This window comes from Falco biarmicus, chromosome 3 (assembly GCF_023638135.1).
Source record: "Falco biarmicus isolate bFalBia1 chromosome 3, bFalBia1.pri, whole genome shotgun sequence".
In the NCBI taxonomy this organism is placed as follows: domain Eukaryota; kingdom Metazoa; phylum Chordata; class Aves; order Falconiformes; family Falconidae; genus Falco; species Falco biarmicus.
Genome location: NC_079290.1, coordinates 117,047,679 through 117,297,103, shown reverse-complemented (window position 1 = coordinate 117,297,103; position 249,425 = coordinate 117,047,679). Strand labels below are relative to the sequence as shown.

General features: G+C 58.5%; 7 protein-coding genes across 22 annotated transcripts; 3 read left to right on the top strand and 4 right to left on the bottom strand.

The window, feature by feature from the left end:
• Positions 1-6,841: 6,841 nt before the first annotated feature.
• Positions 6,842-12,704, bottom strand: RIMS3 (regulating synaptic membrane exocytosis 3). The gene is made up of 6 exons (XM_056332112.1): positions 11,130-12,704; positions 9,522-9,663; positions 9,280-9,392; positions 7,535-7,636; positions 7,278-7,417; positions 6,842-7,054 (listed from the first exon to the last, which is right to left on the bottom strand). Exons 1-6 carry the CDS (start codon positions 11,347-11,349, stop codon positions 6,842-6,844), a joined length of 930 nt encoding a protein of 309 aa, XP_056188087.1. The 5' UTR covers positions 11,350-12,704.
• Positions 12,705-27,482: 14,778 nt separating this feature from the next.
• On the top strand, positions 27,483-64,691 carry NFYC (nuclear transcription factor Y subunit gamma). Of its 7 annotated transcripts, none has more exons than XM_056332105.1 (11): positions 27,483-27,656; positions 44,130-44,234; positions 46,055-46,167; positions 49,928-49,999; positions 51,516-51,629; positions 54,003-54,098; positions 58,049-58,222; positions 58,541-58,699; positions 62,344-62,451; positions 63,200-63,259; positions 63,792-64,691. In XM_056332105.1, exons 3-11 carry the CDS (start codon positions 46,063-46,065, stop codon positions 63,909-63,911), a joined length of 1,008 nt encoding a protein of 335 aa, XP_056188080.1. In that variant the 5' UTR covers positions 27,483-27,656; positions 44,130-44,234; positions 46,055-46,062; the 3' UTR covers positions 63,912-64,691. The 7 variants fall into 7 exon arrangements, with proteins under 7 accessions (XP_056188080.1, XP_056188078.1, XP_056188075.1 ...); XM_056332103.1 differs by having other exon boundaries at positions 44,050-44,234; XM_056332106.1 differs by lacking the exon at positions 27,483-27,656 and adding an exon at positions 31,570-31,727.
• Positions 64,692-71,733: 7,042 nt separating this feature from the next.
• Positions 71,734-91,785, top strand: KCNQ4 (potassium voltage-gated channel subfamily Q member 4). 3 transcript variants are annotated; one of them, XM_056332097.1, is made up of 15 exons: positions 71,734-72,036; positions 81,914-82,004; positions 82,719-82,845; positions 82,955-83,130; positions 83,213-83,338; positions 83,449-83,559; positions 83,718-83,813; positions 84,068-84,156; positions 85,460-85,615; positions 86,747-86,791; positions 88,371-88,588; positions 88,712-88,814; positions 89,104-89,235; positions 89,431-89,566; positions 89,684-91,785. In XM_056332097.1, the coding sequence occupies exons 1-15, from the start codon at positions 71,822-71,824 to the stop codon at positions 89,900-89,902; spliced, it is 2,040 nt and encodes a 679-aa protein (XP_056188072.1). In that variant the 5' UTR covers positions 71,734-71,821; the 3' UTR covers positions 89,903-91,785. The 3 variants fall into 3 exon arrangements, with proteins under 3 accessions (XP_056188072.1, XP_056188071.1, XP_056188070.1); XM_056332096.1 differs by lacking the exon at positions 85,460-85,615; XM_056332095.1 differs by lacking the exon at positions 86,747-86,791.
• A 2,847-nt stretch (positions 91,786-94,632) lies between these two features.
• Positions 94,633-103,334, top strand: TINAGL1 (tubulointerstitial nephritis antigen like 1). The gene is given in 17 exon segments (XM_056332111.1): positions 94,633-94,751; positions 95,401-95,732; positions 96,529-96,592; positions 98,411-98,503; positions 98,597-98,711; positions 99,817-99,867; positions 99,869-99,941; positions 100,111-100,175; positions 100,177-100,233; positions 100,235-100,305; positions 100,517-100,700; positions 101,020-101,065; positions 101,566-101,689; positions 102,127-102,155; positions 102,158-102,171; positions 102,334-102,360; positions 102,362-103,334. Coding segments are annotated over 16 exon segments (1,428 nt in total). The 5' UTR covers positions 94,633-94,751; positions 95,401-95,431; the 3' UTR covers positions 102,476-103,334.
• A 4,937-nt stretch (positions 103,335-108,271) lies between these two features.
• Positions 108,272-111,619, bottom strand: PEF1 (penta-EF-hand domain containing 1). Its single transcript, XM_056332108.1, is given in 6 exon segments — positions 108,272-109,091; positions 109,093-109,262; positions 109,798-109,941; positions 110,475-110,630; positions 111,195-111,369; positions 111,504-111,619. Coding segments are annotated over 6 exon segments (726 nt in total). The 5' UTR covers positions 111,525-111,619; the 3' UTR covers positions 108,272-109,031.
• A 1,160-nt stretch (positions 111,620-112,779) lies between these two features.
• COL16A1 (collagen type XVI alpha 1 chain) lies at positions 112,780-135,999 on the bottom strand. The gene is made up of 71 exons (XM_056332109.1): positions 135,868-135,999; positions 134,197-134,308; positions 132,081-132,143; positions 131,818-131,935; positions 129,849-129,972; positions 129,490-129,760; positions 129,313-129,398; positions 128,876-129,007; positions 128,392-128,445; positions 127,345-127,380; positions 126,853-126,879; positions 126,611-126,673; positions 126,388-126,429; positions 126,257-126,301; positions 126,005-126,040; positions 125,795-125,857; positions 125,601-125,645; positions 125,429-125,524; positions 125,223-125,261; positions 124,920-124,964; positions 124,620-124,655; positions 124,327-124,443; positions 124,186-124,221; positions 124,044-124,079; positions 123,845-123,955; positions 123,704-123,748; positions 123,529-123,564; positions 123,381-123,434; positions 123,075-123,191; positions 122,965-123,000; positions 122,739-122,846; positions 122,506-122,628; positions 122,376-122,429; positions 122,264-122,305; positions 122,109-122,144; positions 121,825-121,878; positions 121,688-121,756; positions 121,512-121,565; positions 121,342-121,368; positions 121,199-121,264; positions 121,065-121,118; positions 120,917-120,970; positions 120,762-120,815; positions 120,620-120,664; positions 120,408-120,524; positions 119,949-119,984; positions 119,606-119,686; positions 119,389-119,433; positions 118,995-119,039; positions 117,486-117,539; positions 117,328-117,381; positions 116,901-116,954; positions 116,726-116,770; positions 116,562-116,615; positions 116,421-116,456; positions 116,075-116,137; positions 115,854-115,925; positions 115,610-115,663; positions 115,472-115,516; positions 115,173-115,217; positions 115,020-115,073; positions 114,886-114,939; positions 114,700-114,750; positions 114,446-114,535; positions 114,295-114,330; positions 114,109-114,153; positions 113,814-114,002; positions 113,661-113,727; positions 113,397-113,573; positions 113,232-113,309; positions 112,780-113,140 (listed from the first exon to the last, which is right to left on the bottom strand). The coding sequence occupies exons 2-71, from the start codon at positions 134,270-134,272 to the stop codon at positions 112,938-112,940; spliced, it is 4,869 nt and encodes a 1,622-aa protein (XP_056188084.1). The 5' UTR covers positions 134,273-134,308; positions 135,868-135,999; the 3' UTR covers positions 112,780-112,937.
• A 5,634-nt stretch (positions 136,000-141,633) lies between these two features.
• Positions 141,634-170,215, bottom strand: ADGRB2 (adhesion G protein-coupled receptor B2). 8 transcript variants are annotated; one of them, XM_056333567.1, is made up of 32 exons: positions 170,089-170,215; positions 162,041-162,845; positions 157,784-157,867; positions 156,602-156,766; positions 155,167-155,331; positions 153,898-154,062; positions 152,924-153,088; positions 152,734-152,835; positions 152,466-152,572; positions 151,890-152,084; positions 151,731-151,799; positions 151,523-151,631; positions 151,302-151,448; positions 150,379-150,454; positions 150,205-150,307; positions 149,927-149,970; positions 148,757-148,883; positions 148,098-148,201; positions 147,702-147,804; positions 147,276-147,426; positions 146,910-146,979; positions 146,724-146,790; positions 146,526-146,611; positions 145,835-145,933; positions 144,750-144,921; positions 144,581-144,676; positions 144,352-144,391; positions 143,517-144,175; positions 143,107-143,142; positions 142,685-142,789; positions 142,480-142,533; positions 141,634-142,337 (listed from the first exon to the last, which is right to left on the bottom strand). In XM_056333567.1, exons 2-32 carry the CDS (start codon positions 162,828-162,830, stop codon positions 142,125-142,127), a joined length of 4,668 nt encoding a protein of 1,555 aa, XP_056189542.1. In that variant the 5' UTR covers positions 162,831-162,845; positions 170,089-170,215; the 3' UTR covers positions 141,634-142,124. The 8 variants fall into 8 exon arrangements, 7 of the variants coding, with proteins under 7 accessions (XP_056189542.1, XP_056189536.1, XP_056189537.1 ...); XM_056333561.1 differs by having other exon boundaries at positions 141,634-142,319; positions 170,089-170,195; XM_056333562.1 differs by lacking the exon at positions 145,835-145,933 and having other exon boundaries at positions 170,089-170,195.
• Positions 170,216-249,425: the final 79,210 nt, after the last annotated feature.

Here is a 249,425-nt window from a genome sequence, read left to right as displayed (position 1 = left end):
GTATGATGCACCTCTGTCAAGATACTCGTTTCAGCCTTCTGAAGCATCTGTCTGGAGAAGGGCTATGGTTAAAAGTGGCTGGCTGAGTTGTTCTGGGTGCATCTCTCATCACCTTATACCTTTAAATATCTTGGACCCTTTTATGCTCCCTCATAATTTTTAGAGGGCTGATGCAATTTAAAAGGTATAGGCTGCGTTTAAAGATTTGTAAGGTATAGTTAAAATCCCTCGTGTGTCTTGTTTGGGAGTATAAATTCTGATATTTGGGGGTTTTTTTGATAGGACAAATGCTTCCGTTTAGGTGCTGCTGAAAAATTCATTGGTGCTTTTCTCTGTGTGCTTATGTAGGTTTAGTTTTGTTGGGTTTTTTTTCCCTTGGTGTTGTTTGTAATCAAATTCAAGGACAAACTTCAGTTAAGACTTGGAGCTGCTACTTTACTAAGTGTTGTTACTAAGATGTATATGTTTTTACGTTTGAGGCATAAACTTCTGAGATTAATGACAGATTCTCAAGTCCTGGATAATATCTTAAACAGTCCAGGTGCTTGCTCATAGCTTAATTTTGAGGTGGGGAGTACGACAACATGATGGGGAAGATTAATCAGGTTTAACTGCATGAAAAGATCAAGCCCTTTTAAAAAAAACAAGGCCACCAACTTCAAAGTGCTAACGTTCACGAGGCATCCCTGGCCAGCTGGGTACAAGGAGGGGAGCGCTGCTCCGTCCGGAGGCCCCCTGACATCAGGCATTGCTTCACGGTTCTCATCACAAGCGTTAGGACAAAGTTCTTTTTTTTTTTTTTTTTTTTTTTTTTCTTTTTTTAGCGAGCACTGGGATCTAGCAGATATATACAGGCAGCGATCCTGTTGGGGACTGGGGTCGCTGGTCCATACGTGCCCTCCAGCTGGAGGGACGCCCTTTCGACCTCCTGCGGAGGCTCCCGCTCCATCCGTGCTACAGGCAAAAGCTTTCGTGAGGGTTTAGTGCCCTTCCAAGAGCAGCAGCGCGGTCCTCAGTGAGTCCCACGTGAGATGCTCGCCGGCCCTTTGCGGGGCGAGCAGGACTGCGACCACCACCGAAGGCAAAGGGGCAGCCTTGGGAGCGCTGTTTATCTACACGTTTTGTAACAGGATGGATGAAAGGGGGGGGTACCTACTGTCCAGCCACATCATCCCTCCCTCCAGAGAAGCACCCTGGCCCCTTGCTTCCCTTGCCCTTTAGCTCAGCAATTAATAGTGCAAGTGCTAAACGAAGCAGAGGTTGGGCTGGCAGGAGCCAGCATGGGAGCAGGTGGTAAATGCACACCCCGTGTAATTGCTCTTCATCGCACAGTTAGAACAAAAAATAACCTGAATGTGAGAAGAGTGCACAAAGCTCTGGTTCTTAAAAAAAAAAAAAAAAAAAAAAAAGCGGGGTGGGGGTGGGGGGGAGTGGGGGAAGAAAGAAAGAATGAGGTATACCGATAATCGGAGCTCCAGGCACAGTGGTCACACCAGCTCTTGGGTCTCGGGGGCAGCTCTAAACCAAGCTGCTTTCTCCTGAGTTCCTGGATGCTGCTGGGCTCCGCTCTGGTGTCTGTGCCCAAGGCAGATGATGAGGGTTAAACAGTGTGGCGGTTATTCAGACAGCAAGACAAACACTTTAGGCCCTTTACTGTACATTTTTTCCAAGTCTACTTTTAAAACCTCCATCTTCCCCAAATACGGACCAGCTGGGTTAAGGTGAGCTTTATTGTCCCGGCTGCTCACTGAGTCCGTTTCGTCTAACGCACAGCACATCGCTACCCCTCCAGCTCCAGCCATGCTTATTGCAGACACTTCTTTTTCCATAGGAAGTCTTTTCGGCGGCCTTTCCACCTTCTTTTTTAGCTCATCAACATTATTCTTGCACCTCTAACAACCAGCCGAGGGTTGGGGTGGTTTCTATGCTTGTGAACATGAAGTAGAAGGAAGACTTCCAGTTGAAAGAGCTTTGCTAGAGAAACACTGGAAGGGGCTGTCATGCCTTTGGCACATCACAGGGTGCAAACCTTGTTTTTACTGCAGGTGATTTTCCAGATCTGTCTGGAGGCATGAAAGCCCAAAGGAAAGCAGAGCCATCTCTTAATAGCTTTTTTTTTTTTTCCATCTGTGATGCAAAACACGTTTAGACTTTGAATTCAGCCATCAAGAACGGTGCCTGCACACTGTTCCTTGACCTTTAAAATGCAGTTATTTTCCAAATCGGTACCCAAACACACACCTTTGAGGAGGTTTGCAGATGTGCGTTGTCCGAGCGTTTCACATCAATCTGGGAAAGTGTCTGAGTGAACTGGAAGAAAATAGAAGGTGGCGGGCTCTTTATGCCTGAAAAAACATCACTGGTACTGTTTTTCTAAATATTCTTGCATCAGTAAAGACTCTTAAACCGTACTCAACGCTGTGGAGTGTTTGCAAGCCCACTTAAACAAGCCAAGGTATTTAAAAGTGTTAAAGTGTACAAATACAGGCTTGACTTCTCAGGTCTCGTCGCTGCTAGAGCAGTCGTGTAAGACAGTGAACAGAAGCGATTCCCTGTCAGCACAGGGAATCCTGATCCGACTCCTGTAGGAATTTCTGGTCTCGTATTTGCAATAGAGCGCTACATCCGTAACTGGTGCTGGAGAAGAGGTTTGAAGAGCTGGAAAAGGTGGCCGTGGAGGGAATGTTTCCCACCAGCTCAGTTGCTCTGTGGCATTGTCCAAAGCCACTTAATAGGTTTAGTTCTCTGATTGCTGGCTAGGTAATTGGTTCTGTATCTCACCAGATTTCAGGAAAGCTATGTCTAAGCATCTTCTCCCTGTGCTTTCAACGTGCTATAACGTTGATGAAACAGGAGCTAATTTCTGATCGAGCCCAGAAGCCTGGTCCACCTTCTGGCGCCCTAGAAAATTTTCGCTCAACTTTGGCAAGCAAAGCCCATTCCAGGCTTGTAGAAAACCCAGGGATAACAGACCTGGGCCTGAAAACGTGTAGTGTTTTCCATGCTTCACTGCGTGGCTGTGACTTTTTTTTTTTTTTTTTTAACTAGCATTTAGGGGATGTTTAAGTATCATTTCAAGGCTGTTTTGGCAAAATCCATCACTCGGGTAGGGTGCCTTGATTCTGACACCAGCATCTACTGTCAGCTGTGCTACAGTAGGGTCTTCTGTGTCTCAGGTGGGTGCTGCATGCAACTTGTTCCTTACTGCTGGGAGTGCTGGGTATAAAACGGGCTGCAAAGCTGATTTGGTTTAATATTAATTATTCATTCTAGGGGAAAATATCTAGAAGGTCCAATGGGTTGAATTTCCCTTCACGATGGAAGGTGGAGGAGAGAATCTAATGCGTAATACCTAATCAGTGCAGCCACCTTTTGCAAATCATATAGTACGTTAAAAAAAATGCCCTTTGCAATAAAACATTCCCCCAGAAAAAAACCCTGGAGTCCAGAAGCTTGTGGGTTTTCTGGTGTGTCGTGTGTAGGAAGCAACTGGGTGTCTTTTATTCTTTTTGGTGGAGGGAAAACGTCTGACACGTGGTCTCGTGGATTAAGAGATGAGAAGGAGCTAACGATGCAATGTACACATGGCACGCTTCGGTCTCTTCTCCCAGTTTAGTTTTTCCACACTAGTGTAAGGTGGATCCTGCTCCAGATGCTTCCCTGGAGAATGGAGCAGCAGCTCCCCAGGGGGGACTGGAGGCGCGGTGCTGACAGTGAAGAAGTTAAGGTCTTGATGGATTTCAGTGAGGCTAGTGAGCAAGTGACACTCATTCCAAGTCGCCAGCAGGGTGGCTCCACCTTGCTGGGCTCTCAGCGAGCAGGAGGACCCGTTCCCACAAGCCCATCACATTGCCACCACCGAGAACGTGCCACGGCAAAAGAACCGGGGTACCCTTTGTTCTGATGTCAGCTACGCGGTTATCCTCCAGTGCAGCCTCCGTCTATCGGTGGTAAAAAAATAAGCCAAAATATTGGAGTTTTCCCCGTTCCCTGGAGTACCCAGCTGTGCCTTCCAGATGATAGTGTTTTCCTCTGGATTTTCCACGTGCCACCAAGGGCAGGTTGTTCAACTGGCACAGAACTAGGGAGCCTTTCGCTAGACCTCAGGCGCCTGCTGCTGTGGGTGCGCGCCTGGCTATCCCAGCGTTCCTGCTGCTCTTCATTCCTGTCTGTTCTCTCTCCAGAAAAGCTCGTGGAGAAGGGGAGCAGTAAAGCTCTGCGACTCGCTGGAGAAATTTACAGCCAGCGAGCTCCGTGCTGGAAGGGGAAGGGGGTGGGATGCTGCATCCGCACCAGCCAGCAGAAAATACCCGCAGAGCTCCCTGCTCTGCCCACACTGCTATGTCACTTCCCTGTGGACATGATTATTGTGCCCCACAGGCAGATTTTTCATTTTTCCATTGAAACAGAGTTGGTAAAGCAAAAGTAAATAATGTTAGCTTAAAGGAGCAGAAAGCTTTTCCACTTAAGATGCCTTTCCTCACGCATATTCAATAATCTGGCACGCCGGGGCAGAGAAAGTTTAGCCTCATCCAGACATCGTTGTCCTCATATAACTGCTTCGTGCTCTGGAAGGAACATCATGTTCAAACCATTGTTTATTCCCGTTCCAGTAGTCAGGGCACCGAGTTTGCTTCCTCAAACCACTTGAGACTGTTAGCGCATCCCACAGTCCTGTACGTCGCCGTTCAGCACATCCTTGGAAATCGGCACATATCGCTCACATGAGCACTTGCTGCTTTAGGAGACAAGGATTTAATCCTGTACAAGGCGGGAGTTGGGGTCCTGAAGGAGACCCCTCTCCATCCCCCCGTCAGCAGCAGCCAGCCTGCTCTCTTCTGAGAGATCTGCTGTGATTCGGATTTGGTAAAGATCCAAAGTCCACAACAGCAGCTCAAATGCCTTGACACAACATCGCCAAAATTGTGGCAACGTCGGGTGAACCTGCTGCCAAGTGGTGGAGTTTTGCTGACCCCCACCCCGGGGTTGGGTTTGGGGAGGGGACGGCTTCATCGCAACATTTTCCTTTGCAGTTGGTTTTGTTCCGTTGTGGCAACAGGTTTGAGCTGGTTCCTCCTTCCTGGCATCCCAGGAGAATCACAGGTTGGTTTTGTTGTGCTCTGTGCATTGGGAAATTCTCTGCTTTGCCAATAAATAATAGTAAAAAAAATCCCAACTGTGCTGTGGGTTGATTTCTGTTAAAGACTGAAGGTCAGAGCCATCTGGTTGGTAAAAATTCCCCATTAACCTTTTGTCCTCTTCCAGTCTCAAGACTGCTCATCTTTTGGTGTGTTGGTTTGGTTTTGGTTTTGTTTTTTTTTTTTTCCTCTCTTTTGGAAAATGATCCTTCAGGACAGTCATTTAGTTAAGTATATTTTATGAAGAAACCAGAGTTTCTAGTGGTGTCTCCCCTGAGTATTTTCAGCAAATTTCATTAGGCACCTTCAAAAAAAGCTTCCGTGATTCTCGGTTTTGCTACAAGAACTGGTCCCTCGGAGGGAACCAAAATGCTGCTTTAAAAACAAACAAACAAAACATACAAACAAAAATCCCAAAACACTCATCCTGATAATAAATTCAAAGCATCTAGTCCTTTGTTCGCAACCTCTCAGTCACCCGAATTCCAGATCAGCAGAAGATGCTTTTGAGATGTTCCCCTGTAGCGTACCAACAAGTCGAGAGTTGGAGAAAGGCGCGTCCTGCCGCGGGGTCTGGCAAACCCTCTGCTCCTACTTGAAATTCAGGTATCGAGGAGAGCATCCCAGACCCGAGGAGAGCATCCCAACCCTTGAGCTGGCCCTGGTGGGAGGAAGGGGCTGGAAGGCAGATGATCAACCAGCATCACGGTATTCCTGCTCCGTCAGGTCACCTTCTCCTGACTTGAATTTTCACGTGAGGCATCACAGAGTTTGTATTTTGGGTCTTGCTTTGGCCGTGCAAGACCACGGTCAGTGGTGAAACACGAGGATAAGACCAGCGTATGCGTGGGTGAGGTGAGTATGCCTTTTTCTGTTCTCTCTTGCTTTGGCAATGTCACTGGTCACAGGCTACATGCTACCGGAAAAAAAAAAAAAAAAAAAAAAAAAAAAAAGAGAGAAAAATGGCCACCAGAAGTGCTTGCTCAGTTCAGAAAACGAACAAATGGGAAGTGACTGGCAGATGTTTCCGGACAATCCGGAGTCTCTTCGATATTGCAGAGAGTGAGTGTGTTGTTAGCACGTGGCAAGCTACATAATAGAAGATGCTACATTCCTCGGAAAAAAAAAAATATAATAGTGCTGAGTTGGATTTTTTCTGAGGTTTGTTTTTTGTTTTTTTTTCTTTGAAAAAGCTACCGTTTCCTCAGAGGCAAGGAAATGAAATCAAAGGAAAAGAAACCTCGTCGACACACTGCTGGCAGCGGCGCTGCATGAATCGGACCGAGATGCTCTCACCGGGTGGTCAGGAGAGAAACGCGTCGCTTCGATTCCTTTCCGACGGGGTGCTGGGACGAGGTGCGGTAACAGTCTCGGGATCGGTCGGCATTCGCAGCCCTCGGTCTGCCTCATGGGGAGGGGGGTGGGTTGTGGGGTGGTGGGGTTTTTTTGCTTCTCCTTCCCCCTGCCTCAAAACACACGGCCCTCGCTCCCTCTCTGACATCCCCCTCTGCGCACCGGGATGCGTGCTTGGGGAGGAGCGTGGAGAGCAGGTTTGTTTTGGGAAGGAGATTTAAAAAAAAAATAAAAAATAAAAAAAAGGGAGGGGGTGGGGGAAAGACAGGATATTTACAGCTATCCACTAACAGTTTTGGTAGGTCAGGACGTCTCCTTTCCCCTCCCAGCCTCTCCCACTGACCCACTGCCTACGGGCAGGAGGGACTGGTGGAGCTCTCCAGGGAGGACTGGGAGAGGCGGCGCGTTAGAGGTCCGATGCTGGAGTCGGCCAGCGAGGAGGTGGGGAAGAGTTTGTACCAGCCCGTGACTGCGCTGGAGAGATCGAGCTCCTCCAGGATGATCTGGGCCATCCCCATGAAGCACTTATGGTCCATGCGCCCGTAATCTCCCCAGACAATCACCTGCAGGGCAGAGAAGGCGTTAGGGGAGCTGCCCCGCTCTCCAGGTGGGAGTTTTGGGGAAAACTCGGCGAACCCAGCGTGCCTGGCCAGAAGGACCTTGCCACCATTGGGGTAGGGAGCCTGCGGTCTGAGGGACAGCAGTGAGGATGCTGCGTCTCGGTGCCCTGTCCATGCTCCCCTAATCCCTCCCTGTCCCCAGATATTCGTGCGGGGAGTGTGTCACCTGCAGGACTTTGCCCTGGGGGCTCTCCTCAAAGAGCAGAGGCTGCTGGTACGACGGGTCGCAGGTTTTCTTCACCACCTTGGTCTTCTTCTTGGCCAGGCAGATGCCGTTTTCCAACAGGTAAACTTTCACATAGGTGGCTGCGTTGGGAAACGGGTGAGAAGCACTTGGAGCAGGCTCCTGTGACAGTCCCAGCACGGCGCCTGGCCCCATCGCTCCCCCTCCATCCCCAGCCCCCTCCCTCCCCAGCCACCTACCAGGGATGGACTTGGAGCCCATCTTTGGAATAAGTCCCCTCGCCTGGATCACCTCCACCTCCAGCTGCCCGTTCCGGTCAGCCATGCCGACATGGACATCACCTAGATGAGGGATGAGACGTGCTCAGCACCCTCCCTGACAGCCACCTCCCCCCAGGGGTGGCCGCAGCCCTGCATCCTCACCAGCTCTCCCTTTTGGTGCTGCCAAAAAGCAGGTGGGAGATGTCACCTCCAGGGCTGGCAGCCCCGGCACTCCCACGCTGCTGCCTGCTCCCCACGCTCGCCCAGCACACTGAGCATCCTGCCACCTGGTGCGTGATTTATTGGGACTTTAGAGGAAGGACAAAGCCAAGGTGATGTGGAGGCATCTGGATCTGAGCAGCGAGGAGAGAACCAGGTGAGAACCTTCCTCCTCCCTGCCAGCTCCATCCCACAGCACCCTTGCAGGAGGATTTTTTCCCTCGTGATGGGAAAAGGGGCTGGGATTAACCGGGGCTGTGCCTTGGTCAGGCGATGCCCTCAGCCGGGGGGTGACAGGCGAGACCCTGACAAGAGCAGGAGAGGCTGGGGCAGGAGGTCAGTGGCTGAGCACCCCACCAGGGCCAGCACCCACCAGCCCCATCTCCCTGGGGTGCTTCACCAGGGTCTCCCCCACTCCCTGCAGAGGGAGAAAACGTGGCGGGGCACCTCTGGAGCTTGGTGTGAAGCTGTTCTCGCACTTACGCTGTCCTGCTCCTACGTACCTATGTCCCTTGGCCGGTGGGTCCCTGTCACTTGTGGCCTTGTGGCCCCGGGGGGGGAGTGGGGGGCGGGGGGAAGGGGCCACCTGACATCCCAGCGGGGTTTAATAGAAGCGAAACAAACCTGGATGTTCTCAAAACACACTTGGCATTTCAACAGCAAACGGGGGCCAATGCTGGGGGCTGTGCAAGGAACAAGCTGATGCCATGGGGGGGGGGGATGGCAGGATCCATAGGGATTCGGCATGGCAGGACCTCGCCCCAGGGGGAGCGGGTGGTGTCCCCTCCCAGGACAGATGGGCAAACCCAGAGGGGTCCAACTGCCCCCTTTCCCCTTCCCTTCCCTCCTACCGGGAGCTTATGTGGGGCCAGTGGGTCCCTGTGCTGCAGGAACTGGGGGGCCCTGGTTCCTGTGTCCCCCCCTGGGGCAGCTCTCCCCATTGCCGGCAGCTCCGGCCCCTTAGCGGGACACCAGGCAATCACCTTGGTGTGCCCTGGGCACAGCTGCGGACACGCTGCTGCTGGCTGGAAAAAAGCATGATTTTCTAAAGGCATTTTGGATTTAAAAGGGAAAACCGGACCAAAACGCCGTTTTGTTGGGTCTCGTCTCTCAGCGGGATGCTGGGAGGAGCTGGTGCACAGCAGAGGGGCAGGAGAGGCCTCGGGAAAAGGCAGAGCTGCTGCTTCCCCCCACGGGTGTCCTGCCCCAAGCCCTGCACGGGACATTCCCTCCCATCGCGCAGGCGGCAGCGGGAGCAGCAGGGGAAGGCCAGAGCATCTGCAAACCGTGCACCGAGCCGGCACGTGCTCAGCACAAGGGACACTGGCAGGATGGAGCCTGCCGCCCGAAGCCAGTGCCCTGGGGAGGAGCACGCAGCCCCCTTCCACCCCACAGCCCCTTCCCTCTGGCTGGAGCATCCTTCCGCAGTGCCCAGCCCCACGCCAGGCACGCACAGCGCTCGCTCTGTGGGGCTGGAGATGGCACCCAGCTCCCCGGGCACTCACCCATCGGTGGGGTGGCCAGTGTCTGCCGCCCCACCAGCTGGCCTGGCCCCAGCCCGTCGAGAAAGTCGCTGAATTGGCTCTCGGCACCCAGCCGGGTCGTGGGGAAGATGAACCTGTGCCGGGGAGAACAGAGACAGCAAAGGGCTTTTATGGAGCATCGGGCTGCCGGGTCTCAAGGGAGATCCCCCGGGAGCATGCGGAAGGTGCCCAGCCCCAGCTCCCGTCCCACCACGGTGCCTTACGTGCCGTCAGAGCTGTTGCTGTTGGTGCTGCCATCGGTGGACTCCCGGCTGCCTTGCCGGGTGACCCTGGTCCTCATCTCCACCGCAATGCCGGTCTCCGTGCTCCTCCGGATGTTGCTGCGCAGCTTTTTGGGGCCCCCCTCTGGAAGACGAGACAGGGGGTGAGCCTGGGAAGCGCTCGCTGCCCCCAGACCCTCCCATGGGACAGGCACCAAACCAGACAGAAGAGCCAGGGCGCTGTGCATGGCCAGAGCCTTCCCACGTGCTGCTCCCTGCCTTCCTTCGGTACGTTATTCATCGGGCAACCTTTCCCTGGGGATGGAGCCCTGCAGGACCCTGCACGGGCACGTATCCCAGTGCCACACACACTGTGCTGGAGAGCCATGGGATGCCCGCACCCCTGCCCTGTGTCCCAGCCCCAGCCCCCTGCAGCCCTCGCTCAGCACTGATGCCATCATGCCCTTGCATGGCTGAGAGCCCCACCTGCACCTTCAGCCGTCTCCCACATGCTGAGACCTGCAAGACTCAGCTCACAAATGCTGACACCATCCCAGCCCACTGCCTGGCCCATGCTGCTGCAGAGCCACATCCCAGCCTCCAAAATCCCCAGGGCACTGTCGACACATACCAATGTTCCCACACCACAGGGGACAGGCACCCCCAGTGCCACAAGTGGGCACAGCCCCAACATGGACTGATGTCTCCCTTTCTCCACGCAGTTACACCATCCCCACCGCCACGTGTCCCAGGTGGGGGCAGATGGCAGAAGGAGGAGTGTGGCATGAGCATCCACCCCTGGCATCACCAGCAGCCCTGGCATCACTGGCAGCCCTGGCATCACCGGCAGCCCTGCTCCGGCCACGTGAGCATGTGTGTGTCAGCACCGCGCCACGGATGCTCCTGGGGAGTCAGGTTTGTCCTGCTAATTCAGGGCTGCCTCAGTGGAAGCATTCCCTCGAGCCTGGCAGCCCCCCGCCCCGGCATGGATGCTGCATTGGCAGCCAGGAGGGTCCTGATCCTGCCATCCCCAGGTGTGGTTCTGCCTGGCTCCGGCACTTTTTGCTTGGCTTTTGGGGATAATTACGCCCCTTCAGAAACACCTCAGATGCACAGGGCTGGAGGGCTCCAAATTAACTTTTCCCAAATCACAAAATGCCAACGTGAACTAGAATAAAAAAGCAATAACTAGAGAAAAAGCCTGCACTAAAATGAGCTTTTTGCTTCCCCCGCCCTTTAAAAAGCTATTTTAAGCATTTAAATATTTCCCAGAGCCAGACCGTTTGACAAGTCCTTTCTCCAAGTTCCCTCCGTGCCCGCAGCTCTGCAGCCAGGACTGGCCGTTACTTCGGGGGGAGACACACCGAGGGCAGACCCCCCAGGCAGGCAGAGCTCCAGCAATGTCCCCACCTCTGGTCTGCAAATGGTTTTGGCACCTGGAGAAGCACCAGTGTGCCGGGGTGGGGGTGGGGGGGTATTGACAATGGGCTTTTGTAGGTGTTTTCATCAGACACGGGTGGCTAGAGCATTGCTTTGGGCAGCCGGGAGCGTGCACCTCTCCTAAAAGCAAAGGGGTGAGCTGGGGGGGCTGGCAGCACCGGGGGGGCTCACCGGTCTGGTTGAGCTGCAGCGTGCTCTTGCTCCACTGGGACAATCCCACGATGGCCACCATCTTCGCACCCAGGCTGGAGCGCCTCTTCTTGCTGGCAGTGATGGTGACAGAGTCGGCGCTGCCCCGCGCACTCTTCTCGATGTTGTACATCTCACCGCTGATGCTGGAGCTACGGACGACATTCCTGGCCGCCGAGGAGCTGGCATCCCCGTTGAACATGGTCAGCCGCTCACGCGCTCGCCGGCCCCGGCTCTGCTGGGTGGGATCAGCTGCAGGGGGGAGGCAGGGGATGCGTCAAGGCCAGCCACGCTGGGCAGTGCCACTGGCCACGGCACTGCAGCCACACCCAGAGCAGCCCCACAGGGATGGACAGTCCCCCAAGGCACTTATAAACCATGAAATTCGGGCGGCACAACCCATCGGGACCATTTTTCCCCACCAGTGTGGGCAGGAGTTGGCACAGGCTGCGGTGAGAGAAGGGGTGCAGGACCCCCGTGCAGCTGAGTCATGGCGTGGGCCCTGCCAGCCCGAGCTCTGAGAGAGACCCACCGGTGGGCAGAGGGCTCTGTGTGTCCCCAACCTGCCTGGCTTGGGAGAAGGGGACCCCAAGGCTTAGGTACGGCCCCATCCACCCCTGCTGAAGGTGTCCAAAATTACAACCAGCAAAGTTCCTCCCGTGGGTCTCCTCCTCCGAGAGGCTGCAGCATCCCTACGTGCTGCTCCACGTGTGCCTCTGCTCCACCCTGAGATAGCTGACTGCCACGGGGGCCGGATCCTGCCCCGGCCCACCAAACCACACCGGGCTGCTGCTGGGGTCCACCACGAAGCCTTGGCAGCAGACGGTGCTCAGAGGGATCCTGCAGATGTGCTGAGGTTCCCGGGGTGCCGGGGTGCCAGGGACCAGGGTGCCAGGGTGCCAGGGTGCTGGGGACCGGGGTGCTTGCTGGTGGCAGAGGCTGTGATGTGGCTGCCAGACCTCCCGCACAGCACAGCGGTTGCTGCCTTCCCTTCCCCATGAATATTTAAACTCCAGCGGGATGGGAGCATCCATCTTCCAAGGAAAGGTGAATTATTAACTCCAGGCCAAGTGAAGCCACTTTATGATAATGGATGGAGGCAGCGCCTGGAAAAATATTTCTCTTTCAAGGGAGAGAGATGGCTGCAAAAGTAGAGGATAAGTTATGGCTGGGAAGAGGGGAGTGGGGCAAGGGGGGGGCTTCTGCTGCCTGTTGCCATCAGGGGAGGGAGTTTTGCAGGGACACAGTTGGCCTGGGACCCAACAGGAGCCACGGGCTTGGCTCCAGCGCTGCTGAACTGAATTGATTTATCAATTACAGAAGGGATGCAAACAGGGGCAAGTGGGTGATTAGTCATTAATATCATTAATGAGCTCCCAGAGAGCAGCAGCCGTCCCATGTTTCCCTTCTGGCTGGTGTTTTCCTCCCCTGCTCTGCCCCTGGCTCCCTCGGGCGAGCGTGTGGTGGTGACCCACTGCTTTCACCCCCACTCCTCACACCCAGCCACGCTCATCCCTGCGCAGGACCCCGGCATGGCCACGTGCATTCAGCAACATTTGGGGTGCAGCACGACCGTAGCACATGCTTCCCCTCGTGCACACACATGCACAAGGGATTTTTTCGCCTTTGCTGCTGAACAAACAGTTGCACGAAGGCCCAAGCCCCTTGGATAAAGCTGTGGGCATGGGGTGAGCACCGGCTCCAGAGCCACCCCGGCAGAGCCATGTGCCGGTGACAAATGATGCCAAATTCACAAGCTGAGACAGGCGAGAGCAGCCAGCAGCACTTGTCCTATACTGGCATCTGCTCGAGAGTGGGGTCGGTGCCGAGCTTTGGGATCCTTTGGGACCTTAGGGATGAGCATTTTCTGAACGCCACTTGCCACTCTCCAGGCACCCTCCAAGCTCCAAACCCGCTGCAGCTGCTTGCAGGGGCCAGGTTTTCTTTTAGGAAGCGCCTGCCACAAGTAATGGATCCCAACCGCCTCCCCAACCACTTCCCCAAGGCCCCCTCTGTTGCACGCCGCTCCCGTTCCCCATGCCTCAGTTTCCCCACCTGCAAACCTGACGTTAGACTGTGCCTAAACAAACACACATCCCTTTGCACGAGGGCTCAGCTGGGCACAGCACCCAGCTCGGGCCTCTCTACACAGCGTTACGGGCAAGAAAAGCTGTGCCACAGCCGAGCCCCGTTATTTGTACAGCCGGGAAAACACACCAGGCTCCTGGCTGCTGTTTTCCCCGCTCGATGCTTCAGTCACCCAGAGAGCACCCGGCTCTGGTGGAAGCAAATTAGATCAGGAGAGCACCGCGCTAATGGGATCATTTCCAATGCAACACACATAAAGATAATCCACCGCAAAAGAAGCGGAGCGCACGCTCCTCAGCCCAAAGGAAGGATTTTCTTTACCCTGCCTGTAATTTCACCCCTTATCCCTTTTCACAATCTGCTTCTGGCCTCTGTGGAGAGCGGGTGCCAAACAGGGCAATCAGGGAGGTGCCCAGCGCTCGCTGCTGAGAGCAGCTTGGCCGGAGAGCGTGCCCAAGCACCAGAGCCCACAGCTCCCACAGCCGAGGCGGCCTCAACACCACGACAGCATCCTCGGCAGGCACAGACGGCCCTGATGCTGCCTCTGCCCCCAGCTCCCGTTCCCCAGCAGTGGGTGGGGGATTCAGGGAATGGCACCAGGTTTCCCTGCACCTCCCACTCTGCATTTCATCTATTTTCTATACTGCAAAACACCTGGATTCCCAGAGCAAACAACCGCGACACTCCAGCAGCGGCTGGATCGCATGCAAGCCCCCTCCTTCCCTGCCATGGAAGCACGTCCCCGAGCCGTGGGGTGGGGGGCAGCGCCCGCAGCCCCCACCAGCGCTTACCGCTGTCACACTGCAACGACAACAACCACCGCGAGTGCCGAGAAGTTCTCCAGCAAGCCAGCCCCGTTTTGCCACCGGGCTGGGATGGCTGCGGGATGCACGGAGCCAGCGGGCACCGGCTGAGCAGCTGGGAGAGGTGTCATGGCTGTAGCATCCCCCCGGCTGCTCCGCTGCTTGGTGGACACGCAGCCAGCCCCTGATGCTGATGCACAACACGCAGACAAGCACCACCAGCAAGAAAACAGCTTCCCTGTTGCATTTCGATCTCTGCTACGGCTGCCTGGGCTGAGCCCTGCCCTCCCCGCACATGGCACCCCAAAGGAAAAGAGGAGACGGAGGTATCTTACCGTCCTGTGCAGGTGGAGGAGGACTGGGCAGCGCCCACCCCGCTCTGCCCGCCGAGAAGGCTCAGCCCCCCAGCCCCATCCCCGGCTGGAGATGGAGGGTGACGGGTCTGGTTAATCTTTAAAGGGCTCTGGAGAGTGGGGCTGTGCCGACGCTGCTTCAGCATCTCCTTCAGCATCTCCATGGTTACATCGCTGACCCAGTTCTCCTCCCAGCCCCAAGCAGGGGCAGAGCGGTCCAGCACGGTGGGATGCACCTCAGTGATGCTGGGGGCATCCCTCTGCCAGGCTTTGGGTGCCTGATGATCCTGCTGGATCCCCCCAGCCGGGTGTCACGGGTCTGCCGGGGGACGATAGATCGGGGAAAAGCGGGATGCAAGGCGGCACGGAAGGTTGGGGTTGCAGGTGACCCCAGGGAGCAGATGGGGCTCTACAGCCCCACGGCTGGTGCATCCCAGTGACCAGACAGTGCCAGGGTCTGCACGTAGCAAGGGACTGTCTGGGGCTTTGAGGGAGCGCTGGCCTCAAATATCCCACCGAAATAGAAATGAGGGGCAAAATATTGATGGAAAAAATCGGGTGCTTTGGCAAAGGCTCTGGGGAAGGAGGGAGGAGCCCAGGAGGGACCCCACACAGGTGGGGATGGGTCCCTGACACAGGTGAAAAGAGGAGGGTGGTGATAAATGAGCATGGTGGGGCTGGCTGGGATGCTGCCTTTGTGGGGAAAGAGGCAGAGGGATTTTAGGGACCATCTGCTCCCTCAAAGACCTCAGTGTGGGTATCCCTAGGGAATTTCCTAGGTTGGAAAGCCCTGGCAGTGGGGCCACAGGTCCTCTTGCTCCTGGGTGCCCCTGCAGTCCCTGGCCCCCTGCAGTGGGGTTGCTTCCAGCCTGGAGGGGAAGCACTGAAATGCTGCTGACATCTGGAGCAGGTAGGCCCTAAAATCAGCGGTTTGGGGGAAAGGAAACTTGCTAGAGCTGCCGCTATGAGGCCCTGCCAGTCCTGAGCAAGGCACAATGTTCTGGGGCAAGCCACAGCAGCACAGCTTGCAAGCACATATTCCTCCTTTTATTAGGAAATAAGGCAAGGACATATTTCCCCTAAAAGTACTTAATTCTAATTAATTGCTTCAGGTTTGATAGGCTTATATAAATTTAATTGCCCAGCAAGAGGTATAATTCAGTGCACATGAGCTGAGAACTTGCAAGTTAACTCCAGCTACTGGAGTTAAGCATCTCATGGCTCGGGCAGGGTATGGAAGTTATAGTCTGGCTGAAACTTGCTGCAGGCACAGCATTAATCCTCCTGCACAATCTCCACGGGAAACAGAAACCTTGAAATTAAAGAATGATTCCAAATGTGCTCCATTTGTAGGAAAAGTGGAGCTTAGAGAAGTTTGGATGGGGCTGAGCCAGGGCTGTGCTGAGGGATGCTGTATGAGGATGCTCCAGCTCATGCCAGCCCCTTCCCATGCACCGGGAAAAAGGCCTGGCTGCTGCACGAGTGAGGTTTAGCAAGCTTGTGCCTGGAAGGAAGAAGAGGAGGGCCATGGGGCAAATCCCATGGCATGCTCCTGCCGTGTTGTTCCAGTCCAGGTGATTCTCCAAAATGCAGGTGCCTGCATCTGGGTGGGAGCAGGAGGACAAAACACCAAAGCTGCTCACCCACCCCATCCAGCATCGGAGCTGCTCTCTGGGAGGGATGGCAGAGCAGTGCCCTGGCGTGCGGGGCTTTGCCAAGGAGACCGTGCAGCCCGGTCTGTCTGCAGAGCCAGAGGTTTTCCATCTGGATGGGAAGTGCTGGTGGTAGTTTTGTGGGTGAAGAGCTCGGTCCCCTGCCCAGATGTGGTGACAGTGGCCAGTGTTGTGGCCTCAGGACATCCCCAAGGGCTGAGTGATGGCTTCACGGAGACCAGCTCTTCCAGCAACCCAAGCAATGCATCGCAGTCTTATGGGATAAGCAGTGGGATGGTATTCCTCAAGCCTGGCAGTGGCTCAGGTCTGAACAGCACTTCTGGTGCAGGTGCTCCTCTCCCTGCTGCCGTGCTGCTCCCGTGCATGGGGACGGGCTGGGAGCACCGCTGGGATCCAGAGCAAGAGAGAACTGGAGCTGCAGCCCTGCGTGGGGTCCCCAGTGCAGCAGTGACACGGAACTGACTGTCCCATGCCGGAGCGTGTGTCTTCCTCAGTCCTGGCTCTGACCAAATGCCATTACCTCGGCCATGGAAATTTACTCGCCATCCCCTTCACAAACCATGTGTCACCTCCAGCCAGGCTGGTGCCGCAGCCCCAGCAGAAGTGGCGCTGCTGGCAGATGGGATCCATCCAGGAGCACCGGGACAGGGAACAGAGTATCTCCAAGAGGAACAGGCAGGAACACGACATCTTCCAGCACCCTCCTCGCATTCATCTTTCACTGGGTGGGGGGACGGCTGCGGGAGCTGGGGGCACCCGTGTCTGCCCCTGCCTGGTGGCCAGATCTTGGGCTAAGCCCCCTCTGAGATGCCAGGATCCCAGGGCCAGCGCCCTGACCACACCGTCCCTTTCCCCCATGTCCCTGCATGACGTCTGCTGCTCAGTTAAATCAGATCTGTGCTGAATCTTATCGTTTCCTAGGCAACATAAAAGAATCAGAGGAGCAAAAGCCACTCGGCGGGACTGCGGCTGGGGGACAGCCAGATCCTACCAAGCCCAGCCTGCTGGGTTAGCTGCCCGGCAGACGAGGGCTCGTGGCACTGCGGCAAGCACCAGGGCATCCCTGATGGTCTGGTCTCATCCTGCAGACATGCTGCCTGGACCAGGCTCCCGCAGGGCAGAGCTCAGTGCCACCGCGTTGGCTGCACCCTGGTGCTGGTTTTGGTCATGCGAGGCAGCTTGGGAGGGAGCAGGACCTCACTGGGGACATGCGTGAGCAGGCACGTGGCCGCTGCCAGCAGCCACCTTGGGTACCATGATGCTGCAGCCATGTGGCCCCCAAAACTGAGGCACTTCCATGGGGAGACAGCAGGGATGTCCGAAACCAGCCCAGGGCCTTTGGTGTCCCCAGGGATGGGTTGGGGATGGCATCGCTGGCACCCAGACCCCAAACCTTTGCCTGGTGCTTGAGCACTGAGGGTCTGCACCACCACGACAGGGCCAGGGTTGGTACCAATCTCCACCAGCATGGAAGGGCTGTGGAAAGGAGCTTTTCCTACCCAGCAGCTGCTGCCTTCCCAGCTGCACAGCTTCGAGTTCTGCAATGCAGCTCACACAGCTCGTCTGCTGTGTGTGAATCCCATCAATATTTCATGGAGCTGCTTCCTCCAGGGGAAGGACTGCTATCAGCTCTGGCTTTCTGCTGCTCCTACTAGCGCTCCTCTTCTTGCAGAGAACATCTGATTTCCTTCCACTGGCGGCCAGCACCCAACAACACCCCCTTTCCCTCCCCTTTCTGCATTAGCAAATGCTGCTTTACCTTTCAGGGACTCTGTATCCCACATGGGCCAAGAGCTCTAAAGTCCTCTTGGGTTCAAATCAAAGTACTGACCACATTCTGCCCCGTGTCACTTAAGCCTGCCCACAGCAGAGCCACACAATGATACAGCCCCATGTTGGGCTCCCCAGGACCAAGCCATCAACCCCACAGCCCCAGGATGGGTGACCAAACCCACCCTGTGGCCCCTCCAGCTCTGTGTCCAGCAGCAGGATGGTGAATGTGGCCCCCTGACAGCATCCAGCCCATGGGTCCCAGCTTGCTCCGGAGCGCAGCAGGAGCCAGGGGGTAAGCAGGCTTGTTTGCAGAAAAAGTTGCTTTTTAAATGCTAAGGCTGCACTATTATAGCAAAGCTTCTTCAGGGATCAGCAGAAAACCTGCTTGCCATGGGAAGACTTCTGTCAGCCAAAGTGATGCCAAGAGACGGCGGGAGCCTGGCACTGCCCATGGCAAACACCCATCACTCTGCCACGGTCTGTGCCTGATCTGATGTGGGAAGCCAGGGCAGCTCTCCTGGGACTGGCACCAGCACCCATGTCCCCAGCAGAGCCGGGGGACAAGCCAGTGGGGCACTGGAACAGCTGCTCCCAGCAAGGCACTGCTCACTGGAGCCCACATGCCTTGGGTGGGGAGAGGGACAACGCATGAGTGTGCCCAGAGGCCAAACGCTTTTGCATCACCCCACCACCCAACAACTAAAATAGGTGCAATTTGCTATTTGCAAGCTGAGAGACCTCCAGGTCCAAGAGCCGCTTTGTCTGCAGTAAGGACAAGGAGCCCAGGGAGGCTCTTACCATGATCCCTCCGCGGCTGAACACAGCATCCCAAGGCAGATGGGGAGCCCCTGAACCTGGCAGGCAGCGGGCACGGTGTGTCAGTGTCAGGCTGTCAGTGCTGTGCTACATCTCTTCAAAATAATTATCAAATAAGCCTGTTTCCCTGCTATTTGAGATGCTGTGACAAAACATTTTAAGTGCATCGAAATGGATGCAAGGAGATGGTGCCGTGTGGCTTGGGTTTTAATAAGCAGGAAAATTAGGTATTTTCATAACCTTAAACTGCATCTTGCGTCAATGTGATGCTTCCCGTAGGGCTGTGCGGCAGCGAGAGCAGGCATGAGCCCATGGAATGCCCAGTCCACACGGGCTGACTCAGCTGAGCTCCAGGGGCAGGAGAAGCTGCAGGAGGACAGACCTGGGGTGTGTGGGGGAAGCTGGTGGGGATTTTTCCCCAGTGCCACAATCTCATCCTTTGTCTGTATCCCACAAAGACCATTGCGACCAGTGCTGCGAGGACAGGGACGAAGCGAGAGCCCAGCAGTGCCATGCCTGCGGAGTGGAGCGCTGGGACGTGGGAGGCAGCAGGAGCGTGCCCTCGCAAAGGGATGTCAGAGGAGGTACATTGCTCTTCAGGAGAGATGTGTAAGCACAGCAAAAGGGCTGGCTTTCAAGAGGTGTTGATGTAGAAAGAAATGGGCACACGTCTAAACCGGGGCTGGAGGTGAGAAGTGTGGGAGCAGTCACTTGACTGCTGGGGGAAGCGGCCGTGCGATGCAGTCAGCCATGCCAGGGCTGGTTTGGGCAGGTGGCCCCTCGTCCCACAGCAGTGGGATGACCCCAGGCTGCTGTGCCTGGCAGCAAGGCCCGTTCCCATGCTGCTGGCCTAAGGGGATCCGCAGGCTCCTGCTCTCAGCACACTAATGAAATAAGCAGCAAAGCCCCGCGGGATGTTTCCTGTGCACCAAGTGATGCAATTCAGCCCAGAGCTAATTGTTTTGCTCAGCCTTGAAAGACCCCTCACTATGCTTCCCAGACCCCCCGGAGTGGGCACTGGCCATCGCAGAGCCCGGCACAGCCACCACCTCCTGGGGAGGGCAACTTTGCCTCCCCACGTGGGGGCCCTCGGGACCATTTTGAGGTGCAGGGTGGCCACTGCTCCTCAGCAGTTCAGTAGACGTGGTGGCTGGCCAGGGCCATGCGCATTTGGGTGCTTCTCTGCTGTGGGGAATAAGCAATGCCCACGCTGCCCTCAGGCTTCTCCCCACTCGCTGTAACCTGAGTTAAAGTAAGCAGGGAGCAGCGCAGGGGCCTTTGCCCATCCTGGGGCATTATTTCACTTTCTTACCAGTTCTTTAACAGATTTCCCTACAGAACCAGCCACAGCACCTGCCTGAAACACCACAGAGCACAGAAGGGTCTCTGGATTGAGCAGAGTCAAAGCAATGTACGAAGCGCAGGCTGGAGACGCTGGGAAGCCCGGGGAGAGGTGAGCGCCGGCGTTACGTGGGCTGCTGGGTTCAAGGATGACGCCCTGAGGCAAGCCCTCCCGAGGCAGGACCCCCGGCTTTCACCGGTCCCGACCCCCGGCTTTCACCGGTCCCTACCCCCGTTTGCCCGGCGGTGGGGACCAGCGTGCACGGGACGGGGTTGACGTCAACGGGCTTTCAGCGGGGATGATGGATGGCACGGGAAAGCACTCCCGTTCCCCAGCCGCTGGCTGGGAAACGCTGCCCATCGCCCCGAGCTGCGGAGGGCTCCGGTACACCGGCTCCGGCAGCGCCCGGCTGGGGACCCCCTGGGGACGGGGCGAGCGTGGCCGCAGCACCCACGCTTTCGGTGCAGCGACATTTTCGGGGTGTCCACGTCACGGCTTGGAGCCTGGGGTATGTTTTCAGGGTGCCAGGCACACCTCGTAGGCAGCCGTGGGGTGCGGGGGGAGCAGCAAGGCTGTCCCACCGGGGGTCGGGACCCTTCCTTCCTCCCTCTGCCCTCCCCGGGGCTACCGGAGCGCCCATCCCGCTCCTTCCCAGCACCGCATCCGCGACGGCCAACCCCCAAAATCGCTGCCCCCCCCCACCTGCCGCCGGCCGGGGGATGCTCCGAGGCAGGTGCGGCCCCGCCGCTGGCCGCGGGGACCGAGGCGGTCGCCGCCCCGGTGGCCCGGGAGCGCCCCACCCGCGCCGCCGCCGCGGGCACTCACCGCCGCTGCCGCCGCCGCCGCCGCCCGTGCCCGCTCCTCCCCTCGGCCCCGGCGGGCTGCTGGGAGCGGCGGGCGGGGGAGCCCCGGGCCCGGCCCCGACGGCCTGGGCTGCGGCGGAGAGGGGCCGGCATCCCCCCGAGGGTCCCACCGGGGCCCCCCGAGAGGTGCCGGCTGCGTCCCGCTCCTAGCGGCTGCACGCTGAGAGCGGCCAGCTGGACCCCAACAGCCACCGGCCAGAGCTTACACCCAGCAACTGGATTCTAGGGGCTGCTGGCTGCACCCGACACCAGCCAGCTGGACCCTACACGCATCAGCTGGACCACAAAAACCACCAGCTGGACCCTACACCCATCAGCTGGACCCCAAAAGCCACCAGCTGGACCCTACACCCATCAGCTGGACCCCAAAAGCCACCAGCTGGACCCTACACCCATCAACTGGACCCCAAAAGCCACCAGTTGGACCTTATAACCATCAATTGAACCCAAAGAGATTCCAGCCACGCCCTACACCCATCAACTAGACCCCAGGAGCCTCCAGCCGGACCCTACAACCATCAGCTGAACCCAAAGATATTCCAGCCGGACCCTACACCCATCAGCTGGCCCCCAAAAGCCTCCAGTTGGACCCTACACTCATCAGCGGGACCCCAAAATCCTCCAGTTGGACCCTACACCCATCAGCCGGACCCCAAAATCCTCCAGTTGGACCCTACACCCATCAGCCCGACCCCAAAATCCTCCAGTTGGACCCTACACCCATCAGCCGGACCCCAAAAGCCACCAGTTGGACCCTACACCCATCAGCCGGACCCCAAAAGCCACCAGTTGGACCCTACACCCATCAGCCGGGCCCCAAAAGCCACCAGTTGGACCCTACACCCATCAGCCGGACCCCAAAAGCCACCAGTTGGACCCTACGCCCATCAGCCGGACCCCAAAAGCCACCAGTTGGACCCTACGCCCATCAGCCGGGCCCCAAAAGCCACCAGTTGGACCCTACGCCCATCAGCCGGGCCCCAAAAGCCACCAGTTGGACCCTACGCCCATCAGCCGGGCCCCAAAATCCTCCAGTTGGACCCTACGCCCATCAGCCGGGCCCCAAAATCCTCCAGTTGGACCCTACGCCCATCAGCCGGGCCCCAAAATCCTCCAGTTGGACCCTACACCCATCAGCCGGACCCCAAAAGCCTCCACCCATCAGCCGGGCCCCAAAAGCCACCAGTTGGACCCTACACCCATCAGCCGGGCCCCAAAAGCCACCAGTTGGACCCTACGCCCATCAGCCGGGCCCCAAAAGCCACCAGTTGGACCCTACGCCCATCAGCTGGGCCCCAAAAGCCACCAGTTGGACCCTATGCCCATCAGCCGGGCCCCAAAAGCCACCAGCCGGAACCCCCACCCATCAGCCGGACCCCCGGAGCTGCCCACAGGACTGCGGGAGCCTCCAGCCAGACCTGAAGCGCTGCCAGCCGGTCCCTGCTCAGCCTGGGTGGCCGCGGTGCCTGCTCCTTCGGGAACACGTAAACCTCCCGGCTATGATCCCTTTCGGTGGCGGGTGCAAACGTGGCCCTCCCAGGGGGAACGAGGACTGAGGGGGCACTTCTTGTGCCCTGGTTCTTGCTGAAGGAGAAAGTTTGAATGGAGAGGCAGCCCTGGTTCCTGCACTGCCCTTGGACTCACCTTGGCTCCCTGAATGCAAACACTAATTTTCCTCTAAGCAGCGTCTCTTTTTACTCATGTTAAATTCCTCTAGTGCTTTCCCTGCGTTGCCTCTGCAGGCTGAGCACCGCAGCTGACATGGAGCCACGTGCCAGGAGGAAACCCTCCTTCACCGACTTTAACTCTGTCCCTCCCTAAAATAGCACTGGGCTTGGATTTCCCAGTGGGTGGGCTCCCCATCTTTGCAGTGCTGGGGGTCCCCGAGCCACTGGCAGCACCCTGGGCTGCAGGGAACCACCCAGCCCTCAGGGGTAAAGCCTCCACCAGGTTCCTCGTACTCGGGTCAGAGTCTGGGTGCAATTTGGGACCGCATCCCTGGGGTGGGCTGGTGGGTACGATGCTCAATGGGCATCCATCAGTGCAGGGAGGATGGGGAAAAATTTCCCCCTGCGGTGGGTGCTGGAGGGGAAGGGGATGCTGGGGAGAGCGGGGATGTGGCGGGTCCCGGTGTTGCTGCGGGAAAGCTGGTTAAGGAGCAGGAATAGCTGAAAGAACTAAATATGGAAACTTGGATAAAACATCGCTGAAGTAAGGAGATGGTTTCCTAACAGAATTCAAAGCATATAAACAAACTCAGGGAGGGAGAGAGGTTGTCTGGAGGGGGCCTTTATGAGTAATAGTTAGAAAAACTAGCTGAAAATATCTCGGTAGGGAAGGCTATTTCATCAAAGCAAACTTCAAGCTTTCGGGGGAAAGTGTCAGTCCTGGGAACACATTGTTTTGGGGAAAGAGATAGTGAAAACACGTGTCTCAGCAGTGAAAAGCCTCTGCTAACTTTTTTTTTCAACTGCCACATTTCAATGATAAAACATGGCATTTCATGACAATAATAAAATAATAATGACAAAGTTTTCAGTTTGATTAGTAGGAAACTTTCTGACCTGCTCCGGTTTTCTGCTTCCCTTGGCAGGTTGCTCTGGGATCCCTCGCTGACCTCCCGCTGGCAGGGACTCCATGGCTCGTTCCTGCACATTTGAGACCAGGGGTGTGTGACACTGACAGCCCCTGTGGTAAGTCCCCCGAGAAGCGCTTCCCCAGAGCGGGATGGACAAAAGCCCTGGGCTTGGTCTTGCACTGGGATCCCATCAGGGCTCTCCTATCTCTGATGTCTCTTAATTCGTTAAGGAGCTCAGCTCTCTGGTTTGCTGGCTCTTCACCACCGTCTCCTTTACATTTTGTTTTTGCACCAGTGAAAAGGGGGTGGTTTAATGCGATTACTCCGGTAAAGCCCACGTAAGAGGATTCGTGGAGCTTGACTTTATGGTACTGCAGGGGCTATTGGCAGCATGCAGCACAGGGATGAGCGTGCTGGCTCTGGGTTAAGGGAAAGCGTGGAAGAGGTTTTGCAAGCCCTGCCACTGTAGGCACCCCAAACCATGCTGTCCCTGCAGGGGTGGCCCTGGGATTTTGCAAAACCCGTGGGTGTCATGTGCTGCCGTTACCCTGCCTCTGCTGGGCAGGCATCTGCCCGTAGCATGGCTGCTGCTCGTGCTGGCAAGAGGTGGATGTAATGGGCAACAGAAAACACAAAGAAGGGGCAGAAATGCTGGGAGACTGGAGCTGCCCTGGGGCTGGGGACTAGATAGACCCAGCGTGTTTTGCAGAGGCTTCTCCAAAATAATGCTGCCCTGGGCAGGTGCTAGTCCTTGTCCAGAGAGCCAGGCTGTGGGGTCAACCCCGGGTGGGCCGAGGGGCTTGTCCCCTTGGCACCACTGGGGCCTTTGCCCATGGAGATTGATGAGCACGTTGCTGCTGGGGCTCAGGGAGGTTGTCGGTGCTGTGTCAGCTCTGCAGCTTGCTCTCTCGTTCCTGCACCATGTCCCACTTCTCGCAGAAGGAGCTACGCTGAGATGCTGTAAAATCTCCTTTCGCTGTTCTGCAAGGAGCAATCGGGTCATGTGTGCTCACCAGTATCCTGCTGGGAAAGCTAGCATGGTTGATCTGTGCTGGGCACCAGCCAGGCAAGAGGCACTAACACACCATCTGCTACTCCTTGGGATGCTGCAGGCACCGGGAAACCCACTTTCCTGCAGCGGGACCAAGCAAGCTGAACCAAATCCCAGCTCTGAGCTGGGAGCTGCATCCTCTCCCCACTGCTGGCAAGGTGAAAGCACTCACCTGGGAATGGGGTCCCCAGTTAGAGCTGGGCTGAGCATCTCGGCTCAGAGTGGCTCATCTGCAGCTCATAAGGTTTCTAGATTTCATAACCCTGGGGTTTTTTTACCCATTTCTGTCATCTCTGCACTGGGGATGGAGGGCTGGGAGAACTAGGAAGAGCATGACAGTTATTTGGGGCCAGAAAAGGTAAAAGCGCCTTGCTGTTCTGGGAGCTGAGCTTAGACCTCGAACTACTAGAGTATAAAAGTTGCTGATGACTCACAGCACTGGGGCTGACACTAGATTGTCCTTCAGGTCTTTTGGTCCCCCAAGGAATCCTTTGGCAGCACCCAAATCATCATCTCTCTCATGTCAAATTATCCTTCTGGGGTTTTCTTTCAATGCAGAAGACAATGTTTTCTACAGGGTCTTCAAAAATATGTGTACAGGCATATACTCTGAACTTAAACATACTTAAATATCATATAGATGGTCCCCAACTGGGAGATGTACCGGGTGGGATGTGGCAGTTGTGAGCTGGGTTAGGAGCTTGGTTTGTAGCCTGGCATCAGGTGTGAACAAAGATGTGGCACAACAGGGTGGCCTGCAGGATTAACGGGACCCAAAATCTGGCCCTAAACTGCCTCTTTCTTTTTTTTTTTTCCCTCAAATCTACAAGGCAGTGTGTCCATGTCCATGCATAATTTATATCCAGGTTTTTCTTTTCTATGCCTCAAAGCAACAGCTTATTTGGGATGAGTCCAGAGGACTGATGTAATGGGAGTCCCAAGGGACGGCAGGGGGCTGAGCTGAGAAGGGCCAGGCGCGTCACCTCTGCTCTAAGAAACAATCTTCCTAAGTGTCAAACAAATTCAGCCTTTCCAAAAGCTGGCCCTGGGGTGCAGGCAGTGCAGCACAGCTCCTCGGGGTCCCACTGCCGGCACAGGAGGGAATTGGCTGAGAAGGTAGCAGATGTTGGTTAAATACCAACTTGACAAACCACGAACAAATCTATGCAAGCACCAACAAAGCAAAGAGTGGAAAAGAGCTTTTTCTTTTTTTTTCCCCCCCCTCTTTCTTTCTTGTTTGTCTTGGCTTCTACGTGTTTCAGGCTGACACAGAGACCTCTGTGTTTGCAGATGGCTGCGATCCTTCTTGAGGAAGCTGAGCGGCTCCAGACAATGCATCCATTGCTGCTGACAGAGCAGGTGGGGAGGAAACGGAGCATCACGGGCGCAGCGCGACGGCACACAAAAGGATTCAGCTGGAGGAGGAGCAGAGTATTGTGCAGAAACCCCTTGAGTGGGGCCTGGTCCCTGGCAGGAAAAACAGCTGGCTGGTTTGACAGCTGTGCCTGGCAGTAAAGTCAGCAGCAGTGCCGGCTAATTGATTTATAAATGAGTCATTTTGAAGAGGGGCCATATACCATCACGTATCATCACCCTTGAACGTTACAACAAAAGGAAGCTAGCTCAGAAATTGTAAGAATTAAAAAAAACAAACCAAACCCAACCAACTGTAGCATGACTTTTATTTCTCTTGGCTGCCTTGCAAGTGTCCTGAGATCACCAAGTTGCAAGACTTTCAATAAAACTGCAGGAATTTGCTGCAAGATATCTCCCACTTCAGTGCCAACAGTCTTCAGGGCAGCCAAGCTCTGAAACCACAGTGTATGCAGAAATTTGTCCCATTTCCTACATTTGGGCAAATGTCACACAACAGAAAGAACTGATCTGAACTCGCTGTGTTTACAGGACGCAGAAGGGATTTTCTCCTCTCTTGCACAGGGTGCAGAGCCTGCACAGCAAAACGTTGTATCAGAAACTTCACCAGCAGCCATCACCAATTTTGGAAACTCCATGGAAAGGGCGAGGGGAAGTGCAGTAGCCACACAGGGCCCAACCTTCCTTTCCCTTCTCAAATCACATTTAAAGCACCTGTCAGGCAAATCCTTTTTCTAGTTGTAAACTGAATGCAAACGATTTGGGCACCAGGAAGACAATAAGGAGGCAAAGATGGGAGTCACTTTTCAGGATGCACTTTTTCATGGGAAAAATACTGGAGCAGCATGAGTCACGCCTCAGTGTAACATGTCCCTGAGCCAGAAAAGCAGTCCCTGGGAAATGAGATAGCTGGCTGAACTGCAGCACAGACTTTTGCTTGAATCAGCTCCAGCTCGGGTAGGATAGTAGCAGAAAAGTTATCCTGTGATGATAGATCAGAGGCCTGTGTGAAGAGTGTTGGACAGCTCACTGAGGTTTAATTTGGACAGCTCTCAGGGCCATGACAGGCTGTGCTGGAACCCTCCCTGGATGAGCCAACAGGCTAAAAAGAGGAGCAGCTCCTCCACCGAGGGCTGTGGGATGCAGAGCTCTGACCCGTCACCCCAGGGGTCCTGGGAGAGCCCTCGGGCTATGATCCCCGTGCTGCAGGGGGCTGTCGGGGGAGAGCCAGGGCTTCAGAGGCAATAAGCAACAGCGACGGCTTCCTTCAACACCTCAGGGGAGACCCCGGGAGCGAGGCAGCGGGCCCCCTGCCCAGGGCACTGCCCCACGCCTGCCCCCACAGGCCCCGCTGGCGCCCGGGCCCGCACAGGCCTAGGCCGGGGAAGACCTGGGCCAGCCCCTGCCGCACCCCGAGGCCTGGCGCAGCCCCGAGGCACAGGCCGGCAGCCGCGGGTCCCTCACGCCGAAGCCCAGGCCACCGCTGCGGCCTGCCCGGACCCCCCGCCCGCTGCGGCCTCACCCGCGCCGGCCGCGGCCCGCCCCGCCCCTGCCCGGCGCAGCTCTCGCGAGATCAGTCGCGGGTCATGCGCCTGCGCAGTGCGGCCGCCCGGGGAAAGGGGTGGGGCCCCGCGCCGCCGCCTCACGGAGCCACCGCCATCTTGTTTCTCGGCCGCTGGGCGCTCGCTGTGCTCCGGCCGCCCCCCTCCCCCTCCTTCCCGCCTCCCGCCAACCGGGCCGGAGGCAGCGCGGCCGCCGGGCGGAGGAGGCGGAGGTCGCGGCGCCGGCCGCCCCGGTGAGTGCGCGGGAGGGCGGCGGGGGGAGGCGGCGGCGGCGGCCCGTGAGGGGGCGCGGGGCGGGGGCGGCCTGAGGGGTTCCCCCCTTCTCCCCCGCCAACGGCCGCGCTGCGATTGGCGGAGACGCACCGCGCCCGCTCATTGGCCCATGCCGGGGGAGGCGGGCGGAAGGGGCTGCGCGCTGATTGGGTCACGAGGAGCGGACCGGGGAGAAGCCAGGAAACCGAACCGTTTCCCCCGCGCAGCCCGGGGTGGGGGAGGGGCGGGCTCGGGGCTCGGCCGCGGAGATGGGGGGACGGGGCCTGGCCGGGCCCGGCACTGCAGGAGCTGCAGGGCAGGATGCGGGGCCCTCCCGGGCAGCCAGCGGCGGGGGTGGGGGCGGGCCCGGCCTGCCGGGTCCCGGCAGGGGGTGTGCTGCGGGAGAGGTCGGTTTCACGTGCTGGTGATGCCGTTATTTTATCGGTGTCTGGGGCTTTTGCTTTGCTCCGAAAGCCTTAAGGACGCTTATCCAGAGCGTGGCCCCGACGCTGGGTGGGGAGAGCGGCGGGATGATAAGCAGTGGGTCTCTGGTAAATATCTGAGGGATTGTCTAACCTCTGCTCGAAACCCCCGGGCACAGAGCACTATGAGAATATCTGCACATAAATACGGTCTCTTTAGATGCTGCTTTTTCCTGAACTGAGAAAATGAAGGAAATGCCCCCCAGTAACCAGTAAAGCACCGTGTGTTAAAAGCAGTATGAGTATGGCATGGACAGAAGCTAATTCTTTCTGGCTGGGTTGGATTTCATTCAGGTCAGTTCATTCTCCAGCCGCATCATTAGCTGTGCGGGTGTTGGGGGCAGCAGGGCTGAGTGGTGGGCACAGGACAGGTGGGGCGGCAGGACAGCCCTTTGGTGGCAGGGCTGGCTTATGCTTCATGTTGACTGAGCCATGTCCCAGGGCTGGCTCTAGAACCTGGAGCTCTGGTAGGCTTCGGGTTGCTGACAGAAGAAGAAGTAATAATGCTCGATAGTTCTCGAACGTGACTTCATATCGCCTTTTGAGACACTTGTCTCGTTGAGTAAAGTATTCTCCACGTACTAATGAATAACTACTTGTGTGTCTCAACAGCTGTCTGAGTACAGGCAATTAAAAGGAAAGTCTTAACTGGCTTCACTTGTGATGCAGAGCAAACAGCCTGCAAGCATGTGGTTAACTCTTAGTCCTGCATTCAGAAAATAGACCTCCTGGGTCATCAAACATCGTTTGCTGCTGTTGCCCTTGGCAACATTGTGTGCCTTTTCTTAGGCTTAACCATGTCCTTATTTAATTAGGTTACGTTTTTGGACTAAGCTGCTCCTGCAGAGTCAGTGTTTGTCTTCAGTTGAGCTGTGCTCTGGTACCAGCCTACCAGTACTGTCCCTTAGGCATTGCTTGTTGTGGTGGAACCTGATGTAGTGTCACATCTGGCATCGCGTGCTCAGTCATAACCATGCTGTGTTTTGTGTCACCGTTAAAGGGGCTTGTTTGAGATGCCGGCTCACACAGGGGCCACTGTGATCACACCGAGTGGAAGATTTAGACACATTTTTGGATGAACACAGAGTTCTTGGTCAAAGCAAAAAGTGGTGCCTTGAAAGCCCTGCAGAGGACAGATAGCTGTTTGCTCTAAGTGAGGAGTGGGAATCAAATGCAATCCCGCTGGTTCTCAGGTTGCTGCGGGATGGCAGGGTAACCTTGAGCCCATCATTTATCCTGTACGGCCAACCTGTTCCCTCTCATTATTTTGTACTTTATAAAGATAACTGGTGTTTGCCAGTGTACGTTCTCATGCCATACGTGAATAATGTGCAGCAAGGCATTCTCAGAAATGCTGCAACTTGTAGAATGCAGCAACAGATGACAGTTCCTGGGTTAAGAGCATTCCTTTCTCCCTGTGTCTTCCCAGTGGCTTTGTAGTTAAGTCTTTCAAGTGGGATTTTGGCAGTTTCTCAGTGTTAGCTCAACTGCCCCGTGTGATTTCAGAGCAAGAACAGCTGCAGTGATTGAAATAAACCCTTTAGTGTAGGGCTTCCAAGAATTAATTTGTTTTTCTTCACGATCATGAAGAATTATTAAATGCTGTGAGAGCATTAGCTGTTCCTGTGGCCACGCTGGGTCCTACCTGTGTGCAGGAGAGGGGCTCTTGCTCCGTAGGGGACTGGGTCGCATCATGATGTGAGAAGGCGCATGGGAATGTGTTTGGGCAGTTGTTACTACTCGAAATACCAGCCAGGCATTCCTCTTCTCTGCAGGAAAGGCGGTGGACTGTTCTAGGTTTGTTTTGCATGCCGCCTGAAAGTACCTTGCATACCTCTAATAGTAAGCATACCGCAGCTCAGAGGCCCTTGCTTTTATCTGAGGAATGACACAGGAAGAGAACAAAGCATTGCTAAGTATTACTATTTTTTCTAAGATGTGTTTTAAGCAATTATATTTAATAAATCACCAGGAAGGTCTATTTTTAAATTAATCTCTCCTTGCTATCTGATTCAAACTAATTTAATCTGCAGGGTTAGCGAAGCGTTGGCTGTGCTTTGTAATATTTTTTCCTCTGCTGCTCTATATAATCCTGTAAGCACATTATTTTCAAGCAGTAAATTGTATCTTGGAACACGGCTTGAAATCTGTTCAGATATTGGTAACTTGCTGGAAGTGATGGGTCTGTAGAGGTTAAAATATCATCTGTGCTTCATAAACACCCCGTTCCCATCTTTCAGTCCCATCCAAGAGCTACAGAAACGTTCTTGGAGGCTCTGAGAACTGTGGTGTGGGCAGAGCGAGGCTGGTGGGATGTTGTGTGCGGGGCTGAAGCCGCAAAGGGGGAAATCTCCAGCGTATGGCCAAGAGGGGAAAGCTCTGCCAGTGCTTGCATCGCTTCCCAGAGCATCCTTCGAGGAGGATTGTCGGAGGCATTCAGCCCTAGGGAGAGGGGTCGGGCTCTGCACCAGGAGGGTGTCTTTTTGGGCAGCCACCTGCTAAACCAGGGGCTTTATCTGTCTGAAAAGCAGGCTTTGATTGATTTCCGCCCCCCCCCCCCCCCCCCCCCCCCCCCGGATTATTTTTTCAGTCTCCCATAGGCACCAGAGCATGCATGTGATCCAGGCCGCTATGTGCTGTGTATGTGTTCTCGGTGGCTCAGAGGTGGGAAGTGCCACCGGACCAGCCGTTACCCGCGGCTCCCGGTGGCTGTGAACCCTCCACCGGGAACAGGCCTGTAACAGCCCTGCCACACAGTGCCCCCAGTCCCACGGGCTGCAGCCCCTTTGGCTTTGACGTCCCGTGGCTCAGTCCCGCTGCCCGCTCGGGGACCTCCGCGCTCCGTTCTGCGGCGGGGCCCGCTTTCTCTTAGCGGGAACCTCCCGGTGGCGGCTCGGGCCTGCCCTCCGCACCGCCGCGGGGAGAACGGCCCTCGACAGGCAGCGGGGGGCCCCGGCCCGGGCCCGCAGTGGGCCACCGGTGCTGGACGTGCACCCCCCCCGCCGTGTGCCGGTGCGGCCCGGTCGCGGCTCCCTGAGCACCCGGTGCCCCGCCGGCGGCGTGTGCAGTACGGCGGGCGCTGCTTGGAGTGACAGCGGCGCGGGCCAATCGGTGGCCGCCCCACGAGCCTCCGCTTGTTTGACTTGGAGCTGCGCGGCCAATGGGAGCCGCCGGGGAGGGCCCGGCCGCCGCGCTGCGGAGGGGCCGCGGGCGGGGAGCGCGGCGGAGGCGCCGCTCTGACCCCTGCGCCGCCTCTCAAGGTAACTTTAAAGCAGGAAGTGGCCGGCGAGGTTGCGCTGCCGGCGGCAGCCAATGGAGGCGCGGGGCCGCGCCCTCCCCCGGCGGCGCGCAGCCAATAGGCGCGGGCGGGGCGGGCCGGCCGGGCGCAGCAGGGTAGGCTGAGCGGCGGCTGTTAAAGGGGCCGGCGGCCCGGTCCGGCGGGGACGCGGAGTCCCGACAGGCAGGGGTCAGCTCAAAGACAAAGGGATGGCGGGGAGGCCCGGGGGCCGCCGCATCCCCGCCGCAGCCTCCCTGTGGCTGGCGGGCAGGGCCTGTGGTGGCCGCGGCCCGGTAAGTTGCTCGCGGCGGTCGGAGCCGCGCTGACTGGGGCGGGGGACGGCCGCGGCGCGGCCCCGTGGCGGGGGAGCAGGCCCTGGCGGCGGGGGGCTGCCCGCCCGGCCTCGAGGTGACCGGCCTTGTGCGGCAGGAGGAGGGGGAGGCGGTGGGGCGGAGCGGGGGCGGTGGTTGGGGCCCGGGGCTGAGCCCCCCGGGGCAGGCGGGCATGGCTGGGGGCAGCGCGGGGCCGCGCCCTGCCCGCAGGGCCGCGCCGGGGCCGGTAACCGGCGCTGGGAGGGGGAGAAAATGGCAGCGCCTCCCCACACACACACAGCCCGCTCCCGGGGCTGCCGCCGACCCGCGGGTGGGGGGGTCTCCCCCGGCTGCCCTTGGCGGGGGCTGCCCGGCTGCTGAGAGTGAGCACCGGGCAGAACGTGGCTCTTTGAGGCGGGGGGGTAGGGGGACAGCGGCACCCCCATCACCCCCAAACCCCCAGCCCAACTCCAGCCAAGTATCAGCAGCCCTTTGTTTTCCTTTTTATTTGTGAATAAGCACTGAAGGTCATCGGAGCCCCGCAGCCCGGCGGTGACAGGCAGAGGAACGGGGTGACGGTACCGCTTAGCTTCCAAGTTTTCCAGCCTCAAGGGCTTTCGGGGCTGGCCCGGTGACACCCCGAGTCCCGGCTGGGCTTTCGGGGCTGGCCCGGTGACACCCCGAGTCCCGGCTGGGCTTCCGTACGGCTGCCACCGGCCGTGCCGTGCCGCAGGGAAAGTTGCCGGAGCTAGGCCTGCCTTCACTAGCACGAGTGACCTTGAAATACCACTGCTCCCAGTTTCCAGAATGAAGGGCAAAGTTTGTTGATGGCACTTTGGACTGCAACAAAAAAAAAAAAAAAAAAAAAAAAAAAAAAAAGAATCAAAGTAGAAAAATGAAAACTATTCCCAGTTGACATGGAGAATAGTTTGTAGATCAGAATTAAAGTTAGTTTTCGGCAAGGAGGCAAAGCACATTGCAGGCATTCCTTCTGCTCCGCTCCTATGGAGAGATGCTAAATGGTGCTGTTGGCGTCCTTGCCTTCCCGGGGATGAACTGGGTAACATAGCTCCAGTGTCCTCAGTCCTGCTTTTCCCTTTTTTTATTGTTGTTGTTTTCCCCGTTGCTAATTGACCTTCAAAGCCCTGTTTTGAAAATTAGAGGTAATTACAGTGTGCAACTTATTTTTGTAGGGATGTTAGAAAAATGGGCCCTGGCACGTGAACCTGATCTGCACGTCGGTGTCAGCTGCTAACAAAGGACCGAGTCGTGGGGTTGAACTTCAACCTGAATGGTCTTTGAATTGTTACAGCCTTTGAGTATTATTTTGGGTATTTTAATTTAAATTAAGACTGGTGAATAGCATCACCTTGTGCTAAAGCTTATAAGGCAAAGCTTATTCAACTTCCTGTGGCCCCTGGCATGGCATACTAGTTTCTGTCTGAGAAGGGGGGGGGGGCAGAATGAGAAACGTCATCGTAAGTCATCTGTTAATAATGGTGGCTGCTCCGGTACGTTAGTGGAATTGCAGTAACTTCTGTAGCAGGCTGTTGGCCAGAATCGGGAGATTTACTGTGAGCGTGAAGGTCATTGTTAGCATCTTTAAGCAAAAATGAGACTTGTTAAGATTTTTGCTTTGAAATTAGGGTATATTCAGCTGCTGTGTGCTGTTAAGGGGTGGCAGAACGCGAGGGAATCTGCAGCTACGATGAAATAAGAAATACTGCAGAAATGTTCGTTATACCCAATGTTTGTCATGTTTCATTGCTGAAGCTTGCAAGAGCTTGAAGCCGTGTAAGAATAGGTGCTGCTTGGTCTAGAAAGCAGGTCAAGAGCAGCAGGAAAAAACATAAAGATTTTGGTAGCACTGTAAAGGGTTTATTATTAGCAAATTACACCGGTTCCTGACTTTTTCTTGCAGCACTGTGAGGGAAAGGAAGGTCCTTGGATCCCATTTTACACCACTGAGAGAAGTTAGTTGTGTGTTTCCTGGGCTTTCCTGGTAGTTTTACCTGCTGGGAATGCAGGCTCAGAAGACAGGCCCATCTTTTTGTTTAAGGGACTTCATGCTTGTTTTTTGTACTAACTGAACGGGCAGCACAAGTAGCGAAGGCATGAAGAACAAGTTTTATCGTGGGAAACTGTGGTCCCTGGGTTGAACACCTTGGTGGCTGGGAGGAGGAGGAAGAGGATACATGTGCACCTGGCTGGGAGGATGGTGATGCCCGCAGGAGGTCACCTTTCGAGCCACTGTATTTGGTTGGTTGGTGTGTTGTTTTGTGTGTGCTTTTGTTGTTTTTTTTTTTTTAATCGGACTAGTAATCTTGCATTTATATAATGTAGCGTGACATCTGTATTTTAATAGTGTTGGCACATGAAGCGGTTTCTTAATTTCAGGGTTTACCAATCTGCCCATGTTGTAAGCGATTTAAATTTTTATGGTTGCTAACTTAAACTCTTTTAATTACTATCTTTTGATAAAGAAGGCAATTTACCTTCTATTTCAGAGGGTCAAAAAATATAGCAACTGTTACAAGGGGCACCAAGAGCAAGATCAAACTTCAGGATACGTGCCAAAGCTTCCCAGGAGTTACAGGAAGTTTTTTTTGGTTTGTTCTCAAAAACTGAGTATTTTCTACATGCTGCGATCTCATTGTGGGGATTTTCTTCTATTGTCTGTTTATAACTTGCTCTGCTGTTTGGTCACTGCCTGATAAATCAAAACAGGTTGCTTTCACTTGTCTTTTCTTCAGTCAATGAAAGTGACCCAGAAGGTTACAATTTGCTTGTTTATAACACAGGATCAGTTTTAAAAAATAAATTAAAGAAAAAAAAAGGCAGGTTTGATGTAGTCCATCATGTCTGCCTGTGGAGCAGTACAGGTTGGGCCTCATTCAAGTAAGATCTGCTGATCTCAGGAGGCAAAAGACTTATAGTTTTATGAAAATATTTATGAAAATAATAATACTTTCGCAAGATGACATTTCATAATTTAACTTGAGTAAGATTAGCTTAAGGGAGTGAAGAAAGTAATAGGAACATTGGTTATTACAGTAGTCCCTATAGAAAAATAACCCGAGAACCCCCTAAAAGCAGCACGTTTATTTGATTTGCCAACCCAGGATAACAAAGTTCGCAGAAGACATGCCCAGTTATAGACTGGTACGGCCTTTCACTCTGCTCTAAAACCTCACAAGTTCTTGTGAATACCTCATATTGATCACTCATGGGTTTCTAGACTGTATGTGCTGCCGCCCTGCTTTAGTTTGAATCCTTCTTTCTGCCTTCCCCTCTTCCCTCTCCAGCAGCACAGTGGTGGTCGAGGCTAAAAATGCAGCAGAAGAGCAAAGAGACACACCACACTTAAGGCTGCATTAGAATTAAAAGCATAACTTTGCCCTAAATGTGCTGCAGCATCTGTGTAGCGCAGGATCATCATATGACGGCTGTCTGCTCCAGCTGCTGCCTGGGTCCCAGTGTAACCAGGAGGTTAATAGCAAGCACCCAATTTAGCTTTTTCAGCCAGTTGGCTGTCAGAAAGATGAGAGAACGTGAGGACACTCGCAGGACTTCTATATAAAAGAAACTCTTAATTTAATGCAGAATTATTTCTAACTAATTAAAAAATATCAACTGAAATAATATTTTAAAAAATAATAATCTCCAGGCTGAATGTCTGTTTAGTCCGTACTGTGTTAACAGGCATTTTCCTCCTGCTTGTGCTCCAGAGCAGGATCTATGTACGTTGCGTGATCAGAACTGCTGCTGCCTAAAATACAAAATAAAAGAAATGGGCAAACCAACCCAAAGGCAGGTCAGACCCCTCTTGCTTTTGTGAGCTCTCGGGGGCAGCGGTCCGAGGTGGTCTCTGCGATGGGTGCCTGCGTGGTGACAGGTACCCAATAGGTACCACTGAAGCTGAAAACTATCGTTGGATCTTGAAATATTTGAAACCCTTTCTGAACCGGTGAAGCCTATCACTTGGTTAACACTGCTGATGCCAAAATAGTGCCTGTGGGCCTGAAAATATTTCTGTTGGATTTCATGTTTGAATTATTAATATACCATATGCTGTATTGTATACGTTCAGGGTGTGTGACAATCCTTTTGTTTTGTGACTACCTGATGTCACTGCAGTTGTGGCATTCCATTCCCACATGGTACAAGTCTGGGTGAGATGCCTCCTGCCTCTGAGAGCAAGGCACTGCCTTAATATTTCTCGCTAAATTTTTAAATTATTTTTTTTCCCTATAAAAGTGTAAGCACGCAACTATTCAGGACTGAGACCATGTAATTTTGTTAAGGTGAGTTTGTTTTATTGTGTTTTTTTCTTGTTATTAAGGAGTAAAACACGTGTATACCAGTACTGGGAGATAAGTTGTGAGGTGTGTAGCTTGTAATTTCTTTTACATTTATAAAGCTGCAATACCTAATACCAATTTTATGCCAAGTTGGTGGAGATTAAAGTTTATAAGGTGAAGTACGGGACATGCAGTATTGTTTTGGTATGTGCCAACTGTTTTATCGTGTGAAGTAGACTTGACGAACTTGAACATGCTTTACTTAAAAGAGCTTTTCCATTTCTGCTGGGTGTTTGATTTAGGAGCTGGAGAGGCAGCACGATTCATTTTAGACACTTGTTACTTGTCTGGGAATTTTCTTCCTCTGCTTCTTACTCTGTGTGCTTGCCAGCCAAAATGGCACTGCAAAGAGCCACTATTTCATCGTGTTTAACTGTTGAAACACCGAATATCAAACGTGACCCTTGTGCTGTTTCATTCAAAGAAGAAAGGAAAGTAAAATAACCAGTAGAAACAGAAATTCAGACCATTTTGTTTGCTTTACCTTTCAAGAAAAAAATTGGTCCTGTGCTATTTTTTGTGGTGGTCTAATATTTGCAGCCTCATTTTTGACTTGGTGCCACACTGTGGGGAGGTCACGTCTTGATTCTGTAGCATGGTTTCTGATGCTGTGCTGTGCTCCTGGTGGCTTTCTGATCCCAGCCTTTAGCTGTAGGTGTGCTCTCCAAACCCTGCCCAGAGTTAAGTCTAGACTGTGTATATCTTTAGTTTTTCTGTGCAAAAATTGATGTGGACTGCTGCTGGACCAGAGGACTTTTAGCAGTGCTGTTAGGTACTTAGTGCATTGCAAATAGAAACTCAATACTTCTGTAAAAGCAGGCATTAGGCCTGATTTTATTTTTTTTATTTTTTTTCCTCCTGAAGGAGTAAAGCCAACTGTCAATCCGCCTGCAGAAGGCTGCAGCATACCATTGTCTGCACCAGCAATTGCCTCTAACTGCTAGGTCACGCCGTCTTCTGTATTAAGATAAGAAACTCGACATGGTTTCTCTGGGTGCTTGTGTGTGTGTGTTCAGTAAAACACTGTGCTGTGCATTGTCTGTGCTGTAGGATATGCTCTTCCTTCCCCATGCAGCTGGAGCAGCGCTGGAGACACGGTTCTCGTTCCTGCTGAGCGTGTAGCACGTGTCTTCCTGCGAGGCCGTTCCCAGCTCAGCGCCCACTGAAAGGTACGGGCTTGTTTTGATGCAGCAACCTGCAGGATCAGGGCTGTAACTTCATAACAAACTCCCTATCGGGAAGGTTATCTGGCCCATTTGGCTTTGCATGAACAAAGTCGGGGTGGTTACTCTGGCCCTGCCACCTCCCCGCCAGAAAAGCCGGGATCAGCTCTGTTGCTCGCTCTCTTTTTTTTCTCTTGAGTGGGTGGTGGAGAGGCAGCTCTTTCCCCCAGCCTGCCAAAACCCAGCTGCCGACTCTCCGGGGAGGAGCAGAATTCCTGCCGTAGGTACTGGGGTGGAGAAGGGGGAGAGTAGGAGGCATGCCTGCATGTGATCCAGCCAAGCATGGATTGCAGTGCTCTCAGCAGCAGATCAGCAGTGGGAGTGGTGCAAAGCGGATTTGGCCCTCCTAGCTGCTGAAACTGAACGGCGCTGGTTTAACGAGTTGTCTGTGTTGGTGGAAGTGGTAATCCAGATCTCCCTCTCTGGCTTTGTAACTGGTTGGGGTTTAAATCAAATGCCGTGCTTCGCATGAATGAAAACAGAATAATGCATTAGAGGTATTAGGGAGCTAATGTTCAAACAGTGCTTTGAAGATAGAATAATCTACTGCTAAGTATTTGTAGAAAAAAGAGCTAGAAGGCACCTGAAGAGGTCATCTTGTTTGTTTTTTTCTGCCCTAAGGCAAGATCAACTCAATTTAAACACCGTTTCGCAGCATTCTCTTAAAAATCTTTAGCAATAAGTACTCAATAGCCCCCGTAGGTAACTTAGTGCAGCATTTAACTAGCCTATTATGTTCAATTTTAATTTTATCGAACAAGAGAAATCTGCAAGTACGCACCTTATCCAACAGCCTAGAGTGATTCTCCCATCAGCTGAAATCGACCACTTACGGTGCCAGCTATATGCTTGGAGGGTTGTGTGTGTAATACTGCGAGAGGGAACAGATAAAAATAAAACTGAGGAATTGCAAAAGTTTCTTATAATAGTGCACTGGGAGGAAGCACTGGTGTTTTGAATTATGTTGGTTTTACTGCAAGCCTCTTGAAATTGTTTTCAAAAAGCTGCAAGGTTGTGTTTTCATCAAGAGCAGAACTTCAGGCTTTCCTGAGTTTGTGATTATTGCTACCTTTAAAGGCTGCATTAGATTTTATAGCAGTTTTATAGAAATGGAAGAGAATTCCTGTATCTTTGAGATAAATAAATCTAGTGTTAAAGTCTGAGATTTCTGACTTTGGCGTATGGCTTAGCTGTAACTTTTTTCATAATTTGTGCCTGTACATAATGATAGAAGTTTTTATGTTTTAATAACAACAACATCATTACTGGTGTGATGTGCTGAAATAATTCTGCTGTGTATGTAATGCTATGGATTATATAGTGAATTACATTTTATCTTTAAAGTGTTCCTGCTTCCTTTCTATGATGATGTTGAGTATTAGGGTTTGTTCAAAGCTGATCGTGTGTCCCAAAAAACCCCGTTGTGTAAATCCCTTTAAATGTGGTGTTCCCCCGCCTCCCCCCCCAGCACTTGTTCGGGTGATGTTATATAGGCAAAGCCTTTTCTGTGCTGTCTTGTGGACATACCAAAACTGGAAATGAGTCTCAACTGGATGTGTACGTTGAAGCGACTCCTCCTTCAGAAGGCGTTTGGCATACGTAGCGATGGCAGCACATGCCAGCCCGGCTCTCTCCAAGCCCCATTCCCAGCGTGCGCATTCACTGGTTTTTCTCATGGAATCGTTCAAGGCTCATGTGTCGTAACCCCGGATCCTTGCATGCTACGGCTTGTGTCTTTCCTTTTGCTTTGGCAAGATGAGGCATAAATCTTCGTGCTTCTGTCTGTTGTAGTGCTTTGTGCCACGCTGTGGCAACATCTTTTATGTTTTTTTAGCCCTCTGTAGCGAGATTTCGGTCTCAGTTTGTTCAGCTTTTGCCACTGGTGGCAACTACCAATTCTTCATCAGGTCGGAGATGTGGGGTTTGTGTACGGTTTTGATGGGACTTTGTAACTGCGGTGCCTCGTTTCAATGGCTAGGAAACCTTCTGTAGAGGGTGATGCACTAGTTGTGTGCCCACATACCCCTGTGTTCCCAGTGGCCTTCTTCGTGTGCTCTCATTGTCAGAAGTGGGGCAAGTTCCCTCCGCCAGCCTGAAGAGCTCGTACCGCTTTCCTGATCAAAGCTAGAGCGGTGGGGAACAGGAGGTGCGGAAAACAGAGACAACACAAAGTCCGCGGCATTGGTTTGGAAGAAATAACTGTTCACAGTGCCAACACAACTGCCAGCATGACTCAAGTTTCTGAATTGCATTATTGGCTTAAAAATTTTACGTAACTGAGCGGGCAAGGCCTGAATATTAAGGTAGAAGAAGAAACCACTGATCTCAAACACGATTAAGAACTATTTTTATACCACCACTGCTGCCCCCCAAAGCAAGTAAAAGTAATTCACGGCTGTGGTTGTGGCACCTGTGTATTTCCAGCCACGTTGTGCGCTTGTGCTGCTTGGCCTCTGTCTAGTGAACATGTAGTTTGGACTGTAATGGAAATAAATTTGATCTTAATTTCATGAAAGGCGGCTTGGCTGAAATTATCTCTGTTGACTTGAGTAGATCTTGAAGCAGAGAAAATGTATGGTGAATTGAGGCATGGTATCTCTGTGGAAGCAATTTTAGACCATTAACATGACTTCTCCAACGTTTGTTTTTAAGTAAGATAGCACAGGGCATGATGTCATGCAAAACAAGTGCCGTTGATCTGCTGCACAGAGACAACCTCTCAGTGTGCCTTCAGCCGTCGTGATTGCTGCCGAGACCAACGATTGCTGTCATAGTCCACTTCAGGCTGTATATTCTGCATGTGATATTCTGATACCGCAGATTGTTCTAATTGAGGTAATGAGAGCAGCGTCTCGGAAGGGGTGCAGGTATGTGGCTTCCTCTCATACGTGGAAGACTCGTCCTTTGCTTGCCTTTAAAGAAATGCATTACTAAATTCATTTAAAAGCGTATTTATTCTTCTTGTGAAACTAGTTCTTGGTTGCTAGATTGTTCCTTCTGATTCTGGCAGGATCAGGTGTCTGGCGCTTGCTGCTACACAGAGCTCATTCTTTAGATATGCAAGTGCGGCTCTGCACATTTTACTTTTAAATCAAGGGACAGGCTCCCAAAACAGAACGCTACATTTTTGAGAATTAGTGCATCAGACTGGGAGTATCACAGATACAATGCCAGGATTAGTATTTATTCTAAATATTAGCTTTTCAGCTTTAGGGATCTATTTTTAATTCTTCAGACTTCCAGGGTTTTTGCTAAGTGCCGTGGCATTGGTTTTTATTCTTTGCTGGTAAAGATGGTGGATTTTTAAGTATTTTATTTTTTTTTTTAACGAAAAAGAGGAACTGCATTGCTTATTTTCTCCTTTTCTGTAACACTACTTCCTAATAATTAACTTGTGAGTTTTGTGGGATAGCCGATGTTGTAAAACAACAGCATCTCAAAAAGAGTTGTGCAGGGTTTTTTTGGGGGGGTGGGAGCCTTCTAAGCTGTCGGTGTGGAGGTGGTAAGTCTGTATTTGTATGGTGGTGGAATCTGTCGGGGATCTGTTTTTGCAGTGGCAGTTTTCAGAAATATTTGCGTGTTATCCTTTTTTGTAGCTATAATCTAAGGATGTTGAGGCAAAACGTTTGCCTGAGCTTCTGTCTCTCTCGTTTCTTTTTAAGCCTCCATCTTACTTTGGATTTAGCCGTCTTTTTAAGGCGCTTGGATGGAATATGACTCTTCTGCCATGTAATACAACATTGCATAAAATGGGCTCTTTCCCATAACGTAAGTCATGGGAATGTGACTGTACTATATGCAAAGAACCTGACATTTCTGATATCACCAGGGTCTGTGGTACTTGACGATGTTGCTGAGTTACTGTCTCCTCCATCGAGAGCCTCGAGGCTTTTCAGTACTTCCCTCTGGTATTCACCGTTTGCATATCCCTTCAGATATTTGGATAAATTTCATTTAGATCTGCTCTCCACCCAGCTGATTTCGTTTGGTTGACTTCTTAGTCAAGGCCAGCTTGGGAATAATTTAAAAGTAGGCACATCAGAAGCTGTGACATGAGCCTCGTCGGCCGGGGAGGTTGTCCTCCGGTTCCCAAGCTCACTTGGCAAGCGGTGCTGGCAATGCCTGGGAATGTCCCGTGGCTGTGGCTGGCAGCTGCTGCTCTGCTGGGTCTGGTGGGCTGTTCCTGGCCGTTGGTTTTGCAGCTGAAGAGCTCTTGGATACCTGCTCCAGGTGGAATTGCAAGATCAGAGATCTTAGCTTTATTTGTGATTATACTGTAGCTTGTGTTTTCAATAGCAGGTTCTTGCTCAAGCGTGCAGATCATAGGCATCCAGGGTGAGACTGCTTCCCCCTTCCCACGGCATTAAAGAAGGAGCGCAAACTAGCATTGGTTTAAAAAGAAAAAAAAAACAAAACAAAAAACAACCAACCAACCAAACCAAAAAACAAAGCAACAAAACAAACAAACAAAAAAAACCAACCGCAGACACCAGAGGTGTCTTCATGCTTGCTTTGTGCTCCTGTGAAGTGGAGCTCTTAAACGTTTGTCAGCTGCCACAGGAGTTTATAAGTTTAATGTTTGTAAAAGGTGTTCCGCTCCGGTGAGCAGAAAAGCTCTAATTGCAAAGTCTTGATGTCTAGTTCTTGAGATGTGCTTGCTAATCTGCTCTGTAATCACCTCGGGGCACTTTATGTGTAAGCCTCAGCTTTTTGGCCATCAGTTTCTTTTTCCCCTTAGTGTGGAAACAAAATCTTTGCTGTTACGGAGCATATTCCAGGCTGTGTGGACTGGTTGGCTGTCGTGAAGGTGGTGTATCCCAGTCTCCCCTGTTGCTACGCTCTTAGTTCTTGCTCTGTATGGGTTTGTTTTCTGGGGGGGGAGTGGGGGTGGTTGGTTATTTGCTTGCTTGTATCTCATTCCAGTAACGTGTCCATGTTGTCACTGTGTTTTGTGTGTGCGTGAACCTCATCGTCTAGATCCCTCCGCAAGGGCATCTCTGCACAGATGGAGTTTTAGGTTGCAGGCTCCCGGGACTCGGGCTGGTAGCTCAGCGGAGCCGAGCTCAGCGTAGCACCCCGTTTTGCTTTTCAGCCGGTGAGATGACTGCTTTCGGTTAAGTGAGCGCTGTGCGGGGCAGAAGCGTGTCAAGCTTGCAAGGTACTTGCCCAGCTTCTGCATGGAGACGCAGCACTGCTGGAGTTGGCAAGTTCTCTCTGGTTATGGTTATGCTTTGTGGCAATCAGGTGGCACGGGAGGTGGACTTGTAACTTCTATTATTCAGCAGCAAAACCGGGTCAGAGTAGCCAGTTTACTCTTAAAACCTCTGAGAGACCATACCCTGCGTTACCAGAGTGCAGGACAGGGACCTGGGGGGTCTTCAGAGCACCTCTCCCCTTCTGCACAGAGTTGTGGAGGAGGAAACCTTTAGAGGAGGAAGGATGAAGTATAATGAGGCTCTAAAATTTCCCTGCAAGCTGCATATCAAAAAAGACAAACAGGTTTAGATGCTGATACTGTGAAATTAGAGGAGCTGCCTCCCTGTTAGCTTTGGTGGGCTTATCTTCTGTTGTGTGCTTTGGATTTTTTTTTTGTTGGCACTAATCCTGTGAGGCATTCTTAAAAGAAGAGAACACAGCTTCGCCTTGGGTGAAGGAACTTACCTAATTGTGCAGGAATGGTTTCATTAGTAAAGTTGTCTGACAGAGCCAACGCTGTAGGTTTGCGTGACGGTTTCAGTTTTTCTCTTTTCCTCAGAATTCTCCCCTAATGCTCGCAAGTACCTTCGCCACCACTCATCTATCTATATTTTAATGGAAAGAAATTACTGTAGTAACGTTCTGAGCAGTTTTAACCTGCTTAGGCTTTTATTTCAGAGTTTAAAGTGATTTCATTCTGTAAGTTTTTCAGAAAATCAGCCTGTTGGTGATTCGTTTCTACTCTTACTCAATTTCCTAACAATTATCCTAAACAGTCATTTAAAGTGGCAGTTGTCCCTTGGGTTAAGCATCAGGCTGTTCGTTTTGCGTGCTGAAATCAGTCCTGTGTTTACCTTGAAGATCGGAAAATTTTTGTGTTCATCGACAGGACTTTTTAAATTATAGATTGACTGGAATAAACCATTTCTAGCTCTTCCTGAAATCTGGATGAGTACCCCAGGGGCATATATTTAATGCGAGAAATTTGCTTTTACATGCAGTAGGAGGAGGTAAAGCGGCGGTGGTGGAATTTTCTTCCTTTTTGCTCCATTAGCTTTTTTCTGTTTGTTTTTTGTGTGGGGTTTTTTTAACCTGTTGTTTCTTGGGGTTATGTAGAGCATTATATTCCATTACAGCATTTAAGTGGGTTGAATGCAAGTAATTTATGATTTTAAATAAAGCCTTGAAAAGTGTTTTGGCTTGTCTTCAAGATGAATTGCACCTCGGTTGCAGAAAAGACCCCGTCTAGTGTTAGCGTTGAAATACTGCCAGTACAGAGCAGATTTCAAGGATTAGCTTTTATTTATGTGCCTGAACTATTTTTTGTCTACATTTAACAATGCAGATCAAGGGGAGGGCGGGGGGGAGAATAAACTGCCAGTTTTAACGCTCTCATTAGAATATTTATCCCTGTGTATTTTCTTACAAGTACTTGAAATATCTCAGTTTGTAGGCAGATAGTATTATAATGCGAATAGTTGTTGAAGAGTTATCAAGTAACTTGTCAGTCACTTATTTCCATAGGTTCCTTACCTGGAGTTCTTCCTGTCTTGCTTTGAGACTGAAAATACAATCTTCTGACCTCCTCTTTCATCCCCTGTCAGAATCCCCTTCGGCTCTTCCCACGCCTCCTGTGTCCTCTTCTCAGGTTGATGAAAGAAAAATACAACTGTCACAGAGTCTGCCTTGGGAAGCGTAGGCTGCAGGAGGTAACGAACTAATTGTCTGACATTCATCTCTTTGATCTGTTAATAAGATTTTATGGATCGTCATTGCTTTGGAGTAGTAGATCTTGAAATTACCGGCAATTGCCCGCTGCCTCCCATCGGTATTTTGGTGCGTCGTACAGCGTTGCTGTGCTTCCCTTCGGCTTGAAGGGCTGAAATAAACCTTTACATGGCAGATCAAAGCAAGCGGGCATTGTGCCTGTCTGTCTTGGAGCTAAATCGATCCTTGTGTCTATTCTCTGTTACACAGCAACATACAAACATCTGTGCCTATCTTGAGATCTTTCCCTATAGAAGATGCTGCACCCTTTCTTGCTGCGCATTACGAGAGGCACAGAGACTTACTGTTTGTGCATGGTGTGTGCGTGTCATTCATGGAAACTTCAAAGATGCTCTGGGTGACCCTGTAAGCGTTTAATGTCGGTAACTTGCTGGCTTCCTCCGCTCTGCTCGCTTGAGAAGTGAGCAGTGACTCTTCCGGCATCCACCAAGATGCTTTCAGCGCACGGGAAGCACCGGTCCTGTCCTGTCAGGTTGTATCTCGGCAGGTCCTGCGTGTGCTTTTGGCCCGTCTGCCCCATCCTTCCAAGCTGTGATCCCTATTGGGAATCCTGCCAGAGCCCCACGCACTCCTGTCACACGGAGGAAGCCAGCAAGGCAGGTCTTGGTGTTCCAAAGGTTTCCCAAGTTGGGCATCTGACTTCATTTTAATATTAACTAGAGCTGTCTTAAGACTTTGTCATCAAAAAGGCACAATTTGATCTAGGAGTTCAGGGAGGGGGAAGAACTGTGTCAAGCTGGAACTTGAAATACCCCCAGACAGTGCCACGTGGGCTGGCACAGTCTCGGTCACCCAAGGATGAGGTTAATCAATGCTGCTTGTCCTGACCTCTTCACCATCTTCACTGCAGCACGGTGTGGTTATAGGGGAAAGCCTGAACCCCGTTACTGTCCCTTTGTTTTCTCTACATAAGTTCCTGGTGACGACTGGTACCTCCCATAAAGCCCTTTGCGAAGATACCAGTCTTAATGCACAGGCAACGTCGAGTGTAAATTTAATCGTAGCCAGACTTGCTTAACATCCTGCAGTTGCAGAACACTAAGTGACAACCTTGAGGCTTTTTAAAAATTGTTTCAATTAAAAGATTTGCATTGTAAATCGTACTTGGTGCTTTTGACATTCTGTATTGTACAGACTGTTAATTTCTCTTTTGATTATACCCAAGGAGAAGAGGTTTTTTTAAAAAGTGTAAAGCCACAGAACTTGACACCTTTCAAATAGGTACAGAAGCAACCGTTTTGTTACACATTTAGAAACAATATCAAGCTGAGATTGACATTCTGGTTTCAACTTGAGGCGGGTTTACTGCCACATCCCGCATTGTTGTTGGCTGTTAGAAGCAAGAAAAAAAAAAAAGATTTTAAAAGATTTTATAGTGAATGTGCACTGGAATGCAAGCTGTGACGGGGCATCAGTTATGTCTTGTAATTCCTTGTGAAAAGGCAAAGCACTAATAGGGAAATAAGGACTACTTTTGTTTTGATTTTTTTTTTATGTTCTTTTTCAATCTCTGGAAAAATAAATAAAATAAAAAAACAAAACACAACCAATTCCAGGGGGTTTGAGTCTCTCTGCACTGTTGCCGTGAGACCTGGACTGGCATATCTTATTTTGACAGTTTTCCAGAGCGATAAGCCAGGCTGGCCCCTTCCTGTGTATTCCTGGGACTTGGAGAGAATCTCCGGGAGCCTTTTGACTCCTGCCATCCCTAGTTGCTAACACGTGTTTTTGTTTCTCCCAGCTACCAGAATGTCCACGGATGGTGGCTTCGGCACAGCTAGCAACAGCGATGCCCAGCAAAGCCTCCAGTCCTTCTGGCCACGAGTCATGGAGGAGATACGCAACCTCACGGTGGTGAGTGTCCCCAGCGGTTGTGTCATTTCTGATGGTGATGTCTGGTAGCAAGATAAACCTCGGCTTGCCCATACTGCTGCTGCTTATGGGATACAGCAGAGTTGGCTGTTTACACACTGCAAGGCAGCCTTAATTGCTGAATGATAAATAAACCGTTCAGCCAGGCTTTTGACTGTTGGCTACAACTGGCAGAACTGGAGGTATAAACAGAATGCAGCTAATTAGTGTCGTGAGATGTAACAGTCATACCGCCAGCTCTTTCTGGGCTAAACGAGACAACAAAGTTGATTCAAAGGTTCTTTTAACAGGCTAAATGATGACCGTGGCTGCTTTCTAGAGAATTCCTGTGGAATTACCTGTTTGTTGGGGGGGGAAAGGGAAGTGATTGTAAAATAGTTGCAGGTACCAGTGTAGCTGCCATGTGCTGTTGTAGGTAAGAGGAGATTGAGGGATTTGAGAACATACCTCACATTATACTACAGGGGCTGGTTAACTTCTGTGCAGATTCTGTAATATAACATGTGTGACCAGCATGTGAGGGAACCCTTATCCCCACCAAAGGGCAGGCTGCATCAGCGTGCCCCGGAGATGTTACTCTTCAAAATACAACGTAGTCTTTTCACCCCTTCATAAATTCAAACACCTGGCTATTGGCAGACAGTTACAAGTTTGTGAATGAATTTTTGGGTTTAGACTTTTGTGTAGAACTATGATGCCCTCTTCCAGAACCATCTCCTCTGACAAGCCTGAAATTTTGAAAATCTCTTGAATGCCAAGTGCATCGTTATCACATGCTTTATTAATTTAAAGCCATTTGATTAAAAAAAATCCTGTATAGGCTGAGGATAAGAATTGGACTAAGTAGCTTCTATTTTTTTCCATCCCCAAAAGAGATGTGCCTGAGAACAAGGGCATATAATAAAAATGACTTTTCAAGAGAGATTGATAGATGACTGTGATACAGTGGTCCTGAAAGCATACTCCTGTGCTTTTAATGTAACTGAAAACAAAAGAACTCCAGTTGAAGACGGGCTGTTCAAAGTGAAAACCCCAATCCACTAGTCTGAAGATAAGCTTCTTTTTTCAGCCTGTGTGCAGATAGTTGATTAAAGAAACAGATGTAGAAATTTGTATGCATAACCAGAATTAATTACTTTCCTCTTTCAGCACAGTGAATTCTTGTGTTCAAGAGCTGTAGTTTGTCTTCATCTCCACATGAAAGGGGTTTATTATGCAGCTTATCAAGTATGGGCAGCTTAATTTTTAACTGTCGTATGAATCTATTTATTGCATTGCAAGCTAGTAAGTCATTGAAAATTTAACTGAGGACAGCGAAGGGGAGTTGGAAAGGAAAAGGGATAACTGCAAAACATTCCTGTGTAGTTGTCCCCTGCGTAATCAAACCCTGGAATTTATTGTGCGTCTTATTGAAAGTGCTCCCATGGATGTAAAGCTCATCTGCATGTGCATGTACGGCATAGTGGAGGTCAGGGCAGCTGTTTGGTGGAAAGCTGCTTTGGTTGTCTGCTTTTCAGGGCACTCTCTGCCTGGTTTTGTGTTTGCCATGTGCTGCTGGTCGCTAAAATTCAGGGGGCAGTGGGGGGCAACCCAAAGGAGTTGCTTTAGAAGAACAAACCAGAGCTCCCTGCTCTCTGCCTGATGTAACAGACGACTGTAGCCTAGCTTTGGAGAAATAGGAAACGGGACTAGGCTGAAACTTGCCTTTCAGCTCCACAATGAGTTAGAAGAGGCCTGTGAAAACATTGAGACCTAATTTGGAAAAAAGAAAAGATGAAGAATTGGTGTCTCAAGTTTGTTCTGCTGGGTGGTAGCCAGTAGTGGTCATGCTTCCCTTCACCGTGGTACTTGCGTATTAATTTTGATTTATGTGACGTTTGCTTGTCTGCCTTAAAGGAATAAAGAAGCTTTCATTTTTTCTAATTTCTCCCACTGTCTCTTTTCTCTAAAGATTTTAATAGCATTGTATCTATGCATGTCTACTTGCAGTTCTGCTCTTCATAGGAGTTAATGTACTTAAGACTGTTACGAGTTTCACAAATTAGAAATTTTGTCCTCATTTTTCTTTGAGGCTTGCTCAAAGCTCACGAGGCTCTTTAAAAAGCAAAGAGCTTAAAAAAAACAAAAAAAACCAAACCAAAAAACCCCAAAATTAAAAAAAATGGAAAAAAAAACCAAAAAACAACAAAAAACAGAAAAAAAGGCTGCTTAAAAATACCTTTGGAATATTTTTCCATGCCCTAGCAACCCCTTAACTTGTTTACATGGCGGCGGTTACTGGTTGAAAATGTCACCCTGAGCATATTGTGTGTTCAAGCACAGGTCCCAGCCCTGGCTGCCCTCTTCTCTCGTTGCCCAAAATCTTTCCAAAACACAGTGTTCATCAGCAGGACGCAGCAGCCCTCGGCACTCCTTGCAAGGACCCCCCACACCCCCCAAATTAGTTCTGATTTACAGCATATTACCAGGAGCACCGCATTCACATTTCTCTCCAGAATGAGGGCACAGAATGCCTTTTCAGTACATATGCCTATAAAATAATGTATATAAATAAACTTTTTATATATACATTAAATAAAATGTCCCCTGCTGGAGCGCTGGCTGGACCACGCACAACCTCTGTATTTTGCTTCAATAGAAAACAGAATTATCAGCATTTTTCCCCTCTTTTGTTTCACTAACATGTCTCGCGGTGCTTTCTTCCCTAGAGGAATGACTTTCCTTTTATTTTCTAAAACATTCTTGTGAGAAGGAAAGTTTTGGGGTGTTGTTGGTGGTTTTTTAAGTCCTTTGTGGGCAGGGCTGCTGCATTCCTGATGCAATGTTACGTAGCCTCAGCCCTTCTCCCTGTTTCAAGCAGCTCCTGGTAGCAGCACACTGGGGGTTTGGGTTTGTTTTTTTTTAATTTATTTTGTTTTATTCCTCTCTATACCTTGAGAGAAGGGAAAGCACAGTTTATAGTGAAGCTTGGCAGTTTCCCTAACCCCAGGAGCTCTCTGCAGAGGATCTCTCCAAGGGACACGTTGGTGCCTTCTAGTATGAGCAGATATTAGCTCGGTGGTGGCTTGGGTACGTGCAAACAGCTGAGCAGAGCAGGATGATTCAGTACAATGACAGCGCTCCCTCTCTGTCTCCTAAACCATCATTACACCATTTTGAGTCAGCACTTCTCTGTGCTGGAAAATAGTGAGAAATCCATAACACAGGAATGGGAGAGATTTTATATATTATTTTTTTTTAACAAGATTCTCGCAAGGTTTTTAACACCAAAATTGGTATTGGACAACAGGAAAGTACAAATAAAGCAAACAAAATTTCATCCTGTGGCCCCACATAACTCCTCTTTGCCTTCATTTTCTCTTGTATCTTTTTGTAATTCAAACGGTTTCTGGGTCCCGAGACACCTAATTGAATTAGTTGCTTCAAATATAAATAGATGCAGAAATGTATAACATTAGAAACATTCTGTTCTGCAGAATGACTTCTAGCTTTGAGGTGAAATAGTAGATACAAGTGTCTGACAGAAGATTTAAGTAGAATTATATCAGCATAAAGTATGGAAAAGCAGATGAAAGTTCTCAGGCCTGGAGAGAGGCTGCCATACCTCGAAGAAAATAAGTCATTTTTGTCAATCTAATTTTAGGCAGTTCTAGATGACACAGGCTCCTTTTAACATTTCTTATCTTACCTTTGTTTTCAGTTAAGTATCAGTAAAGAGTCTCAAATGTGAATTTCTCTGCAGAAAGACTTCAGAGTTCAAGAACTCCCTTTGGCTCGTATTAAGAAGATAATGAAACTAGATGAAGATGTGAAGGTACGCTCACGGGATTTTTTTTAAGTATTTATGATCCTTTTGGTGGGTATTGTAGCTATAATTCCTTGCAATTCATTACTACTTGTTACCATTATTTATTATTGTTTCTAAAGCATATTTTAATGGTCACCTTGAAAGCAATATTAACTGGCCTTGTATAATTAAACTGAGCTGGGAAAGCAACATCACTTGGGACCTTTGAAGACTTGTGCAGTTTTGCTTTCTCCTGGTAAATACCAGCCTACTGTATAATTCTGGGGATTTCCTGGTTTTTCCAGGTCTTAACTGTCTTTTCTCATGTTTCCTCCTGTTTCTCTCGACTTTTCCTTTCACAAAACTGTAGGGTGATACCACTTCAATGTGTGCTGCACTGTTTCAAGTTTTTTTGGAAAAAAACCCCAGTAATTTAGGTGGATAACATGGCTTTGATACCAGTATTTGAGCTAAACATGTGACTGATGATGGTAACACGTGAACTGACTAATTAAAACTTACTGACATGAAAGGAAGGAAAGGGAATCACCAGCAGGGTTTGACTCTTGTTTTTTTTAAGCTGGAAAACTGTCAAGACACTTAACTCCTAAGAGCAAAGGGAATGGTTTGCACTTTCTTCTTGTTTTTCTCAATGTGCCACCATCCTTCAGTTACGGCAACCTTTACCATTTAAATGAGATGCCGAACAAGGTGTGTGTTGCCTTCCAACACAAGGGAGCTATTCATTCAGCCTGGGGAGGGGACCAACCCAGGCTTCTGAGGTCCCAGTTCAGTGTCTGTGCCAAATTTTTGATGATGATGGGAAAGATGAGATTTTTTTTAGGGCAGGGAGGGAGGAAGTCTCTGGCCTGCCTGCAACATCATTTAGTAAGAAAGCTGTACTATTGAGTAAGCGTTACTGTTAAGCTAGCTAATAATAAAACTGCTTAATTTGAGTAAAACTTGAGTTAGATGCTTTTTAAGGAGAAAAAATTTGGTGAGGCAGAGTCTTTACTCAGACCTCCAAACCTCCTTTGTAATTTCAGTGTTCATTTCAAATTATATTGATGCTATAACTATAAAGTAAGGGCCAGGCTTTAAAATGAGCCATCAGTCTGTCCTCTTCAGTTTCCAAATGATTTATACACATGCCAAGCACTGCCAGCAGAAGCTGCTGGTTGACACCCTCTTGGTGACCGTGCCCTGATGCCATTTAGTGGCCTGCCATCGTCCAGCACGATATGAAATTGCATCTGACTAATCATGGCTTTCAAGACAAATTTTAGATGTTCAATACTCCTAATGCTGCGTTTAACGTGAGGCTGATAACTCTTTGGACCATCAGACCCATAGATACTCTGATGTGGGAATTTCCCTGCTGAAACAGTGCAAGCATTCAGCTTTGACTAACGTGATAAAGTTACTCTTGACTACCACTCTGCGGTATTAGGATACTAATGGTAAACTTTTTTAAAAAAAAAAAAAAAAAAATATGTATATATATATATATATATATATATATAAAATTTCAATGTAATTGCAGATGATTAGTGCAGAAGCTCCTGTGTTGTTCGCCAAGGCAGCTCAGATATTCATAACAGAATTGACTTTGCGAGCATGGATACACACAGAAGATAACAAGCGCAGGACTCTGCAGGTAACGGAGCTGCTCCTACCTACCCTTCAGCTGCTTCGCAAACTGTTTCCAACTCCTTGTTTCCATAATATGAGGCATGTTTTGTAGACAGTAACTTAGTACCTGTGTTTATCACTACAAACCCCTGTACAAAGCACAGCAGGCAGTGTAACTGTGCAACTGAAATGCTTTTTTGTCTTAATTTGTTTTTAAAAGAAGAACCAAACAACAACAAAGCCCAAAAAATCAAAGCTGCAGCTTTCAACTAATTGTAACCTGCTGCAACGGCTCAGGATAGCTGTAGCTGTTGGGCTTCTGGCTGATTTGTTTTTCAGTAGTAGTTCTAATGTAAGCTTGTAGATGTTAGTTTGTGTCAATTTATGTGTAGAGATGAAAACAAAAATACCCTCCTCCAGAACAGATTACTGTTTCTTCTGTTCAGGAATAGTAATTTTTTAGTGGTTCAAGAGGAAACTGTAACTCTTTAGGGTCTTTTATGGGAGGGAATAAGACAAAAGGCATTCACTTTTAGTCTTTTTATGTTGACCAGAACTACCTGAGACTATAATAACCACCAGTTCAGGCCCTCGGATCAGAGGTGAGAGATTGTGATATTTAAGACCGTGTCAGCTCTCCTGTTCTGTGGTGCAGAGATTGCTGTAGCAGCAAGGAGACATGTCTGACCTCAATCCAAAGCTGCCCTATTGAGTGGGCATCCAGCCACTCGGTCCCCACTAAATTGCACGAATGCTATTCCCTTAACCCCGGGTTCAGTGCAGTTACTGAGAGAAGGGTGTATCTGATGCACATTCAATGAACAAGATGCTTCTGCAGTACAAGTGACAGCTCAGGCACGTCCTGTTAACAGTTTTCAAGCTTGGATGGATCCGTTTATTTCAGGATCACACTTAAATCCTGGTCCTAATGTGTAAGACCTTGATGCCGCTCGGGTTTTCTTTCTGACTGCCTTGCCTTCCACCACAGCTGCCATCCTGGAACAGCTGCTCTCCGCATGGGCAGTGCAGCTGGAGAAATGCAGTCTGTGCGTAGCGAGTATTGGGGATGAAAATTTCGACTGGAGCGGTCTGACTTAGGGAAGTTTATTCCTGAGGAAATTGGATTGAACCCAATCTTCAGCATGAAGAATGAAATATGAGATACATCTGCTCAGTAAAAGTTTTCTTCCTGCTGAAGATACTTTTATAATATAGGCTGCCTGCAGAACAAAAGAAATGTCTCTCATGCTTTTTTTTGATTGTTGTTTGGCCATTAAATGCTAGGACAGCACAAGGTTTAGAAATGTCAACTAGCCTGAAATGAGAGATTTGATAGTCTTTTAAACTTTACCTACTCATTAGGCAGTGTAGGCATCTTTGTCTGAAATCTTGTTCATATATATATATATGCTTTACAAATTTATTTTCAGCTAATGAGAATGAGACATTTAATAGCTTCTTGATGAGCCCTGCTTTTTAAGATGGCTTGCAAGAATTTAAAAATGACAGAGTACTTCCCCCCCCCCCCCCCCTTTTTTTTTATTAAGAAATTCAGCTTTTTTATCTTGGGGGTTGATTCGCATCTTAAGCAAATACATTTAAGTGATGACTTATTGCTGGGTAACTGTTTGTTCAGGTCTTTAATGCTTTGACCTAATGCTATCCTTTAGATTTCTTTTTCAGGCAAGGTATAAAAGTAAAGTTACAAGCTGTAACTTACCTTGCCAGTTTTCCATTGAAGCTCGTTGGCTCTTGCACATCCTTTTTCTGATACATGTTTGGCCAGTTTGCTGAGTATATGTTTTAATCTTCATGCTTTCTTTTAACCATTTTGCCCTTCCACATGCTGAAGCTTGTTCTCTCAACACCTCTTGGGATTCCCCTGCCCTGCATAAGATCCTGTGATACATTTTTTTCTTTTTATTTTTTTTAATCCCATCCCCAACTCAATGGATTCTGCATATGTGTTGCTACTAATACATGGAGCACTCATCGTGGTCTTTCTGCCAAGTTTCTTTTCAGATATCTTTGGGATTTTTAAATTATTTTGGGATGAATTCCCCATTTTAACGTGCTAAAAGGCTTATGGCAGTTGTCGTGAGCCCTCTGTAGTGAATTTACAGCAGCGCTGTTGTGGAGAGCCTGATTAGGCCTGGTGGGTGAGTCGATGAGTGTAAAAGCCTGAGTTTGATAAGCACCTTCTTACTGCACATCTCAAAGGCCGCGCGCAGCACAGGACAGTGTTGGGACTGAAACAGAAGGGTTTGCCACCACCTGGCTTGACCGCTTGGGATCTGGAGAAGACACCCTCCCTGGACTCGATTAAAAAGCTCTAACTTCATTTATCCAGTGACAAAACAGACTTCTGAAGAATGGTTTTCTCTCTTTGTTGTTATAGAGGAATGACATTGCCATGGCAATTACAAAGTTTGATCAATTTGATTTTCTTATCGATATTGTTCCAAGAGATGAACTGAAACCTCCAAAGCGGCAGGTGAGACACAAAAATGATTGCCTTGTTGTCTGTCCTTTCCTGGGTGTGATTTCAGTCTCTTAATTAAAAGGGAGTTGATAAAGGAGTACTGAATCAGATTTAAACATGAGGTTTGTGCCTCTCTCCTTGACATATTTGTTTTCGGTAGTTTTCAGGTTCATCATTCTTAATCATTTTATGGAAATAGAGCTTGAGTGGAAGTTTACAGAAGGCTGACTTGGGGTTTTACTTAAGTGACAAAAACTACTAACTAGTTCTGATGCCAGATGTTGCCAGTGTTAAAAAAATGTGGGAGTGTGCTGAGTCCTCATCCTTTGGCTTGTAAAGGGAGAAACAGGCTTCTTCGCCTAAAGTACCACCTCCTGCATCCTTTGGGGCAGTCATTGCTACTGTAAACATCCTTGACTGGAAGCTGTAAGGTGCTAGAAGGAGCTTTCAGTCGGATGTTTACAGCAGGAGGCTGCTGCGGTCATCTGAGTGTAAGATCTCTGAAACTTAGGGGCCCTTGTGTTTTACAAAGCCCTTGTTTCCCTCCAGGTTTGAGGCGATGCTGAAAATGCAGTGAGGTGGGGTTGAAGCTCAATCTTGCCACTTCAAATGTACAAAGAAACAGCTCCTGGTAGATGTAATTCATCTCCTCCTGAAAGCTTGGTGTTCTGCTCCTGAAAGTTCACCAGTTCAGTTATTACACGTCTCTCTTCGTTACAAGTTGTCTGATTAGATGGTTGGGCTAGCATCAGTACACCTCTCCTAGGGAACGGCTCCGTCTGGACAGTGCTGCACCTTGTTCAGCAACTCCTGGAATCGCTGCCCAGCACTCAACTGGAGCAATTTCTTCTGAACAGTAAATGCAAAAATTCAAAAAAATGTTCTAATAATTCCTTCAACTGGCTTTCTGATCCTGTTGAAGGTTTGCAATGTAGTTAGCCTTTGAAAAAAACCCAAGGTTAAAATAGCTTCTCTAGCGAGTGCTACTGGAGAGGCTGGCGTGCTGTAAAACATCTTTCTGGCAAATGCTTTACTTGGAATTTTTTCTTTGATGTGTTTTTTTGTATTCCAATATAAATTCTGGATAACATGCAAAAAGATACCTGCTCTGAGTGTAGAGACCAGCGTTTCCACTGGGGACTTGGATTTTGGGAGTTGCTGGTTTACTTCTTGTCATGAAGTCCTTGTGCTACTGAAGTGATGGCCAAAGGGAGGAAACTTCACCCTTCATGATGATGTCCTGAGTTGAGTTTAACCTCATGTTCTGATTTCCAGAAGCAGCGTGACTCTGGTAAATGAGGAGAATACCTTTCTGTGCCACAATATGTGCAGGAGAGTCCATTCCGCTGCCGCAGTCAGCTGCGGTTATAATTAGTAGCATCCCAAGGCTTCATTACATGTGTGCTGGCAACTCTTGTCTTCTGTACACGTAGTGAGCGTCACACGTAGGAGCATGGCACAGCTCCTTCACCGAGTTCCCCGCATTATCCCTGCGGCAGTGCGGCAGAGGCAATTTATCCAAAGATCGTTAGTTGGGTATTAAAGAAAAAGACAAAGTCGCAGCCTGCACAGCCGCTCTCGGTGCTTTGCTTAACTGGGGGAAAGAAAACCCACGTTCAGTTTATTCAGCTGAGTAAGCTGGCTGCAGCCTGGAGTAACACAGGTTAATTCTGGCATTGCAAACTCAGTTCTTTCTCCTTTAGGTGCCTCATTCAGTTATTCTGCTCTGTAGTCCTATTTTTAGTAGTACTCCATGTTTGGGAGGGAGAACATTGCCCATATCTTTTCCTTGCCGGAGACTTTTGTTTCGCATCAGAATGTTCTGATTACAGAACATTCAAGTTCTATAATCAAACGAACACCCAAAGTGTTTTAGTAGCGTGTTAGAAGCGTATAGGTTGCCAGATTAACGTGTCGTGATGATAGATCGCGCCAGAGCTGTGTCTTTTGCATTGCACAGCATCAGCAGTGGAACCCTGTTGGGGTTTGGTTTGAAACAGGCTTTAGAGATCTGTCTCACGCTGGTACATCCGCTGCCTGTGAAAACTGCTGAATCACTAGAAATAACTTCTCAGGGCAAGAGAAGTTTAATGGAGAAAGAGCTGCGCGGTACAAATGCAGGTTAGGACTCTGCAGTGGAAAATACAACGGTGTTGAAAAGTGGCTGCCTACGGGCTGACAGCCGGCGCTTTTTGGCCTGGGTTACAATCTGTGTTTTATCTCTACCACAGAAAAGACTGTTTGACAAGTTAGCGTTCATTCTGTGGAAGAGCTGGGAACGAAACTATGACTGTTATGTTGCTCTGGTAACTAATGCCATGGCTTGAAAATAAAAGATGGCAAGTGATGTGGTATAACATCGTTCAAGCAGATTTGGATTTAAAACCATTTTTGCCTGTAGCGAATGCAACTTAACCTGGAACAGATACTTACAGAAGTACTCAGTTGCCTTAATTGTTTCAGGATTCAGCTAGGATTTGAGGCTTAGAATGCTCTAGAAATAATGTATCTGAAGATGGGGCTTTATAGCAACAGCCACAGCTCTTCTATGCATGCAGTTTTGTGGTTGACAGGAGCCATGCCCTGTTGAATATATATTTTAAATTTGTTATTAATCCTGCCCCCAAAGGATTTGATGAAGTGAGTGGGAATAATCAGTGAACTACCATATGTAGGCAGTGTTTGATTGCAGTGGTTTGCAGTACCGTGGGATAGTGCTAATGTTTGCTCTGAGAGCCAGGCTTAGAAGTTGCTTCTTGATTACAGCCAACTGTGAACAGCTTAATCTTTGGGGGGGCAATTTTCTGGTAGGCTATTGAGGAACCTCCCAATAGTAAGCCTCTTCCTTAGCTGCTGTCCATCCGAGAGACTAGCATCTAAGCGAACGGGCTCATTTACTCAAGCCTGATGCTCATCTAGACAGCATATGTTGATCTCGTTTAATGTGAATTCTTCTTTTCCTATCCAGTTGGATATACTGAAGGTAATCTGTGAGCAAGTCACATTTAATGCAGGGGAGTCAAGCAGACAGACTCATGTAAGTGAGAATCTACCATGTTGTAGCACGTGTAAACATCCTACACTCTCAGCTGTGAACTCGAGGTGGCTGGGAGAGGATTGTTTACGCCTTCTGCCATGGAGTGAACGTCTGGTGAGCTGCGTCTTCCATAAAGTGCAAGATCCAACTGCTCCTCTAGAGAACTGGGGAATTTTGATTCTTGAGCGTTAACGGCTTGCCACTTAACATAATCTCATAAAATCTACTTCTTTGCCTAAAATATCGTTAATCATAAGGGGCTTTTCTCTCCTAAAGACTTGCTTAGATAAAAGAGAACAGCAGTGTTACAGCCTGTGCTTCTGACAGTGAGCTAGAGCAGAGCCTTTTGTTTCTTCACGCTGTAGAGTTATTCCTGCTACCAGCAGAGTCAGGCTGTTAAGCCATGACACAAGATGAAATTGTTACCGTTCTGGAAAAGCTGGATTTAGAGAAATAAATAAAGGCATGACAGTATGCGTCAAATCCATGACTTTTATTCCCAGGGGTTTAACATTGGAGCTAGACTGAGATTCATTTTGGGCACCTGGGCCACGGAGAGGGTTTTGTTGACAGATGAGGCTTTGTAAGTCTTCCTGGTGCATTTGCAATTCACTCCGTGTTAAGATAACCGGTGAGGATGGAATTTACTGATGAGGAGTTGCGTAGATTTCACCTACGGGAATTTTATCCATTTGCTTCTCGTAATGCAATGGGTGACTACATTATTATACATAAGGTATTAGAAATGGTTTTGATTTCCACATAGCTGAATAAATGAGGAAACTCTTTTTGATTTATCATTTCAGGTTTACTTAGTTAATACCTCATTTGTAACAGTTTAAAGATCCTTTCCCATGGAGCATGCTTATGGGGGGGATGTTGATCTGTTCCCTCCCCGTTTACCTGTCTCTTACCTGTGCTGCAGGAGGAGGTGCGTCAGGCTGTGACCCCAGCGGAGCCCGTCCAGTATTATTTCACGCTGGCTCAGCAGCCTGCTGCAGTGCAGGTTCAGGGCCAACAGCAAGGCCAACAGACCACCACGTCTACAACTACCATCCAGCCAGGACAGATCATCATCGCCCAGCCTCAGCAAGGGCAGGTGAGGGATGAGCAGTGTTGGTTTTGCAGTTCAGTGGAGCCAGTGAAACCCTCTGCTTGCCCGTATATTGTGACATCCTGTTCTCACTGCTCAGAACAGTCTATAACAACATAGAAAAGTGTTTTCTGGTCACGACCAGGTGTTCAGATGCCTTAGTAACAAGGGTTATCTAGGTCCTGGGTTCCCTTCGTGGTGGTTTAAGCATCAGCAAGTAACAGTGGGTCTGGGAAGCAGTCTGTCTATTACAGTGTCTGTGTCTTGTGGCTGTTTCCCCTGTGTTCAGTCCTTGCTTCGTCCTTATCCCCGTTTTGATTGCAGACCACCCCTGTGACGATGCAGGTTGGAGAAGGCCAGCAGGTCCAGATAGTGCAGGCTCAGCCGCAAGGACAGACCCAGCAGGCTCAGAGTGGAACTGGGCAGACCATGCAAGTCATGCAGCAGATCATCACCAATACAGGAGAAATCCAGCAAATACCGGTAAGATTTTGCCAGTAGAAATGTGCAACAGTCTTGTGAGCAAACTCTCCACTGGTGTTCTGGCATGAGACTGTATATGTATGCTTTTTTAACTGTAAGAGGAGGTTTTGGATTGAGTGGTGTGTTTCGTGCACTTAGAGAGAAAAACTAACCAGGTGTGACACAAAGGGGGAAATAAATCTAACCCATCTAGTGCAGACTGATTGCCCACCCCCAACACTTTCCCCTGAGTGAAAGACTTAGGAAGCAATAAATAAAATATTTCCTGGATAAACCTTAGTTCTTTACTTCAGCATGGTTTCAATAAAGCATAATTAACTTCTTTTGCCTTTACTTGGTTCTGCCTCTGCAATCTGAAGTCATGACCTGGCAGTCTGAGTGGGAAAGGTGCCATCTGTGAGTTATTAATAAACTTTCATGTTATAAGAAGTATTTCTGCAAAATACTTCGAGCTGGTTGGAGGAATGGTTTTGCAGAACCAGAAAATAATCTTCTTGCTTTCACGTCAGTGTAGACCTGCTGTGGCCTTAAGAATGGGATTTTGAGTACCCAGCATCAGCAGTAACATCCTGGCACGTGTCCTAGGTAAACATGTGGGGCAAAAAAATGTCACGGTTCCCCCCCCCCCGCCCCGACTCTGTGACTTAGGATCACAACAAAGTTGGGTCTTTTGGTTCCCATCTGGAAAATTTCACACCTCTTAAAGAAAAGAAAAAGAATCTGTCTGTCCAGTTCTGTGTACTTAACCAGCAACCCAAAGGTCAGACCAAGTGACCAAGACAAGTATTTCACTTTGTCTTTGATTTCAGTTATTAAGAACTGCACCCACAGCTGTGGCAAAACTGATCTTTCACACAAGTTTCACTTTTCAAGATTTGCTAAGTTTCCCCCCTGTACCTCTGGCAAATGTTCATGCTTTGACACAGCATCTTGAGAAAGGTTTGAATTGTGGGTGCTGCCAGATTTTTCCAACTCGCTTCCAAATTCTTTTCATCTCTTAAGTCTTCAGCTGCTTCCTAACTGCTTGGCTTAAGGTGTTGGTCAGAAAGGAAGTTAATTGCTTGCCAGATATGGTGGTCTACTACAAACAAACTTTTTTCTTCTGTGCATTCTCCAGTACCTTTCTTTTACTTTTTTTTTTTTTTTTTCCTTCTGCCTTTCATTATGAAAGTCTCTGCAAGATACTTGTTCTTCAAAGCATTTTGGAAGGAGATCTCCACCTCCAGCCTCAGTGAATCCATTGCAACAGTACTGAATGTTGCAGCATCCTCCTTTGGCGCAGCAATAAAAGAACAGCTCAGACTTGTTTTCCAGTTGTCTCCAGTGAGTGCTGTAACTCCCTACAAGGAGGGGGCTTGGAGATTTGCTAGGAGAAAGAATTCTTTATCAAGTAGCTGTGAGGAGGCCATAACCTTCTGCAGAAAGCGACTGTTCTCCACGTAGGTTGATCCTGTTGCAAGTGGTCTCGTGTTCTAGGAATGTGAGACTGGAGACTTTTTAATTAGCGTCTGGTTTTGGCCAAGCATATGCTTCTACCTTCCTCTTGCCTGGGAGCATCTAAGAACAGGTAGTTGTGACTGGTCCTCAGAAACTTCTTGTGCTGCAGATGTGAGATGGAAACTGCCAAGTGCCAGAGTGACATCTTTAGCTTTTGGGAGCACTTGAGTCTCTCATAATTGTAAGACCACAAAACAGAGCAACTTAGGAGCAGTGCTTTAATGAAATACTCACAACTTGCACTTCTCTACCTAGCAGAGATACCGTTCTGACTGTAATTAAGTGGATTCTTAATCACAGCGTGCTGAAGAGTCACAGTTTGTGCTGAAGGAAGCATCTTTCCCCTTGCTCATTTTCAGCAAGCAAAGTAAAATAGAACATGGAGCTTGCTGCGAGAGCTTTTTAGTGCTGTAACCTGGAAAGCACTTTTTGGTTTCACAGAATTGCAGTCCTTTGTCGTCTTCAGTGCTGTTGTCCGTTCTGCTCTTCTTTCTGCTGTGCTTTTCTTATTTTTCACCTTGAGTTTCTTTTTTCTCTTGGTATGGTTAGTGCTGTCTTCTGGTAGTTCCTTTTCACTCTGGTATTTGTTAGGGTTCAGCGAGGAATCTTTCATAACACAAATGTGACAGTTGGAAACACTCTCACGAAACTGGTAGTGCCTCTGGCGATTGCAGGAGTGTTGAAAAAATCTTACTAATGTGCTCTGCTGGTTTTCCACGTGCTCCTGATACTGCGTGTACTTCTCTGCTGCGATTTACCATTTGCTCTAGGACCTGTGGAAAGCCGACTTACATTTTTATAAATGGAGAAAAATTGGAAGCATATACATCAATTAAATGGTAATCACTCATTTGCCCACATTAATTCCGTGTTAAATTTAATCTGTGTCTTAGCTGGACTTCATTAGGCAGGTTCTTTGGAGCTTACTCTCATTTCTGGAAGACCGCTCTTTCTAAATCGCTTTGGCCTATTCAGTTAGTAGTGTAGTTGCAATCTAAGCAGGCAGCCCCCAGCATGGAAAACGTGATCTGTCGGCAGATCTCGGTGCAGAAACAAATTCTTTATTGAAATGTTTATGCTCATGTGGAGTTTATTTGCTCTTGAAATAATATTGGAGCTTATAGACACAGCTGGTGAAGTCAGCAGCGTTTGTGTAGATGCCAAAACCATGTTCTAGGCACTTGAACCTGTGTCAGCGAGCAGTTTTTAAAGTGTTTTCTATGTCCTTCTTTCCCCTTTTGAAAAAGAGGAAAACTCAGAAACATTTTTTGTATATAATTAACCTTAAGACGGTGAATCTAAATGGTCTAAAGTTAAATAACACATAATGAAAAAATTCAGCAGTAGTATCAATCATACTGTGACCTTTTTATTGCTTCTGGGGTGTGTATTAGCAGTATTAGCTGTTTGCATCGCAGGTTACGATGGTGACGTTGTCTTCATATCCCACACCCCCAAGCATCTAACCTTGCAAGCTCAAGGCTGTACAAAATAAATTTACATTTCAATGTTATACACAGAAGTATTGACCTTTTATTTATATAAATTTATTTATTTATATAAATATAATTATATTTAATTATCGGCCTTTGCCAGGTGGGGGTTGACATATATTGGCAGAGAGTTGCACTGTAAGCCTCCAAATATATCCTTGGGTTTTGCCATCTCTGCCGGCTTTATTTATGTGAAAATTTCCCATATATTCTTTAATATTTTTTGGCACGCTCTAATGGCAGTGTCGTTACGTGTGGCTAGCTCGTAACAATTTTCTTTATGTGAAATGATAGATCAAAGTAGTAACTTGATGCTTGTAACCAAACGGAAAAATAAGCATTCTCAAAGCTCTCTGAAATTTAGCAATTAATACGCTTTAGCTACTAACTGACCACTCCCGTTCTGGAGAAAGGAGTAATGTTGTGCTTCCTCGGGGTTTTACTTCAAGAACCTACAGGAGTTCTGTGGACTTCATTCTTGCTTTGGCAGGGTCTGTGGTAGTTACTCATCTAAACTGTGAATCAACTGAAGCTTCCCGGTGTCATCTATTACTCCGGCTTCGGTTATGGAAATAAAGAAGGCAAGTTTGTGTGTTTCAGGTTACACAGTTACCTGTTTAATTTTCTTTCCCTGCCCCCTCCACTTGTCTCCAGGTTCAGTTGAATGCTGGCCAGCTGCAGTATATCCGCTTAGCCCAACCTGTGTCAGGCACCCAGGTAGTCCAGGGGCAGATCCAGACGCTTGCAACCAATGCACAGCAGGTATGCACTATAACAGCAGGGCCGACATGAACCGGTAAAGTGTTGTTCCCTAGCTCCTGAAACTGCAAATTCCAGTCGAATTTACCAACTCTTGGGCTAGGATTCCTGCATTTCTTTTCTTCCTGTTGCTTTCATCGGAATAATAAAGCAAGGAGCATAGCGGAAGCCTCCTTTACCTATACATGAAAGGTGCATGCATATATGTACGCGTGTGTGTGTGTGTCACTGTATAAAGCTCATGCTGCTTCTGAGCTGATTGCAGGTAAAACTTCGGTTCATCAACCTTCTCTTTACTTCTGCTCCTTCTGGCTGGGTGAGGGAGGAGCAGCCGTGCAACCTCTCAGGAAAGCTATTGCAGAGGTGAAACATCAAGACCAGCGTTGCTGCCAGCAGGTTGTCTCATGTTCTTGTTGAGACTGGTCGCTAAGGGATTCTTCTCTGCCTTCAGAGGATAGGAAGGCTGCTGCTTTTCTGTGATCCTGGAGGCCGCCTTCTCCTCGTGAAAAGTCAGAGAGGACAGGCTTGTGTTTGGTTTGGAACAACTGAACCCCATGTCCTTTGTTCTTGACTCACGGTTAGCACCAGCATGGCTGCGGGCTGGTGGCATAAGCCATGTCTTACCATGTGGTGGGATAATGAAGCTTGAAAGAGTCTAAAAGCTCTTGAAAGGCAGCAGCAGAATGTTGTTAGTGGGGTTCTGACCCTCTGCGAAGTGCTGGCAGTGACCATCCTTCTCTTATCCTTCTAGATAACGCAGACAGAAGTCCAGCAAGGGCAGCAGCAGTTCAGCCAGTTCACAGACGGGCAGGTAAGAGCTTGGGGTTCGGTGGTGCTGCGTCCCCTTGAAGTCAAGGACTGGAAGGACTGGCCTGAAGGCTTGCGTGTTCTGGAAAATTGGCTTCTCACAATAAAGCCCCCTCTTCTGCTAGCAAACCCGGGAGCAGAACAAGTGAATGCTGTGCCAATCTTAATTCAGGTGGATTCTTTGTGTTCTGCTGCCTTTGCTCCAAATTAGTCCAGTCCCCTGCACTCTGCACTCCCTGTTGAGGAATAAAGGTCTTAACATCTAGTTATTGATGGCTGTGTAAGTAGCCTGAGCTCCATCTGGGCATCAGAAACCCGTAACTTTGTTAGGATTTACTGCAAACGTCCAGAGGCAATTTGTGGTCTGGGTGGTTTTTTTGGCGGGGGGGTGGACACGGCAGATTTTACTCTGACCTGCGAGTTGCTGTTAATGCTGCCACTGAACTTCTGGGTTAATGCACAGCGTTGCGCTCGGAGGGAGCTGGTGCTGGCTGCGATGAGAACTGACAGTTGTTTCTTTCCCCTGTCTCTGCCAGCAACTTTATCAGATCCAGCAAGTGACCATGCCTGCAGGCCAGGACATCACCCAGCCCATGTTCATTCAGTCCACCAACCAAACCTCAGATGGCCAAGCCACACAAGTGACAGGAGACTGAACAGGGACGTTGTAGCGAGTCTTCCCTCTGCGTGGAAGCGAACACGTACCAGCTTGACGCTTGCCATACCAACCTGGTCTGATGAATACATCTGCTTCTGTGTATCTGTACTTGATATTAAGCCTATAGTAGGCTGCAATCTCTGGTGCACTATACACCTTCCTCTGGTGGGTATGAGAGAATATCCAACAGACACTGACAATAATGCAATATTTTTATTTTTATTTTTAGAAATCAAGATTTCGGTATATTCAGCTGCCTGTTCAGACCCATAAAGCTGAAAGAGAACTAATCAAAAGGAATTTGTAGCATCTCATTGAACAACGTGTAAAATATTTTTACCTAGTACAATTATTGAAGGGTGCTGCATCTGGTTTGTTGTAAGAGCTTTATTCCTGGTATTCTGTTTGTAATTTTTCCTCTGAATAGAGCTAGATTCAGTCCTCCCATCTCAGTGGTTTGTTAGGTAGGGGTGTATGGGGGGCATGTGTGTGTTAGATTTTCCTCTCCTGCCTCCTTTTTTGGTAAGCATTGGCTGTATGCAGCTTGAGGGCAGGGAGTAGGGGAGGAGTAATTAAAGTGAAAACAAAAAAAAACATTCCTTGTATCATGACTGTATTTTCTAAGGGCAAAAGATTCTTTAATTTGGCCTGGTTTATTCCAGAAACACTAATGGAAGTCTGGACAAAACCCAGCCCTGCTGTTAACTGTTGTACTAGCTTCAGGCAATGCATGTAATATAAGCTTCATAAAGTGAAATAAATTTCCTTTTTAAGATAATGTGTGTGCTTTCTTTGAGATCCAGTGCCTGGTGTCAACCTGCCAAGCAAGGAGCGTCCTGAATCCCTGGAGAATAGTACACCTGAAGTAGTGAAACTAGCGCCAGGCTGTAAGGGTGGCCTGGAGAAGGGGGTGGACAAGGATCGGGTGACACGGGTGGTTAAGATGTCCTACAGGGATTAATTCCACAGAGCACAGCCCTTCAGCGGTGGGTACCTGTACAGTGGGTACCTGCAGCTTCCACGTGATGTCCAGCTGAATCGGCCAGGAGGAGTTTGGGGCAGGTTTGAGCAAACTCCAGAGGTCAGGTTTAATGCAACACGCCGCAGGGATCCCGGCAGTGTTAAGCCCGGTTTAGGGCTTGGCTAAAAGTGGGGTGCAAGTTTGTAACAGAACCTTTGTGCATCCAACGTCGAGCCGTCTGACATAGTTGGCGTTTTGTCCAGGAGAGGCTCCGTGCCTTTGTGCAGTGCTTGGCAGAGCTGGGAGACAGCGCCGGGGCCGGGGCCAGCGCTGGCACTTGCTTTGCGCTGGCAGGAACGTGGCATTTGCCGCGGTTTTGCAACGAGGAGAGGCTTGGCCATTCCTGCACGTGGCGTGGAACCCGGTGCCCAGGTGCCGGCTGCTTCGCCCCTGGAAGTGCTTTCCCTGGCAGCATCCTGCCCGGCCATGCAGGATGCAGGCGCGAAGCTGGCCCTGGTGCGGGGAGCTGCTGCTGGGGAAGGAAAACGCTGCCTCAGCACTTGGCTGGTGCAAGCTGCTAAATGAGGGCATGGTTGTTCCAGTCAGGCAAGGGAGCTTGCTGCATTACCTGCGTCTCCTGGGCTACATAAATGTCAATTTTCTCCTTTTTTTAAAATTTTCCCCATCCTGTAGTTCCTGGGAGCCAGCAGTGTCCTGCAGCGGCACTGCAGCCCAGCACCTTCCCAAGCATCACCCCCGTGGTACCACAGCCTCGTGCGTAAGTAGCCTGGAACATCAAAACCCACCAAATCACTTTGTTAGGATTTAGCAGCACATGTCTAGCAGCCGTTTGTGGGTTGGGTTGTTTTTTGAAGGGGGGGCGGATTTTACTTGGACCTGTGAGTTGCTGGTAACGCCACCAGGAAAGTTGTGGAGTTAATGGGCGGCGTGGGGCTGGGTGGGAGCTGGGGTTGGGTGCGATGGGAACGCACGCTTGTTTCTTTCTCCCACTGCTGTCTCTGCCAGCAGCTCTACCCACCCAGCAAGCGGCCGTGCCTGCGGGCATTGCCCAGCCCTTGTGGCTGCAGCCCACCGGCCCGGGGCGGGGGTCCATGGCAGGGCTGGGGATGTGCCCTGGAGCAGCATCTCCTCCCGTGCAGGGAAAAGGTGGAAGTGGCGGAGGGGAAAAAGAACCTCGTGGCGGGGAAAAGCACCTTGCGGGGAAAAAACACTTTGCGTGGAAGGTGGGAGCGGCCACGAGAGGGCGCCCGTGGGCGGTACTGCCCGGGGAGGGCTGGGGGGGGGGGGGGATACCCCGGAGGAGCGCGGGGCCACCGAGGCTCCGACCCTCGCTGCCCCCTGCCCAAGCTGCCGTCGGTGCCAGCAGCTGGGTCCCACCCGAGCCGAGGTGCTGTGGCCGGTGCTGGTGCTTCCCACCCGCCCTCAGCAGCACGGCGGGAAGGGATGCGCTGCCTCCCCCGCAGCTCGGTGGCCGAAGCGGCGTTTTTCCTTGCGCCGAGGAGCGGAGCTGGGGAATTGGCTCGGAAGGATGGAGAGAGACGTGCCGGCTCCTGGAATCGGGAGCAGGGGTAGCAAGCCAGGCTTTTCTGAAGGAAAGCTCTTTACCCAAAGCAGTTGTGTTTGTTTGAAATAGTTTAAATTTGAATGGGAATAAATTGCTTAAAAGACAGAAAATAGGAGGAACACGTGGGATGCTGCTCCTGAAAGGAGTTTCCAGCAAAAGCCTCTGTCGAAGGGGAAGCTGGTTTCGCCACGCTCGCTGTTGTCTTGATGGTCGCCCAAAGCCTGATCTCATCCAGGAGTGTGGGAACGTAACAGACATTAATACTGAAGCTGATTGTGTTAATATTTAACTAATAATGGAGATAAGACGCTGCCTGCGGTGCCAGAGGAGCACCCTAGCTGCCGCGAACAGGAAGGCTGTTTTGAAGAGCTGAAGTTTGTTGGTCACAGGTGCGATAAACCTGGGGTGTTAATGAGAGCCAAATCCTCCGGATAAAGACACGCACCTTCATTTGATCTTCCAAGGGAGCGTGAGGACAAACCGAGCGGTGCCACATTCCCCGAGAGGCTGGGTGAGCCATGGCACCCACTGGGGGGGGGCACCGGACCCTCTGGGCAGCTCAGCGAGTGCCCCCAGGCTTTGTACGATGTACGAAGGTGATAGAGCCCATCGCACCTTTGGGGACCCGGGGGATGAGGGGTGATGGCGAAGCAGCGCTTTCCTCCCAAGGAGCGGTTGGAGATCCCGTTTCTCCTCCCGTTTGGGCGAGCGGTGGCTGCTGATGCTCAGTCACTGCGGGTTTTGCTGCTGACAGCTGCCCTTCCCGGGGGGCTGCTGCATCCAGCCCCCCTCCTGCAAGGAAAAACTGGCTGCACTGAAGGTCACGCTGCTGTCGTGGGGACCAGGAGCCCTGAGGGTCACCGGGTGTGGGAGCCACTGGGCACGTAGGGAAAGGGGCTCAGGTGAAGCAGCCTCTCCTCGCGTGGGCTCTGTGTCCGCTGCCCGCAGCCAGCCCCAGCAAACCGTGTTTCCTCAGGGAAAAGCTGCCGCCCCTGCGGGACTCTCCATCTTCACAGGGACCCCACACTGCTGGAGGGATGTGGCTGCCAACCGCCCTGAGGCTGCCGAGCCAGCGCTGGAGAGCCCAGGGGTGCAAAGCTCTCTTGAAGTCTTCGTCTGTTCTTTATTCCTCACCTTTGGAGCTGGGAAAAGGAGCCGAGTCCCTGCCCCGTCGCACTCCCTGCAACAAGCAGCGTCACGGCAGAGCGAGGTGGAAGCACTCCTGTTCCTCCCGGGGGGCTGCTCTGGGATGCGCCCCAGCTCCGAGCTCAGGCTTCGGGCAGGCCAGCGCCGACACAGCCACGCAGCAGCGCTGGGACCCGGGCAGGGGGCTTGCCCTGGCTTTGGGGCTGAACAGCCCCCCAGACCCTGGCCCGGAGGGTTCCCCATCGCAGCAGGAGGGAGGGAGCCAGCCCTCCGAAGCCAGGACGGGGTGTACCAGCCACTTGTTTGTGAGCAGCGACGCCAGATGCTAATTGCCCTGGGCCAAGGCCAACCCTCCAGCAGAAGCAGGTGCTCCGCAGCACTCTCCCGTGTGTTCCCGGCTCTCTCAGGCCCTCAGCAGCAAATGCAAGTGTTTGACCTCTGCTCCCGCAGGGAAAGAACCAGGCAGGACTTTTGCTGCTGGCCCTCACCAGCCCTTGGCCACCACAGATCGACCTCAACAGGGCTTGGGCTACCTGCTTGCCAAGCCGAGGAAATGGCTCCAGCACTTTCTGAGCTCTGACAGATGCCAGTGGTTGCAAATGCAAACGTCCAGCCTCTGCTCCTATGCAGAAGGCGCCAGGAGTTCTGCTGCTGGCCCTCACCAGCCTTTGGCAGCCACGGACCTGCTGCAACAAAGCTTGGGCTACCTGCTTTCTGAGCCAAGGAAATGGCCCCGACGCTTTCTCAACTCTAAGGTCGCCCACCGGCTGCAAATGGAAATGTCTGGCCTCTGCTCCCACACAGAAGGTGCCAAGCACGAATTATGTTGCTGGCCCTCACCACCCCTTGGCAGCCACGGACCTGCTGCAACAAAGCTTGGGCTACCTGCTTTCTGAGCCAAGGAAACTGTTCCCCGCGATGCTGCCCGCTCCCTGCTCCGCTGCCGGCGCTGCTGGCTGTCCCCAGTGCTTGCCCTGCTACTGGGGTAATGCCAGCCCTGGGTCCACTGAGGCCACCGGCCCCTAGCTTTGCCTGTCCTGGCCACCCAGGCTCCCTCGCACAGAGGGGGCTGGTTGCATCTTCCCTGACCAATGCCACCCTTAGTTCTGCCCAGGACTCCCCAGCATCCCCCCATCCAGGCAGCCAGGCTGGGATTTTGCTCCGGTCCTGGTGCCCGGGGAGGAGTGTTGGCTCCCCCCGGTCCTGCCTGCCCCTCTCCTCAGCCCCCAGCCCTGGGCTGCATACCAGGGCTGCAAAACTTACTGGAAATCCTGTAGATGCAAATCCCAGCCTCCCATCCGTGCCAGGAACTTGAGCTGCAATCCCAGGAGGGCAGCCGGCTCCAAGCACACAGGCCTCACCATCACCCAGCCTTGGAAATCCTCTTTAAAGGAATATCTTTAAAGGATAAAAAAAAATCAGGGCTGGAGGACACGAGCGGCTCTGCGGGACCCCCATGGCCAGGCAGGTGGGGGGCAAAGCCAGCAGAACCGGGCACGACTTCCCATAAACCTCCGCTGGTTCTGACGGGTGGGTCGGTACCGTGTTGATTCAGACTCCCTGGCTCCATCCCAAAACCTCCCAACTCCAGGATCGATAGAGGTTCCCAGTGTCTGGGGGGAGGGGGGCAGGTGATGGGACCTGCCCCTTCCCAACATGTGGTGACCCACAACGCCAGCTCGGTGCCAGCTCCCTGTCCCAGTTAAGCCACCCCTGGGCATTCAGCCCAGCCTGGAGCAACCAGCATCACTGGTCTGTGCCTGCAGCCTTGCAAAATCTTACATGATACCGGGGGGCTGCTGGGGGTCCAACCTGCACCAGCAAAACTGCAGGAGGCCAGAAAGTGAGAGCAACTGGGTGGGGGGTGGGGTGGGGGGGGGGGGGGAGCACACCTTCTCCCCTAATTTATTAGCAGCTCGCTGATTCCAGCAAACAATTTAGAGGAGTGACGTCTTTGTTTTAAAAAAATCAGCAGTTCTTCACTTACAAACAGCTCAGCCGATGCTTCCTTGGCAAACCCAGGACATCAGGCTGGATGTTGCCCATCCAGCTGCGAAGCAGCAGCAGGAATAAGACAACTGCCCACCTCCCCCAGCTCCTCTCCAGCCAGCGCCCACCTTGGGCAAAGTCCTTTCCAGGTCACCTTAACCCTGCCCCCTCCGCAGCTCGGAGGCTTTAATCAATCGCCAGGTGAAACCTAAACCATGCAACCGAGGGGAATACGCCGAACCAAAGGGCAGCCAGATGAAGGTCGAGGCCGCAGCGCCTCGGCTGCAGGAAGCATCTGTCGGGGGGGCGAGATGTGCGGGGGGGACCCTGTGCACAGCTGGGGCCATGCTCCAGGGGCTGCATCCCCCTGGGGAGTGCGGTCAAAGGGACCCAAAGGGGTGAGAGCTGGAGGGGAGCGTGGAGGAGACACCGCGGATTCACTGGGGAGAATTTGGTTTGGGTTTAGAGGATTTCAGCCTCCACGGACACGGCTCTCGGCCCCATCTCGCTGCCATGAGGTCTGCGTGGGGGTGGGAGGGAGAGGCATCCTCGGAGCGGGGGTTTGCAGGCTGGTTCCTGGGGTGGGTTTTACCAGCACCATTTCCCCCGTGCCCCAGTAACTACGATCGTCTATTTATTGAGTGTGTTTCCTGAGACCTACCAAATACCGCAGTGCTCACGAGGGCCCGCGCCGGTGCCAGGATCTCCAACCACCATGTTAAATAATTCACTGGCCAAAGCCTTTAACTTGCTCTCCTCTCCGTGAACACAGGCCCTGGGCACCTGTGTGGGGTGGGGGGACCCAGCTTCTGCAAAGCTGTGGAGACCACGTGGATACAGCTGGGACGGGGAACCGCTGCCCCTGGCTTGCTTGGAAAGGGGATGCCCAGCAGCGTGCCTCAGTTTCCCCATCTGTTAGTGGGAGCCCAGGGCAATAAGGTGGAAGAGCAAATGGCTGTGGGTGTTGGTTGGGAAACACTTGGAGCCTGGCTCGAAGCTGAGTCTGCAAAGGATGGATAGGTGCGGGTGGGGTGAGCTCTGGCTGCTGCAGGGACACCAGGGGGAACAGGCTCCTGGCCTGGGATGGGGAGGATGAGGATATGTCCTTCCCAAGCAACGTGAAGCCTCTCTGTAGGTATTTGGTGTTCCTCTACACCTCGGTGCCTCCAGCAGTTCCTAGACCTAGAGCAAGGGAGGGGAAGGGGGGATGCCCTGCCCTGCGGTGCTCGCTGCCAGGCAGCCTGGCAGGCTTGGTGCTGGCTGCCTTGGGAAGCTCGTGCCTGGGATGCTGCGAGCCTGGTGGCCGGGGGCAGCTCCAGAGATGCTCGATCCTGTGAGGTCTGGGAGGCTTGTGCCCAGGATGCTCCATACCCCGCGGTTCAGGATGCTCACTCATGGGATGCTCCGTCTGTGGTTTGGGGTGCTCGTTCGCGGGATGCTCCGTACTCTGTGGTTCGGGATGCTCACTTGTGGGATGCCCTGTCTATGGTTTGGGATGCTTGCTGGCGGGATGCCCTGTCTATGGTTCCGGATGCTCACTGGTGGGATGCTCTGTACCCCATGGTTTGAGATGCTCACTCGTGGGATGCTCCATACTCTGTGGTTTGGGATGCTTGCTGGCGGGATGCCCTGTCTGTGGTTTGGGATGCTCACTGGCGGGATGCCCTGTCTGTGGTTTGGGATGCTCACTGGCAGGATGCTCTGTACCCCATGGTTTGAGATGCTTGCTCGTGGGATGCTCTGTACCCGTGGTTTGGGATGCTCGCTTGCAGGATGCTCCACACCCCGTGGTCCAGGATGCTCACCTGTGGGATGCTGCACACCCCGTGACCCGGGCTGCTCGCCTGTGGGATGCTGCACAGCCCATGGTCCGGGCACTCTCTGCCCGCTGCTGTGTGCGCGGGAGCTCCCGGTCCCCAGGGACCTGGTGGGGAAGACCCCCCAAGCCGGGCCGGGGGCTGACGGCGGGGCAGCCGGCACTCCTGCCCCTCCACCCCCCGGGGGCTGCTACGGGCGCGTGTGCGTGCCCGGCTCCCACCCCGGCGGAGCCCCGGGGGCGGGGGCCAGGTACGGCGGGGCGGGCCGGCCCCGGCGGGGCGGCGGCGGGGGAGGGCCCGGCGGCGGCGGCGGGCAGCTAAAGGCAGGTGGCAGCGGGGAGCGGGCCCGGGGGTCCCGCGGCGGCGGGGCCATGCGGCGGGCGGCGGAGCGCTGAGGGGGGCGCCGGGCCATGGCGGCGGCGCTGACGGCGGTGCGCACCGAGGGCGCGGAGCCGCCCGGCGGGACCCCCCCGCCCCGTCGCCGGGGGCTGCTGGCGGGGCCGCGTCCCGGGGCCGCCGCCCGCCCCGCCGGGCCGCCGCGCTGCTGCCGCCGCCGCCTGCAGAACTGCCTCTACAACGTGCTGGAGCGGCCCCGCGGGTGGGCCTTCGTCTACCACGTCTTCATGTGGGTACCGGGGTCGCGGGGGGCGGCTGCTCCGGGGGGCCCGGGGGGACGGGCGGGGGCCGGGCGCTACCGGTGCCCGCCGGAGCGGGGGGAGGGCGCGGGGAGCAGCGGGGACCCGCGGGGCAGCCCCCCTCGGGGCGAGCCCGGGCTCCACCGGGGAAGTTTCTCCCTGAGGGGTTGGCGGGGGGCGGTTGCGGCGGGGCCGGTCCCGGCAGCGGGGCCGGTGCGATAGGAGCAGCGCGTTGCGGGGGCGAGCGGCGGAGCCCGGGGCTGGCGACCGGCCCCGGGGGGCTGGCGACCGGCGGGACCAGTGGCCGGCGAGTGGGGAGCCCCGGGGGGCTGGCGAGCGGCGGAGCCCGGGGCTAGCAAGTGACCCCGGGCGGCTGGCAAGCAGGGAGCTCCCATCTGGCGAGTGGCGGGGGGCTGGCGAGCGTCGGGGGCTGAGTCCGGTGGCGGATTCGCGCCAGGCTGCGGTGCGAGGAGGCTGAGCGTGTCCCCGGGGGATGGGACAGGGTCCCGGGGTGGCCCAGGGCCAGTGAGCCCTTGCCCAGGGCACCGGCAAGGAGCCTGGCACAGGACATGGCACAGCCCCTCACTGTGTGGGCCTGGGGTGCAGCGGGGGTCTCTGAGAGCCTGTGGGGAGCCCTGCAGGGGTGACGGGGACCCTATCCTGTGCTGTACATGTAGCAGTGGTGGGACGCAGCAGGAGTGCCAGCCCAGCACCCCCGGAGCCACACCTGGATGGGATGGGGGAAAGAAAGTGGGGAGTGGGTGTTCTTGTGCAAGCCGGCAGCTGTACCCTGGGAGCTGTGCCCGTTCCTGGGTCACGGCTGCTGTCGATGCCCAGCTCTACCACATCCCTCTCCAGCGATGGAGCTGGGGATGCTCCCAGGTGCATGTCTGCTCCCTGCCCTGGCTCACTGCGGTTCTCTAGGCAGCGCGGTGCTGCTCCGGCTCTCCTCGCCAGACCTGGGCATCCCATGGCTTCTGCAAAGCGGAAGCTTCTCCAAGACGTGCGGGCTCAGCTGGAGGCTGAGCTGCAGGGAGGGAGGGAGGCTCCGTGCTGGGGGGTTGTTCTGGGTACCCCAACCCAGGACCCCCACTCTGCTCCAGCTGTGCGGCTGGGACAGCTGGGACACCACCGCTCCCTGGCCGGCTGCAGCCATGGGGGAGGAGGTTCTTTTTTCCGCCCCGTGTGTGCCAGGCGTGTGCACCGTGCCCCACCGTGCTGGGCACAGACCCTCACCGAGAGCGTGAGCCAAAAACCTGCCTCTCTCTCCGCACTCGGGAGCGGTAATGCGGTGCTGAGTTGTTAGTGGGGTGTGTGAGCTAGAGCTCGTTAAGAGGCAGGAAAGTGGGTCTTGCCTAAGTTAGCACATTGAGGTGGCAGGATGAATTTGTCACTGGATAAGAGGGCACCTGAGCTCCCGGGGGAGCTGGGAGAGGAGCCCGAGGCCCATTTGTAACGCCTGCGACACCTCCGCAGTGTGCTTCGGCAATAATACCTACGCTGCAAATACTGCCCTCGAAAGAGCTTTTCCTGCAAGGAATTGGTGATGGCAGCCAAAACCTCCTGCTAGGGGAGGGGGATCAGGCTTTTTTGCATAGGCACTAGCCAGGCGCTGGAAGAGAGATGCCCCTACTCGTCCAACGGCTGAGACGCGTGCGCCCGAGTGTCCTCCACCAATTCTTCTTCCAGACCTGCGCATGTTTTGCCCCAGAAACAACCGCATCGGACCAAGCAGCTCCCCTTGCGGAGCCCACCGAGCCCCAGTTCCCTCCCCAGCTCTCAGGACCTGGGCTTTGCCCTGCGTGGGCAAGATGCACAGCAGTCGATAGCAGGAGCAAATCATCTTAATTAAGCGTTTAATGTTCGCTTGCTGGCTTAGTTTGACGGCTGAGGTGTGCTACAAGGCAGGCAGTCCTGCCAGGGACCCCCTGCATCCTGTGGGGAGATGCTGCAGTGGGTGCAAGGTGTGGATGGCTGTTCTGTGCGGACTTTCCTGTAAATATTGCGAATTTCTGGCTTCTTCCAAGTTGCGTTTGGTGGGTTTTATTTTGCTCTCCTGCAGCAGATGGGAGCTGCTAAGCTGTTGCAGTGCTGGGGTAGTGAAGTTCTTGGGGATGATTCATGTGCCTCAATACCTGAGGGGGTTTTAAAAAAAAAGAGGAGGAAGGTGTTACCCCTGTTTGGGGGGGAGATGGAGGCAGGGGGGATATGGAGCCCATGACCCAAGGTTGGGGCAGTGCTGGTCACAGGACTGAGTCACGGCTGCGTGCTGCCTCCCCCTGAGCAGCCCTGGCTCCGAGACAGGGCTGAAAACTGCTAAAATGGAAATACCCGCTGAGAAGCGAGGCGCTTCCCTCCCCTGAGCAGTCGGTGTCGGGGAGCATGTAGCTGGGCTGAACTGATACCGTTTATTGGACAAGTTCAATCTCTTTCTGTCGGCAAATTTATCCCAAATAGCATCCTGCCCCCCACGCCTGCTCTGGGCTGGGCTGGTGCTGTTCCACCTTGCAGGATGCTTTGGTGGCTGCACCACTGACCCTGAGCCGTGCCAGGCATCTGCCTGCAGCCCTGCCCGATGGGCTGGGGGGGCTCGGGGCTGCCGCTGGGCTCTGCCAAGATCCCTCGAGCCCCCCGTGCTGGGTGTCCCTGCAGGATCCCGTGCTCCAGCTCCCGTTTGCAGGAGGGGGACGGTGTGAGGGTGGGTGCCTGTGTGGGTGTAAAGCTGGGGCTGAGCTGTGCGGTGGTGGCTGGCCGTCCCCGTCCTCTCCAACCCCGCGCTGACCGTGGCTGGGCCGTGGAGGCACGCGCTTGGGCTCAGCTGGCTCGCCGGGCTTGCAAAGCTCTGCCTTGCCCTCTTGAAATGAGAATTTCTAGCCCTGGAGCTTACAGAGCAAAACTGGGAGTGTGACCAGAGCGTTAACTTAAAGGCTTTAGAACCAGAAGGCAAAATAAATATTTCATTTTCCCATCTCCCCTTAAGCAAATGGGAAGGCTGCTCTCATACCCAGCTCCTGCTTTTTGTCGTGTGCAGCTGTCGGTGATAGCCGCGCTCTGGGCAGAGCTGCTGTGGGCTTCTGCCCTTGGTGTGGGCATCGCTGCCAGCCTGGCCCTGTGGCCACGTTCCCTGTCACCTGAGGGGTCTCCTGCAGCCTGGAGCTCCACCGGCCAGGCTCCCAGTTCCAGCTGTTCCCGGCTTCTTTGCGGCTTGTCCCTGCAGCCGGGCTCGCTGGCACCCTCTCCCCATCTGCCAGCCCCCCCGTCGCACATGGCCAGTGGCTCTCGGTGCTGCTGCCTCCATGGAAGCCGGGCTCCGGGACCTCGTGTCAGTGGTTATGGAGCTCCTGGGTGCGCCAGAAGCTCAGCTCAGCTCTTTTCCATTTCCTAGAGGAACGCTTTAATAAGGAACAGTCTGACCTGGAGCAAATTAGGGAAGACTGAGCTGACAGCACCGGTAGCATCCTACAACCCCCTCCCTGAACCAGCAGTCCCCGTGCCGGGCCAGCCAGCTGCCTCCCCTGCCTGCTGCCGTTGGCAGCACCCCGTTAGGTGCTGCTGAGGTTTTATTTGCCTTGTGAAAGTATCACCCTCCACCTGCCTGGGGTGAGGCGGAGAGGGGAGTGCAGGGCTCGGGGGGGTGCCCATCCCTTGCCGTGCGTTGGGTCCCCGTGTCCGTTGTGGGGGCAGAGGGGTGGCAGCTCCCGGCAGTGCCCCGCAGCAGCCCTGGCACTGGGTGAGCGATGCCAGGGACGGGCTCTCCCTGGCTCTGGCCAGGCGCCGCAGGGCCGTGGGAAATCCCTGCTGGCTCGGGGCAGCGGGATGCTGGGGGGGTGATGGGCACAGGGCAGTAGTTGGCGGGTCCCCCCCCATGCACCGGCCAGCTGCTGGCCAGGGACCAGGCTGCTGACAGCTGGGCTCTCCCGGCACTCCTCTGTGCTCAGGTCCTGTTCAGGTGGTGGGCAGGATGGCTCAGGACCCCTGCTGCATCCCGGCCCTGCTGTGGCGCAGGTGGCTCTCCTGTGCTCCCCGATCTCCCCGCATCCCTCCATCACCACTTGGCAAGCGGGAAAGCGCTTTCCCCGCCGTGCTGGGGTCAGCGCCTGCAGCAGCTCCAGCCCAAGCCCTGGCCATCCCACCGGGGCCATTCGATGGGCTGGAGCCCCGGAGGGTTTGCAGGGAAATTGCTTCATCCCCTGCATTACCCTTGCTTGGGAAAAACCTCTTCTATTAAGCTCCGGAGTCTTAATTTGCTGTCGCTGGCATCTCCCACAGGGGCTGGGGTGGCTTCCTATCTACATGGCCAGGATAAAAAGGGCCGGGGAGCCTGTGCCCGCTGGAGCCGTGCCCTTCGAGCAGGGGGGCTCTGCTCACGGGGCTGCCCCCCTCACCTTGCCCAGGCTTGAAACGGGAGCTGCATTTGGGGGAAATGCCAGTGGGAAGAGAAGCCGGCACAGCAGTTTCCCCAGTCTGATGTGGTGTCACCGGGGCATAAAATTAAGCAACTTTGGCGCAACATGAAACTGTACATTGATTTTTCTTTTTTTTTTTTTTTTTTTTTTTTTTTTTTTTATCCTCCTCTCCTCTCTTGCTGGTCCCATTGGACCCCCACCCCAGCCCAGAGCAGGAGGTGCCAGTTTGAGTGCCTGAGACTGGCCAGCCCTGATGGTGAGGATGGGGGGAAGCCCCACTGCTGGGGGGTGCAGGGGTGATGCTCGGTCACCCTGGAGAGATTTCGGTTATTTGTTCCCTCCAAGCAGCAATCCTGGGGGCGAGGGCTGGAGTGGGGCCGAGTGAGCACCCAGACCTGTCCCCTCTGCCTGTGGGTGCTTCTGCCCCCCGTGCAACGCATTTGGGGTCTCAGCCTGCCTCAGCTTCTTGAGGCCACTTGTGTCCCTGTGCCCCAAAGATCCCTGGTCCCCCGGGGAGTCCCCAAGTGCTGGAGGGTGGGGACAGCCCTGATCCCTCTCCTGGGGTGCAAGGCCCATCGGGTCCATCTGAAAACACACTGGTTTTCTTTTCCCACTCCCTTAAGCCAGCTCTTTGCCAGATGATTCAAGAGCAAAACTATCTCGGCAGCTCCGTGTGAGCGTCTTGGCAGCCTCCGCAGGAGCCTTGTGACCGTGCTCCCCATGGGGACTGCGGGGCCAGGGTGCTGGGGGGCAGTGGGTGGCACGGGGGTGTGGGCACGTGCAGCACAAGGGTGATGGGTGATGCTGGCTGCAGGTTTTGGCTCCTGCTCACCGAAGCACAAAGCTGTTGGGGCCATCGGCTCCTGTGCGCTGCGGCACGTCATCTGGAGCTGCTGCAGTGGGTGCTGCTGGGTCCGTGCCATGGGTGCCACCGAGGAGGTGTGCAGCCTGCAGGCAGGCTCCTCATCCCAGCCCTGCTTTTAGCCTGTGCCAAGGTGCCGGGAACACCCTGTCCTGCCTTCATCCCCCCAGGACCCCCGGGTCTGAGGGCGAGGAGGGCTCTCACAGCAGCACCTTTCCTCTCCTGGTGCTGACAACCAGGTCGTGGCCGGGCTCTGAGCGCATGCTGGGGTCTGCGGTGCCGGTGGGGCTTGGCTGGCTCCTGGCTCCAGATCTGGTTTCCCTGACCGTGGGGAAACGCTGGGTGCTTTTCTGCTTCTCTGCTCTTTTGCGCTGCGGGCAGAAGCACAGCGCGGGATGGACCCTGCCATGGTTACGGACGCAAACAGGCCCACTACACCCTGGTTATTTATATCCCCCGGAGCAGACAGGCTGCCTGCTCCACCTCTCCTAAAGGGTTGCTGGGGCGAGGGACAGGGGATTTATAAGACATGCTGTTTATACAGCTGCAGACAGCGCTCGAGGAGCTGAACCTCGCTGCTGGAGAGCGAAGCACTGTCCCCATCCCTGTCCCCATCCCCACCAGAGCTGGGCTTGGGCAGTTTTGGTCCAAACAGCCATTTCCCACGGTGGCACAGCTTGGGGGTACAGCCTGGCTGGGCACCCAGCGCTGCCCAGCGCCATGCTGGGGCCAGCCTTGGCAGGGGAAGGCAGCCGTGCCACTCGGCAGAGGCTGTTTGCTCGCTCGTCCCCTGGCTCAGCTGTTTATCGTACAGCGTGTGCTATTTTCCTTCCGCTGAGTTATTGCCGGACTGGCAGCGCAAGGCTGCGCCCCCAGCCTGGGGCTTCCTTGCAGGGGGGGAGCAAAGCGAGTGAGGGGCTAGCCCTGCCAGGGCACGGGGGTGCCCAGCGTCACCCCCACTTTGGACCCTGGACACCGGCTGCTTGCTGGGGCTGGGGGACGCAGCCACCCCACCGCGCGGGCTCTGAGCATCACTGTCCCGTCTGCTCCGGGATGCCGCGGCTTTGCCTGGGCTATACCGGGGTGCAGCCCGTTTGCCCAGAGGTGTTCAGGTGGGCACTGGGTGCTGTCTGGTGCCCCCTTGCCCAGCACCACTCCTCACTGACCTGGCCCCACTTTCTCCAAGCTCAGCAGCTTTCCCGGCTCACCTGTTCCTCCACCGGCACCGTGCTGCCGGTGCGGGCAGGAGCATATGGCAAAGTCCGCTCTAATGAAGATTAATGTGAGGAGATTTGCCTTCTCCGAGCCGGACCCCCCGCCGGGTTTTAATTATCATTTGGGGGAGGCGTGTTCCTGCGGGCAGGCTTTGCTTCTGGAGGGGTGAGAGCAGCCAGAGGGGTCCCGTCCCTGTGCCCAGGCTGCCAGTGGCACGTCCCCTCTGGCGCAGGGATGTGTGTAGGCAGCGAGGTGTGTGGGCCACGGTGGCAGCCCCTCGGGGAGGGGGCTGCCAGCTGGTGGGGGCTGGCGATGGCAAGTTTCTTGGGGAGAGCTGATGCACCAGCTCAGCAACAACAGCATCTGCTCCCTCCATCCTGCAGGACCCTGGTGCAGGGGAGCGGGGGGGCAGCAAGGCTCCTGCCCCACCATCTCCGCCCAATCCCCATTTTCCCTGACAGCACTCCCCCCCCCCCCCCCTTTTTTTTTTATTGGCCCCACTTGGTGGGTGGGAAGCACAGTGATTTTGGGGGGAGTGCGCCGGTGGGGAGCCTGGCACTGCCAGCACCAGGCAGTGTGTGATGGAGGGTGGCTGAGCCCTTGGTGCGGGGCAGAGCTGCTGAGAGCAGTATTTGTGCCCCAGAGGGAGGACTGGGGGGGGGGGGGGGGGGGGGGGATGGCTGGATCCTGGCTGGTTGAGCTGCCTTCAGGCATCTGACCCTTTCCCTAAGCCGCTTAGGCACTGCCGGCAGCGGGACGGGGCATTTGCCCAAGGCTTTACAAGTTAATTCCTAGCAGGTGATGTGTTCCCAGAAAGTTTCTCTCCCAGCCAGCCCTATGGGGCCTCGCATGCCCATATCCTTCACCGAATCCTGTGGGATTCCTGGCGGGAGGCGTACCCACCCCAAGGGTGCAGGTTTCCATCGCCGCCCCAGTGGCACAGCTTTACTGACCAGCGACGTTGCTGGCGGTGCTGCTGTGGGGACGGGTGACGAGTGGGGCTCCGGCTGGGTGCAGAGGCACCGAGACTTGTTGCTGCTCGAGGCAGGGCCACCCACAGCGTGTCCCCACGGGAACAGTGTGTGCCCAGGCACCACAGATCCCCCTCCCTGCTCCTTGGACGGAGCGAGAGGCACAAATCTTAGCAGGCTGGGAGGTTTCTGCCTTCTCCTCTGCTTTGTGCTTCACTGCCCGTGTAATTGCCTGCTAAATCCTGATTGTATAATCTTTATTGCCGATGATGCACGAAGCAGAAGGGCTCTGCCCTGGGCTGCTCCACCAGGTCTTGTTTTGCTCCTCAGACCAAGGCTGTGGCCAGGGGGCCGGCGACCTGCTCGGTGCCTGCTCCGTACTGGTACGGGCAGGATGGGGGTACCGCTGTGCCCGGCTGTGCTGCCAGCTGTGCTGGAGGAGTTAATGGCAGAACTGCTGTGTTGGAGGAAAGGGGCTTGATTAATAATTCAGAGGGAGAAGGAACTGGCTCCAGCCTTCTGCCTCGAAGATGGGGAGTGCCTGGGAGAGGAGCATCATCCTCCGCAGCGAGGGCACGGCTGTGGCGAGGCTGCAACACCCCCGGCCCCTTCATTCTTGTAGCTGGCATGTGGTGTGTGGCTCTGGTTCTCCCTTCTCCCTGCACTGGATCCAGCCCTTCTCCCGTTCCCTGGGGTTTCTCTGTCATCAGTCCCATGTCCAGTTTCCCCTCCCAGCAGTTTTGGGGAAGGGGACCTACCTGTACCCTTTAGGCTGGGTGCTATCTGCCTTGCCCCACTGTGGGACTTGGCAGTCCCCCCATGCCATGATCAGGGCTGCAGAGCCCCCAGCCCTACACAGCACAAACTGTGGGTTTGGTGGGTGCGTTCGGTGGGTGGGTTCGTGTGGCCCTGGGCCATGCTCAGCCTTGTGGGGACCCTCAGCTCCCCCCACCCCCAGCACTCAGGGTCTGTGCCGGGTGGTTCTGCAGAGGGCACAGAGCATCATCCCCTCTGCCCTGCATCACCGAGTGCCTCCCTGCGGGTCAGCTCTGGTTTCACTCCTCGGCCAGCCTGAACAGTCGGTTCGGCTGTACAGTTCTGCATCAGCCACAAGAAGAGACGGGAAAGTCCTTCCAAGCAGGTATCAGGCAGCATCTCCCAAGCTGAGCCCCCCCGGCTCTCTGGAGCATCACTGACAGGTCCCTCAGGCATTGCTCCCCATGGGGGGATGGTGCTGGGGGAGCCAGATGGGTGCCCACCAGCTCAGGGACAGGGTGCCTGGGCCACCTCGCTCACACTGCTGGCCTCAGCCTGGCTGCCCCCGTGGTGCCTCCCCGCGGCGCGGTGGGGCCGCAGTGCCCGTGGGGCTGTGGGTGCCCGGACCCCCTGTGCTGGTACAGAGCTGGCTCTGGCGGAGCAGTGGCCCTTTGCACACCATCACGTGGGCCAGTGGCACAAGCCCTCCGCTTTCCATTTTTAGAATCGCTGGATCAGGGGAAAAAATGTATTTTTGGAGTTTCATTTGCTTCAGCTTCTATTTTTTTCCCCCCCTCCTTATTTTAAATGGGCCAAAGCCCCTCGTGTTTTAATCCATCTCTGGGGACAAGTAGCCCCAGAGCATCTCCCTGTTAACTCTCCCCCGGGTCGGCTGTTCCCAGGTGGCCCCTGTGTCCCCAGCAGGTCCCCACGGTGGCGGTGATGCTGGGGACACTCAGGAGAAGTTCTGGTCCCCTTTCTGCAGCAGGAGCAGCACCCTGCTGCAGTATGGGACCCTCTGTCTCGCTCCCTGCCTTTAATTAGCAGTTGTTTTACCCGGGCAGAGGCTGCAGGGCTGCAGCAGAGCCTGGCACTGAGCCCCGTGGCCGCTGGAGCCTGGTCCTCCTCCTCAGTGCCTGTGGGCAGCCCGGGAACGTGCTGTGCCACCAGCCTGGGCTGGCACATGGGTGCCACGCGGGGCTGGTCCCCATCACTGAGGGGACCAGTGGGAGTGATGTGCCCTCTGGGCACGGGGCTTGGGGGGCAATATGTGACCCCGGGCCCTGCCTGAGGCTGGGCAGAAAGCCCAGAGGGATGTGCAGGGAACGGAGGGGTCCCACGTGGGCTCGGTGCCCCGGCCCAGGGAGGTGCTACCAGCGCTGGGCATCCCAGTGCCATGGGCAGCCTCGGGGCAGGCAGGCTTTGGGGACAGCCCTGCCCCCACACCCACGGGCAGCAGCTCCTGCGCTCCCACGCTGCTCCATGCCACCATCTAGGGGCAAAGTGTGTCCCCAGCGGCTCAGCCACAGCAGGCGGGGGTCAGGCTGCGAGTGGGAGACAGCACTGCAGGCTGGGCTCCCCCCCGGCTACCCCCACTGCAGGCTGGGCTCCCCCCACAGCTAGCCCCAGTGCCCATGCCAGCACACTCTTGTTCCAGATTCCTCCTCGTCTTCAGCTGCCTGGTGCTGTCGGTCTTCTCCACCATCCAGGAGCACCAGAAACTGGCCAACGAGTGCCTCTTCATCCTGGTAAGCGGCGAGCAGGGCTGTTACTGGGACTCCCCCTCCCACATTACACCTTAAGAAACTCGGACAAGATAATGGGAAAAACCCTTCTGACCCCTTCCCCAGCCCAGATGTCACTATCGATGGTCGGTGTTAACGATGGCAGCCTCTCCAGCACCTTGGGGAGAAGCTTCAGGGTGGCCCCGCAGCTGCAGGTGTCCTCGTAGCACGGGGTGGCCCGTCACCGCAGCCACTGGAAAAGGCAGGGCAGGAGGGGCTAAAAAAGGCAACTTTCCCCCAAACTGTCAGAAACAGCTGATGCTGGAGTTCTTCTGAGTGATGGAGACTAATTTGGGAAGGTCCTTGTGACTTTCCCGCAAGTAAGCGGAACGGGGGCTTGTTTGTGCGAGAGGTAGGAGGACAATGCTGACGGCGGAGGAAAAGGACCCAGCTCGGTGTGAGCTTGGCACAGGTAGGAGAGCCGGGCTGCTCAGACAGGCTCGACGACTGTGGCTCCTGTCTCGCTGCCCTGATTCCCCCAGGATGGCTGACTTCAGCCAGGGCTGTGTTGGGGCGGTGGCCCTGGGGGGACACCATGCTCCCCCTTGCACCATCATCAGCACCAGAATGTCATGTCGCACCCCCACCCCAAAGCCGTCCACCCAGCTGAGTCCCCCGCGCTGTCCTGCCCCTGTCCTCCCCACCTCACCCTCCTGCCCCTTCTCTCCCCCCCGGCAGGAGTTTGTCATGATCGTGGTGTTCGGCATGGAGTACATCATCCGCGTCTGGGCGGCCGGCTGCTGCTGCCGCTACCGGGGCTGGAGGGGACGCTTCCGCTTTGCCAGGAAACCCTTCTGCGTTATAGGTATGGGAGGGGGCGGTTGCGGGGAGCACGGAGATTGGGGACTTGCCGTGTCACCCATGCCGCAGATCTTAAAGAAAAGCCCATACCCCTCACCCTCGCTGTCCCCTAGATTTCATCGTCTTCATCGCTTCGGTGGCTGTCATCGCTGCCGGCACCCAGGGCAACATCTTCGCCACCTCGGCACTGCGCAGCATGCGCTTCCTGCAGATCCTGCGCATGGTGCGCATGGACCGTCGCGGCGGCACCTGGAAGCTGCTGGGCTCTGTTGTCTATGCCCACAGCAAGGTGAGGATGCGGGGTCCTGGCTTGGCCCCCCACGCCCTCCCCCTGCTCCCCAAAGCCCCTCTCACCCCCCGTGCCCCATCAGGAGCTCATCACGGCCTGGTACATTGGCTTCCTGGTGCTCATCTTCGCCTCCTTCCTTGTCTACCTGGCTGAGAAGGATGCCAATGCCCAGTTCGCCACCTACGCCGACTCCCTATGGTGGGGCACGGTAAGCTTGGCCACCGTGGCCCCCCAGCCCCGGGAGGGGACGAGGAGGGTGAGATGGGGCCACGGGGGGGGAGCTCCCTCCAGGCCTCTCCCTGCTCTGCCCCTGGGCAGGTCACCCTCACCACCATCGGCTACGGGGACAAGACACCGCAGACATGGCTGGGACGGATGCTGGCGGCTGGCTTCGCCCTGCTCGGCATCTCCTTCTTCGCACTGCCCGCCGTGAGTAGGACCTGGGAGGGTCTCCCTGCTCCTCCTGCCCTGTGGAAATGGGGGCAAAGGGGCCAAATCCACCCCTGTGGTGGGGCGGTCCTCGTCTCTGCTGGCTGGTGGTGGCAGTGTGGCCAGCACTCACAGACCCCGTCCCCTCCTGTCCCCAGGGCATCCTGGGCTCTGGCTTCGCCCTCAAAGTGCAAGAGCAGCATCGGCAGAAACACTTTGAGAAGAGACGGACTCCAGCAGCAAACCTGATCCAGGTAGTGCAGGGCTGGCGTGTCCTGCCCCATCCCTTCCCAGGGATGCTCCGCTGTCCCCCCTGCCTGCCTGCCCCTGCCTGCTGCGGGCAGGACCCAAACGCCTGACCCCACATCTGGCAGCTGGCTCCTTTGGGCCACACTCTGCCCATGGTGGCCAAGGGGGGTGGAGAGGGCCAGCGTGTGGGGGGGGTTGTCTTGCCTCCTGACCCCCCAGGGGCTAATCCTGATGTCTCCGGGCTCTCGCTGCCCTGCAGGCTGCCTGGCGCCTGTACTCGACGGACATCAGCCGTTCGTACCTGACAGCCACGTGGTGTTACTACGACAGCCTCCTGCCCGCCTTCAGGTAGGCAAGGTGCAGGCGAGGGCTGTGGGGGTCCAGGGGGGTCCTTGTGGGGCCCTGGGCTGACGAGCAGTCTGGGCAGCCCCTGCCATGGGGGTCCACGTGAAGCCGCTGAGGGCTCAGTGGGGTTGAGCATCCTGGATGCCCTGCTCAGCCCTGGGACGCTGGAGCGCCAGCACAGCATCTGCCAAAATGCCCAACACCCTCCTCCATCCTCACCATCACCCCAGCCCACAGCACCGGGCACCCATACCACCCTGTCCCCTCTCGCCCCATCCATAGCCTTCCTCCAGCACCGCCGCAGGGAAGAGGATGATGGTGCCACCAGCTGCAGGGACCTCGTGCCTGGGGCGATGGCACTGCAGCTGGCCAGGAGCCGGCTCTGAGCACGGTGGCAGGATGGACCCGGGCGGGGGGGTCCAGTGGGGAGCCCCATGCCCCATCCCTGCAGCGCTTTCCCCTCCTGTGGCCTCTGGGATGTTGCCGCTACAGGTGGATCGAAGATTCTCGGAAGCTTTTCTGGATGCCTTGTTGGTTCCCATCACACCAGGGTTTGCCATGTGGTCCTCCTGCCGGTGGCGCGGTGTGCCACAGTCCCGCCCTCCTGCCTGCCTCTGCCTGCGTGTCCTGCCCCTGCTGCAGCCATGTCTTCCTTTGCAGTGACAAACTCATTGTTCTCTTTCACTCTTTATTTTTTCAAAGACAGGGCTCTTAACAGCTGGTCCCTCTGGTCCCTGGCTGAGATCTGGCTGCTCATGTGTCACCGAGTGCAGTGCTGGGCTCCCCCAGCATGGGCATCGCGGGGGGGGGGGGCTCTGCCGACCCCTCCTGCTGTGCTAGGAGCCATCTCTCCTGCAGCAGGGAGCTGAGATAGGGCCAGGCTCCATCCCTGCTGGGTCTGAGCTTTCCCCTCCTGGCTGCTCCAGCTGTGCCCAGGCCCTCAGACCAGATGGTGGCAGGTCCCCCTGTCCCCACCCCGTGGCAAGGGTGGTTGTCCTGCCTGTCCCTGGCCTGACCCATCCTTCCCAGCACGGTCTAACCCCTCTACTGGTGGCCAGCTTCTGTGGGACCCTTTCCCAGCACCGCGGCCCCCAGCACCATCACTCCCGGGTGTCAGCAGCACCCGCTGCCAGCAGCGCTGGCTGGAGCTGTTAAGCTGTCTTTTGAAAGAAACCTGCTGGTTTTTCCTTCTTGTTTTGCTTTGGTTGCACAGAGGAGGACACAGCTCTGCTCAGCCTTGGTTTGCTCATCTCATTTGCTTTGGAAAGCTTAATTTATCCATGTTTTTATTTAACCCCAACCTCAGAGAGCTGGTCCTAATGTTTGAGCATTTACACCGAGTCCGCAACGGAGGATTTAGGAATTCAGAGGTGAAAAAATTGCCTGACGGAGCCCCACCGCCTTATCACTCCTTCACCCCTGGCCAGAAAAGCATCAGCCCCGCCGCTTGTTCAGGGGAAAGGTAGGAGGGTGCAGCCCCACAGCCCCACATTCTCCCTCCTCTCTGTCCTCTCTCTGCTCATCTGTGTCCACCTGCGATGCCACCGTGGTGCCCGTCACCACCAGACTGGACCCCAGTGGGGCAGCCCCCAGCTCCTCTCCCCACTCAGCACTGTGCCAGGGCACTGATCCTGCTCTGCTGCTGGCTGCTGGCCCGCCTGGTCCCTGTGGACGGATTCTGGTCTGTGGTACCATCCTGAAGCCTCTTGCAACATGCAGCTCCACCTCGCTGCCATTTTTGATGCGGCCACAGCGCCGGGACCTTGCCTGGGGTAGCCAAGCGTGGCTGAAAGTGGCCCTGCAAAAGCAGCGCTGCAAGCCCGGTGGGGCTGGAGCTGTGTGGCCCTGCTGGAGAGCCAGGCAAGGAGCAAAACCCGGTTCCTGCACTCTGAGACAGGCTTCCCGTGCCTGCAGTGGGAAGTGGAGATGCTGAGCTGCCCAAGTGCCAACGAGAAGAGACAAGAGGGTTCGAGGCTGCTGTGCCGCTGGCGGCAGCTGCTCTGCACCACGTCCCCGGTCCCTCTGGCTGAAGAGCATCCTGGAGATGCCAGCATGCCACCACACACAGCTGCTGGTCTGCCGCCCAGGGGCCCCAGCGTCAGGGTTAGGTGGGGAGTGACGGCACTGCTGCTCCGGGGCATCGTGCCTCAGTTTCCCCTGTGATGCCGGAGAAAGGGCTGCAGGAGGTCTGGCGCTGCGAGGGGATGTGCCGAGCCGTGGGGCTGCGGCTGCCCTGCTGCGGGCGCGAGGCTAAGGGGGACCTGCTCCCCCCACCAGCCCCGAGGTGAGTATGAGCCTGGGGGGCTCCTCCCTGCGGCAGCACCAGCCTGGGCTTGGTTTCCTGGTAAACAGCCAGGAGCTGGCAGGGGAGGGACTGCAACCCCCTGTCCATCCCACCCTGATGGGGAGCCTGAGCCTCCCCTCATCTTCTCCACAAGCATCAGCTCTCATAACATCTCATCTTCTCTCTCTTCTCCCTTCTCCTGCTCACCCTCCTCCTCTCCATCCCTCCAACCTACCTCCTGCTCACCCTCCTCCTCTCCATCCTTCCAACCTACCCCCAAACCTTCTGTGCCCCCCATTCACCCCCAAGCTGGAAGGAGGAGGATGTACCACCCCACAAGTGCTTACGCCTCAGGTAACGTTCGCCCCCGGCAGTGGCCGCAGCGAGCGGGCAGGGGCCGGGGGTCTGCAGAGCACACAGCTGCTGGGCACTGTGCCATCACCAAATTGCTTTTTCCGGAGCTCCATCGCTGAGAAACCGGACTTCCCTCCACAGGGCAGGTGTTAGTGTTTATGCAGGACCTACACAAACAACTTTACTTGTGCTTTTTGCCTCCACAGCGAAAGTGGGGACCGTGGCCAGGGCTGGTGCAGCGGGAGATGCTCACCGGCCGCGGGCAGGGACCCTGCACCCATGCACGGGGGTGTGGGCATGCCCGGGGGGTCGGGGACATGGTGGCCCGGGATGCTCCTCTCCCTCCCAGCTATGGGCTAACTCTCGTTTTCTCCTGTGTCTCTGCCCTGACCCTCCAGCCCGATCTTTAGTGGTAAGAGGAGGCTCTTGCGGATGTGGGGCACGTGGAGACGGAGGTACTGCGTCCTGGCCGCCTGCCTGTCCCTGCCTGCTGCCTGTGGGGCAGAGGGGGTGAAGGCTGGAGGGTGATCCTCCCATAGGGCAAGGGGGTCCGCATGGCCTGGGCTGAGCCAGCTGTCCCCTGCCTCAGTTTCCCCCTCTGTGCAGCATGGATGAGCCCAGCCCGCTGGCCGTGCTAGGCTTGGCAAATCCAACAACGGCAAACCGAGGCACCTGGATAAACCCCATCCTATGTCTGTCCTGCAGCCTGATCCCCTGGGATGCAGCCCTCCCCGTCCTGGTGCCTGCTGCAGGGGCTTGTGGCAGCCCTGCCTGCCCGGGACCCCCCTCACCTGGTGCCCTGCCTGTGCCCCTGCCTTGCCCTGTGACTCCTGGCCCAGGAAAGCTGGGGGGTCCCCCCAGCACTGGGGGCTCGGGGACCCTATTGTGCATCAGGTGTGGGGTTTGCTCCGTGTCCTCTGCCGCTTCGGCTTCCTCTGCTTGTGGTGCTGTGCGTCTGCTTGGCCTCCTTGCGTGTCCCGGGGATGCTGTGGCCCCACGTCAGGCAGCACCAAATGGTGGGTTTGTGTAGGTCCTACATAAACGATGCCTGTTGTTTCCCCCTCCAACCCAGTGGAGCAGCTGGTGTCAGGAGCAGAGCTTGTGTTAGGGCAGGAGGGGGGCTGCTCCGTGAGCCTGAGTTAGGTGGTGCAGCCTGGAGGAGGAGGAGGAGGATGAAGGGACCTGTCTGAGTGCCCCAGGATGCCCCATGTTCCCTGTGGGGCCAGTGGTTGCTGTGCCGGTGGCTCTACCCTGTGTCCTCCCTGCCGCCGCCGTACCTGCCTCCCTGCTCTCCTTGTCTGTCTGTCTCCTCTTTTCTCTGCCCTTAGGGGGTGGGGGAAAGATGTTTAAAGGAGTAACCCCAGAGCTGCTCCTGCAGGGGCTCGTGGTACCGCCTGCTGCTGGCCTGGCTCATGCCCGTTGCATGCCAGTGGCTCTCCGTGAGCTCGGCACAGCCAGCCCCGTCCTCATCCCCACTGCGGTGGGCACAGTGTGTGCCCGCGCTGGGGGTCTGCTCCCTGCCCTGTCCCCCCCAGAGCCTGCTTGCCTCTGATGCTGCCCACCCTGCTCTCCCGCACAGCAACAAGATGGGCATCAAGGAGCGCATCCGGCTGAGCAGCTCGCAGCGGCAGGGCAGCCGGGGCCGGCAGCACCTGGGCCCCCCCCTGCACCGCTCCCCCAGCACCGAGGACATCCCCGAGGCCTCCAGCCCCACCAAGGTGCAGAAGAGCTGGAGCTTCAATGACCGGACCCGCTTCCGCGCATCCCTGAGGCTCAAGCCACGGACCCCGGTTGAAGGTAAGCCCTGTCGGCGGGGTCTGGGTCTGGCTGGGGGGTCATGCTGGGGGGCTGCAGGTGTTTTGCAGGGCACGGGGGGACAGCCCTCAGTCTCTGCCACCTACCCACTCTTGGCACCCACAGCTGACTGCCCGCTGGAGGACAGCGGTGAGGAGAAGAGTTCCCACTGTGACCTGACCTTTGAGGACATCATGCCACCGGTGAAGACCCTAATCCGAGCTGTCAGGTGAGATCATCCCCTCCTGCATCCCCCAGCATACATCCTGCCATCCCCAGCTCCTCTGCAGCTCTTGGCCCTTGGGGATGAGTGGATGTGTCTGGAGAGCCCCAGTCCAGCCCATGGTGGTGGCCGAGCCAGGCAGGGAGAAGGGACAGCTCCTGGGTCAGCCACCCATGGGGACAGTGATCCGGACCCTGGTGCTTTGCACGCGCCCCCTGCTCACCCTGCGGGTGCATAGCCCCCTGGGCACCCCGGTCTTCCCAGTGCCCTGCAGCCAGCCCAGGTGTCCCTGCAGGATCTTGAAGTTCCTGGTGGCCAAGAGGAAGTTCAAGGAGACCTTGCGACCCTACGATGTCAAGGATGTCATTGAGCAGTACTCAGCTGGCCACCTGGACATGCTGGGCAGGATCAAGAGCCTGCAGACACGGTGAGCTGCCCTGATGGTGATGGGGGGCTCTGGGCCACCCTGGGTCTTCCACTGCTAGCCATGCCTATGGGGACGGGTGCTGGCCCATCACGATGGGTGGGACACGTTCCCAGAGCCCCGTCCCCATCCCTTGTGGTCTCACACGCTGTCTGGTCCACTGGGAGTGACAGGTTGTGTCCCTTCCCTCCCTGCCAGCGTGGACCAGATCGTGGGCAGGGGGGCCCTGACTGTGGACAGGAAGATACGGGAGAAGGGGGAGAAGCCGGCGCTGGAGACAGAGCTGGTGGACGAGCTCAGCATGATGGGGCGTGTGGTCAAAGTGGAGAGGCAGGTCAGGAGGGGACGGCCCTCGGGGAGCGTGTCACTGTCCCATCTGCGGGATGGGGGAGCGGGGACCCCCGGGTCCGGGGGGGGGGGGGGACCCGCTCAGCCCTGCCCGCCATTGCAGGTGCAGTCCATCGAGCACAAGCTGGACCTGCTGCTCGGGCTCTACTCCCAGTGCCTCCGCAAGGGCTCCACAAACTCCTTCAGCCTGGCTGCCGTGCAGGTGCCGCCCTGTGAGCCCGACATCACCTCCGACTACCACAGCCCCGTGGACCACGAGGACATCTCGGTCTCTGCCCAGACCCTCAACATCTCCAGGTCGGCCAGCGCCAACATGGACTGAGTGGGGAGGCAGCGGGACGGATCCTGCCAGCGTGCAGCCGGTGGGATGGGATGCTGGGATGGGGGGGCAGCAGGGCATCACCCAGCCCTGTCTAGCCACGTCCTTCACCGTGTTACTTGAACCAAGTCTTCCTTTGCGGGGGGCACGGCTGCAGCGAAATGCCAGCTCTGGGGCTGGGGTGGGAGCCCGTGGCACTGCGGCATGGCCAGACCATGCTCCTGCCCTTCCGGGGGGGTGAAAGCCCCCCAATTCCTGGGGCCTTGCGTGCTCCCCAGCCATGGTGGGGATGCTCCAGGCTGGCCCCATCCCCTGGGGTTTGGGTCGTACCCCCAGCCCCAGCCCTCAGGACCTGTCCAGCTCCCCAGTGGGGTCCTGCCTGGTCCCCCGGAGCCGAGCCGGGGCCACCGCCAGCTATGCAAGGCTCCATCTCCCCTCCGCTGCCAGTGCCGAGCAGGGGCATTGGGGCATGACCCAGTGCGGTTTCAGCTGCAGCACTGGGTCAGGGCAGCGGCAGGCGCCCCCCAGGCTGGGGAGTGGGGGGGTCTGTCCCCCCTCACCGTCCTCTGCCTGGGTTTTTTCCCTGCTCGCAGCGCTGCTGCTGCACCTGCACTTCTAGAAGCACAGCAGAGCCTTCTGCCTGCCCGTGCATGCTCCCAGGGCAATATATATATAGAATATATATATATATATTTATGCAATAATGTCTTAATATGCAACACCCCCGGGAAGAGCAACCCGTGGGGACTTAGGCAATAAGCAAACCCCCCTACCAGCACCGAGGGCTGGATCCTGCTGCCCATGGGGGCCCACCTGGGTGCTCTGGGAGCTTGGGGCTGGGTGACAAACCTCTGCACGAGGGTGGCCCAGGGGCTGGGCTGGGGCTGTGGAGGAGGGAGGGATGCAGGCACGGGCAATGGGGACAGCGGTCCCCAAGGAGCATCCCTCTTGTGTCCCAGGCTCCGCTTTTGCTTAGAGGATTTCTTCCCTGCTGGGTCCTGTGGTGCTCAGTTTGTCCCTCCCCATCTCCCCATCCCCTCTCTGGTCCAGGGAGCACGGGCCGGGCTTGAGGGGGTGACTGCCCGGTGGGGACGGAGTGGTGTTGGCCATGCCTGATTGCATGCCACTTGCAGCAGAGCCATGGCAGCTCCTGTGCTGTCCCACTCCCCTTCGCTGCCCCAACCCCAGCCCTGCAACTGGTTTCCAGTCCCACAGCGCTGGGCTGAGCCAGGCTGGAAGCAACTGTGGTAGTGCCAAAGTTTGCTGAGCTGGGGCTGGCTCCTGCTCCCGCACAGCCGGGGGTCCTGGGGGTCCCGGTGCCCTGTGGGGCTTGGCGGTGACACCTGCATCGTCACAGCCCCGGGATCTGACCTGGGCTGGCAGGGACCCACCGATCCCCTCACTGCCAGTGCAGCCCCTCTCTGGGCTTCGGATCGTGGGATTTGCAACCCCCTTTCCCAAGCCCCCCTGTGCCTCTGCTCCTGGCAGCGGGTACCCCCAGTCGTGCTCGTTTTTCTTGCCTCGTTAGTGCATGTGGCCAGCGCGGGCCATGCCGGAGCCGCTTGCAGCCTCCCTGCTGCTCCTGCACCACCCTGGTCCCCTCTCCTCGCCCCAGGGGTGCCTGCCCCCCCCGGCTCGGCCGTGGGGCAGCAAGGGGATGGCTGGGTGCCGTGGGTGGGCAGGTGGTGGGTTGGTGTGTGGGTGCCGTGGGTGCCCGGCTGTGGGGCGAGGGTGCATGCGACAGCTTTGCCCGCAGCCACGCACAAGAACTAACCCATAGGACCCTCCCCGGAGCTGGCTGGTCCCCGCAGACCTGCCCAGCCAGCGTTAGTTACCTCACTTGATTAAATTATTAACTTATTTGTTTCATTAAAATTTGGAGTAGAGGCTGCCTGCCTGCCTGCTGTCTCTCTCCCGGCTCTCCCGAGAGGTGGCACTCCAGCCCTGCCGCCGGCCAGGGGACATGGGCGTCCGGCCAGGGGACATGGGCGTCCGGCCACCTCCCTGTGTGTGTCCCCCTCAGGCTCCCCTTGAGCCATAGCAGCCCCCCAGAGTGTGAGCAGGACCCCAGCTCTGGCTCAATTGCCCTCCCCAGCCTGGGGGCTTCAGGCCTGATGCCACTGCGGAGGGGCCCGTGCCCTGCTTTTAGAGCCCAGGGCTGGCAGGGGGGAGGGGGGTGTCATGTCCCATCTGCTTCTTCAGAAGTGTCACGATGTGTCCCCAAACGGGGATGACACTGTGATGGTCCCAGGGCCATCCGAGGGGAGGGGAGGCTGTGAGCCCCCTTCCCCAAGAGACCACAACCCCCTCAAGGGACAGTAAAGCCTTCACCCCATCCCTGCTTGCTGGCACCCCATGGGGACACGTCCCCCAGTCTGCAAACATCAGGGGGGTGGGGGGGGGGGGCCCTTTCCGCGCCGCCCTGCCTGGTGCTGGCTGAGGAGGAAGCCAGGGCTCACCGCAGGTCAGTCCCTGCCTTTCCTGGCTGCATCTTGCCAGCAAACCGGCTCCTGGCTCTTCCCGGAGCTCTGGGCTCTGCCGGGCCAGCACCCCACTGCCCAGCTGCACCGGCCCCACTGCCTCCAGAATTGTCCCAGCCTGCTGGGACGGGGGTCTTGGGGTGACTCCAGTCCCTCGGCCCCACCGATTGCCTGGCATGTGATTCCTGGGGAACCTCAGCTGCCCCCAGTGCCAAGCACATCCAGCTTGGATATGGTCCCAGGGCTGCTTTGAAGGGGGAGCCAGGACACGGCAGCACCCGGAAAGCCGCGCATGGGTGAGCTGTGCCATCACAGTGCTGCCCCAGCTCTCCCAGCCGGCCGGGCAGACTTCCAGGGTGGGTTTGGAGGATGCATCTCTGCAACAGCGGTGTCTTCACCTTGCCACGGGGTTGCACATCACCGGGGGTGCTCCCTCTGCACCCCACCAGGATGGCGGCATGGTGCAATGGGTGCAGCTCAGTAGAACCCGTGCGTGGGGCATCCAGGGACAGTCCACCAGGCTCCGGGCTCTTCCCACGACTCCGTGCAGTAGGACCTGGGTGCTGGGAACTGTTCCCCCCCCAGCAGAGCAGCCGTAGGCAGCAGTGGCAAGGGCAGGGCAGGCATGCGTGCCAGCCCCTGGCGCTGCCGCCCGCAGCCACGTGGGCCCAAGGTGCCCCAGCTGGACTTTGCCCCCCTCCACCTTGACTCCCCCCCACGTATGCGAGAGCCTGGCACTTCCCGGAGCAGGGGCAGCACTAGCTGGTGAGGACATGCTGGGAGGGGGGAGATGCCAACTTCAGAGGGACGCAGTGAGCTGTGACCCCGCAGTGCTGAGAGCAACACTTGGCACGCCGAGCGGAGTTTCAGGAAGGAGGTGGGAGGGGGCTCGAAGGACTTGGGCTGTTGCCAGTCTCGCTTCCGCACACGAGCCCTTATCGGCTGCAGGGGGGGAGGCCAGAAGCTGCAACGGGAATGGGAAGGGGCCAGCTCTGCTGACAGCACCCCATAGCATCCTCAGCTGCCACCAGGGAGCTGCCTGGCAGGACACAAGGACCTGGAGATGTCCTTTTTGCCACTGGTTTTGCGTTGTCCCCTGAGGGTCTTGGGGAATTCATGACTCACTCTGGATTCCTGTCAGTCCAGTCATGGAGAAAGTACGTGTGGCCGGAGACAGTCGGACTCCGGGCTGGACTCGGTTCCTTCCTGAGGTGCTCAGCAGCACTGCGGCTCGGTGTGCTCTGCCCAAGGCCACGCTTGCAGGAAAAGGCCCTTCTGAGAGCACCAGCCGAGCAGCCAAGCGGGGGTCCCAGCAGCCAGGGCTCTTACAGGACCCTCGTTTGGGCACCCAGAGCACCCTGTGATCCCAGGGAGCAGTCAACCCTTGTGCCCAGTGGGATGTGGTGCTCCCCATGCATGGGCACCCGGGGTGCAAGCCCACCCTGACCAGCCACAGCATCCCCCCCAGGGACTGCAGCCAGGAGCCAGGAGCCCTCCAGCCCGCAGCCCCCAGCTCAGCCCCTCAGCTGGTTCCCGCGGCCACCCAGGGAACCCGGCACCCCCCCCCCGCACCTCCCGTCCTGGCTGCAGTGAGGCATCTTCGAGGAATCCTTTGGCATCAGCTGGGAGATGCTCCTCACCGGCCACAGGCAGGCGGGTGCCCTGGGGTGGGCAGCCGGAGCCCCACGGGGGGGGCAGAGCCTCGGGGTGGGCAGCTGGAGCCCCAGGGTGTGGGCAGAGCCTTGGGGTGGGCAGCCGGAGCTCCGGGGGGGTGGGCAGAGCCTCGGGGTGGGCAGCTGGAGCCCTGGCGTGGGCAGCTGGAGCCCCACAGCAAGTACCGGTGCTGCAGAGGGAACCGGAGCCTGTGGGGCAGCCAAGACCCCCCCTCCCCGGCCTACGAGCAGCTGGCTGGATGCTGGCAGGGGGGGCTCCAAGTGGCACCGACTCCGTGCCCTGGGCTGTGACGGGATGCCCCCGTCTCGCTGGCATCCAGCTGTCCACATGGCAGCTGGGGTGCTGGAAGGGGGTGGGCACGCAGCCCCCCTCCCCACACCCTGCCCCAGCCAGCGGAGGGAGCCCCCGGATGGAGCAGCACTGCCGGGACCCCCCAGCACGTGTAGGAGCCGGGGGGACCCCCGGCCCCACGGGGGACCAGGTGCCGCCGGGGTCCTCGGGCACGGGGCGTCCGGGCCGCGGTCTCCCAGCACAAACCCACCCCCCGCCCCGGGGCTCGACCCCCGCCCCGCTGGGCTCCGCTCCGCCCGCGGCTGCCCCCGGCACCTCCCCACGCCCCCCCGGCCGGGGCGCGGCTATAAGGAGCGGCGGGCGCGGAGGAGACGCTCGGCGGCGGCGCGGAGCGGCGGGCGCGGCAGGTACGGGGCAGCGGGGATGGGCGAGGGTCGTGCCCCCTGGCATCCCCACCCCCCACCCCACCCCGAGCCCCCAGCACCACCATCACCCCCCGCCCCGACCCCGCGGGCTGAGACCGGGCAGCAAATCGCACCGCCTGCGCCTTGGCGGCGCCGGGGACTGAGCGGGGGTCCGGGCAGCCCCCCTCGGGTGTCATGGGGAGCCTCGGCAGGGACGGTCACCGGGGCTGGGAGAGGGGGGTCCGGGCAACCCCCCTGGGTGCCATGGGGAGCCCCGGCGGGGACCGGCACCGGGGCTGGAAGCAGGGGGTCCAGGCAGCCCCCCTGGGTGCCATGGGGAGCCCCATCCCACTGGGGTTTTCCAGTTGGAGGTGGGGGTTCAGGTGTGGGTGGGCACGGGGCCGCTCGGCCACCCGGGGAGTGGGCACCTGGGGGGAAGCCGGTGTTTTGGAGCATCGCGCTGAGGGTCCCCAGAGCCAGGGTGGTCGCAAAGGGAGTTAAAAAACGTGAAGATTTTGAGCATCCCGGCGGGAGGGCAAGGTGGGGGCTCCATGGGCCGGTCAGGGTGGGCGACCCCACGAGATGGGACTGGCGTAGGGTGCCCGCAGGACCCCCAGCTGCCCCCCCAACCCGCTCACTGCCCTCCCTGCAGCGGCTGCAGGTCTGGGGACATTGGTGGCAGCATGCGCCTGCTGCGGGCCCTGCTGTGCCTCTGGCTGCTGGCCCAGGTGGCCCTGGCTTCCCGGGTACGCACCCGCCGGGAGCTGGCCCCCGGCTTGTACGAGCATGGGGTCTACGATGCCGGTGGGTCCTACTGCCAGCAAGGGGACGTCTGCTGCCACGGCCGCGACGACGGCTGCACCGTGCCCTACCACGACACCCTCTGCTACTGCGACCTTTTCTGCAACCGCACCGTCTCCGACTGCTGCCCTGACTTCTGGGAATACTGCCTGGGCATCCCTGCCCCCTTCCCTAAAGCCCCAGGTGAGGCAGCCCCCAGCCCAGCCGGGCAGGGGTCTTTGCGGTGCCAGAGGCCAGCTCTGGGGTGTCCAAGGTGCTGGGTAATGCCACTGGTGCCCCTCAGGGGGGTGAACACAGCTGGGTGTAGCACCCCACAGCCCTGCTTTCGCTGCAGAGCTGCTTCGGAGCTGCGGAAACTCCTAGAAAGTGGCTGGGCTGCCAGGAATGGGGCTGGGAGCAGCCCGGAGCCCCACAGCCCATCCTCTGTGCCTCCCCACGGGCAGGGCTGTGTGGGGCGGAGGGGCAGCTCCAGCGGTGCATACCTGTGGGGCAGAGCAGGAGCGTGGGGGGGACTCCATCCCAGCTTCCCATGTCATGTCTGGGGCAGGCAGATGCTGGCCCTGACTCAACCCGCCTGGCAGCTGGGACAGGCAGGGCCGACGGGGGCGAGAAGGGGGCACGGGCAGCCCCCGCCGCACAGCACAAGGCTCTCTAAGAAGTCCCTGCAGAGCAGAGCCAGCTCCTGGGTACAACTGGCCCCTTTATCCCCGTCCCGCCAGGCTGGGTGTGCGAGCCTGGCTCTGCTCAGCAGCCCCACACACAACCCCATGGTTAACCCTCCCGGTGCCGAGCCAGCCCTGCTCCCACCCTGCGCTGTGGGGTGCGAGCTGGTCATGAACTTGAACATGACCAAGATGCAGCTGGGCACCTGCCTGGCTTTAAGAACCACATTTATTTTCCCCATGTTTCCCCCCCTGGAACCATGGGGATGCTGGTAAGACCCCAGGCGCTGACCAAGGCTCTCCTGTCTCCCACCCAGGCTGTGCCCGCGCCAGCCGCAGCTACCCTACTGGAGCCACCTACCAGGAGAACTGCAACCTGTGGTGAGTGCCGCCATGCTCCCCGTGCCATGCGGGCACAGCCGGGCACGCTGCTTGCCCAGCAGAAGGGTGCTGGGGGGCCACAGACACCAGGGCTACCCTCAGCCGGTACGGCGGGAGCGCAGGGCCCGAGCTGGGTGGCAAGGGCTGGTGCCAGGTGCCTTTGTTCCGGCATATTCCAAGCAAAGAGCCCGGGGCCTTGAGCCACTCCCAAATTTCAGTGCATGCCTTTGTGGGAGCCGCTGGCTCCACCAGGTTAGCGTGCGGCCAGGCTGGCTGCGGGCTGCCTCTATGACCCTGGCGCTGCCGCGGATTTTCTGGCCCCATTGGTCCGAGCCCAGCTTGCCCAAGCCTGACGGCATGTGTTTGCACCTGGCAGCCACGGTGGCTCGGTGCCAGGCAGCAAGAGTCCAGCCCTGCTGCTTGCTTGGGTGCAAGCAACCCGTCCGTCTGTGTTAGCGAGCAGTGCAGGGTTTATCCGGAACGTGGTGGTATTAATGGCATCCTGGAGGTGGGGGATCGGGGAACCTGCGGGCGCAGATCTGCCCGTAGACAAGGAGCAAACACAGCAGGGCTGGCTGCCTCGCAGCGATGCGGTAGATAAGGGAAATCAAAGGCTCCGTCTGGGGCATGTGTGAGGGCATAAGCACGTGTGTGTGCATGTGTGTGCAGGCGTGTGCGCTTGCAAAGCCAGCTCAAGCCCTCCCCGAAGCCCCAGTGCTGCCCAGCGTTTCTCTGGGACCGTGGCGCCAAGACACACTGGGCTGGCGGATGACCCCGAACCCTGAGGGGAGGTCGATGTCCCCAAGCCCTGCACTGGCATGACTGGTCCCAGCTGCTGGGAAAGCATCCCTTCTCCAGCAGTGCTGGCCCTTGGGGGCTGAGGCTCTTCTTGCCAAAACCTTCCCCCGCACTTGGCGCCTGCAAAGCAGCAATTTCTGCAGCTCTTCACCCCAGACCTTGTCCCTGCTTGGCTCCCGTGGGGTCTTGGGGGGGTTGGCAGGGGGCAAATGCATTGCCAGGGTGAAGTGGAGGGGGCTACCATGGGCACCCAGCTGGCTGCACCCCAAGGTGCTCCCGTGGGAGTCCCCAGGGATTTAACAGCCAGGTGTGGGGTCACCAGCGCAGCGCCGGCAGCGCTTGGGGATGGGGAGGGCGTGAGTGTGGGGGTGCAGGTGCCGCTGGCAGGATCGGGGCCAGGCTGGCAGGACACAGCTCCGGCCTTGCACGGCTCCTTAAAAGGGAAGAGTGTGCCGGAGCTCAGCGGGCAGGAGGGAGCGTGCCAAGCATTGCTCAGCTCCCAGAGGGGAGCACAGCCCAGGGCTTCCCAGGGGGACCCGGACCCGGCACATCCCCTCCAGCCACCCCCTGCCCCGGTTCTCCCTGTGGGTGCTGCAGGGCTCCCAGCTAACCTGGTCAGAGCAGCTCGCCCCTGGCTGGGGGACAGCCAGCCCCGAATCCCCTCCCCAGGCTGGCGTCCAAGCCCTGCTCTGCTGTCTGCAGGCCTGGCTGCTTTTCAGCTGATTTTCTGTCCCGTGCTCTATCTACCCTCTGGGCTCCTGTGGGGACCCGGGCTGGGGGGACACGACAGCCCCCAGGCCCACGCAGAGGGCTGCCCACCCGCTCCTGGCCCAGCTACACCCCATCCCGCGGTGCCAAGCCACAGTGTGACCCCCAGACCCTGGTGCAGGAGTAGCCCTGGCCCCTTGCTGGCTGGCCGCAATGGCAGCAGGACCCTGGCACCTGGGATCCCCCTGGTCACCCCAAGGGACACCGTACCTCCGCGGCTGACGGTTCTCTTCGGTGCTGTCCCTTCTGCAGCACCTGCAGCCCCAACGGGCAGTGGCAGTGTGAAGACCATGCCTGCCTGATGGATGGGGAGCTGATCGACGCCATCAACAAGGGCAATTATGGGTAAGGACCAGGCACTGGGAGGATGGGGAAGGGACGCTTCACCCCTTGGTGCTTTCTGGGGCACCCCTGACCTGTCCCCCTCCTCCCATGCAGCTGGAGAGCCGCCAACTACAGCCAGTTTTGGGGCATGACGCTGGAGGATGGGATCCGGCACCGCCTGGGCACGTTCCGGCCCTCTCCCACCGTCATGAACATGAACGAGATGCAGGTGAGTCACCACAGATGCAAGGGGAAACTGAGGCACGCCAAGGGCTGAGCCTGCCTGTCCTATGGCTTGACCCAATGATTCACCATCGCCTTAGCTAGTGATGTCCCCGCCCTGTCCTCGTCCCTGGGAGGGGGCTCTGTACTGGGGGGGGGAGGCAGGGAAGGGGCCATGCTGGGTGGGTGTCGCGGGCAGCCCTTGTGTTTGGAGACAGCAGCTCAGCAAATTCCCCCTGACAATCCCCAGGCTGCCAGTGTTGTTTTTTCCCCCGCTCCTCCGTGCCGGTTTCCCATCGGAAAGCCAGCCCCACAGCTGCTGAGTCGGCAGAGCCGGCAGCGCCAGCGCTTTGCGAGTGGGGTGCCTCCTCCTGCCCCCGGGCTGCCCCCAAAACCAGCCCCCCTTCGGGGTGGGCAGCGGCCGGGGGGTCCCATGGGTGCTGGTGGGGAGCGAGCATCGCACGCAGTGCACACCCGGTGCCGTGACCTTGACTCCCAGTGCCGTGACGTTGACTCCCAGTGAGGTTTAATTTTAGAGACGCTTCCTGCAGTAGGATAAGGCGGTGTCATGGCCACGTCCTCGCCAGGAAGGCGTGGGGGGGCACTGTCCCCCTCGAAGGGTGGAAAGGCTGCGCATGAGCCAGTGGCTGGGCGAGAGCTGACCAGAGGCCACAATGAGGGGCTTGAGGCGCCCAGCGCCGTGCCACCTGCGGGTGGGGCAGAGACAGGGCACTGGGGTGCTGTTGTTGCATGAGGAGCTACTGGGGTTGAGGAGCCCAAATTTAGTGAAAGTTGAGGGATCTGGCTCCTCTGGGACAAGGGGGCAACCAAATCCTCATCGTACTTGCCGAGGACTACGGGTGTCCCTGTCCTGAAGGATCCTGCAGCGGGGCTGGGGGACGCTAAGGCCAGCTGGGACCCTGCTTGGAGGGTGGGAGGTGCTGCATATGGGTGTCCCCTGTCCTGAGGGTCCTGCAGTGGGGCTGGGGGATGCTAATGCCGGCTGGGACCCTGCTCGGAGGGTGGGAAATGCTGTGGGTGGGCTGTGGTGGGGCAGGGGGAAGGAGACGGGGTCCCTGTGCACTGAGCACCCCTCGGCTCTGCCTCCGCAGATGAACATGGACTCCAACGAGGTGCTGCCTCGCCACTTCGATGCAGCCGCGAAAGTGGCCGGGGATGATCCACGAGCCCTTGGACCAGGGCAACTGCGCTGGTTCCTGGGCCTTTTCTACGGCAGGTGAGATGGGGGTGGGGGGATGGGGGTGGGATGGGATGGGGGTGGGGGGGGTGTGGGTGGGGTGGGATGGCTGGTGGGGACAGAGACTAAACCTGTCGCTGTGGGGCTGGGGAGCGGGACAGGACCTGGGGGAGCAGCCGCCCCTCCCTGACACCCTGCTCGCTCCTAGCTGTCGCCTCGGACCGCATCTCTATCCACTCCATGGGACACATGACACCCGCCCTGTCACCCCAAACACCTCCTGTCCTGCGACACGCGCAACCAGCGGGGGGCTGCAGCGGAGGGGCGGCTGGGACGGTGCCTGGTGGTACCTCCCGCCGGCGAGGGTGAGCGGGGATGGGGCAGGGGGGCAGAGGCGGGATGGGTGGGATAAGGGGGTTCAAAGTCCTTCTTCCCCTGGGGGGCAAGAGCCTGGGGTGCCCCGTGCACATGCTGCCCCCAGGGCTGTCCCTTGGGCAGGTGAGCACTGAGGGGGGCCAGCCCAGGCAGGATGGAGAGTGGGGTTCAGGGATGGGAGTGGGGGTCAGGGTAGGGATGGGGATGGTCCTTCCTCATGTCCTTGTCCCTCTGCCCAGGGTGGTGACGGATGAGTGCTACCCCTTCACCAGCCAGGAGAGCCAGCCGGCGGCACAGCCCTGCATGATGCACAGCCGCTCCACGGGCAGGGGCAAGCGGCAGGCGACCGCGCGCTGCCCCAACCCCCAGACCCACGCCAACGAGATTTACCAGTCCACCCCTGCCTACCGCCTCTCCTCCAGCGTGAGTGCCCGTGGGATGGGGCCGGGATGGGCCGAGCCGCCGGCGTGGGCGAAGCGGGAGCCGTTTGGTGTGGGGAGCGGGAAGGGGCTTGGCTCGGCGTGGGTTTGCCTGGAAAAGCCAAGTTTGGAAACGAAGCTGGGAAAAACCTGCTGTGGAGCTCGCAGGGGAGCTGCACTCCACCCAGCATCTCCACAACACCCACCCGTGGGTGCCTAAGCGGCCTCTGCCTGCATCCCCGGGCGGGGGGGGGGGGGGGGGGGGGGGGGGGGCGCAGTGCCGGGGGTCCCAGCCCTGGTACCACCCAGCTCTGTGCTTGCAGGAGAAGGAGATCATGAAGGAGCTGCTGGAGAATGGCCCCGTGCAAGGTAGGGAGCCGGCGTGGGCACCCACCCGCAGACCCCAAAGCTGAGTGCTGCAATGGCTGGAGGGGGGACAAGGTGGGGGGGGGTGAAGCCACCCTGCCTGGGGCTGGGGGCCAGCGTGGGGGACAGGACCCCCCACCTCAGCTGCTCTCCCTGCTTAATGTTTAGCTGCGTGCCCGGGCAGCGCCGTGCTCTCGCCGGCCCCGGGGTGCCCGTCAGCTGCCCACACCAGTGGGCACTTGTTGCTCATTAACTCCTGAGATTTAATCTCCGTCTCGGCAGTTGGTTTTATTTTACTTTATGATTATTTTTTTAATCCTCTGCTGAGTCTTGTCACATTGCCTGTGGGAGGATCCGGCCGCTGCCTTCCCTCCTCCCAGGCGATGCCCTGTGTCCCTGGTGCCTGTATCCTCCACCCTGGGGGACGTGGGGCCCCGGGGGCTCAGCACCCCATCCCTGGGGACACAGGCAGCATCCCCAGACCCTCTCCCCCCTTCCTGCAGCCATCCTGGAGGTGCACGAGGATTTCTTCATGTACAAAAGCGGGATCTATCGGCACACACCAGTGGCTGAGGGGAAGGGGCCGAAGCACCAGAGACATGGGACCCATTCGGTCAAAATCACCGGGTAGGTGGGGGGTGGGGGGCTGTGGGGGGTCCCGCTCTGGGTGGGAGAAGTGGGGAAGGAAAGGCGTCCCTTTCCTCTAGGCAGAGAGAGGAAGCAGGGAGGGAAGGAGGGGGCTGATGCTCGTGCCAGGGCTGTGGCCACAAGTGACATGAGTGTGTGGTGCTCAGCCCCATCAGGGGAGGGAGGGGGGCTGGAGGGGCAGAGCCCGAGGAGGGGAGCGGGGCCAGCTGCCCTGTGCTCCTTCCTCTGCCCCACGGCTGGACGTACCTGCCTGTGTTTTGGGAGTGGGTGTAAATCTCTCAGCCTGGCCCTCGGGGAGGTGCCGGGGCTGGGAAGTGAGTGGGGTCCACACAGCACCTGGTGCTGGGCAGGATGGGGGTGCAGCCGAGGGGTGCCTGGGGACCCCCCCCCCTCACTAGCCTTCTCTCCTGCTGCAGGTGGGGAGAAGAGCAGTTGCCTGATGGCCAGATCAAAAATACTGGGTGAGTGTTGGTGGGTGTCACGAGTTCGTCGGGACTTTTTATGGAGGTGGGTGGGTGCCAGGGCTGCTTTCTCCCGTGCCCGGGTGGGATCCAGCTCGGGGTTGGAGGGGAGGTCCAGCCGGGCACCCCAACACTGAGCTGTGTCCCCTGTCCCTTCCACAGACCGCAGCCAACTCCTGGGGCACAGCGGTGGGGCGAGGGCGGCCACTTTCGCATCGCCCGCGGCGTCAACGAGTGCGAGGTGGAGACCTTTGTGGTGGGCGTCTGGGGCCGCGTCAGCATGGAGGACATGCCCCACAAGTGACCCCCCCACAGCCCTCCCACCCCGGGGCCCCCCAGCCCTGCAGATGTCCTTGTCCCCACGATGGCCCTGCCCAGCACCGCAAGCCCCTCCGTCCCCTCCTGGGGGTACCCGTGGGGGTGGGACACCCCCTCCCCTGCCACGCAGCCCTGTGCCGCCAGCCAAGGGCATGGGACTGTCCCCTGGGTCCCCATCCCTGGGGGGCTGCGTGCCCCCCCTGTGCTGACGTGGCGGCTGGGTGCAGCGGTGCGTGCACGGGGCATGTGGCCGGGGGTGCCCGTGGATTTACCCGCTAATCCCCCCGCCCCCGGGCTCGGCTCGGCTTCGGTGGCTGCCGGGGGCTCTTCAAAGCTGGCTGCTCCCCCCCGGCCCCAGCCAGCACTGGGAGCTTCAACCCCCCCTCCCCCCCCTGCTGCTGGCACGTGTGTGGGGCTGGGGGCACACTGCTGGGACCCCCAGGGATCCTCCCCCCCCTGAGCTGCTGCCCCCCCCCCCCCCCCCCCCCCACGGCCGCCCTGGAGCCAGAGGAGTGAAATAACCCAGCGGTGCCGGGGGGGTTCACCAGTGCCCCCCAGGGCTGGGTGTTGGCGCTGGGGGTCAGGAGGGTGCCCCCACTGTCCCCCCTGCCCCTTCCTATGGTGCTATGGCCCCCTACCCACCCCCTCTGGGGACTGTGGGGATGGGGGGGGGGGGGCGCGGGGCTCAGCCCTGCAGTGTCCCCGTCCTGGTGGGGCCACAACTTGGGACCACACATCAGCAGAGTCTGACCCCCCCCCGCCCCCGACCTCCCCAGGGCTGTACTTTTAAGACTTCGTATTTATTTTGCTTTTTATTATTTGTAAATAAACTTATTGAAGCCTGACTGCCAGGAGGGTGTGCTCCTTGGGGGTGGGGGCACGTGGCCCCGCTGCCCCCTGCCTGCCCTGGCCCGGGGGGGCCCAGCCGTGGCCCCGGGAAGGGCTGTGGGGTGAGATAAGGCCCCGCTCATTGTGCACCTTCCGGCATCGCCGTGACCGCGGCCAGCGCTGGACGCGCCGTGGACACGTGCAGCCACACAGGCCACCGGGGCCAGCAGTGCCACCACGCAGCCATCCCATAGTCAGCAGTGCCACCAACAGCCACCTGGCAGCCAGGAGTGCCACCACAGCCTGTGTGCCACCACAGACACCCACGGCCAGGCGTGCCAGGAGTGCCACCACACAGCCAAGGATGCCACCACTGCCAGGTGTGCCACCGCGGCTGCTTCTCTCTCGGAGGTATGTGCTGCGCGGGCTCGCGCTCCCTGCGCCCCCGCCCCGGGGGCACCCACACTGCGGAGGTGGGGCGCCACCTGGTGGTGGCGGCCTGCACCTGCACCACACACGGTGTGTACAAGCACGGACAGCGTGCAGAGGCACGCACACACGGAGTGTGCACAGGTGTACACACGCACACACACACACACAGAGTATTTGCAGGCACGCACAGTGTGCACAGATGCACATACACACACACACAGAGGGTATGTGCAGACACAGACATGCACAGGTACACACACACAGTATGTACAGACACGCACAGTGTGCACAGGCACACACACACAGGTGTGCACTCACACACAGAGTGTGCACAGGTACACACACACACCCCGTATGTACAGGCACGCACAGTGTGCACAGATGCGCGCACACACACACACACACACACACACACAGGGTATGTGCAGACACAGACATGCACAGGTACACACACACAGTATGTACAGACACGCACAGTGTGCACAGGCACACACACACACAGGTGTGCACTCACACACAGAGTGTGCACAGGTACACACACACACACACACACACAGAGTATTTACAGGCACGCACAGTGTGCACAGGTGCACACACACACACACACACAGGGTATGTGCAGACACAGACATGCACAGGTACACACACACACAGTATGTACAGGCACGCACAGTGTGCACAGGCACACACACACAGGTGTGCACTCACACACAGAGTGTGCACAGGTACACACACACACACACACACACACACACCCCGTATGTACAGGCACGCACAGTGCGCACAGATGCACACACACACACACACACACACACACACACAGAGGGTATGTGCAGACACAGACATGCACAGGTACACACACACACACAGTATGTACAGACACGCACAGTGTGCACAGGCACACACAAACACAGGTGTGCACTCACACACAGAGTGTGCACAGGCACACACACACCCCGTATGTACAGGCACGCACAGTGTGCACAGATGCACACACACACACACAACACAGAGGGTATGTGCAGACACAGACATGCACAGGTACACACACACACAGTATGTACAGGCACGCACAGTGTGCACAGGCACACACACAGAGGTGTGCACTCACACACAGAGTGTGCACAGGTACACAGGTACACACACACAGTATGTACAGGCACGCACAGTGTGCACAGGCACACACACACAGGTGTGCACTCACACACAGAGTGTGCACAGGTACACACACACACACCGTATGTACAGGCACGCACAGTGTGCACAGACACACACACACAGAGGGTATGTGCAGACACAGACATGCAGAGGTACACACACACACACAGTATGTACAGGCACGCACAGTGTGCACAGGCACACACACACACACACAGGTGTGCACTCACACAGAGTGTGCACAGGTACACACACACACACACACACACAGAGCCCGTATGTACAGGCACGCACAGTGTGCACAGGTACACACACACACACACACAGGGTATGTGCAGACACAGACATGCACAGGTATACACACACACACAGTATGTACAGGCATGCACAGTGTGCATGGGCACGCACACACAGGTGTGCACTCACACACAGAGTGTGCACAGGTACACAACACACACACACACACACACAGAGTATTTACAGGCACGCACAGTGTGCACAGGTGCACACACACACACACACAGGGTATGTGCAGACACAGACATGCACAGGTACACACACACACAGTATGTACAGGCACGCACAGTGTGCACAGGCACACACACACAGGTGTGCACTCACACACAGAGTGTGCACAGGTACACACACACACACCACCCCGTATGTACAGGCACGCACAGTGTGCACAGATACACACACACAGAAGGTATGTGCAGACACAGACATGCACAGGTACACACACACAGTATGTACAGGCACGCACAGTGTGCACAGGCACACACACAGAGGTGTGCACTCACACACAGAGTGTGCACAGGTACACAGGTACACACACACACAGTATGTACAGGCACGCACAGTGTGCACAGGTGCACACACACACACACACACAGGGTATGTGCAGACACAGACATGCACAGGTACACACACACACACACACACACGGTATGTACAGGCATGCACAGTGTGCATGGGCATGCACACACAGGTGTGCACTCACACACAGAGTGTGCACAGGTACACACACACACCCCCCCCGTATGTACAGGCACGCACAGTTTGCACAGATGCACACACACAGAGGGTATGTGCAGACACAGACATGCACAGGTACACACACACACAGACACACACGGTGTGTACAGGCATGCACAGTGTGCACAGGCACCCACACACAGGTGTGCGCGCACACACACACAGAGTGTGCACAGGTACACACGCACATACACACAGAGGGTATGTACAGGCACACATGCACACACAGTGCACAGCCACACACACAGAGTGTGCAAAGGTACACAGACACACACAATGGCTGTTTGTGTGTGTGTGTGCACTATATCCATAATTTTGTAAAAAGTGTCTTTGTGTGTGTGTGTGTGTATATATATATATGCATAAAAAAACCCACAACTAGCAGTGTCTGTTAGAGAGTGTGTGTGTGTATATATAGCTCTAAAAAATACAACCAGCAGTGTCTATTACTGTATGTGTGTGCATATATACCTAAAAGACACAACCAGCAGTTCCTGTTGGTGTGTGTATATATCTAAAAACCACAGCCAGCAGTGCCTGTTACTATATGTGCATGTATATATTATCTAAAAAACACAAGCAGCAGTGCCTGTTGGGGTGTGTATGTATATATATCACCCTCAAAAATTCACAACCAGCAGTGTCTGCTAGTGTGTGTGTACAAAAGCATTGCCTGTGTGCACATACACCCCAAGACAGGTGTCTCTCTAGGTACAGGCACAGGGTGGCCACACGTGTGTACCCAAGGGCTGTGTGTATCTGTGTACGCACGGGGTGGCTGTTAGTGCCGGGGTGTGAATACATGTGTGTGTGCAAAGTTGTTGGAGGTGTATATATGTATGTATATGAAGTGTTACTGTGTGTACAGGCACGCACAAGGGTATCTTAGAGTCTGTGTCCAAACACACACACATGGTAGCTGTTACTATGTATTTGGGGTGTCTGTTAGTGTGTGCACGTGTCTACATGGGGGTGTCTATTAGTGAGTATATCTATAGGCACACAGGGGTGTCTTACCCTGGATATATACATACACACCTAGGGGTGTCTAATGCAGGCACTGTGGGGTGTGTTTATATAAGCATCAGTGTCAGTGTGTGTATATGTGTACGTGGGTGTCAGTAAGCATGTATATATACAGGAGTGCCTGTTAGCGTGTGTGTGTGCATGCTGCGTGTGTATCTATACATATATATATACAATCAGGGGTATCTGTTACTGTGTGTGTGTATATACACACAGAGTATACAGATACACAGAGTGTATGTATACACACACCCCGTGTATATATATATACACACACACACAGAGTGCATATATACACACTGTGTGTATACACACACAGAGAGTGTATATATACACAGTGTGTATATATACACACACCTTTCTCTATACGTGTGTATATACATGTTCACCACACCATATACACACAGTGTCAGTAAGCGCGTGTGTGCGTGTGGTGTTTGTGTACAGATGCATACACACAGGGTGTGGATTATTATATTTATATATGCACAAGGGTGGGTGTGTGTATACAGGGGTGTCTGTCCCTACAGAGACACTTCTCTGGGTATTTATATATATATCTACACACATATACGCCTATACACAGACTCACTGGCGGGGGTCACAACCCCACCGTCATCCCTGCAGCTGCACAACAGCCCTGCCCAGGAGGGGTGACAGCCTGCACGGGTGCTGACAGCCACAGCATGGGTGACAGTACGGGAGAGGGGGGCCAGCCCCCACCGCCTCCGCTTTAAAAACCTCTCCTCTCGAGAGGCTGGGCAGCTCTGACTCAACAGAAGACGATGAGAAGTATTGCTGGAACGACGAGTGATGCTCCAGAACAAAAAGTCCTGCCTTTGGCTGAAGTGGAGGAAAACACATCTGGTTGTTGCTTCTAAGAGCAGCCGGTAAGTTACTGGGTCTTTTAACTACTTTCCTACCTAAAAATTCCTTCAAATATAGCAACGTGTCTCTCAAAAAGCATCTCAGAGATTTCTCAGTGAGGCCAATTAAAGGATAATCACCTGGACTTCATTCTAAAACCAAAGGAAAAAAAAACTTTTGCATTGGTCAAATCTTTACATTCCTGGTCGTAGCTCAGCAAGAGACGCCAGCACCTTATTTTCTGTAAGCTGACACAAAATGTGTAAGAATTAACTCCAGGAAAGTGTATCGAGCCCTGAGAGCAGCACCCAGAGCAGGGGTACAGGCACAGGACATGTCCCCACCCCGCACCCAGCGCGGCTGCTGGCCCCGGGGGGTGACGGGAGGGCAGGGCAGTGTCCCCACCAGCCGCTCTGTGAACACAAACCACTCCACAGCCAGTGCACATTGCCTTTAATTCAAACGCTGTAAAAATAAGCTCTAAACTGTTTCTGAGTTTGGCTCCAGCAGGCAAGATGTGAAGCAAAACAGAGATTGGCAACAAGAGGGAGGTTTGACGATCTGTGTGGGACTGCAGCAGCAATGTGGCCCATTCCAGCAGCCCGGAGAGAAACAGGGCTCAGACCCCGGGAAAGCCGGAGCATTTCCAGCACGGCCGAGGGACTGGACGTGCTCCCAGTGAGGAGGGGCAGTCTGCGAGGCAAGGAAGGATGAGCTCTGCCATCACTTGTGCCCTTCCTTCTGCTTTTCTAATGAAGGCTCAGCTCTTGGTCACCAGAGAACCTCCAGAAGTGTGCTGAGACAGGGCTGTTTCCACTGCAGACATCCCGCCAAGCAGAGGGACAGGCCAGGTGGGATTGAAATATCATTTTGTGTCTGGCAAGGGATCGAAGCACTCCCTGGGAGGCATGGCACAGGCAACTGGTTTGGCTGTCCCACCCTGTGGCATGGCCCCAGAACCGGGTTCCAGTTTGGCGTGGAGACACCCACTGCCGTTGAGTGGGGACAGGGAATTGAAGCTGGGAGGGCCCCAGCAGCACTGTGGGCTACTCAGCAGCAGGCTGGAAAGCTGGCCGGGGCAAACAGCTCACTCTTTGGGAGGCTCAGCCACATCCCAGCATGAGGCTGAGGATGGCTGCTGCTTCCAGAGAGCCCCGCAGAGCTCCCAGCCAGCTCCCAGCCCTCCGCCGAGAGCATCACATCATGCGAGTCACAACCATTGTGAGGAAGTCCTCATAGCTCAGCCGCGCGTTGCCACACCAGCCCCGTGTCCTTCTCGCGGAAAGCATCGGTCATGCTCTGGAGCTGCATGCAGACCTGAATGAAGCGGTCGAGCTGGATGCTGGGGTTGGAGGATCGCTGGGCGTAGCGGGCCATCAGCAGCTGGCTAAACTGGGGGCTCAGGTTATAGCCCATCTGGGAGAAAGCTGGGAGCAAGAAACACTCAAGATTAAACTCTCCTGACAGGAGGGAGAGAGGCTGTGCCCTCTCTCCCCTGCGATGGCACACCCCCCATCTCCCACCGCCTCACGGTGTTCACTTCAGCTGTGGGTGTGCACGGGCAGGGCTCTCCAGAGGGAGGAACCAAACCAAGGCACGAATTCCAGACATTTCTCCCCTTCATCAGACACACACACCCAAGAGCTCCTCCCGAAAAACAGGCTCTACCCACACGCCATTTGAGGGGGCATCTTAGGTTTCCTTAAGGAAGGAACTGTCCCATGGGAAGACTCAGCACCAGCTCTGCCACAGCCGGTTTAGCCAGCACAGCAGGTACCAGCACAGCAACAGGCATGGACCGCAGCCCAGGCTGCAAGGGAGGAGCTCAGACACCCCCAACCCTGCTGCAGGGACGGTGCCAGGAGTCACCAGACCAGGCTGGAAATAAACACCAAGCAGAGCCAGACAGCAATCCCCGGGGAGCTCGGTAAGGCCAGGTTGGTGTCTCTGCCCCTTGCCCACCTTGCTGGAGCTCGTTGAAGCTGATGGAGCCTGACTGGTCCCTGTCGTACTGCTGGAAGAGGTTCTTCCACTGCTGGATGAAGCGCAGCAAAGCTGAGAAGCCATACACGTCTATGCGTCCCGACCTGGTCTTATCGAACATGTCTGGGGAGGAAGGAGCGAAGAGCAGCAGCAGGGCAGTAAGGAGTAGAGCAAGGACATGCTGTAGAAACTCTGAGAGAGCCCATGATCTGTGCCATGGCTCCCTGGCACCCTGCTCTGGCCCCAAAAGCCCTCCCTCACCAGGACTGCGATCAACAAGGACCACACCATCCCCAGCAGGCTGGTAGGAAATGGCACCAAACCCCAATGCTGGGGCCAGCAGGCGAACGGGGTGACTCTGGCTCTCTACCGAAGCTCTCCCTCCCTTTCCTCCCTACCTCTCCGGGAGCAGGGGCTCACTCGGCCTCATGCAGAGCTGGATTCCCTTTCCCAAGCAGCATTTTACCCCCCTGCCTCATCTTCTCCACCAAAAGGGTGCTCGGAGCTGCTCTGTTGCTCAGCTCTCGCTCCAGAGAGCTGCTCAGGCAAGGGATGCCCAGGTAACAGGGGAACGCAGCCCGGGCTTCACCCCGACAGAGGCACGTCTCAAACAGATCAGCTTAAAGAGCAGGAGGGCAAGGAGCGCCCAGACTCACTTATCATCAGCAGGCAGGTCTCATCGTTGAATGTCGACCAGTTGGAGTTGAGCAGTGCCTGCTTCAGCTCCTTCACGGAGATGTACCCGCTGTGATCGGCATCGACCGCCTGGAACCAGGTGAAGGCCTCCGGGTCCACACCCGGGGGGGCATTACCTGTGCGGGGGGAGGCCATCAGCAGCTGCCACCTCCCTCAGAGAGGCTGCTGGCTGCTCCGGCCCTGGGGACGGCTCACAGGGACGCAGCCAACACCCAGGAGCCTGTCAGCACCTCTGTGCTAAGGAGCTTTTCCAGCCGGGTGATGCCGGGAGAACGGGTTACAGGGCCCGGGGAAGGGGGAGGCGTGAGTCAGGCTGCGGGTGCAGCGTGGGACCGGGGAGCGCCCCACCAGCCCCGGCCCGGGCCTGGAGGCAGGTGCGTGGCTGAGAAGTTTCTTTGCTGGCGCGCCGGGGTGCGGTCTCTTCCGCACCTTCCTCCTGCTCCTCCTCCTCCTCCTGCTCCTCCTCGGGATTTCCAAATAATAAACCGGGACTTTTCGGTTTCACTTACACGCTGAATTCAGCCGAGCGAGGGGTGCCAGGCCAAGCCCTCCTGGCACGGACCGGGGCCGGCACACCGGTGGGGCCGGGCCGGGGGACCCTTCCGCACCCCCGACCCCGCACCCCCGTCCCGGGGTCACCCAGGGGGGCGGGTACACCCCACAAGGACCCCCCCACTCACCTGCGGGAGCCGCCCCTCCGTAGGGCCCGGGTTGGGGGCCGCCGTAGGGCTGTCCGTAGGGACCCCCGGGGGGGGGCTGTCCGTAGGGACCCCCGGGGGGGGGCTGTCCGTAGGGACCCCCGGGGTAGGGGCCGGCCGGGGGCGCGCCGGGGGCCTGTCCTGCGCCGGGGAAGCCCTGGGGACGGGACAGAGCCCGGTGTGCCACCGGTACCGGCCCGTGCGCCGCCCCTCACCCCGGCCCCCGCTCCGCAATCCGCGCCCCCCGGCCCGCCCCCCGGCCCCGCCGCCCCGGCCCCACCGCGGCCCCACCTGCCCCGGGTACGCCGCCATCGCACAGCTACCGCCCGCCGGCCCCGCCCCCGTCACTGTCGCCTCGCGCGCTCATTGGCTGCGGAGCGCGGGTGGGCGGGGCGGCAGGAAGGGCGCAGTGTCGCGCCGGAAGGGCGTGTCCGGAAGCGCTGAGGGAGCACCGAGCTCGGAGCGTGGTCGGGCGCCGTGTGTCCCGCAGCGGCCGCTCGGGAGGGGCCGGGATCCACCCGGGAGCGGGGCCGGGAACCCCCCAAGATCAGGACCGGCATCCCGCTAGGAGTGGGACTGGGATCTCCCCGGGAGCTGGTCCGGGATCTCCCCAGAGGCAGGGCTGGGATCAGCCCAAGAGCAGGGCTGCGATCCTCCCAGCATCAGAGCTGGGGTCTTCCCAGGAGCTGCTCTGGGATCCCCTGGGATCAGGGCCGGGATTTTCCCAGCGACTGGTCTAGGATCCCCCCAAATCATGGCTGGGATCTCCCCAGGATCAGGGCTGAGATCCCCCAGGAACACCCCCCCCCATCAGGCCCAAGGCCGCAGGGGGCTCGAGGGCACCATCCCCCCGGTCAAGGTGGCCTCGGCCCTGTGTGCTGGGCGGGGGCTGCAGGGCTGGGCAGAGCAGTGTCCCTCGGGGACAGGGCTGGGGACAGGAATGGGGACATGGGACTAGGGCTGGGGACAGGAGTGGGGACATGGGACTAGGGCTGGGGACATGGACAGGGCTGGAGACAGGAGTGGGGACATGGGACTAGGGCTGGGGACAGGAGTGGGGACATGGGACTAGGGCTGGGGACATGGACAGGGCTGGGGACAGGAGTGGGGACATGGGACTAGGGCTGGGGACATGGACAGGGCTGGGGACAGGAGTGGGGACATGGGACTAGGGCTGGGGACAGGAGTGGGGACATGGGACTAGGGGTGGGGACATGGGACTAGGACTGGGGACATGGACAGGGCTGGGGACAGGAGTGGGGACATGGACAGGGCTGGGGAGATGGCTGGGGTCAGGGCTGGGAACATGGCTGGCTACATGGACAGGGCTGGGGACAGGAGTGGGGACATGGGATCAGGGCTGGGGACAGGGCTGGGGAGATGGGGTCAGGGCTGGGAGCATGGCTGGCTGCATGGACAGGGCTGGGGACAGGAATGGGGACAGGAGTGGGGACATGGGATCAGGGCTGGGGATATGGCTGGGGTCAGGGCTAGGGACATGGGGACAGAGCTGGGGACGAGGCGGGGATCTGGCCCGTGGCCGATGGAGGAGGCGGAGGCGCGGGGGCACCAGCACGGGTGTATTTGACCAGGCAGGATCCACCTGCCCTCACGATCCCGACGGAGCTGTACAACACCCACCGGCCCCCGCCGCGGGACAGGCACAGCCCCCGGCACAGCGGGGAAACAATATTAACAGCAAAGGCGGGGGGCACGGGGGTCCCCTCAGCCGAAGGGGCCCTTGACGTTTTTGGGCTGGAAGAGGGGCTGCTCCAGGGGCATGGCGCCCAGGCACTCCGCCGGGCTGCAGTGCCCCGTCTTGCCCGGCTGCCCCGTGGCACCGGGGGGGCCAGGGATGCCAGGGATGCCCTGCTGTCCCACCGGGCCTGGGGGACCCATCTTCCCGTAGCCTGGTGGCCCCTGGGGACCTGGAAGAGACAAAGAGGGAGGGGACAGGGTGCGGGGCTGGCAGCAAGCCCCATGGTGGGGCTGGTGGCCACACGGAGGGAGGGGGCTCACCTGGGGGTCCCGGGGGGCCGCTGTCCCCCATCAGCCCCACGCCTTTCTCGCCTTTCTCTCCTTTGGCGCCCGGCTCACCTGGAGGAGAGGTGGGTGGAGAGAGGTGAGACCCCCAGCACAACCGCCATGCCCCGGCACTCGGGGACCCCGTGGAGCAGCACCTACCCCGCATGCCCGGCACGCCCTGCCGCCCCTCTCTGCCGATCTGCCCCGGCAACCCTGGGGAGCCGGGGGGTCCCGGCCGGCCGGGCAGCCCGTCCTTCCCTGGGGGACCGGGTCTCCCCGGGGCTGCCACCATCTCCACCGGGAAGTGCAGCCGGGAGGTGTAGTATGCCATCCGCTCTGCGGGAAGAGGCAGCCGCACTCAGCGCTGGTGGGGACGAGGCGATGCCGGGGTGTCACCAGCCTTTATCCCCACCACCCCGTTACCGTCAAACATCTTGCTCAGCTCCTGCTGGATGAACCTCTTGATCTCATCGTAATTCACTACATCTCCCTGAGGGGACACACACAAAGGGTATTCGCCACCGGGCCCTGCGGGGGGGGGGATGGGGTCCTGCACCCCGGCCAGCATGGCCTTACCATCATTCCTGGGGGTCCTGGCAGCCCGGGGCTGCCCGCAGGTCCTGGTGAGCCAGGGGGACCCCTCTCTCCCGCTGGCCCCCGTGGCCCCACGAGGCCCATGGAGCCGCTCTTCCCTGGCCCCCCAGGCATGCCGGCTCTGCCCTTCTCCCCGGGGTAGCCTCTCTCGCCGGGGGATCCAGCTTCACCCTGCCGAGATGCGGAGACGAAGGGCTCAGCCCCGGCACCCCCAGCACCGAGGTGGGCTGCGGGGTGCCGGGATGGCCGAAGCGGCACAGCTGAGCTCTCCCCTCACCTTCTGGCCAGCCGGTCCCATGATGCCAGGTTTTCCTGGGGGGCCCTGGGGAGATATAGAGGAGCACAGGGTGGCAGGGGTGTCCTCCACACCAGCACCCTTGGAGACACCGTAGCCAGGCCGGAGGATGCCACGGTCCAGCCCCGGGTCCCGCTGGGCAGGACAGCGCAGAGCCTGCGCTCGTACCTCTTTCCCAACGGGTCCGTCTGGTCCCTGCTCCCCCTGGAAATTAAAGCAGGGCAGAGTGAGATGGCAACCAGCATGGTGGTGTCCTCAAGGTCCCCACTGCACTGGGGTGCAGGGGTCTGCGCCACACCTCATGCCCCGCTGCACTCACCGGTGGTCCTGGGTGGCCCGGGGGTCCCGGCTGTCCTGGCATCCCTGGCAGCCCTCGCTCCCCCGCGGAGCCGCGCTCGCCCTTCAGCCCCTGCAGGGAGGCAGGAGGAGGGGGCCGGGGGCGTGGGAGTCAGCGCAGGGTGGGGATGGTGATCCCCCAGCCCGCTCTCTGTGGCACCCACCGGTCCCAGGCCGGCCCCCGCACCCACAGCTGGGGCTGTGGTGGGGCAGGATCCGGCCCCAGGCACTACTCACCACTCCAGCGAGGCCAGCAGGACCCGGCTGCCCCGGGCTGCCGGGGGGGCCCTGGGGGCAGAGAGAGGGGCGTCAGCTCAGGGGGCCGTGGGCAATGCCCCCGCTCCCTGCACCAGAGGGAGACCCCACCATGCTCCCCGCCACGGGCACCATCCCGGTGTGCCGTGGGGAGCAGGGTCAACTTACAATAAGCCCTGGGGGTCCCTGCCGGCCTTGGGGTCCCATGGGTCCGGGGTCACCCTAAGGAAGGCAGCATGATGACGGGTGGCACGGAGCCCACCCAGCTCAGGGCTCCTGCGCCCACCCACCCCATCACTCACCTCCGCTCCCGGCCGGCCCGTGCTCCCCGGGGGGCCGGGTTTGCCGCAGTCACCCTAAAAGGAGGAAGGGACATCATGGGCGGCATGACATGTGGGGACTGAGGTCCCTGGGGCTGTCACCGCTGAGCGTCCCCCAGTGCCACCATCCCTCACCTTTGGTCCTGGCAGGCCCGGGTGCCCCGTCTTCCCCTTGAAACCCTGGGGAGAGAAAAGAGCTGGGTGGGGGTCCTGGCTCCTGCGAGCAGATGGAAGCAGGTGACCCCAACCCCAGTCCATGCTGGGGACCTCGTCCTGCAGTGCTGGGCCAGGGGGGGTGGCTGCCCACCCCCTTGGGCTCAGCATCCACAGGAGCACGATGGACAGTCCCAGCTCAGGGGACACCCAGCCCAGGCTGCCGGGACTTGCCAGGCACTGAGCACCGGGGAGGGGTGACAAGGAAGGCTGTCACTCACCGGAGGACCCATCATCCCTGGTGGCCCGGGGGGACCAGGGTCACCCTGGAGAGAGAGAGAGAGAGAGACATGGTTTGGAGGTGTCCTGGGGGGGCTGGGGGGGGGGGGCTGCCCGCTGCCAGCACCCCGGAGCCTCACCCGCAGCCCTGGCTTGCCGTCCTTGCCGTCCAGTCCTTCCAAGCCAGCAGGGCCCTGCAGGGACAAGGTGAGGGTGTCAGAGGGTGGTCTGCACCAAGGGGCTCTGGGGGTCCCCCAGGAACCTGCTCCGGGCACCCCAGGCCGTGGGAACAGATCCCTAGGGAATGGCTCCCCAGGAGCACCGTGATACTGGTGGTCCTGCCCGCTCTGCCCCCAAGGGTGGCATAGGAGGGGGGGGTCTTACCTGGATGCCTGGGGGTCCAGGGGGTCCGGGGGGCCCTGGCATCCCCGTGGGGCCACGCATGCCCTCGCTGCCCTGCGAGAGCCACAGGAGGTCACAAGAGGGGCTGGGGCTGGGTTCCGCTCAGCACCCCACAGAGCAGGGCCAAACCCAGCCACCAGCCCCAGGCAGGAGTGGTGCCACCACGAAGCCACGTCCCGGTGGCACTCACCCGTGGCACTCACCTTCTCAGCTGCAGGCCCCGGTGGCCCAGCCGGACCGACCTTCCCTGGGAAGCCGGGGGGCCCCTAAAGAGAAGGGGGGTGTTGAGTGAGGGGGGGGCATCGTGGTGGGAGAGCCCAGCCAGGCACAGCCACCATCTCCAAACTCATTTATTGGATACGCTCTGGGGCTGCTCTCTGCACCTTGTCCCGTGGGATCTGCCTGCATCCCCCTGGTAGAAACCCCCATCCTCGTCCCTGGCTGGCCACCTGGCCCCATGGGGACATGGGGACACACAGCCGGGGCCAGCCATATCTCTCAGGGACACCGTGCTGTACCGGAGCATTGCTCCCAGTGGGATGTACTCACCGGTGGTCCCGGGAAGCCAGGCTGGCCCTGGAAACCCTGTGGAGAGACAAGAGCTGAGGTGCACCCCCCCAACAGCCGCATCCTACTCAATGGGGGGGTCCCATGGCCCCCCATCCCTGCTGGCTCCTCGGGGATGCTCACCTGGTCCCCCTTCTCACCAGCACTGCCCGGGAGCCCGCGCTCGCCCCTCGGTCCCTGCGAAGAGAGGGGGTGAGGTGGGTGGGGAGCACCTCACTGTACCTGGAGTCACTGCAGCCCCCCCCCTCCCCACAGCCCCCCAGGAGCCGATCAGAGCAGGCACCTACCGCTGGCCCCGTGGGACCGGGGAGGCCGTCCAAGCCAGGGGGTCCCTGGGAAGGGGAGGAACCGGGTCAGATGGATGTGGCTGGAAGGACCTCAGCCCCAGTGCCCACAGCGAGGGGGGCACCTGGGAGAGCCCCCCACCCCTCTGCCCCTGGAGCATGGCCCCATGGGACTCACCAGTTCCCCCTTCTCCCCAGGGGGGCCCACATAGCCTCTCTCGCCTTTGATGCCCTGGGGAAGGAAGGAGATGAAAGCACAGGACAGGACAGGGGACAAGCTGGGACATGGGGCATGGACGGGAGGTGTGGGACAGATGGGGCATGGATGTGGTACAGGGACGGATGGGGAAGGATGGGACATGGAAGGGGCACAGATGGAGTCAACAGACAGGCAATGGATAGAGAACCGGGAACGTGTGGGACGGGATGGATGGGACAGGGATGACCGTGAGGACATGGGGCTCAGTGCCTGCTGGGGTCCCCCAACTGCCTGCTCAGGCAGCACAAGGGGTCCCTGCAGGCACCAGGGAGGGACGCTGGGACACACGAGGGGGCTGGGGGCTGGCAGACACTGCCTAGCCCCCCCCCCCCCCCCTAGTACTCACGGGAAGGCCAGGGGGGCCTGTCGCGCCGGGGTAGCCAGGCTGCCCTGGAGGTCCCTGTGCAGGAGAAGGATGTTGAGCCACCTGCAATGCCCCAGCCCAGTTCCCAAAGCCCACGGGGCACCGGTGTCCCCCCCGTCCCCTCCTCCCACACTACTCACCGGCTCCCCTTTGGCTCCAGCAAGCCCAGCAGGGCCACGTTCCCCCTGGAGACCCTTTGGAGGGAGAAGAGAGGAGCTGCAGGGGCTCTCCTGTGGCCCCTTCCCAGGACTGTGCCCACCTGCCCCGGCAGAGCGCGGGGGCCAAGGACCCAGGCACGGCCCATGGGGCCCGTGATGTCCATCATCCCGTGCCGGCCCCAGCCTGCCCAGCACCTCCGGGCACCGGGGAGGACCCGCTCGGCACCTGGCTGGGCTCCCTCCACCCGCAGCACCAGCCACGTGCGCCGGGCTCAATGCCCAAGCATGGCTGAGCACGCTTGCACCCAGACACAGGTCACCGCTGCCTGTGCCCCCCACGCTGTGGCCCGTGGGCAGGACCCACGGGCAGCCCCAGTGCCGTGGAAAGCTCAGCCCTGGGCAGGGGCTGCATGGGGTGCTCAGCTCCCAGCACCCCGGCCACTGCCCAGGACATGCTTGAGGCCACAGCTCCAGCCTGGTGCCACCCGCTGCCTCCCCGTCCTCCCAGGGCGCCCCAGGCACGGGTGACACGGGTGACAGCCAGGAGGTCCTCCCAGGGCACACCAGGCACCGGTGACACGGGTGAGCACCAGGAGCCCCCTGGCTCTGTGTCACGGAACCGCTGGGGTGGGTTAGTGGGGTGACGTGGTGACGAGGTGGTGGAGGCTGGACAGGACACGCTGGCACACCGCAGAGCAACGACCCACACAGACCCACAGAGACCCACGGAGACCCACACAGACCATGGTGTTACGGTGACATTAGTGGACGAGGGGACAGGAGCAGGACATGGCCGGCACAGGCGAGGGAGAGCAGGATCCTCCAAGAGCCGCCGGCACAGCCCCACGGCCACCTCGTGCTAGGTGGGAACACGGGTGGGAGCAGGAAGATGAAGATGAAGATGGAGATGAAGATGGAGATGAAGATCAAGATGGAGATGGTGGCGGAGGCTGGCTGACCCCAGTGGAGCCAGGGACCAGGGTAAGAGGAGGAGGAGCCCAGGCAGCACTGTGGCCACACGGGGGGATCCTCCGGACCCCCAGGAGGGGAGTCCCCGGGGGCAGCCAGGGAAAGGGGCAGCAGCCAGGTGCCATGTGGTGCACCCAGCCCACCCCGCGGGAGCTACTATGAGCTGTGGGCACCAAGCCAGGGCAGTGGGTCCCCAGCACACAGAGAGCAGCTGCGGCCACCCCCGGCACAGCCGGGTCCCACAGCGAAGGTCCCCAACGTGGGGCACCAGGGGCAGCTGCACTGGGGCTGGCAAGTGCCATCAGCAAGTCCCTGAGCTCAGGAAAATCATTCCTGAGCCTGCAGACCCCGGGTCCGCCGAGCCCCCCTGCATGGGGATGGAGGTGGAAATGGGAAGATGGAGATGGGGTGGAAGGGGAGGGGGGCAGCTGGGCTGTGGCTGCTCCCAGGGGGGACAGGGGACACAGCCAAACCAAGCGGCAGCGACAGAGAGCACAGAGCAGAGCCGTGCTGGGTCCTTACGGGCAGTCCGGGTGCGCCAGGCGTTCCAGGAAAGCCTGGGGGGCCCTGAGGGGAGAAATGGGGAGGTCACAGCCTGGAAATGGCACCCAGGAGCCTGGGCTGAGCCCTGGGGGTGCTGCTGGGTGGGGGCCAGCTCAGCCTCCCTCTGAGCCGGCTCCTGCTCCATCTCCGGGCTGGTAGCGCCTTCGCCTCCATCTCCAGACTTGCCGGGGACAGCCATGCCGTGTGGCACCTCCACCTCACCACGGCCCTAGCCCTCTGCCCATCACCATGGCCTCAGGGCAGGGCACCAGGCCCCCTCGGCAACCTGCAGTGGGGGGCTCCAAGCCCCCCAGGACCGTACCATGATGCCCATGCAGCCCGGCAGCCCCCCACCCTAGGCAGGGCTACTTACGATGGGCCCGGGTGGCCCTGGGGGTCCCCGCAGTCCTGGTGAGCCCTGGGGAGAGACAGGTGCATTAGGTGTGACCACGGTGGGGGACAGGGACCTGGCCCCACTCCAGCTCCAAGGGGCACCGAGGGACCAGCCACGGCCCCACGGCCACGGGGAAGGGCTGGGATGCTGGAGGGGGGCAGAGTGGGACAGCACTGCAGATGGGGAGCGCACCCACCTGCTCGCCTCTCTCACCAGGGATGCCCGGGGCGCCCGGCAGCCCGGGGTCACCCACACAGTCTGGGTCAGGGCTGTCACCCTGCAGGGAGCGGGGATGCATCAGGAGCAAGGGCCAGCTCTGCCCGTTGCCCACAGCCAAGCCCTGCCAAGCCCCACCAAGTGCCCCCCGAAGCAACTGTGCAGCTCCCCAAAGCCCTGGCTGCTCCCACAGCGGGGTACGGTGCCAGGTCCTGCCCCAGCGAGGACCGTCCCTGCAGCACCCTGGGGACTGGGGAGTCAGAGCAGGGCAGCAGCTCAGCCCCGCGGCAGGGGGAGGGTGCTGGGTGGCACGGTTTACTCACCCGAGCCTCCTCTGCTCTCGGGAACTGGGCAAAGCACTGGAAGAAAACCCAGGAGTCACCCAGGGATCCCCTGCAGGGTTGCACTGGAGAACGCTGCACCCTGCACCACTTGGGTGCTGAGCACCGGCCCCTGCGCAGGACAAGCCCATCACCCTCCCCGGGGACCCCACCATCATCAGGGCAGGCAGGAGCTGCGCGTGGGAGCCTGCCTGCGTGGCTGCCAGGACCTGCGTGCCCAGCACGTGCCCAGCGTGTGCCCAGCGTGTGCCCAGAGCGTGCCCAGCGCGTGCCCAGAGCGTGCCCAGAGCGTGCCCACAGTGTGCCAGCCCCGAAGGCGCCTGCTGCCACGCGAGCCAATGCCCAGGTGCTCAGCACCACCGCTGCACTTCACCCCAAGCCCCAGCAAGACTGGGGGTTTGGGGCACTGGGATTCCCACCCTGAGGTGGGCAAATACTCACCTGGGCGCAGCTCTCGCTGCCAGGAGCACCCGGCATGCCCCCGTCCCCCTTCTCTCCCTTGGCACTGCTGGGCGCACTGAAGGCTGCCTGCAGCTGGGCGCAGTCCCCACAGAGGGTCTGGGAGGAGGTGGGGAGTCAGGGGTGCCCCAGGGTGCTGGGGGTCCCCTGGGCATGGCCCACAGCGAGCAGGTGCCCCATCCCCACACTCTCACCTTCAGCACCTCGATGTTCCTCTCAGCCATGACAGCCAGTGGTCCCTGGAAGAGATGCAGGGGGGAAGGGGACGGTCCCCACACCGGGGAAGCAGGATGGGTGGCCCTGGGGGAAGCTGCCACCGGCACAGCCGCTACCTACCAGGTCTCCAGCCGGTCCAGGCAGTCCTGGCAAACCGTTGTGTCCTGGCATCCCCTAAAGCCGAGGAGAGAGCTTGAATATTTCAACCCTGCGCTAAAAGTTGGGCAGGATCAGACCCCACTCGCCCACTGCTGCTCCTGTCTCCCATCACTCACCTGGCGGCCCGGGGCACCGGGGGGGCCGGGGGGACCGGGGGCTCCAGGGGGACCCTGCAACACCCCAAACACAATCAGAGAGAGGCGGGGAGTGAGGCAGTGGGGGGTGGGGGGCCAGTGGGCGCAGCGCAGCGGGGGCAGCACCCACCTGCGGGCCCGGCTGCGGCTGCCAGGACATCCCGGTCCACAGTCCTGGGGCTCCCTGGGGCCGAGAGAAGGGGGAGAGCGTTCAGCAGGGGTGAAGCAGAGCCGGGGGTGCCCGGGCGGGCTTGCAGTGCTTACCGGCATCCCAGTGTAGTTGGGGTCCTGGCGGGGGCTGGGCGGGCAGGCGCACTCCCCGGGGTCTCCCTGCAGAGAGAGGAGGTGGGGGCAGGGAGGGCAGCGGGGTGGCGTGGGGGTCCGGCTCAACCCCGATCCCAACTCACCTTCTCACCCTGGGCACCCTTCTCCCCCTGCGAGGAGGAAAGCCGGAGATGTGCATTAGCAGGCAGCCCCCAGCCCCCTCGTGCCGCCCACCAGCACCGGGGCACAGCGGCTCAGCACCACACTGCCCATGCTTGCACGTGCAGCCCCCCCGCCAGCCCCCCATACGCACCGGCTCCCCACTGGACCCCGGCACCCCGGGGAGCCCCCGCTGCCCTTCGGGGCCCTGTGAGGAAGAGGAGGGTGAGGAAGCTCAGCTCTGGGCTCAGACCACGGCACAGCAGTTTTTAGCCACCGTCGAGGGGCTGGGGGAGGATGGCGATGCCCGCCCTGGAGGGCAGGGCTTACCGGTGGCCCTGTGGCGCTAGTTCCTGGTGGTCCAGGGGGTCCCATGGCACCTTTGGGCCCCGGAGATCCCTGCAGAGGAAGGACAGCAGGAGTGGGGGGGCAAGGGGGACAGGGAGGGCTGGGGGATGCTCCCTTACCTTGGCACCTTTCTCTGCTGCCATTCCAGGGGGGCCCTGGGGTCCAGGGGGGCCCTGGGGACAGGAGAGGGCATTAACTCCTCCCAACCACACCAGGCAGCCCCCCCTGCCCACCCAGTGAGCTGCAGTGACACCACTGTCCCCAGGGTGGTCTGGCTCGGACCCTGCTGCCACTGTCTGCCCCGGGGGCTGATGCTGCCACGGTGCAAACCTCCCACCTGCAGGAGTCGGGGGGCTGGGGGCTGCCGCATCTCCAGGGCTGGGCAGCCCAAAATGCTACTTACAGGTGTCCCGGGTGGTCCGGTGCTCCCAGGCTCTCCCTGGGAAAACCAGAGTGTGTGAGAGCTGGCAGAGCCACCCGGCACGGCACAACACGGCACAGCGTGGCACGGCATGGCATGACATGGCACGGCACAGCACAGGCACCCCGCACACCCACCTGCGGTCCTGGCTGGCCGATCCCCGGCGGTCCTGGCTCACCCTAGGGAGACAGAGGGGCAGTGAGCAGCCCCAAAGCCCCCCCATGCCTAGCCCCCTGTGGCCCCGCTCACCTGCCGCCCCTTCAGCCCAGCAGGGCCCTGAATCCCTGGCAGTCCCGGCTTCCCCTAAAACACACCAGGGTCAGCCCCGAGGGCATGATGCCACCGGGCACCCACGGTGCCCTGGGGAGGGGGCACTCACCGGTCTGCCCGGCTGGCCGATGCCTGGGGCCCCCTGGTCCCCTTTGGCCCCCGGTTTTCCCGGGATGCCAACCATGTCCGAGAAGTCCCCATGTGGAGCGGGACTGGGCTCGCAGGCGTCTCCCTGCAGAGGAGGGAGCACAGGAGGAGAAATCAGGATGGAAAAAGGATGGAGGGGGTGGGTGACACCACGGTGACGGGATGCAGGTCTCCGTACAAGTGCAGGGGTCTCACCTTCTCGCCCTTGGGGCCAGCCGGACCCCTGATGCCAGGCTCACCTGACAGCCCTGGGAGACCAGCCATTCCCGGGGTGCCCGGGTCCCCGGGGCTCCCTGCATCCCCCTGGGAAATAGAGGGGACAAGGCTGGCACAGCATTCCCCCAGCCTCACAGCCCGGGGGGGTCACAGCCCCCTCTGCCACTGCCAGCCCTGCCAGAACCCCCTCCCCAGCCCCTCTTACCTTCTGTCCCTTCTGGCCAGCATCACCAGGTCTGCCCTGGGGAAACAGAGCAATGGGTCAGGCCAGAGCACCCCCAGAACGGGCACCCGCGAGCATTGGGGAGCACTCACCGCTTTGCCTGGGGGGCCACCCTGGCCCCTCTGCCCCGGCGGTCCAGGCACGGCCAGCACCGTCGCTGCCCCTTCAAGGGCTTGCGGCGTGGGGGGGCACTGCCCGCATGGCTCACCCTGCAGAGGGGACATCCTGCTTGGAGCGTGGCTTCAGGGACCGGAGCACTGCGGTGGGGCGGGCGGCTCGTAGCCCCCGCAGCCCATCGCAGGGCTGTCCCATGCAACAAGTTGCAAGGGTCTCAGCGGGGAAGGATTCACGGACGGGGCAGGGAGCAGGGTCCAGGGGGTCCCTGTCACAGGGCTCACCTTCTCTCCTTTGAGCCCCTGCAGACCCGGATCCCCCTTGTCTCCCGGGAGCCCCTGCACCGAGAAGCCACCGCAGAGGTGAGACTGCAGCCCCCAGCACCCACCCTGAGCCCCCACACCCACGCTGCCCACCTGTGCAGCCACTCACCGGTCTGCCTGTGGGTCCCTGCTGGCCACCATCCCCCTGCAAGAGAACACAGTCAGGGTCAGGGTCAGGGTCAGGCCCCAGAGAAAGCTGGGCTGCCCCAACCCCATGGGGTGCTGCAGCCATTCCCGCTACCTCAGGGGATGCAGAGAGGGAGGTGGGTTTCGGGGTCACTCACCTTCTCCCCCTTGATGCCAGCCAGCCTGGGGAGCCCCGCTTCGCCCTGCCAAACACCCCATGCGGTTACACACCCAGCACCCATGCAGCCCCAGGGTGCCCCTCTGGCACGGGAGAGCGGGGCTCAGCCCCACGTACTCACTGGCAGCCCCGGCTGCAGCGGTGCTGGTGCCAGCTCACCCTGGAGCCCCTCGGTGGGACCCCGCAGCAGCGCAGCAAGGACGCGGGCATCGCAGGACAGGCAAGAGTCCCCCTGGGGGGGCAGGGAGAGGGCACAGCTTAGGGGGACCACAGGGGCTGCCTGCTAAGTGGGTGGGTGGGATGGAGGAATAGTCACTCACCTTCTCCCCTTTCATCCCCTGGATGCCAGGATCTCCCTGGGAAGGAAACACAAGAGCTGCCAGCAGGGGCTGGGTGGTGCTCGGTGTCCCCCGCCTCTGGCTGGGGACAAACCAGTCCACATCTCGGTCCCACGTCACCTACCCTGTCCCCTTTGGGTCCTGCAGGGCCAGGTCTGTCCTGGGGAGGGAGAAGCAAAGAGGGAACGTTAGGGATGCTGAGATAAGACCCTGCTCTGACCTCCACCACATGCACTTGCCTGCAAGCCCCCGGGTTCAGACTCACCGAGACCCCGTCCTTGCCGGGTGCTCCGGGCGCTCCCCTGGGTCCCGGTTTGCCGGGCAGCCCGGTGGCACCGAGCATCCCTTCAGAAACAGTGGGACACACCTCACACGGCTCGCCCTGCCCAGTGGGGACAATGAGACGCAGCCCCAGCCCAGGGGGTCCTTGGAGCAGCCCCCCGAGATGCCCCGAGCAACCCCAAGCCCAGGGGATGGGCACTGCGGTGGAGCTGTACCAGCAAGAGCTGCCGTGCCTGTGGCACAGCCTCTGCCAGGCCACCCTGCCGCTGCACCCACCTTGTCTCCTTTTGGCCCCAGGATGCCGGGGGGACCCTGTGGAGGAAGGCAGGGATCGGGGCTGCTTCAGGGAGGCCCGAGGCCAAGCTTTGCACTGGCAATGTCACCCAGAACCCCCCCAATCCCTGCCACCAGCCGTGGCACGGGACATTCCCAGCCCCAAAGGAGGCTGCCGTCTTTCCCAAACCCCTTCCCATGCCTGGGCTCGGATCCCACCGCCGCTCCGGCCAGCAGCCCCAAGCCCGAGCCAAGAGACCGATCCCTGACCCCGGGCTTTGGCTCCAGGCTCACGGTACTCACGGGTGTCCCAGGTGATCCTCCGGGTCCAGGAGCTCCCGAGCTGCCCTGGAGCCAGAGATGGGAGAGCCTGAGCCCAGCAAGGGAGAAAGCCTTGGCCCCCCCAGAACCTCCATGCTACCCTTCTCCCCCCAGGGAGGGGTTCCTGCCCCCCAGGCAAAGACCTGGGCCACCCAACAAGTCAGCACTGACTCAGCCGCGGCAGATCCCTGGATCCCTGGCACAGCCCACTGCCTGCCATGCCGAGCAGCCCTCGGGCAGTGGGGGGGGGCGGCTGGGACCCGGACCCCTTTGCCCCCCACTCACCTTTTCTCCCTTCGGACCAGGAGGGCCACCAGGGTCACCCTGAAAGGGAGAAAGGACAGTGTTAGCCTTGCCTGGGCACCCCGGCCCGCCAGCTCCACCATGGAGCCCTGGGGGGCACCTCACCCCCTCCCATGGCAATGTCCACCTGCAGCCACCATATGCCAAGCTGGGGACATCACCCAGGCCCATGGCACAGGGGTCCTTACCGGCTTCCCTGGAAAGCCAATGCCTGGAGAACCTGGCTTCCCTGGGGGCCCCGGCTCACCAGCCAGCCCCTCAGGTCCCACGAGGCCAGGGTCACCCTGGAAGGCACAGAGTGGGTGTCAGTGCCAGTGCTGCCACTGGCTCCCACCCACTCACCCTCAAGCCCCCACCTACCTTCTGGCCCTTGGGGCCCACCACGCAAATCTCCCCGGGTCGGCCCTGCCGGGAAGGGAGCAGGATATGAAGGCTCCGCATGCACAGCACCACGCACGCCATGGGGGGGCTGCTCCAGCAGCTGGACCCCACTGCCCGGGGTGTGGCCCCGGGGATGCCCAGGGGATGCCCAGGTACCACCCAGCACTACTCACATCACGCCCTGGGCGCCCCGGCTTGCCCTGCAGTCCCCCGTCGCCCTTTTCACCCTTCTGGCCCTGTGGGACAAATGGATGTCACCGATGCCATCTCCCATGATACTGGGGTCAGCAACGGCAGGTCCTGGCACCACTGCCGCCATACCAGGACCCACGGCACAGTCATCCCCACTGCAGTGGTGGGACCCACGGGTGGGATGGACTTACCTTCTGCCCATCAGCACCGGCTGTCCCTGGGAGCCCCTGGGTGGGAACAGCAGGGCAAAGTGGGTGCCCACGGGTGGGCTCATGCAGGCCTTCCCTCCCGCGCACACCACCACTCCCTTCATCCCCCCGCCACCCACTGAGCTGTCTCCTTGGGGCCAGACCCTGTGTCCCAGCCCGGGGTACGCACGAGACGTGGGTGGGGAGCACCGCTGGGTCCCCGCGCCGCAGCCCCATCCACTGAGCATCACTTACCACCTCTCCTCGCTGCCCCTTCTCGCCCTGCGGCCCCTCGGCACACTGAGGAGGAGGAGGAAGAGGGAGTGGGGTAAGGGAGGGGGCAGCAGAGCCGGGAGGGGGGTACGCAGAGGGTGCGGGAGTCTCACCTGCATGGGACCACCGGGGTGGGTGCGCACGCAGTCAGTGCCCTGCGGGAGGGGGAAAGGCAGCTCAGCGGCTCTGCCTGCGCCGGCCGTGGCCGAGGACGGATGGCCATGGCAGGCAGGAGCCCTCCCCAGGGCAGTGGGACCCCCGTGTGCCAGGGACCCCCGCAGGCAGCAGCCCCACAGCAGAGGGGTCCCTGCCCAGGACATGGCCAGGGACACTCACACGGTCGCCTTTCTCCCCCTTGCCACCGGTGATGCCAGGCAGGCCACGCTCGCCCTTCCCACCCTGCAAGAGAGAGAAGGGGTAGGTGACGAGATGGGCCACGAGTGTCCCCACGGCCACGCGTGTGCCCACAGTGTAGCCCACAGCTCCTGCTAGGGATGCTCCAGGCAGAGCCGAGGGTCTGCATGGCCACAATCCTGCTGGAGCTGAGCTCTGTGTGTGCTGGGGGGTGACAAACCTACCTTTGGACCTGGGGGACCGAGCGTGACCTAGGGAGAGAGGAGAACGGTGTCCTGCAGTGCCCGGAGCCCCCGCGAGTGCAGCTGCCTCCAAGAAGCAGCAGGAGAGCCCTGTCCCCACCACGGTCCCCATCCTCCCAACACCCTGTCCCCAAGTGCCACCCCAGGAACCCCATGGGGCACGTGGGGTCCCAGACACCCCCACCCCCACCCCCCCGCCATCAGTCCCACGCCTCCAGCCAGAGGTTGCCATAGGAATGAGGCCACATCTGGAAAGGATCAGAGACCTTCCCCGCAGCCAGATGTTGCTGGGCCCTGGGCCAGGTGGAGCCGTGGGTCGTGGAGGGCTGGTGACGATGACAGAGCACTGGGTGACACCAACCCCAGCGGCTTTTGCCACCCCCAGCTCACAGCCCAGCCCAGCCCCAGCAGCGGTCGGGTCGGCATCCCCATCTCTTGCCAGCACAGCCCGGCGCTGCGCGGCGGCACACTCACATTTGCCGAGGCCATCTGGGGCGAGCAGGGCGGGCACTGCAAGAGACAGGGATGGCAGCTCACACCAGCTCCAGGCACTGCCCGTGGCACCCACAACCCCGTGGCACCCACAACCCTGTGGCACCCGCAACCCTGCAGCCACCGCCGCGCTCCCCTGGGCACCCCAAACCCACAGGGCTCACCCAGCAGCATCACTCCCCACCAGCCCCAGGGTGCCCACGGGCACAGGGGGATGCCTGGGATGAAGAAAGGAAAATCCAGGAGAGCGTTTCCCCCGGCTGTGTCCCCAGGGAGGCAAGTGCTGCCCTGGCACCCGGCTCTCCCTGTGGCTTTGTGGCTTGACCACAGCTCTGCCGGGCCAAACCAGCCGCTCCAGCCTGCTCCCATGGGACTGGGGCCAGGAAGGATGGGGCTGCCCGTGCCCCATGCCCAGGTGCTGGTACTGGCAGCGCTCAGTGCAGCCCCCCAGGCTCCTGTCCCCCAGCCGGGACCAGCCCCACACCTCACCCCCTCGTTGGGTGTCCCCAGCTGCCTGGGTGGGCTCCTCTCACCCGGCGGGGAAGTGACATGGAGGGTGGGAAGAAAAGCCGGGCAGGCTGAGGGACCCCATGGACCCCAAGCCATGATCCTGGACCTGGTCTACACCCTGGGTATCCCCGACAGGATCCCACCATGGGGATGCAGCAGCCCTGGGGGGACAGGGCCACAGAGGGATGGGGCACAGGGTGCAGTGGAGACACTTCCCAGCTCTGGCAGTGCTCCGCAGCCGCTCAGAGGGAACAAAGAGGCCCTTGGCCACGGCTGGGATCGCTCCAGCAGCAGCAGAGAGCAAGTGGGGCCTCAATTCCTGCTCGGGGGAGCAGAGCAGCCGCTTCTGCGGGCATCCCTGCAGCTCTGGCAGGAGCAGAAAGTTCCCGAATGCAGCGGGGACAGAGCCAGCCCAGGGCACGGCTGGGCCCCCTGCATGGCACCGGCACCAGTGGGAGGAAGGGGAGCGGAGCGGGCATGCCAGGACCACAGCAGCCGGGCTGGGACACCCTCCCTCACCTTCTCCTTCTGATCTCCCTTCAGGCCAGTCCTCCCCGAGGTCCTCACCGGCTCCTGTGAAGAGAGAAGAGCACCCATGGGTGCTACCTGCCTGTGCACCCCTGGGTTCTCCCTCTCCAGGTACCCCTGGGTTATCCTGCCTGTGCACCCCTGGGTTATCCTGCCTGGGGCACCCATGGGTGAGACTTGCCTCGGGCTGAGCCCTGAGCTGGTGGCTCAGCCAGTGGTGGGGCTGCAGGAGCCCTCCCCTCCCTCGCTCCCAGGCGCCTGGCCACCACCAGCTCCCTCCCTCCCCTTGCACAGAGCCTGGCGTGGTGGAAAAAGTGAGGCAGGGCTTTTCCAGGGGCTGAATCAACGCGGCTGCTGGCTCGGCAGCATCAGGCACCCAGCACGGTGGCTGAGCACTGCCCACCCCGTGGGGCTGGGAGCATCCTATGCCAGGATGGGGCCCGTGCCAGGCTGCCGGAGGGATGCAGAAGCTCACCGCGCCCAGCGGCTCCTCCAGGCAGAAGCAGCGGGTGTACACTCGGCCCTCGGGCTGCGGTGAGATCTCGATCAGGTTGCTGCTCTGCATCAGCTCTGCTTGCCGACGCGTCTTGGGCACTTCTGTGAGGCACTGCTGGGAAAGAGTGGGGTCATGGGGAGCTGCTGGGGTGAGAGCTGGGAGACCCCTGCCTGGGCACCCCATGCGATTCAGGAGAGGGGTGCATCCTGCACCATCCCCTGTGCTGGCCACGAGGCACCAAGACATCCCAGGGCTGGTGGATGTCCCCAGCCACCACAAGCAGGGGGTGGCCCACAGAGCAGCTCTGGCTAAGAGACCTGCCCTCACCGGGCCTCAGTTTCCCCTCGGGGGGGGGACCATGCAGGGCAGTGCCAGGGTCTGGCTGGGACTGGGGTGGGAGTTTGGTGGGGACTCACCCCGCTGGCCGAGATCTCACAGCACCCCTCCTGCCTGGCCAGCTCAGCATCACAGTAGATCTGAGCTTGCTGGATGTCAAACTGCAGCGGGAATGGGGCGGCAGGTCAGGGGCAGGCAGGGACAGGCCCCACACTGCAGGCAGAGCATGCCCGCACTCCACGGGGACTCACCCGGACCCGGGGTGCCACGCGTGGCATCCAGCCCCAGGAAGGCATTGCCCTCCAGGGCCAGCGCCCGCCGGGGTGCCAGAGGCTTGGAGGAGATGGACGCGCAGTCAAGGTGGATGGAGACGGCTCGGCTCTGCACAGCCACCACCACCTTGTGCCACCGCCCGTCGAAGAGGGACACCACAGCCTTCCCTGCGAAGGTGGCACTGACGAACGTGGCCCCTGGTGCCCTGGCCTGAAACTCCAGGCTCTTCTCGGGGCCATGCACGGCCAGAGAGAGCTGAGCAGAGAGGGGACAACACCATGCTTGGGGACGGCCTCCAGCTGTCCCCTCACCGCTGGCACATCCTGCCACCCCGGGGCCGCACCTGGGGGTAGCCCTGCCGATCGGTGACCTGGAAGAGGTACCAGTGCTCCCCGGTGCTGTTCTTCTTCAGCAGCAAGGTGAGGACGAGGGTGAAGGCGGGGGGCAGCCCACGGGGAAACACCTGCCTGCAGGGACAGTCCTCAGGGGTGGCCGGACCCTGCACCGAGCTCTGATGCCAGCGTTTGCACCGAGGCTGGAAGCAGCACCAGCCCCAACACCCCCATCCGCATGGCACCCACCGGCAGCATCACCCCAACATCACCCCCGTGGGTCCCGTCAGGGTCTGTCCCCATCGGTGGCACTGCAGATGCCATGGGGGTGGATCCAGCCCCAGCCTCACGCAGCAGCGCCTGGACCTGGAGCTGTTTGTGTCCTGGCCGGCCGCATGGGCTGCGGCTGCTGGAGACGCCAGCACTTATGCAACGGGAGTTGAAGAGGAGGCAGACAGCAGAGACGCTTCCTCCCGTCCTGGCACAGCACAGGGAGCTCAGACCATCCCCCCAAAGCTCAGCCCTGCATCCCTCGCACTGGCTGGACATGCACACGGTGGAGGGGACCAAGCATCCCTGCGCAGCCGGCCAGCCCTGCCTGCCTCAGGCACTCCCAGCCGCCATCCCCATCCCTGCCCCACAGCACAGCCACTGTCTCCACCACACACCCAAACACAGCCCTCCTGGGATGGCTGCAGTACCTGGAGCCACACACTTATCACCACAGTATCGAATTTTGTCCCTGGGCAGCTGGGAAACATGGCCCTGACCCCACAGGCTCCATGGCCCTGACCCCACAGGCTCCATGGGACAGATGCTCTCACGCAGGCGGTGAGCAGCGGGCAGCCTGGTCCCCCCTTGCGCGGCAGGGAGCACGGCAGCCGATCACTGGCAGGACCGTGCCCAGCTCGCTCGCAGCCCACTCAACCGCTGGAAATATTTGCTTTGAGCTCTGCTCTGCTCCAGCCACAGCTCCACCACACCAGCGATTTTCCAAGCCACCGCTCTGGAGCTGGACCAAGGCATGGGGAACAGGCCAGACCCAGCGCTCCCCTCTGCTCTCCATGGGGCACAGGGATGTCCTTGCTGGGCACCGAGGAGTGGGGCCAGGGTGGAGGGGCACCCATGGGTGACCACCTGGAGCTCGTGACCTGGCTGTCGGGGTTATCCCTGCACTGAGCACTCCCCAGGGCTGGCTCTGGGCTGCCACAGGCACCCAGCCAAGAGCAACACCAGCCTGGAGCATCTGCCATCTCGAAGCCATCTAAGGACTTGGCTGCCCAGGTCAGGAGCCAAGGCTGGGTCTCCTTCGCCCTGGGGAGAGCCCCATGCCCGGCGTAGCTGCGTGCCAGCCCCGAGGCAATGTGGGGACAGGCGGGCTGAAGGAGGCAGGCGTGCAACCACAGCAGCTTCCTCCAGGAACAGCTCCCAAGGACGTGGACCCGCTCCCACCTTGCCACGCTGCAGCATCCCTGCCAGCCCCAGCCCTGCGGGGCGGCACGGTGTGGAGCACGGCACTGGGCACAGCTGGGCAGGACGTGCCGGAGACGGTGGGGCTGAGGGCTGGTCTCAGTGTGCCTCCCCCAGCAGACCCCCGTGGCCCCAGCAAACCCAGCAGTGCCTGCTCGGGGCTGTGCAGCATTTTGAGCTTGTCTAGACCCCCAGCAAGCGCCTGCCAAGTGAGGAGAGCAGACACAGAGCAGCCACAGAGACGTGCTTGCGTAAGGGCTGGCCACCACCCAGCCGAGCTGCTGCAGCCCATGATTTACTTTCTAGGAGGACGGTGGCTTGGGCAGCACCAGGGCTGCAGCACCAGCACCTCTGCATCCCCCCAGTGCTGCAGAGCTGCCTGGCTTCCCCAGCACGAGCTAAAGGCAAAGTCCAGCAAATTTGCCCAAGCCCCATCCTTAAAACACGTGGGGACGGTGCTCGGCAGCGCTTTGGCCACCGAGGGCCACCCGACAAGCCACCCGCACTCACTGTGTGGGCTGGACCAGCGGCACGGCGCCCAGCCGCAGCACCACCGGCCCCCTCGGGTTGTGGACTTTCTTGATGGAGGAGATCTTCAGCAGGTCGAACCTTTTAATCAGGTTAAAACCTGCAGGACAGAGCGGAGGAGGTGAAACCTGGCCTTGGCACAGGTACTGAGGGTTGATGCTCTCCAGGCAGGGCACAGAGCCCATCCCTGAGGAGTCAGGGCTGTGTGGCGACCCCGTCTGCAGGGCAACAAGGGCTTTCCTTACCCGTTATGTTCTCATACTTGTCCCCAACCAGATCCTCGTCCCAGAGCTGCGGGCACAGCTCCCCTGCAAGGCAAATCAGCACATCACCGCAGTGTCCCCAGGCTGTGCAAGCAGGGTCGGACCATGCAGAGCTCCCCAAGCCCAAGCGGGTCTTGGGGTGCTGCCAGGTGCTTGCCCCAGCCCCCCAGCACACCGAGGCTGCTGGCAGCTGCAGGGCGGCATGGATCCAGCAAATCCCGCTCCCACGGCAGCGCTGGCTCCTTGCAAACAGCCCGCTAGGAGCGAAGCAGCAGGTTTGGAAAGGACGGGCGGTGAGCTCAGAGCTGGCCCTAGCCGCCTCCCACAGTAAGTTCACCAGGTGAAATGCTTTTCCCAGTTGCTGCGTGTTTTGCCTCAAAACAGCCCCATGGCTGGAATCTGCATCAGTAGACTTGGATGGATGCCATGGACACCCAAGGCGGGGAGGTGGCACCCAGAGCTGCCCACTGGCCTTCCTGTCCCATCCCGGTGACATCCCCAGGCCTGGTGGCCCCAGGGGACAGGTGTGAGAGCCTGGCCAGGGGATGGCGAGAGGCTATGTCAGTCGCGATCACAGGGATGCTGGTGCTGTTTGCAACCGCGCTGATATATTATTGCTTTAGCAGCATCAATCCACCTCCGCTGGATGCTACCAGATGTTGGGAGGTGTGACACAGAGAGGAAACAAGGGGGTATTGAAAGAGGAATTTGTTTTGTCTCCATGCACACCAGCCCTGGAGCAGGGATGGCCCTTGACAATTCACCTGCCTCTTCCCCAGCCCTTGGCCATTCCCAGGTGGTGGCTCTGCCCCCCTCAGCCCCGCTGCCCCCCTCTGCCTCGGCACCACCACAGCGCTTCTCCCCGAGGCTGACCGCTCGCTCGCACAGTGCCAGCAGCAGCGCAGGGAGCTGCCCCTTGCCCTCAGGACCCCCGGCACGGCTGCAGCAGCAGAAGCAGGGGCTGCAGTGCTGCAGCCAGCCCCACAGGCGCATGTTGCGGCCAGGGGCAGAGCTCCCTCCCACCCGGCGGTGAGATCATCCACAGCGGGGCAGGGGGGGAAAGCAAAGCATAAATCACCCTGGGTGCAATCTGCTTTGAAGCCTGTCCTGGCCTCAGTGCTGCGCCCAAGGGAAAACCTCACCTCCCCAACCCTCGTTCCCCTAACGAAGGGCTGCGAGCCAGGAGGCCATGCCGTGCAGGGCAGCAGGCACCGGTGCCGGCTGCGGGGTCCCTTGCATGGGCAAAGCCAGGCACTCCCCGGGCCCCCCCGGGACAAGCCACCGCTCCACCCCCGCACAGACTGATGCAACCGTGGTTTCACTGCCAGCAGCTCCTCCCCACCATCCGCCTGGAGCTCACCCTGAGCTGCCGCTGGCCCCATGCCGCCATCCACGCACAGCAGCCCTGCAGCCAGGGGCGCCTCAGCAGAGACCCTCATGGGCTCAGCCATCGGCCCCCCAGCCCCAGCTGCCAGCGGACAGCCCCGAGCCCTCCACTGTTGTCCACTGTTGGCGTGCACCATGGCCAAACCTCTTCTCACCCCACAGCAGAGGCCAAAACCCCCTTGGGGGAGCTCCGTGCATCCTCGCCGCTGCCCCAGTGGTCCCAGCTCACCTACAGCTTGCTCCCGCCGGCGCTGCCAAACGGCGCTGCCTTCGCTGCCAGCTGGCAGCCAGCACCCTGCGGCCGGAGCGCGGCCAAGCCTGCTCCCTCCATGAGCAGAGGCTGGGCTGCGGGGCGTTCCCGGCGCTCGGCGGCTGCGGGGGCGATGGTGGGGTGTCCCCGGGCTGGCTCCCCGTGGCAGGGCTTGCTCAGCTCTCCCTGGCCCCCTGCCCGCACGGGATGCTGAGTGAAGCCCCACAGCCTGGGCGGCCGGCGCTCAGCAGGCAGCAGATGTCCACAGCCACTCCTCGGGCCACCAGCGTGCCCTTGCGTGCGGTGCTGGCACGTGGGGACCCAGCACAGCTCCCGGTGTCCCCTGGCCACCTCTGTCCGGCAATCCCTAGCCCTCCCCTCCTCTCTCCAGGAACCCAGGGACAGGCAAAGAGGTGGCCACTCCTGGGCGGACCCCAAGCCCTCGCTCCCGGTGCCCCTTACCTTCTACCGCCAGCAGCTCCTTCCCCCCGCAGACACTGATGAGCCCTGCAAGCGTGAGGGCCCAGGGACCCCTCATGGTGCCCACGGCAGTGGCTCGGGGCAGTGCAGCTGCCTGCAAGGGAGAGAGATCGGGCAGCAGTGGGACAGGCACATGGTGGGCACCGGCCTGCATCCCACCAGCTCGCCCAAGCTGGGACACTGCCAGCAAAGCCACCAGCACAGAGCTGATGCTGACCGGCTCAGCCATGGCTTGGGAAGGTTTTGGGGGTCAGCATGGCCCCCCTCCACTGCTGGATCCACGTCTGCTCCACACAGTACACAGGGCAAGCCCCAGCATCCCGGGATTTACAACCCAGATTTACTCCAAACATCCGGAAACACGGCGGCAGAGGTGCCCCCAAGCAGAACGGGGTGCCTCCTGTGCAGAGCCCCCCGGGAAGGTCTCCATCCCTCCTGTTTTATCTCCTGGTCCCATGTGGATGCAGGGGTGATCCAGGCCTTGCGGGTGCCCTGCGGGTCACCCCGACCCGGCCCCCCTCCTGCCTGCTTCCTGCCACGAGGCAAGACAGGGCTGCAGGCAGCCACAGCCAGGCTGGGACAGAGCTCCGGGACATGAATCCCTGCGCCTCCATCCAACCCCAGCCTCCATCCCTGCGCCTCCATCCAACCCCAGCCTCCATCCCACGCCTCCATCCCCGCGCCCCGCAATTAGGGACCCCTGTCACCAGCAGCCCTGCTCCTGCCCTGCCTGTGCTCAGCTCTCATGCACCCTCCACCTCTTCCCTGCCTGCACCCCAGCTTCCCTGCCCTGAACCTCCTGCACAACCCCTGCACCTCCCGGCTCCCCACTGCTGCCTCTGGGCTGCTCTGGCCCGGCACCGCCTGCACCCACCCCTGCACCCACTCCTGCACCCCCTGCACCCCCTCTGCTCCTCCTGCACCCAGCCCACTCCCCCTGCACCCACCCCGCTCCCCCTGTGCCCACTTCTGCACTCACTCTGCTGCCCCTGCACCCACCCTGCTCCCCCTGCACCCACCTTGCACCCACTCTGCTGCCCCTGCACTCACCCCGCTCCTCCTGTGCCCGCCTTGCACCCACCCTGTGCCCACTCCTGCAGTCACTCTGCTCCCCCTGCACCCACCTTGCACCCACCCCGCTCCCCCTGCGCCCACCTTGCACCCACCCCGCTCCCCCTGCACCCACCTTGCACCCACTCTGCTCCCCCTGCACCCACCCCGCTCCTCCTGCGCCCGCCTTGCACCCAGCCCGCTCCCCCTGCACCCACCTTGCACCCACTCTGCTCCCCCTGCACCCACCCCGCTCCTCCTGCGCCCGCCTTGCACCCACCCTGTGCCCACTCCTGCACCCACTCTGCTCCCCTGCACCCCCCGCCCCCCGCCGTGCTCCTCCTGCCCTCCCCCTCCCGCCCCTGCCCTGCTCCCTCTGGCCCCCGGCTGCCCCCCGGCTCTCCGACCCCCGCACCCTCGGCACCGGCGGGTCCCCCCGGCCCCGGCTCGCCGGTCCCGGCCGGGCGGGCGGTGGTTCACGACGATTATTTACGGGGAATCCCGCACTCCGCGCCCGCCCCGGCGGGGCCGGGCTGTGCCCCGCTCCGGGGCCCGGGGCGGGGGGCGGCGGGGCCGGGGGCGGCGGGGCCGGCCGGGACTCACCTGCGCGGGGCTCGGCGGGGCCTGGGGCTGGCCGGGGCTGGCGGGGAGCGGACGGTGCCGCGGGTCCGGCCGGTCCGGGCGCTGGGGCAGCCGCGGGACACCGGGAGCTCCGCCGCGCCGCCCCCGCCGCCTTCCCCGCCTCCCTCCGGGGGGGCCCCGCCGCCCCCCAGCGGCTGCCCGCCCTCCGCCTCCCCGCCCCCGGGGGGGCCCGGGCCACTGCCCGCCTTCGCATCCCGCCCTCCCCCTCCTCTCCCCAACACACCCCGGGCGCCGTCCCCCCTCGCCTCCTACCCCCCCCCCCCCGGACCCCCCCCAGAGGAGGGGACCCCCTGTCCCCGCGATGGGGCTGAACCCCAGCCCCTGGCTGCCGACCCCGTGGAGCTCTGTCCCCCACCCAGGGACCGGAGGGGACCCGGGTGCTGGCACTGGTGCTTGGCCAGAATGGTTGCCGCTGTGGGGTGGAGTAAGTGCCTCCACGGATGCTCCTGCACCGGCACAGCACCCGGCCCAGCACCCAGCCGAGGTGGGAGCAGCCCTGTGGCAGACCCCGTGGCAAGACCCCGTGGCATTGGGACATAGAATCACAGCATCGTTTAGCTTGGAGAAGACCTTTGAGGTCATCAAGTCCAACCTTTAACCCAGGACCACCAAGGCCACCACTACACCCTGTCCCTAAGCACCACATCTGCTTGTTTTTTAAACATCTCCAGGGATGGTGACTCCACCACCTCCCTGGGCAGGACAGACCCCACTGCACCGCACAGCTGATCCACCACCCCTGGTGCCTGGTGGCTTGGGGACAATCTGGCTCAGGACGAAGTGCCTGGGGTCAGAGCCCTGGGGTGGGGTCTCTGCCACCATCCCTCCCACTGGCACTGCTGCTGGCAACGGAACGCTGCCTGCACCAGGCAGGGCTCCCCCCCTCATCCCCAGCAGCAAAGCTGCTGACTTTCCAGAGCTAAACCAGCCTCTCCGGCAGTGCCAGGGTCCTGCCAACCCCACCAAGCCCTGGAGGGATCCAGCACCCATCCTGGCTCACACCGCCTCTGCGCTGCGGAGACGTGCCAGCCCTGAACACTGCCCTGCTGCCCCCAGGGCCTGGCTGCCTGGCTCTGCTCCAGCATCCTTTGCCCACGCCAGCTGGGCCACCCCAACCCCCACCCCCCCCGCGGCAGGGAGCAGGCAGCGAGCACCCCCACCCAGGGCAGCAGCTGACCCTTACAAGTGTGGGTCTGGGGGATGCCAAGCAGCGACAGGTATCTCTGCCTCCCCACCCCTGCATCCCCTCTCTGAGGGATGCTCAGCACAGCACGGCACTACCGGGCCCCTGTTCAACCACTTTTCTCCCAAATTGTGATGAATCTATTTACACTGAAGCTTTACAAATGTGTGTTAGGGACACATGCATCTCAATAAACGCGCTCTAATTAACAACTGATATTTATTCAGCCCACAGTAAATAAGCTGTCACAGGCAAACCAAGCGACACTGCTTTTGAAGAGCGGCTCGACTCTGCCATTTATTCAGTCGACAGCCCCCGAGATGCAGTGACAGAGCACTCGATTCCCCTGTGAGTTGCCTACTGTAGTAATTAAGGGTAATTAAAGCAAGTGGGTACAAAATATAACGAAACTTTTATTTTTATAATTCCTGTTTATTGGACAGGATAATATCCTGTTTATTATTCACCCCAAGCTGTTGTTTGTGGCCACTCAGCAGCAGCGAACCCTGTGCATGAGCGCGAGGGGGGGTTGGCATCTCGTAGGTGGGGGGAGCTGGGCTGAGTGGGACCTGCCCTTGCCCCCAGCACGAGGCACAACCCCACAACCTGGCCCCTTAGCCCAGCCTGGCCCCACCAGCCACCCCACAGCAGAGCAGGGACAAAGTGCAGCCTGGTCCCTTCCTCTCAGCCCTGACCCCTCGTTAACACTGGCACGGCCAGCAGCTCCCAGGGCCCTCAAATTCGGCTGTGAATGAATTGGGGGTGCAAAGTCCCCCAACTTTTGGGGGGTTTCACCTATCCCTCCTGCTGCTCTTCCCGTGCCTCAGTTTCCCTCATTTGCCAGGACAATTCCCTGGGCAGGTTGTCCCCAGCCCAGTGGCACAAAGGGACCCCGCTGGCCCCAGGAGCATGGGGACGGCCACAGCATGGAAACCACCGCTCCATGCAGCTCCTGCTTCCCTTTGCTCTGCCAGAGCATGGGATCGGTGTCTCGGGGGGGGGGGGGGGGGGAAGAGGCCAGATCCTGCTCCCCCAGCACTCTGCTAAGGGATGGGGGGGGCAGTCTGTCGGCATCCCCTGGAGTGATGCTGAGCTGGGGGATGGAAGGCAGGATCCTCCAGCCCCTGCCCACCAACCCAGCACGGAAAAAGCGGAGGCAAGCTGCTCTTCCAAGAAACAGCCGCTCCGGCTGCCAAGAAACACGAGCCGGAGCAGAGACGGCAATTTTGGGGCTGGAGACAATTTGCCTCCGACCTCAAGCGTCATGCGGCGGCTGCATTACTGTGGGGCTCCCCACCTCCCGTGGGAGCTCAGCCAGGGCACTGCCGGCACGGGCCCCCCAAAAGCCCCCCACTGCTGGGGGGGTGAGGGCTGGGGCAATGCCGGCTGGACCCTGGCAGCTTGCAGGCAGCTGCCGGCACGCTGGCCTGGGCAGCACACAGGAGGGAATTCCTGTGGCAAGGATTTTGGTGGTTCAGCATTTATTTCTGCACCAATTTGGGTGAAAACCTGCCAATTCCAGCATTCGCCGGGAAGGAAAGAGCCTGCGGGGATTCTTTCCAGCTTGATGGGACCCGTTTGTTTCTGTGGGTGTTTAAACAACAGTTTTGCCTCTTTTGGAGGAAATACTTTGCCGAAGAGCAAAGGGAGAAGCAGCCGGGGAGCCAAGCCATCCCCCCACGCCGCTGCGGGCTGCGCAGCCTCAGAGTGGCTTCTCCATCATTTCCGCCCCCCAAACGGAACATTTTTGGCACGGGAGAGGGGGGGCAGCTTGGCTCGGGTGGAAGCTGCAGATGGAAAATGGCTCCAAAGCTCTCCAACCTGCTCCAACCCGCCCCTTACCCCCCAGCTGCTGCCCAGACCAGCAGGATTGGGGGCTGGACCCTCGTCCCCCCATGCTGGGGCATGCCACAAGCCGCACGGTGCCTCTTGCCTGGGCTCCATTCCCTCACCGCATATGGCGTCTCCATGAGTAATAAAAGCTGCTAATTGCCAACAGATGCCTCAGGAAACCCTGACGCTGCTTCTCGCGGCTGCATTTGGCTGGGAAGGGAGTCAGGAAGGGAGCTGGAGCCGGCCCCAGGTCCCCCAAAATGTGGGGTGGGGGTATCCCAGTGTGCAGCAGCTCCCAGCAACTGGAGCGAGAGGACACGGCTGCTATTAACAGCAAAATTAGCAGCCAGGCCAAAGCAGTGGGGTGACCCTCCCCGGGGAGGGGACGGTGCCCCCTGCTCACAGCATCGCCCGCAGAGCACTGCCCAGCTTCCCACCCCACACCCTGCATGGGGCTGGGGAGCCCTGGCTGTGCCCCACCGCCGCCTCTCGCTGTGCCAGACCCTGCCACCTGCCCGCAGCCTCTCCTGCAGCCCCGTCCCCACCACAGGGGGGGCAGCCGAAGCCCCCATGCTCGGGCCTGGCCCCCTCCCCATGCCACGGCTCCAGCATTCGTGGCACAACTGGTGGCAAACCTGGGGGCGGCTGTGCTGGGCCCAGGACCCCCCATCTCCCCTTTCTGCTTTGTTTGAGAAGGCTCTAATGGGGGGGAGGAAGAATTTGGCCCCTTCCCTTGCCTGCTCCAAGGGCAGTTGTCCCCTCCCCACTCCCATTGCTGTGCTGCAGCAGCCAGCCTGCTTCTCCCGTCACCCCAAAACCAAACTGGGCAGTGCTGGGATGAACTGGGTTATGCAATTAGCACTTCAGCCTTAACTGGACTGCCCAGGGGGGCAGGGAGAGACCCCCCCACTCCAGGGGCCGCATCCTGTCCCAGTGCTCCAGCATGGGGCTGGGAGCATGGTCTAATGCAGCATTGCATTGCAACGCAGCACTGGGGCTGGGAGCAGCATCTCCTGTCCTGTCCGGTGGGGGCTTATGAGCACCACCCCCACCACGGCTCTGCCACGGGCCCCATGCCGGTGGGAACCAGTGAGCTTCTGGCAAGACGCTGGGAGACCAAGGGAGCCAGTGGGAAACCACGAGGCTGGCGCTGCTGGGCACGGGCAGAGCGTCGGGAGCAGGGAGGGAATCACCACACGGCACCGACAGCCCAGCCAGGCTGAGCCGGGACCCTGGGTGGGTCTGCCCCCCTCCCTCAGCTCAGCTTTGCCACCCCTCACCAGATGTAGCATCCCCCCACCAGATGTAGCATCCCTAAATGCATGGTCCTCACCTGCAGCACCCTGGACCAGGACCTTCCCATGCCCCTTTCTGGCTCCCATGGTGGTCCCCTCTCCCATGGGCACAGGCACGGCTCTTCCCTGTCCAGGGACCCCCCCAGTGAGGATGCTCGGTCCCTCCTGGCCGCACCGGTGCTGAGTGAGTCGTTGCGGGTGCTGGCAGCTCCGTGCACACCCCAGGCAGGTTTGGTTAATGACGCTCCCCTTTAGCCTGCCTAATTTCATGCCTCATCTCGCAATCACATCTCTGTGGCCCCAGGCCTGCACTGATGAGGACTAATTGCTGCTGTGGCAGTGGAAGGCACAGCTGCCTGAGCTGATGGGGGCTGGCAGTGCCCCCGACCCCCAGCACCCAGTGGGCTCGATGCTTGCAGAGTGCTGAGCACCTTGCACAGCACTGCAGTGCAGACGAGGAGCAAACCAGTACCTTGGAGGTCACTGGTCCAAACTGGGCAGCATCCTTTACGTGGAGGTCTCGGCAGCGCTGGCATCCCCCGGGAGCAAGGGGTCATTGCCAGCCCCACAGCTCCCACCAGCTTCATCCTTGTGGGAAGCTGCCTGCCTGAAATGTGGGTGCTGGAGGGTGCTGCCTGCTCGTCCACAGCCCGTGCTGAGCCTGCCTTTGCCAAAACGAGCCCTTGGGGAAGCTCTGGCAGCTTCTCCCAGAGAGGAGTGACAGCCGTGACCAGGGCACGCTCCCCCACATCGCAGCGGCTGCACAGCCCTCACCGGTGCGTTACACCACGCCACGCCGCAGCAGGAGGGTTTCAGTGCCATGGTCTGCCCTGGCACCTCATCAACACCATGGATTAACGCTTAGCGCAGACCTCATTAGTCCCGGAGGTGCTGAGAGCCACGAGACAGAGGCATCCTCTTCTCCAGCACCGACCTGCCCCTGCTCTCCCAACGCAGCTCCTGGTCCGGCACGAGCCTGGCACCCACGGCCACGGCTGCTGGCTTCACGGTGGCACTGCCAGCCCCCCCTGCACCGGGGCCACTCGCACCGATGCCGTGGGCAGCACACTGACCCTGCAACACCCAGCTCCGGCTGTGCTGACGCCAGGGATGCTCCAGCAGTGCGAGGCACCCCACGTTACACGCCTCTGCAGACTGCATGGTAATTGCCTCCGAAGTTACTAATTTGCTTATAGATTAATTACCATGTAATTCAGTGCTCTTGGCTCCCGCGATAAGACGCTCATTTTCGAGGCAGCACGCGGGTGTGGGCTCAGCCCCAGCCAGCAGCACCCTGTGGGCTCTGAGCAGGGAGGGGGCCGGGGGGAGCAGACAGACCAGGAGTCCCCGCTGGGTGACAGCCCCCCTCTACCCAGCTGGACCCCTTGACACGAAGCACGAAGCGGTGGCCGCGGCCCCACGGCACCACAGAGAGTGAACTTTTATTTCCAACAACAACAGCACCTGCCCCGTGGGGTGGGGACGGTGGGGAGGGCTGGGAGGGGGCAGCCATGGGACCCCGGGGGGGGGGGCGAGGGCAGCCTGGCCCCGGGGACGGCCGCTCGCGTGCACACGGTGCACGGCGTGAAGAAACATCCCGGTAGAAAAGAACAAAGATCTGACGGCCTCAACGGCCGGTCCTGCCCCGGGGGGTGCAGGTGTGATCGGTGGGTGAGCATGGGGGGGTGCGCGTGTCCCCTCCACACCCGCGTCCGGAGGGTGGCAGGGAGGAGAAAACCACGCGAGGACGGGTGGGAGGCGGCTGTGGCCAGGGGGGAGCGTGGTCTCTCCTACGAGGACGGCTCCAGCCAGGCAGGGACCCCCCCAGCAGCTGAGGAGGATGGAGCAATCCCAGCATCTCGGCTCATCCTGCGCCAGGGTGAAGGCAGCGGCAGCGGGCGCGGGGCTCACACCTCCGTCTGAAAGTCGCCATCGGCCGCATCCAGCCCAGTGCAGGGGCCCTCCCAGTCCGCGCAGCGCAGCTCCAGCCGGTCCCGCTGGGCGCTGGGCAGGGCGCCCAGCGTCATCGCCTTGAACGTGCTCCACGGCTTTGGTGGCGCAGCCGGCGCCTGTGGCTGCTGCTCCTCGGGGTTGGCCGCATCCTGCCGGGCGAGGAGGAGCTGCAGCAAATGGCCAGGGTGCATGGCGATGTGTGGTTCTGTCCCATCGGCACCCAGCCCTGGGGCACAGCCACCCACCTCCACCCTCCAGCCCCATCCAAGAGAGGGTGGATCAGCCCCCGGGGGGGGCTCAGGCACTTACATTGGCCGTGCTCTTCTCCCCACCACCTGACGAGACGCTCCACCGCTTTTCTCGCTGTGGAAAAAAACAGTGCTCAGCCCCAGCATCATCCTGGGGATCCCCCATCTCCCCCATCCTCCCCGGGATGCCCCAGTCCATGCAGGGGAGAGGTGGGAGGGGTGCAGGAGAGCATATCCAGGGCAGGATGGGGCCCCCAAGACCTCACCTTGGAGGAGCCGGCAGCTGGGGCCCGGTACCGGTCCAGCGTGTGAAACTTCTGGTTGAGCTCGTGGTAGAGCTCAGAGTGGCGTTTCCGCGTGTGCATCACCTTCTGCGGGGCAATAGCAGAGCCTGCGGCCGTCGGCATGCGGCACAGCCCTGCTCCCACCCCCATCATCCCCTCTTGCCCACCCTCCCCTGCTTTTTGGGGCATCCCAGACGGGTGGCTGAGCCCACTGCAATGCTCCCACTCGGTGTTTTAATTACGAGCCAACGCTCGTTCCTGCCTGGTAGAAAACTCCTCCAAATTCGGCTGCTGCTTTGCCAACAGCGAGCCAGAGGGGACCAGGGACAAGGTGGTCCAGTCCCTGGGTGGCACCCAACCCCACAGCAGGCACCGGTGGCACCGGCTGCCGTGGCCGCGCTTACCTCGAAGTCCAGGTCAGAGTATCGCAACCTCTTCCTCTAGCAGGGGACGCACAGGGCCCAGAGCAGGGGGAGGAGATGGAGAAGAAAAGGGAAAGGTCTTTGCACGGCTGAGATGTGGGGTGAGCACGGTGGGGGGGAAATGGGGGGATGCCCGTTGGCATGGGGGAGAGCCCGGCTGGAGATGCGGGGGTCCCGGCCGAGCTGCAGGACATGCAGCTTATCCACCGTGCTGCTGGGTGAAGGCAGCACCAAGCAAAGGGTGGGATGCCGAGCAGCGAGCACAGGGGCAAATCATGCAGCCCTGCATGTGCATGCGGGCTTGTGCACGCTCTTGCACACTTGTCCAAACCCACGCATCTCCCTCCCCATGTCTGCGTCCACGGGCACACACGCCAGCCCCCCTGGCTCACCTCCAGGGACCCCACTTTCATGGCGGAGCCGGGGACAGTGCGGGGCATGGTGCGGCTGCGCTCCGACAGCTCCGAGGCCAGGATCTGCCGCACGGTGGGGTGCTGCTTGAACTGGAGGCCGTAGGGCGCCTTCACCGTCCCGTAGGGCTGGTTCAAGTTCATGTTGATGTGGTCCACTGCGACGAAGCCAGGGTAGGTGTCTCCCTCAGCCACCGGGCGCCCCATCCCACCGGGCACCCCTTCCTCAGCACTGGGACCCAGGGTGCCCTCCTCCCGTGGGAAGGGCTTGAGGCTGCCGGTCCGGCGGGGCAGCATCATGTAGTCGCTCTCCCGCGGGGGCTCGGGGGCCCGCAGCCAGCCGTACTCCAGGGGCCGCAGGCTGCTCTCCGTGCACAGGTAGACGGGACCTGGTGCCTCCAGGCTGAGCTGCTGTGCCGGCGGGTCTCCCAGCTCGCTCAAGCCCGCCACCACATTGGGTGTCATTTTGGGGACCTGGACCAGGATGCTGGAGGGAGGGATGTTTCCTGGCAGGCTGGAGAAGCCCAGGCCACCCTCCGAGGTGGTGTTGAGCTTGGGGTCTTCATCCCCATCCAGGGAGATGCGGGACAAGGTGCCCGTGATGGTGGCAGGGTTGCAGGTGTTCACCTCCTTGAACAGCACTGCGGGTGGGGAGGGGGGTCAGAGCCGGCCCTGGGGATCCCGCAGGAGGGCAGGGGGACTGGACTGACCCCCTGCGCACTGGCATCGCGCCCGCCCTGGCACACGCTGCCTGTCCCTCCCAGGTGTGGCACAGTGACATCCCCGTCCCCAGCGCAGGGGGCAGGGGAGACCTCACCTGTCTGACACGCCAGGTCAACATCCTTTTCAAAATCTGTCTATAAAAATACAGAAAGAGGGGGAAGAGAGAGAGAGAGAAGAGAGAAAGAAAGGGAGAGAGATGGGGAAATGAATGCATCTTGGCCAGCACGGGGAGCAGCAGGGTTTGCAAGGGGGACCCTGCCCCAGCCGGGGCGAGCAGCCCTGCCAGTGCCCACTGCAGCTCGTGCTGGCACTGCCGCACTCACCAGGATCTGCACCTGCCCATTCTTGCAGGAGTCGGGCGAGTTTTCATTCTCCTCGCTCCTGCACCCCCCCATCTGACACTTCACCACATCCTGGACCTGTGGGAACAGAGCCGGTCACGGCCCCGTGGCCAGGCGTCCCCCCACTGGCACCCCTCCGGGGCCACCCCACCTCTCGGCGCAGGAACCCGTGCACGGTGATGATGACGAAGCCCTGGACGGAGTTGAAGACGGCGAAGAGGACCTGGAAGAGGATGGAGCGCCGGTCGGTCATGGCGAGCACGGCCGACATCCAGGTCAGCGCCAGCAGAGGCAGGACCACGCAGGAGCTCCACAGCGATGCCCTGGGGCAGGGAGAGAGGGGCCGGGGTGAGCCTGCTGCGCTGGGGCTGCCCCGCAACAGGCCCCCCAACACTGCCCCCAGCCCCGCAAGTCTGGCTGGAGCTGACTGCGTGCACAGCGCGGCACGGAGACCCGAGCGCAGATGCCATGCCCCCTGTTGTCCCCCCTCTTCCTCAGTGTCTCCAAGCTGGCACCAGCTAGGCGCTTGGGGTACTGCCTGCCTTAGGGCGAGGGGGCCCGTGGGCTCCTTGTGCCCCCCCCAGGCTGAGCCACTGGCACTGCCCAGCTAGCCCAGGCAGGGCACAGCTGCACGTGTCCCTGTCCCCGCACAGGCAACACAGCTGGCAGTGAGGGTGCTGGGGGCATGTGGGGCCACTGTCACCCTCCCACAGCCGCAAGAAGAGCAGAAAGGGGATTTCTTTCTTTTTTAACAGTGAGTTTGGGGGCTGCTTCTATTGCAACTAAACCCCTGGGAGCAGGGACCTTGGCTGACCAGGGTGGCAGTGGTCCCAGCCAGCAACCGTGGGGGCTCAGGTGCTGGGCAGAGGGTCCCGAGGACACTCCCAAGGCCAGGACTGGCCCGTGCCCCACAGCGTGGTGCCCTTCATGCCCTCCCTGCTCCCAAGTCACCCCGGTGAAGAGGAGCTGAGCCCCCCCACGCCCCAACCCCAGCGATGACGTGACCTGTGGGAAGCCATGCCATGCAGACGTGATGGCCGCGGTGGGGCACGCGCCCCCAGCGCCCCGGACCGCCCCGAGCACACAGCCTTCGCCCTGCCCACGGGACCCCCAACCCAGAACCCGCTCCCCACCCAGGGTGATGCCCAGACTCCCCCCCCCCCCCGGCCCAGCTGCCCGGGCTCCAAGGCTGTGCTCGGGGTGGGGGGGCGAGGCGGGCGCGTGGCGGGCACTAACATGGCACTGCTGGCGGTGGCGGAGGTCATGGCCGCGCTGGACACCACGCCGCACTTGGTGCATTTCAGCAGCAGGCTGCCGCAGGGCGGGGGCTTGGAGCTACATGCCCACCACCCCCCCGGTGCCCCGCGGCCAGGACCGGGCCACGCGGGGATGCAGGCGAGGGGAGCAAGGCCGTGGGAGAGCAGGATGGTGGGGATGGAGAAGGGTGGGGTGGACAGATGGATGGACAGATGGATGGACGGATGGACAGACACAGGCAAAAAGCAAATGGGAGAAGGAAAAGAGAAAGAGAAAGAGAGAGAGAGAGAGAGAGCCGGGTTAGTCGAGGGCAGCAGCAGTTGTTAATGGCGAGCAGGGGTGGCCAAGCGGCAGCGGGATGGGGCGGGCAGGGCTCAGTCCCCTCCGCTGGTGGCAGGGAGGGGGGGTCCGCAGTGTGTGGCTCCCCCTTCCCCAGGGGAAGGTGTGGGGTGACCGTCCCCACCAGCTACTGCCCTTCCAGCCGCCCCCAAGAAGGGGCTGCGGTTGCCCCGGGCTTGGCCCCTGCCGCCCACTGATGAGGTGAAGTGTGCCCCGTCCTCAGCCCGCTCCCGGAGGAGCCCCCCTGCCCCGTGCCATGCCCCGCGGTGCGGCAGGGCAGGGTGCTCCGTGCCAGCCCCAGGGACAGCCCCGTGGGGCGCAGGGCACTTACCCAGCTCGCTGCTTTTTGGACTTATCTGAAATGCCATCGCGGGACATGAGCTTGTTGAACACGATGATGCCGACCAGCATGTTCACCTTGGGCGAGAGCGGCGCCGGGGTTAGGGGCTGCGCACAGAGCCCCTCCACGAGCCGGGGCTCCAGGAGCTGCCACCACCGGGGTGGCCTTTGGGGCTTGGGGTCAGCTCACCAGCACAATGACAGCAGCAGGTCCCACGAAGGCGTAGAGCAAACCGCCCTCCAGCGAGAGCCAGCAGCTGCGGGGGACCATGGCATGTCAGGGGCTGAGGGAGAGGGGACAGCCCCTGTCCCCATCCCCTGTGGCCAGCCGGGGCGGTCCCCAGGCCCAGCCCTGTGTCCCCATGTCCCCACATACTAGCTCGCCGTCCCGTAGCCTTTAGTCCGTGTGAAGCCAACGGAGACTGCGACCACGAGGGCTGGCAACCCTGGAGAGAGGAGATAAGGCCAGGGTTGCAGGGGGGTGGCATTGCTGTCCGTCCCCCCACCCCAGCACCACCCCTCTGCCAGCCCCCATGGATGGGGACTGGGATGGAGCCTTTCTGGCAGCTCCCCATGGTCTGGCTGGTCAGAGTGCGCCACGTCAAAGGGACCAAGACACCTGGGTCTGCTTTCCTCCATCGTGCCTCAGTTTCCCCTTCTGATAACCCTGGGGGGTACCAGGGAGGGGGGTGTGGTGCCTCCCTTCCACCCCATCCCGGGACCAGCCCTGCTGGGCTCTTACCCCATCCCAAGCACAGGAAGCGTTTCCTGACCAGGCGTGTCCGGATCCGGCCGATCACCGCCAGGTAGGACTGCCAGGCCTCCGTCAGCACCCAGCAGAAGGACGAGAGGAAGAAGAAGTGGAGGAAGGCAGCCGTCATGGTGCACACACCCTGCGGGGACGTGGGCACCTCAAGGGGGGACATCGTGGCACCACCGCAGCCACACGCCCGGCACCGCCGTGGTTAAACTCCCACACCCGGGCAAGGTTTGTGTCAAAGCCACCAGCACAAAGGATTTAATCCCGAGATCGAGTTAATCCAAATCCAATCTGCTGCAGGGAGCCAGCAGGGACGAGGTGACCAGCTGGGAAAAGAGGGCTCAGACCCCACTGCAGCCCCCGTGCCCACCCGGGGACCCCGTGAGGGGGCAGGGTGGTGGCACCCACCTTGCTGAGCATGTGGGACTGGCCCACGAGGATGAGGACGTTGGAGGCCAGGATGGAGATGCAGAAGTTGAGCAGGATGATGGAGCGCTCCGACTTGATGAACCTGCGGGCAGGAGCAGCATGGGACCAGGGCGCCAGCCCGTGCCGTGTCCCTGTCCCGTGTCCCCTGCATGCTGCCGGCGGGTGGGCACTGTCCTTGGCTGGGGACAGTGCTAGGCAGCCTGGGCACCTCTCCCACCCGCCCGGCTCCCACGGGGGTCATTCTGTTCCTGCCACGTTGCATTTAATCACATTGATGCTGAGACTTTACTCGTGCCGTGCCCCACTTCGCCGCCCCCTCCCCACACAGTCTCACACCTCAGGTGCCCCCCGGGTCCCCAGTTGTCCCCAGGTCACCTCCAGAAGGCCGCGTAGATCACCAGCAGGGTCAGCAGGGCCATGCAGGAGACGGCACAGCCGATCATCAGTGGCACTGATGGAGTGCCCGAGGGGTCCATGGCCTGGTGAGCAGTGGGGGGTAGCGGCTGAGCCTGCCCCCCCCTCCTCAACCCCCATCACTGCTCCCTGTCAGCCCCGTGCCCCCCACTGGGCCTCTCCACCCCCCTGGCTGGGGACCCCCGGGCGCCGGAGGGGGTCGGTGGAGGCGGTGGCACAGCCAAGGCGCCTTCCTGGGGACCCGTGCCTATCTCCATGCCGACGGGGGATGCGGGCGGAATAGCAATGGGGTGGGGGGAATGCCTGGGGCCAGGGCTGCCCCCTCCCCTCCTGGCATACAGCAATGCCCCATATCGAGCCCTACAGACTACAGCAGCCCCCTGCCCGCACGAGCCCACCCTCAGGGTGCCAGGGCCCTTCCTTTGGCTGGTGGGAGACACCCCCCTATCCTCCAGTGCCCATCCCATCCTACTAGGGTGCCTGCAGGCTATGCAGCCCCCGCCCCTCCTCATCCTCCCTCGGGACCCCCGCCTTACCCAGGCCTGCAGCCCGGGGATCCCCCCCCATCCATGACCCATGTTCCCCAGCAGGCTGGTCCCTGTCCCCATCCTGTCCCCTACCAGGTCTCTGGGCAGCTGGGAGAGGACGGCGAAGGTGGCGAGCTGGCGGCACTGGCATTTGGTGTGTGCTGGGAGGGTCTCCAGGGTTTGGCAGCTCTCCGTGTCCCAGTTTCCCAAGCCAGCATCCCTGATTAATGGGACGAAAGCGAGGGAGAGCAATTTGAAATGATCAAACGCACACACACACACACAGCCCCTCGCGCCTCTCCTGAGTTAACCCGTTGCTGGCCGCTGCCTGGGGGGAGGCAGATGGGGGAGCGCTGCCAGGGGATGGGTTAATCCCCTGAGCCCAGCGTGGGGGGTTGACGCCATCCCTGCCCCCAGCTGCCCCCGCCCGCCCTGGTGCCCATCGTGCTGGGGAGCGGTGCAACACGAAATTTAACCATCCCACCCAGGTCTGGGGGAGCACAAACCACAGAGGGAGGGGGCCAGGCCTGGGAAGAGGGGTGGCAGGGATGGAGGGGACCAAGGCAGCGCCAGGGCAGGCAGCAGCAGTCCCAGGACACCCTGGCACCTGTGGCCCCTCCAGCATGAGCCATGGCTCATGCAGCAGAGCTGTGCTACCCCAAAGGCAGACCTGCCCGGGAGCGGGTGACGCTCCCCTCCTGCCACGGGGACTCCCCCGGGAGGGAGCTGGGAGGGAGAGCCCCATGGTGACGCTGGGAGAGCAGCCACAGCTCCCAGCAAAGTGACAAAACTGGGAACTGGGTCTGTGGGACAGCTGGGGACACCGCTCCCCTGGGGGCAGGCTGAGACCTGCCACACTCATCACAGCCACACACCTCCCCATCAGCACAGGAGCTGTACTGGAACCAGTGACCCCGAGATGCAGAGCAGCCACAGGTACCAGGGCAGGGGGGACCTGGCCCTGCTGTCCCCCCACCGTGCCCTACTTTCCCTTGCTCCTGCCAGAGCAGCGGGCTCCACACTAACAAATTGCATCTGGCAGGCTGGCGGCATCCGTCCCCAGCGTCACGCAGAGGCAGATCGATCCTGTGGCAGCACGATTCACCCACAGTCAGAGGCACTCAGCCACAGCAAGGGACTGGCCCCACTCCCCGTCCCTCCTGCCAGCTCCCCAGAGACCCACTGGGGTGTTGGGACAGCCCAGCCCCATCGGCCAGCAAGGACATGGCCAGGGGTGTCCCCATTCCCCTGTCCTTCACTCACGTCCTCGAGTAGTCCCAGGTGACACACTGCGGGTGGGATGTGCCCTGCGGACAGAGGGATGGGTTAGTGCTTCACGCCCTGCCCTGCTCCCAGCCCCAGGGGACTGGGGGGTCCATGGGGACCTGCCTGGCTCCCCAGCACTGGCACATCCCCACCACGGGCATGGAGCCCAGTACTTGTGGCTACCAGCTGGGAGCTGCTGGCCCCTGCCCAGCTCTCAGAGCCTGGGACCCACACGGGACCGGGAGGTGACACGGTGACGGGATGGGGACACTCACGTTGATGATGTGGGAGAGCTCCACCAGGACAAGGGGCTCCGCGGGCTTGGTTGGCGGGCGCACTGTCACCGTCAGCACCTTGGAGGTGACGGCCAGGGGGGTCCTGCAGGGAGGGGTGCTGGCTGTCACAGGGATGGGGACATGGCGCAGGGGACAGTGGGCAGCCCCACTCACCTGGGTGGGGGCAGGATCAGCCCCAGCGTGCGGTACAGCACAGCCCCGATGACGAAGTGGGACGACTCATCTGTTTCTGCAGAGAGAGGGGAAGGGAGAGCAGTGCCATGATCCAGCGCCCGGCACCCGCGTGGGCTCAGCAAGCACATAGGCACACGTGAGAGCCCACGAGCCTGCGCCCGACACGCGTGAGGGAACATGCATCCCCTCTCCAACACAGGCACAGCACACGCTGACACATGCAGGCACGTGGGCTGGCAGGAGGCTGCCTTCACGCCCACACACGTGGACTCCCAGACGTGCATGCACACACACCTGTGCTCCCAGATGTGCACTCTTACACATGCACAGCCTCAGACATGCAAGCTCACACGTCACGTGCATACACATGCACACTCTCCAATATGCATGCTCATACGTGTGCACAAATGTGTACTGCACCGTACGTGCATGCTCCATGTGCACAGCACCAGATGTGCACTCACACATGTGCATGCTCATACACGTGTACACACATGCACACTCCCAGATGTGTATGCTCACACATGTTCACATGCAGACACACGCACACTCCCCAATATGCATACTCATACATGTGTGCAAATGTGCACTGCTCATGTGCATGCTCCACGTGCATAGCACCAGATGTGCACTCACACATGTGCACACACATGTACACACATGCATGCACGCTCCCAGATGGACATGCTGACACGTGCACAACAGAAGATGCACACTCCCATGTGCCGGCTCACACGTGCCCATACATGCGCACTCCCAGGTGTGCACGCTCACACATGTGCACTCCCATGTGCACACTCACACATGTGCACATGCCTGCACAGCCATAGGAGCACACTCATGCCCACACGTGTGCACACATGCAGAGTGTGCTGGCTCCTGCAGCCCCAGCCCTGCCTCACCAGCCGAGGCGAGGCTGAGCACCTCCCTGGGGATGAAGAGCTTGTCCTCAGAGCTGCGGGCCCAATCCTTCATGCCCCGGCGCCCCTTCATAGGGAAGTTGATGTCACTGGAGACGGCGGAGACAGGTTCCCTCTGGATGCTGATCACTGGCAGGGCAGAACGGGTGTCACCAGCCAGCTCCCTGCGCCCGCCGAGGCTCTGCGCCCACCCCGCCGCTCACCCAGGTTGTCGGTGACAATGAGGGAGCTCTGGAAGGCCTTCAGCGCATCACCCACCAGGTGGATGAAGTCCTCCACCACCTTCATCAGGTGCACGGAGCCGGGCGAGACCTGCAAGCGAGCAACCAGCTCCGCAGCCGCTGGGACGTGTGCCCATGGTGGGGACATCCCAGCTGCCCCCACCACCCGCCCGTGTCCTGTGCCACTCACCTGCTGGGCATCCTCCCACTTATCCCGGTTCTCCGCATCCACCATGTAGCTCACCACCTGGAAGAAGCGCTGCGGGGACGGGGCTCAGCGGGGCTGGGGGCTGGGGACCAACCGCCGCCACCTCCCCAGGGGCGTGCCTCGCCGTCCCCTGCCCGCTACCTGCACGTCCTCAGAGGACGGGGTGTAGGTGGCCCTCTTGAAGGTGTCGGTGACATTGCGCAGGATCTCCACGGAGAAGAGCAGGTCCCCGCTGTAGTAGGTCTTGCGGGCCATGAGCTCCAGCAGGCTCCGCACCACCTGCGACATCCCCTCACCCGCCAGCACCCGCTGCCCCTTGGCCAGGTGCTCCCGCAGCTTGTACGGGGGGAACACCGGTGTCACTCAGACCCCAGCAGTGCTCCGTGTCCCCAGGTCCCCTGCCATGGCCAGAGCCCAGGCAGTGGTGACACTACAGAGCTCACTGCACTAGTTGGGGCAGCAGCAGGACACAGGGGTCACGCAGGGGGGGTCCTCCCCATCCCAAGAGCCACTACCCAAGGACACAAGAGCACAGCTCAGACCAGGGTCCCCTTCCCCAGCCCTGCCCAGGGAGCCCTGCCTCAGTTTCCCCATGCAGTAGGCAGCCGGTGAAGCAAGACGGCTGCTGGGTTTCCCTGCCCAGGGATGGAGCAAACCCCCTGTGCCAGGGAGGGGAGGGTTGGGGAGCGGGGGGGCCGCGCCAGAGCGTGCACCTACTGAGAGATGCAAGTATCGGTACTCGTGGGACACGCAACGGGCGAAACTGGGCACACCCCAGTAGGCGATCCCATGGGGGCTCAGCAGGCACCGGCGGCTGGCGGACCCTGTGTGGGACAATCGGGTTTGGTGCTGGCACGGGAATGCCGAGGATGGGTGATGCTGCCTAGCATCCTGATGTCACCCACTGCCCCCTGCCCTGCTCTAGAGCTTGGGGGGGGTGGGGGTGGGGTGTGGAGGTTGGGGGTGCTTGCCCTGTGCCCCTCACCCGTGGCATTGGGGGGACATTTGTTGTAGATGATGTCCCCAGCAGCTGTTTTCTTCCAGGTCATCAGCATCACGTACTCATCCTTGCACATCTCGTGGTAGGCTGGGGGGCGAAAGGGGGGGTCAGGCAGAGCCTGGATGCAGGGTGATGGGCAGTGGGGTGTGTGAGGGGGGGGAAGTGTGCCCCATACCTGGGCACTTCTTCTCGTTGCAGGTCTTCACCTCCTCGCCGCTGCCCTCGCAGGGGTAGCCCTGCACGCCGGTGCCCTCGCACATGCGGAAGCGGCGCTGCCAGCCGGTGTCGCAGGTCTTGGAGCAGAGGCTCCAGTGGTTCCAGGGACCCCACTTGCTGTCGGCTGTGGGGATGGGAACACTGTGGGACACCTGGTTCTGCACAGCAAATGGCACCCAAGGGGACAGGACAGGGCTGGTGGGCACCATCAATGGCTGTCCCCCCCACGCCATGAATCGAAAGCCCCGTGGGGTATGAAATCCATGGATCAGTGATTTGTATCTCTTTTAGACAAGCCTGGCATCCCCATGCAGCCACCTGGCTGCTCCCTGCTGGCAACCCAAGGGCACCCTGGGGTGCGTGGCACAGCTGCTCCCTCCCTTTGGCTGCTGTGGCGGCCATGGCACAGCAACCGGCACCCTCCGCGCCTGCAACCAACACCGGGGGGTCGAAGGACAAGACGAGGATGGGGTCGAAGGACAGGATGAGGATGGGGTGCATCCTTTGGCTTGACTATCCTGCTGCCCAGTGTCCCCCCCATCGCCAGAGCTGGCCCCAGCCCCACCACGTGCAATGCACAAGAGCTCGTACATGCTTGCACACCCAAAGCACATCGGGACCTGCAGCCACCGGGCACCAACGGGTCCCCGCAGCGTGACACGGTATGAAACCCTGGCTCCATCAGCCAAGATGTGCCTGGCGGGACCAAGCGGCACGAGCGGGGCAGCTGCTGATCCCTGGCATCACCCTTCGGCTCTTGATCCCCTTACGCCCGCGTCCGCAGCAGAGGGAGCTGCCAGCATCCTCGTGTCACCGGTGGTGACACTGCAGCGGCTTTATGGCTGATGCGCGCTGATGTGCCGTGCACCGACACGCCGTGCCAGCGGCACACGCAGCCTCCCCCCCGCTCCCCCCCAGCGCGCGGGGCCTTACTGGGACAGGTGGGGTTGGAGCACTCCCGGGCGTCGGCGTGGGCCCCCCGGCACTCGGCCCAGCCGTGGGCCGAGACGCTGCACTTGCGCGTCCGCTGCTGCGTGCCGTTGGCGCAGGTGACGGAGCAGCGGCTCCAGGCGCCCCACTCCAGCCACTGCCCTTCCACTGCGGGGACAAGCGAGAGTGGCGTCAGCCTCCACCGGCCGGCGGCCACTCGGCCGCACGGCTCCAGCTCCCCGCGACCCACGCCAGGCTCTCGGTGCAACGGGTCCAACCTACGGATGTGCCGGCTCCTCCCGCGCCGACCTCAGCAGCCAGCGCCAAATCCTGCCCTGGCTGGGGGGACTGTCACCAGGACTGGCCCCCACACACTGAGCAGTGGCTCCTACAGCCCCACTGCACCACAACAGCCAGTGCTGCCACATGGCCATGCTCACCGGACCCTGGCATCGCTCCCTGCCAAACCCAGCAGCCCTGGCACCGCTCCCCACTGAACCTGTGAGCCCCAGCACTGCTGCATGGGCCAGGGCAGCAGGGAAAGAGCTTCTGGGAGCTTTCCTCGCTGCGGCAGCATCTCCATGGGGCTGCTGTGGCAAAGGCCATGTGCCGTGGGTGGCACACCCCTGCCGGAGCTGCTGCAGGGGCGGTGCACCCTGCGCACCCCTCAGGTCCCACGCTCCATCCTGCTCCCAGCTGGCCACTGGACTCCCCATGCCATACATCAAGTCCTCACAGGGATGCTGGCCCTGACGTGGCATCCCTGGCCATCATCGCAGAAACCCCACAGCCGCCACCACAGCCACTCCAGGCACACAAGAAGGGACAGAGATGTTGCTCCACCCATGTGCAGACAGACCCTGCAGCCGACCCCCTTCGCCACCTCCCCAGTGCCCCACAACATCCCGATGCCACACCAGTGCCATCGCCGTGCCTGCTGCAGGGGACAGTCAGCCACAGCAGATGGGCAGGGAAGGAGCCGGCTCTTCCGTGGTCCCCAGGCTGGACCCCCCTGCCCACAGTGGGGGCTCGAGCCCCCCAGCATGGCTGATGGAGCTGGCTCTCCATCTGGGTTTCCAGTGGGGACAGGAGGGTGCACCCCATGTCACAGCACCCATGTGCCCATGGGCTGTCCCAGGTCCCCATGGCAGTGCCACCCGTCCCTCACCGCACCGCAGCCCCGTGCCGGGAGCACAGCCCTGGCTCTTGGCCGGTGCTGTCTCCTGGCATTCCCAGGGGGAAGGAGGAGCAGGGGGAGAGAGAGGTACTGACCCGGGCAGCTCGCGATATTGCAGGGCTTGGCCTGCAGCTCGGGGCCCTCGCAGGCTTTCCCTCCGCGCCGCGGGGCCACGCACCGCCGCGTCCTGGTCCTGGCCCCTCGCCCGCAGGTCACCGAGCACAGGCTCCACGGGGACCACTCTTCCCACGCGCCGTGAACTGCAACACAGCACAGTGCCGTTGCCACACGCTCCCAGCCCTCGCGGGGCTCCAACCTCCTCCTCCTGGCACTGAGGGGTCCTGCCCATTGCAGACCCCTCGTGCCCTGGGCTGGGGCTCACGGCAGAGCTGGGGACGGTCCCCAGCTCCCCTCTGCATCCTGCTGGCACCGTCTGCCCCGCCATCACACCTGAGCCCAAACCCCCAAGGGCCCTGAGCAGGCAGTGGTGCCACTGCTGCTCCCTGCCCTGCTCCGGGTCTTGGCACCGGCGGTGCACGTCCCCCCACACCTACACATGGCCCAGCTCGCCCCAACCCCATGTCGACACACTGGCACGGCTGCCCCTCGCACGCATCGCGCCCACGGGAGCTCAGCCCACTGGGAAGGGAGCAGGGACCTGTGCGGCACACAAGCATCCTAAAGGATGCTCCTCCGTGAGCTTCGATGTCCCTGCAGTGCCAGGACAGGGCTGTGCTCCCTGGTACGGAGGGGAGCGGGCACCTGTGTGGTTTTGAGGTGCAAAACCTCTGAACCATCGCAAGCTTAGACAGGGCAACCAGCTGCCACTGCAGCACACCGAGGCCCCTCTGACCCCCAGTGTCCCACACAAGACACATGGACACCACCATGACAAAGGAGCCAGCACGTGGCCCAGCGAGACGCCCGGCATCCTGCCTGCCCGCAACCTGCCTCAATGCACTGAGCAGCTCGGCCCCCTCCTGTCCCCCACGAGCGGGGACCCCCACCACGCCAGGTCCCCAAGTCCCCCGGTGCAGGCTCCAGCGCCTGCCTCTCTCCCAGCACAAAGCCTCGGAGGCACCATGGGGAAGCCCTGAGTTTGCCAGGAGGGAGGATGGAGAGGTGCCACCGCCCCAGCTGCTCCCAAAGCAAAACCCCCGGCAGAGCAGGGGTGGTGGGGCGCAGGGCACCCCTTCCAGACGCCTCCCCCCACTTGCTGCTTCCCCACGTGGCTTCCCAAGAGCTAGTCCAACCAGGAAGGCAAGATGATGTGGGGATGCCAAGGGGGCTTGGAGCAGCCCAGCGCAGGATGCGCAATACCTGCTTCCATGACAGCAGCCGCCACGCAGAGCCACTTTCCTCATCCATCCCCCCAGAATACCCCACCTGTGAGAGACCCCTCAGCAACAGGTCTCCACTCCCCTCAGCCGCTCGCTTGCTCAGCCCTTTGCGCACCCACCAGAGCCCAGCCAGCGGCGGGCACCCCGAGCCAGCAGTGAAACCCCCCCGGTGTCCCCGCATTCCCCATACCTGGGCAGGTGGCCGTGTTATTGCAGGTCCGTGTCTCCCGGAGCAGCCCGCTGCACAGCGTCCCGTAGGGCGAGGAGACGCAGGAGCGTGTCCGCACCTGGGAGCCCTGCCCGCATGTCAGGGAACAGACGCTCCACTGGGACCACTCCTCCGCCGCCGGGTCCCCTGTGGGAAACACGGAGCCTGAGAGCCAGCGACTTCCCTGAGGGGGCCAGGAAGGTCCCATGGAGCACCCACAGGGGATGGGAAAGTGCCCGGGCAGCACCTGGAATGAGGACAAGGTGCTTGGGCAACAGGGGTGACACGGAGGATGTAAGCAGGGCGAAGGAGCCCATGCTGCCCTCCAGACCTAGCACCGGCTGCACCTAGAGAAGGGGTCGGGGCACAGGATCGTGCCCAGCACGAGGGACAGCGTCCAGCTGGGCAGCGCAGGCAGCGCAAGCAGCCCGGCACAGCTCCTTCTCCCCACCCAGGCACAGCACTGACATTTACAACAGCCCTGCTCTTATTAAGCTTGATGATGTCTCTGAAGCTATTGGACAGGCCAGAAGAAAAGGCCATCAGTTTAAATTAAAAAGGAATATACGGAGGAGGGCTCCGAAGGGGACGATTTGTCCTGGAGACAGGCAGGATGCAGGCTCGGGAGTAGGGCTCCCATGGAGGTGACAATGCCCCGTGGCTGCTCCGCATCACACGGGGATGCCGAGGCTGGACCTGGTCACCACTGGGGTCACCCCCTGCTCTGCCCAGCAGCTCCCAGGGGGGCAGGACCTCCGCGAGTACGCGAACATGGTCAGGAGGAGATCTGCATGCCAGGCACACGGAGCGGAGCTCCTCTCCTGGCGCCAGGGCCCATCCATCTCCCGCTCGCCTCCGAGCCCTCCAACCATAAATCAGGGGGGGCTGCGGAGGGGGGAGCAGTATGCTCAAATTACCCAGATGGATTTGCCAAATAAATACATTTGAACAAAACAATTAATGGATTTTGTTGGGGTTGTGGGTTTTTTTGCTTTACAACCCTCAGAGGAAGGTGTAAAGGAAAAATATATAAATGGAGCAAATTAAGTCAGTTGGTGGGCAGGAAGCAAAAGGAGTCACTCCCTCTCCATCACCGCTGCCTGGTACCCAAGCCAGTGACACCAGTGTCCTGTGCCTGTGCCCCTGCTGGGGCAGCACTGGTACCTGTCTGGGCCATGTAGACACCCGGTTCGTCTGCTGACCGTGGCCACTGGGTCTTCACCTTCTGGTTCTCCTCGACTGCATTGCCTAGAAGAGAGAAGTGCTCCTGTGAGAGCAGGCAGGGGGCGGGGACAGGGACAGGGATGGAGACGGGCCACCATGGGACATTGCAGGGGGATACAGGGATGCCTGGCCCCACATGGCATCCCCAAGGGCAAGAGCTGGTTGAGCATTGCTGGGCACACTCACGGATCCCCAAAAATGTGTCACAGCTCCCCCAGACATATCATCCCACATCACTGGGGCTGCAGCTGGAGCATGGCCTAGGGTGCTGTGTCCCCGGTGCAGCCAGGGTGCCTGTGCCCCCACCACGCTGGGCAGAGGTGCTCTCCAGTCCCCACTTAACAGCTTGCTGCAGTGAGGTGGCACAAATTTATGGCTCAGCTCACCAAAAATAACAAGTGATCCATCAAGAGCGCTTGGCGTGAAATTAACTGGCATGTGGAGGGCTCGGCGGGAGGTGCGGCGGCAGGCGCAGGGGAGGATGACTTCCCCGGCCTCCCCCACACCCCCCAGGCCATCCCGCTGTCCTGCAGCAGGATCCCTTGTCCCCACACCTGGGTGCAAGATGCTGGTGAGTTCCTGTGGACTCACCCTGGGCACAGCATGGCAGCACCGGGGCTGCTGCTGCCCGCAGATGCTGTGACTTCCCTGGGCACCACTGATGCCACGCCGGGCACGTGGCCCCCAAAAGTGCCATGGGCACCCTGCTGCTGTGACAGCCAGGAGAACAGCCAGGGGTGGCACCACCACCTCACCGAGCTGCCCCGGCATTGCCAGCCAAGCACAGTGATGTCCCCAAGGGACAGCGGGAAGGTGACATAGGGACACCTGGCACTGCAGGGCCAGCTCCCAGCCATGCTTTGGGCACGCTGCAGCTCCCATATCAACACAGAGGTGATATACGAGCCCAGGGCCGGGAGCGCTGCCTGCACTGACACTTATTAGTGCTGTAAACCAGACCCAAATTTACTGACTTTTGCCTTCAACCCAGCGTAACCCCTGCCCGGACCCATCCCCTGCGCGGGCTCCTGGCCGTCACTGCCGGTGCAGCCCAGCACCCTTGGCTCCTCTCTCCATGCATCCCGCCCCGTGGCATTGGTGGGGTGCAGGGGGGCCAAGGGGCTGCTCTGAGGGGGTCTGTCTGGCTGCAGGGCTGAGCTCCCACAGGGCTGCCCGCCCCCGCGAGCGGCACGGCAGAATTACGCGCATCACGGCAAGTGCCCGGGGAAAACCATAAATCCTGAGGATATACGAGGGCTCTCTCCCCGGCTGTGTTCGACAGAGACACCAAATTCAATTTTCTTCGGAGAGCACTAAATCCCCGGCCGCCACTGCGGGGCAGCTGGGGCCGTCCCCGGCACCTGCACCCGGTCCTGCCGTGGGGGTCCCCCCTCCCCGAGCCCAGCATTGTGGCTGCTGGGCTGCAAGGGCAGAGGTGATTTTCTGGGGACCTCAGCAAGTCCTCCAAGGCTGGTTGTGACCCTGCAAGCTGGCAGATGTGGCCCCCTCCCAGCATCACCTCCCGGCATCACCTCCTGGGGCGGGGGGAGGGGAGGGGGCTGGTTTCCAAAGGATGATGGGTTTGGAGCAAGGGGAAACACAGCCCAGAGCAACCCCCAGAGCTGAAACAGCTCAGCCTCTGCACTGCAGGCTCTGTGGGGGTGTCCCCTCTCCACAGACCCCCCCCCCCCACCGCATGGCTATAACGTGCCTACCATCACCCCACAAAAGTTTCAACCCCATCCCCACACCCACCCGCACTTCCACCCACGCAGACCCAGCGCTGTGTTGCCCTGGGGCTGCATCCCCCTGGTCCCAACCACATCCCTATGGGAAAGCCATGCCACGGAGGGGATGGGGACCCCTGGGGTCACCGCTGCGGCTGGGCCCGGGGGGCGGCTGGGTGGGCGCCAGCCCCCGCATCGCTGCGCGGCTGCGGCGCTCGGCGGAGGAGGGTGAGATCAGTGCTGGGCGCCCGCCAAAGCTCAGCTCACAGGCGCCATTCAGCCCCCCGGCCCTGCCTGCCACCGCCACCCTGAAAGGCAGCCATTCTCCATTCCGTGGGGTGCTGGGGGGAGGCCAGGTGGGAGCCCAGGACCCCCCCTCGATGCCATGAAGGGCGCTCTGTGCTCCAGCCCCGCAGCCCCAGGGTTCAGCCACGAGTGCCCAGGGGGGGGACCGGGGTGCGGGGGCTGCACCGGTTGGCAGCAGTGTGACACACGGTGCGGCCGAGGCAGCGCATTACCCTTGTGGCTCTGGCACCGCAATAACATCGTACCTCCAGGCACCTCCAGGTTTTAATTGAATGTCAAATGTAATTTGGGGAAGGAGCGGGAGTTTGCGCTCTCGCCATTGCAGCTGGTCTGTGTGCCAGTCCACGGAGAGGTGGCAAGCGGCTCAATGCCTGAGTGTGCCAGCTCTGCAGGGACCTCCATCTCCAGCACCCAGCTCAGCATCCTCTCTTTGAGCCATGCTTGGCATTACTAAACCCCACCAAACCAGCCATGAGGAGATGCAGAATCCCCTCCAGAAGTGAGGGGATGGGGTATCCTGCAGCCCTGCTCCGTGCCGGCAGCCCGCAGCACCCACTGCTCCCCAGGCAGCCCTGGGACACAGCGGGTGTCAGGGCCCTGGGCAAAGGGTCAGCCAGGCTGACCTTGGGGATGGCACCTGAACCTGGCACTGAGCTCTTAATTGTCCATGCAGAGTTGCATTTAGAGAGGAAAAAAATAGGAAGGAAAAAAACCAACCAAAATCAGCTCAAGCAACTCCCCGTGGGATGAGGCGATTTGTAACCCTGCAGCTGTAACAGGCCAGGGATTTAAGCAGGGGATCTGCCCGTAATGACATTTAGCTCCTGAAATAAATGCTAAAGCCCAATGAAATTGTATATATACCCACAGCCCATCACCACCACCTAATCTGCTGGATAAAGGCCCCACGCAGCTAAGTTTGGGAATGCTCCTCCCCGTGCATGACCCAGAGCTGGCGCAGGGGGAACATCTGGCCAGATGTGGCCCAGAACCCCTGCATCACCTCGGTGGGCTGGGCAGAGGTGCCCCACAGGTGAAGGGAGTGCTTGGGCAAGGCAGGTCCCTGCCATGGGCAGCCCAACCCTGGCGCCCAGGGCGCGGGTAAGCACGGCTGCTTTATCTTCACTCGAGGTTTCTGCAATTCCGTAACGAGCAAATGGCTTCATTCCGCCTGGTTAATAGCCCGGCCACGCCGTGCCACCATGCCGTGACATCCTGCCTGGAATAACAAGCGCCTGGGCTGCAGCAGTCAAGGGTAATTTGCCACAGGAAAGGGTCATTTTACCTGCAAATTGTTTTCCACATCTCCACCAATGCAGAGTGATAGGGCTGCCGCTCCGGGCACACCGGCAGGTGAGCAGCAGCCCTGTGCCAGGGAGGCCGTGACCGAGGCCCCGCGGCTGTGCAGGCTGTGCCAGAGCAGCCATGGCAAACAGCGGAGCCGGCGTGGCGCTGAGCAGCACTGACAGGGTCAGCCAGGCCACGGCAAGGGCAGAGCAAGCTGCAGCTCCACTGAGCCTGGCCGTCGCTTGGACGAGGTGTGCTGGACCCAGGAGCATGCACAGGATTTGCACTTTGCAAGGCCTCCCTGCTCTGCACAGCACGCAGTTTGCACCCCTCCTGCCCCAGAGAGCATGCACAGGCAGGATTCATGCATTGCATGGCTTCCCTGCTCTGTGCACAGCACCAGATTTGCACCCCTCCTACCCCAGAAAGCGTGCATAAGCAGGATTCATCTATTGCACAGCTTCCTTGTTCAGTACACAGCACCCAGTTTACACCCCTCCTGCCCCAGAGAGCATGCACAGACAGGATTCATCCATTGCAAGGCTTCCCCAGTCTGTACACAGCACCCAATTTGCACCCCTCCTACCCCAGAAAGTGTGCTCATGCAGGATTCATCTATTGCACAGCTTCCTTGTTCAGTGCACAGCACCCAGTTTACACCCCTCCTGTCCCAGAGAGTGTGCATGGGCAGGATTCATCCATTGCATGGCTTCCCTGCTCTGTGCACAGCACCAGATTTGCACCCCTCCTGCCCCAGAGAGCGTGCACAGGCAGGATCCATCCATTGCACAGCCTCCCTGCTCGGTGCCCAGCACTGCTAAGAAGCACGCATGCAGCAGGGGGTCCATCCCCGGGGCTCCCCCCACACCCCACTCACCGTGTGGGACCTCGGGCAGGTCGAAATCATTGGCATTCGCAGAATGCAGGTCAGTGGGGCAGCAGTCACCAGCGGTGGGCGGTGGGGCAGGCGTGCGGGCGGCGTGCCGCGTGCCGTTGCGCCGCGGTGCCGGTGGGCTCTCCGCCTGGCAGCTGCAGCCGGCGTGGGTGAAGCCGCAGCGGCGAGCGCCAGGAGCCTGCAGACACTCCTCCAGCCAGCGGCAGAGCACGCTGCAGGTGAACTGGCTGGAGTTGTTGTTGTTGATGAGCAGCACCTCCACGAAACGGAATTCCAGGGCTTGGGGGGCCAGGAGGCGGGGGGCTGCCTCGGGCTCGGCCGCCAGGCACAGTTGCACAAAGTTCTTGTCGAAATGGAGGAAGGTGAAGGGCCCTGCGTCCTCGCACAGCTCCAGCTCAGCTTCCTCCTCTTCCTCCTCCTCCTCCTCCTCCGGCCGCTGGTGAGCGGGCGGGGGGCTGGCGGCCTCGCCGCGGGGGTCGCAGGTGTAGTTGGCCAGGTAGTGGTCAAGTGGCAGCACCATGGGCGAGAAGTGGGTGCAGACCTGCTCCTCCCGGTTGAAGCGGAGGTAGAGCGAGTACTTGGTGGGGTCAGGGTTCTCCAGGGTCCAGGAGCAGCCGGAGGAGATGGTGGGGAAGAGGTCCTTGAGGGAGAAGGAGCCGTAGAGGACGCCGGAGGCCAGAGCGGAGCAGGCACTGGGAGCCGGGTCAAAGCCCCGTGTGAGCCACAGGAGAGAAGATATCACAGCCAGTAAGAGGGGACCAGCAGCGGTCATCCTATGGCATTTGCCCTGGGGGAGAGGCAGACACAGACAGACAGGATAGACAGACAGACAGATGCTTAGCAGCAGGCAAGTCACTGCGGGCTCCCCGCTGTGCCAGGGGAGTCAAAACCCTGCACCAAGCCCCAGCCGCTGCAGGAGCAGCATCCCAGCTGGTCCACATCGCCAGCTGTCACCCTGCAAGCAGGGGACAGCCATTGGAGACCCCTGCCTGGTTCCCTGTGCTCTGCCAAGGCAGCCCCTGGGCTGGGGACCATGCAGCACAGACCGGGGACTCTACTCCAAAACCATCAGAGCAGAGATGCAGCTCCCACTCCGCAGCCAGCAGACACCCACCGCGGGGACCCGCCCTGCCCTCGGCTCACCCACCGCAGCCAGCCAAGCACAACCTGGGCAAGGAGTCACCAAACAGCTTCTGCCCAGATGGGGCTATAAAAAGCCTCATAGCTATTGCTGGTGCCCCAGAGCACTGTGGGGAAAGGCCAGCTGCTCAGCAGAGGAGCCCAGGGTGATGTGCTGGGGTGCACAGGCACCCCAACAGGGATACCCAACAGCTCTCCCCCTGACCTGCCAGGAAAGCCCAGCACGGGGCAAGCAATCGTTAAAGTACATATTTCTTGGACAACAGGCTGGGTATACAGCAGCATCGCCATGGATAGCTTTTTAATAACTCATTAATAAAATAATGCACGTGGTGGCCTTATTAAGTGGGACCGGAGCGTGGCTCTACAGAGGCCAAGGCCACCGCGCACGTGTCGGCACCGCTGTGCCAGGCCAGCCTGCACCCAGGGCAGCGGCAGTGAGGGGACAGCCCTGGGGACAGCAGGGGATGGTCAGGAGGTGGCCACAAGTGACAGGTGCTGTTCCAGAGGCTGATTTCCAAAACCACCAAGGTCCCTGCTCCCCTCCATCCCAGCCATGCGTGGGGGATGCCGAGCACTCAGCGTGACACAGGGATGCTTTTCTCCACCCCCAAACAACATCTCCTGCTCCCAGATCATCCCTGGCGGAGGCCCCGGTACCAGGGCATCCCCCTGCTCATCAGAGAGGGAGCCTGAGCCTCGGCCGAGCATGTGCCGAAGCCATAATGGGCACATTAAAGAGCTAAAAATAACCCAGCTCTCATGCAACAGGCTGGCACTGGCTCCTGCCGCCCCGGCAGTGACGGGGCTCGGTGCCGGCAGCCGGTGTCTGTCAGTGGCACGCAGGCATGGGGAGAAAGGGGCTGGGATGGAGCCAGTGGGAGCAGCCAGGTCTGGGGCCGGATCTGGGCAGGACCCCCCAGTGTAAGCAGAGAGATCTAGGTCAAAAGAAACCCCCACTTTCTGCAGCCACTTCCACCCTTGGGAGACCCCTGGGAATTCAACAGGAGACCCCCCACCTGTGGCAGCAGCAATGGGGAGCCAAGGGGCAGCCAGAGCAGGGAGCCCCATGAGCATCCCCCACTGATGCTCCTCAAGCGCCCAGCAAGGTCCTGAGGTCTCCCGGAGAGTCCAAGCCCTCCATTGCTCCGGGAGAACCGGGGATGGGGGGAGGAGGAGGAGGAGGAGGAGGTCAGGCAGGGACACGCTGCTGCTCTGCAGCGAGCTCCTGGGGCTCCCGCAGCCTGGCAGGGACACAAGATGGTGCTTGCTTCCCTCACCTGGGAGCAGCGAGGAGGGATGCTCGGCACTGCCATCCACCCATCCCTCCTGCCCGGCTCCTGCCAATGCCCAGCCTGCCTGCACGGCTGAGGCAAACCGGCTGCTGGAAAGCTCGGTGGGGACGGGCACGGCCAGGCAGCCCACTACCACACCTCCCTGGGCTCCTCGCCTTTTAAACACGGCACCCTGCAAGACCCAGGTGCTCTGGACCGTGGGGAGCCTCCCCCGAGCCCCAAAACCTGCCAGGGCTGCGGCTGCCGGGGAGCCCAGCACCATGCTGTAGCTGCTACTGAAGACCGGGGCTCGTTAAGAGCAGATCAAATCTGATACAGCTCGTTCAGCACCAGCCTCGCTCCCCGCAGCGCTTGCTGTTGCTGCTGCAGTGAAGATATTTCATTGAGCTGCAAGCTGGGCCCAAGAAAACATTTAACATCTGGGGCACCGAGTCACCCAGTGGGAGCTACCGAGCAGCTCGAGGAGGGGCCACTGTCACAGCCTACCTGGCACCGCGGGGAGGACCTCACAGCCTGCAGCATCACTGCCCGTGTGCTCCGGCAAGGGGGAGCCCAGCCTTGCCGGGGCACCAGGGCATGGCCCCGCTGTCATCGCCCCCCCACCTCCAAAAGGGCTTCGGTCCATGCAGGAGAAACCACCCACCGTCGGTGACTGCATGGTGGCACCGCTGGCGAAGCCGGCTGATGGGGGATGCCTGCTGCCCCCTGGGACCCACCGCACCCAACCACCCCGCTGGGCTGCTGCAGGAGCGGGTGCTGCTCCCCCGGGAAGGGGATGGCACCCGGAGCATGGCTGGCACAGGCTGGCATGCTCACCCACCGCAGGCACCCGCTCCAGCCCCTTCCATTTGCCTTTTGTTCCCTGCCCGGACACAGGGAAGAGGGTGGGTTTTTAATTAAAGCTTTTAAAGAGCCATCACAGAGCCGGGAAGCAACCATGCGGAAGCGACATCCCAGGCTCCCCATCCTCGGCAGTCAGAGCACGGTCCCTCTCCATCGCTGTCATCACATCCCTCCCGGCTCCGGTAACCGGCAGGATCCAACAAGGGCTCGTCTCTCCCTCACCAGCAGCCGCGGCACAACGGGAGGAGACAACACTCCACGCCAGCCCTGCTCACACCGCACAAACAGGTTGTTTCCCTGAAGATGCTCCCCCCGAATGGAGATTTCAGCAGGGATGCAGTCCAGCTCCATCCTCCCGGCACAGCGGGGGCCAGCTCCCGACTACCGCGCTTCTGCTCGGCCGCGGCCACCCCTCTCCGACCAGGCAAAGCCAGAAACAACCAACCAGCCCCCAAAGTGATAAACAGGCGGCACTAAACCCTGCTGGCATTAATAATCTGAGAAACGATTAATAGCAAAGTAAAGGAGATTTGGGTTTTGAGAGACACGCTTTTTAACCCAACAGTCTTCTTTTAATAGGGTGTAAAAAATACGCGATCCGTGAGAATTCTTAACACAAGGATGGCTTGGAAAAAGGGCAGCAGGGTAAGGAAGGGCCAGGCAGCCCAGGGTGTTGAACCATGGTGGGAACAGCCTTGGTCCATGCCAAAAGGCGACGGTATCTAGGGAGGAGCAGGCTAGCCGACAGCACGGCCATGTGGCCACAAAACAGGCTCCATCCCACGGGAGTATATCCCTGCCTGCCCAGAGGTGATGCCAACAAAGTGCCCTAACGAGCTCTTCCCGCCAGGAACGTCTGCAACCCTCCGATTTCCAGGATCTTCGCTAGCAGTTCAAAGGCATCGGGGACCTTCAAAGCACCACCTCCACGCTTAGCCCTTGCCACCCTGCGCCCATCCTCCCGGCGCGAGGGACCCCCAGCACCAAGCCCCTGCCCGGCCCTCGACAGCGCTGACACAGCCTCGCTCTGCCAACTAATTAACGCTCTGAGCATCACCGGGTGAAGGTGCCAGAGAAAATCCACCGACATCACCACCTCCAGCCCTTGCCCCCCCGAAAACGTGGCTTCCTGCAAAGTGTGTGCGTGCACACATGTCTGCATGCATGGGCTCCCGTGCCCGCCCGGGCGCTCAGCGGGGAGAGGGGTATCCATGCTGCTCCCACCTACCACGGCACAATCCCCCTGGCACCTGGGACCATATTTCCCCCCCATTCCACGCTCCCACGTCTTGCCCTTCCCCACACACTCCCCCTCTCCCTCTGGCTTCCCCGGCGCGCTGCCACCACCTTTCCTGAAGCAGGCAGGCTGGCAGCAGCGCCGAGCTGTAATTAATGGTGCCGCTTTGCCAATCACTGGCTCAGCCTCGCTAGCACTGGCAAGCAAAGGCCTTTTTATTTATTTTACTTAACTGCTGTTGGTAAAACTCCACTCCAAAAGCAAGGCCAAGAGACAGCACACTGAAATCTCCACCGGGATTAGGGATTACACTCTGCCAGGGAACAGTGTGTGCTGCCTCTCCTTCCACGGCTGTGGGGGTCCCTGGAGGCAAGCCCCCCCGCCCCCGCAGCAGGCCACCCGCAGGGGCTGCAGCAGCCACAGCTGCTCCTGCCACTCTCCCATGGCCTCTTCCGAGTAGTTTCCATGTCGCTGGGATGCAGCTCCCTCTTCTCCATCAGCTCCATCCTGCAAAGGGATGGGGCAGGGGGGCTGAGAGCCCCAGGAGGGCTCCAACGCAGGGTCCAAGTCACAGGGGTGGCAGCAGGAGGATGGCAGCCCGGATGGGTGCTCATGCCGGAGGGGGATTTTTCCTTGTCACACACCATTCTCAGCCAGACCCAGATCTGCCAGGAGCCTCCAAGGTGCCCCGAGGAGAAGGGCCCTGGCTTCATCCTGCTCTTGGAGGACATCAAGAACGAACAGACGGGACGAGAGCGGGGGGGCATGCGATGGCCCTCACGAGCACCAAGGAGCTACAGAACCTCTGACGTTTGGCAACTGAGCTGGGTGGCCCAGAGCCAGCCCCGTCCCCATTACAGGATGGCTCCGTGGTAGAAAATGAGTTTGCAGGGCCTCGGTCCAAATTCCTGTGGAGAAGTGTCAAAGCATCACAGCAGCCCAGCCCCAAGGGCTGTGTCGAGCTGGACCAGGGCTAGCAGCTCATCCCATGGTTCACGCATCCATCCAGCTGAGCATCATCTTCCTCCGAGCACGGGGACGTGAGGAGCCTGTCCTGTAGCCCCCACCCAGCCTGGAGAGCACCCAGCCCAGGACATGGGGAGTTGGTACCGATGGGAACAGCCCGAGTGAAGGAAGACTCATCTATTCCCACTGCTCTGCGCGGGAGGTTGGTGCCGTGGCAGGGCTCTCCACAGCCTGAGCTCAGCACCTCCGGCCCAACGCCCGGCACTGGCACGGCAGAGGTGTCACACCGGGCAGGAGAGCTGCGCTGCCAGAGATCCTTAGAGGCGTCGAGAAGAGCCGGAGGCAGCCGGGAAGAGCAGACAGTGTGTCCCAGCCAGCGCTGGAGCACCTCTGCCACGTGGCTGCCGGTCAGGGAGCAAGCTGACCGCAGTGCCGGCTCCGTATCCATTTTCTCTCCAGCACAGATCAAATTTGTAGGATCCCAGCTTCTTGCAAACTCCCTGGATCAAAGCAGGGTCTGCTGACAAGGCTTGACAAGCAACTGGGCAGGCCTCGAAGAGAAGCCGCTGCCAGGCACCAGGCTCCGGGCTCCGGCACAGACGGGCTGGCACTGCCCTATGGCCAATTCCAGCATCCGCCGCCGTCTGTGCCACTGGTAATGAATGCCGCTGGGAATCGGGGCGCCGAGCCTCCCCGATGAGGGTGGCCGGACAGCAGCCAGGTGATGGTGACGGTGATGACAGCCGCGCCACCCCGCTCCTCCCCACAGGCGCCCGATGCGAGACGGCTCCCTCCCCATGAGCCCCCCCTCAGCTCAGCTGCCACCACCTTTGGGGGGGGAAGAGGTCAGTGCCAAATAACCGCCCCGCTGGCAGCATTCCCACAGCGGCACGACTCAGCACCAGCCCCACGCACGCCATCCAAACCATCGGCAGCACCCGGCCAAGAAACTCCAACCAGAGGCTCTGCCATGACCCAGCCCGGCCACCCCAGGGCCACCTCCCCCACGTCACCGGCAGCCCTGGCTGCCAGGCGCCATCCAGCACAGGCAGCAGTGACATGACCTAGAAAAGCAAAGGGTTGTTCACACGCTGCACTGCCACGGGCCCCCAGCGCCAACCGTGCAGGCGCGGTGCACGCGCACCCCCCCACCTCGGCTGGGGCTGCGGAAAAAATCTCCCCGTGCTTCAACAAGTGACCTGCGTGGGCACACGTGGCATCGCTCCTGCCACGAACCCCAGGGCTCGCAGGTCCCTCGGGAAGGGAAGCAGCTCCCCCGCACCCCCCCAGATTTGGCTGCCACCTGCACGCCCCACATGCCCGCGCCGGCACACGCTGGGCGCCCACGTGTGCCCTCGCCACACGCCCACAGTCCCTGGGTACCGCTCGCCCCCATGGCACGGCCGCGGCACAGAGGGTCCCCGCAGCCCCTCCACGCTGGCACCGAACAAAGCCCCACGCAGGGGAGAGCTGCGAAACCCCCCTCCTGCTGCCGGGGCTCCGCCAACACGCCTGCCCACGCACCCCGGTGCGTGCCGGTTCCCCACAGCCCTGGCTAGGGGTGACGGTGTGGGGCCACCAGCCCCGGTGTGGGGAGACTGACCCACCGAGCACCCACGCGTGCCGGGCTGGCAGCACACGCGTGCCCACGCTAGGGCTGGCAGAGATGCCACCCGTGGCCTTTGCCGTATGACACACCACAGCACCGCCATGCCATACCTGTGCCCAAGCAACACACATGTGCCCACCGACATGCGTGCAGCACCTCCGCGTGGGGCTGCCGGAGCCCTGGCACTGCTTGCGGGGAGGGACCGGTAACCCCGGAGGGAGACTGGTAGCTTTGGGGGGGGGGCGGGGGAGTCGCCCCGGAGGGGGACCAGTAGCTCGTGGGGGGGGCCGGTAGCACTGGAGGGAGACCGGTAGCTCGGGTGGGGGGTCCGATAGCCCCGAAGGAGGACTGGTAGCCCTGGAGGAGGCCGGTAGCCATGGAGGGAGACTGGTAGCCCCGGGGGGTGTCCGTAGCCGTGGAGCGAGACTGGTAGCCCCCGGGGGTTGGCGGTAGCCCCGGAGGAGGACCGGCAGCCCCGGGCATGCCGCCGCTAGCCGGTGCCAAGCCCGCCCCGCCGCCGCCGCCGCAGCCCCGCGCAACTTCCAGGCAGGGCCCGGGGATGCCACTGCCCGCACCGGGCACCGGGCACGGGGCACCGCCGGTACGGCGACGTGGCTGCAGCTCCCCGCCCGCCGAGGCAGGAAAGTTGGCCGGGGCCGGAGAGGCAGCGGGGAAGACGGGGGGGGGGGGGGGGCGGGGGGGGGCCGCACGGCGGATCCGGGGCTCTGGCAACCGGCAGCACCGGCCGCCGCATCCCGCATCCCCGGCGAGCTGCCGCCCCCGCTGCGCCGCGGCGGGAGGCGGGGGGGGAGCGCACCGCACCTCGGTGCACCGGCAAGGCAGAGGCAGAAGGGAGGGGGGGTGCCGGTGCACCGGCGGGGAGGGGGTGCCGGTGCACCGGGGAGGGGTCCCCGCTCCCCCCCCCCGCCGCCGCCCTTACCTGCGCTCCGTCAGCAGCGCGTGTAGCCCCGGCGCGGCGCGGCGTGCAGCGGGCTGGCCATCCCCGAGCGGCGGCAGCGGCGGCGGCAGCCGGTGCCCGGGCGCGCCCGGGGGAGCGCGGCGGCGCGCGGGGCCGGGAGCGGGGCGCGCGGCGCGCGGGGCCCCGGTGGCGGCGGCGGCGGCGGCGGGGGGCGGGGGCGGCGGCGGCGCGCGCCGCTCGGGCACTTGCTGCATGCGCCGGGCGCGGGGCGGTGTGACAGCACCGGGCATGGCGGGGAGCCTGCGCGGCGGCGGGGCCGCCTTACGGACACCGGGGGCGGCGGGGGGGGGGGGAGGGGGCACCGGGGGGGAGGGGGTTGTGAGCACCCCCTCCCCGGCTGCCGGTACCGTGCCGCTCGCTTCAGAGAACGGGGTGGGGGGGAAGGTGACCCCCGGGATGCTGCAACGCTGGGGGAGCGGCGGGGGGGGGTGTGCAGGCGGCACGGGGGGGGGCCGTGCATGCACGGGGGGTGGCTGTGGTGTGCACACGCACACGGGTGTTGTGCTGCTGCGGGGGGGGGGGGAGCGGTGCGTGCAGGCCTCATGTGTGTGCAGGCATATGCCCGCACACACATGAAATGGTTCATGCCCGCGTGCTGTGCCCGCGTGTGCGTGGCTGGGTTGCGCGTGCATGCACGCAATCAGTCGGTTCGTGCTTGCTGATGCGTGGGCAGTGCACGCGTGCACATCGGTGGGTGCTGTGGCGTGCACACGCACGTGCATGGCACGCCCCTGTGCAGGATACATGTGCTCCCTGCCAGCAGCCGTGTTGCACACACGTGCAGGCCTTGGTAGGGCATGTTTTGCAGGGGTGCGGGGCTGGGATGCAGGGAGAGCTGGAGCATCAACACCAGGTGAGTAATGGGGCTGGCACACCCCATGATCACAGAAATGGGTCACAAGTGGTATGACACGGAGGGTGTCAGACTCCCAGAGCCATGGTGGTGTCTGGGGGGGCTGCAGCACTGCTGTTTCACAAGGAGACCATGAACAGATGGGATAAACCTGAGTGTCTCGGTGGTCCGTGGGTAACAGAGAGTGGCCAGCACCGAGGCTCCACCGCAGCACGGATCCTGCCCAGGGCAGAGCCCACCAGGAGCACAGGTTGCTCTGGTTTGGAGAGGACAAGGTGTCACCACCACCAAGCCCCAGCCACACCACAAGGAGCCCAGCGGGATGTGGCATGGCCTCGCTGCCACACTGCAGGAGCAGTGCCACTGGAAATGCTGCATGTTCCCATCCCCTGCCTGTCCACCTCCGCTGGTCGCATCCTTGTCGGCACTGCTTGGGGATGCACAGACCTCCGGGTGGCCCCTGCAGCCTCTGTCCAGGGCTTGGCACAACAGGGGTAGAAACTGGGTAGCAGGAAGCACCACCGAGACCACTGCTCAGCACCCTGGGTATCTGTAGCACAGCACCAGCCCTAACCCAGCTCAGTGCTGCTGGAAGTGCAGGGTCACAGCCACCTGAGACCTTTGTGCAATTGAGCTCCTTTCCCCTGTGGTGTTCCCTTTTCCCAGTCCCCCCCTGCAGCCCGTGGATGCCTGACCCAGCAGCCCCAGACAGACACTCATCCCCTCTAGGTCAAGGCTGAAAGCAAGTACACCAGCTTTCCAGGCTGTTTTTTATCCCAGGGAGAAAAGCATCATTAGTTCAGACATAACTGGAGGATATTCCAGAACCCGTCTCTGTAAATACAGATCATTGCAGCGGCTGCAGCTCAGCAGAAGGGCCATCCCCAAACCCACGGCTCCCTGGGTCACGCTCTCTGCTTCCCACGAGGTGTTGGCTCCTGCAGCCAAATAGATCTGCACGCTTGATACACTTCCAAATTTCCAAACGCATCACTTGTCACCAGCTACTGCTGCCCTGCGAGCAATGCAGGATGCGATACAGGATGCAATGCCGGATGCGAGCAGGATGCGCTGCCTGAGTGTTGCCTATGGGCTCTGCCCTGATTGTGGTGCTGGCTACGGCACAGCCTGGCTTGCATGGCTCTGTCCTGCAAACCCCCCTGCCCCCAGGCCTGGTGATGGTCCGTGGTCATGCACGTAACGTCCCCCTGTGCCTGCTGCTGCCCTTCCAGCGCGGGAGTAATTTCCAGCCTCCGCATCCCCCCTACCCCAGGCTCCCCAGTGCTGCAGGTGGCATCACCAAAAGTCTCCTCTGCCCCAGGTGGGCAAATAGGGGCCGGAGGGCACCGGTGCTGGGGGGGGCTGAGCTGCGGGAGCCGGAGGCACCCACTGTTACCAGGACAACTGGGTGCTCTCTGTAGCTGCTTGCTGCCGCTGCATCCCTGCAAAGCTCCCCCAGCCACAGCGTGAGCTCCGCCGCCAGCCATGCCCCCAGCCCAAAGCATGGCAAGAGGGGTGCTCAGCCCCTGCAGCCCCCCAGGCCAGGCAGTGCTCTGGAAGGCACTGGAGACCTCCAAGCCAAAACAAAGCATCTCCCTGGCTGATCGGTGCGAGTGCCCAGAGCCTCCATCCTCCTCCTCTCTCCGATGAACTGCTGGGCTGTGGGGAAAACACTGATCAGGGCTCTCGGCCTCACTGGTGCCACTGGATTCGAGGGGGCTGAGGCTCAGTGCAAGCAGAGCCGCTCGCAGGGCATAATTAGAGCAGTGCCCGCGTGTGCGGAGGTTGTAACACCAGGGCTTTGCCTGCTGGATGGGAATTAGACCTGTCCATTAAGGCAATAATAACCCGTTAGCTTGACACAAGGTCCCCGGTGCCACCACAATCATTAATGCAGGCACTGCCACTACGGCTAACAGCATCCGTGGCTGCGGGCATGGCCGGGATGGCCAGCGCTGGGCAGGGACTGGCTGAGCCCCCCCCCTTCCCATTGACCCCCGAGGCCCCCCAGCTCTGGTGTTCAACCTTGTGTTGAAATTTCCCAACACGGGACTTTTATTTCCCCAGCATTTGGCACAGAAATCAGGGGCAGGGGAGAGTCACCCAGGTGGCAGCTACTCCATGGCAGCTACAGCCCTGGGTGAGGATTCAGGGAAGAGATGGAGTCCAGCCTCTGGCCAGGGGGATGTGGGGATGCTGCAATCAGCCCCCCAGCTCCTGTGGCCCCCAATGGGCCCGATCCACAGGGCTCGTCTTCCCTGAGCAGGGCACAGAGCAGCAGCATTTCGGAGAGGCTTAGCGGGAGCACCTCAGCTCGAAGCACGAGGCGAGACGGGAGCAGAAGGCAGCCCTCGAGAAGCTGGTATCCACAGCCGCCTGTCGGAATCGCTTCCCATAAACTTCGCTGTGAATTGCTCCAGTGGAAAAACAAAAGCAGTGATAAACCAGGAAAGTTTGGTTTGCAAGATTATCGGTTCTAATGGGAAGAGGCAGCAAGCGCCGCAGGAGGAGCCTTTGCCAGTCACTTGGTGCCCATCACCGGGATGGAGGGACTGGCCCCGTGCCAGCTGCCTGCGGCCGCTGCTCCCCTCCGAGGCACCTTCCCGTGAAGTTCTCTGCTAGTGGTGGCAGAGAGAAAAGCAAAGGCAAAGGAGCGAGGGAAGCCCGTGTGATGAGCAGAAGAAGAAGGACAGGAATAAGCTCTGAAATAAATTTCACTTTGGGGTTTGTTAGGGAGCGCTGCCGCGGCGGCGCAGCCAACAGCTGATCCCAAGCGGCTCCCAGCCCTACGGACGCAGCCGTTGTGCCCAGGAAGATGGGATTCAGCTCAGCGTCTTCATTTTGATTTTTCCAGGCACTTTGTGCGCTGAAGGACGGACCAGAGCGAATCCGTGGCCGTCTGCGCCAATGCGGAGATGGTGCCTTGGCACGAGGCAGGGCAGCGCCAAGGACTTGAGGCGCTGGGCCAGGCACGCTGGGGAGATGTTCTGGGAGAAACTGGGAGAGGTTTTGCCAGGTGCAGAGGCTGCCTTCTCGGTCTGTGGGATTAGGGGATGAGCACAACATCAGCAGGGAGCCAGCATGCGGGACACCTGCAGGATTTTCACCTCCGTGTCTCCACGCATCATCCTGCTCCATCCCAGGGCTTCAGCGAGGATAAATCCCTCTGGATTCTGACATGCCTGGAGATCTTCTCCGAGCCAGAACAGCCTGGCAAGGGGCAAGCTGCCACCCAGCCCTGCCTGCCTGCCCACCACCAGCCCTGCCCCTTCCCACCGCAGGGCTGCCAGCAGCCTCCAGCCACCGGAGCCATTTCACTGCCCAAACCAGCAGCCGTAGGAGCAACCGCCCAGGATCAAGAAACTTTGCATAAATATTCACCTCGATTAATATACATGAGGGCTGCAGAAAGCCCGGCTGAAGCCATCAGCGGGGATGTTATCTTGGCTGCTCAGTCTTGCAGGAGCGCGGCGTTCAACGCCGACACCTGATGGGTTTTCACAGCGGGAAAACCCAGAGATCAGATCCTGGGAAGCCGCTTGGCCACATCTCCTGTCCCCTTCTCAGCAGGGGGGTGGCATCTCTGGGGGCCTCCAGTAAGCCGTAAACTGGGATGCATGACGTGTAGGAGGCTGTGGGAGATGAGAGCAGTGCCCGGGGGGAGCTGCCCTGGTGGCCTTTGGCTCTGGTGCTGTATGCTCTGCACGCTCCTGGTGACAACCACGCAGAGGCACAGGGACCACAGCCACCGGCAGTCAGTCCCTGCCCTGGCGTGGTGGCATTGAGCCACTGTGCCAGTGCTCCCAACCCCCAGAGCGTGCAGGGAGGTGGATCCCGATACTTTCATCTCCCACCGTGGGGGAAACTGAAGCAAAAGGACAGGCCCAGGGCTGCTGGGGGAGGTGGTGACAGAGGCAGCAGCTCGGTCCTGGCCCTGTGGGAGCTGTGGCACAGTGATGCCGTGGCACAGTGATGCCGGTGATGCCGGAGCTGGCAGGGCCAGGTTACCCGTGGCTCCTCTGGGATCCTGCCTTTGTCACTCCGCCAGCAACCCGGGGCATAAACAAGTGCCTGACATTTCCACACTGCCGCCAGGCCTCTTGGATAAAAGCAGAACATAATTAGCAAATTAATCAGGAGACAATAGCTGGGGATCTAACGCTGCCGAGCTGTCATTAGCTCCGTGGGGAGCTGACCCTGGGCATGTTCAGGGCCAGGGGATGGCCGTGCTCGGGGAAGGGGCAGTCACAGTCCCCATGTCCCCACCAGGCTCGTGGCCCCTGCCACGTCCCCCCTGCCTTGTCACCGATGGTAGCCGGCAGGGCAGGGGAGTGGCTGGCATTTTGTGCCCCATCAGGAGCCTGGGAATGGAACCTTCAAAGGGCAGCACCTTCCCTTGCTCCTCCGAACATTTAAAACCCGTGAATCACAGTGAATTTGCATTCAGCTTATTAGACGCCCTGCAAATAGGGTGAACCTCGTTCAAACACATTTCAGTGATAAAATGATATTGACTCTGAGTAATTAAAAATCATTTCCATATTCAAATACAGCTGATTGAGGAGAAATGGCTTCCTTTTAATTGCCTGGAGGGGAATTATCAACTTTTGGAGCGTGTAGCCCAGCAAATGCATCCTCACTTGGCAGCCTGTGAAAGACTGATGGAGGAGGAGGAGGAGGAGAGGAGGAGGAAGAGGAGGTGTAGGAAGAAGAGGAGGAGGAGAAGGAGGTGGAGCAGGGTTGGGAAGCAGGCAGCACACGGGTTGAAGGTGTGACCCTGCCACCCACGGGAAGCTCTCTCCTTGCGTGCCTGCCTGGTCCCCAAAGAGCCTGGGCTGATGCTCCAGCTCGACCCTGAAATGATGCCCTCCTTCCCCCCCGCTCAGCCACGGGGTCTTCCTGGGGAACTGTGACCTCCCAGCCCCTGTGGCAGCAGGGTTAGGGGCTGCACTGGGCTGGGGGCTCTGGATAGGCCCAAACTACCTGCTGCTCAGGAGGGGATGCTCTAGGTGAGCCTCGAGCAGCCCCCATCCTGCACAAGGCCATGGCAGCGAGAAGGGCAGGGACATGCCCCAGCACCAGTGACAGCCCCATCTTGGTCATTTGTGAGTGCCAGGGGGGGTGCCCAGGGGCTGTGTGTCATCACCAACCCCCCCTCTCCAAAACTCCCTGCTACAGCCAAGCTGCCACCAGCACAGCCCCTCTTGCACCCCTAGCCACCCAAGTGCCACTGCACTGTCACTGCCATCGGTGTCCCTGGAGCACCAGGGGGATAGCAAGGCTCCCCGGGTGCGGAGCTCTTCGGGCCACATTTCAGAGCCCCTCCAGCACCTCCCCGCATGATTTTGGCCTCCGCTTGGTTTCCTAGGGAAACCAGGCTGCAGCTCGGCTCAGCCTCCGCACACGTGGGAGTGCACGGGGGACGTGGGTGTGCGCAGGGACATGGGTGCCCCGCACCCTCCATCTCCCCTCCCGGCTCTTGCTAGCATGGCAACCCTCGGTGCAGAGCATGAAGCCTCCCAAATGCCTGAGGTGGGGGCCAGAGTGGAGCAGAGCACCCCACTCCTGAGTGCCCCCTTAGCAGGGGTCCTTGGGGACAATGCAGGTCCTGCACTATGAGGATGCTCCATGCCACCCCCAGCTCTCTGGGTCTGGCTGGGTGTGCTCAGCACCTGGCAGAATTGGATCTGGCCTTCCTGGAGCTCTGTGCGGAGCAAGAGGAGGGCTCAGCCCCAGCTGGCCCTGCGCCCCAGCGGCACACGTCCCGCTCCCCGGTGACATGGCCATTTCCATGCTCCATTGCCCTCTGAACCGATGCAAAGTGTGCTCACTTTGCTCTCATCGATCGATCCCCTCTCGCCCGGAGCTGATGCTCGCTCTGTGAGGATGGACCATGCTGGTGCAAAGCCCTGTACCCCATGTCCCCAGCTACAGGGGACACTCAAGAGCCCCTCATGTGCATGCACCCAGCGCCAGGCACGGATGTGCAGCACCTCGGGGCGCATCCAGAGCCTGGTGCTGGACCAGGGAGTCTGAAGCAGGACAAGGGGTCAGCCCTACAACCCCCCAGGACAGCCCTCCTCTGCCTCAGCTGCACAATTTACAAGCACTCACATGGTTTCTGCTCCTCCGAGTCGATTTTTACCCCCAGTGCAGGAAAGGCAGGGGGGGCACCACCATTAGCATCAAAGAGCCATCAAAGCTGGTTCCCCAGCAGCTGCTGCAAAAAATGCACCGAAAAGGACTGTCAACAGGTGAGATGCTCCCTCCATGATCAGAGAAAGAAGGAAGAGGCAGGAGAAGTCTCCTCCTTGAGCAGAGGTGCATTGCCTGCCTGTGCCAGGCCAGCCAGGGATGCGGAGGAGCAGGAGGAGCAGGCAGCGAGCCGGGCACGCATCCATTCAAGCTTTGCACCAGGATGGGCATGGGCCACCAGAGCTGCGTGGGTAGCAGATCAGAGATGACATATGGGCCAGCTCCAGCATCCAGGCCAGCCTGTGGTCAGTCATTAAGCTCATGCTGAGGAATTTTCCAGCAAGCTTGCTGTGATGAACCCCAGGAAGGTCCTTCCTTCAGCAGCATCGCTCCCACTGCACAGCCAGTCACAGCACACAACCCCAGCTTGCAGACAAGCCACTGATGTGTGGGGCACAGGCAGTCCCAGGAAGAATTTGGAGCTCTTTTTTTTCTTTATAACCCACAGACAAAGGCACAAAATATTCTCGAAAAGCATCAGGGAGAGCCCAGTGTGCTCCCGTGGCTCCAGGAGCTGAGGTTTACAGGGACATCGGTCCTGAGAACGGGGATAAAGCCAGACTCGTGGGTACCACAGATCACTCACAGGAGCTGCCAATTCCTTCTGATCCCCTTCACCCCATGGGGTTACAGTCCCAGATCTCCCATCTGGGTACCCTGTAGCCCTGCTCCATGGAAGCACCATGGTGGGAGCAGGATCAAGCCCAGAGGGACCCCCCAGCGCAGTGGCTGTCTTGCCCCGTGGGACGCTCACCCTGGTGCCCACTGCTTGCAAGGGAAAAATATTGAATATAAACCCGAAGTCAGAGGAATTAAAGAACTGTAATTAAAGAAAATTTTGCAGCATGTTGAAGACAGAATAGGACCATTGTGTTTGCCTCCCACATCCCAGATGGATGCACGAGGGTTGCAGACAACGCCAGAGCGCGTGGAAAAGAGGAGAGGAAGGGAGTGAGCTAGACCGGGACGTGTGTGAGCAGAAATTGAATTTTTATCAGTTTCTATGTAGATTGTGTTTATTCATCTGTCTCCTATCCATCTCCCCCTGCATCTCCCCATTTCTTTTACAAAATTACTTTCCTCCTTTGGCCTAATTTTGTTTGTACAGATAGCAGCTGCTTTCTTCCATTTCAGCATAAAAAATATCATCGTAAATGAGGTGCTATATATCCCCGGCAGAAGTTTTAGCAGCTACCCAGAGCACATTAGCCTTTGCTCCTGCAGGGCCACATTTCCATCACAAAAAGCTAACACCCTCTGCCTGTCCTTGCTGAAAAGGTTCCTGCCACCCCTGCCATGGCGCGTGGCTGTGGGACCCTCAGGGCCAGGCTGAGCCCTCGGGGTCACAGAGGATGGGGGGTCACAGAGGATGGGCGAGCTGGCCCAGAACTGCCCCAGAACTGCCCTAGGTGACAACCTCCTGCTGTGGCAGCAGCACCCTGCACCGGGTGGGGGCTGCTCCCACACACTGGGTGCTAGCCGGCACCTAGGGGTGCTGCTGCCCGCGCAGCCCCGGGCTCGCTCCGTGGGGAGGCTCTGCTAATATTTATTAAGCATCCTGGCACCAGAGATTAATGGAGCTGGGATCATCCAGAATACCGAGAAGGGTCGTTTTTTCCCCCCCGGAGTTGTTCTTGACCTGTCACTCGATCTCTCCCCACACACTGCCCGCCAAGCTGGCTTCTCCGGGGACATTGAGGAAAGATGTGCAGGCAGCAGCCTGGATTGCAAGCGATCCTGGAGCAGAGCCTTGGGATGCTCCTGAAAACCAGGAGGCCTGGAGGGAGGCTGGTGGCCAGGCAGGACCCCACATCCTGAGGCACGAGCTGCCCCTAGCATCCCTGGGTACCACTGGGGAGAGCATCTCACTGCCGTAGCTGGCCCCTCCAGACCCATCTCCACACCATGGATAACCCAGAGCACGTTTCTTCCACGTGCAAACCCCTAATACCAGCTGCTCAGTTCCTCAAAGCCAGAGAAACCTTCCCAGTGAGACCCCAGCCAAGCCAGTACCTCCTGGGGAAACACAGCTTTGCCAAAAGAATGCTTCCTGCAGAGAGGTCCACAGGAGGACTTCGGTGGGGAGAGGCTCCATGCCACCCTCCCCCGTGCAGGGAACCCGCCGCTCTCGGCGCCGCCTTATCAAATAAAATTGCTTTGTGCTGTGCCGTGCATTAGGGAAACTCAACTGCGCAGCGTGATTGATTCTCCCCCAGGGTCCACCATTAAAAATGTATGGAATTACTCATGCAAAGTCCCACTTACACATGGGTCTTTTGTGAGGACATTAAAATACCAGCGTTTGTCAGTCACTTACCCACTGTTTGTGATTTGCTCCCATTTATTATCATGAACAAACCAGCACTGATTCTATTTTCGACTCCTTACACGTCACACTGAGCTCCCAGGCTCCCCGGCAGGGTGATGTGTGCTCGGCGCAGCGCGGCTCCAGCACCCCCCCCCCCCCAAGTGCCCTGCTCTGCCCTGGGCAAAGCTCACCTGGGGGCAAGCCAGGAAAGCATTAGGATGCTCAGGATGCTCAGCATCAGGCCCCCCCATCCCCTCCCAGCTCCCTTCCCACCTCCAATGGGGACCAAGCCCACCTTGTGGGAGGCCAGGGGAGCATCAGGATGCTCAGGATGGAAGGGGCTTTATCCTTGACCAGGATGCAGGCTTTCCCCCAGCCCCTGCCCAGCATTCCCTTCACCCCTCCGGGCCAGGCTGGATGCAATGGGTGCCCAGCCTGTTGGGAAGTGGGTGCCGCAGCAGCCAGCTCCTGGTTGCAGCCCAGGCTCTTGGAGCTGGGGAGGGAACAAGCACATTTACACACACGGCACAGGGAGGTGAAGGAATGTGAAGAATACAGTATATTGTGTTCACCGGGTTCCTCTTGCTGGGAGGAACGGGGCTTGAATCACATAATATTTCCCCTCTGCTCTCAAAGCATTTCAGCTTGTAATGCATTTCCCTCCCCGCCTGAGCACCTTGCAGAGTCAGAAAGACAAATTTCCCAAGGCTTCAAAAGCTGCTGAGAGCCACAGCTTCGTGCTTTGAAACAATCACTCATTTACCCAAACAGCCTCTGCCTTCAGTGCCTCTTGCCCACCCTCACTGTCCCCTCCTCTCTCATCCCAAATTATGAATCGGTGTTTTCCCAGCCTCAGGGTGAAGGTGCCAAGTGCAGCCACAACCTCCAAACCTGGGGGAACACGGCATGGTGCCTCCCTTGCCCACCTGCCAGCGGGAGGAGGGAACCCCAAAGCCCAAAAAGCAGAGAAGGATTTAAAGCAAGGTGGGTCTGGGGGCTCTGGCTGGAGGGAGAGGGAAGGACATGGAGCTGGCTGGATCCAGCCCCTGCCCTCAGGGATGACAGCGTGTCATGGAGGGGAGCCTGGCGCAGGTGAGGATGGTGCCATCGTCCTGGCAAGCAGCACCCGAAGCGGCAGCGATGACCTTAGCGCCTACAGGGACAGCACCCGAAGCCACCAGTGCCTGACCCTTGGCTGGAGCTGGGTCCTGGTGGGAGACTGCGCCGGTACACAGGCAGGACACGTTCCACAACATCGCCCGGTAATTGCATCTCCCAAAAAGCAATTACCATGTAACCAACCCTGCGGCTTCAGAGGCGAGACATTATTTATTTACCCAGTAAGGAGGTGGCAGCCCTGGAAGGTCCCCTGGCACAGTGGCAGGGCATTTAACCCCCTGTTAGGTGGCCGTGCCATGCCATGCCGTGCCACGCTGGCAGCCATGCCCCAGTCGGGCAGCCCCATGCCCAGGGGCCAGGGCAGAGCCCTGCACTGAGCTCCCCTGCATGCCACTAGCCCGTGCCTCAGTTTCCCAGCCCTGTTTGCATCCCACACATGCTCAGAGCAGAGCTCTGCAAGGTGCCAAGCCCAGCCAAGCACTGGCACCCCTCCAGCCTCTGCATCTGATGGAGCTGGTCCCCCCAAGCTGCCCCATCCCCGCCTCCGTACCAGCAGTGGGTGACAACGTGCCAATGCAGCTGAGCCCCAGCAGGTAGAGACAGTAGGAACAAATCAATACCGAGTCTCAGGCAACATCTAAAAATAGGCTGATGAGGATCCCAGCATGTGTCACCTCCCCAGCTGCAAAGCCCAAGGAGATGCACGCAGGGTCTGTCGGTCCCTGACGCCAACCCATGTCACCATGCCGCGGCAGGGACTCTGAGGGCTGGGGAGCATGGCAGGGGCTCTCCTCCCCTGCAACCCCAAACAGGGGGTTTAATCCCAAATGCCGCTCCCCTGGCAGGGGCATGGCTGAGGTCCTGCCCCATCTTTCCTACTGGAGACCTGGAAAAGATTTCCTGCAGATGAACAAACATCATCTGTGGCTTGAGACATCAAAGGGGTAAAAAAAAACAACCAAAAATCAACAAAACAAAGCAAAATGTGACATTTCTCTCCAGGACCAAAATAAGCAGCGATATCGAAGTGAGAGATGCCACTTGGTTACAGCAGCTCCGGCAGACTCTGTTCGTTTTGACTCTTGCAATCAAGGAAAATCAAAACATTTCACAGCCACCAAAATCCCCGTGCGGGAGCCATCAGCTCTCGCCGAGCCCCAGATCCCCGGCATGGAGCTGGGCAGGAAGCACAGGCAGTCTCTGAATTGGTTTAAAATGGAATTGGCAAGAGGAGAGACCTCCCCTCTCCCCTCTCCCCTCCATCACACCTTCCCATCACACATGAGATGCAGGACGCGTCTTTAACAGAGAGGAAGAAACGGGCTGCGGTGTGCTGCTGGGGGTGCATGGAGGGGGATCTGGGGACACCTCCCACCCCTCGCAGGGTGTGAAGGCAGTGGCAGGTCCCATTCGACGCCTGGAATGGGGGCAAAGCACAGACCCACATTTGCCAGCCAGGAGACAGACAAGGAAGGACTTTTTTCTTCCAAAATTATGGACCAGTTTTGAAACCTTCTCTCCGGTAGCACAGAGGATGGAGGTGACATCTTTGCTCATTCAGGGATGGCTGGCACCGGCGGAAGCTTCTGGGGGATGACAGGGCATGCCGGCCACCCTGACAAGCTCCCTGCAGCCCACACCAGCCCATTCCCCTTCCCCTTCCTTCCATCCCAGTTTCCCCCATCCCCCAGAAGAATGGCGATGCACCAACCTCCTGGAGGGAGCAACCTGGGGCGCACCCCACGGCGAAGCCCCCTTGGAGCAGCATGGCCAGCAGCAGTGTGGCCCCATCCCCACGGAGACCCCCTTGCGGTCCCCAGCACAGGGAGGGGACCACTCCATCGCTCCACCCGGACATCCCTGGGCCAGCGGGTGCTGAGGTCAGGGTGGCACCGCCAGCCCCAGAACTGGCTCTGAGCTGCGTGGCGAAGCAGCGCATGCAATTAGTAAATTAATTATCGAGCGGTAACGGAGATTTCATAGCTTGGAGCTGTCACATCAACAGTGTTTTGTCAACCGAGATGACGACTGGTAGAATTATTACTGCGGTGCTGGGGCTGAAAAAAGAGGAGAGAGAGACTTGCAGGGAGAGGGAAGGATAAAAATATAAAGGGAAGAGATAGGAAAGAACAAGATAAGTGGGTTTTGTTGCTAATGGAAGCTGGCACAGGGACAGAATCACAACTATTATAAGACAACACACTACACTACTAGTGGCTCTGAATGATCCTCTTAATTAACAACCAGCACAAAAGGAGCCCCTGCCCACCTCCAAAAAACAGCGTCGCTGCTGGAGCATCATGTACAGTTCCATGTGCATCCAGACTGGGGCCAGTGATGTTCCAAAACACATGGCTGTGAGCTGGTGGGGATGCTCGGAGTGGAGGGGATGCTCAGAGCTGAGGGCAGCGAGCCCTTTGGATCCTTGTGTGGAACAGCCCCAGGCCCTGATGACAACTCCACGGCTTTGCCTTCCCTTGCTTTGAACATTTGCAGTTTGCACCCAGCGCCACGGCAGCATGCTGAGCTGCAGGGACTTACCCAACAAGGGCACGGACAGGAGCACGCACAGGTCCCTGTCCCCTCCTGCCACCCCAGCCGGGGCCTGGGCAGGAGGGACACAGTGTGGTGTGGCCAGGGGCTGGCAGCAACAGGCAATTCTGGCACATCCAGAGCCGGTGGCTGCAGAGCAGTAACACCGGGACATGATTTCCCTTCCCCACCCTGCCCCATTTCCTTTTCATTTTCCAGGGCCAGATTTAAGCTGCGTATCCAATAATATATAAAAATAACACCCCGCCCTCCCACTTGGGAAATTGATTCCTTCGCTTCCCACCCGGCTCTGGCTTTAAATATCCCCATTTAAATGCAGATTGTGCTGCCGCCCTGCCACAGCCTGGTGCAGAGCAGGAGCGGGTGGGTGCACAGCCATGCTGGGACCCCAACCCACTGCTGTGCTCAAGCCCAAGGTGGGGAGAGAGGATTCAGAGCAAATGCCTCCAACGAGGTCCTTGCAATGTGCTGATGCTCCTTCCCAAATCGGGCACCGGCTGCACCGGCACGCCGGGGATGGCACTGCAATCGAAGGCCACCCTGCCCACGTTTTGCCATGGGAAGCCAGGCAGAGACCAAATGAAGCAGCAGGACTTGGATCCGATTCCCCCATATCCATCCCTGGAGCCCTCCAGCCCTGTGTGTGCTGCACCCTGGGAGGGACACTTCTGCTCCCCCCCCACTGTCCCCAGCACCAGGAGCAGCAGATGCCAGGGGGGATGAGGAGACGTGGGCAGCATGGCTGTGCCCTAGTTTTGCAGGGCAAAATCTGGAGGGGGAAGCAGAGCTGTTGTGTGAGCAAATACAGCATCTGTGCCGACTGGCAGAGCTCACACCCACGGCCCCAAGCCTCCCTGTCTCCGAGCGAGCCTTCCCCAGCCCTCCCTGCATGCCAGCACCTGCCTCAGCGGAGAGAAACCAGACTGGGGGAAGAAGGAGCACGCAGCACGGGGGAGAAGGTGTGGGCTGGGATTTAAGGGTCCCTCAGGTCTCCCAGTTGCCTCGCAGGGAGGTCGGTGCACGGATGTGGCAACGGGCACCCGAGCATCATGAGCTGGGGGGGCTGCAGCGCCCGAGCGGAGCAGGGATGGGCAGCGTTGGCAGCAACCACGTATTGTAACTTCTGATGGGAGGGAAAAACAACGATGGGTTTGAAGAAGCCACCGCAGGGCTCCCAGAGGGACCTTTGCCAGCTTCTCAAAGTGCTTAATTCCTTCCCCTCGGCAGCCGCCGGAGAAGCCGAGATTCATGGCACCGCTCCCAAAATATCCCCTCTTGCCGCATAAAGAGGAATCGACTCCGGGCTGTGAAGCTCTTCCTCTAAGAGAAGTCCAACCCTGTGCCGCAGGGCTGAGCCTGATCCGCACACCCCCACACACACCCCCCCACCTCCTCCCAGGAAGATGCTGATTCCAAAACATCCCTCGGCGGGATGGGGACCAGCCAGGAGCGACACTGTGTCCCCCCCGGGGTGGCCAAAGGGAGCTCGCATGCTGCTGCCTGATGCTAGCAATGGCACTTGCCAATTTTGGGTGGAAAATCAGTCCTTATAGGAGCTTCTGGGAAGACCATCATCAGTGCTGAGGGGGGCTCCCAAATCCAAGGAACCCCAGCTCCTTGCCCCCCGGTACAGCTCTCTGTCCCAGCACTCCCTGATCCAAAATCACCTCCTCAGGCTGAGGTTGGAAGAAAAACATCGTTCTTGCTGAAATTAAGGAGGCAACAGGGTGAGCACAAATAGCATTTACATATTCAAGCGCCTTAATTCTATTTTAGCACCTCTTTGGCTATTTTTGTCACAACGGAAACACAACAGGAGGACAAGGCCAGAGAAAGGGCAAGGAACGGGCTTGAAATGTGGGGCAGAGGAGGAAAAAATAAATTCCAACCCAAGCACAGGAACGACTGAGGATTCTACTCATCATAGGCACTGCCTTGAGTGTCTGGCCGTGCCCATGTCCCCCCACCACGCTGCTACTAATGAGATTAAACTGGGTGTGAAAGGCACATTTCCTCTGTACACAGTGGATTTATCCAAGGGGGTTTTAAACGGGGAAAATTCACCTCATTTAAAAAAAATAATAATTAAAAAAGGGTGTAATTTGAACATCTGCTCATCCTTTTGGGCTAAACTGCTGCTTTCCATGGCAGGGTTCAACTCTGCACCCAAGTGTGGCATCTGAGGGGGGAGATTGGGAGGGGAAGATGGGGGGCTTTGGTGTGGGTGGGTGTCCGGCCGGTGCAACACAGCCACGCGCCAGCACCAGGGGCTGCACCGAGACCCTATCCTTGGAGAGGAGCCCCCCAGGGCTCTGCCTGCCCCAGCACTGTTACCTGCTTGTGGCAGGGGGGCTCTTAAGTCCCAGAAGACCCCCTCCAACAAAAGGCTTAATGCTGGCAGCCAGGCAGGCAGCCTGCTGATAATTAACTAATTGATACTTCGCTGTGCTGCCAGCCCCGCTTTGCTCCCCGCCCCGTAAATAAGCAGAACCCACTGAGGAAATGAGTGGGACAAAGGGACATGGATGCCACAGTCACCCCTATTCTGTGTGCAGCCCGGGGGGAGTGGAGCAAGCAGGGGCTGTGATGATGGGGTTGTGCCCACCATCCATGGGGCAGAAGTGCTCTCCTCGCTGGCTGGCTGGGAAATGCAGCGGGACCCTCAGATCCAGGCACAGGGGGGATATTTCAGGGTGAGGGTAGCCCCATGTAGCCGGAGGGGACCAGCCGAGGCTGGCTCAGCAGCATCCTTGCCTGTTGCCAGGACAACGGGATGTGATGGAGTCATCTCCATCAGAGTGATCACAGGCACAGGGAGATGTTGGAGCGTGGGGGATGCAATTAGCCAGCAGGATTGGGGTGCTGGGGAAGGCCCCCCAGGCTGGGCTCCATATAAGCCCCTCAGAGAACCCCCTCAAGAGCTACCTGCACCATGCTGAGCGCAGCCCCGCTGGCCCCACGCGGACAGGGACGTGGCCCCATGGCACGGGGCACTGTGGGGACATCGGGAAAGCAGGATGGAGCAGGGAGCCCACAGGGAGCAGCCCCAGATCCCTAGGGAAGAACCAAGGCGCAGCACCAGTGCCAGGGCCCAGCTGCCCCATCCTGGCCCCTGCAGACACAGGGCAGAGGCCAGGGGCAGGCAGGGGGACTGTGGGGTCCTCCGCACCCCGCAGCACCCCACCACCCCAGGGAGAGGGGCTGGGAATGGCTGGAGGCTCCGGAGCAGCCATAAAGGTGCAGCTTCATTTCTTTGCTTTTGGTACCATGGCAACCTTTCCCACTTGGCTTAATTACAGAGCTGGTTGCTGCCTCCGTGGGGGGCAGGGGGGGCTGTTTGCTTGCTGATCCCCAGAGCCAGGGCTGCAGGACCGGAGCCAACAGGAACCACGTGTTCCCAAGGGAGCTGCAGGGTCCTTGCCTGGCCCCAAAGGAGCATCCTCATGGCACAGCTCTGGTGCATGGCTGAGCTGATGTGCTGCTGCCCTCCTATCCATGGCTGGTCATGCTGGGGGGACAGTGTCCACCCGGATTCTAGGGCAAAACCTGTTCCTGTGCCAGGGAAAAACCTTTTCCTCATTATGGCACAGCCACCATGCACCAGTGCCCCCAGCACCTTGCCCCAGCTCATTCCTACCCTTGCTGCTCCTCAGACCTCACCACATACACCAGGGTGGCCCAGCCCAACTATGCATCCCAACCGGGGTGCAAAGCAAGACCAAGGGGACCAGGTTTCCCCAGCGCAGGAGCCTGACGTGCCGGCACACGTGCATGCAGCAGGATGGTACACGCTTTCCCACGCTCCTCCCCAAAACACCCCAGGCTGCAGCTTGCACCATTCCTGGCTCAATATTTCCTCCCGCTCCTGCCAGGGTCATCATGTTGCTTTGGTGTGAAAACTGGCTCTGGGCTGGCTTTTCCATGTGGGATGTGGGAAAGGTCCATCACACCAGGCAGCAGCTCAGCAAGAGGAGTGACGGCAGGGCAAAGCCTTGCAAACCCTGCAGCGTTTGCAAGCAGCCAGCACCGAGGCAGGCGAATCCCGAGCACTCACGGATCGAGTTAAAATGAGCAGCAACGAGACATCCCCAGCCCCGCAGCGATCAGGAAGGGAAGTCCCCTCACCAGGGCAGGCGAGCAGCTCTTCGTTACCGATTACAAACAATTACTCTCCCACTGCGGCTGACCCTGGCCCTGTGTCCAGGTGCCAGCTGGCCAGATGGAGCCTGGCCATGGCCGGCTGGTGGGGATTTAATAACCTTATTGATCTGCCAGACAGCCCAACATGCTGCACCCACTGTGCTGGAGACCATGGGGAGCATTGGGCTGAGCCCATCCCCTCGCCGGGGGCAGATCTGAGAACCCACAGGGACAGACAGGACTGGGGAAGGAGGCAGTGGCAGGAAGGAGAGCATCTCTGGAGGAATGTTATTTAATGCCATTAAAAAGCAAGAGAAAAGGAGGTATAAAACAGCCCTTCTGAAACAGGGGGGAGCGTGAAGGAAAAAAAAAAAAAAAAAAAAAAAGGAAAAAGATACACAAAAAACCAACCCAACCCAGCAGCAGCAAGTGCTGGGCTTCAAAGGTCACCTCTGGGCATGAATTTTAATTTCACAGAAGAGTTTTGTTCATTTGTTAATTATTTTCAGATGAAAAGGGAGATATTCCTGCAGTGGGTGAGGAAAGGGCTACAGCAACATTTGAATTTCAAAGGCAAGCTGTTTGCAAGGAAAACAGAAGGGGAGAGGGGAGGAAGGACTTCAGGAGGACGGAGGGGCTGGTGAGGGTCCCCCACTGCCACTGGCATTGCCAGGGACATGCCAAGGGCATGGGGGCTCTGTGATAGACCCCAGCTGATGCCAGCCCTGGTGTGGCATGCACTGACCCCTCTCTCCTGTCCCCTTGCCATCACATACTCTGCGCCCTTCCCGAGCAACAGGGACACCAAGGATGAGTCCTGACCCCGGGATGTGGCACAGGCTGGGGGGAAAAGGGCCTTGAGGATGCTTCTACAACCAGCTACAAGCTTCCCACTTGGCTTAATTACAGAGCTGGTTGCTGCCTCCGTGGGGGGCGGGGGGGGCTGTTTGCTTGCTGATCCCCAGAGCCAGGGCTGCAGGACCGGAGCCAACAGGAACCCACGTGCTCCCAAGGGAGCTGCAGGGTCCTTGCCTGGCCCCAAAGGAGCATCCTCATGGCACAGCTCTGGTGCATGGCTGAGCTGATGTGCCGCTGCCCTCCTATCCACACTGTCCCCCCAGATTCCAGGGCAAAGCCTGTTCTTGCACGACTACAAAGAAGGGAGAATTGCCTCTGCCCCTCTGCAGGGTCCGCAAAGGGTCTAACGCCGGGGACAGAGGGGAGAAGAGAAGCAATGAGCAAGCTGGAGCCAGACAGGAGAGAAAATAGAGCAGGGGAAAATAAGCCGGAGAGCGCTTTCCTCCTCCTTTTAGTTTTTAAGGCAGCCGTTTGCTTTTTATGGAGTCGGAGGCCCGGGGAGGATGCGAGTGCGTTGCACATAAAGCACAACCAGGCGCGTTAGCCCCCGAGGGCCGTGCAGCGCAGCAGTGCAGCGCTGTGCCAGCGTTACAGCCAGCACCCCCAGCACCCACCCCAAAAGGTGGCTGCTTTGGGATTGAGCACAACACACAGCCTCCCTAGGAACCTAGAGGTGTCCACAGCCCCCAGGACCCCCACCACCACCTGGACCAACCCATCCTGGATCATCTGCAATTTCTTTCGCTCAGCAGTTGTTTTTCTTTTGCAGCAGAGACATAAACCCCTGGAAAACGAGCCCCTGGAAAGGCTCCTGCCCACGGTGGGGGGCAGCCTCAGCTCCATGGGGCACAAATATTGACACTGCCACAGTTACTCTTTGTGTGAAAGAGACAGAGTTATTTTTCCACTGCTGAAAGGAAACGTTTCCCTTCTGCAGATAAATGTGTTTATCCTAAAACAAGGGGAAGGAGGCAGGTGTTCTGGGGGCCAGAGAGACCCTGCGCTGCTGCCTCCTGGCTCTGGGGAAATCCTCTATTGAACTGCCAGGTTGGGCTGGTGCTTCGCTGCCCTGTGCCTCAGTTTCCCCAGTCATCAGCTGGGGAGGGCCAAGGCACTCTGCAGGCAGCCCGCGCACGAGGAGCTGAGAACGATCGTTATTTGCGAAGAGGAAGATTAGACCAAGGATTCATCATGATTTCATGACTACTCTTGATCTCCCCCTGAAGCTACCACAGGGATTTCGCTCTCAGCTCCTCCGCAGCGGTTCTGCCCTGCCAAAGCCAGGGAAAAGTCCAATTCCAACAGCTCTGAATCTGTTCTGATCTCCTAAAACCAAGCGCATTTATGCATAATGCGGAATTAAACTGCAGCAGCTTGCTGGAGGAGAGCGTGGTACGCAGCAAAGGGTCTGGGGGCAAAGCAGCTCTCCCAGCAGCCGTGATCCTGCTGCCTGGGCAGGGGATGCTCACGCTGTCCTGCCTGCTTGCCTCTCCTGGCATCATCCCTCCCATCACCAGCAATGTCGGTGGGACACAGAGGCAGCAAAGGGACCCGATGATCTGCAAACCCCATCTGCTCACCCCCAGCCCCAGCCTTTGGGGATGCCAAGACCTGAAGCAGCAGCACAAGAGGCTGCCCCGGACCTGGAGGTGAAGGGCAGAGCCCAGGACACCCTGATGCCATCCTCACCCTTGCATTATCCCTGTGGCACAGGGACATCCAATCCCTCCTGGGGCTCCCAGCCTGCCCATCCTGGCGGAGTCATGCCCCAGTGCATAAATCACTTGTATTACCAGTTCCCCCTGGGCTCTTGCTAATAAGGCAGCAATAAAAAAATCAAGGGCCAAGTTATTAATAAAGCGAAGCAGCTCAGCAAAGCTGCATTCCCCTCCCAGCAGGATGGGAAGTCAATACAGACAAGCAAACCTGGCACGGTTTGAACGTCGCTGCCTGCACCAGCAGTGCCGAAGCTGGCCATGCCACAGCTCCACGATGGAGCCGCTGCAGCCAGAGCCTGTCCGCTGGTGAGCATCCCTGGCCGCGAGGCAACTGCTCCTGCCACCCTCCACCAGCGCTCCTCCAGAGCTGCAGCATCTCACGACGTGCTGAAACGCTCGGTATTTTATGTGTCTACAAGAAAATACCAAGTGGAGTTTGCAAAGATTAGGCACATTTAAATGCAAATTGCGTTATTTCTGTCTTGAAAAGTGTCATTAATACATTTTCTGCAATTTGGAGAAATCAGTGGCAATTATTTTTTCCGAAACGAACCATTAGCCAACTTTCATTTGAAGGGGGAAAAATATCAAGAAAAATCATTCTATGACTGACACATTTCCTCTCAGGTCTCAGAGCTGTTGAGCTGCTTTCTCATACCAAGAATAATTTCTAAGGAAAAGAGCTAAAAAGTACTTCCAGGAGACGGATATATACGAAGCCAAGTGTCTTTTCTTTTGCCGTTTACTGAAGGGTTGCACCAACACGTGTGCATTCGGACCAGCCCGAGCTCTCACGCTCATCAGTCCCTGCCCAGGAATCACCGTGTGGCAGAGCCCATCAGCTGTGGCATCAGGGCTGCATGTTTCTTACTGGACCTTCTAATGACACAGGTCCCCAAACCTTTGTCAGCGTTTCGCAATGATCGTGACCACATGCTGACTACAGCGGAGGGTTTCTGGAGGGATGTAAAACACCGTAACAGAGAAGGCTGGGCAGGGGGCTCTGCTGCCGTGCTGGCACGTGCTCCCTGTGGTACCGGTACCCGAGTAACGCCCGACGATGAAATCCACATGCGCTGGTTTGAATTCAGCATTTGGTGTGATCTCCCAGCTGCTTTGCTGCTAAATGAAAGGAAAAGAAGGAAAAAGAAAAGATGATCTGTGGCGAGATTAAAAGAGAAAGGGAGAAAAAAAGGTACCGACTCTTACTTGATTCCTTGGGGTAAGAGTGAAGAGCCAATTTACATAATGCTGTAAGTGCTCATTAACTGATGTTAAATGACAGGCACCTGCCTATGGAGTACGGCGGGGATACCTGCTGACCTCTCCTCTCCCTGCCCGCGCTGCAAAGCCACACCATTAAGACACCTTCAAAGCAGCCCTCGCTCCCCGGGGAGGAACTGGGGCCAAGCTGGAGCCACTGGGCTGCCCACCCGACTCAGGGTTGGTCTCTCCCAGCACCGTGCCCAGGCTGTGTCCTATTTTCCCCGATCTCCATCAGTGCCTCTCTGCAAGGCGGGGTCTGGCAGCCGGCGATGCCATGCTGATGAACGCACCACGTCCCCCTCCAAAAGTAGGTGGGGAGAGCCAAAGTATGAGGCCAGAGCCACCGAGCTCTGCCTGAATGCCACAGTCCCCGGGACATCCCCGTCAGCATCACCCGCTGTGGGTTCCCAAAGTCTTGCAATGCCTCATTTCTGCTGGATAATTAGTGAAAACCCTCACTCTCCCTCCCCAGGAACCCAGGAGCTGACCCAGCAGCCCCCTGCCATCAGCGTGGAGGACACAGGAGCCTCGGGGCTGGCTGGGTCCCGGGCCTGATCCATGCCCATCCCTCCATGGGATGCAGAGCACCCGTCGATGCTCAAGAAGCACCCACACGCTCTGGCACAGCCCTGCGGGCTCTGTACAGCTCTGGCTGAAGACATCCCAGGGCAGTGGCCAAAGGGGCATTGCAATTAGGCACAACACCCTTTTTGCCATGGGACCCCCCCACCACCCCACCCTATCGATTCCCAGCTGCTGCTAGATCCTCTGTTCCTGCACCTCGCCCGCAGCTGCCTCCCAGCCTTGCTGCCCAGCCCTGCCCATAAATCCCCATCCCTTCACCCAGAGCCCTGCTGCCATCACCTCCGCCGGGTGACAAAAGGCCGAGGGAGCGGGTGAGCGAAGGCAGGAGACAAACCCCCCCAGCAGCACCAGCACAACCCAGTGAGGGGCCGGGTGGATGGAGCCACTGGCCAGCTCCACGGTCTTCCCGCTGGGATAAGCCTCAACCACAACAGCAGCTCCTCGCCTGTGATGGATGGGCCCTGCCATCCCTCCCGGCCCTTTCCTATTGACTTTTTTTCTTTAATACACATCACAAACCCCCCAGCAGAGCAGCCTGCCACAGCCGGGCAGGTGCCCACACATCACCTGTGGGCAGCAGCAGGACAGGGGATTGCAACCGCCCTGCTTAGAGCGGCCGATGGATGAGGGCTGTAAAGCAACCCCAGGGTCAACAGCCTCTTGGCACGGCGAGCACAGAGCCCTGCAGGTCCCAGCCGAAGGGGCAGCAGCTGAAGATCAGCCCCGCTCCCCAAAAACCACCTGCAAATTTCCCTGGGCACCCCGAAACACAAGGCTTTGCAGCCTGGTTTGCTCAGGGGGGGTGAGAGCATTTCCCCCAGCCCAAGGACTCAGGTCCTGCCTTCAGCAGGGCTTCGTTTACGCCAACAATTAAATCCCCGCTCCTGGAAAGCGTCTCCTTTGCTGCTTCTCGCTTGCTCTTTGACAGTCAACGGCTTGCACCGGTAAAGCACCTTCTTCCATCCCAGCACAACCAAATTGCTCCTTATCAATCTCAGCCTCCCAGAATCGCATTCCTGGGGTGCAATGCCCCACGGGGTCAGGCTGTAAGGGTCTCTGGGGGTCCCCAGGGCCATCCCTGCTATCCATCAGCCACAACAAGCTGCAGGTAACACTGAACCAGCGTTCTTCAAAGGAGCCAGCTCTCGGTGCCGAGCGAAACCCGGCGCGCAGCTGTTTAAGGCCCATAAATTATGTTTGGGTTACCTGCTGAATGCTTAATCAAAATAGCGTATTTCACCCGACGGCTTGACTGATCTCCTCTCCGTTTTTAGTAGCTTTTTTCACGTCCTCTTTTGCTCTGATATGGATCCAATATCTCCTGCAGCGTCCAAGGCCATAAAGATAAAAAATGGGGTAATTGTGGCAGAAGTTTATCGGTGGGAAAATACACGCGCACACAAACCAGCCCTGACAACTATTTTTCGGGCAGATGCTCTGCAGGGATAGACCCTCCGGCAGGAATCAATTCATCCTCTGGCTGTACCCACTCCTGCCTGTGCTGCCAGGTGGCTGCCATCTCTGACGGAGGCACTGAGGTTTGAGTATTATGAGATGTCAGATGGGTGAGCGGCAGCCGGCAGGGCTGGGGCAGGGGGTTGCACCCTGCGAGCAGCCCAGCACCCCCTGAAATGCTGTCCCAAAGTGGCAAAGCAAGTGGGCTGGAAAAAAATCAGCTAGAGCAGAGCAGCCTCTCCAGCTCTGGCTCTCACTATCCAGGGTGAAATCTGGGGAGGAGAAAGGATGAAAGTGTGATTTTGAAGAAAGGAGCAGTTTGGGCTGCTCCCTCTGACACCGCCGGACATCCCTGGTCCTGTTCCACGAGGAGCAAGGTCCAGGCTGGAGCATCCCAGGGTGCCAGCTGGGTTTGCTCCCCTCCGGCTTTGAAGGATTTTGACTTTCCCAAGGCACACAGCTGCTCACCACGGCCATCAACCCTCCGGCACAGGGCCTGATGGGCAGATCTGCTGGGAAGAGCCGACACATCGCCCAACATGCCAGCACCTCCCGACCTCCCTCCGCTTATTCCACCGATAAGCAAAAGCCCATAGTTAGCAGCCAGCAGCACCCGCAGCTGCTGACGAGCGAGACGCGCTTGCTCCGCTTTGTGCATCATCAAGCAAGTTGCCAGCGAGGCCCCAGTGCCTGACTCGTTATTGCCACGCTGATGCCAGAGTCAGAAATAGCCCGGTGCGGCATCGCAGGCAGCAGGGGGGAACCGCAGGCAGCAGGAGGGATGGGAGGCTGATTTATAAACACGGCAAATTTGTTATGTCCGACGCATTGATGGGAAATGGAGAGAAAGCCCCAAGATGGGCTCTTCAGAGAGCCGCTCTCTGTCTAGCGCTGCGCTTTAAAGTATATTCAAAATAACAGCCCAATAAATTAAGAGCCGCCAGGCAGCCCGCGGAGCCGAGCGGCGCGGCAAACTGATCTGCTCAGGCTGCTTCCCTGCTCCCATCGCTGATTTGGTGACAGTGTCAACGTGCTGCAGCACGCACCGGCATGCTTGCACTGATTTCCCCCAGATGTAATTTGGCCCAGGACCAAGCCCCTCTGGCGGAGCTGGGATCTCTCCCAGCAGCTGATGGGGGACCCTCTCCTCCCCCTGCTCTCTCCTGCACCATCCCCATGCTGTTCCCCAAGCATTTCTTGCACCTCCCATCAGCATCGTGCCTGACCTGGAGAACAGCGCTTCCTCCCAGCGCGAGCATCCAAACACAACGATCCCCCCGCAACTCCATCGGTGCCCCACGAACCCCCCCTCGCCTCATGGCACCGAGCCCTGAGCTCCGGCGAGCAGCTCCATGGATAAGGTACGCTGCTAATTAAACCACAACTGACTACAGCTACATTACAATTAAAAGACAATTAGCTGTGCAAGCTAGTGCGTGGGACCGATGAGCACACTTTGGCAGGGAGACAAATCCCCCGTCCCTCCCAGCCGGGGCTGCAGCAGCCGGGTGGCTTCTCCCCACGGGCTTGCAGACTGGCAGCTCCTGGCTACCAGCCCCCTCATCGGCTGGGAAAACACTGGCTGCACCCCAGCACCCCCACACCAAAACCGAAGCCGCTCCCCCACCCACACCCCTTTCCGGGGGGGAAAAGGGGGTTGCCCCCAGCTAGAATTTAACTAAATCCCACCCAGTGCCTCCCCACCACCTCTCCCATTGCACCAGTTGAGCACAGCGCCGGCTTATTGTTCCCCTTTTAATTTCTTAACTCCTAATGACTGTGTTATTAAGCCTGTAATATCCAGTTAAATTGTGCATGTCCTTCTGCTGGATGCCGTCCTGCAAGGAGGCGAAGCTCCAGGCAGGAGAGCCGGGGCTGAATGGGTGCAGCAGCATCATGCCGGGGTGACTGCACCAGTGGACGCCTCCAGGGGTGAAGGTGGGCAAGAGGGACCCCAGGGCTGAGCAGGGAGACACTTTCCTTTGCCCCCACCCCCACCCCAACCTGGGAAATCCCCCTTTTCCATTTACAAAAGGTGGATTTGAGCCTGGGAATGGACAGGGGCACAAGGCAGCATCAAGGGCAGCTCCAGACATGGGCTCCGGCTGGGGGGATGAGGGGGGATCGGCCACGTGCTCACACCCAGGGCAGGATGGAGTGATGGACCAGGCAAAGCCACGCTCAGTGCTGGCACCGCCACCCCGTGCCGCTGGCTGCCAGCAGTCCGCCGCTGCTGTTCGCTTTCCAAGCCCAGCAAAAACCTCCCCGGGTTTCACACTAAGGCAACCGGAGCTGCTTAAGCTCACAAATTCGGATTTCCTTTTTTTTTTTCCCCTGAATAAAGAAGAGATCCCGCGAGCCCCTCCAGCAACCGAGATTATCAACAATTTATCAAAAACCACAACACGCCAGCCCTTTTCCCCCACGCCAAGCCCCAACGCGCTCTCCCCCCGCCACCCCCGGCTCTCCAGCGGCGTGGGTTATGGCAGCGCGATTGGATCAGGCAGGAATCGCTTGGCTTTGCTGGATCTTTATGCAAAAGCTTCACGCTAATTCGGTTTGATCCTCACTTGCCAGGGTCCCAGCGGAGCGGCAGTGAGAGGATGACTGCGGGAGATAGGCAGGGATGGGGCCGCAGGTGCTGGGCGAGGAGCAGGGATGTTCTTGGAGAGCAACGCAAGCTGACAGCCGGCTCCCACGGGATGCGGGGACCCGCGCTGGGAGATGCTTGGGCGGAGAGGAGAAAACCAGGCTTAAAGGCTGATAATTAAAGCCCTCCTGTCAGGGTATTAATACCTAAATGCAACCAGCGAATGCATTAGCAGGGATCCCACTGGGGCTGTTGTGCTGTTTTATTTGATGGGTTTAATTAATTTATTGCTCTGCACACAACTGCTTCCCAACCGGTGGCAAACACATTCAGCCGTGTCTTTCACAAGGGTGGCACTGGAGATGGCTCCACCAGGCTCAGGGACCCCCACAGGGGCCCAGGGATGACCCCGAGCTGTCGTCCCACCACTCAGGGGCTGCAGCCTGGCTTCCGGCACACACCACTCACCCACCTTGGCTCCCCCAGCTTGGCCACTGTGCTCCGGCAGTCGTGGTCCCCAGGTCTCGGTGGCCCATTGCAGTGGCCCGGTGGCCCAGCTTGGCTGTGCACAGCTCCACAGGGTTCCAGTGCAGGGACCCAGCTGCTCTGAGCTCCCCACTGTGTGCTCAGCCCTCTCCAAACAGGGCAGGAACAGCCTCCACCTCCACCGTCATCTTCCTCCTCACGCAGCACAGCTGGGCTCATGGGTGGGGAGGTAACCCACACCCACCCACCTGCCCAGCCCTGCAGCTGCTGGCTACCCTCGTTAGGGACTCCCATTGGGAGCACCCCAGTGCTTCATGGTGTCCTTAACAGGGTGGCCCTGTCCTTGCCCAGTGCTGGGCTCACCTACCCTGGGCTCACCCCCAAAACATCGAGAGGACAGGGACCCCCAAAGGACCCATCCACCCACCCAGCACCCCCCTGTGGCATCACCTGCACCCGGCATCCCCAGGCTGGCACCTCCACCCCCCTTCATCTTTCTCCTACAGTCACATAAGTGCCTCTCCCCACCCCCAGAGCAGCCAGAAGAGATGCTGGCCCTGCAATGGGGCCAGGCGCAGGCAGGGCCACCAAGGGCAGGATGGAGCTGGGGCCACCACAGGCCATGTCACCGCAGGGCATAGCCCCAGATTCCCAAGGGGATGACAGCATCATGCACCAGCATCACTCCTGGTGCTGTCCCAGCACGTGGGGTGCCAGTGGCTTTTGTGCCGCTTCATGTAGGGCATGAAGCCACAAAGGCTCCAGGACTGCCTCTGCGCCCAGTGGCGAGGGGCAGGGATGGGGAGAGTGGCACTGTGCAGGTTTGTTTATGACACACCAGGAAGGAAATAAAAGGCATCTATAAATTATATGATTTCTCCCACCATGCTGGTAACAGGAGCGAGGTGGCTGGCGGTGACAGCCGGAGCCTCCGAAATGCCAAACCAGCTGTGCTGCCTGCCGTGATGCCAGCGCCAGGGCCACCCCCGTGTCCCCCAGCTCTGCTCCCCTCCGGCTGCCTGGGGGTGCTCGGGGCTGCACCCACCCCAGGGGGAGCATCCCCACTGCAGGGGGCTGGGGCACCCACCGAGGCTGAGCTGCAACTCGGCTCTTGCAGCCGGGGGTCCCCACCATCCCCACTGCCCCCACCACCGCAGCCATCCCGCTCCCAGCCCGGGGACAGCGGGAGGAGGCTGCAGTGCGAGGTCAAGTGATGGATGAGCAAAGACGAAGGTCCCTGCCTTGTCGCTTCGCCGTGGTGAGGAGCATCCTGGAGCATATTTATGGCTGCCATCCTTTACACACCAGAAGCTGTTACCTCCAGGCACATGCAGTCCCAGCAGCCTTTAGAGGACGATAAATCATCGCTTCCGATGTGACAGCATGGAGAGAGCATGCAGGAGATGGGGACCGGTGGTGGGCACTGGGACCAGCCAGCCCCGGGTCCCCATCCTGAGCCCTGGCCATGCCTCCAGACATGACGAGCCACCTCACCCCATCCCAGAATCACACACCAGGCAGTCCTGGGCTGCATGCACACCCCCCGGTCCACACACATGCACGCACAAACACACATGCACGCTTCCCAACACACACACTCGGGTCCCCCTTACTTCATCCTCCCTCCCATCATCACTGGCCACACTACGGGGGAAGATGTGAGCAGCCACAGTGGCCCCCTTTCCCTCTCCTCTCTCCCAGGCTCCCTGAGGAGCAGCGGGCAGATGTTTGCTCTGTGACAATCTGCGTCCTGCTGGATTCGATAATAATATCAATTACCCCAAGCTTTCATCCACGGAGCTCTGTGCTCTCTGGAAATAGGGATGGATGGAGCCTCTTCACCAGCCGGAGGGGCAGGGGGTCCCACGCAGTGGCCCTCAGGAAGCCAAGCCTGGTGACAGATGGGGAGGTCACAGGGAATTAGTGGCAGAAGGAGCAGGGAAAGCCTGGGGCTGGATTCTCTCTGGGAAACAGGAAAACGCTGCAAAATTCTTCATTTCCAACCTCAGCTGGAGGGGAAGCCCTGAGCTCCGCATCAGTGTGCATGGGGGAGAGTGGCGCTGCGGGGAGGTGCTGGCCCCAGGCACGGGTCGCTTGGCAGATGGACACCAGTAGCTCCTTGACAGGGCACTGCCACCGCATGAGCCCACCTAACTGCTGGGTGGGAGCATCCATGCTCAGCCACCCACTGCACCCCAGCAAGTGCCCCAGGCACTGAGCACTCGCTGCCTCGGGGCGTCCCTCTCCCTTTGGGCTGGATTTTGCAGTCCTTGCTGGCTGGAGTGAGGGGTGAGGTGGGATGTGGGTGGTGAACACCCCAAACCTCCTCTGGCAGCCCGGCTCTAGCCTGGGGCCACCCTCACCACCACGGGCAGGTCTGCCTACTCCCCAGGCTCCTTGTCAAGGGGGTATCTTTTCTTTTTTCTCTTTTCCACGCGTGTTATTATTTTGGCAGAGCTGGAGTCAAGTAGCTCAATTAAGCAATAACTGCCTCTGTACAGCTGCCCACACAGCCTGCGGTAAATAATTAAATGCTGAAATAATACAGCAGATGGGAAGCAGCACTGAGAGAGATCCGAGAGGAACCCGAATGGCTCCTGCCATGGCAGCAGCTGCACAGGGCCTGGGATGCTGCCCGCGGTGCCACGCGTCTCCCGAGCCATGGCCCCGGCTGCATCCAGCACCCCGCAGCTCTGGCTGGCCGTGCTGAGCAGCTGGAGGAAGGCATCCTGCAAACGCCACGTGTGGCTGTGGCTGTGGTGTGATGTGCCTCCAGATGCCCTGCTAGCAGGGGGTCTGGGGGTACCCCAGGGGTACAGAGATGAAGACATCCCTCCCCAGCTGACATTGGCGGGGACCATCCTGACTGACCCCACTCTGGCAGCCCCCATGTCCCAGCACCACAGTGCTGGCTCCTTCCTGCCATCCTCATCCCTGCCTGCCACTAGAGCAGCAGGACACCAAGCCCCCAAAATGGGGGAAATTCCCCCCCAGATCCCTGCCTCCCACCTCGCATCCCCCTTCCCGAGGAGGCAGCAGAGCGGGAGTGACGGCACATGGAAAAGCATCATGGAAAATTTTAACCAAGCCCCACTATTGATCTAGACGCGAAGCACATACCCAAGCAAACCTGCCGCTCCGCTCGCAGATCATCTGCATTTATCTACTTCAACCAAGTACAGGAGCGTCATTGAAAGGCCTAATTACCAGCCGTTGATAGATAAATATTAATGCCAAACCCCCAGGAATAAAAACATGGTTTGATGCTCGGGTTCCTCGGCAGGAGAACCTCACCTGTGCGTGGTGTGACAACCTGTGCCATGAAAGCCGGTGCAGCTGCTTTGCTGTCCCAGCAAGAGGCAGCAGCGATGGCTGGCAAGGAGCCGGCAGCGCCCGACTACCGCGTGTGCCAGGTTCCCTGGCTGCGCCCCGGCACAGCCAGCAGCAAGGGCAGCAAAGGCAGCCAAAGCCTTTTCAAAGCGCTTGGTGCGTCACGCAGCTGCGGCAGTGCCCAGATCCCAGCACTGCCCAGCTCCCATCCACCTCCCTGGAAGCAGAGGGAGCCCTGCAAGCCTCCGGCCCCTGGCCAGGGCCCTAACGAACCTTGAGAGCTGTCATTTCCAAAGGACTGGAAGTGTTGATGTAAGCGGCTGGTTGGGGTCGATGTCTCAGTGTCCACAGGCTGAGGCTGTTGCTTTATTAAGATCTCGGAGGGCACTGGCTCCCACGAGGCAGCCGGAGCATCCTCTCCATATTCACATTTCCATCACATCCTCCTCAGACAGTACCGGCTCTACTCCTCCATCTGCTTAAATGCCACCTCCAGAAGGGATTGGCGCGGAACATCATCTCCCCTTGTCATTTGTTTCCCATCCTTCCCTCAAGGCTTCACCCAATTGATCCTTGGAGTTCACAAAGGCTTTGGACTTTTGGGGATCCAGGAGCAAGGCAAAATGTGTCCACCTGGGGCTGGGGCAGGGGATGGTCTCAGAACCTCCATGGGTTGCTTCAGGTTGGGTCCCTTGGCCACGCCGGAGCTCCCACGCTGTGTCCCTGCAGCCTGGCTTGCCCAGGGATGTGCACCCAGCTGGGCACAGGCACCCCTGCAATGAGGGGAGAGAAAAAAACTCCCATTTCTTAAGACAAAGGGCACCTGTTCGGGTCTGTAACAGCTCGCCCCAGACAAGGCTGTGGTGTCCAACCCCAGATGTCACCCACTTGGGCACAGCCCTGGGGACGGTTCCACCCCAGGCTCACAGCCAGGAATGGCTCTGCTGCTGCTTATTTTCTGAGCGTGAATTGAATCTCAGCTGACAACAGGCTTTTCTACAAGATCTACCTGCCCAGCGTCTGGCAAATCAGATCTGTAAAATGACCCCAGGAGACATCTGCCAGATCTTCATCTCCTCGATTATCAGCTCCCGGCCAATTTCAAAACAGCCTTGACACACAGCTCTGAGCTGCATTTGGAGCTTAATTTCACACCCAGCCCAGCCCTGTTGGAGCAAGATGCAATCCTGGGATGAACTGGGATGAGCTGGGATGCTGTCGGTGTCTCCCCGTGCATGGCTGGAGATGCACACACATGCACATGTGCTCCTCGGTGCGCGCACCGCCAGTGGCTCTGCTGAATGCTCTGATGGCCAGGGGGTCTCCATCCCTTGGCCAGACCCTGTGTCACCTCCCTGGCCTCGCACCCACCTGCTTTTTGGGGACCACGTTGATGCACAGCCCCCGGCACCCTGTTCCCCTCACTGCTGCTTGCTGGGAGGGTGGTGGAGGCGGAGGGGGGGACCCAGCGCAGCTGTAGCTGGCAGGGGATGTGACAGGGTGTTACAGCCTGTACCCCCCCGCCCCCAGCGTGCTGTCAGGGAGCGTTTTTCCTGGGAGCTGCTGAATAATTTGCATCCGCCAAGACGCAGCTTCTGGGCCATGTTTGTCAAAGTCAATCTGCAGCTCACTGCCTCCGGAGATTCAAACACGATAGCGGCATCAAGCCTAAACGACATGCATGGTGATTGCTCCGGCATGGCCCCCCCTCCTCGTGCTGGCTTGGACCCGCAGAGCTGGCCCCCAGCAGCATTGCAGAGCTGGGCTGGTGCTGGGGACCTTCTGTCCATTCCATACAGCCCCCTTTGCCCTTAACCCCACGGCTGAAAAATCTTGGGTCCCAGCATGGAGAGAGCCACTGGCTGGTGGGTGCCGCAGGGTTGAGGTTTCCCCGGCCCCCTGGCCCCGCTCCTAGATGAGGGCTGTCACTGGAGTCAGCCGCAGTGCTCAATGAGATGCGCCAAGGGGATGAAACACTATTTCCAAGCAGAAAGTGCAGGAGCATCACCCCCAGCTCCAGCATCAGCCCTTGTGTGCCTGCCCACGGTGCACGCCAGGAGCTGGTGCTCAGCTCCCACCTCGCCCTCCCTCCCCGGCACCATGGGAAGGGGACAGGGGATGCTCCAGGATGTTCCTTCAGTGACAGCTGCCAATCCTGCGATAGACTTGTGCTCGCTCGGGGACCGGCTTTGTTCCCCGCACAAAGGGAGCTGCCGGGGATCAGCGACAGCGCAGACAGAGGGACCGGGACTATCTGCGACATGGGAGGAGGATGGGGCTCGTCATCGTGCTGCCAGGCACAGTGACACTGGGCTGAACTGGAAGCTGAGGGGGAGAGGAGGAAGAGTTGGAGCTCACATCTCAGGCTCAGACCCACCCCAGGTCCTCACTGAGCCTCCCAAGCACAAAAAATCACCCAAAGCCCCTTTCTGGGGTGCATCTGCCCATGCCCCCCCAGGTTCCTGCCCTGTAGCGATGATGGAGCCCTTGGAGAGGGACCAGGCACTGGGGCCAGGCTGGGGTGTATGACATGGGGACATGGTGGGGATGGCACCAGAGCTGCCGAAGTCCAGATGAGGTGGAGCCGGGAGCATCTCCCAGTGCGCCACAGGTCTCTGCAGCACCCTGCTCTGCACAGCCGGGGCACCCTGAGAGCCCTGGGGACCCCAAGGCAGAGGGGTGCTGCAGGCTTCAGGGCATCTGCCAGACGTGGTCCCCCCAAAGGCAGGACACGCTGCCCTCCCATCCCTCTGCTTCAGCCGTCACCAGTTATGGCCATTTGCAACCCCAGCTCGGTGCTCTGGGATTCCCACCCTCCCCTCGCTCACGTCCCGGCACACGCCAGCCCTGCTAAATCCCGGCGAGCGTCTCCGGTGATTTGCAGTGAGCCGGCTGGATCCATCAACATCCACCGGCAAGGCCTCCCCTTCGCTTCAAAAGTTCCCAATTCAAGGGGAGTGGGGGTTGTTCTCACTTTTATGTGCTATCTATAGTCCCCTCTATACCTCTATATATAGATTATATATCTCCTAGCTAATCTCTTTGCAATCATAAAACCATTAAATTAATTAACCAAGGGAAAGAGAGGAAAGGCTGGATGCCCCCCGAAGAACAGATGATCGTTTTACATTTATTTATACCAGTATTAAAGGCAGGCCAGCCCCAGTGCTGCCAGTCCTCAGGCTGCTCCAGCCACACGGAGCAGAGCCACAAGTCCACGGTGATGGGCCCCGCGGGCTGAGCCGGCCCCGGCGCTGTGAGCTCTGCCAGCACCACAGCCGCTGGCTCTCCTTCCTATTTTACAGGTGGGGAAATGAAACATGAAAAAAGCTGGAGGTGGCTGAAGTCATGCAAGACCTACAGCTCCCCCAGCCCTACGGGCATCTCCGTGCCGGATCCGGAGCATGGGAGGGTGAGGAGGGGGGTGCCAACCCCCACGCCATCCCCCACCTCCCCCCACGCAGCCCCGGCACGGCTGCTCCTGCCTCGCAGACGTGTGAGAAATCCATGCTTGGGCGCGGGGTGGGAAGGGAGGGTGTGAAATGGCGATAAAGCGGCAGCGAATGCCAGCAGCAGCCGGTGGCGAAGGAGCTGCAGCAGCCGGTGCGAGCAGCCGCGGGTGCCGGAGGTCTGGCCCAAGCCCCTGCGTTTGAGGGAGGGCTCGGCGTGGGCTGGGACCTGCACATTTACCATCAAATGCAACCCCAGCTCCTTTGCTCGGGGTCGAGAAACGGCGTCATTGCCCGGAGCTGGGTACAGCTGGAGCTTTTCCAGTGGATTTGGTCTGAACTACTGGGTTCAGACACGGTGGGAGAAGGGTGAGGCCGAGGTGAGCACCCAGGGAAAGAGACCACGAAGCACCCAAGGCTGCTTCCCCCCAAAGCTGGGACGGGGGAAGCTTCCCCTTCTGCCAGCTCTGTCGTGATTGATCAGCTGTCTGCCTGCAATCCGCAGCCGTCACTCAGCCTCTAATCCGCAGCCCTGATGCATTCTCCTCACTGACAACGAGCTGACACGGTTTTCATTGCACTTAATCAGCTCTTTAAATTTAATGCCCCAATCGGCAGCATCTGCATTGGCCACTCAACAGCAGCTGGGTCCTGCAGAGGTGGAGACCAGCAGGCAGGTTAAAATCCCTTACTGGAATTTTAAGGACCAGGCCAACAGCATGAAGCTGCTTTCAGCATCCAGAAGCCCCAGCAAAGGGCCCCCATCCAAAACCCAACTCAGCTCCCAGCACTTCCCAGCTGCACTGGCAGCAGCCCGGCGCTGTTTCAGCAGCTCTCCTTTCCCTCCCATTGCACTGGCAAAGAGCAGCTCAGAAATCGCCTGGGTGAGCGAAGCTCTGCAGTGTGGCATGTGTCCCCTGGCTCTGGTGACATCCCCCCGCTGCCCTGGCTGCAAATCATGCCACAGCACATGTCCCCACCAACAGCAGCGCAGCCCCATGGTGGCCCCGGATGGAGGGGGGCACAAATGCACCCCCAACACGGCCATGCATGGTGCATCTGCCCCAGCCAGGTGTGCTCTTTCCCCGTTCCCACACATACTGGGGAACCACCAGCTCCTTCAGCAGCTCCAGTTTTCCACCAGCCTCCCGGGAAGCCGGTGGAGCTCGTGCCAGGCCATGGCACTGCTGCGCTGGCACCTGCGCAAAGCCACCAGCAAAGTGCCCACAGCCTTGATCCATGGCACATGGTGCCACCAGCCCAGCTCGGTGGGGCTGCCCAGGGTCACCCAGCCGGTGAGGGGCTGCAAAGGGCTTCCACAGCCCTTGGAGGAGGAGGGAGGAGAAGAGGCAGAGAGGGAGAAGAGTTTTCACTCAGCTGATTCCTAGTGATGTGAAACCAAGACACACACTGTGCTGGAGCCTGGTGTAGATATGTGTGGTGGCCCCAGGAATGCCACGGTCCCCAGCGTCCAACAGCATCCGCAGCCCGCCGTGGTCCAGAACACAGCCCCCCACTCCAAGCCAGTGGATCCCAGAAGCCCCTCACAGTGACAAAGGAGGTGACCCCAGTGGCACAGGGGCAGCGGGGATCCTGGGCCCAGGCAAGCCCTGCAGTGAAGCCGGATCACGGTCGCCATGGGCAGCGGGATGAGGAGGTGATGGCTGGGCTGGCCAGCCGCGACAAGAACTGGTGGATGTGGGGAAGGAAGCCTTGCTGGGGGCAGGGGAGCATCGGGGACAGCCACTGCCCAGCTGCTGCTGCGGGGAGCGGTGACAGCTGGGCAAGGTGCTGCCCTCCCATGCGGCAGCCAAAGCCGAGCGCTGCGGGCAGAGGGGCACGGTGGGCTTCGCTCCACCTGCAACACATGGGAAATGATGGGAATGAAGAACCTGCAGCAAAGGCTGCATTAGCCCTTCCCGCATGGAGAGCCTGGGCTGCTGGAAGCAGCTGGGGATGAGCACAGGGATGCAGACGAGGAGGGTCCCATGGCTGGAGCAGCCTCCTGGGGCAGCTGCTGGAGCACAGCCAGGAGCTCCCACTGCGGCCAGCAAAGGGCACTGTGCCCACATGGAGCGCACAGGGCTGATGCCAGCAGCGTGGGAGATGCCCAGCAGGCAGCAATGCTTGCAGCACCCCCTGGTCCCCCAGCTGTGGGGCGTTCCTGCCTCCCCAGCACCCTGCTGGGTACCAAATCCCACCCAGCACCAAGGCAGTGACTGGCAGCCCGCTCCTGCCACCAGCTCCGCTCTCTGCTGCAGAGACCTGGGGAATTAGGAGATGGGAGAGATTTTTCTCCCTTCACCTTTCTTTGTACTTTTATGCTAATGGCAATAATAAGAATTAAACATCTCCTGTGCAGCAGAACAAAGGCCTCTTTTGAAAGGAGATCAGTGTGACCGCGGCTGACGGCAGGCTGCCAGCAACACGGCAGCCAGATAAAGAGCCCTGGACCACTGGAGCAGGAGCGAGGGGCAGCGAGGTGGCCTCGAGCCAGCCCCAGCCCCAACGCTGGGGCTCATCTGCCATGGGTGCACCACAGCTCTGCTACCACGAGCCCTCAGCCACAGCAAAAAGCCTTCAGAGGAAATTTCCCGAGCATTTTGCCAGCTGGCCGGAGCTGGAGTGTGCCTGCACAGGTGCCTGGGCAGCAGCCCCCATCTGCTGGGGGCAAGGCAGTCCCTGCAGCCCCCCATCACTGCCAGAGCCGGTGGGCAGCGGCAGGCAGCCCTCGCCCCAGCGTTCACATGCTGCACAGGGTGAGAGTGGCTGCGGGAAGGCGATTGCCTGGGATGCTCCAGCCTGCCCTACATTTCTCCTAAATATAGCTGGCCAGGTGCTGCCGATGCGCCCACTGGAGCCAACCCAGGGGAGGCTTGGTTTGGTCTGGCTCACTTTGCCCTGGGATGCTGAGCCCACTGCTGCTAGTCCTGCTCATGTCGCTGTCCCCATTCCACGGCCCCAGCTCACCTCTCCCAGCCCCAGCATCACTTCTCCCATCCCCAGCCCCATCACCATCTCTCCCATCCTGCAGCCCCAGCATCACCTCTCCCATCCCCATCCCCAGCATCACCTCTCCTGTCCCTAGCCCCAACATCTCCTCTCCCATTCCTGCCCAGGACACCCCTGATGGCACCCAGGGGAGGCAGCCAGATGGCCGGATGGACCCACTCCCCACAGCTGCCCCCCCAAAAAATGAAGCCAAACCAAAAATAGACAGGAACACGCTTCACTCACCCCAGCAGCGGAGGGGGTGGTGAGTGCCGGCAGCGTACCACTGACAACCGTGCCGGATGGGTGGCAGAGGAGGATGAAAAGGCAAAGCGGAGCTTGCCACGCACACTGGCTCTCACCTTCTGTTTCCCAAACTGCTGGGAAAATACGGAGGCTGTGCTGGGGCTGAGCCATGCTGGCAGGCAAGGAGGAGATGGGAAAAGGGCTCATCCCCATCGTGGCATGTCCCTGGGTGCCTCCTGTCCCCAGCAGCTGGTTAAGGAACAAGATGACAGGAGCATGACTCTGTGCTGCAGAGGTTGCAGAGGATCCTGGCCAGATTTTGGGCTTTCTCCTGCCTGCAGGTACCATTTGCTGCCCACAGAACCGGGCTTGATGCACCACCCAGGGCCCGTTTGCTCCTTGCTGGCTGCTTTGCTTGGGGCTCCGCGCCTCTGGGTCCTGCAGCAGCGGTGATGCCAGTGGAGAAGCCCCCATGCTGGGGGCGGGGGGCTGGAGACCTGTCTTCCTGCTGGCTACCAGCTCCCATCACAGGCTCCCAGCTCAGAGGCAGTCACCATCCTGGAATTTGAGCTCATCCTCTCCTTTTGTCCCTAGGAGCCAGAGAACAGCCTCTCCCCACCTGGTGCTCAGCTCCCGGCCACCCCATTGCTCTGCTTGCCACAGGGCAGAGAGCTGCTGTGGGCAAGCACAGAGCTCCAGGTGGGCTGTGGGAACCCCCAGCCCCAGTCCCACTGCTCTCCCCTGCACCCCGGCTCCCCAAGGGGCTTGCAGACCCCCCTCTCCAGGCAGCCCCACGCCAACGCTCCTGCTCAGGGACTTTACTCCCTCATCCCGGCTTCCTAGTGACTGACAGCAGCTCTTTCATCTGCAAAAAGCCCTGGATCCCCATCACCTGCAGCTCTTTCATGACCCCCTTCCCCAGCACTGCCAGGGGCTGCCTTTCTCACTTGCCAGGCTCATGAAACAGCCAGAAAGGGCTTGAGATTCTTCTAACGAATCTCCCAGGGCAGGATCTGTCCTCCTGCAGATGCTGCAGGAGGGGCAGCCCCAGCCCCAACCTCCTCCAGCCACTGGTATGCCCATGCCAGCACCCTGGAAACCACTAACGAGTGGCTCATGCATGGATTGCTTGGGTGGCCATGCAAAAATTAATTGGGCGCTTGTGCATGGGCTGAAGGGGTGCTCATGCATAAATTATTTGGGTGTTCTTGCACGATCCTTCTGAGCACTCCCGCACATCCCTCTCCTGCACCTGGGCCTGGGGGTGGGCAGTTTGGTACCCGGTGCTCTGTGCCCGATGGAGTCAGGGAGTAGGATGAGTCTGTCACCTGCAGGGGACCGAGGAGCTGACATCGATGCCACCAGCATCACTAGCATCAGACTTTCCCCTCTTCTGCACTCGCTGCCCACCTGATCTCTTCATTCTCGCCTCCCCATCACCCTGCGTGCTGGCAGTCCTGAGGATGGAGCAACATCACCGACACCGGCTCACACTGTCCTTGTCCCTATTGTCCTCCAGCTGCCCCCAGCAACCTGCCCAGGCGTGCATACCCCCCTCACTGGTCTCCAAAACCCAACAGCCTCTTCCTCCCCCTGGAGCCAGGGTCACTCATGACCTCCCCACTCCCTGCACAGCCCCATGCACCCCAGGATGGGACAGCCCCATGGCTGTGGCCTCGCATCCCCTCAGGACCCTCCATGTCTCCAACCCCACTCCTCTCATTTTCCTCCGTGTGCTGTTTTCCCCTTTGCCTCCTGGCTCTGCCCAGGAGTTTCTCAGGCAGGAGCCAAGGGGTTTGCACCACGGGGCCCTGATCTCACTTAGGGACTCCAGCTGCTGCTGCTGAATAAAGGATGCCCTTTTAAAAGCTCCCAAAAGCTTCGGCTCTGGCAGAAAGCTGATGTTCACCTTGAAAAAGCCATTTGCTGAAGGCCAGAGACACGATCTCTGCTGAAGTCAAAAGCTGCTCCAGTAATGGATGTGCGGACAAAAGCACCGACTTGGCAGCAGAGGGTTGGGGGGGCCGCCTCACCCCCTCCTTCCACCTCAGCTCCCGGCAGCCCCGGACCACTGCACCAGCAGCCAGCTCCTCGCTCGGCTGGGTAGCCCTGTGTGCCGCCAGGCACTGTGCCTGAGGGCGATTTTAGTCCATCCAGACCCAGAGATCCAGCACGAAGCCTTGTCCTGACTCCCAAATAGCTCGGGCTGTGCAGCATGTGGCCCTGGGCTGGGGGCTGCCTTTGCCAGACGTGCCAGCTGATGGGGAAATCATGGCTTGTTCCCTGGAAGGAAGGAGAGAGCAAAAGCTGGTGCAGGAGGAGGGATGCCCACTGCTGCATCCCCCAAAATATGCTTCTTCCTCCTCTTCCTCGCTGCACAGCAGCCACTGCTGCTCTGCAACATGCAACATGCAACCCCCCCTTTCAAAAAGAACCTCCCAAATTGCAGCCCCAGGCTGGCCACACCTGCGCAGGGCACCCTGCCCAGCAGTGTGGGAGCTGGCATCAACCCCTAATTAACTGTCATTGTTAGGGCTGCCTGATGGAGCCATGGCACCGCCACGGGAAGCCTAATTACAGCAGTGCTGCACCATGACAGGGTTACATTAACATCGGGGGGGGGGGGTTGTCTCTCCCCTCCCCTGCCCGGCTCAGGCTGCTGACGAGATGCTTCCCCCCTCCCAGAAGCTGCCCACCACCCCAGCTATTCCCAAATTGTGGTTATTCCCTGGATTGTGGGTATTTTCCCGAGTCGTGATCTTGGCTGCAGCCCCCGGCTGGCTGGTGCCTGTTTGGGAGCTCCCCGCTTCCATCCCACCCCCAGAGCCACCATTGCTGTGGGATGCCGGAGCATCCCTGAGGGAGAATTTTCTTCCCTGGCATTTTATCATCTCATTAAAGCCCATTTGGGACCGGGCTTTATTCCAGCCCACCCAGCAGACAGCCCAGTTTGGGTCCCAACACACGAGGCAGGAGCTGCAGCGGGCACTCCCCACCCTTCTCGTCGGTAATGACCTCACATTCTGAGCGTGAGAAGACACAGAGGCCTTTTAAAATAGGAAGCAATTCATAAATCCAAATATTTCAGATAACAATCGCCTCTTCCCCCCAAAACTGTACAACCTCATAAATATGCATTTCCCAATTTTCACTTTCTACAAATCTATTATTGTTTTTACCAACAACAGGAGGCTGCAGTTTGCATTAGGAGTGTGTAATTTATCATTAAAATGTAATTTATAACATATAGAGTAGAGCATAATAAAGTCTGGATGTGGTGATGGATGGCCGGGAAGCATGTGTTTAAAGGGTATCTTGTTTACATCCTTGTAGGTCTGCACAGAAAAGAAAATGTGATTGTTTAAAAATAATTACCTTCATGTTCTGCTCACCGTGTGCTCCCTCCTGCTCCTCTGCCCCCCCTGGCCCCACTGCCCCCGGGAAAGCCCCAGAGCAGCACTCAGCAGAGCTGCTGGCCCCGGAGCTGAGCAAAGGCTTGAGGCTGGAATTACTGGGAATTTATGGGGCATCGGATGCTGCACTCCAGCCAGGGAAAGGAGAGCACCCAGGGGAGGGAGAGCACCCAGGGAATGGTGAGCGCCCAGGAAAGGGAGGGCACCCAGAGGAGGGAGGGCACCGAGGGGAGGGAGAACATCCAGGGAACGGTGAACACCCAAGGAAGGGTGAGCCCCCAGGCGCCCTTTGGCAGCGGGGCAGTTTGCATGGCGCAGGCAGCGCCAGGCTTGGACACCAGCAGCTCGGGCTGGATTTGAGCACCCAGGGAAGGCTCTGCCCTCCTCTGAGTTATTGCCACGCGGGTGGAGATGAACCAGTCCAAACTTTCCTTTCCCAGCGAGCGGAGCGGAGGCTCCGTGTATTTCTGGGCAGGAGGGACCGCTGCCATCGCTGAGCTGTCACTCGGCTGACAGCATCAGGACGTGGTGCCACCGGCAACGGGGGCACTTTCCTCCCAGGGACTCTCCTGCAGCGGCTGTTGCAGAGCTCACCCCAGCAGAGATGGTTGGGGCCGGGCCCCCAAGTGATTTATCTGCAGCGTAGAAGTCAAGAAAATTGTCTTTTATAAATCACCAGCCAGCTGCACGCGTGCATGCGCGCTTGCACCCTCATGAGTCTTTGTGCCTTCTATTCCCTAAATATTAAGTAAATACAGGGGATGCAGGATCAGGACGTGCGTCCCCAGAGCCACCAGCAAGCTGGGAAGATACTTGTGGCGCTGTAGGTGTTTTAAGGCTGCAAGTGTAGGAAATTTGGAAATGCCCAGGAATTACACAGGGAAAAGGCTCCCTGGAGGGAGGCGGGTGCGTGGACAACAGGCATCCCACATGCTTTGCCTTTGGAAGCGATGCCAGGCACTGCTCTGCTCTCCATCCAAGGGGTGTAAATCCTGCACGGCCCAGCTGATCCAGCAGAGATCCTGGCTTCATTCCTGGGCCACAGAAAGCCGAATCTGGCCCATTGTTTTCAATCTGTCTGCTTTCAAATTGCTCCTAAATAACACAGTTTATCTTTGGCTGATTGAGTCTAAGAATTTTGCAATTACAGACAAACAAGGACATTCAGCGTCACATGTTATTTGCATTTTTAAGGACCAAGATTTTTTTCTGTAGGTTTTTGTCTAACGATGTTATGGGTTAGGGCTGACAAGCAATTCCAAATGCCATCCATGTCGTGTGCTCAGCCTGTAAAGCTGATCACCTGTGTAGCAACTCTCCCCAGCCCTCAACCCCCCCCCCCCCCCCCCCCAAGCCCAGCCCAGGACTTCTCGTGCAGCTGGGGAAGCAAATTCAATCCCAAACGGTGCTTTTTTTTTGGCTTCCCCCCGCCCCCTCCTCCTCCAGCTGCAGTGAAGCTGTGGGAAGGCAAACTGCAGCCCCGGCACAAGTGACCCTGGAGCATCTCTGGGACCAACAGCGGATCCAGCACTGGCGCTACTGGATCACCCCGTGGTGAAACTGGTCCCAACCTCCCTCTCAGCAGGACCATGTGCAAACACGTGCTTCCCGCAGGTGATCCTGCGCCCGATCCCGTACATATCCCACGCTGGCTGGGAGCACCCCAGCCCGGCACACCGGTAGCCGGGGCAGCCAGCGCGGTCACTGCAGGGTGCTCAGTGAGGGGTCACCGGCGCTCTGGCCCCGTTCCAGCTCTTCTTCCCCTTTCTCCCCGCATGCCGCAACCTGCCGCCCGGCTGCTCCATTAGGTAGGGCTCCCTCCTCCCAGGCCCCTTTTTCTGCTCTAATTACCTCCCCCCACCAGCGCACACCCCCCTGCCAGCACTGCAGACCTCATTGATCACCTTGTCAAAAGTTCCCTGCTCACCGGGCTGGGGGAGCAGGGCCACGGCGGTGAGGAAGAGGAGCGGGAGAGGTGTAATTACTCCCTCCGAACAATGCCAGGGGTCCCAGAGCTGTATGAATGATTAATTACAGCCCGGCTGTATGTGCGGAGAAACCGCTGCTAATGCACTAAGTGCTCTCCCCTGCAAAATACCTACTCAAAGCCCGGAGGGAGCAAAGCAACCGCGGAGCAACTGAGGTGCAAACGTTGCACACAAACCTGTGCAATGCCCCAGTTTCAGGCCTGCGGGTGCTGGGTGAGGCACCCATCCTGCCCGGCTTCCACGGGAAGCCCATGGGTGCTGAGCCCCAGCAAACACAAGCTGGCACGCGAGCGGTGCCCATTTGTGCTCTTACCCCCGACATCTCCGCTTCCCCCATCCCCAGCAGCCTTCTCCTGCCCTTTTAGTCAATCCTTTGAAATACTGGCTTGGGCAGCTTGGAAAAAAAAGCTCAATCCCTGGATTTTTGCAGCAGGGATGAGCAGGGAGGAGATAGGGATCGCTCAGCGCCGTCTTTGACATTGTCACTAACAGGGTGGCCATGCCCGAGCGGGTCCCAGCTGGGCGCTGACTCCCAGCACAGCTGCAGGACCACACGGTGAAGGGATGCTCCAGCCATCCCTATGCCCACAGTGCCAGGGAGGGGGTGGACACAGCCCTCCCCCTCACATGGGGTCTTGCCTCAGGCCTGCAAAGACCCTCCATCCCCATCAGCCCAATGCCATGAATTCCCAACGACTCCCTAGCCAGCAGGCCATTAAATCAAAGCCCTAGCTCATCTTTCATCCTATTTTTTTTTCTCTATTTTATTACGTTGTTTGTGTTGCTAAGTGCAATTAATTTCTGATTTGGATACAGTAGCAATGGGGAAGGGAAAGCACCCAGCAGCAAGGGGCAAGGGGCTTGGCCAGGGCTGGCATCACCCCCTCCTCCTCCCTCCGAGCTGTGGGGCCACCAGGATTTTGCCCCCGCACCCCACTGCAGCATTGCTGCCTCCCTCAAAGCCCTGAACAGGAGCTGCTTCAGCATCTCCAAACCTTCCAGCTAATTCTGGCTTCCAGTGCTCTCGGTAACGAACTGCTCATGGAAGATCACCATCATATGGTTTCATGTTGTTATGGAAGAAGGACCTCATTAAAAAGGGAAATGAGTATGACATCGTAAAAATGTTCAATTAAGTTTATCTCATTACAGTTAATATTAGAAGGGAACTTTGGACTTTTTATATTTTACTCCAAAATTTGGGACAGTTAAAGAGCGTTACTCAATCACAGCCTCTTCCTTGGGAAAGGATGAAGGAAGGGGATGGGAGGATGGGGTGAAAAAAAATGGTATTTAATTAAACACGCACCTTATTAATGTTCGTGGCTAACCAGACATCTCCGCGCAGTCTCTGCAGTGCGTGGCTGTCACACGGGCAGCCCCTGTCCTCCTTGTGCCACCGATGTCCCACACCTGGCAGCTGGGGACCAAAGCGCTCAGGCTCCCCCCTGGCTCGGCAGCAGCGAGAAAACAAAGCCGCCGAGATGTTTTGATCCAATTAACCATAATTTATTTCGTACTCATCAGCACTTCCCCGCCGGGGGATTTGCAGTTTCACTGGGATGTGCGATCTCCACTGGGAGATCCCAGCAGCAGGAACCTTTCCCCTCCCCAGCCCGGCACCGGCTCTCGATGGTGATTAGCACCCAAGGGATACAGACATTTTTCAGTTTTATTGGGGTGAAGCCTCATAAATTTACACCCCATCAGTAAAGGTCCTTTTGGCATTTAGATTTTACACCCTGCACTTCTCAAGGAATAAAACTTGTGCTGTTGGGTTTTTTTTTTCTTTTTTCCTTCAGCACCCAGCATAATGAGAATTGCCCCTCTCCATCCTTGTCTCCCAGAATGAGCCAAGGGGATGGAGCGGGGAAGCATCATCCAGAGGACCTTCAGCCACGGGGACCCGCTGTGCCTGGGACCAGCCCAGGGATAAATAAGGAAATAAAAATAACCCCCTGGGGCAGCAGACGGGCACCTTTTTCTCCTTCTCCCTATATGACCCCCATGCCCAAGGAGGGTAAACAGATGTTGTTTTCCTCACGGAGGCTCTGATTTACAGCTGTTTCTAGACTCAAAGGGAAAGCAAGCAGGAGAAGGTGAAGAAGAGGAAGAGGAGGAAGAAACAGGGTTTTCTCCAAGGAACTATTTGCTCAGCCCACTGCTGCTGCCATGTCCCTGCTCACCCTTGCACTCCCTCCCTGGGAGTGGAGCAGCCACACGAAATGCCTGGGTGAAACCCCAGTATGCCCCATCTCGCACCAGCAAAGCCCCTCACCATCACATCTGCCCGCGGGCTGGTCCCGGGCGTCTGGCTGAGCCCTGTCACAGTGTCCAGCCCCAAGTCCTGCCCGTCACCCTTCACCACCAGAGGACAGGAGGATGCCCCAGGGGCGATGAGCATCACTGGCTCTGCTGAGCAGGGATTTCAAGGCATTTGATGCATCGCCTGTGAAATAAATTCCTTTGATGCAGAAGAGACTACAAAAGCACGTTACATGCATAAAATGGTATTAACGAAGAACGAGAATAATCCCTCCTGCCTGTGGCATGCAGGGCTGCACGGGGCTCCCCAGAATTCCTCTGCTCTCCCCAGCTCCGGCCGCTCCGGTATCGGGAGACCCCTTTTGTCCCCAGTCTCCTAATGAACGCCCACAGCCAAAGGGTCCCTGAAGGATGGAGGTCTCCTGGCTCCTGTCACCTTGGCCAGATGCAGCCTTCTGGGGGAACACGGGGACAGAAGGGATGCCAAAGTACTGAGCACAAAGCTGGAGACCCCCCCATGCCCTCTCCCCAGCCCATGGCGAGGGGAGACCGGGTGGGTGGCTGCCACCTCCTTTCATGTTTCCCTCGGCTGAACTTTCATTCCTTATAATCAGGCCTGATATTAATGATGCATAAAATTACCCCTGATTAAAAGAACCTTTTCCAGCCGCAGAGGGGAGATCACGTGGGTGAGGAGCAGCACAAGCTTCCACCTCAGGCACCCACCCCTGGACCCCCACGGGGGGAGCAAAGATGCTGTTCGGTTCAGCTGGCGGTTATTTAGAGACCAATGGCTCCAGTCGCTGAATCCTCACATCTTCATTACAAGCCTTAATTAAGGGATCAGTGAGAGCATCCCAAAGCCCAGGGATCAACAGGGATCACGCACCACCTGGGCCCCATTCTGCTCCAGGCCCAGAGCTGTTTGCATCCCCTCTGCACAACATCTCAGGGGGGACAGGAGGGTATCATCACCCATCCCTTTAGGGAAGCCATCCTTTTACCATAAACTCCGGCTTTTGGGGTGTTTTTCAATGCTTTAAGTAAGCAAATGGTGCAGCTAATGAATGTGAAATCGCACCAAAAAGAAAATCACCTGGGATCAAAGCCCCTGTGATCTGCCTGCGCAGGAGCAGTGATGGCTGTTACAATAACCATGCGGCAGGCGCTGGCGAGGGGCTGGTGGTACCAGGACAGCCAGCCTGGTGCTTCCATGCTGGAGCCAGTGGGATGCAGAGCATCGATGGGTGGCTCACATCCCAGTCCCTGCTCCCCCAAAACCCCTTGTGAGCCCTGAGCCAGCACCAGCTGGGCAGCCCAGGGCAGGCAGCAGCCCTGGCACCCCACACCAGCCACAGCACCCCCATCCTGTGTGGGGAAAAGGCTTTGCACCATCTACAACGCTTGGCCGTGCTCAGAGACAGGGTGGGCAACGGAGGACCCCCAGCATGGGGGATGCCAGACCCAGGACGATCCCCTTGGAGCAGAGGGAGGCTGAGAAGCAGTCAGGCACCCCAGGATCTCAGCTTTGCACTTCAGCTCAGCGTCAGCATCCCTGCCCTGAGTGCCTCTGCCCAGCAGAGATGCCAGTAAGATGCCTGCAGGGATGAAGAGGATAAAAGTGTTCCCTTAAGGGCTCTCCGGGCTCTGGCAAGAAAGGTAGGGACTTTTCCATCCCCTCTACTCTCAGCCCTGCTTGGGAAGCACATCCAGCTCCAGCAGAGCCTCGTGGGCCAGGAGAGGTCTGTTTGAAACACGGCTTTGCAAACCAGCCCAGAAGCAAGGAAAGAGGCAGCGATTACCTGCCACGTCTTGGTGAAGCGAGGATGCAAGGGGAGGATGGCCCTGCGTGGGGAAAGCAGCAGAAAGCCCTTATTGCACCTAAATTACTGCCAGCTTCTTTGTGTTGCTTTTAAGCAGCTCTTGCTGCAGCCCCATGGGCTTCGGCTGATGGAAGGAGATTATCTCTGCCCGAGTGGTAGGAGGGGATTAGTGACTCCAGGGAGGGAAAAGCGTGGCTCCACACTCAGGGATGGATGGATGAAGTGCTGGCAGAGGTGATGCTAGGGCTGCTGGGCACAGACAGCCCCCCCAGGAGCCCTGACCCCGCTGGGCAATGACCCCAGTGGCCCCCAAGCATCTCCTGGGTCACCAGGGAGAGCAGATACTGGGCAAAAGGGGCTCTGCCAGCTGGTCCCACACTCCTGCAATGCCACAAGAACACAAAAGCACCACGGGTGCCCTCCCCAAGCCCTTCTCGGTGCTCTCTAGGGCAGAGACTCCAGCCGGGTCCTTCTCCAGCCTCCCCTCTGTGAGAATTTCTAGTCCCATTTCTCTCCGATGTCACCAAGGTTTGTGGAGGGCAGGCACCAAACCCCTTAGCCAGGGCTCCCGTGAGCAGCATCCTCCAGCCCTATCCCCATCACCGCTGTGAATCCCAGGAGCCTCTCACAAACACGCCCTGAAATCCCAGCCAGGGAGACGTGCCGAGGAAACAGCCAGCTTTCAGGCTCCATTAAATTTATATTTACAACCCCTTTTTATCAGGGCGTGGGTCCCGTTGCTCTGACGTGATGCATCTGGAGGATGCCCACAGCAGCAGCAAGTCCCAGCCATGGAGAGGCACAGAGATGGTGCAGCCTGGGGGGGACAACCCAAGACCACCCCCAAATCCCCCATTTGCAGTACCAAGACCCATCACCCACACAAAACCCACATCCCTGGGCTGCCCCGCGCGATGCTGCCAGCTCAGCACTAACCACCGCGCACAGGGATGGGGAGAGGGATGGAGACGGGGAGCATCCCTATGGCTTAACAACACACATGTCCCCCCCAGCCCCTCCCTGCTCAAGGGCTTCGCTGCCTGTCGAAGGACTTAGTCTAATCCAGGGAGAAAAATGAAAGCCCCGGCCCCGCAGGACCGAGTGTGCTGTCTGGGGTAGAACTAATAGTTATTATCTACATTAAGCACCACGGCTGTCAGGGAGGAATTAATTTCCAAGCAGAGAGAGATGAAAGTTCCCCATTTTTCAGGGAAATCTACACTGTGCGAGGTGGCTAAAGAAAAATAACTTAAACGTGATTAAAAATGATCCCCATTTTATTAAAAATAATTCTAATTTATCTCTCCCTCCAGCTTCCTGTTTCACTGGCATAAATCCTGGTTACCGGAGGAGAGGCAACTGCCACAGATCCCGGCAGCCAGAGCTGGGACATCCCCAGCGTGGCTCTGGATTTTGGGTACATGCCGGAGAGCCAGGCTGCTCCCTGCCAAGCCCTGACGCTCCTTTCCAGCACGAGAGATGGAAAAGCCAACCCCACTCCCACCCCTCTCAGCCCATCACCCTGCAGGCAGCGCAGCCAGGATGCTGAAATCCAAGAAAAACAGGTCGGGGTGGGGGGGGGGGGGGGAATAATTCAGATCTGGGAGCCAGCGCAGGGTCCCCAGCCGTGCCGAGGGCTGCTGGTAAAGCTGGGCACCGACTCAGCTGCGTGGCCAGTCAATTTGTCTCGCTGCAAAACGAGGATCCAGCTTCACTATCTCGCCAAGATGTTGCAAAAAATCAATTAGTTGCTAATGACATTATAGCATTTTGGAGATATAAAGCTTTACAGGAACGGTAAGTGGTGGTGATACACAGTAATTCAGATTCCAGCGGTGAAATATGGGAGATATTGCTCTCGTTTTATTAGCGGCCGCCAATGTTACTCATCTCATTAAGTTTATTAATAAGCTGATCTCCCCCTAGCCTGGCAGGGTCTGCGATGGAGATGCAGCTCCCGCTGCACGTGTGGCCTGGGGTGAAAGCTGGAGCAATCAGGGGCTATTTTAACCAACATTCCCCCCAGCCACTCACTTTTCTCATCCAAAAATCAAGGGATTTAGTAATCTGTCAGATCAAAAAAATGCTCCAAAATGGAAATCTTTTGCTTTCCAAAAATGTATCTGTAATAGAAAAAGTCAGGGCTTGGAAGCGGCTGTTTGGCTTTGAGCTTTCGGGCGGCTTTCAGAGTTTGATTTTATTCCTCTTTCATTGCAGCTACGCCAGCAGCGACAGTCTCCGTCCTGCCGGTGCCATTCTAATAATATTCTATTGTAATAGTTAAAACATTTTACTTTCTGTTTAAAGCCTGCAAGGAAGGATTCTCCTGCATATTCAGAGATATCAGCTTTCCCTTTTTCACTGAGATATAACCATTTAAAAAAAAACCACAACAAAAAAAGCCACATTTCAAAATAACTCCTGGAAAATCGAAAGCCTGCTCAGCCCTGCTGTCACCAGGATCTATTGCACCTGCTTCTCTTCCAGCTCAGATGTAGCACAGGTTTACACACACACACACAGAAAACATCCCCATGTTTGATGGTGAAGGGCTCAATACACTGGGAGCACTTCCCAAACCCATAGCAGATCCTTTAAAACCTCAACACTGTCCCCCAAATGGGGGAGACGCCCTCCCCAGTACCGTGCCTTGGTTTCCCTGACTGCACAGGCTGGGGCTGGTCCCATCCCATTGCTGGGATGTGGAGTGGTCCAGGGCAAGATGCTGGGAGATCAGTGCCACGGTCACGGTGCAAACATGAGGCCAGGCTCCCCATCCTAATCCTCTTCCACCCCTCATTTTAAGGTTAATGCAGCAAAATAAACCCCCTTTTCTCTCTCCCAGCTTTACCTATCTTTTCCGACGCAGAAAACCCAGCGCCTGGGGGAACCGTGACTCCCCAGGTGCCACCACCAGCTCCCGGATCACAAAACCCATCACACCCCAGGGCAGCACCCCCAACCCTGCCTCACCGCCTGCTGCAGCCCAGAGCTGGGAGCATCTCCCTGATCCCACCACCCCAGCAGTGGCTACAAGCCAACCTGGTGCTGCAAAACCACCCTCAGCTCCCCATTTTTCCAGGAGGATCATCCCAAAGGCAGGAGGGGGAAGAGGGAGAGGTCCCGGAGCAGCATCCAAAGCCCACACCTGGCAATGTGGGTTTCGTGCCGAAGAGCAGCCCGCAGAAAAGGTCATTCCCTCCGATAGCTTCAGTGTTTATTGACCAAGCTCTGAAACAGCAAAATAATTTAATAGCTTAATATATTGGATCAATGCAAGCAGGGGAGGGAGCTGCCAGCATCACTCCTGCGTGTGCTGGGGCCAGGGGCAACCCGGGGGGGCTGTGGGGCTCTCCCAGCTGGGGATGGGCACCCCCTCACAGTCCAAGGGAAGGATGGGCTGGGAAGGGGCAGGATTTAACCCCAGCCCTGTAGACCTCTGCACCGGGGTCTGCAAACGGGGACCCAGCAAAGCACTGCAGAAACTCCCGGCACAGTGGGAAGGGCAGCAGCGAACGAAGGCGTCGGGCACCGCACAGCTCCACCAGCAGCGTGGCAACTTCCATGGTGTTCAACCCCCTCCTAATTGTTTCTCTTCATCTTTTTATGGTTGTTAATTGCTGCCTCCTCCGTTTACTGTGTTACTCCAAGTGCTGCTCTTAATTTGCCTCTCTTGCTGCAGGTGCTGGCTGTATTATTAACTTTTAATGTGGAGCGTTAGGGATCCGTGAGTTTGTTTTCCTTGTTACTGATGGATATTTAATTGGTGAGTCGCTGCCGGGGTGGCAGGGCCATCCAGCAGGAATCCAATGCAAATACTGTTTTACATTCTTCTGCTCCCTCACCGACTGCCAAATATTTTAAACAAATAAACATGATTGCGTCAATATATCCCCGAATGCAAGGCTCACAGGTGCATGCACGGCCCCACCACCAGCACCCACAGGCTCTCCTGCAGCCCAGCACCAAACTGGGGTGGGATGAGCCCAAAGTTGGTCCTGGAAAAGCTGGGCAGGGGTTTTGCAAGCAGCTGCAACCCCACCAGGGAGCACCCAGCACCCCAGCAGGTCTCCACCATCAGACCCCACCAACACCAGCCTGGTCAGGCGGGTCCTGGGAAACAGCTGCTTAATAACGCTTTGCATTAATGTCCCGCAATGCAGACACTAATCAAGAGGCAGCATCTCCCATCCCAGCGGCAATTTAACCCTCACTGGCTGCACGCAGCCGCATCCAGCCTCAGCGAGATGGCTGGTGATCTCTTCCTCTGCGCTCGAAGCCAGGTGCCAGGCTCCAAACCAGCCCAAATCCCACCTCCCAGCTTCAAATCCCAGTGCCTGCAAGTCAGTGCCCACCTCCCGCGCCCCACCGCCATCGGTCCAGCCCATGGTGGGGCTCAGCAGGACCCTAGGGACCCCAGCACCATGCTGGGTGCGTCCTTCCCGGCAGGGATGCCCCAGGGTGCCCGATCCCCTGCCTGGGCTGGGAGATTGACAGCTGCCACTCAGCCGGTCTCTGCCTGCATCTCCCCAAGCAGATGAATATTCATGCTTTTGGTGGTGCTGCGGGACCCTTCTGTGGGTTCTCTCGCCATTAATTATTCATGAAACACCAGGCAAAATGCTAACGGGTTAGCGGATCCTCCGGCACCGGCGGCGTTAGTGACCCTCACCCTCCCACGGCACCAGGGGTCCATGCTGGGAGAGGTGTGAAAACACAGAGGTCTTGGTTCAGGCCTCATCCATGGGGTGCTGGGGGCACCCAGGGGCTGGCAGGAGCAAGAGGATGAATGGCGGGGTCCCCCCTCATGGTGTGATGCCGGGTGGTGTGACCTTGGCTGGTGACTGCAACCCTCCCACGCATCCAAAGTCCTCAGCCACCCCGGCACAGCCCCAGAACAGCCCCTGCCCCCAGCACCAGCTGGCCCTGCAGCCTGAATGTGCCCCTGTGCGTGGCCGTGCTCTATCAGCGATGGGGAAACTGAGGCACGGAGCAGGACAAGGCCAACCCAAAGGCAGGGCAAGAGGACTGGCAGCAGCCAGGTCTTGCTGCTTGTTGCAGGCACCTTAACAGCACCCAGACGCTCGCCTGCACCGCGCTGGCTGTCTTAACCACAGCTCACGGCCCCTGCAATACCATTAATGAGAGTGGCTGAGCTAATTAAATACCTGTTAGCGCTAAAGTCATTACTGAGGGCAATAAAAGCTGCCTCTAAGCTCCTTGGCTCCTTCGCTCTGCACCATGCCCAATGCCTGCAGCAGAGCTCCCTGCAGCACCCATGGCTTCCCACAGGTTGGACTGGGTCCCACAAGTGCCAGTGTGCACACAACACACGTGTGCTACGCGTGCCCCTGCCCCGTGCTCACGACATTTGCCACCAACCTGGGTGGCCCCATCAGGGTCCCCAAAACCACCGTCCCGGCAGCCCCCAGCCTCTACTCCAAGCCCAGCTCCCCCTGTGCCACCAAATCCTATAGGGATCGGTGGGTGCCCACCCACCCGTGCCCCAGGACCTCAGCAAGCAGGGGAGAATTGCGGAGACCTGCAACCCCCACTCCTCGTCCGGGGTCCCGGTGGGCAGTGGGCTCATCCTGACACTGGCAGCTCCCGCACCACGGGGCGGCTGTCGGTAGCTCCGCTCCATCCCGTGCGTGGGGCAGCGGGAGCAACGGGACCTTCCCCACCCACCCGTGGCCCTGAGCACTAATGCAAAGCAGAGGCAAGAAAGAAACACCCAGCGAGATAAAAAGCCCAAACTGAGGAGCCAGTTCTGTTTGCCGTAACAAAACAGGCATAAAAAAATAAATGAAGAGGGAAAAGCAGGAGGCTTGTGGCTCCTCCTCAGGGTGGGTGACCCCAGCAACGACACGCACCGTACCCAAAGCCGGCTGCAGGCACGGCTGGTGAGCACCAAGCACCATGCCCGGGTGGCCACGCTGCACCCACGCCGAGGCAGAGCAATGCCTCTATCTCACCGGCGAGATGCATCAGGAGGCTGAGCCAGGGGAGAGGGGGGACTCATCCTGCACCCCCAGTACAGGCTGCAGAGCCCTGGCTGGGTGCTTGAGGGGGTCCTGCCCGCCAGGATGCTATTGCTCACCCTCACCCTGCCTGGCACCATTTATGTGCTGCAATCTGGGTCCTGGCAGAGTTGCTCTTTCTGCTCCTAAAGGGAGATTCCCCCCAGTTTTGGGGGGGGAGTGCTCAGGTATCAGGGAAACTGAGGCACAGAGAGATAAAGCACAAAGCGGTCTGGACTCACCCCTCCTGGCCACGGTTGTCACTGGTCCTGCTGCTCCACGGATGACATAGAGGCCTGGCTCAGCTCCCCTGAGCTGCCTGCCACTGCCCTAACCCTAACTGATGCTCAGGTGTGTTGGTGGCCAGAGCAGTGGGAATTAATTACCCACCCAATTAATCCTCACACTCCCATCACTGCTGCCCTGGTGCAGGTGGGCTCCCAGAGAGCCACGGGCTGTGTGCTGGGACCCCTCACTGGGGTTTTGCGGGGATGCTGCCGGTGCCGGGGGGCTGTGCCCCTTTGGTGGGAGCTCCCTGCCCTCTCCAGCAGCAGAACCCCCTTTGCCAGAGCCAGCTGCCCAGCAGCTTGGCAAAACAGACACCAGTGAACACCCCACACACACACACCCCGCCGCTTTGCTTTGCCCTTAGCTGGCTTTGAAACCTTGACCAGCACGTGTGCAGTGAATTTAGAGGGCTTAGCTCCCACCCAGATAGGCAGCTGGACAGCCCCACAGCAACACAGTGGGGGGACTGGGGCTGCTGGCCCCATGCAGGGACCCAGCTGCTGCAGGATTCCCTGGGGAAGGGGTGCAAGCTGGGGAATATTTAAGCCCTGCCAGTAGCACCCCCTCAAAGCAGTCTGGAGCAGGGAGCTGGGACAGACAGGGAACCCAGGGACCTACATGGGAAATGAAGGGGCTGTGGCCAGGGGCTGCATGGCCAGGGACACTTTGCAGGGACACTTCCCAGCTGGCACAAAGCAGGAGAGGCTCTTGCATACGCTCAGGTGGCTCATTAATAGCCCATCCTCACTAAGGAGCTTGGCACAGCCGCGCAGAGACAGGAGGGATGAGTCTGAAGAGAGCCCTGGGGAGGGTCACCCTGGGGGGCCATGGGCAGTGGAGGTCCCCACAACGTTCCCCCTGCTCCATCCCCGTTGCCACCCGTGCACAGTAGGCAAAAATCAGGAGTCCCAGCTGCTGCCTTGGCTCACCACCGCAATGGCATCCCCGATCTGTTGCCACGCCATGGGGATGACACCCTGCCATCTGCCTGCAGCCCAGCCCTGTCCCCATGCCACGGGGACCAGCCCGCAGCCTCACCAATGTGTCATCTCCAGAGCCACTCAACCCTGCACCCTCCACGGACACCTCCTGCCTGCCCCACACTGGGGAACTGGTCCCCTTATGCACATGTTCATCCCTAACCCAGCCTGGCTCTTTGCACAGGGGGTTTCCATCCATGCTGGAAAGCCCCATCTGGGCCAGCAGCCTGCAAGGAGCAACCAGCCTTGGTGGACCACCTGCTCCAGGACCCCCGGCTAGCCTGTGGACAGAGGGGTTTGATGCAGGATAGAGCCAGGGCTGGAGGAGGAGGAGGAGGAGGAGAGGGCAGCCTGCCTCTTTCCCACGCTCCCTCCTTCCCACTGGAGATGCGACGAAGGCAGCAGCAGCACTTGCGTGTCCCAGCTCACCTTCCCGGCATGTTTGATCTTGGCGAAGCCTTGGACTGATGCAGCTCCCTTCTCCCACACCCCCCACACCACCACCACCACCCCCCCCCGCAGCTTTTCTTAGTTTAAACACATGGACGCATGAAAAATAAATGTTGCTCGGGAAAGACAGCGGCAGAGGGCTGGGAAGCAATTAGCATCCAAAGAGGCATAATTAGTGCTCAGAATGCAAGCGGCAGAGAAGAAATAAAGTAGCATTCGGATGCAATCAGGGTCGTGCCTGAATTACAAACCGTTAACTGAATTGCTAATTAAGCACAGTGTGTGAATCACGTCTTATTAAGGCCTCAGCGCAGTCTGCCACCCGGGACCGTGGTGGGACGGAGGGCTGATGTGGCTCACGGGGCTTTTGCCGGCTGTGGCCCTCCCTGGGTGGCAGCATGGTGCGATGCTTGGTGGCACGGTGCCATCCTCGGTGCCACGGTGCCACCCTCGGCACTGCCGTTCGCCAGGAGGGCAGACGCCACGTGCACAACGCCAGGTTTTGGGGACAGTCCTCACCAGGACGGCAGCAGCTACCATGCTGGCTCTGAGCATGAGCGTGCCCACGGCAGGGCCATGGAGCGTGGGGCAACGGCTGCCTGCTTGGCTGTTAATTAATTGTAATTAGCAGGATTCGCTTCATTTTAGCAGTCTGGGCAAATATTTGCCTAGGGAGCGCTGGCATGCTGGCTCCCTGCAGACCACACTGGCTCCTGTGGGGATGGAGCTGGAGGAGCCAGCGTGGGAAAGAGCAGGAGCACGGCTGGCCCCTGATGTCCCCCGAGGTCTCCTGTGGCCCTGCAGGATGCCCTGGCTGTCACCTTCGCTTCCCCCCTCATCATGGGGGCGAAGGCAGGCTCCCAAGTCCGGCCGCTTCCTTTGGGGGACCCCCCCATGCCATCCCACATCCCGCATCCCCACATCCCACGTCCCACATCCCTGCATCCCCACATCCCAGCACTGTCAACCCCCACATCTCCGCATCCCACGCGGGGCAGGGCCTCCCACATTTATCAGCTCGGCAGCAGCAAGTGCACAGAGAGCCCGATCCACGGGGGAGGGGGAAGAGGATTAATTATTCAGATTTTATCAAATTCAGACATATCGTTATAAAGGTCTAACAAGCTCCTGCTTTGCCCAGGGGGGCAGCTACCCTGGCTGCCTTCTCTTTTGCTTTCTAACCCTTTCTCTTTTTTCCCCAGAATTGTTTTTATCTTCACCTTGTCATTTCCTTCCTGTTTTCCCCAGCGTTTCAGCAACACTCCTCCCTGGTGCGTCTCTATAAGCCCGTGTCCTTGCCGGATGCCCCGATATCCCTCTGCAGCGGGTACCAAACTGCCAGGGATGCTCCGCAGCTCCGCTCCATCCACACTGGGCTCACCAAGGGCCAGGATCCCCCAGCCTTTCCCTGGAAGGCAAGTGGCAGCCCCGGCAGTTCCTGGTCTCCAGCCTGGTGAGCATCTCGCCAGCGCTGGGATGAAAGGCAGACGGCTTCGCTTGAAGCCTCGCAGTGGGGAAAGGTCTTTGGAGCACCACGGCGATCAAAGGGAGCTCTTCATCTATTTTAATAAGTCTCTGCTGAGGCACTGCAGTCGGTTCAGTGTGAGGAAGGGGCTTTCCGGAGGAGATCAAAGCCCCACGTGAGTGTCAAAGGACTGGGGGGACTTGGAGGAAGGAGAGGAAGAGGAAGGAGGGTAGGAAGGCAGCAAGGGCTGGGAACAAAAGGAGATGGAGAGGCCAGAGATGTGGCTCCGAGTGCTGGTTGGAGATTCCGCTTGACGCTTCCCTGCTGCCTGGGCAGGAGCAGACAATCAGGGGAAAGCGGCTGCGGGGCCAAGGGTGGTCCGAGCCCCCCTGCCCTCGGCCACTGTGGCAGCCAGGAAAGGTCCAGGCTGGTGCCAGCCACCGCGCTCAGCACCACCACCCCATCCCAGCCACTCCTGAATCCAGGCTCCACAGAGCAGCCTTAGGGCCAAGTGGAACGGGAGGGGGACGGAGGGCTGAGGCTGAAGGGCAGCTGGCGAGGACATGGGCAGGTGTCCCCTCTTGCCACGTTGGCAGGAGGCAGAGAGCCACGGGGATGCTCCCAGGAAGGGACCAAAGGGTCACACCAGGTGCAGGTGGAGGGAAGGTCCCTCCTGCCCATCAGGGCCACCCGCAGGTCCCCAGGACCCTACCCGAACACCAAATCCTGGCTCATGAGGGACACCAAAACCAGCAGCGTGGCCTTGGGGCACAGCATCCCAGGGCCGGTCCCTGGGCTGGGATCTCTCTATCAAGCTGCAATAGCAGGAAAAAACACAGCGAGAACAAGAGTAAATGTGTGCAGCCCGGGCTCCCAGGGAGAAAACGTGCAGCAAATGAAGATGTGCAGTGCCGGAGCGTTTATCACTCATCAGCTCCAAGATGGGACCTTTGGAGATGAAAGCTCTTCTCCTTTCATGAAGGATTTATCAAGTTTTGTTTAAAAATCACCAAGGCAGATTCCCTATTTGGATAAGCCTCTGCCTTGCGCTGGATTAATGTCCCGAGCCAGGGACTCACGGCTGCCTGGGAACAAGATAATAAGCAACAGCAAACAGAGCGATAAGGCACGGCACAGCACAGAGAAGTGCTCTCCCCGGCCGGGGCAGCCCTTGCCAGGGCCACGCGTGCCGTAGATATAGGGAGGATGCCTGGCAGGGGAGCACATAGCCCCAGCTGTCCCTTGGCATGGGACAGGCACGATGCTGGATGCTGCAGCAAGGGCTCAGGTGCGGGCAAAGCCCAGGGACCGCTGGAGCCATGGTGATTTCTCATGCCCTTGGTCCTTTTGGGCGGTTGGGTGGGTTTTATTGTTTTTTCAAAGGAGAGAAAATGCAATGAAACCTCTCCCTGCCGCAGGGCAGGCACCTGGCTCTGCAGCAGCAGTGCAGTGGAGCTTCCCAGCCAAGCACTTGTCACAGCACAAGGCAACACGTGGCTGGTGTTCCCCCAGCCCTCCTTGGGAACAGCTCGGCTGCACCTTGCTGCCAGCACAGCTCAGCCCAAGCAGAGCTGGAGCTGCTCGAGCCTGGCAAAGCAATAAACAGCCACAGACCAGCTCCTGCAGTGGGAAAGCCTGGTGAGGGGCTCATGCCGGTGCAGTAACGGGGATGCACTGCACAGGGATGCTGCTCCTGGTCCCCATGTCTGGGCTGTCAAAGCATAAAATATCCTAGGGCATCCCTGGGAATTCCGGGGCTGCAGGCTGGTTCTCCGTGAATGGAGCAGCCACACATCCCCACGCATGGGCCAGGGCACCGGTGATGCCTCGCATCCTGCATCTCTTCCCAAAGCCAGAGGGAACGTGCTCGCACCCCACGGAGAAGCTGGCAGGGACCCAGCCCTGCCCGGTGGTCCTTGGGCTGGTGGCAGCAAGACCTTCTGCTCCCAGGGCTGTGGCTGTCACCCCTGCGAGCCCGCAATGTCCCTCCTCACTGACGGCTCAATTATCAGCATTCAGCTCCTGTTTGCCCGCAGATCCTGTAATCAACGCCTGCATGTGTATTCTGGCAAAATTAATCATAATTGCTGAAAGCAAGACACATTGCACTTGTAACTTTGGTCCGTTAATTAGGATTCTGTAATTGGATACAGCACTCCCTGTAAATCCAATTACCTGGGATTAGAGCGGCAGCAGCAGGGCAGCGGTGCCTGGGCACCGGGAGCGGCACCACGGAGCCGGGGTGGCTTTGGCAGGGATGCAGCTGAGGTGGCCACCCCGGGCTCCTTCCTACCCCTCAAACTTTATACCAGCCCTTTTCTCCCCCCGGCACGGGGGAAGGTCTAGAGGAGCAAATGCCCCCACATGAAGAATCAGGGGAATGATGCTTCCCACCGGCAGCCAGCCCAAACCCTGCGCCAAGCCCCTCCGACAGTGCCCAAATTTCGGTGGAAAGCAGCGGCTCTGGAGGAGCCCGGCGGGAGCTGGAGCACATCAGCCCAGGGGTGCAGAAGGCAGCGACGCCCTCCCAGCCCCGAGGATGGGCATTGCCTGAGCCCCTCCATGCCTCTCCGCCAGCTGTGCACCCCCAAATCTCCCCCAAACCCTTATCCCCATCCTTTAGGAGCCTCAGGAGCCTCGCCAGCCCCCAGCGAGGCTGGCAGGACAGCCGCACAGCTGCTCTCCCCAGGTCCATAAAGATTAAATTACAAAAAAAAAAAAAAGGAAAAGATTTTTTAACTACACTGAACAATCATCTCTTTTAATATCCATAGATAAAAACTGTAATTGTTTCAAGTGAGAGCTAGGTAATTTAGGCTCCGTTTTATGGTGTTTTGGACTATAAAGTCCCCGTGCTGAAATCTCCTGGCAGGCTGGTACAAAAGGCTAGGTTTGTTGAGGGTTATTTTTATTATTTTATTTAAAGTTAGTTGGAAAATATGAAATAATTACCCTTTAATTCAAGGTGTCCCCAAGGCTTATACTGTCTCAGCTCTCAGACTGCCTGAGGATTATGTGAAGCACAGAGAAAGCAGATAAAGGGGTAGAAGCAGCCACCCACTGCCCCAAGCCAATGCCCTGCTGCGCACCCCCAACACCCCCATTTATTTAGGGCCTTTTCAGACCAAGGGCAGGTCTCACTGAGGACAGCGCTGCTCTGGCCAGGTCCCAGCCCCAGGGAAGGGTCTGCATGAGCTTCACCCCTGGAGGAAGCCACACGTGGGGAATGGATGGGCAAAGGGATGGTGCCCCAGCAAGGGGGCACGCCTGTACATGTGTGTGCATGCGGTGCATGCCCATGCAGGTATGTACACAAGGCATGCATGCCTATGCAGGCGTGTACACACACTGTGCATGCCCATGCAGGTGTGTACACAGGGCACACATGCCCGTGCAGGCGTGTACACATGCTCTGCATGCACATACAAGCATGTACACAGGGCACACATGCCTGTGCAGCCATGTACACACGCTGTGCATGCCCATACAAGTGTGTACACAGGGCATGCATGTCTGCAGATGTGTACACATGCTGTGCATGCCCATGCAGGTGTATACACAGGGCATACATGCCCATGCAGGCGTGCACACATGCTGCGCATGCCCATATAAGCATGTACACAGGGCATACATGCCCATGCAGGCACGTACACATGCTGTGCATGCCCATGTAAGCATGTACCCAGGGCACACATGCCCATGCAGGTGTATACACAGGGCATACATGCCCATGCAGGCGTGCACACATGCTGCGCATGCCCATATAAGCATGTACACAGGGCATACATGCCCATGCAGGCACGTACACATGCTGTGCATGCCCATGTAAGCGTGTACACAGGGCACACATGCCTGTGCAGCCATGTACACACACTGTGCATGCCCATACAAGCACGTACACAGGCCATGCATGTCTGCAGATGTGTACACATGCTGTGCATGCCCATACAGGTGTGCACACAGGGCACACATGCCCGTGCAGGCATGTACACATGCTGCGCATGCCCATGTAAGCATGTACCCAGGGCACACATGCCCATGCAGGTGTATACACAGGGCACACATGACCATGCAGGCGTGCACACATGCTGCGCATGCCCATATAAGCATGTACACAGGGCATACGTGCCCATGCAGGCATGTACACATGCTGTGCATGCCCATGTAAGCATGTACACAGGGCACACATGCCCATGCAGGTGTGTACACATGCTGTGCATGCCCATGCAGGTGTGTACCCACACTGTACATGCCTCCACGGGTACCGCTGCCCGTGCAGTGCAGAGCCCAGCTCAGCACAGGGCTGTGCGTGCCTCTCTCCTGCCCCAGCAGCCCAGTGCCGGGGAAAAGCCGCAGCCAGCGTGGTGATTAACAAGCAGGCGCATCCCAGGTGGTAATGGATTTGTATCACTGCGAAAGACAAACTCACTCACTCGCACGCCCTGAGCCCTGCAAGGTTTCCGAACAACATCTCCCCTGTCAGGCTCTAAGCGTCAGCCCTAATCTTGACTGACAGTGGCCATTTAACTCCCGGATTTGTGGCACTTGTGGAAGGAGCCTCCATTCATCTGCCTGTTAATAAGTTCCATCTTCCCCTCAGACCCAGCCCTGCCTCATTAAACTCCCCGTCACACCAGGATGCCATTTGGTGAATCCCATTTCCATGCCAGCTCTTTGATCCTTCCCGCACGGATGGTGCTGTCCCACGCATCTGTCACAAATGTCACCTCCATTCCCCAGCCCAACCAGGAGCCCTGCAGGTGACAGGGATGGTGACAGCCATCCGCAGCCCAGGGCAGAGTGCATTTTCCATCCCGGGAAGGACAGGACCTTCCCAGCTGCTCTCAGGGGGGGACGGCTTCCCATCTCAGCTTTCACGGCCCGTGCGTATCTGATGTCCTTGTCCTCGCGCTTCCCCGCGGGTCCCCAGAGGCCTGGAGGATAAAAGACTGTCACACAGGATGAAGAAGCTGTGCTGGGTCCCCTGCCAACCGGTACAGGCAGCCACAGAGCGCTGGGAGCAGGGATGAGGGGGTAGGCTGGCAGGGAAGACCCCAAGCCCCATTCTAGCCATCCCCGCTGACAGAGCTGGGGATGCTGCTGCCCACACGGGTGGAAAAGGGGAAAAAAAGGAGGAAGGAAAGGGGAGGGCAGTGAGGCAGCACGATGGAGGTGCTGGCGGCATCCCCAGCATCACCTGCCAGCCAAAGCCACCTGGCCCTTTGATGGGGGCTCCCCGGGGATGCAACAGACTCTTCCTCATGGTGCTGGGCTGCAAACCTCATCTCAGCACCCGCCGGCCCCTGCACACAGGCGCAGACGTAGCACACGCGTGGTGTCAGAGGCTGGCAGCCACCCTGTGCACCCCACTGTGCCCCTTGAGCATCCCTCCTTGAGAGGAAAGGGGATGGATCAGACCCCCAAGGGCAGAGCGGAGGGAAGCTCTAACCCTCGGTTTTGTGCAGTCACGCACTTCAAGTGCTCCGCTCTCTAAGCTGAATTATTCACTTACTCGCTTATTCACCTGCCACAAATCCCCTGTGCACCACTTCCAACACTGGGCTTTGGAAACACAAAACCAGCACGTCTTGAGGTGCTCACCCCACATCCCACAGCCCGCACAGCAGCTGAAACCCACCGCACCCCGAGGTGCTGACCCCACACCCCGGCTAGGTGCAACCTGCATGGCACCACTGCAGCTGCATGCAGTGGGCACCGCCGTGCCAAGCCTGCTGCTGCCCTCTGCAGCCCCGAGCTGCTGCCAGTGAAATCCTCCTCCCAGGACAGAGCTGCCCTCTGCCTGGACCCCTGGCCTCAGCCTGCCCATCATGGCCCTGCTCCTGTGTGAGCCCTGGGCTGGCTCTGCACCCCAGGGCAGGGATGCTCCAGCACCCCAGGGCAGGGATGCTCCGCGGGAGCCCATGAGAGCACTCTGGGAGCCCTGGGACTAACTGCAAACATCAGCCATGGAGATGGGCAGGAGAAGGTCGGTGCTGGGGGACTCCCGGTGCATGCAGGAGAGCTGGTGGGGTGCACAGTGACCAGCCTGGGCTCGGGGCACCATGTGCAAGGAGATAAACCACCTTGGGGATGGGAGACCTCCCTCAGCTGAGGCCCACTGGGATGGGGATGAGCATCACGAGCAGGGCTCCATATGCAGAGCCATGCAACGGGCTAAGGACACCAGCCCCACGCCAGGGACAGGGGTCCCAGCTGCATCCACGCAGCAGGAGAACAGGGCTCAGCACTCCCGGCTGAGGCAGGGCTGGACCATGCAGCCCCTTGGCTGCCAGCCCCGCGCCGCAACCCGCCGCGCTGCATCGCTGATGCCCTGCAAGCCTTCACAGTACAGGCGGCCCTATTAACGTAATTAATTATACCAGTGGCTTGTGGATTATCTAATTATAAGTGTGCCTAGTTTTGATTTTCCTTTTAATTAATTTGTATTATTTACACACAGCAACAGCTGCCCGGGCAGAAGTCAGGGTAAATGTCTCCTTGCTGCTTGGCAAAGAGCAGGTCCCCAAGGAAAGGGGTGGCCAGGGCTGACACCTCGGTGACAGCATCCTGCAGCCCAGGGCACGGCAGGGAGACAAGGTGGGGTCCCACACGGCCGTGGGAAAGGGGGGGCCAAGCCCAGCTGCTTTGTGGGTCAGTTAGTTTTAAGCTGGCGAGTCACCCTGCAGCAGGACGCGGGGCAGCCACGCAGGGACGGCAGCTCGCACCACCAAGTGCCACCAGCCCACAGGGATGCCCTGGGGACCCCAAAGGCTGTGTGTGCCCTTGCCCGAGGGGCCCCAAAGGGAGGTGTCGGTGCTGTGGGGACCCCAAAGGGAGCCCGGCTGCCAGACCTCACTAGAGGGCAGCAAAATGCTGTTGTTCCCAGGGCTGGTGACATGGGGCCACCCGTCCCAGGTGCTGGTAGCCACGACGTCCTCCTTGGGGGCCTCCAGCACTTGCACCCCAGGACTTGGAGGCAGCTCTCCCCATCACTCCTGGCCTCCGCTGAATGAGGAGCGGCAAACTCCTGGCTTTGCTTCCCCCATCAGCCACGGGGACACCTGGGAGAGGCCAGCCCACGTAGAGCCCAGCACATGCTCTTGGTTGGGTGATGCCAACGGTGACAGTGACCCAGCAGCGTGCAGCCAGCCAGCAGGTACTGTTGGTGATGTGACGGCTGGTGAAAGGGCTCAGGACCCTGGGGACCAGACCCCAGCTCTGCCAGAGATTTGCCAAACCCTCCCTGAGGCTGCCAGTTTCTCTCCAAATTCCTAATTCTCCAAATTCCAGCTCCGAAAGCAGGACCCACGGCTGAACAAGAAAGCAGTGGGTGCTCCCCGTGCCCTGCTCCCCTTGGCTCCCGGGAAAACCTCACCCGTGCTGCAGACCCCCGTGCCAGCAGCACCAGCAACACCGTGCACACAAGCAGAGCCGAGCGCTAGCCCCTGTCAGCCGGTGGGCTCCGGGTGCCAGCACCCTGGGTGCTCAGCACAGCCTGGACATGGGGTCACGGCTGCAGCCCCCAAAGAGGCAAGAGGTGAAGGAGACCAGGACCAACACGCCAAGGACTGTGGCCAAGACGCGCTGAACACCCGGCCAGAGCATTTCCAGCACCAGCAGGCTGCCTGCTGTGTTTACTACCAGAGGACAGGGAGCCCCGTGCCATCTGGATCCTGTACAAGGAAATGAGATAAATTCAGAGGCGCAGAATTTCCCCAACACGTTCAAAGGCAGCTGGTCACCCGCGGGAAGGAGATGAAGCCCCGCTGCTGCCGGAACGGGATCCACCTCTCACCCCCCTGCTCCCCACATGCAGCCCAGCTCCACGTTCAATGGTTACAGCAGCAAATCTCCAAGGCAATTCCAGGAAACACCTTGTCCGGACACAAATTCACCTCAGCTGCAGGAGCGATAAAAGGCTGCCAGACGCATCGCGCTCCAGGGAGCGATAAAAGGCAAAGTCTCTTTGGAGGGTGGGATTGGGCTTGCTGGGGGGGGTGCCGGTGCAGACAGCACCCTGTTACATGGAAAGACAAGGGCAGGGGCACCCAGGTGTGTCTGGCCCAGCAGGGTGGATGCATGCATGCATGCAGGCGGGCGATGCAGCTTTGCTGCTCCTGCGAGATGCAGGTCTGCAGCAGAGCAGCTGGAGGTGACAGTGCTCGGTCAGGGACAAAGCCAGGGAGTGTCCAGCCTGGCACTGGCAGCAAAAGCTTCACGTGTTTGGGGCTCGAACACCAGTTAGAAATGGGGAATGCAGTCCTAGGCAGCCCAGGCACCCAGCCCTGCAATCCCCCAGCACTGGTACAGCTTTTGGGTGGCCACCCAGATCACCCAGCACCTTGTGCTGCAGTGCCACGAGAGCGAAAGGAGCAATTGGGAAACTCCGTGCAGAGCCAGGGAGAGGACGGGAATTTCCCACAGGCAGTTCATCTGTGTCCTGCCCCACGGGCTCCAGCGTGGGTGGGCACCATCACCCCACGTGCTCCCGCTCCCCCTTGGCTCCACACCTCAGCTCTCCTGGCAGCAGGGATGCCCCAAAACGGGGCAGGGGTGCCTCAGGATGTGCACAGCATTTAACAGACAGAGCAGCGATCCTGGAGTTTTCTTCCCAAAGTGCATGCAGCCAGCCATCCCTCGTGTGTGGGTCAGGACACAACCCTGCAAACCCCACAAGGATTCAGCCACGGGGGTTCTGTCGTGACAGCTATCGTGGGATCAGGCTGACCTTTACCCAGAGCGTTTGAGAATCCGGCAGGTATTTCTGAGATACATCGGCAGTGCCAATGCTGAGCAGCAGTACCTGGCACCAGGAAGATCTGGAGGTTTTATTTTTCCACCTACTCCAAGATTTTAGCAAAAACCAGCTCCCAGGTGGGAGAACCACCAGGGAAGGGCTTTGCAGAGAGTTAAAACCTTCAGGTCTGCATCACATTGTGCAAGTCAGCAAATCCCCCTCTATCTGGTGTCTGCACTAAAACCGGCATCGAAAAAACCTCCGTTAAAAGCCCCAAACTTCAACCTGCGCCCATGCCAGTCGTAATTAAAATTTAAATCCCTTCCTCTCAGCAGTCTCCTGTTTCTAAATGGATACCTAAGGCGCCTTTGCAGCAAGGCCAGGCTCCACCTGGTTAATGCAGGGTATTTTCCTGGCTTCCTGGGGAAACAGTCAATAGTTATTTTTTAGCTGCTGCAAGAAGCCAAGTGAGCAGAAAGCATCCTGCTCCCCATCTCCCCTCGCAGTCAGTCCCTGGCCACCCACCCGTGCTGGGCTCCAAGCCCCCCCCACTATTCCTGCTGTCTCCAGCTCCTGCAAAGCCCCTCACCAGCAAACACCTGACCTCAGGGCTGAGTATCCCCCATCAGCGGTCCAAAAAGCCAGCCTGGATCACCGGGAGGAGATAAACACATGAGACCTCTTTGCTCTCCTGCTGTATGCTCCCTGTAAACGGCATTTGCAGGAACAAGTGGGGACAACCCATCCGTGTCCCCTTAAACAGGCACACAGTACTAGCCCGTGTTCTCTGACCACGATGGCATTTTCTAGCTGCCATCCGCCTCACTGCCACCCATCACCATCACGTCACGACAGTGGCGCTCCCCAGTGCCACCAGCACGGATACAGGGCACAGCCTGCAAACGGGCTGAGGGGCTTGGCCACGCAGCCTGCATTGCCCCGGTGCTGCCTGGTGCAGCGTGGTCCTGCCATGCCAGCTGCACACGAGGGGATGCTGTGCCCCCCCGGCCCCCCACCCATGCTGGGTACCCTGCTTGCTCCCAGCTGGGCAGCCAAATCCCCTGCGCCCAAAGCTGCAGCCACAGCTTCCAGCACCGATGCTATTCTCAGGGTTTCTCCTGCCGCATCCGAAGAGCCCATCACTCTGGAGAGGGAATATTGTTTTCCTTCGAGTGACACACCAAACACTAATTGTCTAAATGACTCTAAATGAGGAGATGAACTAATTCTGCATGCAAACATGTCCCTGCAGCTCAGCTGTGACTTGAGGCTGACCACAGCTAAAAATAAGGCACCGCTGCTGTGGATGAGCTGCAATCTTCAGTCATTGCGGGCTGTGGCAGGAATTACTGGCTGCCTGGAAAGACCAAAACACAAGCCCTTTCCAATAACTCAGTTGCCATCAGCCTTCCTTTTCCCAGCCAAGGCTAAAAGCCCTTCACTGCCCCAAACAAAACTACTACAGGAAACTGATTTTTTTTTTAGCCAGGGCTTGGGAGCAGGAGCAGGATTAGTCCCTGATGGGCACCATTGAGGTGCAAAGTTGGTTTGGTCAAAGGGTGCTGCAAACTCACGCACCGCTCCAGGCTCCGCAGCCACCCAACACCTCAGCCATGCGTGAGCCATCGGTCTCATCCCTGGGTGTTATGGGGAGCACGAGCCACCTCCTCTGCTGCTGTCACTGTCCCTTGTCCAAGGAGCTCCTCAGCACCAAAAGCAAGAGCCTTTGAAGGCCACCTCGGCTTTGGCTGGCTCTCTAAAATAATCCCCGGCATCCCTGGGGAGAACACAGCCTCTTGACTGCGTCTGCAGGGTGAAGCCTGCTTTACAAAACCTTTTTAAAACTGGCTTTTAAAGCCAAAGGAGCCAAAAATACACAAGATTATCATTATTATTTATTTGATAACCTTCAAATTTACTCAAGGCTCATGCAGGCAATACGATACCGAAACTGTTATTGCTATTAATCTCTATTATTTACTTCTAACATTTATAAAGTGGCCTTCCTGCGGGCTGGGGCACATGCTTTGCATTTCTCAGACCAGAAACAAACACTGGAAAGTGAAATGCTCTTAACCCAAGCTGCCGGGAGGATTTTTCCAGCCCCTCTAAGCAAGGCACACAAGGGGAAAAAACCTCACACGTGGGAAAACCCCTCCTCTAGCTCCTTGAGCTGAACCCCATCTCCCCTGCGTCTCGGGAGCAGAAGTCTGCTTTGGTCCATGTTCCCCCACTGCATTAGAGCTGGGACATTGTTAATGCCAAACATCCGAGCAGCTCGGTCCCATCTGCAGGCGGAGCTGGGGAACCCTGCTGCAGAGCAAACCAGGCTGCGATGCAACCCCCCCGAGCCCCGCGCCCAGCGTGCCACCCAACGGGGGCAGCCCCAGCCCTTTGCTCGCTGGAGCAGGGACATGCTGGATGTGTCCACCCAGCAGCAATAACACCAGCCCCAAGGACACCCAGTGCAATGAGCGGTTTGGGCTGTATGGGCTTTCCTGACCCTCGAGGTCCCACCTAAGTGGGCTCCCCAGCAAGGGGACCCTGCTTTTGACTCCTAGGGAGGAGGACACGACACCGACGGACCAGGAGTTTTGCCTCATCCTCCAAGAAGATGCAGCCGGAGGTTCCAGGGGAGTTTAAGGTACAGTAACTTCCTCGCGTGAGCCAATTCCCCGGAGAGAACACAAGTAGGTTTGTTGTGTTTCAGAACAGCTTGTTCCAAAGCAGCTCTCTCCAACACCATGGCAATCTCATCCAAAACCAGGGTTTCGCTGCCTGCTCATTTAGGGAAAGAGGCATCAGACGTGACACTTTACCCAGTAATTGCACCCAGCTCCTGGGAAACATCAGCACGTTCCCCACGATTCTCACCCATGGGTCATGTCACCTTCTTCACACCATCCCCGGCAGAGCTTGTGCCCTTAACCCAACCTCCTTCTTCAGAGAGTGGCTGCCGATGGACAGACACCAAAACTTCCTCAGAAGATGCCTCCCTGCCTCCTCTGCTCATCCTCATGACGTTACCAGAGCCCAGCGCCGACAACCTCAGCCCTCCTTTCCAATAACGAGAGGGATACACGAGCAATGAGCATCCTCCGAGTGGGAGCACAGGGCCAAGGTGCTCTTCAGATCTCCTTACGGAAGGATCGTTTGAGTTCCAGCATCCAATTAAAAATTCTCCTTTGCCTTCCCCAAACCTCCCTTCCCATTCGTATTGATGTGGACAACAGAAGAAAATCATTTTCTGCCTGAAATCATCCTCAAAACAGGAGGTGCAGACAACCATCTCACCATAGACGTGACACCAGCTTCTCATTAGCGGCACAAAGGGCCCTCACTCTTGCCCAAGGTGGCTATTCAATACGTGCACTTGCTGAAAACAGAGGAGGACAGAGCATCACCCTGCTAACCCAGCTATCTTTGTCATTATTTTAATTCCTGCCTCTGCCAGGTTAACTATTTCGTTCCTCATCCTTGGCCCCAGCACAACGCTGCGCGGTGCCTAACGAAGGGGCCGACCCGCAATTAACTTGAGTCTGTCTTTAAAGTCAGGATAATGACAGCTGGGGGAAATGGCATGGGGAAAAAAAAAAAAAAAAAAAGAAAGAAAGAAATCATCACTCTGCTAAATTATAAGGTTGTTAAAGTCAAATTCCACACAACAGGAAACCTCAGGTTGCGTCACAGCATTTAGAGGCAGCGGCAGCCTGTGGCAAAAAAACAAGGTGGAATTATCTGCTGTGGATACGCATCCTTTCCTATTTTTCCAGGTCAGGATACCCACCATCCACATGGATCACTGCAGGTGACTGCAGAGCCATGTCCCCCACGCTGCCAGGCACATCCCACCGCCGGCTATGTTTGCCCCACCGGGATGTATCCTGGCATCTCAGAGCACCTAAATGCAGTTAAAAGAACAAAACGCAGAGGGTGAACGCTCCGGGTCAGGTTTAAAGGCTCCATGTGACAAGCAGCGATGCTCACCTCCATCCTCCCACTCCACAGGCTGGAAAATTCCCACCCCCCCCACCCCCCCCAGCATCCGTCTGCCCCGGTAGCGGTGCTGCTTTATCTTTTTAGGACTGAGGTCGAATCGATTTACAGCGAGCCAAGGCGCTGCGCTTCAGGACAGGACCCCTGCTCATCTGCTATCTGGGGAATTAACGGGGCTGCCATAATAAATAAAACAAAGGTCACCTACCCATCGACCAGCGTGCGAGAGACCGACGGCGGAAGCACCGCCAGCAAATCTGGCGCTGTCACCGAGCCCCCGTGGGGAGTGCTTCCCCACCGCCAGACAGCTCAAATAAACTGAGGCATCCCCCTGCACCCCCGGCTACACCAGCAGCACCCGAGGCGATGCAGGCACCTCGCTACTGAAGGTCTTGGCCGGGGGGGAGGGGGGGGGGGGCGGCGCGGGGCGGGGTGTGCTCCTTCTCCCCTTGCCCAGCACCCACAGGGAGCCCTGCCAAGCCAGGGGACCCTTTGCCATGAGGCCAGCCTGCAGAGCCAGCCTCAAAAATCAGCATTTTACACCTGTTTTCCCTGCAGGAGACAAAGGACAAGGGCAGGGTGGGCTGCACTGAAACCACTCGGCTTGCGGCATTTTTATTGTCAGCCAATAAAGGGAGAGGCAGAGCTCGCTCTCAGAGCTGGGGTAAGATACCGGCCAGCAGAGAAACCCCCTTTGTGACCCCTACACTGCGGTGAAGCCGCAGGAGCAAGAATAAAAACCCTCAGCTCGACCTACCAGGTGTGTAACGGTGCTGGGAGAGTCCAGCACCCCGATGCACTCGCCCAGCTCAGTGATAACAACGGTGGCACTGGCACGGAGCTGCTGCCGGCCGGAGGGCAGTGCCAGGGCGGCGCAGGTGGGCTAACGAGGTCCTGCTAATTCAGAGGGACGGGAGCAGCGGGCAGAGGTCACCAGCTGCCTGCAGCCTCCGCCGGTGATGTGCCTCCAAGCACAGGTCTGTGCCGTCCTGCCAGGAGGTCCCGGGAGGCGAGACCGCGGGCTCTGCTCAGTTGACAAAATTCAGCTGTGACCTCGAAATGATGGCTTCTACTCCAGGGATGGTTTTGGCAGCTCCAAAGAGAGCTGGCAATGAGCAGCCACTGTTAACAGGGCCACCAGAGCCACCGTGCCCTGCCCGCGCCGGGCAAAGCCACAGCCTCGGGGGAGAAAGAGAGGGACCGAAGTGCTGTGCCACCATCCCGCCCTCCAGCCAAGCCATGGCAGCACGACCCTCCCTGGCAGGCACCTTTGGCAGCCCTTGGCCCCTTCCTCCCTGGCGTCACCGAGAGGAACTGAGGATCCAGAGAGTGCAAGAAAGAAGAAAAAGAAGGACCAAAGAGAAGGAAGGGAAAAACAAACAAACAGGAAAAAAAAGGAAAAAAAAAAAGGGGGGAGGGGGCAAAGGGGGGGCAAAAGAAAAAAGGCAGTTCTCTTGTCTCGGAACTATTTGTCGCCTCGCACGGCTGCATGCCCAAATACTGCTGCCCGATTAATAAACATTTCATGCTCTGAAGTTCCTATTTCAGGCAGCAGGGTCAGGGAGCAGCTGCACTCGCAGCCCCAGCCACCGGAATGTCCCACCACGCTATCAAAAGGTGGGCCAGCACCTGGATCACCCACCTTCCCCATCACATCCCCCCCACGAGCAACCCCCCTGCTCCAAGCCCAGCCTCGGCAGGGCTCGACTCCCCTGGAAAAGGGGTTCTCCTACAGAGGGGGGTCACAGCTGCACCGCATTTGTCACCCAGGACCCCCGAGGTGTCCTGGGGCAGAGCCATGGGTGCTGGGTCCCCAGGGCAGCATCGCTTCCAGCATCCCTGGCTGCTGACGGTGCTGTCCCAGGGGAACCCCACCGGGAATTTCCACCCCAGCAGCCTTCCACAGCCAACTGCAACCGGCAGCGGGACCCGCCGTGGTGAGCATCAAGGGACAGCTGGGCTACCCGGACACCCGGGGCCACCCGGACCCCCTCCTCTGTGCCGCACCATCTGTCCCACACGCCAGCGGCAAAGGGGTTTCAGTCTCTTCTGCAGAGGGATGCAGCGGCACGGCCAGAACGAGCCACAGCTTTGCACCCAAATCCCCACTAAACCGAGATGCATTTTTCCAAGGTCAGTGCCCTGGAAAGTTCCCTTTTCAAGGTGACTTCTCAAGCTGTTGAGATCCAACATCTGCAGGATTTTCCCTTATAATAACAATAATCCTGCTGAGATTTACCTAATCTCCCAGTGACTCATCTGCCTCCCTGTATCCCCTGTCCTAATTACCGTAACACTCCTCAGCCTCTCACTCGTGGTATGTCTGCACATCCATGTTTTGCATCAGACCATTCCAAAATGGAAATAAAATTCCATTTTATTACATCCCCAGGCCTGGAAACACTCTCTCCCTCCCATTAATACCTCCCCAAATGCCTGGCCGGCACATAGGACCCTTGTTATATCCAGGGACATCCACCCCTTGCCAGGCTGGTCCCAGCAGAGCTGAGATTTCCCGGGCAGCTGTGCTGTGGGGCTCCCCAGCTGCTGGATCCCAGTGGCATGGGGGTCAGCCCCCCTGCCCCACAGCTCACGTGGGGCATTGTCCTGTGTGGGATGAATGTCGTCCTCCACTGCACACAGGATTCAGCAGCTGGAAACTTTCTGATGAACATGGAACCTTGGATGGATCTGGATGAACCATCGTGAGGCAAAGGGCTCGTTTATCCACCCTCCAAATCCGTTCTCCATTATTTCATATTCCCCGTGGGGAAATAACAGCCACGTCTTTCTGCTGTGGATCACAAAGGGGGAAAAAGTCCCCCAAATTCTTCAAAAATCAGCAAATCCCTCCCCAAGGTAATTTCTCCAGCACCTCCCAGCTCTGCATCACAGGTGATTTCTGAATTCTCCTGCTCGGGGCATCCCACCCTGCCTCAGGCTCCTTCTGCTACAGCAAAAATTGCCAGCGATGAAGCTATCTTCAAGGCAGGAGCTGAATGCCGAGCAGGGACCAAGCTCCAGCCTGCAATTCCCCCGCAGCCCAACCCCACACAAAGCACTAGGCATTAACAACACTTGTTCACTCGACACGAACCAAATGTGGCCAAACTCCCAGAAGAAGCTGCTGAAGCCAAGAAATTAGCAACACTCCAAGAAGAAGCATATGTTTATATGCATAACAGTGAATCATCTTACAATAGTTAACTGCACACAGGAAAACAAAGGGAAAAACAACCTCATCCTTCTTGCTTGGGACAAATTTTTATGAGGCATCAGGCTGAAATGCTGACAGTGGGGTCTAGCTAGCAGAGGTCTTCTGGAGATCTTGGTGTGAACAACTAGAGACCAGACACACGGTGGACAAACTCTTCCCATCCTATCACATGCATCTTTTGAAGAGAGTAAATCATAACACCACGGGTTAAAAATTAAGGACCACAGGGATCTAAGTTTTCAGCCATCACCTCCTCACCCAAGGCACATCTTCCTCCCCAAGCACAGCCAAAGGCAGGTCTCCAGTCTCACACTGGGGCCAGCCAGCGAAAATGAAGTCTTGTTTATCTACGGCACCGCCAGGCAGCCTCTTCCCCGTGTCCTCACTTCATCGGTGCCTTTCCAACCTCATTCTTTCACTGGCAAAAACAGGTCACCATCTGCTCTCCCTCCTGACACTGGCTAAATGACAGCGCCTGCCTCTGCAGGAGATAAAACAACTCCTCTGCAAAGCGCTTGCCCTAACGCACACTGGGGACTACAAAGATTCGCTCTTCAAACCCGATGACCAACAAGGACACCAGGCGCAGGGATGATGGCTTTCACGAGGAGGCCTGCAGGCTATGAAATAATGACCAGGAACGTCTGTCACATTCATCAACATGCCCCCAGGAGACAGGAGACCTACAATCTCCCCCTGCAAGGAAGGAATTCAACCCGTTCCAGATTTTCTTTTCCATCCTGAAGTCCACAGTGACCTGCTCCTGTGCGGGTGGACGGACACGGAGCACTGGAGCAGGCAGGTGACAGGCACAGACAAGAGCTCCAGCCCCCGCAGGCTCTGCGATCGCCAGCCTCTGGAGGAGAAACCAGGTTTTAACACGCAGAAAAGCTGCAAAAACAAGGGCCAGAGAAAAGCTGCCTTCCCTCTCGGGGAGCCTGAAGGGGCTGGCTTGGTCCTGCTGCCCTCCCTGCCGTACCCACATTGTCCCTGGGCAGGGCAGGTAGGTCCAACCTGGCACCCTTCCACCTCCTGCTGCTTTCCCAGCAGCCCTGCCCTGGGAAAAAAGCTGTTCCTAAAGCCTTTTCCAGCCTTACAAAGCAAGTCTCTCACCTAGTGACTATTTCAGAGTCTCCCCATCAGCGATGCTGCCCTGCCAGCCAAGGGCGACAGAAGCAAGCGTTGGGGTCCCATTCACGGGACAGACCTGAATCCACACCCCAGGCAAGTCCTCGATGCTCTTGGCTACCTGGAATCAGATGACTGCTCTTGTTCACGGCGATAAGATTTTAAAAGTGCTGGGTTTGACCTCAAAGCACCACCGCTTGCTCTCCCTGGGGGTGGGGAAAAAAACCCCACACACCAAACCCAAACGTCAGCAATGCACGTGGGTTGCACAGCATGTGACTGATGAACCAAAGCACCTTCTTCCTCCCTGAACAGAAGGGGAACAGAGATTATAACCTCACCAGTCTGCTCACAGGTATCTCATACCTGCTGTCTCAGTCCTGCAGTTATTTCAGCTGTAACCCACGGGAGACACCAGCCCAAGGACCCACCGACTGCTGTGCTGACAAAGCAGGCAGCCGAGCTGGGCAGAGCACGAGGCTCTCTCCTCTTCTGTTAGGATGGGACACGCACAGTGACAGCCACCACGATGGCTAAAGCCGCTCTGGCATTGCCAGGCTGCTGCCAATTTAGCTCATCTAACTTTGTCCATCTGCACTTTGCTGCTTGAAGCCTAAATCAGCAACCCCCAGCCCTCTGACGGGAGCAAGGCACGGCAGGAGTGAGCCTGTGCACCCCCCCACCCCCCCCTGCTGCTTCTACAGTAGTTTTTGCCTTGATGAAGCCATTTAATGCCACGCTTAAGGCAGCAGCCCTCCTCACAGTGACACTCTGCATCCATCCCTGCATCCTGGCATGTCATGTCGGTTGCCATGGCAATGGACCGTTTGGAGGAAGGAAGGTTTATTATCAGTTTCTCTATTGAATAAAGCCTTGGATGAAATTTTGTTTTCTCCCTGCTGATGCAAAATGTCACGGATTTGTTTCTGACCCTGCTGAAGCTTCCTCTGTATTTATAGATTATCCAGGCCAACTTTCAAAGCATATTTTCTATCACTGCTGAGGGAGTTTAATGCACACACCCAGTCAGGGCAGCGTCTGAATCCCCATTAACGACTCGCCTGAGCCCTGGGGTAAACCACAGAGAGCAGCATCCTGGAACAAAGCTCATCTGGCCACTTCCCAAACGCTCCAGAAACATGTTAACTGCTGTTAATTAAATGGCAATCAGCTGTTTCCAAGCAAAAAAAGCTTTCCTACACACGAGGAGTCCTTGAGATTAATCCTGTAAGGTACAGAGCACTTTCTGCTGAGCTCTTCCATGTGCTCCACAACAATACCGAGAGGCTGCAGAGCTACAAGACATCCAGTACTGCATGAATTAGGCCCTCAGGCTGAATATCAGAAATGCAGAGCAGCAGGTTTATGAGTCAGTTCTAGGAATGTGAGAAAACTGGGTAGGAAACGGCTAAACAAATTGCAGATTTTTTTTTTTTTTAAAAAAAAAAAGTTCTCTGTGTTGCAGTGCCAAGGACCCTTCCTACGCAGGCCAATTCTCCTCTTTCCCCTCACATCAAAAGCTCTTCACAATTTGTTCCCATCACGCTTTCAGGCTGACGAACTCTCCAGCGTGTTCTCTGAAGTACAATGATGTGACTTGAGAAACGCTCCAGTGTTTTTAACAGGTTTTTTAAAGTCAGTCGGGAAGTGGGAAGCAGGAAAGCTGAGAGCTGCAGCACCGCGCAGTAACACGGATGAGTTGCTCTCCTCTCTCCCAGGACAGGAGATTCCCAGAAACACATTTTAGCCTGAAAAAATCCCATTTTGCTGCAGCCCAGCGGTCCCTGCCTTGGCAAAGAGTCCTTCCTGGAAAAGCAGGGAGAGCATCATAAAATCCTCAGGTTTCTCCCTTGTGGAGTTTTGCAAGCTATTTGCAAAGCAGTCTGCTTCAGCCCAGGAAAAAGCAGCCTGGCCTCCCTCGGATGGGGTCTGGGAAGCACAGCCACGCTTTAGGAAGGGCAGTTATGTTTCTGCCCCAGGTCTGGCCAAGCCCAGGGTACAGGTGCCAGGGTTGGAGAGGGCACACAGCCATGCCGGGACAACCACCAGCACGCACGTGCCTTCCCCCATGCCGGCAGCGAGGGGACAGGGAGCAGAGCAGGGAAGCAGCAGCTTGTTAAACCACAGCCCATCACTCATTCCCCATCCCTGCTCCGCGAGCCCAGGCACGTGCGGCTCCATCTGGCACGGAGCAGGAGACCCACTCCACCAGGACACAGCAGGACACAGCAGGACACGCAGCAGGCGCAGCAGGCACGGCGGTCAGCCCCGGCTCCTGCCAGTCATCACTCGTGATCCCTTTCCATCCCCTGGGATGGCTCAGTCCCTGTCTCTCCCAGCTCCACCGGGCTAAATCCCAGGGTGCTGCACCACAGGAATCTGCTCTTCACTCCTTGGCAAGGCGAAGGCAGGTGCTCTACCAGATGGCAACAACATTAAAGCTGTACCCAGCATGAAAACCAAAGGAGTGTGAGCCCACAAGCCTTCCCAGTTTGATATACACCATTTTGGACCATGACCAAGAAGGGAAGTTATTTAGGGATATTCTCTTCTGAGCCAGAAACCCACCTGCGCTGGCCTCTGCCACCCCTGTGTCCATCTCAGTTAGCAAAGACATCCCACGAAGGGACATCCAGAGACCTCGGTGGCCTGGCCCTGTCACGCTCAGCTAGGTGACAAATACGTCCCGTCCCCCTCTGGGATTTCATTCAGATCATGCGAGGCAGACAGCAGATGGGAAAGTCAGGCTGTAGCTGAACCAGGAATAGCATCTACATCACTGGAAATCACAAAATATAGCTGCAGAATTCAGACAGGCTGAGATGTCACCCAGCATGCAGGGGATGGATTACATTTCTAATTACACTCCAAGTCTAAGGGCAACAAAGGCAGCCAAATTAAAATACCTTTTGATCTGTGACACGTCTCCCGTGGCTCATAAGGGGAGTTTTACAAAGATCGAGCCGTGGAAGAGTCAGCACCCCGGCGAAATCAGGCGGCAGCCTCTGAAACCTCTGCTCTAGCAGCAACGACATCTGGCTCGAGGGCCACCCTGGGAGAATCTCACCAACACAGAAACAACCTGCTGCTGCTTGAACAGCGAAAGCTTGCACATTTTGCAAGCTTCTGCAAGGTGCAGTCTGCAACCGAGGGTCCCGCCGCCTCAGCTACTAAGAATTACCATCGCTTCACCTCTCCCCAGCGCTCTGGCTCCCATACGAGAGCCCTGCCGTACACAGCCCGGCACTGGCAGAGCATCTCACCGTGGCACACTTCGGGTCCCCACGTGCAACAGGTTGACGGCCTCAGCACAGCATCACAAGCAAGGGGACAGGGAGATGCCCAGCCGCACAGCCCCATCGCTGCAGAGAGCGAGGAGCCAGAGCTCTTCGTGAGCATAACTTGTGTGGAGCCCCAACGCTGCACGTACTCGAGATGTTACAGCATGGATTTAGGAGGTCACTGTCCTCAGCATCGCTGTCTGCCCTTGAAACAGCCTCGTCAAGGGAACGAGAATCATCTCCTGCCTGAATTCTGCCAAGGCATCCATCTAAAATCCCTTCTTTGTCTCGCACCGAATGCGAAACACGCATTAAATCAACACCCCTGGTGTTTTATGACCCTTTTCTCACTCGTGAGGCAGTGCCGGACTCCAGGCGAGCGGGAGACATTCCCCCAGCCTTTAGCTCCCGGAGCCACGCTCATCTGTTTTCTGCTCCAGCAAACACGAGGGAGACTGGAGTTTATAATGCAAGTTTTATGAAGCATGGAGATACGACGTAACGATGGAAACGCAGCGACGGGACGGGATTCAGAAGGCAGCCTTGCAGAGCTGCAGGCAGGCGCGTGCCCTGCCAGGCTCCAGCCAGGAAATCACTTTACGAGGCTGCAAATATATTTCTTCCACTCCTCATGGGAGGTCCTGAGAAGGTACAGATTTAATGCCGCTCCATTTCTACCGCGTATTGATCAGCTATCGGTGTTCTGGAGGAACAGAGAGCTCTCATCAATTAGGAGGACGCTCCCTCCTGCATTAAGCCACGCAGGCAGCAGTCAGAAGCCCTCAAAGGCTGACTCAAAGAGCAATTGTTTTCTGTGTTATTGCATTTTCAATATGAGACTGATCTTTAAGAAGTTACATTTATTCCCATCATCAAAAATTGCTAACCGGATGAACGACAGCCCCAGCAGTTGGACAGCAAGGGCATCACGGGGATATCTGCAAATAACCCCAGCAAAATGGGACGGAGCAGCACGGAGACCTTGGTTTGCCGTAAGGACACGCTACACAGGAGGGAAGAGGCCCCCCCTCCAGGGAGCTGCCAGCCCCTTACAAAGCACATTATAAACACGGCCAGATAATAATTCTGAAGAGGTGTCAAAAGAAGAAGATGTGCTGCTCGACTGGGTACCACCAAAGAGCATCCTCCAAAGAACCCACTCCCATCTCATGCCAAATTTCAGGCTTGGGGAGGCTGGATCACACTGCAGTACACAGGCAGTGGAAATGCAAGAGATTTGTGATCCAAAGCCTCCATCTGCCTGGACTGATGATTCTCCCCGTTGCCTGGGATTTTGTAGGCTTATTTCAAGGAGTAAAACTGAAAAAGCAAAGAAGGGGAAGGGTGTGAAGAAAAGCAGAAGGGCGTCATTGATGCATGCAGAGATGGCGCCTTCGCAGAGGGAAGCGTCTTGAGACACAGGTCAGGAATGCCACGCTTTGGGAAGCGCTAAAGGCAATAATTCATGTATGTTCAAAAACAAGTAAAGGGACAGCTGCAGATCCCACATCCCAGCTCAGGCTGTCAGCAGAATGGCCTAACCAGCTCCTACGCTTTGCAGAAAACCAGAAAACCAAAGGTGAGGTGCCAGTGGGTGACAGGAGAGGGTGCAGACAGTCAGCGCTGCTGGAGGAAAGGCTGAGACATTCCCTGCTCTGCCTCACAGCTCGCTGTTCACACCGTGCTGCCAGCAGAGACGACGGCTCCGCTGGCTGCAGAGCTCGTGTGAATGCTCTTCACCCAACCTGATGACCCAGGCTAGCAGCAATCTACCCACAGCTCACATACCTCCTGCCCAGCTCCTTCTGCAGAGCAGAGGTGCTCAGCAGCTGGAGGAGACCTGGGCAGACATCACTGCCACCAGCCAGGGACATCACAAGCTGCTGTGGCACTGCGCGGCGACTGTCCGAATCTTCCCTCCGACTTCAATCGCTCCTGCTTGGCTTCAGTTTGGAAACCGGACCGAAGCTGAAGGAGACCAAGGTGAGAGCATAGGGCTGAACAGCTCACTGCCTGCCGCGGTGCCCAGCCAGCTCTCTGTGCCCGGCCCCCAAACACCAGTGCTTCAGAAGCAAGCAAAAAAGCTCCCTCCCCGTTGACATGGGCTGCTCCACACGTTGCTTCCAAACAAACACGTTGCCGGAGCTCAAAGAGCCGAGCTGGAAGGGGCAGGAGGCGGCAAGGGAGGGTGCTCAAAGCAGGCAGTGCTGCGATCTGCTGGAGTGCTTTCTGATGCCTTGATCTACAGAGGTGAGCAACACGTATGCGGATCGCAGAGACAGTAAAACAAATGTGCTCATTGCTGTCTAGCTAAGAGGCATTTCTTTCATGCTACAGCAACTGCTTCCTGTAATCAATTCACCACTGAGGCCATGAGACAACAGAACATGTTTTTTCCCCCAAACAAGGAGCTGATTTCAATTGATCTGAAGGTGGAAAGAGTCTCCTCTTCTCCCAGAGAGGCCCAAGATTCCAGCATATTGCCAGGTACCCCTCAGAGCCTCTCCTGCTCCAGGCCAGCTCTCTCTAGCCCCCCGTGTTTCTAGGGGAAGGAGGAATTGGCAGCGAGCACCGCTGCCAGGGGAAAGCTGGCCCGGTGACTTGCTGAGTGAGCAGAGCCCCGGCTGGGTGCAAGGGAAAGTGCAAGCCGGGCAGCGGGATGCATGTGCTGAAGCCCAGATCCATTTGTATTCCACAGGATCCTCTCCTCCGCCTGTCAGCACAACAGCTGACGGGGTCCCCCTCAGAAGCCGAGGCTGGGATGAACGCTCAGCGCTTGCTCCGCTCAGCAGAAACGCTTGCCACAGCGCTGGCTTGTTAGGCGGCAGCGAACAGGGCCTTACCGAGATTCATCACCAGGGAGGTGCAGGAGCATCACTTTAGGAGCATCCTCTCGAGAGGATGCAGCTCTGCTCTGCAGAACAGCCACCCCAGGGGCTCCGAGGCAGCTGGGCAGCAGCCTGGTGTCAGGGGGCTGGCAGCCGGTCACATCACGATACGATACTGCAGCAGATACAAGCAGGCAGCAGTTTCTTGTTGTAAAAGCTGGGTAAAACTGCTTTTCAAATCCCTCTGCTTTTGAGCTGATCTGATTTTTTCCAACCCTACAACAATTCTCTGCCACACAGGACTGGTAATTTCTTCTTCAATTTCTCAGCAATCCCTCTAGAACAGAGCACAGCAGATTTCCCTAATTCACATTATCAGCACCATTTGCTTCATGAATGACAGAAGGACCACCTGAGATTAAAAGGAAAGCTGCTGCCCTTTGGGTTTTCCCCTCTCACAGGCTCTGCGATGCCTCTGCTTTTAGCATCCTGCCTCAAGAGCTGCACCGAGTTTCAATCCACTGCCCAGCAAATGAATGGTACATGCAAAAACCTCTCTTAAAAAGCAGAAAATCTATTCCCTTCCTAGGCTGTTAGACGCCATGGATAATTGATACATGACTCCACGAGATAAAGAAATAGACCATTCTTCCTTCTGGAGGCCCCTTCTGCCTCCGACTCTCAGAGCTGGGTAGCCTTTGACCTTGAGTTCTTGCATTAATGCCTGCACACAGGCAGAACAAGGATATCACACACGCACTCAGCTCATCTCCTGGGGTTTCACTTTCTTCTGCCCCTGAATAATGGCAGCTTTGTCCTCCAGTAAATGAAGGAGCAGCCAGTTTATTGCAGGCCCAGCTTGTTCTCCAAGATAAACCCAGTGAAAAATGTCACCTGCTGATGTGGTCAGCCCCGTGTGGCACTTTAGCAGCTGCTCTATCCCAAACACCCATTATCACCAAACAGGTGGAATAATGGCAGTGTATACAGCACATATACATAAACATGAGAGCTGGAGGAAAGACGGCATATCATCTCACAGCCCCGCAAGGCTTGGCTTAGAGAGCTGCTTTGTTTAGGAGCGACAACAGCTCGAATTCACAACAAAGCTCTGTCACTGCCCTGTTGGTACCGCAGCATGCGAGGGCAGAATTCACAGCAGCTGGAAACCAGGTCCCCCGCGGACCACCCAGCTCGGGGGTCGGCAGGGAGGTGCC

Bases quoted from the DNA above. Each gene is read 5' to 3' on its own strand.
- ADGRB2 (XM_056333567.1), bottom strand. From the start codon at position 162,830: ATGACCGCTGCTGGTCCCCTCTTACTGGCTGTGATATCTTCTCTCCTG. The intron at 151,449-151,522 runs GTGAGCGGCGGG...CTGCCCTGCCAG, and splicing joins CATTGTCACCGACAACCTGG to TGATCAGCATCCAGAGGGAA. The intron at 144,392-144,580 runs GTGAGTGCGGCA...GTATTTTTATAG, and splicing joins ATGGGCAGGTGCAGATCCTG to ACAGATTTTGAAAAGGATGT.
- NFYC (XM_056332100.1), top strand. From the start codon at position 46,063: ATGTCCACGGATGGTGGCTTCGGCACAGCTAGCAACAGCGATGCCCAG. The intron at 62,452-63,199 runs GTATGCACTATA...TTATCCTTCTAG, and splicing joins TTGCAACCAATGCACAGCAG to ATAACGCAGACAGAAGTCCA. The intron at 63,260-63,791 runs GTAAGAGCTTGG...TGTCTCTGCCAG, and splicing joins GCCAGTTCACAGACGGGCAG to CAACTTTATCAGATCCAGCA.
- RIMS3 (XM_056332112.1), bottom strand. From the start codon at position 11,349: ATGTTCAACGGGGATGCCAGCTCCTCGGCGGCCAGGAATGTCGTCCGT. The intron at 9,664-11,129 runs GTGAGCCCCCCC...CTCGTCTTCCAG, and splicing joins GCTGCAGCTCAACCAGACCG to AGGGGGGCCCCAAAAAGCTG. The intron at 7,055-7,277 runs GTGACACACTCC...TCTGCCCTGCAG, and splicing joins CCCAGGGCAAAGTCCTGCAG to GTGATTGTCTGGGGAGATTA.
- COL16A1 (XM_056332109.1), bottom strand. From the start codon at position 134,272: ATGAGGGGTCCCTGGGCCCTCACGCTTGCAGGGCTCATCAGTGTCTGC. The intron at 120,971-121,064 runs GTGGGTGCTGCC...GGGGTGTTGCAG, and splicing joins AGCCGCAGCCGGGCCCGCAG to GGTCCCCCTGGAGCCCCCGG. The intron at 116,138-116,420 runs GTGAGTACATCC...CCTTCTCTTTAG, and splicing joins CTGGCTTCCCGGGACCACCG to GGGCCCCCCGGCTTCCCAGG.
- KCNQ4 (XM_056332097.1), top strand. From the start codon at position 71,822: ATGGCGGCGGCGCTGACGGCGGTGCGCACCGAGGGCGCGGAGCCGCCC. The intron at 83,131-83,212 runs GTGAGGATGCGG...GTGCCCCATCAG, and splicing joins TTGTCTATGCCCACAGCAAG to GAGCTCATCACGGCCTGGTA. The intron at 83,339-83,448 runs GTAAGCTTGGCC...GCCCCTGGGCAG, and splicing joins ACTCCCTATGGTGGGGCACG to GTCACCCTCACCACCATCGG.